This window comes from Diabrotica virgifera, chromosome 1 (genome assembly GCF_917563875.1).
Source record: "Diabrotica virgifera virgifera chromosome 1, PGI_DIABVI_V3a".
NCBI classification, from domain to species: Eukaryota; Metazoa; Arthropoda; class Insecta; order Coleoptera; family Chrysomelidae; genus Diabrotica; species Diabrotica virgifera.
In genome coordinates, this window is record NC_065443.1 from 203448996 (window position 1) to 203737353 (window position 288358).

The 288358-nt window shown below is 33.3% G+C and overlaps 3 protein-coding genes across 4 annotated transcripts; 1 reads left to right on the forward strand and 2 right to left on the reverse strand.

The window, feature by feature from the left end:
* Positions 1-1947: 1947 nt before the first annotated feature.
* On the reverse strand, positions 1948-98761 carry LOC114331924 (serine protease 53). Its single transcript, XM_028281616.2, has 8 exons — positions 98630-98761; positions 95775-96063; positions 79825-80021; positions 66553-66806; positions 28204-28273; positions 23370-23664; positions 2315-2511; positions 1948-2256 (listed from the first exon to the last, which is right to left on the reverse strand). Exons 1-8 carry the CDS (start codon positions 98679-98681, stop codon positions 2003-2005), a joined length of 1608 nt encoding a protein of 535 aa, XP_028137417.2. The 5' UTR covers positions 98682-98761; the 3' UTR covers positions 1948-2002.
* A 13842-nt stretch (positions 98762-112603) lies between these two features.
* On the reverse strand, positions 112604-128462 carry LOC114331923 (trypsin-1). The gene is made up of 4 exons (XM_028281615.2): positions 128290-128462; positions 125704-126001; positions 112961-113157; positions 112604-112902 (listed from the first exon to the last, which is right to left on the reverse strand). Exons 1-4 carry the CDS (start codon positions 128339-128341, stop codon positions 112649-112651), a joined length of 801 nt encoding a protein of 266 aa, XP_028137416.1. The 5' UTR covers positions 128342-128462; the 3' UTR covers positions 112604-112648.
* Positions 128463-211511: 83049 nt separating this feature from the next.
* On the forward strand, positions 211512-285280 carry LOC126881788 (putative carbonic anhydrase 3). 2 transcript variants are annotated; one of them, XM_050646354.1, is made up of 7 exons: positions 211512-211599; positions 216414-216452; positions 250655-250804; positions 259818-259944; positions 262115-262220; positions 263959-264189; positions 285118-285280. In XM_050646354.1, exons 1-7 carry the CDS (start codon positions 211551-211553, stop codon positions 285226-285228), a joined length of 813 nt encoding a protein of 270 aa, XP_050502311.1. In that variant the 5' UTR covers positions 211512-211550; the 3' UTR covers positions 285229-285280. The 2 variants fall into 2 exon arrangements, with proteins under 2 accessions (XP_050502311.1, XP_050502314.1); XM_050646357.1 differs by lacking the exons at positions 211512-211599; positions 216414-216452 and adding an exon at positions 231578-231868.
* Positions 285281-288358: the final 3078 nt, after the last annotated feature.

The window sequence follows — 288358 nt, forward strand, 5'->3', positions numbered from 1 at the left end:
GTAACTAACCAACAAAATTTATTAGAACTAAAACAACAAGTAGGTACAATGTAACTGTCAACTGTCAAATATAAGTCAAATTATTAATGTAAACATTGTTAAATCAAAATAACAATTTACTGTTTTTTACCATTCTGCAAAATAGAGGGTGTTTTATAAATAAACGTTAAAATGTATAGATACTTCGTAATAGAAAATAGATATTATACAGGGCGTCAATAAGTTATATTTCATGAATGAAATACTATGACGTCACTTTTACTTTTCCTCCCTAGGGAGGAAAAATATTTTCCTCCCTAGGGAGGAAAAGTACAACTTTGCTCCCTACAATCAGGTCCGGAAAAGTATACTTTCGGTAGAGGTAGGTGGAAAAATATTTTTCCTAACTCTTGCAGAAAGTCTCTTTTCCGCACTCGACTGCTTGCCGAAATCTCGCTTCGCGTCGTTCGGCAAACTGCAGTCGCGTGCGGAAAAGAATGACTTTCTGCACTTGTTAGGAAAATAACTATTACACAAGCACTAGAAAATATATTAAAAAAACTTGAATGGCACAACAAAGGAATCAACATCAATGGACAACTGCTGAATAACCTGTGATATGCGGATGATGACATAGCGGTGATATCAGATAATATGAAAGATCTTAATGAAATGATGGCATAATTTAGTATAGGTCGAATAATTAAACTGAGTAAAGAAAGTCAAACAGCAGAAATAAAAAGGAGAATAAGAGTCGCATGGGTGACATTCGGAACAATGAACTATACCTATTCTGAAAGATGCCCAATACCTCCGCATAAAATATATGATCAATGTGTCCTACCAGTACTTACATATGGAGCACAGACATGGACCTTCACAAAAAAATATGGAAAATATGGCCAAGACTCAAAGGGAAATGGAGAGGCAAATGCTGGTTAACAAGCTAAGTGACAAAAATAAAAATACATGGATCAGAAATAAAACCAAAGTGAAAAACGTAAACAAACATGCAGCTACTGTCAAATGGAAATTTGCAGGACACAACAGACAAAGAGATGGAAGATGGGATGAAGCGATAACCCACTGGAGACCTTGAGGCCATGAAATAGGAAAGGGCAGACCTCAGATGAGATGACCTCAGTCGGATGACCTAAAAAGATACGCAGGGACCAGATGGACAGGATTAGCACTGAACCCAGAAGATAGATATAATAACTGATTGGAATTTAGTTTCCTTCAGACCATTTAGATGTATTATTTGTTTGCATCCACGTTATTAGCATGTCCTAAATGCCACGAACAATTTTTAAATCCCCAAACATATTTTTTCAGTTCATTTATTAGGTACTGTGTTAACGAACTCACGGCCATTTTCCGATTGGACTATCGAAGGTGCTCCAAAAGCGCAAAAAATTTCTACCAAATGTGTAGCTACTTCATCTGCCTTCTATGAAGTTAAAGATCCTAATTGCAAGAAATTTGTAAAGTGATCCTGGTATACAAGGGTAAAACGAAATCGTCCATCAGCTTCGGATTGCCTGTCGGTCAAATCAACTTGACACCGACTATTCATTTTAGAAAATATCATAGGTTTTACAACAAGGAATTTTGAGATCTTAGTTTTAGCAAAGTTAGTTTAAGCTTATAAAGCAAGACCATATTAAAAATACTAAGTTACTTTTTTACTGATACTTTCTTTCTTTACTAAGATATTATATATCACAATTTAAGTGAAGAAAATCGGAACTGAGAGGAATCATATGCTCTTTTTTTATTTAAATAACATATATTTCACTATGAACATCTAATGTATGGTTTACAGAGGCTTCCTTGCTACTTTCCCAATTCACTTTCTAATATTTTTATCAGATGTGTCTTAGATAATGTAACTAGTTTTATACATTTTTGTAGTGCTCAACCAGGACACTACCACGGTAAAAATAATAAATAAAAAATAATAACCCATTTAAGATTTAAAAAATAATAAATTTAATATATATTTTAAAAAAATTATTCAATTCTATTGTGAAATGTTTTCATTGATCCAGTCAACAAAGTTGGCTACATTGGTGAATACATTAGGGGCTCCCATGCCCTGACAAGGAGAGATAAACCAACTGGTGATACCAATGACAAAATTATCTTGGGTAAGAGGGCTACCGGTATCTCCATCGCAGTTATTAGCTCCATTTGCCAATACACCTGCGCAAATGTTGCTCTTTTCGTCCAAAGAACTCTTTTCTTGCAATACATCTTCAAGAGCTTGATTGCAATCTAAAATCAAGTAAAAGTTAGATTAGATTAATCCAATTTTTGCAAATATTTTACTTACCGTCGTAGCTTATAAGGGGCAAGTCCGATATGTAGGTCAAATTGTTGAAATCAGGTCTTGCGCTGTTGCCGTATCCAACAACATCAGCTAATCCAGTAACTGCAGCTCCTTGCTCGGGCAAATTAGCAGCTTTAACGGCATCGGTAAATTTCAATGGTTGCTTTAGTTTAACTAAAGCGATATCGTTGGGCCCAACTCTAAAAAAAATTAAAATTACCCAATAAAAACAAAAGGACTATCAGAAAATAATGATAAAACAATAAATATAAGTTCGTAATATAAAAAAAAAGTAAAATAAAAATTACATTTTTATTCAGTTGCAATGCGAAGGCAAAACAATGTTATTTTTCACTTAGAATACGGAGCGCAGTCCAGCACCCTGAATCGACGATTTTCGACTCTTGTTGGAGTCTCATCGGAGAGAACGTATTCCTGCTACTCCATACTCTAAGTGATCAACACCGAGAGTTCATCCCCCACACCGCAACTGACGTGAATGGACTGGGTGACTAGCGTCATCTGGCAATTGAAAGATGAAGTAGTTTTCAATCCTAATATCAATATTAATAATATTTAAAAATATTAAAATATTACTAAAAGATTTTTAAATTAAAAAAATACGCAGGGACCAGAACTCTCGGTGTTGATCACTTAGAGTATGGTGTAGCAGGCCTACGTTCTCTCCGATGAGACTACAACAAGAGTCGAAAATCGTCGATTCACACAAACTGAACCGACTACGCACAAGTACTGTAGTCGGTTCAGTTCGGCTATTCCTATTCCGTTCCGCGGAACCTTAAGTTCGTTTTACGGCTACTGCTGGCGTAAAATTGTCGCCCGTGGAGCCTTAGCCTTAGCCGAGCCGATTCGGTGCGTGGCCTGCTTTAGTCTTTTATATTTGTTGTCAGTAATTTAAGACATTTTGAAACACAAATATTAAAAGTAATTCAAGTACAGTGGAACCCCGATAAGTCGGCCCCCGATAACCCGGAAGTCCGGCTAACCCGGACCGATTTTCATCAGACAAACATTTCAACAATAAAAATGTATGTAATATAATATTTGAGAGATAATGCGTATTTGTGTTATTTGAACTATACGATAGTAAAAATGACTCATGGCACACGGCGGCAGAGCGATTGTCCCTGATTATCGGAAACATCAGGCACCTGTAGTATTCCTTTATTTATTTCAAACTGTCTTAGCATTGTCTAAAAAAGACTAAAAGACTATTTAAAAAATTCTTTTTTTAACAATGGCCTTAGTTTTCACTGTTCTTAAATAACATAACATCGTTCCGATTGTGACTGTATTGTGTGTAGTACAGTCTTGTATTGTTCTCTTCCGTTTGCTTAGGTTTCTGTTTGCATGTTTTTAGTAATTTAGATGTGTAGGTACTGTGCATATATACATTTCATGTTATTTCAATTATAACGGAGTTTATCTGTAAGTATACCGTATTTTATTAATTTTTACCATATTCTCCGACTAACCCGGATTTTCGATATCCCGGATCGGCCTCGGTCCCGATTAATCCGAGTTATCGAGGTTCCACTGTACATTTATTGAGAGCCACAAATAATCCTTCAAAGAGAACCCCTGTTATATAAGATTTTTAGAATGTCGCGAATCGAGGCATGACATTTTAGTTAAATCTGACAGTTGTCAGAATATTTATATTTATGTTTATATAAATATCAATACCTATATAAATACACTGGGTTGCAAACTTAACCGGACACCGGACAAATGGATCATTTTTGTTGTCTCGAATTTCCTAAACATTTTGTCCGATTTAAGTGATTTTTTAATATGCCATATCCTTATTCCTTAACAATATCGGTGTAATAATATTGTTGCTGAACAGGTAAATTTTCATTGTATACCGGGTGTACCAATGAAACTGTGTTTTTCTCAAACTTCGCATCACCCTGTGGAATATTCTAGCATTTATAAAATACTCAACTTAAAACCTAACTATAGCCTCATGTTTTCTCAACATTTTGTTTTTGTGTTTCATTCGCTTATGTTGGACCATAAAAAAGTTAGGTACTTTAACAATTAGCCATGTGTTTCATCAATACGTTTTGTTTAATAAGTATGGCAAACTTCAAGATTTAATGTTACATGAAAAAATATTGACAGTTTGCTTTATAAACCTATGTCCGCAAATGCTTCGTTTTTGAAATAAAGGGTGTTGAAATTTTTCTTACAGACTGACGATTTATTTATTGCTTTAAAACCGGTTGAGATACTTACTTACTTTTACTTAATCCAGAACTCGTCTACCTTTCGGTGTGAGTTGTTACGGAGTTAGGTTCTCCGTCATTTTCTTCCACATTTCCTTCCATTTCCTTCTATCCATGGCCAATGCTTTTGTTTTCTCCCATTTTGTTCCTCTTTTGTCGGCCGCTTCCCTCACTTCTTCTGTCCACGTCTTTCTTGGTCGTCCTCTCTTCTTTCTTCCCATATCTCTCACTTCATATATCTGTCTTACTATTTTTTCTTCTCCTCTTCTCAGTACATGTCCGAGCCATCTAAGTTGTCCTTGTTCGATTGTTGTTGTAACTGGGTGTATTTTCAGATTTTGTCTAAAGGTTTGATTTCTAATTTTATCTTTCCTTCTTTTTCCCTCTATTGTTCTCAAAAATCTCATTTCTGTGCTTATTAGTCTATTCTTTTGCCTTTTTGTTAAGGCCCAAGATTCACAGGCATAGGTTAGAGTGGGTTTCACAATCTTTTTTACTATTTCGGTTTTTATATTCTTAGGTGTTTCTTTCTTTTTTAAAAAGTTACTCTTAATACTATTGTACAGCTTACCAGTCTTTCCAATTCTTTCATTTATCTCATCTTCTAATTTTCCATTCCGGCTTATAATTACCCCCAAATACTTATATCTGTCTACCTGTTCAAGTTGCTTGCCATCTACTTCTATTTTGTGTTTTCCGTTTTGTCTTCCAATTATCATTGTTTTTGATTTTTCTTTGTTTATTTTCATGTTTCTGATTTTTAGCTCTTCATACAATATGTTTATATTTTCTTGTAATTGTTTTTCTGACTCCCCAATGATCACCAGGTCGTCTGCGTAGCATAGTTCTGTCATTTGTATCATTCTCAACTTCCTATATCCTACATTATATTTTCTCCATTTGTGTTTGCAGTTTTTTATTACGTCATCTAGTACTAGGTTAAAGAATAGTGGACTCAGGACACAACCCTGTTTTAATCCAATGTTGCTGTCGAATACTTTTGATTTTTCATTTCTTGTCCTTACATAGCTTTTCGTTTTTTCATATAAATTCTGGATGCATCCTATTAGACCTTGTTCAATTTTTCTCTTCTTTAGTATTTTCCAAATATCTTCTCTTTTAATTCTGTCGAAAGCTTTTTCCATATCTATGAAACATGCATGTATTTCTTTTTCTGTTTTAAGAGCTTTTTCTATTATTTGTCTGATTATGAAAACCTGATCGATCGTCCCTCTTTCTTTTCTGAAACCACTCTGGCTCTCCTCAAAGGTGTTCTCTAGTTTTTCTCTTAGCCTGTTTTCTAGTATACTAGCATAAAGTTTTCCTACTGTGCTTCCTAGTGTTATTCCTCTATAGTTTGAGCATTCTTTGCTATCTCCTTTTTTATACAATGGTGTTATAATGCCTATCTGCCAGCCTAGTGGTACTTTCTTTTCTTTCTTAGCTTGGTTCATGATGTTTAATAATTCTTGTTGTCTTTCTTCATTCATATATTTGACCATTTCTGCAGTTATATCGTCATGTCCTGGTGCTTTTCCCAGCTTGATTTTGTTGATTGCATTTGTTAATTCTTTTTGTGTTATATTTTCTATCTGTTCCTGTTACTCTTGTGGGGTGTGTTGATTTTTGTTTTGTTCTAACTTATTTACTTCTACTTGTTCCACTTCCAAGAGTTCTTCAAAGTATTCTCTCCACCTCTCCATAATCTCATTCTCTTCTGTGAGTATGGTCCCATTCTTATCCTTCACGTTTTTCAATGTATTTGGTTTTGGTTTTCTCATGCTCTTAAGTGTGTTATAGAACAATTTCTGGTTTTCACCGAATGCTTCTGTTAATTTATTTCCAAATTCTACCCACGTTCTGTCTTTGTTATTTTTAACCATCTGTTTAACTTCTGTTCTTTTCTCTTTGTACTTGTCATAGCTTTCTTGCTTTCTGTCTGTTAAGTATTTTTTCCGCAGTTGTTTCTTTTCTTGTACTATTTTTTCTAAGTCTTTTGTCCACCATGCCGTGCGTTTTTTTGGGGTTATTACTTATTTTTGTTACTTCACAGCTCTCTTTTGCAGCTACTAATAGACTATGTTTATAATCTTTCCATCTTTCTTCTATATTTTGGTACTTATTTTCTCTTTTCCTATGTTCCTCTAGACATTTCTGGTATCTCTTTTTAACTTCTATTTCTTTCAGTTTGTAGCTTCTGATTTTTTCTTTTATTATTTTTCTCTTTTTGTCATTTTGTATGTCTTTTATTATTCTAAAGCTCGTTTTGACTAGATAGTGGTCACTTCCAATCTCTACGCTTTTTTTTACCTTAATATTTTTTACTGCTTTCCATATCTCGGAGTTAATTAGGAAATAATCAATTATTGATCTCTCGCCTCTACCCCTCTCTTTCCTTGTGTATTTGTGGACGTCTTTGTGTGTAAACTTTGAATTCCCTATTATCAGATCATCTTCGATGCATAAATTTATAGTCCTTGTTCCATTATCGTTTCTCGTTTCTTCTCCCTCTTTTCCTAGCCATTTTTCTATACCCTCATTTTGTTTTCCCACTCTTCCACTCATGTCGCCCATTATTATTAAATTGTTATTCTCTGTCTTGTCTATTATTTCTTGAAGTTTTTTAAAATACTCATTTTTTTTCATTCTTGTTTGTATTATCAGTTGGTGCATATGTTATGATGTAACTATACTTTTCTTGTTTAATCTTTAGTTGAACTGTTAAAATTCTCTCGTTTGTAAATTGGACATCGATGATCTTCATGCAGGATGGAGTTACAATTACTGCTACTCCTGCTTTCGCTGTGCTACTTTGGTCCACTCCTGACCACCATATATTGTATCCGTCTTTTATTTCTTTCATTCCTGTTCCTTTTTTCTTTGTTTCTGTGACTCCTAATATGTCAATTTTCAGCTTTTTCATTTCTTCGACTATTTCCTCTTCTTTACCATTTATTCCTCTTGTGTTCCAAATACCTATTTCTATCGTTTCGTTATTTATTAGTTCACGCCCTTGCTGTTTTCCTTTAATATTTTTTATTTTATTATCGTTGTTTGTTTTCTTTGTCCTTATTCCTGCCTTTTTCGTCTCCACTATTTCCGTCGTATTTTCGTATATCATTTTTTTGAATTTTTTATATTTCTGACTTCGAGTTCTCCTTTTTCTTTATTCCATATCCATTCTTCATTTTCTATTATAATTTTTGATATTTAATCTGTACTTGTTTACCTTTATTCTTCTCTGTTTGTGCTCTTTTTCTTATGTGGTAGTCTATTTCCCTTTCTTTTGCGGTGAGATCATTGTTAATATAGACTAGATTTCTCTTTTTCTTTAATTTATGTTTATTTTCTATTACTTTCGTTTTTCCTTCTGTATCTAACAATTCCACTAGGCATTTGTTTTCGCTGATTTTATTAACTTCTTTTATTTCTGGTTCCACTTCTAGTTCATTTCTTATGAAATTCTTAATTTCAGTTTTCATGTCTTTTTGATTTGTGCTTTGTAGACTTATCCCTGTGATTACGACGTTATTTTTCCTTTTATCTTTCTCTAATTGTTCGACGTGTTCATTCAGTTTCAATATTTCTTTCTTTAAGCTTGAGTTTTCTCTTTTCGGTTCCATAATTACTTGCAGGTACTCATCCTGCCCCTGTCTTATTTCTTTTATATATTCTTTTATGTCCTTTCTCATATCTTCCAGTATTTTCCTTACTTCCTCCATTTTTGAAACTTATTTTATTCAGCAGTCTCCGCGTTAAAAGCTTATTCCCAGGTCCACCCTGCAGAGGCCTAAACTTTTCTCAGAGACTTTTACTGAACTGTGAAGTTATATTAAAAATCTTACCTTAGTCCTTTCTTGTTAATTTTGTTACTTACGTTGTTCACTATAATTATTACCATTTATTCACTATCCTTAATATTATTATTTATTCACTATACTATAATAATACTATTTATATTACACTATTCCCTAAATAAGTTTTTTAACTAGTTCAATTTATTTAAGTTTGTAAACAATCGATTTATCGTTTTTGTTTCCGATATCAAAATACACTAATTACATTTATTTGACCTCGACAAACGTGATATTTTCCGGTATACGAAATTTATATATCGCCGCTGTCTTGGCCACACGTCTTAACACCTCGGCTTCCCGACTCGAACTGCCCGGTTGAGATATGCAAATGAAATTTGATTGGTTTTAAGACGTAGTTATTGTACATTTTTTTACATACAAGTAAGAATTTAATATCCACCATTGGCGTACATACGAGTAATATGACCCGTAAAAACATGGCTAATTGTTAAAGTTATGGTGGCTCCTGCCTTCTGTGCCACCCTGGATACTTAGGGGTGGTTACCCCGAAGATGAGGGTTGATGTAGTAAATATAGTTCGTTGTTAAGTCATTTATTTACACGTTAACTATATCACAGAAAGTAACTGGTGGTATGTTATTTACTTGAATTCGATGTTACCCCCGTCGAATCTCAACTGCTAATTCCTTTTATCTGTTCTCGTAAAAATATAATTAAAGTCGGTTATTGTTTATTTACTCTTTTGGTAAGCCGAGGTGACCGTGATTTAAAGTGCTGACTGTTAATAAACACCCACTGAATATTATTGCAACTCGACCTTGTATCAAATACTAGCATGCAAAACTAGGTTACTCGTATTTATTAAACAAACATTACCACGGGCATTTAATTATTAAAAGGTTTATTTGTAATATGATGTTTATTGAGATGCTGTGTATCCCAATTCATCTTCCCCTTCCCCCGAAATTTTTCTGACTACGGAAAAGGAAGAAAATTTTTCTAATAGTACCACTAATTACTTGCTGCGTTTTACGAAGTACAATATATACATTTTTCCTATAAATACTAATTAGATACAAAAAATAAAAGTGAAAATGTTCGTTATCTAGACTGTTCCCGTTTCACTTGTCACTCACGGTGTTCTCGGATTGTAAGCATATAGTCTATTCTTATGTATTTCCTTGATTTTATTGTTTTCCGATCTGATCTTACAATTAACATTATTTACCTCTGTTATTGTGAAAGGGCCTACATAAAGACTATCAAACTTACCATTCTCTTCCCTTTTTACCAGGACTAGGTCTCCTATTTTAAATTGTTGTGGTGTTGCTTTGAGCTTATTCTTTTCTTGTCGCTCTTTTTTGTGCTTTAGTAAGAAGGTTCTAGCTCTCTCGTGTGCGCTTTGTAGTTTGTAACGTAACTCATTGTAGTAAGCATCTATATTGTAACATGGTTGAACCTCCTGTGTAAGGTCTTCTGGTAGGTTATCCTTCCTGCCATATAATAGTTCAAACGGTGTGTAACCATGGTACGCGTTAGGGGTTGTATTGTAGCAGTATGTGAACATCCTGCAACACACATCCCAATTTTCTCTGTCTTCATCTATGAATGCTCTTACGTACTCGTTTAATGTTCTGTGTAGTTTTTCGCAACTTCCAATGGACTGTGGATGGTATGCCGTTGAGAAGTTGTGCTCTATTTTTAATAGCTTTGTTAATTCCTGCATTACTTCATTTTTATATTCTGTGCCTTGGTCTGTTCTTATTTGCTTCATGAGTCCGTATGTTGGTATGAAATGATCAAAAATTCCTCGGGCCATTGTATCTGCTTCTTTATTGCACACGGGTATGCTGACCGCGTATTTAGTAAGTTCACATAACATTGTTATACAGTATCTATTACCTTCGTTACTTTTAGTGAATGGACCTATCGTATCTATATATACTATGTCCCATGGTTTGGAAGAAGTGTCCGATATCACGAATTCTTCGACATGTGTTTTTCCGGTTTATTAATTTGACATTTATGACATTGTTTAACGTATTTTCTTACGTCTTTTTCCAAATTTTTCCATCTAAATCTTGCTTTTAGCTTCTTTATGAGTCTGTTATTTCCTACGTGTCCTCCAAACATCGGATGATTGTGATATTCTTCTATTAGCCTGTGTTTCTCTTTGTCTTCTTCTATTGTTTCTGGTACTTCACATATGTATATTTCAACATTCTTTAATATTTTGTTTCCTTGTTTAATAAATTCCTCAATTGTGCACACTTTAAAAATAATATCGTTTACGTATATTTTTACTTTACGTACTGCATTCTCTACCGCCAGCTTATCAAGCTGTGCCAACATTTGGTTTAAATCGAAATGATTGAATCCTGTGGCTATGCTCTTGCTGCACTTTATTTTGTTTTTGGCCCTAATGCTCAGCCTTGGTGAGATTAGTTCTGCTCCAAAAGACAAAATTGGTAGTCTATGCGCCTCTAAATTATTTAGTACCGTTCTTACTGTCTGTTTGTGGGCTTCTGGCTGTAGTGCGAGTTCGCTTTCTGCCTTCGTTTGCCTTGCTTCCTTCTTATTTTCTCTTGCTTGAGCTCGTGTTATAGCTAATATATGGGTATTGTCTATGTATAGGTTCTTTAGTTGATGTAATGTTATTCTTGAAAGACTATCTGCATAGTTATTTTTCCCTGTTATGTATTCTATTTCGAAATCGTATTCCTCTAAATCTAATCTGATTCTTGTAAGTTTCGAAGTTGGTTCTTTCCTTGTTGGTTGTGCCTAATAATCTTCACATAAAGATACTAACTCATCGCGTATGTATTCTGGAATGTCTAATTTCAATGATTCCCGTAATTCCTTTTTCCTATCCTTGCTGTCGTTGATCAGTCTATATATGTTGAATAATTTAATGTCTAATGTTTTGATTTCGTTTGTCTCTACTTTTACTGTTTCGTAGGTTGTGTTCAAAATTTTGATGTACGGATTATTACTTGAAATAATTGCTCTCGCTATGAATATTCCTGGTTGTATTTCTTGTTGTTCCACTATCCTGTCGTTCTTCAGCGTTTGAAAAATTTTTACGATTCTGTAAATTTCACATCTGGGCGGTATTATTATCGTGTCATTATCTATATTATCCAAAATGTTTGTACTAATGTAACAATCGTTGTCCTCTTTAATGTGCATTTTAAGGTTAGCATAGTCTAGTATGCATTGAAAATTTGAAATGAAGTCTCTCCCAATGATTCCGTCGGTTGGAATAGGAAAGCTAGGTTCCACTAATTGAAAGATATGCTCAAATCGAGATCCTTTTACTTCTAGTGTTGTTTCAACTTCTCCCATTGTTTGTAATTCTCCTTTAGTTACTCCTTTTATTTTCGCTTTTGTGTTTGGTTTCACATGTTCCTTCATAAAATCTTGTGAACATTTCAGTATTGAAATATCAGCTCCTGTGTCTATGATAAAGGTATTTGTGTTTTCTAGGATTCCTGTTTTCATTCGTACAAAATTCGTTAGGTTTAAGTCGAAGTTGTAAATATTATATTCCACTTCTGACTGTGTACTTTCCTTGTTTCGTTCATTCAAAACCCCAACTGCTGGTTTTCTGTTTCCTCTTGGCTGTCTTCTAACTCAAGTAGCCTTACGTTTCTGTTTCGTCCTCCTCTCTGGTTTCCTCTGTACGTTTGGTTGTTGAATTGTCTATATCCTCTGTTGGAATAATTCCGTTGGTTTCCTGTTTCTTCTCCTTCGTTCCGTTGTCCGAAGTTATTTCTTCTTCCTCTGTCGTATTTGTTGTGGTATCCTCTTCGGTATTGCTGTTGTCCTCTCCTATTTTCATAATTCGTCCTATAATTGAACACTCTTCCCTGTGTGTTCTCCTCTGTCGTATCAATCGATAAAAATTTAGATACTACTTCCTGCGGTGTTGTGAAATTACCTGCCTCCAGTATTAACTTTGCTCTATCCGTATTAACGTTTCGCTTCATTGTTGCTACAACTGTTTCCGTTGTGTATTTTTTCGCTAGCTCCAATGGCATTCCTTCCGCTATGTATGCTACTTTCAACTGTTCCGCTAATTCCTCTACTTCGGATGCGTACACTGCTGCATCTTTGTTTCCTTGCCTTTTCTTTGCTAACTTGTCTATTATCGTTTTCGGATTGTCACCTCTTAATTCTTTCTTCAGTGCCGCTGCTATAAGTGGGATCGTATCCGCTGTAGTTATCAGATTTCTAGCCTTATTAGTCAATCTTGTTTTTATTAATGTTATTGCTGTTTCTTCATGTCCTTCTGCTATTTTTCCAAGTAACTCTAATGCGTCTAAAAATGGTTGTAATTTCCCTGCGCTTCCATCAAACTCGTTGGGCAATACCTTGCTTGCAATATTCAAAAATTCGTTGATTGTCAGAGCCATGTTTAATATTTTTATCTCTTGTTTTATGTCGCTTTTTCCCTCTTTTATTTCCTCGTCAATTTTTTCCTCTATCTCCTCGTCACTTTTTTCCTCTTCTACTTCTTCGTCGCTTTGTTCTTCCTCTATTTCCTTGTCGATTAGTTGGTGTATTGAACTTGGAACTACTGTCCTTAAGTTTACAGCTTGAAATGAGCGTATAACTTTGTCTCTTATTTTTCCGAAATATTTGTTGCACGCTTCTCTTTGTTTGTCCGATAGCGCTTCCCAATTTTTCTTCGTTAAATGTGTGAATTTGTTATACAATTTAATTAGCTGTGTCGTTACTTCTTCTTGTATATCCTTAGATTTAGGTACTTTCTTCTTCAAGACCCTTCTACTTTGTCTTGTTACTTCTTGCGTAATCTCCTCAACTATTTTGATGAAATCTTCCCAAGTAACTTTGTTGCTACTCATTTATTCATAATTTTCTTATTCCTGTACCCGTAACGAACGCATAAATTTGACAGTCTTACGCGGTATAGTAAATATATATGAAAAATATTATGTCAAAAATAGTAAAAATATAGTAAATTGCCATAAAAAATCATTATATCAATCAATATAAATCACCATTAAAAAGGGGTCTACTGCTTAGACAATAAAAGTGTAATAAAAATCAGTAGTCCAATAATAAATGGATAAGAATCAGCAAAGATAAAATATGTTGGTAAATATATAAAAAAATCATATAAAAATCAGTATCAAATAAAATGTATCATTACGTCCTATAATAACTAATATCAGGGTTAAAAAAAATTCTGTATATTTTGATAAATATTGGTATCATAAGGAAATTAAAATAGAATAATTAAGTAAAAATAGGTAAAACTTAAAAGGTAATGTGCGTCTTAAATGATAATTACGTTAATATTACTTTATACTTTATATTTTATATTATACGAATCAGGAAATACCATAAAAATAGCTAATATGGGCTTACCACTTTAAACGTCTGTGTTCGTATCACCAAAAAGTCCTCTCTGCACGTTCCATAGCATTGTCCGATGTCCCACGATGTTCCATCTCCATACCAAGTTCCATTTTCCATACCATTCCATTTTCCATACCTCAGCTCCGTCTCGGGCCTGACGTCTCCATTATTTCCATGTAGGTACCACACTGTTGTCTAGGGTGGTCGAGGTGCCGGAACATTGACGTTTTTCTCCATTTCTATACTCGTCCTAGACTGCTAGTTCTGAGTTCTCGCCTGGTCTTGGATCGCCATATGGTGGCTCCTGCCTTCTGTGCCACCCTGGATACTTAGGGGTGGTTACCCCGAAGATGAGGGTTGATGTAGTAAATATAGTTCGTTGTTAAGTCATTTATTTACACGTTAACTATATCACAGAAAGTAACTGGTGGTATGTTATTTACTTGAATTCGATGTTACCCCGTCGAATCTCAACTGCTAATTCCTTTTATCTGTTCTCGTAAAAATATAATTAAAGTCGGTTATTGTTTATTTACTGTTTTGGTAAGCCGAGGTGACCGTGATTTAAAGTGCTGACTGTTAATAAACACCCACTGAATATTATTGCAACTCGACCTTGTATCAAATACTAGCATGCAAAACTAGGTTACTCGTATTTATTAAACAAACATTACCACGGGCATTTAATTATTAAAAGGTTTATTTGTAATATGATGTTTATTGAGATGCTGTGTATCCCAATTCAAAGTACCTAACTTTTTTATGGTCCAACATAAGCGAATGAATAAAAAAACAGAATGTTGAGAAAACATGAGGCTATAGTTGGGTTTTAATTTAAGTATTTTATAAATGCTAGACTAGACTATTCCACAGGGTGATGCGAAGTTTGAGAAAAAAACATAGTTTCATTGGTACATCCTGTATAATATTATATATAATATATAATATATAATATATAATATATAATATATAATATATAATATATAATATATAATATATAATATATAATATATAATATATAATATATAATATATAATATATAATATATGATATATAATATATTATATATTATATATTATATATTATACCGGGTGTCCATTTATATTTTCCCCCATTTTAACTGCCTATAACTTCTAAACGGTTCAAGATAGAAATATGCGGTTTTCGCTGAAATGTTTTATTTTAGTAAAAGTTTTGTCTAAATTGATTGAATTGTTTATATCACTTTCAAATACGAAAAAAAATTTCGGATTTTTTAAAAAAACGTTGTTGACTTTTTTTAATGGAACACCCAGTATATTTTTTTGTAAATTGAAAGAAAGGTCATTCGCCTATCCAGTGATATAAGGTTTTTCAAAATCAGTTGTCAAATCACTGAGTAATTAATTTTTAAAATGAGAGGTGCAACGTGGATATCACATACCTAAATAACATAATAAGCAAATTGATATTATGTTATGTGATTTCCACATTGCATCTCTCATTTTAAAAATGAATTGCTCAGCCATTTGATAACCGATTTTAAAAAAATTTATATCGCTGGATAGGTAAATGACCGTTTTTTTCAAGTTATAAAATTATACTGGGTGTTTTAATAAAAAAAGTCAACAACGTTTTTTTTAATTCCGCCATTTTGTATTTAAAAGCGATATAAAAAAAAGGTCATTTACCTAAAAATTTGAAAAAACGTTCATTTACCTATTCAGCAATATAAATTTTTTTTAAATCGGTTGTCAAATGACTGAGCAATTCATTTTTAAAATGAGAGATGCAATGCGGAAATCACATATTGATATTATGTTATGTGATATCCATGTTGCACCTCTCATTTTAAAAATTAATTACTCAGTGATTTGACAACCGATTTTGAAAAGCTTTATGTCGCTGGATAGGTGAATGACCTTTCTTTCAATTTACAAAAAAATATACTGGGTGTTCCATTAAAAAAAAGTCAACAACGTTTTTTTCAAAAATCCGCCATTTTGTTTTACGTATTTGAAAGCGATATAAAAAATTCAATCAATTCAGACAAAACTTTTACTAAAATAAAACATTTCAGCGAAAACCGCATATTTCTCTCTTGAGCCGTTTAGAAGTTATAGGCAGTTAAAATGGGAGAAAATATAAGTGGACACCCGGTATATTATATATTATATATTATATATTATATATTATATATTATATATTATATATTATATATTATATATTATATATTATATATTATATATTATATATTATATATTATATATTATATATTATATATAATAATATTATATTATAATGAAAATTTACCAACCAATTATACATCTATAAGTATAAGTAACTTTAATATGGAAATACCACAGTTTTTTTGCTCATACGAATCAGTTAGTTCACTCTAGTTTTTATGCGGTTCCTGCGCTTGCGGAAACTCCTAGCAGACTGCGCAGTAGACTAGGAGGAAAATGTTGCTGTTGCAAGATTTAAAATATTCCGATAAAGAATATTCCAAAATTATAATAAAATAATTATGATTATCGATTTTTTTCAAAAAGCTGAAAATTAAATTCATAAATGGTAAAATCCTTTACGTACACACTTGTATAAAATTTGAAAAATAATATTTTCTAATTATTGATTGAATGTATTCAAACAATTAATCACAAGTAACTATCTAAATTGGTGACATTTGGCAACAGTGAGTAGATCTGAATCAGGGTTTATTTATGTAGTGTAGTATGTTTATTCCAAACATAACCTTATAAACAAACAGTTGTTTATTTAGAGTTATTTATTATTGTTTTCTCATATTTTGCAATTGTTAAGTTGGTTTACTTCGAATTTAATATGCATTACTGTGGTATTTCTCCAGTTTTCTAAGAAGGTTTGGTGATTTTGAATTGGGATTATGATGAATTTAACCCAAAGGCAATGTGTGTTTATTTATGTGGCAAAATTCCAGGCACCATAAAAATTTGAGTTTCTTCCTGTTGCCCATGGATGGAAATCGGTAAGAACGTAAATTCTATTTAATATCATTGACATCATTTTTGACGTGCTGTCGTTTTAGGTTTGCAGAATGAAAAGAAATTGTTCAATGTGATAAACTTTCTATGAACAGTCCTCAATATTGTTACATTAACTTTTAAATATGCACTTTACATCTTGAGGAGCAGGCCCTTGCAGAAATACTGAAAAGCGGGTTGCAAAACAACGCAAAATAAAATAAACGAAATATGTCTTGATATTAAACATTCAAGTTGAAGGTGTGTTCTTTCTTAAACTGGAATGATAATTTTGTAATTCTGTAGGCACATCTATTGAGAAGTTACAACCAGTGGCAAAGTGCCTTAAGGGAATCTATGACACATATAACTGAAGGTATGAGTATATGTTTCAAATTAATTGTTGGATGATTCTGAGAAAGTGTAAATTTTTTTCATGAATTTGGTACATAACTGTCTTTATCTAAACTCTAAAAACCATTGACATCTATTTTGAAAAACCATGTTCCTAGAAACCATTGATAACAAATATAGACGGTTACCTCTGCATTCGTTGTATCATCTTACTACCCTATCCATAGTGAGTCTAATTTTTAAATCTATAATAATTGTTTACGTGCTGGTTTCATAAAGATGCTTCAAAAATCTATATGGGTCTTACTAGAGCACAGCCATGCCTTTAGTAGCTTTTCCAATTATATTTTCAATATGCTTATTCTAGTTAAGATTGCGGGATAAAAAGACCACTAAATATTTGAGTTCATTTTTAGGTATCAGCATTGGCTCTACAGCCCATGGTGGGTCTTGGCCTGTTCCAGAATCAGCTTCCACTCTTTCCTATCCTTTGCTTGGCTTTCCAATTTCTCACTCGAGCATGAATTTTTGGTATATATGGGATTATATTGTGATAACGACCAGATCTATGAAAGAATAGTATGTTGTTAAAGAAGATTGTGGTGACACTATTCATTAATATCTGATAATATTGGTTAATGTGAATGGAGTCCAAAATGGGGTTTAGGCTGTTATATAAAAAACTAGGTCACTAGCATATGGAAGTAGGGCGACATTATCTGGTATTAAATTATGTGAATGAAGAGAATTAAACCTAAAAACTCTATTTATTCTGCTAATCAATATGATTTTAATATATTTTAATATAAAACTTCTGTTATTCTTTCTAGGGACATCTCCTCTGAGGGAATTACAATTGTATTTGCCAGTATGTCAAATGAATTTTCAACATCAGTCATACTTTCATGAATTTATTGATGAAAATAAAACTAGGTACATGATTTATTATTTACTTCCAAGGGATTCTAAGATACTATGTGTAAAAAGTCCAATATGCAGTGATGAGCATGCTAATAACTGGCAAAATATGGGATATAATGCCAAAGATGGGAAACATGGGATGCATTCTGAAGTAAAAAGAGATGAAACTGAGAGAAATTATCGATATAAACATATAAATTAACATTACATTACATAGTTTCCCACCTTTAGGCGTATCAGATGAGTATGATAACTGTCACTGTGACAGGAGAATTTTATAAAATACTCCTGTCACAGAGATCTAAAGGTGGGAAACTATGTAATGTTATCGTCGGCTAAGAGTGTTAACCTGCTAACTCAATTTTTCACTGTGAGTGATATTGGGGTAGTTTCTAGTTCTGTGTACCTTCATACCATGTCCCACAAGCCCGCTGGTTCCACTGTAGTTTAGAGATAGCTATTTCTAAACTGTATTGGTGTCGGCGGGTTTGTGGGGTGGTGTATGAAAATACACAGACCCAGAAACTAGCCCAATATCACTCAAAGTGAAAAATGGAGTTAGCAGGTTAAAACTCTTATCCAAGGTTATGTTAATTTATTCGTTTATAACGATAAGTTCCACTTCTACCAGTTTCATCTCTTTTTATCTCACAAGTTAATATGATTTCCATCTTTTGCGTTATTTTGCCGGTTATTAGTGTGAGTGCTCATTACTGTATATTTACGATTCTGTGATTTCTCAATATGATGCTGAGTAGGTATAGATGAGCATCTACAACCCTTTCAAAACAGAAATTTATAAGTTCATTTCAGGTACCTATTAAATTTTATTTTAAGGATGAATTTGAAATGCCTGTAGGGAATATATCTGTAAAAAATAAAATTGGTATTGTAAAATTGAAATTCTCAAAATATAATTTATAATTCGAATGTATTATTATTTTTTTCCTTTATAGAAAAGTCCTCTTATTAGTTTTCTCATTAGCTCTTTTGACAAGACATCAGTACTTCGTTTTTTAGATTTCTCACAAGGATTCAGATCCGGAAGATCCTGCGTAGACGCCAGTACTTACTTAATTACTTATTCCTCTTCACTCCATGCGGAGCATAGGGCGTCAACTGTCTGCCTCCATTCTGTCTTATCCTTTGCACTGATCTTTATTTCTGTCCAGGTTTTCCCAATAGGGCTTTTCATTCACAGTCATTTGTTTCGAGCTTCTGTCATATGTCGTATAATCCGTGTATATTCATAAATATAACAAAATAGATTAGGCCAGTTCGAAAAATAGCGTAACGCGGAACAGTTCGGGTCGGTGGTCTATCTTTCTCTCTCTAGCATATGATGGCTGCCGCCTCTGTGTAACTGTCATTCCATTACTCCCACCTCTTGGTAGATACGCTCACACTCACACGACAGACAAAGATAGCTAGACCACCGTACTTGATATCAGCGTTACACCCCGATGCATTGAGTGGCATATGACTAGCCTGATCTATTGTTGACATATCTCTGTGTATATTAGTATTATACACAGATTATACGACATATGACAGCAGCTCGAAGCAAATGACAATCAATGAAAAGCCCTACAGCATTAATTTCTTTTTCAACACTTCTTTTCCACATTTCTACGGGTCTACCTGGTTTTCTCTTTCCATGTGGTGTATATTCTAGGGCTTGCCTCGCTATGTCTGTGTCAGGTCTCCTTAGTGTGTGCTCCATCCAACTCCATTTCCTTTTGCATATTATCTTAGATATACATAGGTTTCTGGTTAGTTCTTGTCCATAGCTCTTGGTTTGATATACGGTTTGGCCAGTAAATGTTAAGAATCTTCCTTAGGCATTAATTTATGAATACCTGCATCTGTCCAATACATTTTCTTGACACTTTCCAAGTTTCTGCTCCATATAGTAATACAGTCTTCACGTTGCTGTTGAATAGTCTTTCGGTTTTAATTGTCATCTGATGTGAAGACCACATTTTCCTTGGCATATTGAATGCGTTTGTAGCGTAGACGCCAGTATTGTACTATTTATTTCTGTACTAAGACAAATCACAGAAAAGGCCATCGAGTACAATAAACCAGCATATCTATGTTTTACCTGACAAAGGCTTTCGATCGCATCCAAGTCGAAGACGTCTTACACTTACTGTATAGAAGAGACATGCCAATCAATATTATACGAACCATCGAAAACATTATTTCCATAATCGAATACAGGAAAGATAAATGGAAAACTAACACAGTTTATACCAGTACAAAGCCGAGTCAGACAAGGGAACCCGTTAAGCCCACTGCTCTTTAATGTTTCTAATAATGGACGAAATAATAGAAGCAGTATGTAAAGATCATGGTTACAGAATGGGGAACAAAAAACTCAAAATATTAGGTTATGCAAACGACGCCGCATTAATCGCCAAGACAGAAGACAATCTCCAAAGATTAACACACATCTTCAATACAACAGCCAAGAAATACAATATCAATATGATAATATCAGCAGAAAAAATACATGTATGACATCTAAAAACCCACTACGAGGTAAAATCGAAATTGATGGGAAAATATTAAAGCAGGAAGCAAGGTTTAGATATCTGGGAATAGATATACCCAGTTACGGAGATGTTGAAGAGGAAGTACGACAACAAAGCTTAAAAGCAAGTAAAGCGGTGGGATCTCTTAATGACACAATCTGGAAGAACGAACACCTAAGACAACACACAAAAGCAAGAATCTATAAAGCAGCAATTAGACCTATATTGACATACACGGCAGAGGCAAGACCTGACACATCTAAAACGAGACGACTACTAGAAACAACCGAGATGAAAATACTTAGACGAATATCAGGGAAAAGTCTGTTGGATAGAGATGCGAAAACATAAGAAGATCATGCAATGTAGAAGACATAAATGGATGGGTGACAAAACGGAAACTGGAGTGGAACGAACACATTAGTAGAATGGCAGAGGATAGGATAGTATGAATAGCACGAGATAAGTCACCAAATGGATGAAGAAGTATTTGCAGACTAAGAAAAATATGGTGCGATAATTTAAACAATTTAGGAGGCTAATATTGAAGAAGAAACAATCTCTAAAGCCTACCTACAAGAAGGAAGAAGAAGAAGATTATAAGCTTTCATTCGACACTTCATTGTCATTCAATCTGTGAATCTGTATTAATAATGGGAGAGTTATATTTGCGGACAGATAGTCATGAAACCAAAAATATATATTTATTCTCCTCTTGCTACGGCGCGCGGCGCGTCGAATAATATATCGCTTGTACTATCCCGGAGAATTTAAAACCGTATTTCCGATTGCATTTTTAAAACTGGAAGTCCTTTGCCAAATATCTCACCTTTAGTACCATCCTTGGATTATAAGCTTTCATCCGACACCTCATTTGTCATTCTATCTGGTTTAATGACTGAGGAGTTGTGTTTACGGACACACGAACGTATATAATTCAACGCTTTCACATTTTTTCAAAACTGAGTGAAAACAATATTTCTTTAGAAATCCATAAATATATTCGCTAATAATGAAACTAATTTGCAGTGGTTATAGCCAACCTTCATTAGTGGAGTAGGCATTAGAAGAAGAAGACCAATGAAGATAAAGTAGAGCCCATTGTTAGACCAAAATTTTGTTTATATAGAAAAAATTATTTAGTTGAAAATAGTAGGTACATAATCTCAATGAATCCATTAAAGCTGATACATTTAGTATTCAGAACAACAGTAATAATTATTTATGAAACTATCGATAAATTGTCAAGAGCTTCGTAAACGTTAATTGTAGAAAAGTATTCCTTATTTCGAAAAATCTATTTCAAATTTGTCCTATTTATTTTCGAGCAGTGTATCAAAAATAATGTTGAGCAGTATAACACACGCTGTTATGCGCTTGCGTCCGGCTGCAAGGTCTCGATGCGCAGTGGGAAAAATGGAACATTTTTTCATAACGTACTTCACGGCAAGTGACTATACTGATTGTTGTATAAACTTATATACTGTTGTATAAACCTATATACTGTGGAAATACCCTTCTATTGTATTCAACGAATACATAAATTTCGAAGTTGTATGTATAATAATTACAGATGTACGTTTTTTCTATCACTTCGAGCTTAATGCTTTAGAGTTTAGAGAGAATTCGACAAACTATGACTCACTGAAAAAATGGTTTGGGATCCACAATGCATTATAATGTGTATATTATTGCATGTATGTATACAGACATACATAATACATTATATCATAAAATTTAAGATAGCCTTATATGTACTATAAAAAATTTTCAAATTCAAATTACATTTGTAACAAATATTTTGTTGTTTTTGAGTTAAGGATTATAATTGTGTAGATGTCTATAGATGTCTAAGATATCTAAGATCGCTATAGATGTCTATGGAAATAAATAAAAAAAGAATTTATAAAACAATACCAGAAACTATTATTGTATTGTATTGTACGGCGGCGCCAAGCCTGAGAAATAATTCAAAGAAACAAATAAAAAATTAAGGCAATGGAAGTCAACTACGTAAATAAACACAATTCAAACCAAACAATAAACTGGTATGTAGAACTCTGCAGAGAATTCCTGAAAATACTTGGCCAAAATGTATAAAAATGGACTCTGGCCATGGAGTCCATTTAAGCAGAAAACGCGGTACACCAATACGGTCCTGCTGGAGAGAAGGTGTCGAAGATGCAATGACCGCCAGTGCTAGTAGACCACTTTGTGCATGCTTTTTATCATCTAGCCGCGCTATTATACCTTTCACCCTACTATGGTATGTTATAATTATTATTAACCACCCTTAATATAATTAACATGAAATATGTTTTATGCTTAATTTTGAACAACCTTATCATAACAAAATAAGATGTTATTAACCCTATCCATAGACACTGACATAAGTGAAATGAACATGATCGTGAAATGAACGTGTTCTTATAATATTTTTTTGTGTATAAAACATTGACCAGAATCAATCGTAAGGCATTCGAATTTGTTAATAGACGTGGTATGGCGAAATATTGTTGGAATAGGTACTCTTTATAGTTGATATTTATATAGTTTTATTTAATAAGGACCAAATAAGCAGGTTAAATACCAACATTCTGCTTTCATTACTACACTACTACTTATCCATATACCGACAAGATTCGTTCCTAAATGCTAATCTGCAAATGTAAACAATTTTGATTGGAATAAGCAAATGAAATACCGTAAACTATACCTACCAGTCGTACGTTGGAGTTATGACGCTAGCGTGCTTAGTCATTCAGGCAACTATGTATGCAAGTATTTAGACAAAAAATTGTACTTACATTTGTGAGTTATAGTCTGGATGAACCACCCATCTTTCAACATCAACAGTCTGTTTATTAGGATCGGCTAAACGCGGTTTAACAGCACCGGCCACTACCTTAACAGCACCTTCACATTCGGCAGATGTAAGAACCCAATTTTCAGTTAAGATGACACCTCCACAAACATGTGTATTAATGCGCTCATAACTGGATTGAAGTGAAACTACCCAAGGGAATTGTCCATCTGTAGCCTCTGTAGCACCATCCAAACCTAAGCCATTGCGAGTATTTCTAAATTTTATTTGATGAAATCCTGAAATGGATATTGTATAATTAAGACATGTAGGTAATCCTTATCGGAAAACCGTATCTTAATGAATAGCAGGTATAATAAATTAATGCAATAGATTTTTGCAATGCAAAGACAATTTATTAATTTCTACCTCTGCTGAAAGCTTAACCACATCATTAAAATACAAATGACTTTGTAATAAGCTTAAGACTAATTGGTTAAGCCTTATGGTTAATGGAATAATGGTTTGCCTTAAATAGGCAGAATGTTTATATTTCCTTCACAGTTGTGACTAGCTATATGGAGATGGTGGTCCAACTCTGAATCAAATATAAACAAAACCTGCCCTGATCTTTTTTATCTTTTTCATTTTTACTCAGTTTTGAGTATTTAGAAACTGTCTTTCGGTCCTTTTCCTAGACGAAGAAAAGGTAAATGCGTGGCCTAAGTGTCCTCTATTTGCTTTCTCCTATTTTCGTCGTCTCGGTGATTATATATATTGTAAAATCCGGAGATGCGGGATGCAGCCAGAAAGCAGTTTATTAACGAAAAGTCTTAGATTTAAAATATTGTTTATTATATTTTTATTTCAATTATTCTAATTGTTTAAAGGGCAGTAAACTTTGTTTCCGGGGCTTTTCGTTGTTTTCCTCGTAATACGAGAGATGTCGCTAAATTGCGTCTCAAAAGCTGGGCTCATTGCATTGTGATGGTTTGCCTTAAATAGGCAGAATGTTTATATTTCCTTCAGAGTTGTGACTGCATAAACTTCACTGATGATGCATAAGGATGCTGAAATAGCTATATGGAGATGGTGGTCCAAATCTGAATCAAATATAAACAAAACCTGTCTTGATCTCTTTTATCTTAAGATTAATTTTTTCTAAAATATCTTGATAGGTACTATACATATAAATAATATCGACCCATGCAACGAAGACTATAGTAACTCAAAAAACGTTACATTTGACTTACTATTATGGTATTATTATTCCTTTTAAGCTTTATTTGGTAGACAAGTATGGTAAATCAAGTATGAATTTTCAGGCAACCAGTAAAGTTGGCATATGTATAGTAAGTTTACTGACCCACACTCCTGCAGGCGAAAACGATAGTAAATTGAGTTACTGTAGTCTTCGCTGCAAGAAACAGCGGAAAGTATTGAAATTTTGAGTCAAACTGTTTGACTTACTATAGTTTTCTCTAGTAAGTCTCAATTCTAGTTATTACGTTAAATAGTACTAGTAAGTAAGTAGTAATACTCTGCTTCAATAAATCTGATACTAGGAAGTCTAGTCTAGAATAGGTATTTTTTCGTTAACTAAGTATTTCGACGAAAACTAGTACCTAAGTCTAAAAAATTTATCAAACAAACCTATTTTTTGTTATGTTTGATCTGTGAAATCCCTTAAAATGCTTTATATAATATAACAGAGATTTAAATTTGTACGACATATTTCTTCCAAAGATAACGTCATTTACTGTTACTAAGTCTAGAGTAAGTATTATTTTTTCCTTAAGGGCATGGGCGCAAATATTTTAAGGTTATCCCTAATTTTTCTGTCTTTACACGGCATATTACGTGTAGTAAAATTCTCACTGGTATGGATATGTAAACATTACTTGACAAATGTCATCATTAACTTTAAAGAGATGGCTTTTGAATGTTGTTGGATAACTGTTACTTGTATAATTGCATCATAAATTCAGTTAATTAATATGATTATTTCATTCATAGGAGATTCTGACCAATAGAAAGCTACAGAAATCTGAAGTAAATCGATAATTTTTGATAATCTCCCGTCGTTAAGTATATTACGTCAGATGCCCTTCGTTGCTACGAAAAAATACATTCAGTGACATTAATGACAATTAATGTTTTAAAAATTATAAAAGTGATGACTTTAAATCGTCAAATATTTATAAAAACTGTGTGTTTAACGGTACTTACATAAATAAATTACAATAAAATTTTGGTTTTGAACAGTTCTATTCATGAAATAATCGCAACAAATTGCACTCGACCTCTGAAATTAATATAGAATTTTTGCTCTCGTGACACTTTGACATAATTTCACTCGCCTTCGGCTCGTGAAATTAAAACTGTCAAAGTGTCACTCGGGAAAAATTCAATAATTTCAGAGCTCTTGTGCAATTAATACTGATAATTTTTTCACTAACTATGTATTCAGTGATTGTAATAATTTATATACTGTACAACAAAAACTAATACTCAATCGAGAAAAGAGGAAAAGTGATTTTTTAATAATATTTTGTTACTATGGAATGCTTACAATTTTGAACATCTTTAACAACAAAATACTTGGATCACAGAATATATCCTGCTGTATTCTCTGCTTGGATCTTCCATAAATAATAAACAATACATAACTTTTTATTAAGTTCACGTCTTATATCAATTATTTATCAAATACACTATCAATATTATCTAATCAACAACTCAAAATATTCCCGATACAATTTCAAATATTTAAAATTTTCATTGGCTTGTCACCATATTCTATTCGACTCAGTGCGTTGTATGACAAATATAGCAAATGTTCGTTTGGAAAATATCACCACGGACATTGTCCATTTTTTTCGGATCCTGAAAAAACTAATAAATATTTTATAGTTATTTTCCTAACAAGTGCAGAAAGTCATTCTTTTCCGCACGCGACTGCAGTTTGCCGAACGACGCGAAGTGGGATTTCGGCAAGCAGTCGAGTGCGGAAAAGAGACTTTCTGCAAGAGTTAGGAACAATATTTTTTCTAAGAGTCTTTAAAAAATTACCAAATTTTATACAATTAATTTAATTAATATGAAAATACATACACAAATTAATTCTTTGACAAGGTTGTCAAAACCAAACTTTCAATATAATTAGTTAGCATGACGACGATCTTGGTTTCCATGACGATGATTCAAAACGACTGTTATTGTCTACCGATTTGACTTTCGAATATTATGTCAAAATAATTTTATTTCATCGAATTGTCGCGTTAATTTCATTAAAACAGAAACACAATAAGATATATTTAAAATAAATTAGTAAATAAAATCTAAATATTAGTTTATTGCATGTATTATAATTACTTTAAGGCCATATTAACATATCTAAATGAACACGCGTGCGGAAAAGTAAAAACCACGTGCGGAAAAGTAACACGCGTGCGGAAAAGTGAAACTTTCTAAACTAAAATGCGTGCGCGAAAGTAGACATTTTTGCACGCTCGTAGAAAAAAAAATTAAACGCAGAATGAAAGCCTAAATTATTATCGAAGGCCGAAAGGCCCTTAGAATAAATAAAAAGTTTCTTTTGAATGAAATATTTGAAATTAAAAATCACACTACATTTTCTCTTGGCTTTTCACCCCTGTAACTTATTAAACTAACCGTACAGAAGTTTTCAGGGACTTTCGGCCCTCGGTAATAACGTAATCTTTCATTCCACGTTTAAATTTTTCAAAAATACTTATTAGTTTTCTCAGGATTCGAAAAAAATGAATCACATAGCCTACGTACCCATCCCCTTAATTGCTACGACGAAAGCTATAGTAAGTCTACAAAATTTAGCAAACAAATGTGTTTTTTGTTATGTGTGATCTGTGAAATTCTTTAAAACCCTTTACATAATATAATATACCAGAAATTTCAGGGTAAGGCTTATTTCTTCCAAAGATATCGTCGTTTCTTAGAGCGACCTCTTTGCGAAAAATTTTCAAACACGATTATCTCGTTGCATGGGTCGATATGTGAAATGATTAATATAATTTCAAAGTCGTGTGGACTGTATATTTTTATAAGTTGGGTGATATGTGTGAGACTGGTAAACTGTCATGAATGGGTGTTATCTTTATAAATTTTCAAATCAGATGGTATATTTTTTCTGACAGGTATTTTTAATTAAAACTTTAGTTCACCTCATTTGATGAACTATCGGAATTCGATATAATCGATATTGGAAGAATATTAGAAGAAATATGGTTCATCCCATTAAAGCACCTCAAAAATATTTAAAACACCATTTTAAACTCATCAACTTTAAAATATGTGTTTGAATTTTCAACATACATAAATTAGGTAGATAAAATTAAACTACTAAAAGACTTTTTATTTAGTATGGTTCGCAAATATATTTTAATTAGTAATCCACATAATGTATTTGGGAACGATTTCCGAAAGGGAGATTAACTTTTTGCGGCTAATATTGTAGATATTTCCCATTAAAATTAGTAGATAATATAAAAATGAAACAACGGTACCTATAGTTTCAGAACTATATTAGAAGAATGTAGTGTCAGAACAACTTTTCCAAATAACTTTTTTCGATATCTCTAACTCGAAGCAAAATATAGAAAAATCGCCCAGTTGGTGAATTCGCAGGAGGCCGCGTTTAAAGTTTAAATTCCAGTTGACTATCTTAAAAAATATGAACCATCTGTATAAATGTATGACTGTACAAAATTTTAAATCTGTATTAATTTTGATAGCCGAAATATGGGGGTGTCTTAATCTTAACTCCGACACACTGTATATATTTAATAAATAAAACTTACCATAGGTTGTTGCTAATAGCGCAAATAAAACAAAAACCTTAAGTCCCACCATATTTCTAATTATAAAACTCTAAATATCTACTAATTCTTTTTTTATATACAGTTCAAACTGAGTGAAATTTACTATGTTAATTAAGGTAATGATAACAACAAGAATTATCAGATCATGTAAAGTACAATAAAAAGAATGTGTGTGTACTTTGTCCGCACGTAAGGAGTTATACTTCTATGATAATATAATCTAACATCAAATTATGATTTCAACGAAATCAATATACCTATCTACTTTAAACACCTTTTTTGTATTGTATTTAAATATTAAACTTATTTTAGAAAAAAACAAAAAGAATACCAAAAATTAAAAAAAAAGGATATGACTTTGTCCGGATTTGAACAGGGGGACCTCTCGATCCCTAGGCAAATGCACTACCGATCAGCTACCACCGTTTTTGTATTCAGTCGATCATTTCTCGGACATAATTACAATCACGGTGACAGATACATTAATTGAAAATAAACATTTTCAATAATGCTTATTAGGAGGAAGACAAATCCACAGACATAGAAATTATAATAAATATATTTACTAAAAACACTAATAATATATTTTTTTCAAGCACACCTTATTTCCGCTACATAACTTAAAAGATGTAGCGACTAATAACATACTGTCGGTGTGCGCATGCGCCAGGGAATGTAAAAATTCGCCCTCGTGCCTAAAGAAGTATAACTCGATTCATCATCATCATCAGCCTCTCTCAATCCACTGCTGGACATAGGCCTCCCCTGTTTGTCTCCAAAGTGTTCTATCTTGTGCTTTTTGTATCCAGTTTTTTGTTGTCTTTTGTAAGTCGTCTTGCCATCGTATTGGTGGTCTTCCTCTGCTACGTTTATCGGCTCTTGGTCTCCATTCAACTAGTTTACGAGTCCATCTTCCGTCCTTCATTCTGGCAACGTGTCTAGCCCATTTTCATTTTAAGTTACAGCTTCTTTCAATGACGTCTATGACTTTGGTCTTAGCTCGTAGATCTTGGTTTCTAATCCTGTCTCGCAGAGTGGCCCCTATCATTGATCGCTCCATTCTTCTCTGCGCTACTCTTAGTTTTTGTGCGTTTTTCTTTGTGAGCGATAATGTTTCTGCACCATAGGTCATCACCGGTAGCACGCATTGGTCGAAAACTTTTTTCTTCATGTTAGTTGGAATGTCACTCTTAAAAATGTCCCTAAGAGCTCCGTATGCTGCCCATCCTTGTATTATTCTTCTGGATACTTCTGTTGTTTGATTGTCCCTACCTGTCTTAATTTCGGGACCCAGATATACATATTTGTCTACCAGTTCTATTTGTTCATTTTGTATTTCAAGGTGTTTACTTGGTACTAAGTTCGTCATATATTTTGTTTTTGTTATATTCATTTTTAAGCCTATTTTATGACATGCCGTACCAAGTTCTTCCATTTTCTTTATTTGTCCCAAATCGTCTGCAATCAGGACTATATCGTCTGCGTAGCTTAGGTGGTGTAGCATCTCTCCGTCCACATTTATTCCTTTATCACCCCATTCGAGGGTTTTGATCGCTTTTTCTAGAGCCGATATGAAAAGTTTAGGTGACAACGTATCCCCTTGACGGATACCTCTTTGGATTTTTATTTGTTTGCTGTTAGCGTGTAGCTGTATCGAGCTTGTCGCATTTTTATATATATTACATATTAGCCTCGAATATCGGCTATCAATGCGGCTCTCGTTTAGTGCTTCTATAACACTGTCGAGTTCTACTGAGTCGAATGCTTTGTGGAAATCTACGAATGCTAAAACTAAGGGCTTGTTATATTCTACGGATTTTTCGATGAGTTGTTTTATTGTTTGGAGGTGATCGTTGGTTCCAAAGTTTGCTCTGAATCCAGCTTGTTCTCTACTTTGATACAGGTCTAATTTCTTGTCTAATCTTGTGGTGATTACTCTCGTGAAAAATTTATAAAGATGGTTTAACAGACTGATTAGTCGATAATTTTCCAGATCAGTTTTTTCTCCTTTTTTGTGCAGAAGAATTGTTTTGGCTCTATTTCATTCAGATGGTATGGATTTCTTTGTCAAACATAGATTAAAGAGATCTTTTATTTTTCTCATTAGAGGTTCACCGCCATAGCTCGATTGATATTGATAAATTGCTTGATTTATCGCTGTGTCTAAACGACGCTTTTTAAAAAACAAATTGCGTTGATTTATAAGTTATTTATGAGTTTTCATATCTCGCTAATTAAAAATGTTAAGCTCGTTACAACAGTGGGCGGAAATTGAATATGTTAAAAAGCGCGGATAAGCGTGGATCTTGAAAAAGCGTGGATAAAAAATGAAATTTATTTAGGTACGAACGAACCGGTATTAAATTGGACAATATTTCTCCCTCTCCTAGGCGCTACAGAACAAGTCGGACTCTGGCCTCCTCTTGATTCCGTAACTGTGGTATTTTTCAAGGGATAAATGGTTGGCTAATCGCCCAATCCTATTTTCGCAGGACCATTTCTCAATTCCTGGTCGGCCTTGACACAACTTTCCACTGTGATTGTTTACCCAATCCGATAATGTTGCTCAGGTTTGCCGATTAGCTCAATGTGATTAAGCCACTCGTCTTGGGGGTGAGGATAAGAATTAAGTAGAAGTGGCTAGGGGTATTATTAGGAAGCAACACCTTGTATTTCGCATCATTTCTTCTTTGAACCCCGGAAAATATGAAGCCATACAAATTATACAATAATTACAAATGATACAGTGCGACAATACTCCCCTGAAGTTTTCTTTGAGCATTTCAGAGTGTCGAGGAGTATTGTGGAAGATCACCGTAAACTTGGAACTTCCCCTTGGTACTTTTCAATTTACTTCTTAATATTTTCTTTAGATGTGTCTTTATTTACGTCTAGTAGTGTTGAATTACGATATCACTGGGGTAGAAAATAAAAAAAAATACGAGAAATTAAATATATATATTTTCGTCATTAAAAACAATTGTCCCTTTCACTTTTATTGTAAAATGTGTTCATTGATCCAGTTAAGAAAGTTGGCTACATTGGTGAATACATCAGGGGCTCCCCTGATATGGTAAGGAGTAATGATCCAAGTGGTAATACCAATGACAACATCATTTTGGGTAAGAGGGCTACCGGTATCTCCATCGCAATTATTAGCCCCATTTGCTAGTACAGTACACATGCGCAAAGGTTGCTCTTTTCATTCAAAATACTATAATCTTCTTCCAATATCTCGTCAGGAGCTTGTTTGCAGTGTTACGGTTTTTTTAACCTTCACAATTCATTTATTTATGTTAAACTAAAAAATATTTAAATACTTGAAACCCCCCTGGTTACGCCTATGGTAGTTCCTTTAAAACAGTTGCTTCGTTCGCAACAGGTTCTGTTCTGTTGAGTTGTTTTAGGAATGTCTGAGAATATAGAACTGTGTGTGTCTTTTTCTGGCTCACGGTCTTTGTGTAGGTTCTTGTCGCGTAACTGAGTCAACCATGGTGTACTTCGATGTTCGTTTGGGGATCGAATGACATGGAGGTAAGACGGAGGACATCCGGTCTGGCCATCTTCGTTTTGGTCTTGACGACAGTGCTCGGGATTGCAGAATTAAGCTGTGTTTGCCAATCCTTTTTCCATCGGTGAGAAAATACGGTCCAAGTTTATGAAAACTTATCGTCTGAAAGAGTTTTTGCCAGTGACGGATTTGGGACCGTATATTTTGTAGTGCCGATGGAAATTTTAGTTCGTTCCGAGCATAACCTCAACGACCCTTATTCTCTTGTGGCCACCTAACACCAACAGGTAAATATCTTTAAAGCTATATTAGGCTTATTGCCTCTAATATTTCTACTGTCTCGTACAGTCCCTACTGACAGTGTAATTTCTCTTCTTGGTAGGCCAATTCCTTGGGGACATTTACCACGACACCTAGCAACTAGTCACCACGAAACCTGGCAAGTAGTCACCACGACACCTAGCAACTAGTACCTGGTAACCAGCACCAGTAATCAGCTATAGTAACCGACATCTAGTACCAGAGTTAGCAAGGACGGAGAAAGTCAGTACCCTTAAATATATTTCTTTTTTATAGATACCATTTTTATATTCCATAGTGTGTCTGTACCTACAATTTTTGTACAGATCTAGGTCCTTCCTCTATATTCATTGTACACCTGGATATAGGTATAACCGAGTAATCACCGGGTGTATATGTTACAGTTCAAGTTGATTATCCAGTTGGAGTTGACTCCAACTAGTTGGAGTCAACTCTAACGGCTGGTTTCAGTAAAAGTTGATTATAAATATAAAATGAAGATTTATATTCAACATTTACTAGTAAAAGTAGACTCCAACTAGGAAAAGTATACTCTTCCCAATGCCATTTAGTAAAAGTTGATTCTGATTCACACAAACAGCCGATTCTAGAAATTAAATGTTACTGAATATGTTCAAATTAGTCTTTGCTGTATCGTCGCCCCCGTTAGGTAAATTACTCCGATTCGAATTTTTTGCACAAACTTACTCAAAAAGAGGTCCTTATAACAAATCTACTGGGTGCCGGGCAGTACCTTGATCGATAAATTGTTTAAACATTTTTTTTAGACAAATTCACAAAAATAATTTTTTCACTTCGAACAATTTTTTTTTAGATCATTTGGGTTATTCTGAGCAAAAAAATGTATTTTGTGATTTTTGTCTAAAATTGATTGTTGTCGAGTTATACGCGATTTAAAATTTGAAGAATGCGAAAATAGCCATTTTCAAGGCTTAATAACTCGGTTAAAATCCATTATTATGAAAGTCAAAAGTGACCAAATCAAAGTTTATAACCCCCTCTACAAGATCCAGCAGAAATTTTTTTCACTATTTTATTACTAAGCTTTATCTTTAATTATTAACAATGAGCGCTAAGTGCGTATTAGGCGGCCGTCAATGGTGAATGCTAAAGAGATGCACCATTCCGGCCGTCCAATGGTGAATCTCACTCGCACTCACATTGACGGCCGCCTCAATACACGCTTAGCGCTCATTGTTGATAATTAAAAATAATATCTTATTAATGAAATAATGACAACAATTTCTTCAGGATCTTATAGAGGTAGCTTTAATCTTTGATTTTTTTAGTTTCTGACTTTGATAATACAGTGTGTCCACGGATGGGGTGCCCAAGAGGAAAAACTTTTTTATTTTCAATTTTAGCGAAAAATGTCATTCTTGATAAAATGTTTTACTTGTTCTAAAACCCCATAAAATGAAATAAAATTCAAGTTTTTCAAATCTTGCTTAATTTTATAGCCAATTTTATGTAAATCCCTATAAATTTTTGAACTAAGTTCGAAACCCTGAACTAAGTTCGAAATTGTAAGAATAATAACTTAGGAGAACAACCCTTTCGCTTCTCTGGATTATGAAGCCATACTTTGTCGTTCTCCTTGAATCATCAAATTATTTATTAATAAATTAATAATTATTAATCCAATAATTTTAATAATGAAATTTAACACAAGATAAATTCTTTATTGAACGCTTAACAATGTCGAAAAAAAAATGACAATTCGCAAATTATTTATCGGAGTTGACAGTTACTAAGCTACATTGTGGCTTGGCAACACTAGATTATTGTTAAGATTTCGAACTTAGTGCAAAAATTTATAGGGATTTACATAAAATTGGCTACAAAATTAAGCAGGATTTGAAAAACTTGAATTTTATTTCGTTTTATGGGGTTTTAGAACAAGCAAAACTTTTTATCACGAATGACATTTTTCGCTAAAATTGAAAATAAAAAAGTTTTTCCCCTTGGGCACCCCAATCGTGGACACACTGTATATAATATCGTATGGCATTTTTGCCTTTCGGACAGTTCCGGTGCCAATTACATCTTTAACCCTGTTTCAAGTAACTAGTGTCGATGTACACTAGCCCAGGGGGACCGACGGCTTAACGTGCTCTCCGAGGCACGGTGAGACGGCTCGTGTCATTATTGGAAATGAAAATGGTTTATCTTTGGCAGGGCTCGAACCCACGTGCACTTTCGTATGAGGCCAGCGATTATGCCGTTACTCCACGGCCACTCGCTCGACTTTCACAATAATTATCTTTAACCGAGTTATTAAACTTTAAAAATGGTTATTTTGGCGTTTTTCAAAATTTAAGTCGCTAATAACTCGACAACAGTCAATTTTAGAGAAAAAAGGCCCAAAAGATCTAAAAAAAATTTATACGAAGTGAAAAAATTATTTTTGCGAATTTGTTAAAAATCATTGTTTATCGCCAAACGTCACTAAAATTATCCATTATTGTACTCATTTGCCCTCATTTTCGGCAGTAAAGTAACACTTTATTGTATTGAAAGAAGAATGTTACTTTACCTGCCGCGATTATTAATCAAATTAACCGAGATTGAATGTAAGTGGTCAATGGCAGCAATCGATTATTTATTTGAGTGAAATTAAAATTTATTTACTTTAATTATTAAAAATATTGTACAAAATTTATCTTAGAGGAAAGTCGCCAATTATGGAATACCATTTTGTTTTGGGGATATAAAATAATACCTTTATAGAAATGAAAACAATTTAATATTATGACACATCAGTCATACATTTTTATGTAGTAATTAAAAGCCTTCTATTAAATATCTTAATTAACAAAAAAAAATCAAACAAAAAAACAAAATCCCAAATGAGTAACCAAATATGGAATAGGTACCCATATATGGAATATAGGCATAAACCAACATATCAATAGCAAAAATATACATTAACATCTGAGATCAAACAAATTTAAATAAGAAAATTGTGAAAAATGAAAGAAGTAGCTTAATTCACTTGCAGACATCACTTATTCATGTATGAAACTCTGGACCAGCACAATCATAATGAGCCCACTTACACTTAATCCACTATTCCATAATTAGGCACCAACGACTGTCCATGTTTGGATTTGTACATTAATTCAAACTAGTATCAACATTTTTTCAAGTCGTAATGTTTTAATTACAGAAGGTCATAAAATATCAAAATAAAGGTACTATTGATATACGAAATAGCATAACAAGTCTGTATTCATGCATAATAACCAATAATACTCGTTGAATATATTTACCTTTGAAATTTTCTGCGAGACGATAAAACAAAACGCGCCTGCCAGACACGTATCGTTCGCGCATCTAACCCAGAGGTCTGAATACGATAATAAAGAGAGCGACTGAAATAGAGGATGGTCTTGTAGTGCGCTTCCAACTTATATTTTCGGAGAAATCAAGGAATTCCATATTAGGGCACTATTCCATATTTGGTTACTTTCCTCTATTATTAATAGAATTTATGTCAAAAAGTAAAATTCTGTACTGTTTTGCAATTATATTCATACAAAATAAATCAAAACTTTACAGATTTAGTAATTAGGTAGGTATACAATATGCAAACGTCATCTGTCATTACTGTCATACGAATTTTAACGACCCCCCTACAAAATACTGAAGAAATTTTTGTTATTATTTTATTACTAAGCGGTTATTTTTAATTATTAACAATGAGCGCTAGGAGCGTATTGACGCAGCTATTAATGTGAGTGCGAGTTAAATGCACCATTGCACCATTTTGACATTTAAAAATTCAAACTTCTGTCAAACCACAAAACTGTCAAAACTTTTTTTGTAATTTATTGCTCACATGTCATCACCATGACAAGGCGAAATTTCTTCTTCTTGTGGTGCTTTCTCCTTTAGTGGAGGTTAGCGACTACACTGGCAAATCTGTCTCTGTCCAATGCGGCTCTAAACAAAGATGTTGAATCAAGGCCGGTCCAGTCTCTGATATTTCTAAGCCATGAAATCTGGCGCCTACCGGGACCCCGTTTTCCTTCAATCTTACCTTGGATGATCAGTTGCGTGAGGCGGTACTTTTTTTTCTCATTATGTGTTCCAGGTAGCTAACTTTTCTGACTTTAATGATTTTTAGCAGTTCCCTATCTGTACATATTCTCCTCAGAACATATTCGTTGGTGGTGTGGGTTGTCCAAGGTATTTTCAAGTCTCTTCTATAAAGCCAGAGTTAAAAGGCGTCCAACTTGTTCATCAGTGTTTTGTTGTGTCCAGATCTCCGTTCCATACAAAAGTATTGACCACACATAGCAATGCAAAACGACATCCAAGCCTGATATTAATGCTACTGTTACAAAATAAGCTTTTCATTTTCTATTCTCGCTCTTGACTTCTTGTTTATAATCAAGTTGATTGTTGAACCAGCAACCAAGATATTTGTACTGGCTTACGTATTCAAGCTGTTGGTGTTTCACATATTTATTGGAAGGGGTAAATTTTTGTTCCTTGATATTCTTATAACTTTGGTTTTCGCAGTATTGATCTTCATCTCCATTTTTTCACAACTCTCAGTAACCCTATCCAACAGTATCTGCAGACTATGGTCCGAATCAGTCATTAATACTGTGTCATCTGCATACCGGATGTTATTTACTCTCTGCCCATTTATCCTGATTCCCTCTGAAGAGTGCGATAAAGAGTTCGCAAATATTACCTCAGAGTAGACGTTAAAAGTATGGGTGATAGGACACAAGCCTGTCTAACACCTCGTTGTATTTCAATTGGCCTTGACGTATTACCATTGGTCTTTATGATTGCTGTCTGTTTCCAATAAATAGCCTCTATAATTTTAGAATCTCTTTTGTCGACTCCGATGTCGTTCAATCCTTCTAACAAGGTCTTGTGCTTCATCCTATCGAACGCTTTCTCAAAATCTATGAAACAGATAAAAAGGTCTGCTTGCTGATCTTTGTATCTTTGTGCCAGAGTTTGAAGAGAGAATATTGCTTCTCGTGTCCCCATACCTTTCCTGAAGCCAAATTGTTCTTGACCGGTGACCTCATCACATTTTTTATAATATATTCTGTTCTGTATGATACGCAAGAAAAGCTTCAGAATGTTATTTAATAGACTTATAAGACGGAAGTTCTGGCATAATTTGGCGTTCTTCTTTTTAGGCAGTGGTATGAAAACTGATTCAAGCCATATTTTAGGGATAGTCTCTGTATTGTAAACATTATTAAATAGTCCAAGAATAAGATCTAAGTTTTCCTCGTTGATTAACTTCAATAGCTCAGCTGGTATTTCATCTTTTCCTACAGATTTGTTGTTTTTTAGTTGACGTCCATTAAATCCAATATTTCCTCTGTCATCCATCTTTGCTTCCGTGGTCGCTGTTTTGTGAGCATTTCAGTTGCCGTTGCAAGGGCGTGTCTGATTTCCTCCCGAAGGCGAAAGTTAAGGATGTTTAATTATATGAAAGTGTGCTAAAAACAGTGCGAAAAAGTAAAACCGATTTAAATTACATTGTTACTTCAGACACACTTTAAACCCTTCATGTACTGCTATCTATATTATATTTACAATTTTCACACAATAAAACCTTTACATTTTACATAATATGAGATAGAGTAGATAAAAATTATTTTTGTGAATTTGGTTAACAAAAATTGGTTAAACAATTTTTCGACCGCGGTACCGCGTGACACCCTGTGTATTTGTTATAAGGATTGTTATACGGATATATTTCTTTGAGTAAGTTTGTGCAAAAAATCGAATCAGAATAATTTACCTAACGGGGGCGACGTTACAGACTATACTAATAAGTAGTTGAAACGGTCAAAACAAAGAAACGCACACTCATCAAAAATGCACTTGAGATTCTCGTATAATCAACATTTACTGAATCGATCCAGGAAGAGTCAACTCCAACTAGTAAAAGTTGATTTAAATTTTTAAAATCAACTTTTACTGCTCGTTTCAGTTTGAGTTGACTCCAACTAGTTGGAGTCAACTCTAACTGAGAATCAACTTGAATTGTGACATATGTTTTAAATTGTACTTAGTTAATTCCACGGGTAGACTTACAGAGGTAGGTATTTGAGGGGTTTTCGTTAATCTAAGGTATTTGACACTTGATGGTATAAATTATTCACATTATTTTTGGTATAATAATATTAACGGTACGATACATATCTGAGTCTTGCTGAACGGAGGTACATTTTTATTATTCAGGTACATTTTTACTATTTTTATTATTCGACATGTGCAAGTACTTGGAAAGGGAAACACGAAACGACCGTGCGCGAGTCGCGTAAAAATATTGCAACTATCTTAAATAATTCATATTGTCAATTGAAATTGTCAAATTGACGTATATTTCATACCTTCTGTCATTGACGCAGAAAAATTATATATTGCTCCACAATATTGATATGATATGCAATTATTATATAAAAGTAAATTTAATTAATTGTATTTTGCTTGCAGTACTGCATTTTAATAACCGATTTTATTTACTACATACAATTGTTTACGTTTGCTAAACATAACCTGCATCTTATTTTTTCTTCTTATTATTTTTTTGGACTATGGTCTTGACAATTATCCAGCAACCAGGACTAATATAATTGGCCAATATAATTAAAAGTGCGAATAAAAGTACAGAGCGCAGAAATAGAGGTCGCTTTGCCGAACTTGCACGGTCCCAATATTTATATTGACCATGTTCCTAGGTATTAAGTTGTGATAAGTTAGGGTTTTTTTAGTCTTACAGTGTTTTATATTTAATAGTCTGAGTAGTTCAATAGTCACTACATTTTTCTAATATTTTACTTCATTTTCTGTTTTTCAGTTTATGTTCAATAAATATTTGTAGTTATAGGTTGTTTTAATGCTCAGAAATAACCGGGTCGCCTTCTACTAACCCATAATAAATCCCTGAGATGAGATAGAGAGATTAACTGAGAATTTTGCATTATATATTGTGGAATATGTACCTATATTCATATTCATTTTATTTATTCAGTAACATCTCTCGATCTTTATTTTCTGTACCAGCAGTCTAAAATTAAGTGAAAGTTAAATTTGATTAGGCTGATTTTTAAAGTTATTCTCCTTACCATTGTAGCTTATAAGAGGCAAGTCTGAGATGTAGCCTAAACTGTTCAGTCAGGCAATAAGCTGTCGCCATATTCAACAAGATCAGCTGATCCATTAGTTTCTGCTCCTTGCTCGGGTAATTTGGCGACTTTAACGGCATCGTTAAATTTCAAAGTTTGCTTTAGTGCGACATTGTTGGCGCCACCTCTAAAAAAATTAAAATTAGCTATAGTTGATTTTTTAACCAAGAGGAGTAAACTAAAAAGACAGATTCACACCCAAGAAATTTACTGGAAAAGTTACCAAATTCATCTTCTTTTTCCTTGATCATATCACATTTCGATGATAATCCTTACATATTATCCCATATAGCACACAACGTCGGATGTACGTCCATATAACGTACATTTAAAGTCCAAACGTCCATGGACCAAAACTGGACGTACTATGAACGTACTGTAACGATGAGTGATACTCATCGTCACTCTATAATATGCATTTCAAAATATTTATTAGGAAAAGCAACTCCCAATAAGTATGCAACCAAATATACTTCAGCGTGTAGTAGGTATTGCTTAGATTTTTAATAAGTATTTGGACAAAGTTGGTGACTTTTTGGGGAATTCGTAATCTAGAAGTTGGTCCGTGTGTCGATACGGCTTCCGGCTGACGTGTTTGTCATTGCATCGGGGAGAGCAGGCCGTCACTTAATTTTCAACTCTTGTACAGAAGACATCTAATCTCCGGTGGCCATTGCAAGAATTTACCTTTTAGTTGAAAAAGTTATAAGATTAATTTGCGTTGGAGGAACTTTTATTTTGTTTTGGGTTTTGTGAAGAGTTTGAGGAGAAGAGTTTTTTGTTTCCAATACTTTTTTGAAGAGCAATGGGTATATATTAGATAAATGTCTCGTAGCTATGGTTTTTCCTTGGAAAAAAAATAGCCCTTTATTCATTGTCAATATCTTACATATATTATCTTTATATGAATTATTACTCTTCAATCATCATATTTGCAATACTTCAATACCATCGCACTTATGTTTCTACGGAAAAAAAGTCTTTCATTATATTTCCGGTTCAAAATAAGTTTGGAATCAATGATCATTTTCATTTTCTCCTTTATATAACTCCATATAGTAATCTTTGATTACAAGATCCACATTTACTTGTCCAAATACTTTCTTATATTCGTTTAAAAAGATTTTTCCATTCAAGAATAATCAAGGTCAATGAACTTCAAGCATGTACATCAAACTTCATTTTTTACTTAGATTTCTTCTCTGTCAAGTTCTGATAAAGTGATACACCTTTTTTGTCGAGGCCCTGTTTCTTGTATACTCAAGGACAATCAGCTGATCAAGGTTTTTTTTATTATTTTAGCCACTGGAGAAAAAGGAAATTAAGTCACCGTTTTGTTTTTGTTGGATATGGAATAAGCAATCAGTTTGGGGTTTCTTTTGGTTTGGATTGGGATTATTTCTGTTTTTTTTTTGGAATCAACATTGATTTTTACCGGTACTAGTGAGTACCTCCTTATCGGACCATCCGTATTGTGGTTGAGTATCTCCCCAGGATTGGAAAACCGGAGGATACCTACCTGGCTCTCCCATCATCAACCTCTCAAAGAGTTTGGATAAGCCACCGTCCCTACTTTTGTAGAAGCGACAGGTTTTTATTATAAAATATACATTTTCAATTCTTTTAAATAACTTCTTGCAATATTAATTTTTTTTTTCAATAAACTAGAAATAACCTTAATAATCATATAAACTCATTTTTTCTAAAATCACCATTTTGTAATATTCAATCATTTTTTTTCCAACAAGTTTTATCTGTTTTTTTTTTTGGAATCAACATTGATTTTTACCGGTACTAGTGAGTACCTCCTCATCGGACCATCCGTATTGTGGTTGAGTATCTCCCCAGGATTGGAAAACCGGAGGATACCTACCTGGCTCTCCCATCATCAACCTCTCAAGGAGTTTGGAGAAGCCACCGTCCCTACTTTTGTAGAAGCGACAGGTTTTTATTATAAAATATACATTTTCAATTCTTTTAAATAACTTCTTGCAATATTAATATTTTTTTTTTCAATAAATTAGAAATAACCTTAATAATCATATAAACTAATTTTTTCTAAAATCACCATTTTGTAATATTCAATCATTTTTTTTTCCAACAAGTTTTATCGTTCACTGTTCGTACCATCCATTTAAAATAGTCCGGGAATTATAAACTATATGTTAAGGTGTTGTATACAATATCTACGGTTTTAATTCCTATTTAATAACCTTTATTTCAGTTAACAGGTATTGTACTCAGGGTTATCACTTAGGTCAGATACGAGATTGTCAACCAATACTGTAACCAATATCCGTATTACATTTTTGTTTAGGTAAATAACTTGTGATTCCCAATAACTGTCTTGATATAACTAATTAAGTTCTTTGTTTTAATTTTTTTTACTGTAATCTCATTGTCGACAGGAGCGTACTTTTCTAGTACAACAGGTACTGGTTAGCTAGTGTATAAATTGTATATAGGGGTATAGGTATGCATATTTAATTAAATTGGGTTGTACATAAATATATGTTTTATTATGCTACCATTTTTTAGTATCTATTAAAAATATTAGTTAGGTGTAGCAATATAGGTCACACGGCGAAGAATTCATTCAATCCTTCCCTGGCGCTCAACACTACTTCTGAATATCTTCTTGGTCTATAGTTCTTTTCCTTTTCATTTCGTTCCGTATTTTAATTTAGTTTCTTAACACTCCAGTACTTCATTAGGTACCGTCTTATTTTGGGCGTGCAAATCCTCTCCTGAGTCCACTTGATACAGTCTCTTAATTATCCAGCTAGCCTAGTTTCAGGAAACTTCCATAACTAAGTAACTACCCCCTTTGAAGCTATATCTATTCTGCCACATCACATCCTCTTTTCGTTACAATTGGCGCTCGCCAACGTGGAGCCCAGTTTTCAGTAAGACAGTACCTTTATTTTGTTGCTTATTGTAAATTTTTCTAGTAAGTATCTTTCTGGTCCATTGTTGTATATTTTGTAATTATATAGAGATATTTTTGGGTTCTTTTTGTACGTTACTTGAAAAAATAAACTAGTGCACTTATATTGCTGTATTGGTACTATTTTAACTTAATGTAAATTAAAATTGTAAATCTTGAGTAGGATAATAGTTGAACAGGTATATTGGTTTGACATTATTTCGTTCTGATCGGTTTGGTGATGCCTGGGTATTTGTTTTGAAAAATTTTGATTGATTTGTTTTGGTATCTAGGTACTTTACTTGATTTTGATCTAGTTATTCTACTACAGTCTAAGTCCTAAGATCTACTACAGTTTTGCTAATTTATTGCCCTCTATACCTATATATAACTTATAAAGATTTTATTTTTTCTATATACATTTGCACTTAAACATTTACTTAAATTATTTTAAATATCTACCCCAAATATATATCTCGGTTATATTTGGTTTGTCGGTTTATTAGTTCGTTGGTTTAGCAGCTCGTTTAGTAGATTGTCGGTTAATTGGTCGTTAGTTTGTTGGGTTGGGTTCGGTTTGTTGTTGTTGGGTTGGGTTCGGTTTGTCGTTGTTGGGTTGGGTTTATTGTTACTAATTCTTTCCCTATCACCATGTGTACCTTTCAGCCAGAACATTTGTTAGGTAAGGAGTTAGATTATGAGCTGAGGATAAGGGAAATAGAGGTTGAAGAAGCCGCTAAATGTGATAGAAAACGCAGTCTATTGCGTGGTGCTCTTAAACAGGAGCAAGGAAATAGGAGTTTCCGTCAAATTTCAGCTGCAGCTATTCCTTTCTTGGAACAACAACAGGGAATAAATGAGACAATCGAGGATCTTACTCAAAAGATATCCACTTTTAGAGGGACTGTCCATGATAGCATGTATTCTAGGTACATTTCACGTCTAGCTCATATCTCTGGTCGTGTCCATTTATTATGTTGCTCAGATGAGGAGCGACAACTTTACAAACGCTCTATGTCCATTAAGATTCTCAGTCTAGAAGGTGAACTCGATTCTCGAGTAAATCCTATAGCCACGTCCACCCCTGTTTCTTCGGTTCAAGCCGCTAATTCCTTGTTACATCCCAAACCTGTTCAGGTACATAAATGGGGAGTATCGTTTTCTGGCGAAGGTCATTATGACCAAGTTATTTCATTTTTAGATAGGGTAGAATGTCTTCGTGTTTCAAGAGGTGTGAGTGAGGAGGATCTTTTTTCAGCTTCTGCAGAATTATTTAGAGGCCATGCTTTTACGTGGTTTATGAACAACCGTGGTAGCTTTACCACTTGGACTGATTTGGCTCAGAAATTAAAATCAGATTTTCTGCCTTATTCTTTCCAAACTGATCTCTTAGACCAGATCAAGAATCACAAGCAGAAACCTGGAGAATCAGTGACCATGTTTATCAACACTATGTTGGGCATGTGTAGTCGATTAGACACTCTTTTGACAGATAGTTCTAAAATAAAAATAATCTTAAAATGTTTGTTACCCTTTTACCATGCCCAATTGGCACTTGTTGATATAGCCACTATCGAAGACCTGACAGATAAGTGTAAACGGTTAGAGGAAACTCTATCCTGGTCTTTTCATCCTCCAACAACATCTAATTCTGGTGCTGTATTTACCTCTCACTCCTCCAGGAATCGTTCTTGGCAATCTAGACCCCATACACCGAATGTGTCTGTGACTACTTATTCCTTTTCTTGCTGGAATTGTCAGGGGGTTGGTCACGCATTTCGTTCACGGTTGTGGTAAAGATAACACACTAAAACGTAACTGTTTTAAGTGTTCGGGAAACGAGCATGCAGAGGCTCGTACCCTGAGCGTTCCTCAAACAGCAGCCCCATCAGGGAATATGACCGCAGCTGTAGACGAAGCTTCAGGTCCAATACCTGCCAGCAGCTCGAACACACCCTCTCAGGAAGGAAGAAACACTTCCAACCGGAGACCAGCACGCAAACCGAAGTCAGGGAAAAAGTAGTTGGTAGCAACACTTTAGTTGACTCGTACGGTTCGCTTGATCGTAGATTATCCCCTCCAGTCTTAAACTGGAATTTTAGTAATAAGCATAATCAAGACGAGGAAACAGTTCCAAATTCTATACCAGGTTGTACGTTTGTAAATAATAATAATATGTCTATGTTAATACCAGATAATTTTGAAAATAAATCAGATATTTTGGATTTTGATATAAATTCGTTATTAGTTAGGAAACATAATGATAACCGACCTTATCTTGAAATTGAAATTTTAGGACAATCTTGTTTAGCTCTATTAGATAGTGGCTCTAACATTTCTTTAATAGGTTCGTATTCGCTGAAATTGTTAGAAAATACTGATATTAATGTTATGCCTATTTCTTCTCTGCAAGTCTCTACTGCGGATGGTGCTATCCAGTCAATTACAGGTAAATTTTACACAGAAATCGTAGTTGCCAATATTCGGAAAATGATTACATTTTATGTTATCCCTTCTGTTAAAATTCTATAATTCTTGGCATGGATTTCTTAAATGCATTTAATAGTACATTAAACTGTTCAGATTTTTCGTTGTTTATATCTTCCTTTAATGTCGCAACTGTAAGTGCCATTCGTGAGTTCTCTAGTTTGTCTAGCTTAGAACAAAACCAGTTAGAGAATATTATCTCTAAATTTTCTTCTATCTTTTCCAAAGATAAATTAGGCCGTACACATTTAATATCTCATACTATCGAAGTGAACACTTCAACTCCGTTTAGACAATATCAATATCCCATACCTCAGGCATGGCAAGCAGATTTAGGTAAAGAAATTGATTCGATGCTCTCTCTAAACATTATCGAACATTCAAATTCTTCATATTGTTCGCCGTTATGGTTGACGAAAAAGAAGGATGGATCATTCCGAGTCTGTTTTGATGGTCGTAAACTTAATAGTAGGTATCACTACTAATAGAGATGCTTATCCCAACCCTCGGATAGATATAATTTTGAGCAAACTTCAGAATGCCAAATATATCTCTTCTATCGATTTATCCAAAGCCTTCTTACAAATTCCGTTGAGTGAAGAGAGTAAAAAGTATACTGCTTTCGCTGTCAGTGGTAAAGGTTTATTTCAGTTCGTCACGATGCCTTTCGGTCTAGTTTCAGCTCCTCAAACAATGTGTCATTTAATGGACTTGGTTATTGGTCCACAACTCGAGCCATTCGTATTCTATTATTTAGATGACATCATAGTTGTTACTCCTGATTTTTCTTCACATATTGAAATATTGGAGAAGTTATTTTCACGCCTTAAAGAGGCTAATCTCACTGTTAATTTAGAGAAATGTAATTTTTGTCGTCCTAATTTGAAATTTCTAGGATATGTTGTTGATAATCAAGGTTTGAGAACAGACCCTGATAAAGTAACCGCTATTAAGGACTTCCCCATTCCTAAAACTACTACACAATTACGTAGGATCTTGGGCATGTGTGGTTACTATCGTCGATTTGTGCCTTCTTATTCTACTTTATTATCACCCCTTACTGACCTCCTTAAGAATAGGAAAAAGGGCCAGACTATCACCTGGACTCCTGAAGCTGATGAAGCATTTCATCGCATTAAAGAAGCTCTTACCAGTGCTCCTGTCATGACTTCACCTGATTTCAGTGAACACTTCTACCTCATGACGGATTGTTCAAATACCGCTTCAGGTGGCGTACTCTTTCAGATGAAAGATGGTTCTGAACACTCCATAGCTTATACTAGTAAGAAGCTTAATAAGGCTCAGAAAAATTATTCCACTACAGAGCGTGAACTCCTTGCTATTATTCACGGCTTGGAGGCTTTCCGTTACTATTTAGAAGGTCGTAAGTGTACCCTTATTACTGATCATAGTTCTTTACTCTGGATGCATTCTATGCGTAACCCATCCCAACGTTTGTCTCGATGGATTTGTAAGTGGTCAGCCTTTGATTACAATATCGTCCACCGTAAGGCAAATGGTGTTGTAGTAGCAGATGCTTTGTCTCGAACGTTTGATGTCAATCTCCTTGACTTATCCACTTTAGTTCCGGATACATGGTATCAAAAATGTTGGAAAGGGTTACTCAAGCACCTGATCAGTACCCTGATTTTAAAGTAGAAAATAATATCCTTTATAAGCATGTCGTTAGTTCAGTGGAAGCTTTGTCTAATATGTCTGATTGGAAAATTGTCGTCTCAACAGCAAACAGGGATGAAATTCTTCGTACCTTTCATGATAATGTGACATCTGGTCATTTTGGTTCTTATAAAACATTTAGTAGGATAGCAGAATTATATTATTGGCCTGGCATGCGCAACTATATCAAGAAATATATATCTAGATGTAGAGTTTGTGCTACTTGCAAGCCAAGTACTATGCCACAAGCTGGATTAATGGGTACTTTTAGGAACATTGACTTCCCATGGCAGATGATATCCATGGATCTAATTGGACCATATCCTCGTAGTTACAATGGCTATACCTATTGTTTGGTGGTTGTGGACTACTTTACTAAATTTCCTCTAGTTTTTCCTCTTCGGAATGCTACTGTCCCCGCCATTGTGAAATATTTGGAGGAACAAGTCTTTTTGTTGTTTGGTGTCCCCCAAATTGTGTCTTGTGACAATGGTCCTCAATTTGTGTCTAAGGCCTTTAAGGATCTTCTAACCAAGTACAAAGTTCAGAAAATCTTTTATAATGCTGCATATCATCCGCAAGCTAATCATAGTGAGCGAGTGAACCGCAGTATTGTAACAGCGCTTAGATCGTACACCTATCCAGATCACAGAGCTTGGGACCAGTATATTCACTCAATAGCTCAAGCCATAAGAACTTCGGTCCATGATGTTACTCAATGTTCTCCAGCTTATCTGAATTTTGGTAGAAATATTGCTTTGTCTGGTGATTATGTTGGTTTAATTTCGGACAATTCCATAAATCTCCCTCAGATCTCTGAGAAACTCCATCGTTTAGATGATCTTCAGACTTTACCTCCAATATTTGCCGACATCAGGAAGAAGTTAAAATCTTCTTACCTTAAGTCACAGAGTCAATATAATTTGAGGAAAAGAGATTTGCGATTCTTTGTTGGTAATCGGGTATTGAAACGGAATTTCGTTAAGTCTAGTAAAGGTGATGCTATTTCTGCCAAATTTTGTCAGAAATATGTCCCATGTGTTGTCAGTAAAGTAATCTCTCCTTTAATATATGAACTAAAAGATAGTTCGTCCAACAGAAAACTTGGTCGATTTCATATAAAGGACTTACTACCAGATAATACTGTCAACAACTTAGCATCTTCGTCGTCAGAAGAAGAAGATTAACTTAACAGTATTGATTAAGTTAATTCCTGTTTCTAAATTTCGGAAATACTCGATTGTTAAACTCGAAATACTCGAGGTTAATGATTGGATTTTGATTTTAGTCACCAGATAGGGACTCTATGTTTTATCTATTATAGTAATTTTTCTAGCTTTCCATATTCTATGTATCTGAGATTTCATTAGTTTATTATTGAGATTTAGCTTAATTTGGCTTATTATTGAACTGGTATGGAACTGTTAACACCTTGTATGTGATTATGCTTATATATGTCATCACTTGTAGATTAGTGTATCTACCAAATATGTTTAGTTTTGTGTTTATCTGGTTTTGTGTTTAATTTTTAGTTTCTACTGGAGAGTTACTAAAATGCTTAGTATGATTCCTTGATACATTAGCTTCTTATGGTCTAAAGAAGTTATCGCGATATTTGATTGGTAAATACAATTTGAGTATACAGTGTGAGTCCAAAGTTATACCCCATTTGTCAAATATGCAATTAAGTTGATTGAGATAAAATTTATGATATAGACTATGAAACCATTTCGTTATTCATCGTATTGAATATTTATGTTGAATATTTATTAGGAAAATGGTTTGCTAGCTTGGCTATGCAATTACGTGGGTTCGAGACCTGTTGCTTATCGACTGTGCACCTGATAGGAAGCAGATTTCATTACTCACAGTTTTGCCTACTTCCAAGCCATACCTTAATTAGTTCAGATGCTGAATCTTTATGATAGAATGTTTAATCATCATTTTAATCATTCACTAGACATTCTTATTCAATTTTCAGTTATGATCATTCTGAAGAGATTTTGTCATGGGTAAACTTGTCTGTTTATTGAAGGTATATATATTCTTCTTAGTTTTACTATTTTATGGCCCTGATAATAATGGCAACTTCTTGGATATCAGTCCTATGGAAATATTGTAGCTTTTGTATTCACCAAGGGATCATTTTGTTCGAGCATCATCTTTCCTAGGAATTAAATTTTTTTTTTTGGTTCATATGTACCTTAGAGTCAGGATCAATATCCTGTTCTCTGTGAGTAACTAGGGAACATTCTCATAATCTGCAGTTTCTTTAGAAATTGATCTACCTGTTCTCTAGTATTTCCTTTGTTGGATTTATTTATAAGAGTTATTAATATGTGACTTCTTGATTTATTTCACGAGAGATGATTCCGAAATATTGGTTAGCTTCTTCTGGCCATTCTTATCAATCTGTTGTAGCTATAACTATAGTTAGAGAATCCCAGAGTAAGCTAACTTCTGTTACGTCAACTATTCGATTAGGTACCCTTAGATAGATCCTCCATTGCATCTGATACAATCCTGATGATCAGTTGAATTAGGTTCATGGTACCCAACATGTAATCATTATTAGCGCATTTAGTGTGAGGTTCTAGCGTTGCTTAATAAAATCTGCCTAATTGTTCCACCTTGGATATGCTTCCATATAAATCTGTTGTCCACTGTCGGATCAATTTAGGAGAAAAGGCTTGCTACAATAATTTCTTTTCTTGTCAATAACTCTTATATTTATTTTGATATATGCTATGTTCTATGTTGGCTTATTGCGAAATGGATACGAAATCTACCAATTGTTCACTTTTGATATGCTCTATTTAAATCTGTTGTCCATCGATGGAACAATTTTGTATTACTCGTCCCATTCGACATTTTTTTTAGATTAGGATTTATCTGAATTATGTAATTTAGGAAAGGGTTATAATAAACATTAAGTATGTATGTTGGTATCATATGAGATATATTGGGCATTAAGACAACCCCATTTACATGACTCATAATTTGCGGTTAGGGATAATCGATCGAGTCAGCTGTAAGTGGGAGTAAGTTAGTCGTCGTATAGGTTATATTGAGTTTGTATTCGAATATTGTTGTTATGGTGTTCTTGTTGACTATAATTTGGGGTTTTATTTAAATCTACTAAATCAACTTGAACACAATTTGGTCTTTAGGGTATATGTCACAGAGGACTGGTACTATGAGTTTGGACGGTGTCCAACGATAGGTTAGTTTATAGTAATGTAGTATTCGTAGGTTCTTATTATATTTTAGATATTTGTTTTGTTCACGCCTGTGTTGGATCCCACAGCGTGTGATTTTTCTCTGTGGATACTTGAGTTGAGTATCTGTATGGGTATATATATGTATAATAAAAAAAAATTGTTCATAAGATCAATTTTTTTTTTCTTACAAGTAATGGGGGAATGTAACGATGAGTGATACTCATCGTCACTCTATAATATGCATTTCAAAATATTTATTAGGAAAAGCAACTCCCAATAAGTATGCAACCAAATATACTTCAGCGTGTAGTAGGTATTGCTTAGATTTTTAATAAGTATTTGGACAAAGTTGGTGACTTTTTGGGGAATTCGTAATCTAGAAGTTGGTCCGTGTGTCGATACGGCTTCCGGCTGACGTGTTTGTCATTGCATCGGGGAGAGCAGGCCGTCACTTAATTTTCAACTCTTGTACAGAAGACATCTAATCTGCGGTGGCCATTGCAAGAATTTACCTTTTAGTTGAAAAAGTTATAAGATTAATTTACGTTGGAGGAAGTTTTATTTTGTTTTGGGTTTTGTGAAGAGTTTGAGGAGAAGAGTTTTTTGTTTCCAATACTTTTTTGAAGAGCAATGGGTATGTATTAGATAAATGTCTCGTAGCTATGGTTTTTCCTTGGAAAAAAAATAGCCCTTTATTCATTGTCAATATCTTACATATATTATCTTTATATGAATTATTACTCTTCAATCATCATATTTGCAATACTTCAATACCATCGCACTTATGTTTCTACAGAAAAAAAAGTCTTTCATTATATTTCCGGTTCAAAATAAGTTTGGAATCAATGATCATTTTCATTTTCTCCTTTATATAACTCCATATAGTAATCTTTGATTACAAGATCCACATTTACTTGTCCAAATACTTTCTTATATTCGTTTAAAAAGCTTTTTCCATTCAAGAATAATCAAGGTCAATGAACTTCAAGCATGTACATCAAACTTCATTTTTTACTTAGATTTCTTCTCTGTCAAGTTCTGATAAGGTGATACACCTTTTTTGTCGAGGCCCTGTTTCTTGTATACTCAAGGACAATCAGCTGATCAAGGTTTTTTTATTATTTTAGCCACTGGAGAAAAAGGAAAGTAAGTCACCGTTTTGTTTTTGTTGGACATGGAATAAGCAATCAGTTTGGGGATTCTTTTGGTTTGGATTGGGATTATTTCTGTTTTTTTTTTGGAATCAACATTGATTTTTACCGGTACTAGAGAGTACCTCCTCATCGGACCATCCGTATTGTGGTTGAGTATCTCCCCAGGATTGGAAAACCGGAGGATACCTACCTGGCTCTCCCATCATCAACCTCTCAAGGAGTTTGGAGAAGCCACCGTCCCTACTTTTGTAGAAGCGACAGGTTTTTATTATAAAATATACATTTCCAATTCTTTTAAATAACTTCTTGCAATATTAATATTTTTTTTTCAATAAATTAGAAATAACCTTAATAATCATATAAACTCATTTTTTCTAAAATCACCATTTTGTAATATTCAATCATTTTTTTTTCCAACAAGTTTTATCGTTCACTGTTCGTACCTTTCATTTAAAATAGTCCGGGAATTATAAACTATATGTTAAGGTGTTGTATACAATATCTACGGTTTTAATTCCTATTTAATAACCTTTATTTCAGTTAACAGGTATTGTACTCAGGGTTATCACTTAGGTCAGATACGAGATTGTCAACCAATACTGTAACCAATATCCGTATTACATTTTTGTTTAGGTAAGTAACTTGTGATTCCCAATAACTGTCTTGATCTAACTAATTAAGTTCTTTGTTTTAATTTTTTTTTACTGTAATCTCATTGTCGACAGGAGCGTACTTTTCTAGTACAACAGGTACTGGTTAGCTAGTGTATAAATTGTATATAGGGGTATAGGTATGCATATTTAATTAAATTGGGTTGTGCATAAATATATGTTTTATTATCCTACCATTTTTTAGTATCTATTAAAAATATTAGTTAGGTGTAGCAATATAGGTCACACGGCGAAGAATTCATTCAATCCTTCCCTGGCGCTCAACACTACTTCTGAATATCTTCTTGGTCTATAGTTCTTTTCCTTTTCATTTCGTTCCGTATTTTAATTTAGTTTCTTAACACTCCAGTACTTCATTAGGTACCGTCTTATTTTGGGCGTGCAAATACGGCCTGATCCTCTCCTGAGTCCACTTGATACAGTCTCTTAATTATCCAGCTAGCCTAGTTTCAGGAAACTTCCATAACTAAGTAACTACCCCCTTTGAAGCTATATCTATTCTGCCACATCACATCCTCTTTTTGTTACAGTACATTACGGGACGTCCATTGGACGTTTGATTTCAACGTACATTGGACATCCATTTGTGGTCCATGGATATTTTACACAAAACGCGACTATTATATTAAGTCCCAATACAAACTAAATAAGAATCTTCTTGACAACGTTGTCGCTCTTCGCGTTATCGGTCGTGAAAGGTAGTATTAGCACCGAATATTAGGCAGCTACTTTTAGGGGATCATCGCTGTTAATTGTTGTGGAATACTGAAGGAGGGTTTATTTATGATAATTCACAGAATGGCAAACCTGCTTGTAATATACAATAACGGTACCGACTCTAAAAATTGTTTGGAACAGAAACAGAACAGAGATTAAACCTCTTTTAATGTGCATGCTTCCTAAGGCGTCATTATCTGAATCTCGTCTTTATGAAAATACATCCTGTGATATATTTGTGTCTTTATCGTGCAAGTGCAGTCGTGCATTAATAAAGTTCCTAGTTCCTATAATAAAGTATATATTATAATGAAGTTATAGTAAAGAGAAATAATAAAGGTCTTTTGTGTAATATTTTTAAGTATAAGTTTAATATTATAAGGAACTATTTCCTATAAAGGCTTTTTGCTATGTATTCACAAAATTATGGATACTAGATTGCTTTCTGAAAAGTGCCCTACAAATGTCCATAAGACGTACATTGAATGTACATAAGGTGTACACTGAAAGCTCCAATACAACGTACAATGTACGTTTGTAGCGGACGTTCTATGGACGTCCAATTTTGTGAACTCTGGACATTCGTTGGACGTCCATCGGATGTCCATTGTACCTTACCGGGACGTCCATTGGACGTTCCAATGTACACATGTACTTGTGCTATCTGGGATATTATACTAACACATCGCTGAAGAGTTCTAAAAACAACTGTTTTTATATAAAAGTAGACTAAAAATCTAAAAATTAAAGGAATAATGCAGAAAACACAAAAAATCGCCGATATACTTAATTAACCTGTAAAATGACAGAAGTGCCAAAAATTTCATAAATGTCATTAGTGTTAAAATTTAATAACAGTGGAGTAAACGTGATTGCGGTTGCACCAATTAGAAACAAGCATTAAGGGGCGGTAAATTTGAATCACTCCTCTTGGTTGAAAAACAAACAATAATAAAAGCAAAAGAACTGTTAAAGAAATTGATAAATAAATAAAAATATAATTTCGTTATACATGTCCCTGTAAGTTGAAACTATATGGAATATAGTTCTCATGGAAAACTATGCATGGAAAACTGTTTTATTATTACTTTTACGAATAATAGTTATTCTTCTCAAAAAGTTCTGCATGGTCTAAAACCTAAGATTGACTAAAACCTAAGATAGATAAAACCGCTATAAGATTCAACCATCAAATATCAAAATTTAAGAATGTTATACGAGCGTATGTCAAAAAATATGAATTTCGCTCAAGAGTAAAGTAGCTTCATTTTTGACAATATTGAAAATTGTTATTATGAAAAGTTGTTTAGAATTAAGAACTGTATTCTAATATGGAATTACATCCTTCTAATTGAAAAAGAAAACGTTTCTTAAATTGTGGATAACCAACAATATTTTCAGTTATTTCAATTATGATAACTCTTTTATTATTAATTTTACGAAAAAATGTTATTCTTTATAAAATGTTCTGCATGGCCTAAAATCAAAAATACAAACATTTTATATTAAATTTTATCAATTTTATACGAGGTATGTAAAAAATATGAATTTTGCGAAAAAAATATGAAAGAGTAAAGCAACTTTTTTTAAGAATATCCAAAATTGTGATTATGAAAAGTTCTTTAGAATTAAAAACCATGTTCCAAAATGTAATTACATCCTTCTAATTGAAATATTCTGGACTATAAAGGTACTTTACTTTTGATCGAAATTCATCTTGTTTAATATACCTCGTATAAAGTTGATAAAATTTGATAGTGTTTTATTTTAGGTTTTAGACCATGCAGAATGTTTTATGAAGAATAACTTGTTTTCGTAAAATTTCGTAAATGGTTATCCATAATAATTTAAGAAAAATTTTCAAATTTTTTGTTTTCAATTAGAAGGATGTAATTGCTTATTGGAATACAGTAGAACCCCGCAAATCCGAACCCCGCAAATCCGAACTTTCGGCAAATCCGAACCAATGGAAAGTGAACATTTTTTTAAAAATTCAAAATAAAAATTTAAAAACATGTTTATTATATGTACAGAGAACCAGAAAATTTAACAATGTAAAATTAATAGGAATTTGGACATGTGAAATTTATTAAAAATAAATACACGTAGTACATACTTATAAAAAACTTAAACACAATCAATAAAGGAATGTGCATAATACACATTTCCCATGGTATATATACTAAGAACGAAAAAATTGAAAAAGATAAGAAACATGAGAAACATAGTGTAATCAATATCCAGATTACAAATTAAATGAATCATTTATTACATAACCGAATTCCCATGTCCCGTGACTAAACAAAACTGCTGGCGTTAGCGATTTAATATTTCAGTGATCTAAACTTTTTTTAGTGATCTAAATATTTTTCAGCTTTAGAATATTGGAGGCATAAACGTGCGGATAAAGTTTCATAAAGGGATCGGTGGCAGTTCAAATCTTTTAAAAATCATCTTCGTTGGCTTCTTAGGCTAACTTTCGGATAATCCGAACTTTTCGGAATCCGAACAGGCTGTCCCCCCAATTAGTTCGGATTTGCGGGGTTCTACTGTATATTCTTTAATTCCAAACAAATTTTCATATTAACAGTTTTCAGAATTGTGAAGCTACTTTACACTTAAAAATAAAATTTTATATCTAATGATTAAATCTTGGGTTTTAGACCTACAGAAGACCTTTTTATGAAGAATAACTTTTTTTAATCAAATAATAATTATTTCATAAAATCATTTTCAGGTATCTTCTTTTATTTTGGATTTTAAGTAACAATAAAAGCTTTTATTGTGTAACTTTTTCGTTTAAGAATTGATCATAGCTGACTTCCTGCAAATGGAATACGTAGGGAGCGGATTTTATGCTAAACGCATATTATGCTTGCGTATTTCGCATATTTGAGAATTTTATCAAATTTTGCATATTTTTATAGAAACATGCATATTATGTGTATATTTAAACATTTTTGTCCAAACAAAAAAAATCTAAAAAATTTTAATTCTTCACAAAATAGTCCCCCGCACATGCTGTCATATCTTTTCGAGAACTACCTGAAGTCGGCTCATTCACTGATAGGATGATAAAATGATGCTAAGGGAAATCCGGATTTTATTTAATTTTATTACATTTAGGCCCAGTCTTTTGACCTCCGGATAACTAGTTATCGGGAAGTTTATCTGACAGATTACATGTAAATCTGTCACTTAACTTCCCGATAACTAATTATCAGGAGGTGAAAAGGAAAAGACCAGGCCTTAGTAAGTCTAATTCTTTTAACTACCCTGTTGTTAAGAGAATATTTGCACCTCTAACAATCGTTTAGAAAAGCAAACTTCTGAAATATGCAGACTAATAAGAACATTCTTATATTATATACTTTTTTTAATAACATCTAATGTTTCTTGCAATCTGTCTCATCACAAACAATAGGCAATATGCATAATTATTGTAAAATAACATAGAGGCAAGCCGCCCAGTGGCGAGCACCCTGTAAGACATATAAAATTATAATTTTAAAATACAACATAACAGTTACTTGGAACATAATAGATAAAATTTGGTATAGTAGACAGCACTGGCAAGAAATATAATTATTAGAAATTTAAAATCAAGAATAAAAATACGAACAAAGTTCTAAAAAATCACTGAGGGCCGGTTGTTCGAACGCTAATCAAAACTGATCATTATCAAATATTTAATTACAATTATATTTGATTAAGCGTACTTCTGACAGATGTCGCATTTTGAGGTTATGTTGACTGATTTATTTTATTATTTTGGTTTTAATTTAAAATAAAACATAATTAAACTCTTTCTGATGTTAATTTCTTGTTTTTACTTACAAATCAATAATAATAATAAGCAATTTTTAATAATCTAAGAGCTGCGGCTATATTTTAATTACTGTTTTACCTACAATCAATAACTGATTAGTGTTTTACATGTATTTTTCATGTCGCGATTTGATTTCCATCAAGAAAATTGATTACAATAAATGACTGATTATAATCAACTTCTTGATTAGCGTTCGAACAACCGGCCCTGAAACTAACACTTGATTATCTCACCGCACTATGACACTGCACTCTGTTTCTCCAGATGTACTAGAGGTCCAAAGGGTCAGGTCTTTTTAGTCTTCTGTCATGTGCAATGTTGAGCAGGTCCGTGGCGAGCGGATTTGGATGGCAAGATAGTCTGGTCTTATATGTAGAGTTTACATCAGATATTGCTTCGCTAACAGTTGGTAGCTGTAAATCGTGTTGTAATCTGTGGTTCGTAACATACCAAGGAGCATTGCAGATCTGGCGCAATACTTGATAGGAATCGTTGAAGTTTTTGTATGTTGGTGTTACTTGCTGTTCCCCATATTTGTGCTGCATATAGCCCTACCGGTTTTAAAATACATTTATAAATCGGAAGTTTGTTCTCCAGGCTGAGATTTGATTTTCGACTCATATACCAATACATTTTCCTGTGGATAAAGCTGAGTTGAAGACGTTTTTTCAAAATGTGGGTGCCCCAATTAAGTTTACTATTCAAATGAATTCCGAGGTATTTTACGACTGTATTGACTGGTAGTGGAGTGTTATTTATAAAAAAACAGGTGGCGCGACACCTTTTTTTAAAGTACCTAAATGTTATCTGTGTTGATTTTAAACTGTTGACTTCTAACAGTTTAAGCCAGCTCTCTAGTTTAAGCAGATCATTTTGCAATACCTCGGATGCTTCCGTTGCTATAGAATTTGAAGCCATGATAACTGTGTCATCCGCATATGTAGCAATTGTTGTATTATTGATGGTTTGGAGATCTGAAGTATATATTAAGTAGAGTGTTGGTCCTAATATGCTTCCTTATGGAACTCCGGAACATATTGGAACCAGGTTGGTAATTTCCCCACCTCTTTTGACTTGAAAAAATCAATCTGTCAGATAGGATCTTAATAGAGAACTTATGGGATAAGGAAATATGGATTTAATTTTAGAGATAAGACCCACATGCCAAACGTTGTCGAATGCCTGTGAGATATCTAGAAATGCAGCTATACAGTAATTTTTGTGTTCGAGCGATTTTCTGATAGTTTTTACCACTCTATGAATTTGCTCGATGGTACCATGCTGTTTTTTAAAACCAAACTGATAATTAGATAAAACATTGCTGCTATCCAGTGGCGGCTCGTCAGAGGAGGCAAGGGAGGCTCAGCCCCCCCATAAATTTTTTACACACTCTACACTGTTTTGTTTATCATGAATCGCGAAAACAATAAGCACTCTCACTATTATACAACGTGTAAATTCCATATTATCACTAATTATCCATACGTACGGAGCATTAGCATTAGAACGCATAATCGCGTCTCAGTTTTATTAAATATTATTGTAGGCAGGACCCTGGGTTATCCCGAGATGCATGGACGGAGCCGAGAAGCCCAGCAGTCTCCGTTGCTAATGCTCCGTGCAGCGCAGCAGGCGTTTAAGGAGACCCGGTCTCCTAACAGTGGCATCTACAGCGCCATCACACGCTGCCCGGAGATATACCAAGGGAGGCAGAGTAGCTTCTCGGCTCCGTTGCGTGGTTGCGTGCGTCTCGGGATAACGAATTTTAGGGTCCTGACTAAAAATAATAAAAAATCTAAAAGTGCGAATTTTGTTATGAAATTTGGTATGTGGGGTTATAATAATATTTGGAACAACTTGCTCAAATAACTTTTTCCGATATCTCTAACTCAAAGCAAAATATCGGTAATTTATCATGTTTTTGAATTCGCAGTAGGCCGCGTTTAGAATTAAAAAAAATCAGTAGGGTATCTTAAAAAATTTTAAGCTTCATTATGACAATGTATGGACTGCAAAACTTCAAATCTGTATTTATTTTGATATGCATAGGTATCTATTTACAAATAGATGGAATTGTTAACAAATATCCGACACAAACTTTGGTATTAAACTTTTACAATTAGACTAACTATTTTTAAAATGATATGATATCATGAAATTATGAATTAGGATGATATTATGAAATGTAAATAAAAAATGGTCAAAAAATGGAGCCTTAAATTACATTTTTTGGCGCATTTTTTTGCTAGTGCAAATTTGTCTAGATATTTTTCAGTTAGGTATAGCCTCCCCTATTGTAAAAATCACGAGCCGTAAGATAGGGTCTAGCCTTCTCAGGAAAAGTCGTTCAAATACTTTGAATATAATAGGTAACAAACTTATAATTGGACGATATGTAGATACTTCCGCGTGATCCTTTTTAGGTTTTGGGATTAGAACAATTTGAGCTACTTTTCATTGGAGTGGAATGTAACCTGTTTTTAATATTGAATTAAATATACAGGTAATTAAACTTACACCTTCGTTGGGTAGATTTTTTACCAAACTAGATATTATATCATATCCAGGTGACTTCTTATTTTCCAGATTATCAATTATTTTTTAACTTTCTTAAAAATTTTAATAGGTGGAGCCATTTGATATAGTGCGTTTACGACTTCTTGAATTACTTCTTCTTCTTCAGCTGAACTTCTCTCTGATGCGGTTGGAATACCTCGCATAAATGATTTGCGAAAGTGTATGCTTTATCTTTGCCAGTTTTAGCCCATGTGCTATTTGTTTTCCTGATTGGCATATTCATTTGTTCGTTGTCTTTAAGTTTTTTTGTTAGTTTCCACAGAGAATAATTTGTATCATCTGCAGGTTGAGGTCTGCGAAGTTCTTTAAATAATTGTTGATTCCATTGTCTTTATGCTGGATCAAGTTTCTTTTGAGTAATCTGCAAGCTCTATTAAAATTTGTTTTATCTTCTGGGTGCCTAGTGAGCTGCCACCTCTATCTTAGTTTTCTTTTTTCCAGTATAGTGTATGTGTATTTATGTGAGCAGGATACGACTCGGAGTTGTATGTGTAGGTAATTTCCGGGGTGGACGACCAAGCAGCTTACTGAATAATTGTAGTTAAGTGAGCAACTGCATTTTCTATGTCACTGTCACTTTTAAGAGGCAAGTTTAGGTTAATGGATGTTTTTATTTCGTCTCTATACCTATTCCAGTTTGTTCTTTTATTACAAAGTGTTAAAGGTTTAGGACAATTACGAATTTTTCTTAGTAGGTCTATGAAGAAAGGGGAATGATCCGATGATAGGTCAGAAGAAGGAGAAATTTGGATATAGGTGTGTGTTATTACTTTTTCCTTTTAATATAGCGAAGTCAATAGATCGGGAATTTTTCAATAGAAGTCAATAGAACTCGTATCTGTTAGATGTATGAATAGTTTTACTCAGCCAATAATCATTGAGTGTAGCTTGTTTGGTATTTTTCAAATCAGAACTGTCGTGTTTGCGTTGTCGTTTATTATGGTGGACTGCTACCCATTCACCATAACTTTTTGCCACAAGTGCATCTGGAAGATGTTCTTGTGGTTTATCTATTTGAAAATTTGTTAAATGCAATTGTAGATCGTTGTTGCGTGTTTTGACTATTTTCTGCTGTTCATCTAGTGAATTGGAACTGTCTTTTTAAGTTCTTACAGGTGGAGGAGTTCGTGCTAAGCTGTTTCTTCTAATTGCTGGATTTATGTCCTCACTGCATGAATAACTATTAGATTGTTCCTGGTTATCATGTTGGTAACTCATAGTTTTCTACTAGTTATAGCTAGGAATTTTTAAAACATTCCGACATATTTTGAGAGTATACTGGCCTGTTTTCTTTTATTTAGGTATATTTATGTTGATAAACTTAGTAATTAGATTTGTAGAAATTACTTACTGGATAATTATTTTAACGTTAAACACAAAAACTTTTTTTGGCTATTCTTTTTCGGTTTCTTGATAACGATGGATTTATACTAATTACAATAATATGATAGGATAATAATTAGACAAATTGCTTCTTAATTACATGTGTACAGCTCGAAGGTTCGAACAAGACTAGTATTATATACTGAAAGACAAAAAGATACCACAAAACCTTCGAACCAAAGTGTTGGATTCTTGTATCCTTCCCGTTCTCACGTACGAAGCTCAAACCTGGACATTAACAAAAATGAACATAAACAACATTAGAAAAACTCAAAGAGCCATGGAATGACAGATGCTTGGTATCTGACTTATAGATCAGCAATCGGCCGAAACCGGCGTTATTGAAATGCCTCCCACTTTTTCAGGTAAATATTTTCATACATGAAATGCCTCCCAGGTACAATCAAAATGCCTCCGTTTTGTTAATCATTTATACTGATATTGTGTCTATTTAATCTCTGTATAATGACACAATGTTGCCAAATCGTAATTTAAATGGGTACTAAATATGTAGGTAAACTAAATAGGTATATTTTGTTTGTTTATATTCTCTTTTGTATATTGTACTAATAGGCTAAATGCTTTATAAATACACACTTGAAAGTTTATTAGTTCTTACATCACTCAGTTTGTCTATTTCAAGCTTGTCAGTTCGTCGATATATTTTTCTCCTGCTGACAAAAAAAAAAGAAAAAATAATTAATAGTATTCAGACCATCAAAAATAAAAGTACATGTATGATAAGATCATTTGCAGCTTTAATCGGTCAGTTGGTAGCAGTTTGTCCTTCAGTTAAATATGGAACATTATACTTAAAAAATTTAGAAAAAGAAAAGTGGCTTGCTCTTTCTAAAACTAATAGTTTTAACACAAAAATGACCATACCTAAATACTTGTAAAACGATTTCAATTGGTGGTTAGGTACATAACATACCAATTAGTGAACAAAATATAAAAGAATCTAATTATGTACTTGAAATATTTTGTGATGCATCTATTTTAGCATGGGGAGCATGCGGTAATGATAATAAAACTCAGGGTTTTTGGAGTTAGGAACAGCGAGAACTACATATAAATGTTCTTGAGTTATTGGCAGCATATAATGACTTGAAATACTTTTCCAAGGAATATAGGAATTGTAATATTTTGCTAAGAATAGATAACACAACAGCTGTATCTTGTATTAACAAGATGGGGAGTGTGCAATACTCTAATTTTAACAACATTTGCAGAGAAATTTGGCAATACTGTGAAAATAGAAATTTAAAATACTTGCATCTTATATCAGTACAAAAGAAAATAATATTGCTGATTCAGAGTCAAGATCTTTGAATATAGGAACAGAGTATTCTTTAAGTGATAATTGTGTTAATATAATTTTTAAGCAGCTTCATATTCCAGAAATCGATTTGTTTGCCGCATATCTTAACAAAAAATGTGCAAGGTATGTATCTTGGAAACCTGACCCCGAATCGGAGAAAGTTGATGCCTTCACTATAGATTGGCATGGATTAAAATTTTATGCTTTTCCACTCCACCTTTTGCTATTATTCCAAGAGTTTTAGAAAAAATCATATGTGACAAAGCAGTAGGAATTGTGGTAGTAGCAGAATGGCCAAATCAGATTTGGTAACCAACCTTTAATAAACTGATATCAGGCAAAAAGATAATTTTAGGACCTGATAAAAATTTAATTTTGAACCCTTTTAGGTTTTCATATCCGGGACACCAACATCTTACCCTGACTATCGCATGTTTGTCAGGCAAGATTTTTTAAGAAAAGGTATTCCTGAGCATTCCATCGCAATTGTGATTGCATCTATTACAACAAAAACACTAAATTTACATGATACAGTTTTCAAGAGATGGTGGAGGTATAGTATAGAAAAAATATGGACCCTTTTGCTTATGAATTATCAAATATTATTAATTTTATTAAATATATCGTAGATCAGGATTATACATATAGGTCTATAAACGTTCATAGAGCTGCATTGGCATTGATAATAGATATACCAGAAAGTCATAAAAACATGTTTAAAAATTTTTACAAAAGTATATATAATCTCAAACCTTCATTGCCCAAATATCAATTTACTTGGGACCCTCAACCAGTATTATTTTATTTAGAAACATTATTTCCTCCCACAGGTCTTTCCTTGAAAGAACTTACTTGCAAACTTGTAATGTTGATTGCTCTGACTACAGCTCACAGGTTACAATCCCTATCTCTAATAAAAATTCAAAATATTTTCATGGATCAAGATAAAATTGCGATTTTGATACCAGATAGGATAAAGACTTCTTCGAAAAATAAAAATCAACCTATTTTAAGATTTCTCTATTTTAAAGAAAAACCACAGTTGTGTGTAGCATCGACTTTATGTCACTATTTAGAGATTTCTAAAAATATTCATCTTCATTCAGAGGACAAGTTGTTTATAACAATAAAAAAACCATATAAAGCAGCATCTACGCAGACTTTGAGTAGATGGCTAAAAGATGTTTTAAAATGATGTAACATAGACACCAATATTTTTAAAGGGTATAGTGTTAGACAAGCATCTACGTCAGCAGGAGCTAGGGCTAGATTAAATAAGTATAGAAACTATTAGAGAGACGGCGGGATGGACAGAAAATTCTCAAGTATTTAATATTTTTTATAATAAACCTCTAGCAAAAGATTACGGACTCTTTGCAAAAACTATATTGTCTGTTTAGTCCATATATGCTTCTGCGTTTGTTTATTGTTTGTTATACATTTGTAATTATATGTTTATATTATTATTATTACATAAGAACAGTAATTTTCTTATTATTTAAAAACATTACTCTTAATTGTTCTAATATATTCTCTCTTTTTTTTTGTAAAGTTCTTAATAAAAAAAAATGTAAAGTATCGATTTTTGGATTGCAATGTAGTTTTGTTTAATTATCGCACAATATTGCTTAATCTTTCAACAGCCTACAATTAGTACAAATGTTCGAAATGTAATGTGAAGGACAATTAATTGATTGGTTGACTTACCTGTTAAGGAAGGACAATCATAATTGTCCTATCTTACATTTCGAACATTTGTACGCTCCCTCCCTTTGATTCTTTCGAACCCACCCGTTTTTGTGCGATCAAAATAAAAAAAAAACAGTGATGTGCCCACGTCACGTGTCAAGAAGCCTAATATCTTCTTTTTTCTTATTCTTCTTCTTTAAACTGTGATCAGCGGCCAGAAAATGCCACTACAATTAGTACAAATGTTCGAAATGTAAGATAGGACAATTATGATTGTCCTTCCTTAACAGGTAAGTCAACCAATCAATTAATTATATAAGGGTTATAAAACTAATTATATATGTATAAGTTAGTTGAAATTTATAAATACTGCCGTGTCAATAATGTTTAATACATAAAGTACACTTGGTGGTGCACTGAACTGGAACACCTTAGAAAGACAGCAAGAACTTCTTTTAATAAAGCAAAACGCACCAAACTCAGAGGATTGGGATATTTATCAATCAAACCTCAGAGAGTTTAAGAAAGTCTGTAGACAAAAACAAAGAGCTGCTTGGAGAGCCTACTGTGAGGAAATCGAAGATTTTCCGCAAGCTTCCAGGCTACAAAAAGCGCTCTCAAAAGATCCACATCGGCCTATCAGCATACTAACAAAGGAAGATGGAAGCAAAACTTCCAACCTTTGCGGAAGTGCTGAGGTCCTGATGAAAACACACTTCCCCGGTTCTAGCATTTCAAAAGCACCAAACTGGACGGAAGAAATAATCATACCCACACCAAATGACTGGCATCTTGCCAGAACATTAATTAGTGAGGAAAAGATAAGATGGGCCATATCGTGCTTCGCCCCTTTTAAGTCACCAAGGCCTGACGGCATATATCCAGCCCTACTACGGTGGGGACTGGATATTCTTTTGCCGCACCTTGTGGGAATGTTCAGAGCCTCCTTGGCTCTGAGATATATTCCTAGAGAGTGGAGAGAGGTACGTGTGGTCTTCATACCAAAACCAGGTAGGATGGATTACACCCTACCGAAGGCTTTCCGACCAATTAGCCTGACATCTTTTCTCTTGAAAATGATGGAAAGGCTATGCGAGAGGTACATAAGAGATGAAGTTCTGGTTCATAATCCACTTCATCCAAATCAACATGCATATACTTCGGGAAGATCTACCGATTCTGCACTTCATCAAGTAGTGGGAAGAATCGAAAGATCGCTGGATAATAAAGAATCCACCCTAGGTATATTCATAGACATTGAGGGAGCGTTTGATAAAACAACTTTCCCAACCATCACCCAACAGCTCAATGTCAGGAATGTCCCCCTGGCCGTGAGCGAATGGATATTCAGTATGCTGTCAAATAGAGCAATAAGCATAAATGTAGAAGACGTTTTGGTTAGAGGGATGGTTACGAGGGGATGTCCACAAGGGGGGGTGCTATCACCACTCCTCTGGAACATAGTGTTGGATACCCTGGTTTACCAACTCAGCAAGAACGGTTTCTACACAATAGCCTAGGCAGACGATATAACCGTCTTGCAAAGTGGTAAGTTTGAGAACACACTATGCGAGAGATTACAAGTTGCTCTCAGACTAATAGAAACATGGTGTAAGGAACACTCACTGTCTATAAATCCAAAAAAGACAGAGATGGTCCTCAGAGAATTCTAAACTGCAGTCTGAATTTCTCTGAAGAGGTGAAATACCTTGGTATTACCCTTGACAGGAAGTTAACATGGAACTCTCACTTGGATAGTAGAGCTAAAAGAGCATATATTGCCTATGAACAGTGTCGGCGAACGGTCGGACGCACTTGGGGCCTTTCGCCCAGGGTGGTCGCCTGGATCTACACTACTGTCATTAGGCCAATGCTAACTTACGGAGCCATTGCTTGGGTACCAAAAGTGCTACAGGCAACAGCGATCAACAAACTAAACCATATTCAACGGATGGCTTGCCTAAATATAACAGGTGCCATGAAAACAACACCAACTGCTGCAATGGAGTTGCTCATTACCCCTTTAGACATATATGTCAGAGAGGTGGCGCTGATGACGATGATGAGGTTACGCTCAGCGGGTGCAAACCTTGATGTAGGAATGGGACAATTGAGATGTCGTTTCTGGCGGGGTGAGCTGGAGGCACTGCCCCAGCTGCATGCGGGCCATGGAGGCGACTCAATTAAACCTACGTTTGTCTTCGACAAACCCTACAAAATCGAAACAAGACAACATAGGGAGTCAAACGTGGCAAATTCATATTGCATCTACACCGTTGGCTCCAAAACGAAATAAGGCTCAGGATGTGGAATATACTCCAGATCATTGAACCTTAGTATAAAATGGGGCATGGGCAAAAATGCCAGCGTAGTTCAGACTGAACTGGCTGGTATCTCCATAGACGAAAAAGAGATAATCGGGAAAGGTATAGCCGGCCAAACTGTAATAATCTGCACAGACAGCAGACAAGCGCTACTAACCCTGAACAGACCACGCGTCATATCAGGGCTAGTAATGGAGTGCCATGAATCACTAGCCCAAGCTTCGGATGGTAACAACATCATCCTGAGGTGGGTTAAAGGACACAACAGAAATAAAGGCAACCGCATTGCTGACCAGCTGGCAAGAAGGGCAGCAGGCCTAAGACTCTTAGGACCTTGTGATCTTTTTGGCTTGTCGACTACAACAATCGCGGAAACTGTCAAATGTCACTCCCACACGCAAACCGTAACAAGATGGGAAGAAGGGCCAGGATGTAGACTTGCCAAGGTAACACTAAGGAACCTTGGGAAGTCAGCATCAGAAAAGTACTTTAGAATGACCAGGAAAAACATACGCTTGATCGTTGGTTTTTTAACTGGCCATTGTCAACTAAGAAAACACCTCCACACACTGGGGCTAGTAGACACATCTCTTTGCAGGAGGTGTGAACGAGATGACCAAACTGTCGAGCATGTCCTATGTGAATGTCCGGAGTTATCGTCAATACGAGAGTATGCGTTCGGCAAGCCTTGGCCTACACCTGCCGATATAGGGGAGATGTCACCAGGTGATTTGTCCACCTTCCTGGAAATGGCAGGATGGATAATGAACTAAGGACGACAACCCCCTGGGAGGATGTACAATGGGTCAATTGTGGCCTAAGTGCTGTGGGACTTGACTCACACTCCCTACTCTACAGATACAGATAAGTACATAAAGTAAATAATAAATTACCAATTTTGCCAAAAATTTACAAAGGGACGAAGATGTGGCAACGTCTCACCTTAACATAAAGATTAGAAGCATGTAATGTATTTAGAGCTTGGGAGGCAATTCGTATGTGACCATTTTAGCGACAGGTAAGAAACCCTTTTTCGGGAGGCATTTCATATGCGGCCAACGAAACAACCCGAAACAAAACAAAAGTAAGGGTTGCCGTGGAACAAGCAGCTAAATTCAAATCGAAATGGGCTGGACACAACGAACGTCTCGAAAATAGTAGATAGAGCAAAGAAGTTGGAAACTGGCGACAGTACGAAGCCGTCTTCAAAGTCCGAATAGCTATGATGATTGCCGACCTCCGTCGCCTAGATGGCAATTGAAGAGGAACCATATATGGTGATGAAATGCAAAAAATAGAATATATAAAAAAATACCAATATATTAAAAATATCAAAAATTACAGTTTATTGATGTTTGTCAATAGTCTGATTGATCCAGTCAACGAAGTTAGCAACGTTGGTGAAAATATCTGGAGTTCCTTCAATATCACAAGGTTCGATGTACCAGGTAACGATACCAATAAGAACACCGTTTTGGGTGAGAGAACCTCCAACATCACCGTCACAGTTATTTGCTCCTTTGTCGAGATCTCCGGCGCAGATATTGCTCTTTTTGTCCAAGGTATTCTCTTCTAAGATCGAATCAACCACTCGGTTACATTCTGTAAATCGAAAAAAAAATTAGATAGATACATTTAAGGTTATAGCAATGATAAAGAGTTTAAAGTGCCATTTAAGCCGTTTACTTATTAGTTGTTGCTGGCAGAATATTAAAAAACTGATAAAAGTGAATATAGCCTCTATTGTCTACGCTTATTAGCGAAGATCTTTGTTAGCAGATTATACTACGCGGATACAGACTGTCTATATATTCTCGATTCTTGATGCGCGTTGCGTGATGGGCCTAGTTCATCGTAGTTCGCAGTAATTCACAAATAGAGCATACGAGGGGTCTAGATGCAAAACCGGACGCATATTTACAGATGCTAGCGTGTGTAGACACCAGGGTGTTGAAATCGGTTAGGGTTTGGAAAAATAGTACATTTACAAATACTAACAGATCTGGACACCAGAGTGTTGAAACCAGCTAGCTTTTTTAGTGGTTATACATGCATGCATAGATGCTAACGGCTATTGACATTGATTTTATTTAGTACAGTGCAAATGTCTGGAATAAATTCATTATTTCGGAAGCCACTGACTTTAAGGAAAAATCCTGAAACAGGTCCATTTTTACGACTTTTTGACATATATATTATACTAGTGACGTCATCCATCTGGGGTGATGAAGCAATCGATGATTTTTTTAAATGAGAATAGGGGTCGTGTGCTAGCTCATTTGAAAGTTTATTTCATTTTCTATTCAGTAATATAAACATTGACATAATTATTTATACAGGGTGTCCTACAAAAATAATTTTGAGTTAAATAAATTTACACAAAAAGAAGAATAATACCTATAATATGTAATTTATTTAATTCAAAATACATTCTATTGCTGTCAGAAAACAATATTGCTGTCAAGAGACAGATGGGTGCCAGCTTGAACATTAAAATTAAGCGAAAAGCAATGTTTATTTATCAAAAAACTGTTTTTCTGTTTTCTGATAGCAATAGAGTGTATTTTGAATTAAATAAATTACATACATTCTTCTTTTGTGTCAATTAGTTTAATTAAAAAAAAAAAATTTCTTGGACACCCAGTATAAATAATTATGTTAATATTTATATTACTGAATAGAGAACTGAATAACCTTATTCCGTCCCTATTAGGTCCCTATTAGGTCCCTATTAGTCCCTATAGGGGGCGACCCCTATTCTCATCTAAAAAAATCATCGATTACGATCACTCCCAGATGGATGACGTCACTAGTTTGATATATATGTCAAAAAGTCATAATTTAAAATTAAAAATCGACCTATTTCAGGATTTTTCCTTAAAGTCACTGGCTTCCGAAATAATGAATTTATTCCAGGTATTTGCACCATACTGTATAAAATCAATGCCGTTAGCATCTATTCATGTATAGCCACTAAAAAAGCTAGCTGGTTTCAACAGTCTGGTGTCCAAATCTGTTAGTATTTGTAAATGTACTGTTTTTCCAAACCCTAACTGATTTCAACACCCTGGTGTCAACACACACTAGCATCTATAAATGTACTGTTTTTCCAAACCCTAACTGATTTCAACACAGTGGTGTCTACACACGCTAGTATCTGTAAATGTACTGTTTTTCCAAACCCTAACTGATTTCAACACAGTGGTGTCTACACACGCTAGCATCTATAAATGTACTGTTTTTCCAAACCCTAACTGATTTCAACACAGTGGTGTCTACACACGCTAGCATCTGTAAATGTACTGTTTTTCCAAACCCTAACTGATTTCAACACAGTGGTGTCTACACACGCTAGCATCTGTAAATGTACTGTTTTTTCAAACCCTAACTGATTTCAACACAGTGGTGTCTACACACGCTAGCATTTGTAAATGTACTGTTTTTCCAAACCCTAACTGATTTCAACACCCTGGTGTCTACACACGCTAGCATCTGTCAATATGCAAACCGGACATTTCCACTTTTTGGTCAAAATTAGTTGAATACACCTCTGTAATCTGTGATTAAAGATCCACATATTAACAATTTGATAAAGAGCAAAATTGAACAGTTCTTAGCAGTAATTCAGTGTGATAGAATTGGTTCATATGCAAAAGTGGACTATTCCTCCAATTTGAGATAGGGAAAAGTAAAGTTGTAAATTGTTTTTTATTTTACTCAGAATGACATAAAGTTGAAATGTCCGGTTTTGAATTTAGACCCCTCATACAGACTATGCGTTTGTTCACGATTTGTATGCGCGATGCCTGATTTATCGACATGTTCCGTCGCAGTTTTAAATAAAGTCAAGGAAATTTGTGAAAAAATTATTTTAAATTGTATAATTTGTATATATATATATATATATATATATATATATATATATATATACATATATATATATATATATATATATATATATATATATATATATATATATATATATATATATATATATATATATATACATCCCGCTATCATATTGACACCTTTTCACGTTGCAGTCATTTGGCATCACCAAGAAATGCTATCATTTTCTAGATATAAACCGTGAATGTTCGCTTAATACACTGCTTTAGGCTTGGCACCGTTGTCGGATTTTGAGTAATCCGATTTATTTATATATTTTATTCCTTACACTATACAGACAATTTGACTCCCGTAGGTCAAAAACATTGCTTAAACATCATTTTGGTAACAACAGGATGTTGCCAATATATATTTTTACGGAAAAGTCAGTACCTAGTTAAATAACGATCGTTTCACGTTACAAGTATTCCACTCGCACTCAGGTAAAAAACCATTGTAGGCTCTTGGGTCTGAACGGGTACCTGAACGAGTTTAATAATTCACTTGGCATTTTATTTCATTTAGTTGAAATATATCAGATTTTGTTTGTAACGAATTTCATAATAGCTATTTAAATTATTTTTTTGTTAACAAAAACAAATTTTAAAGTTTGGCATTTGAAAAATTAATTTTATATTGCCATTTTCATGACATAGTGAATGGTTGATTACATTTATAATAATTGAATGGGTCATTGCGAAACAATATACAGTGCGTCCATAAAGTAACGCATAAATTCATTATTTCATAAACCGGAGACTTTAAGGAAAAATACCGAAACAGGTCGATTTTTATTTTTAAATTACAATTTTTTGGCATACATATCATACTAGTGACGTCATCCATCTGGGCGTGATGACGTAATCTTTGATTTTTTTAAATAAGATTAGGAATCATGTAATATCTCATTTGAAAGGGTATGTAATTCTCTATTCAATAATATAAACGTTAATATAATTATTTATACAGGGTTTACGAAATAATGAATTTATGCTTTACTTTATGGACGCACTATATGTTACAATGTGTTAATTTTTCAGGAAACGTAAAAGTATTTCCATTAGCAGTTAAAGATTCTGATAGTAATACTATATTTTATATAAGTATTATGGGTTATAAATGCATCTATCTGAAAGACCAAAAAAGTCTAAATGTTGCGTATTTTTTTGATATTATGTTTTAAAGTTTGTGAACGTATGTTGTTTTCGAGATGAAACCATAATTGGTAAAGTTTTTTCTTTATTTTCAACAAGAAACAGGCATAATACGTAGAAATTTATACTAAATTTAAAATCCAGATGCAGTTGAAATAAACACACCAAGACACGTTAAATGCTACTAGGAGCACTCCCGAATCATAATTATTTACAATGTATATACATTGTAAATTCCAAGTCATGATTTCCAAAGTTTACACATTGTAAATTATGATTCGGGGGTGCTCCTAGTATCATTTAACGTGTCTTGGTTTGTTTATTTCTACTGCATCTTTACTGTTTCTGTTAACTAATCTAAACGTAGAAATATTTTTTGAGATTCTTTAATTCTTTTATTGCTGGGGTTTGTCACACCCCACCTGTCTGTTAGTGGCAAAAAAGTTCACCTGTCGGATGCCGGGTTAAAACATGACAACTTAGACGTCGAATGAAAGCTTATAACCCAAAGATGGTACTAAAGGTGAGAAATTTGGCCTCCGACTTCAGGATAAAGAGTTGCAACCCGAAGTATTGTTCTAAATTCGCAGAAATAGTACAAACTATGTATTATTCGACGCGCCTTAGAAAGACGAGAACAAATATATACTTCCGGTTTTATGCCTGTCTCCGTCCGTCTGTCAGATATAATGACAGAGGTCGAATGAAAGATTATAACCCATAGATGGTACTAGCGATTAGAAATTTAACGCGCATTAGAAAAATGAGAAAAAAGAAATACTTTTTTTTTAGTTTTTATACCACTTCCGGTTAAAATGGTGTACCCGGAAGTGACACACATAGTCACAGAAAAATATACTTGATCAAGTTACGTGTATTAGAAGTCGAAACCGAATTTTTAATTCTGGTTTTGATGTCATATGCGGTTAAAAAATTGTCTGGAAGTTGGGCAAACCTTACTCAAAATTACTCAAATCTTATAGACCTGGTATAGTACCAAAAAAAAGTTGATTAATAGCAAGCTGAAAATTTGTTAATAGCTTAACGGTGTCTAGTGGGACAAACTTTGATGTACGGGAACACTGGAACAGGGGAAGTTTTAATTGTGGAACAGGTTAAAAATTTGAAACGTAAGAATACGAAAATATTCCATGTATTTTGTCAGACAGAACTTCCAATTTATTTGTTACCCTTTCATTAAACTCTCGTGCAAAAATCATTTATGCATGTGGATAATTAAAAATTGCGAGGAAAAGCGCCAGAAAATGTAAGGAAAATAAATGTCTGTAATAATAAATCAATTTAAAAATATTTCGTCTTAAATTTAGAAATTTCTTCTTTGTATAAAAACAAGAGAAATACTGTATATTTTTTATAATAAATGATTTAAAATCGAGTAGTGAAGACAAAACAAAAACTTAATGTGTCAAAATATTGATTAGTTACTGCAGAACTACAAATGTTATGTGGAGCTAGTAGTACGGGATCCGAATATAGGTCGACCTGTACCCATCTGCTTGCAGGATGAAACATTTTTATTAAATTTCATACATAGACAAATATTTCTAGCATGGGTTGCCTATCAAAATCGTGTCATAGATATCCTTAAGGGGGCCGAAGGGGTTGAAACCAATATTCCAAACACCATTTTTTTAAGTATGGTAGATTTATTTTATTTCTAAATTAAATAGGCATATTCAGCATAATTCGTAGATTACTCAAGAAGAAATCCAAAGAGTAGGTACTACTGAAAAATAAGCCAACGGCGGCAAATTTGTAAAAGACACCTCAAAATATAATGAATTTTGCGGTGGATATCAAAACTCATCGTTAGATCATGGTAAACCAAAAATTCAAAAAATTTTATTAGGTTATGAGTTTCTCGAGGTAACGCTGTCGAGTTTTTTAGTTTTATCTAATTTTGACTTTTTGATATCAATCAGAAGTCTAAACAAAGAATTGTTTTGAAAAAAAGGGTGAAAATTCAACATATTTATTATTGTTAAACAAAAAATAAGCATAAAACAAAAATATCTTGACAGCGTTAGCTTAAGGAATGTCTGAAGAAAATATATAAACAAAATTCTAAATTAGTTGAGGTGGTCAAGTAACTTTTGTGTTACAATGTCGGATTGTATCATTTAACGATCGGTCGGCTTTTCGAGCTGGTCATGTATTTTGTTAAACCAGTTTAATAGTTCACTTCGAGTAGCGAAAAATAAACATTACTTTGTAAAAACATTCAACATTGGTTCATATTCGGCTGTTTTCATATTACACACATCGGCAAAATTATTAGCCGAACACCTTAAAAATGGGACATGTTTGATGTCTCAAATTTCCTAAACCTGTTGTTAAATTTGTGTGATCCTTTCAGTATGTTATAGCCTTATTATTTAAGAATATCGTTGTAATAATATTGTTGCTAGACAGGTAAATATCATTTTATACCGGGTGTACCTATCAATCATACTGTGTTTTTTTCTTAAAGTTCGGAACAACCTGTGGAATATTCTAGCATATATAAAATATTAAAATTAAAACTCGATTATAGACTTAGGCTTTCTTAACATTTTCCTTTTTGATACATTTGCTTAAGTTGGAAAATAAAAAAGTTATGTGCTTTAACAGCTAGCCATGTTTTTCATCAATAAATCCTCATAGTAGGGAGGAAAGTATGCTAAATTTGCAGTTACTCGAGCGTTATGGGGACCTATTGGATTATGAAGAGATTGGTTCTTGATACAGGGGAGTTCGTTAAGGTGTGTCCGAAGAAAATCTAGTCTAGAAGTCTATCGAATGATACCAAAAACGAACCCCCACGGAAAGGGGTGAGGGGTAAATTAAAAATTTTAAATACGAACCCTGCGATATTTCGCGAAATGAACATCAGATCGAAAAACTGCAAAATACACGTATTCAATATTTTTGAAAAATCTATCGAATGGCACCAAACACGAGCCCCCGCGGAGGTGGGGTGGGGGATTTAATTTAAAATCTTAAATAGGAGCCCCCAATTTTTATTGCAGATTTGAATTCTTTACGTAAAAATAAGCAACTTTTATTCGACACATTTTTTCGAATTATGGATAGATATCGCTATAATCGGAAAAAAGCGATTGTTTCAAATGCAAAATTAAATTGAAACCCCCACTTTATAAAAAACTTAACTAAACCTTTCTCTGGTTTTATAACATACTCTTCACAATGCAATAGGTCCCCATAACGCTCGAGTAACTGCAAATTTAGCATACCCCCTTCTTACTACTATGAGGATTTATTGATGAAAATCATGGATAGTTCTTAACGCACATAACTTTTTTAGTATCCCACATAAGTAAATGAATCAAAAAGGAAAATGTTAAGAACACCTAAATCTACAATTGAGCGTTAATTTTAATATTTTCCATATGCTAGAATATTCCACAGGGTGACCCAAACTTTAAGAAAAAAACACAGTATGATTGGTACACCCTGTATAAAATGATATTTACCTGTCTAGAAATAATATTATTACAACGATATTCTTAAATAATAAGGCTATAACATACTAAAAGAATCATTTAAACCGGATCACTGGTTTAGGAAATTCGAGACATCAAACATGTCCCATTTTTAAGGTGTTCGGCTAATTTTGCCGGTGTGTGTATTTATTGACCTAAATTTTTGTAAAATGCACTAGTCTTTTTTTAAAGATATCATTGGACAATTTACTCACTGTTTTTTTTTTGGATTTTACAAAATCGCTTGGATTGGCATGAAATTTGGCATAAGCATAGCTAACATGTCAAAGAAAAAAGTGATATTGTGCCAGTGTGTGCTTTTTTCTGGGGATGAGTACCACCCCCTTCTCGAGTGTGAAAAAATATAGGTCCAAATAAGTCCGTAAGTGGATAAACTAATTAAATTCCTTGTAACTTTTGTTTTCAGGTGGTTTTTCGCAAATAAATCAATAAGTATATATTTGATCGAAAAACTATTCTTAGCAAATATAAAGCTTATAAAACAGTAAAAAAAATTATGTATGTATGAAGTCTGGACACACAATAAAAACAGAGTTGGAGCTGATCAAAAGTTGGTTCTTATTCGTCAAATTCCAAATCGACTAGTTCAACGTAAAATATCCAAAAAATAACGCACTTTTCGGGGAAAACCCGCCACAAATTTTTTAAAGTTTTTAAAAAAAGTTTTATTTTTGTTATTTAAAAAGTATCTGTTCTATCACCATCAGCATCAAAAGTAGACCGGGCAGTATCGTCGCCCCCGCTAGCGAAATTATTCCGATTCGATTTTTTTGCACAAACTTAAGCAAAAAGAGGTCCTTATAACATATCCACAGGGTGCCGGGCGGTGCCTTGGTCGAAAAATTGGTTAAACAATTTTTTTTTAAACAAATTCACAAAAATAATTTTTTCATTTCGAGCAATTTTTTTTAGATAACTTGTGTCATTCTGGGCAAAAAAAGGTCTCTTGCCATTTTTGTCTAAAATTGATTGTTGTCGAGTTATATGCGATTAAAAATTTGAAAAATGCGAAAATGGCCATTTTCAAGTCTTAATAACTCGATTAAAAGTTATTATTATGAAATTAAAAAAGTGAGCAGATCAAGTTTCAAACCCCTGCTTCAAGTTCCTGAAGAGATTTTTGTCATTATTTTATTACAAAGCTGTTATTTTTAATTATTAATAATTAGCGCTATAGTCCCGGATTTATCGTCGCCCCCGTTAGTGAAATTATTCCGATTCGATTTTTTTGTAAAAACTTACTCAAAAAGAGGTCCTTATAACATATTCACAAGGTGCCGTGGTCGAAAAATTGTTTAAACAATTTTTTAAACAAATCCACAAAAATAATTTTTTCACTTTGAACAAATTTTTTTTAGATAACTTTGGACACTCTGAACAATAAAGGTCTCTTGTCAATTTTCTCTAAAATTGATTGTTGTCGAGTTATACGCGATTTAATACCTTGAAAAATGCGAAAATGGCCATATAACTCGACAACAATCAATTTTAGAGAAAAATCACAAGATACCTTTCTTGCTCAGAATAACCCAACTTATCGAAAAAAATCGTTCGTAATGAAAAAATTATTTTTGTGAAATTGTTTAAAAAAGTGTTTAAGGTGATACAGTAGCGATCAACAGGTAGCCAAAACGCGTTCCAAGATTGCGGCTGTAATTTTGAATATTTTTTCCGAGATATTTGGTACACGTATCCGTAATATAATGAAGAATGGCGGTACAGAGCCCAATTTGAAAAATATATTAGTATGTGAAAATTATTCTGTAATTAAATACAATATTAAAAAAACGAGCCTGTACCGCCATTAAGAAGAACAAAAAATACACTTTCTTCAAATAAACTTTTTTATCCGATGCCTAGATTTTGTGTCATTTTGGAACTACTAAAATTTTTTATTTCATTAGTCCAAAACAAAATTTAAATTTTTTAATTCGACAAAATATTTCCCCGCACAGGCTGTCGTCTCTATTAATTCGAGAACCAAGAGAGACAGCTCATTCACTGCCTTTCATTTTTTCTTAGAAAATACCCGATCTTTACACAAAGTACTTATAGGATAGTACGCCGTTATGAAATGATTGTAGGATGTTAAAATGACGAAGGATGGTTTATCCGGAAATCCGAATTTTATTTACTTTTGTTATATTTAGTAGGTACCTATAATTCTGGTGATTCTTTTAAATCCTCTCTATTGTTAACCCTTTGTTTACATGGGCGGTTTACACTGACTAATACTAAATCACAGAAACTCGATTTATTCACAGCCTATTGGAAACACTACCAGAGCTTAGTTTTTACCCCATTTACCAGGCTGCAGCACTAACAAGACTCTAGAGACAGGGGTCTCATATTAGGAACAGGTCTTATAATAGGATCCTTGACCCTACGATTTCATTTCATAGTTTACTTTCTCGATGTCTGCAGCTGTTAATTTAAATTTTTTGAGTAGTGAAAAAAACCCACGCTGTGGTAAGACTTGATTTATTTTTCATATCTTTTGAACATGCTAATAGAGAGAATTTACACGTTTAGCAATACATTTACGATTTTCTAACGGAAATTAACAAGTTATTTTAAATACACACCAATTATTGATGTTGAAAGGAGTTTCTCAAGTTATAAAAATATTTTATCTGATCAAAGAATATGTTTCCTCGTAAAGAATTTGGAAAAACACATTGTAGTGAATTATAATCGAAGATATTTATATTTATAGTGATATTGTTGTTTTATTTTAAATAGGTAACTATTGGTAGCAGTTTTTGTAAAAACTGTGAATAAATTGCATATATAAAAAAAGATTTTATTTGAAAGATAATAAATAAGATTGCTAAATAAGACAGAAAATTTGTGGTTTCCCGAAATGCGCATTTTTTGAATTTTTGTGCATATCTTGCGCATATTTCGTAATTTTTTACCGCATATATATGCGCATATTTCATCAAAATTGATCGCATATAAATCCGCTCCCTAATCATTGTATTCTATTGGCTGGTTCCAATGATTTGAGCCGCCGTACGACACGTTTGGACCAATGGGAGTGAATATACGTAACTAATACCTAACAAGAGGTTTACTCAAACTTCTTTTCTGTACTTATACCTACCACTCGGTATAAGTACAAAAAAGAAGTTTGTGTAAACCTTTGCACAACTGTGTAAATACTAAAGAAAAATCTAAAATATTAAAAAAAATAGTGGAATCCGTTAATGTGTTCTCGAAAAAATTAGCTATCAAAAAGAGCATAATTTTCTATATCCCTAACTTTTGACGAGCACTTTAGCTTAAATGGGGAAAAGCGGTAAGCTTAGACCAAACACCAGTAGGAGGCATTCAATTAATTGAGGAAAAAAATTAAATGGATAACAATATTCATTTCAGTTACAGAAAAGGCATTGCCCCGCTAGAATGGTTGAAATCACAATTAACAATTAATAGTCCTACAAAAAAGACAGGCGCTTGAAAGTGATAAGACCATTGAACAATAAGCCTGCGAGCTACCTTTTAAACACATTCTTAAAAATAATCCATAACATAATTAAAAAAAGGTTTGTTAAGAAATTCTTTTATAGACTTCAGAAATTCAACAACTCTCCTGATTATGTTTAAAAAACGTACGGAATGCACTAAATGAAAAAAAAAAGAAAAAGATCTATCATACCGTTATACTATAATATATTCTTACGTTGAATATTTGATGCTTCCCTGTAGAGTATAAAACGGACAGTTGTGTTTTTCCCGTGAGCTGCCTTGTTTAGTCTTCTTTGTCGTTCTATTCGTTAAATCCTATCCTCTCAAGTCACAGCGTCAGAAAGCAGCGGGTATATGCAGTGAACGGGAGGCCTATGTCGAGCAGTGAACGTTGGGGCCCTTTCGCGTTTATCATATGTAGAGAAGTCGCTTGTCAAAAACTGGACGTATGTAATCGTATTCTATTTGTTAAATACTCTCACATAATATGTCATACCATGTGCGTTAATCCATTTTATTTCTACAATTTTAAAGTGTTATTACATGCCGTCATTTTCATTTGTCTACACCCTCTTATTCTGCCAGTTAAATCCCATCGATTCAGACGCTGTACGTCACGATTGGACCAATAGAACCGTAGATACAAGACTAAGTCCCTTTTGACATGCTGCTGTAATTGATTTTCATACGTCATTGTATTATATTAGTCAACTCCAGTTATTTTAGGTGCTGTACGCCACGATTGGACCAATAGGAGCGAAGATACGTAAATAAGGCCCTTTTGACATATTGCTGTATTTGATTTTTCTGTATCATTGTATTCTGTTCATTAAACATTGATTAAACATTAAACATTGATGTTCATTAAACATTAAACATGTATTTGATTTTTCTGTGTCATTGTATTCTATTTGTCAAGTCCTATTATTTGAGATGCCGTACGTCACGATTGGTCTAATAGGACCGAAGATACGCGACTAAGGCCCTTTTGACATGCTGTTGTATTTGATTTTTCTCTCATTGTATTCTGTTTGTCAAATCCTATCATTTGAGGTGCTATACATCACGATTGGACCAACAGGACCGAAGATACATAACTAAGGCCCTTTTGACATACTGCTTGTTTGATTTTTCTGTGTCATTGTCTTTTATGATGCCTAAGGCATATCTCTGATATGCCCTATTTTTAAATAAAACATGATGCCAGAATGATTTCTTTATGAAAATAATATATACATTCTCAAATTGTCTATTTTTCGTTGCGAATAATATTGTATTCAACAGTGATGCCAAATTTCTGATGCCAAAATGATTGATAATGAAAGTGGGATATACGCTTTCATGTATATAACGGCAGCGACAAAACGGTAAAACACTGAACTAAATGTATATAATATTTTCACTGTACGATCATTTTGGCCTCAAACATTTTATGGAATAAACTTATATAACTTAGTAAGAGGTAAACAAAGAAAGCTGATATATTAAAGTAACATCAAGGAATCAAATCTCTAACTACCGAGCTGATCAGACTTCTGGTAGCAAGTACAGGAATAAAGTTATTAAGGTAGTGTAAAGTGGCATCGATATACAGATGCCACTTTGCAAGACGATGCCAAATCGATGGTAAATGCATAATGTATCGATGCCAAATTGATAGTAGGATGTATATATATATATATATATATATATATATATATATAAATAAATAAGCAAAATCATTGGCTAATATATATAATATATACATATTTCTACTCTGGAATATTGAGAGTGATGATGATGTCGCAATATCTAGTGCTATTTTTATAATCATGGCGCAAAAGAATTACCGTAGCCTATATAATACACCCTCGAACAAATTAGTGCGCACAGCGAATGGACGACTTAAGTATGAACACAGTCCGAACTTTGGCGAATCATCGGTTCTTGTTGATACGCAGCATTTGATGTTCGTTAATTTAGTACTCACAAGAGCGAATTACTATGCACACACGAATAATGTTGTTTACGAATCGATTTTGAAAGAACAAGACACACTAATCGTGAACTCGATGAATCACGCATAGCGCATCACGAATCACGAATACATGCATAGTCTGTAGCCACCTTTAGAGTTGTATTGACCAAGATGATTATAGTGGTGAGACCACGTAAGTTCCGTAGTCGTTGTTAGGTCTATGCACCTCCATGGCACCTACTCAGTTGGAAACCAAAATCCTATGCTAAAACGTTATAGGACAGTACCTTTCTAGGAGAGTATATATTCGTTGATTATACGGTTGTTTGTAGGGTTTCTATTGTTTGTTTTTCGTGGTAATGTATTTGTATTCTAATGCTCGTCCTCTATTGATCTGACATATACACTCGCTGTTTAAAATTACCTGAAAACATTATATCCATTCCGAAATTTAAATTATAAAAGTAATTACAAACAATACCTTTAAATTTTCTATTAAGAAGTTTTTTTTTTCTATGAAGTTTCAATAATAAATTTTTTAGTATTCTCTCATTTGATAGTGTGTTCTTCCCTTTATTTTCAGAAATATTTTTTAAATAATGTTATGACAAGTAGATAAAACTTACCTTCAATATCAATTAGGGGTAAGTCAGCTACGAAGCTTAGTTTATTGAAGTCTGGTAAGAAGCTCCATCCCCAGCCAGTAAGGTTAGCAGTGCCATTAAATACAGCGTCTTGTTCAGGCAAGCTGACATTACCGACGAACTGGTTAAATACCAAAGGTGTCTTCAGTTTGACAAGAGCGATGTCGTTTGGACTAGGCCTAAAAAGGCAGAACACTATTACAAATTTTTAAAATACGTTCTCAAAAAGTTATATATGTAGGTTTAAACATTCGAGGCTTCAATTGTTCAATTCAGGTTCAATTAAAACTCACACTTTTTCTAGAACAAATTCATTGGCAAATATCTCAACAAATACATAATATAAGGAACATAACATAATATAAAAATATGAACCTAATGTATCCCTTGGTCCAAAATTTAATCAAGACTGTGATAGAATAAAAAAGAATAGAATGTATGGGCATAGCCGAAAAACTGATTTAGTAGGTAATAATAACTTTAAATAGCACACGAAATCATGTAGTATGGAGATATTTATCATCGGATGAAGCAATGTTTCCCAAACGGTGGGTCGCGACCCAGTACCGGGCCATGGAAGCAAAATGCCGGGTCGCTTCGCCTGGTCGCTTCAGATCTTCAAGTGAACATGAACATCTTTTACACTGCGAAGTTCGTTGGCTATCAAAAGAGAATTTTTTAAAAAGACTTATTGAATTAATGGAAGAAATTTCACTATTCTTAGAACAACATCCACCAACGGCTATGGATGCAATATTTCAATTTAAAGACAGTTTTCATTATGTCAATTGGTTAATCAAGTTAGCCCATCTTTGTGGTATTTTTTATTAACTGTATTTAAAGTACAAGAGAAGGTGCCCATGCACCACGCACTAAGCACCAAGCACCACGCACCAAGCAACACGCACCAAGCATTATGCACCACGCACCACGCACCAAGCACCACGTACCACGCCCCAAGCACCAAGCACCACACGTCACGCACCAAGCACCACGCACCAAGCACCACAAACCACGCTCCAAGCACCACGCCCTAAGCACCAAGCACAACGAACCAAGCACCACGCAACAAGCCCCAAACACCACGCACCAAACACCACGTACCAAGCACCACGCACCACGAACCAAGCACCACGCACCAAGCAACACGCACCAAGCACCACGCACCACGCACCAAGCACCACGCACCACGAACCAAGCACCACGCATTACGCACTAAGCACCAAGCACCAAGCACCAAGCACCAAGCACCACGCATCAAGCACCACGCACTAAGCACCACCACCAAGCACCACGCACCAAGCACCACGCACCAAGCACCACGCACCAAGCACCACGAACCAAGCAGCACGCACCAAGCACCACGCACCACCCACCAAGAACCACACACCAAGCACAACGCACCAAGCATTACGAACCAAGCACCACGCACCAAGCACCACGCACCAAGCACCACGAACCAAGCACCGCGCACCAAGCACCGCGCACCAAGCACCGCGCACCACGCACCACGCACCAAGCACCACGCACCAAGCACCACGCACCCGAACCAAGCACCACGCACCAAGCTCCAAGCACCACGCACCACGCACCAAGCACCACGCACCAAGCACTACGCACCACCCACCAAGCAACACGCACCACCCACCAAGCAACACGCACTACCCACCAAGCAACACGCACCACGCACCCCATACAGCACAGGTCATCTTTAAGATATCTTATTTACAACCAAATATGGTCTTAATGTCTTGAGACTTTTAAAAGATATCTTTAAAAAATAGGTTATAATTAAAAGTTAGGTTAGGTTAATAAAACATTTAAGACACGAGCTGGTAGCTAAAAGACAAACTCCAAACAAAAGCTTTTTCACATCAGTGACTTCAGTGGTACTTCCCATATCTTGTGATGAAGATATGGTTTTATTTAAGGGATATTTAGAAAACTTTACAGATTTTAATAATGCAGTTAGGTTTAGATTTAGATTGTTATATTATTAAAGTAAAAAATTAACTTTGTTATCAAGAGTAAATGCATGTCTCGTAATTCAACAGCTTACCTTAACAATATGCTCTTAAAAATATATTTTTTAGGTACCATATCGGAGCTTGTTAAAGTAGGAGGATCAAAAGCCTATGATTTTATATCAAGAGTTGGAAAATTAATTATTAGCAATGAGCAAGCTTTAAGTACAGTTGACTGGGACAAAAAAGCAAACAAAAGTTTTGTGATACCAGAATTGCAAATCTGATAATTGGTAAAGCTTATTCTACATGTACATGTAAAATTTTAATAGTAATAAACGTATTTTTAGAACCTAATTATTGTTATTAAAAGTTCATTTAAAATATTTCATAAAAAATTAAAAAGAAAGCTATCCTAAACACCTTAATAATAGACAAAAAAAGACATCTTTAAGATGTAAGGTACATCTTTAAGACGTCGTAAAGATATCTTTCCGGAAATACCAGACATCTTTAAGACGTCTAAAACATCTTTAGTGAGTTATCTTTTAGATTTCTTTAAGATGTCTTTGTGTTATCTGGGACCAAGCACCACGCACCACGCACCAAGTACCACACACCAAGCACCACGCCCCAAGCACCACGCACAACGCACCAAGCACCACGCACCAAGCACAAAGCAACACGCATCACGCACTACGCACCAAGCACCACGCACCAAGCACCAAGCCAAGCAACACGCAGCACGCACCATGCACCAAGCACCACGCACCAAGTACCACGCACATCGCACCACGCACCTCGCACATTGCATCACGCACCTCGCACATCGCACATCGCACATCGCCCCTCGCACCTTGCACCTCGCATATTGCACCTCGCACCACGCACTTCGCACCACGCACCTCGCACCTCGCACCTCGGACCTCGCACCTCTCATTCACACACACACCAGTGTATGTAGTGAGTATGTAGTATGTAAATAGTGGGTCACGAAGGATAAACACAAAAATAACCGGGTCACGGAAAAATAAGTTTGGGAAATGCTGGGATGAAGTGAACAGAGGTCTTAGCGCTTGTCCATATGCAGACGGTTACGCCGCGATTTTAAGTTTAAACGCTGGCTGGTAAACTAGCGGTTGGGCATTGAAATGCTGTTGGGCGTGAAAAAGGGGACAAGTAGTTAAAAAACGTCAATTTTTAGTTACAGCGCTCTGCCTTTCTTAATTTTGGTGGCTTGTTTAATTCCGTACACACTAGTTAACCGCAAAACGGATACTTAGGCTAACAAGATAAACTGGAGATAGTTTCGTTGGTTACGATATGAAAAATCTAAAAATTTTGAGTACAAGTTGTCCTTTGACAAGAAAAAGCAGATGGTAGAAAAGAACCAGCACTTGATGGACTTACTGCCGCATACATCAGAATCATTGTGGGCCTTTTACTTACAAAAATTTACCCACAGATAAAGACTTAGCTGATTTGCTGCCGGATTCGTCAATTTCTGACGACAAATAAAAGTTTAAAGTATCTTTTAGCTAGATTAGTAAGTAATGTATAACGTTTCTTAATATTTAAAAATACGTTGCATTTAAGTGATCTTGTATCTAAAATTTTCCATTACCCTCTGTAATCATTCTTATGTTCAACTACAAAGGGGTTAAGTCATTTGCGTTTTTGTGAAAAAGGAGGTAAGTCAATCAAAATATCGCTTTAAACATATTTTGCTCTCAAATATTCAGCAAAAAAAATTTAATCTATGCAGGAAAAGTACATGTAAAAACAAATTTCAAGTAGATTATCATTCTAAACATCTCTAAAAAATAATCATTTTTTTGTACAATTTTCAATATTGTTTTTCTCGTTTTGACCTTTTATGACTTTTTCCCATTTGTCCCGTTTTTCACGCCCAACAGCGATGTGTACGATGTTGAGCAGTTACATTTTTGTTGCTATGTTAACTTGAACCGCGGCGGTTGGGTTTTTCAGGTAAACCACGACGTCGACGTTGGCAAACCGCCCTTATGTGGACAAGCCTTTAGACAAGGAGATCCGTTATCCTCGGTGCTTTTTAACTTAGTATTGAAAACAATAATCAGAAATAGCCGAGTGAAAACGACCGCATCTTGAGCAACAATGAGCATCAATGTCTGGCCTTCGCTGATGATGGTACTGCTCTAGCGAAAAGAAGAAAAGAATAATTAAATACATACTATGAAAAGATAAGAAAAGCAAAATATTGTGATACAGAAATAAACCAGAAAAAGTCAAATACATGATACTCGGAAATATAGAGCAAAAAGAATAGTGGACAGTTTACTTTCATATCCAATGAAGCAAGGAAATATAATTTCGAGAGAGTGGTTCATTTGACGTATTTGGGTGTTATTATAGATGAGAAAGTTCAGGAAGAATGGGAACTGAATTCCAGATTAGCAACAGGAAATAAAAAGGAAACAAATACTACAAAAAACGCTTATGCGTCCATCAAGCTTGGAAGAAGAGAGCAACGGAAGGGGAATTCTTTACTCTATATAAAGAGTTGATGGACGATGTAAACAAGTTTTTTAATATTTCAGAATGTCTTGGAATTCGTTCATAATATTGTTGCTGACTAAAATAGAAGAATCTATATCTAACTAAAAATACACATTGAATAAAAGTTATCACACCAGTAGAACGGCTTTCAGGTGTATGCGGTGTTTTGGTAAACGAGTTAAGTAAACTAATGTAAAGTAAATGGAAACTTTTTAATGTCTTAAGGCTAAAAAGACAAACACAGACGGGTGAGAAAAATTTGTAAACAAAAGAAACCAGCTTTCTGCATATAATAAAGAAAATATATTTATCTAATAAAAATAATGTAGATACCTAATGGTGGTCGAATAGACATCAAGATTGAAACGTGAAATCCAAAGCACAATCCAAAACTAAGAAGAAGAGAAAATTGAATGGGAGCTTAAAACGTATATAAGATAAAATTGGGGAAAAACGTAGAATATAATGAAAGATATAAAAGAAATAGAAAAATATGAAAAATTTTTTTAAGAAACGCGTTTCTTTAGTTATGATTATGAGCGACTAAAATTAAAAATATAATAAAATCAACTAAAAAGCAAAAAAATAAAAAAATCAAACTCAAAGAATTATTCGAAAAAACTGTTAGAGATTAAATAATACAACAATCTCACATATTCGTTAAAAAATTGAAAAAATCTAACATATTCGTTAAAGAAAACCGTGGGGCGAAAACCGTTTATTCGGTAAAGACGCGCCTTACGCTTTTCTTTAACGAATGTGTTAGATTTTTTCAATTTTTTAACGAATATGTGAGATTTTTGTATATTTAATCTGTCTGTAAACAGTTTTTTTCGCATAATCCTTCGAATTTGATTTTTTTTTATTTTTTGCTGTTTAGTTGATTTTATTATATCTTTAATTTTAATATATGCAAGCGAGAAATGTGTAAACACTGCAAAAATAGACAGTACAATAAATGCAGCGGAGATGAAGCAGCTGAGAAAATTAACAGGGAAAACGAAATTGGACAGAATAAGAAATGAAGATATTACACAAAGACTGAAACAGGAATCGATAGTAATTAAGATCCAAAAAGGGAAATTAAAATGGTATGGACACATTAACAGAATCGACCAGGGAAGACTACCAAAGCAGGTGATGGAATCAAAAAGATATGGTAAAAGAAGGAAAGGGAGGCCAAGGAAGAGATGGATCGATCAGATTATAGAAATTGGACAGGAAAAAGGAAAAACACATCAACAAATGAAAGAGTTAGTAAAGGACCGCAAGAAATGGAAGATATGGATAGAAGATGAATAAAACCTCCGACGCCCTTAAGGGACATAAGGAGTTTCGAGAAAGAAAAAGAAGAATTTTAGTCGCTCGTAACTAAAGAAAAGTATTTCTTAAATTTTTTTTATATTTTTTTTTACTTTTTAGTCTTACAATTTTCAAACATTAAAATATATCGTCATGTTTATTAAAATATATGTATAAAACATATGATGTACAAACATGAAAAGTAGTCGGAATCGGCAAAAAATGTGAAACTTTATTGTTTATTTATGAAGCTTAACGTAAAAAATAATTCCCGTAAAAAGTGAAATTATGTATAGTTCATATAATTAGCTCTATCTATCTATCTAATCAGCCCTAAACATCCATCCTTGGATATAGGCCTCCTCTTCCTTCTTCCATGCCTCTCTATCTTGGGCAATTTGCATCCATTTTGACCCAGTGTGTTTCTTCAGGTCATCTGACCATCGCATCTGTGGCCTTCCCCTTTTTCGTTTGTGGTTCCATGGTCTCCAATGTATTATCACCTTAGTCCATCTTTCATCCTTCTGCCGTAGGGTGTGTCCAGCGAACTTCCATTTAAGCTTTGCTACTTGGGTAGAGACGTCTTTCACTTTTGTTTTGTTACGGATCCATTCGTTTCTATTCCTGTCTGATAATTTAATGTTCAGCATTTGTCTTTCCATGGCTCTTTCTGTCTTTGCTATTTTTTCCATATTCTCTTTTGTAAAGGTCCATGTCTGAGAGCCATATATTAAAACAGGGAGTATACATTGATTGAAGACTTTTGTTTTTAGGTATTGCGGGTATTTTCTGTTCTTTAGAATATAAGACAGTTTTCCGAATGATGCCCAGGCCAACCTTATTCTTCTCTTTATTTCTTCGGTCTGATTTTCTTTATTTAATCTAGTGATTTGTCCTAGATATATATATATATATATATATATATATATATATATATATATATATATATATATTAGAGCGGAGTAATTTATATGACAAAAAAAAAGTCATCGGGTCACAATCAGTTTCTGATTCTACAATGAATTCTGTGAAAAAAAAACATTACACCATAGGTATCTGATGAATTTCGAGGCGCCACATTTTTCATTTTAGTTTTGAGGTACATCAGAACTCGTCATTTTACGACTTCTGATGTACATTGAGGTTGATTGTGGACACAATTTCAACTTTTTTTATTACGGAAAAGTTTATTTTAGTAGCTTTTTAGACGAGGAATCCATTTTTGATATCTATTTTTACCAAAATTACTCACCAGGGGGCGCTACAATGCAATTTTGTGAACGTCAGGAGTTGTCATTTTATGACTACTGACGTTCATTGCGGTTAATTGTGGACAAGTTTTAAACTTTGTTTACAGAAAAGTGAATTTTTGTATTTCTTGAGACGAGAAATTTAAATTTAATATGTTTTTCTACCAAAAACACTCACTAGGGGGCGCTACAATACAATTATATGAATATTAGAAATTGTTATTTTATGACTTCTGATCTACATTGCAGTTGATTGTGGACATATTTTAAACTTGTTTTTACGGAAAAGTGTATTTTAGTAGCTTTTAAGACGAGGAATCCATTTTTGATATCTATTTGTACCAAAAACACCCACCAGGGGGCGCTACATTGCAATTTTATGATTATCAGAAGTTGTCATTTTATGACTTCTGATGTACATATCGTTTGATTGTGGACTTTTAAACATTTTTTACGCAAAAGTGTATTTTAGTAGTTTTTGAGACGAGCAATCCATTTTTGATATGTATTTCTACCAAAAACACTCACCAGGGGGCGCTACAATGCAATTTTATGAACATCAGAAGTTGTCATTTTATGACTACTGATGTAGATTGCGGGGGATTGTGTACAAATTTTAAACATTTTTTTACGAAAAAGTGCATTTTAGTTTTTTTGAGACGAGTAATCCATTTTTGATATGTATTTCTACCAAAAACACTCACCACGGGGCGCTACAATGCAATTTTATGAACATCAGAAGTTGTCATTTTCTGACTACTGATGTAGATTGCGGGTGATTGTGTACAAATTTTAAACATTTTTTTACGAAAAAGTGTATTTTAGTAGATTTTGAGACGAGGAATTAATTTTTTTATCTATTTGTACCAATCATACTCACCAGGGGGAGCTACAGTGCAATTTGCGTCATTTTGTGAGTAAAAAAATGTTAATATTATTATTTTTTTTTTAGTTTTATTTAGTAGATATTAATTCTGTGTTATTAAAAATATTTAACATTAACTTGATAATTATAAAATTTTAAAAAATTAATAATTCTGTTAATGAAATTAATTAAAATATAATAATTAACTAAAACTTAAGCGATTACTTTTATATTAGGTAGGGGAGCCCAAGCGGGGATTTCTGCAGTTTCTCGAGCACGTCAGAATATCACATGGGGAGAAACATTGTACCCTGTAAATGTACCCCTACCATATATGGACTCTAACTACAGGGGATTTCGTTAAGGAGGGTCCGAAAGAATTTGTTATTAGAAAATCTCGAAATCAGCAGATCTTCAGCGCTTTAATGCGCTTTTTGCTTCTTTTGTTTCTAATTTGATAGGGACATTTTGAACTACACAAGTACACAGATAAGAAATGTAACTGCTTAACAGGTTTTCATTTTTGTGTAGGTACTTGTGTAGGTAAAAACAAGAATAATTATTCCTCAAAAATTTTGAAAACAAAATTTTTTATTGAAATACAGGGAATGCTGTTGTAAGGTTCCCTACACATTTTATTTACCTGCTTTCCAAACATGTTTCAACTGATAAAGACTAACCGCCAGGGCCTGCCTACACGTGATAACTCAAACACTTGTATATTATTATAGCACGATTCATGAATAAGATGTCGGTATACTACAAAGTTGTAAATATGCATTGCAAGTTTTATTGCAATAATCCCAATACAATAGGGTCGATACTGGTGCTTATAGAAACGTTATCATTCAGCCTGTACTTTTATATAGGTAGGTGATTCTTAAAAATTTAAATTAAATTCTAAATATAGACAATAGTGGTAAGGATAACTAGACACTAATTTCTTTTTAAGAAATTCTCGTCGTTGATAAAATATATCAGCCCTAACGTTATCCAAGGTTTTTTTATTTAACCGTTTTATCTCCCTAGAGGTTTGTATGAAATTATTTAACTTATTTATAAATGTACCGTATTATGCAATTTAAGAATCTATTTTGTTCATATAAATTCTATTCCAATGTTCATTTTTTAAATGCTGTGTTAGTTTTCCGGTATTAATGTTTTTAATTATGACTGTAATTTTGGATGTAGAAAGTTTTTGAGTTTCATTATTTATAAAAATGGCTGGCGTAAAGTGACGAATCATGCGAGTATGAAGAACGATAGGATTAATATTAATTTACTGTTTTAATAGCCTATTGTTGTTTTTTTAAGTTTCTAACATCAAAAGTAAGTAAATTTCGATCAAAATAATGTTAGTATCATTTTTTTTGGTTGGTAAAGAAAGTCGTCAAAATCACCTTCTAATTAGCATCCGAAATGATATTAATCGTTACCGCTTCACAAATTACTTTACTTTATTGTTTATAAGATATGTAAGATTCGTTGGTTCAAAGTGCTTATTTTTGAAAAGGCTGTAGTCAAAATGGCTTCAACGAGTCACTAATCACAAGTGTACGCAAAATTTGAACAGACATATCTTATAACCAATTTTTGTCGTCAGGAAAACAAAAAGTCCAAAATATTCACAATAGCAAAACCTATATTTTTTTATACTAGGTAGTTGAGATTTTTGAAGTTGAGTTATTTTGAAAAAACAATTTTTTTTAAAGTATTAATTTTTTGTTAATTTAAAGCCAAATTGTTTTTAAAATTGAGCACTTTGAAGCGGTAAAACTTACAGATCATATAAGCCAGGGGTCACTTGACATGTTAGCTTTCTGTAAGTATGCCAAATTGCATCTCAATCCGAGCAGTTCTTTAAAATTGACAGCAAAAACCGTGAGTAAATGGACTATAAATTAGTTTGAGTTTTTATAAAATATTTTATTTATATTGAATGTTTTGGGCGGGGGCCCGCATCCCAACTGGAACCAGGGCCCGCTGATCTATCAGTACGCCACTGCATCAGATTAAGATAAGATAAGTAGTACATGCAGTATATTTAAAAAATCTTGCGATTTGAGCGGATCCGTAAGGAAATGGATGAGTCACAAAGTTTCACAACTTTCATCGTCGGAAATGAACGTCAGATCGAAAAACTGAAAACTACGTGTTCAATATTTTTTAAAAATCTATCAAATGACATCAAACACGACCACCCACGGTGGTGAGGTGGGGGGTTACTTTAAAACATTAAAATAGGATTCTCCATTTTTTTTATTGCAGATTTGGATTTCTTAGGTAAACATAAGTAACTTTTATTCGAGACATTTTTTCGAATTATTGATAGATTGCACTGTAATCGGAAAAAATGATTTCTGGAATTTAAAATAAAAAAATGGAAAGTCTCCAGTAAAATGGAAAACTTGACTTAAGTTTTTTTGGTTTTCGGACTTAATTTTCACAATCCAATAGGTCACCATAACGCTCGAGTAACTGCAAATTTAGCACACCTGCCTCCCCTACTAATACGAACGTATTACATCTGGTAGAGTCATATAACTCCAAGACAAAAAGGTATAAAAATCTTACAATTAAGATAGGCCTGGATCCCGCGTACAAAAAAAGTTGATTAATAGCAAGCTGAAAATTTGTTAATAGCTTAAGGGTGTCTAGTCGGACAAACTTTGATATATGGGAACACTGGAAGAGGGGAAGTTTTAATTGGGGAACAGGTTAAAAATTTGGAACGTCAGACTACGAAAACGTCCCATATATTTTTTCAGGCAGAACTTCCAATTGCTTTGTTACCCTTTCATTAAACACACACACATTTGCGAAAATCAGACTGCTATTTATCACCAACTGGACATTTTAACAAGTCATAAGTCCGACACGTAGAACATGTCAAATGACAGGAATTATGCTTGGCAAAATATTGCCAAGATGATCAGCAAAATCGAAATATACAATATTTTGGGAATGGAGGAAAATGTAAGAAACGGCATTCTAACGTTTTCTAAACCAAAATTTGACCAGAACCTCGTTTTGAATCATATTAATTTGTTATAATGCCTTATAATGACATTTTTGAGTCCCTCGTATTAATACCTTATTTTTCCATTGATACTTTATGATAAAATATACAAATTGAGAAAAAAAGAAGAAGACTGTTCGGGCTTAAATGTTTCAGCTCGAGCTTATTTTTACGTTCCTCAGAAGCTATACATCAAGTTTTAGAAAAATCGAAGATCCAAAATTTTTTTGATCCAAAATTGAGTGGTTTGGTTACTCAAAAACATCTAATTTATTATATTTCAAATAAATTTAATTAAGCAAAATATTGTTTAGTAAAGTTTATAATAAACTAATTAATATTACCTATTTTTTGTAACATAAAATCAGGGCCTATTAAATAAAAACGTTGAAAGAATAATATTAACACTGTTTTATCCAAAAAAGTAGTCGTAAAATGACAAAAATGGCAATGTAGCGCCCCCTGGTGAGTACTTTTGGGACCAATAGATATCAAAAATAAATTCCTTGTCTCAAAAGCTACTAAAATACACTTTTCCGTAAAAAAATGTTTAAATATGTTCCCAGTGAACCGCAATGTATATCAGAAGTCATAAAATGACAAATTCTGATGTTCATAAAATTGCATTGTAGTGCCCCCTGGTGAGTGTTTTAGGTAAAAATAGATATCAAAAATGGATTCCTCGTCTCAAAAGCTATAAAAATACACTTTTCCGTAATAAAAAAAGTTGAAATTTTGTCCACAATCAACCTCAATGTACATCAGAAGTCGTAAAATGACGAGTTCTGATGTACCTCAAAACTAAAATGAAAAATGTGGCGCCTCGAAATTCATCAGATACCTATGGTGTAATGTTTTTTTTTCACAGAATTCATTGTAGAATCAGAAACTGATTGTGACCCGATGACAAAAAAAATTACTCCGCTCTAATATATATATATATATATATATATATATATATATATATATATATATATATTCTTTTACTTGTTCTATTCTTGTTTGTGCCACTGTAATTACTAGTTCTTCTTGTTGATTGGTCATGGTTTTTGTTTTACTGTAATTCATCTTCAGTCCTATCTTTGTCGATTCTCTATCTAGTTCTTCCATCATTCTTTGTAATTCTTCACTTCTTTCTGCTATTAATACAATATCATCAGCATATCGTAAGTGATTCAGATATTGCCCGTTTATGTTTATACCCGAACCATCCCAGTGCAGTTGTTTGAACACATCTTCTAGCGCTTGGTTGAATAGCTTGGGCGAGATGGTATCTCCTTGTCTTACTCCTCGGTTTATTTTAATAGGCTCCGTTTGTTTCATTAGCTTAATAGTTGTTGTTGCCTTATCATATATATTTTTAATTAAGTCGGTATATCTGTAGTCTATTCTGCTGTTTTGTAGGGAGTTCTTTACTGCCCAGTGTTCCACACTATCAAATGCTTTTTCGAAGTCAATAAATGCCATGTATAGCGGGATATGATATTCGTTAGCTTTTTCGATTAATATCTTCATCGTTAAAAGGTGGTCACTTGTACTGAAGCTTTTTCTAAATCCGGCTTGTTCTCTTGCCTGGTATCCATCTAATTTAGTTGTTAATCTGTTTGTTAATATCTTGGTTAATAGTTTGTACATCACATTTAGTAAAGTTATGGGTCTGTAATTCTTTAGATCCTTTTTATCTCCTTTCTTAAATAGTAACAATGTTACTGCTTCGTTCCAAGTGTTGGGTATTTGTTTTGTCATTAATATTTTATTCATAAGTGTGTACAAAACTTCTCTAGTTGTTTTCCCACCATTTTTTAGCATTTCTACAGTTATCCCGTCTTTTTCTGGCGATTTATTATTCTTCATCTCCTTAAGTGCTCTTTTTATCTCATTCTTACTGATTTCTGGTTGTAAGTCGGAATTGACATTCTTTATTTTTATTTGTAATTGCTTAAGGATTTCTTGTGTTGGTTTCTGTTTTGTATTGTAAAGGTTTTTATAATATTCTTGTGTTATTTGTATAATTTCTTCTATATTATTGGTCTCTATGCCTTCTTTGTTCTTTCTACTATTAATCTGTATGCTTCCAAGCTGTGGTTTTAAGCACTTCATATTTTTATTTTGTTCAATGATTTTTTCTATTTTTTCTTCCTGTATTCTCCTTTGACTTTCCTTGATGTTCCTTCTGATAGCATTGTTTACCTCTTTGTAATCTACTGTGTTTCTCTTATCTTGTTCTATTAATGTTTTTCTTTTGCTCATGAGGTTTTTTGTTTCCTGGGATATATAGTTTTCCTTTTTTATTCTTGTTTGTGCTACCTCTTTTCCCGCCTTTGCTAATGTATCGGTTAATAGCTGATTTATTTCATCGATATTTTTGTTTTCCAAATCTCTAGTGGCCGGTATACTCTACCTTATTTTTTGTTTATATTCCTCTTTTGCTTTCTTAAGTTTTCCCATATCTAGTTTCGATCTATTTTCCATTTTCTTCTTTGTTTCGAATTGGCTATTAATGCTGAGTTTGGCTCTGACAAGTCTATGATCACTACCGGTTGAGAAACGATTCAGCACTGTAACATCTTTGATGATGGCTTTTTCTGTAGTAAGGATGTAATCTATTTCGTTTTTAGTATTGCCGTTGGGACTTATCCATGTCCATTTTCTTTGCGGTTTTTTGTTAAAAAACGAGTTCATAGCAAAAAGTTGTCTTTCCTCCAAGTAGTTCATTAATGTATGTCCTCTATTATTTCTTTCGCCGTATCCATATTGTCCTATTCTGTGTTCATCTTCGTCTATTCTTACCCCTAATTTGGAATTGAAGTCTCCAATTATTAGCGTCAATTTAGTTTTCTTTTCTTCCACAGCGAGTGTTATTTCTTCGTAGAAGTTTTCAATATCTTCATCTTTATATGTGCTTGTTGGTGCGTATACCTGTATAATTTTCAACGACGTTCTTTTTAATTAAAGCATAATGTAGGCTACTCTGTCTGATATACCCTTGGTGGATTGTATGTATCTAACGATTCTCTTGTTTATTATAAAACCAACTCCGTTGTTGGTGTTATCTTCATTACCTTTGTAGTACAGCATGTTTCCCGAGTTTTAATATAATTAGCTACAATCTGTAAAAGTTTCAATTTTCGTCATTGTAAAAAACAAGAGAATTTAGCCTTTTCCATTAATTTTTTTTATTTAAAGAATTAATAAACATACAAAAAAAATGAATGTGTGTGTACTTTGTACGCACGTAAGAAGTTATACTTCTATTATATAATTTCAACGAAATAAATATACTACTTAACAGTTACAATACAAAAAATTAACAATAATTACCAAAAATTAACCAAAACTTAACAATGCTAAAAATAAAAAAGAAAAGAATATGAATCGTCCGAGATTTGAACCCGCGATATCGCGGTCTCTCGATCTCTGGTCCAATGCTCTACCAACCAGGCTATCAAGGCGCATTTTATCGACGTTTCGGATATACATAATTACACATCACGGTGACAAGTGAAATATAAAAATAGATATTTTATTATTTTACGCCCAAGGAAGACAAATCCAAAGACACAAAAATTATAATGAATAATACATTTACTAAAAAACACTAATATATTATTTTAATGGCTTATTTGCGCTGATACATAATTTGAAAGATTAGCAACTAAACGCCATACTGTCTGTGTGCGCATGCGCGCAGTAATATGAAATTTTACTCTCAATCGCGCCTAAAGAAGTATAAATTCAAAAAAATTTATTGACTATTCGTGTATTGTTCCCGCGAATGCATGTGTCTGCAAATTTTCATTCATTTGCATTGAAGAAAAGGCAGTCAAATTAACGTCTAAAGATTTGACACAAACGATTGAACTAAAGAAAAGCGTTTAATAAAGCTGTAATAATAATATATAGGAGATTATGAAAAACGAGGGTAAATGTGCGAAAACAATTTTAAACAAACGAAACATTGGTAACGTTCTACATATTAACGGCTTCGATTTTTAACGTTTTAATAAATTAAAACTTTTGGACATCTTGGATATTAAAGCACCCTAATATGTCTGTGTAGATTTTGGCGTTCGATCCGACCATCACTTGTGACATCGTTGCCGTATCCTCAATTTTTTCATATTATCACGTTACAATTTTTGTGATATTATACACGAGCGTGACACCCTCAAAAAAGCGCTTAGTTTTCGAGATACTGATCACAGAGGGATGAATGGCCAATTTTATTCATACTTCATATTTTCGAGGGTGCTGAAAACGAAAATGAAGTTTATTTTGAATTTTATGTGGGGGAACATTGTCAAAATCGCAATTTTAACCTAAAAATAAAAAAAAGAAATCACGTTTTTTTGCGTTTACCTTACTACAACTCACTTCCATTTTAATATTTTTTTCTGAAATTTTTACACTATATAGCTGTAACATTTCTGAAGACAAAAGTATTTGCCTCAAGTTTTTATTCTTATCATGATAAAGGTTATGAATTTTTCAAAGAAAAAGGTGCGGATTTGTGCATTGCAAAGTTTAATCGCAAAAGTTGTGTGACGAAGTTTAAAATTTAGCTTCTCAATCACGTTTATTTTAAAGTAAAGAGTACAAAGAAGTTTTCTGGTAAGTATTAAATCAAAATGTTTTATAGAAAAAAAAAATAGTGCAACTTTTAATGTCAACATTAGAAATCCCCAATATAACGCTTATTTTTTGAGGGACAGACAATCTAGGTCTAATTTCTCACATTTAGTACTATCCTTGGATTATAAGCTTTCATTTGACACCTCATTTTTCATTTTACCTAGTATAATGACGGAGAAGTAAAGGTTATTATTCTATTATTCTTGTAGGTACATTTAACATTGATTGAAATTATGAAAGAAATATATAGAAAACAGCATGGCAACACTGTGACCCACAAACATAAAAATTCAGCCACATTCAGCTGTGCGTTACATAGGGTGCTTTAATATCCCAGATGTCCAAACTTTTTGACCGCTTACCCATTACTGTCGTATTCGGGATGTACATAAGCATGTTCGACTTCAGCCACCTGTCTGCTTGTTTCATTGCCATGCAAGTCTGTAACACCAGCTACAACCCTGGATACTTCTTTGGCGCATTCACCTGATGTTAGAACCCAATTTTCATTAAGGATAACACCTTCACATTCGTTTTCGTAGATACCGAAGATTCCCAACTCTAGAGATGCTACGAAGGGAAATTGTCCACTTTTGGCTTGGCTACCACCATTGATTTTCAAACCAGTACTTTTGCGGCTCACGTGGCGAGCTGTAAAAAATAAGTAAAAAACATTTTAGTTTTTGTAAAAGTAAATAACAGTAAACATTTTCTGAAAGTTTTTTCCTTATTCAACTAGTCTAAAATTATTTTCTCTAACAGCATTACACACTTATATAATTATACCATACTAATTAGAAATATACAGAGATGCAGAGATCTCGGCCATCCGGTTTATATGTATTTTATTGACATTGAGAAGACCTCTCATCGAGTAAAACATACTGAAATTATAGCCATTCTTCAGCAGGTGGCTATTGATGATAACGACCTACGCATTATTAAAAATCTTTACTGGCATAAAAGTGTAGGGATGGCGGGTGTTGATAAAACACCCGTTTTCGGTTATACCGGTTTATTTTACCTACGGTTTAACCTATCGGTTATAACCGGTTAAAAAACCTGTTGTTCCAAAAACCGGTCTTCGGTTTCTTTAGTCACAGCCAAGACCCAATAGGTTACATTTACATTGCGCTTCAGTTTTCGATACTCCATTCGAATGGATATCAGTCCATATCAGCAATCAGTCATCAGTGTTGTGAAATCGGTTTCAGTCAGCTTAAAATTTCTCATTTTCGCGCGGTGGGCGAAAAATTTTCACATTTTTTCTCTGAATTCAGTATGTTTTCCACTTACCCGGTTTTTCACCGGTTATTACTTTAAAAAGAAAAAACCGGTTATAACCGTGACAAAAAAACAAACAAAAAAACCGATTATTGCAGAAGAAAAAACCGGTTTTAGCTTGTAACCGGTAGGTTTTTCCCATCCCTAGCGTGGCTTATGAAGAACCATCTATCATCCTTTCCAATAAACCTCCTGTAGTGCCACCACTTAAAAAATGTTATTTGTTGTCGCTCTGCTCCTCGGGTACAATACCCAAAATTCACTGTGAGTTTTTCCAGAACTTATTCCACAGCTGCCGCTGCTGAAGAAAGTGACAATTCAGAATTATTTTGATTTTATTATATTTTTTCATAACTAGGAAACAATAATGATTTTATAAGAAAATAAATACTTAATAATTTTATTTGATTTCCATACAAATACTCTATACAAAATGCACTAACTGATAAAAAATTATGTGTCGACCGTTTCATAGTGCACCAACTCAAAAAAAAATCTGAATTCTTTAAAAAAAATTCATCAAAAGTTATCATCTAAAAGAACCATAAAATAAACATCTAATTCCAAAATTTTGTTCTAAGTATTTGAAAAACAAATGGACCATTTACAACATATTAAAAATATTTGCTCCCAGAAAAAATAAATTAAAGTTGATTTGTGAAGAACTATGTTTGTTAAGTTGGTGCACTCTGATACTGATGTATCGATATGTAATAGAGCAGATGGTACTTGTTTTTTTTTCTGAAATTATCTCCCGATAGTAAATATCTATAGGATATTATGTTTTATTTTATTATTGATGTTTTTACGAAATACAAACCAAGTATTTAAAACTCAATTAGTTTTGCACAATTTTTGCAAAATTTTTGATCAGTCTAAAAGGTTTTTAATCTGGAACGTCAGCTGCATTCTAATTATTTATAAACATGTTGTATTTTATTTTCGTTCGAAAATAGGATACATGTCCAAATCTCCATCACAATATAGCGACCTCTATTATCTTCGTTCTCTTGCTGTACTACAGCAGCTGTAGTGAAGGGGAAAAGCGCAGCCACCAAATTATCGGTGTTGACCTAGCCTAAGTGCAAACACCAGGATTGGCCGGGGCACTCCTGAAGAGCTTCAAATGCGAAGAGGAGTACGGCAGGGCTGCATTTTGTCCCCACTAATATTTAACATCTATTCTGAGTTCGTTTTCAATATTATTTCAAATGAATGGCATCAATATTAATAATTTGAGATACGTCGATGGCACGGTGTTAATTGCAAGCAATTACCAAGAATTTCAACATCTGATTAATAGGATTACCATAAAGTGTGATGATGATGAATATGGACTAAAGCTAAACACCGCAAAGGCAAAGGTGATGGCTGTCAGTAAAACGCCAATGCAACCGGTAACATGCAAGTGGTAACAGCTTATAACTGGAGAGAACTAAAAGTATCACTTGACAGTATCTCTACCTTGGTTGTAATCTAAATAAGAACTGGGACATGAGCAAAAGAAATTAGAATACGTATAGAGAAGGCCAGAGCTGCAGTCTTTAAGAGATGAAGAAACTATTATGTGAAAACAATATTACTTTGAGTCTGAAAATTAGATCAGTGAGATGTTAGGTATGTGTTATCTACTATTTTGTATGGTGTTGGAGGTTGAACTTTAAACAGATTCACTTCTCAAGAAACTGGAAGCCTTCTCCTTGGATGGATATGGTTCATAATAAAGTTGTTTTACATCGGAGGGGAAGACTTACGGAAGTCGTCAGAACAGTTCAAAATCGCAAACTTGAATATTTTGGTCATGTTATGCGACACCTAGAGATAAATAATATATTCCATTTAATAGTACAAGGCAAACTACGTACTACAGACACATACTGGTGTTTTTGTCTATGGTCTAAAGTAAAATTAAAAAAATTATAAAATATCTTACCGCAAGTGACTGTCACAAGGGCGAAGAGAACGAAATATTTTAGTCCAGACATCTTGAGTGCTGAATCAATAAAGAAATAAATTCTTAATTTATTATATACATAGACATTATGGATACGTACACGGATATCAGATACTCAAAGGTTAAGTTTTATTCTTTTTTCAAGTGGTTGATTACCTTATCATCAAAATATTTTTAAAAACCCAAAACAGAATTCTCCAAAATTTAAAAGCACCCTTGTCTGATATCAAAGTCAAGTAAGGTCAACATTTTCTTTAAAAAATTACATATTATTAACTTTTAACTACACGCGCTGGCGTATTTTGTACGCCAGATATAAAAATTCTACTGCAAATATATTTAAAAATTTTATTTTTGACCTTTTTTATCTCTCCAACCTATCACTGGAATGTGCTTTACAATTGGTTTTAGTTTCGTTATAATCGGCGTTCTGGAAAGATCGTAATTTACAGTTTATTATTTATTGTTTCCGGTGGTGGACAATAAATATACGTCACCATTATAGTAATATAAGTAGTAATATAAGTACATCTTTCAATTGTTTTTTAGTTAGTATGGCACAAATATATTTTTCTTTATAAACAATACTATTTCTCATGTAAAAAATCACATTTCAAAAAAATTTTTATTATTGATTTTATTTATCATGGAATCAGATTCCAATTATAAATCCCAATTGGCTTACTGCGAGAAGGAACTCCAAGTATTCGCTGATGCCGAATAAGGTTTATAACAAACAACTAAGTGTATTTTTTCAAAAAAAAAGCAAACCCGCTGTTTTTAAGTGTATTTTTTTGTGGCGTATAAAGTACGCCACACGTGTACTTATGTTATAACTTGATACGAGGGTAGTTAAAGGTTAAATCGATGCACAGTGTGTCGATTAGAACAAGCTAGATGGACAAAATTATTTTTCATCATAATATTTACATTTTTGTGTCGAGCAGTTAAATTATTTAATAATAAAATAAACCATTTTTATTAGTTACAAACTAAATCAAAGAGGTCTAGAGGTCTAGATAATAAATTAAAAATTAAAAACAAAAGTTTTTCTATAATTAATACAATATAAATACAAATATATCGATGGTTAAGAGCGCAGATACAGTATGTCCAAATACCTTAATAATTGTTGAGGAGAACGTTTTGAAGTTTTCGCATTACTTTTTGTTTGATACTTGTGATATACCGATATATCATAATATTTGGGTAATAAGTTCGGGTATCATTATTAGCTTAATGTAGATATTTTTTAAAATATTATGTATTATTGGGTTAAAAAATATTTTTTTTGAAAATGTGTATGGACGTACAACTTAAGGGTTCTTACTGTTTGGACATACAACATGTGTAACCTAGATTAATAAAATAATGAGTTTGTTAAAGTTCTTTTTATTTTATGCTTTATTTGTTAAAACAAACAGTGGGTACAAAATAGTAAAACACAAAAGCAATATATTTTATTCAGAATCATCTTCATCTTCAGGGGTCCGCTAGCGGACAAGATCTGTTGGTTTTCTTGATGTCGGAAGACTTTCAAAATACGTTTTATAAACTGTTGGTATATCTTATTATTTAGTAAATACAATAAGTCTTTCTTTTTTGCCTCAGATATGAAAAATCTTTTTTGCTATTTGGCTTTTAGCTGGACATCTGTCCATGCAACTTGTGTAATTTGTTTAGTATGTCTTTTGTTTTGTATGACATTAAACTCTTAAAAATGTTCATTAGTCAATGAATATTTATATTGAATAACAAATGGCCTTGTTTTTTCGAATCTGAACCACTTAACCTGGAGCCATTTTATTGCATCACCTAACGTATTTGTTTTCTTATTTTGCATTATAAGGGAAGCAAGATTCTGCAGGTCATAAAAATCTGAATAGTTCAGTCTATGTACTTGGTAGGGTTTTGGTTTGTGTCTTGCCATGCTAATCAAAAGTGCCCTTTCTTCGATTGTGAATATCTTTTTGTGCTTACGAGCATGCTTATAATATTGTTAGTTCTTCTTCTAATCTATATAATTCTTCTCCAAATTCCTTATCTTGACTCATCAGGTCGGTTCGTTAAAAATATATCTCTTGCTTATAGCAATGTTTGTCTTAAAGCTTTTATATCAACATATGTCATCACTAATCATTAAAAAAATATCATTTATATATCATTTATCACACAAAAAATTATTAATTCAGGTTCATATACAAAATTTAACACAAAATCGATGAAAATGTATTTAAAAGATCAATAATAAAAACAATTGGCTAATATAAATTCAATAATAGTATACACATTCGACAAGGGCAGGATCGCCATGTCATAAATACGTGTGATGTTGATGCTATCTGGTCCCAGTGAATTAAAACTCAGTTTATTCGATAACATTATATTTAACTCGAACTATCGGTGATTCAACCATGTTATTTACAATAAAGACGCGACCTATCATAACCGTAAATACTTGCTAACTACTACAATAATCATAATCTTTGTCGCCCGAGTTAATGTTTATATACACCTTTAAATAATAACAAACATGACAATCCAATGTTACTCGCGGTTATTGAATACAAGAACATACTAATGAGAAAGAACGCGCTAATAAGTACAGAATACAGCTATATATTGCTTTTGTGGATTTTGAAAAGGCCTTTGACAGTATTGAATCCTGGACCATACAATCCTCGCTAATAAATGGAAGGGTCTACTATCGATACACAGTAATATTGAAAAAACATCTACGAAAAAGCAACAATCTCAATAAAACATCCATACCCAAACACTTCTTCTTCCCTCTTGTAGGTCAGATTTAAAGCCTGTTTCTTCTTCAATATTAGCCTCCTATTGTTTAAGTTATCGCACCATCTTTTTCTTGGTCTGCCAATACTTCTTCGTCCATTTGGTGACTTATCTCGTGCTATTTGTACTTTCCTATCCTCTCCCATTCTACTAATGTGTTCGTTCCACTCCTGTTTCCGTTTTGTCACTCATCCATTTATGTCTTCTACATTGCATGATCTTCTTATGTTTTTGCTTCTCTTCCTATCCAACAAAATTTTCCCTGATATTAATCGGAATATTTTCATCTCTGTTGTTTCTAGTAGTAGTCTCGTTGTAGATGTGTCAGGTCTTGTCTCCGCCGTATAACTCAATATAGGTCTAATTGCTGCTTTATAGATTCTTGCTTTTGTGTCTTGTCTTAAGTGTTTGTTCTTCCAGATTGTGTCTTTAAGAGATCCCGCCGTTTTACTTGCTTTTAAGCTTTGTTGTCGTACTTCCTCTTCAACATCTCCGTAACTGGTTATATCTATTCCCAGATATCTAAACCTTGCTTCCTGCTTTATTATTTTTCCATCAATTTCGATTTTACATCGTAGTGGGTATTTAGATGCTTTCATACATTTGGTTTTTTCTGCTCATATTATCATATTGTATTTCTTGGCTGTTGTATTGAAGATGTGTGTTAATCTTTGGAGATCGTCTTCTGTCTCGGCGATTAATGCGGCGTCGTCTGCGTAACATAATATTTGGATTTTTTTGTTCCCCATTCTGTAACCATGACCTTTAGGTACTGCTTCTATTATTTCGTCCATTATTATATTAAAGAGCAGTGGGCTTAATGAGTCCCCTTGTCTGGCTCAGCTTTGTACTGGTATAAACTGCGTTAGTTTTCCATTTATCTTTGCCTGTATTCGATTATGAAAGTAGATGTTTTCGATGGTTTGTGTAATATTGATTGATATGTTTCATGTTTCTTCTATACAGTAAATGTAAGATTTGTTCGACTTGGATGCGGTCGAAAGCCTTTGTCAGGTCTAGAAAACATAGATATGCTGGTTTATTGTACTCAATGGCCTTTTCTGTGATTTGTCTCAGTACAAATAAACACGTCATCTACGCAGGATCTTCCGGATCTGAATCCTTGTTGCTCATCTGATAAAGTTGTTAGTTTATAGATTTTGTTGGTTAGGACTTTTGTGGTTAGCTGAAGTGCGGTGTTCAGTAGATTTATACCTCTATAATTGTTGGGGTCTTCTTTGTCTCCTTTCTTGAACATTGGTATCATTATGCTGTTTCTCCTTGCATCTGGTATGTTGCAGTGCAATATTAGTTTTTGTATAAGTTTTGTCATCTCTAGGGTTATACTTTCTCCTCCGTATTTTAGAAGTTCGTTGGTTGTTCCGTGTAGTCCTTGTGACTTTCTATTTTTGAGTGAATTTATGGCTATCTCTACTTCCTGAAAACTGATTTCTATTTCGTGTCTTAATTCAGGTAGGTTATTGTTTTGATTATTACTTTCCTCTCCTTTAAACAGTTCCGTCAAGTACCTTTCCCACTCGTTTGCTAGTATGTTATTGTATTCCTTCAATTCTGCCATTTCTTTCCGTTGGTTTCTTATGAATCTCCATTCTCCATATTTGTTTTTGTGTTCCGTAGAAGTCGCTTTCCATCCTTTTTGTAAACTATTCCCAGTGTTCATTTTTGTTCTTCTTACCAATTGCTGTGTTTTATTTCGTATTCTTCTAAAGGTGTCTCTGGATTCTGGAGTGTTTGATATTTTATACTTCATGTAGGCCTCTCGCTTCTCTTTACATTTCTCTTTTATTTATTTTCTGAACCATGCGGTATTGTTGTTGTTTCTTTTGTTCAGTATGACTTTGCGTTTTCTTAGAGCTTCTGTTGTTGCCTCTTCAATGTTGTTTTTAATTTTCTCCCAGCTCGCGTTTCTATCTTCGATGTCGTCCATTCGTTTCTGCTGTATCGTCTGTGCTAGCCTCCTTTGGTAAACTTCTCTTGTAGAATCGTTCCACAGTGAATCTACATTGAATTTTTCCTGGGTGATTTCCTGTAGAAGATGTTTTGGTGTTATTTTTAATCTTATTTTTGCTAGGACTAGTTTGTGTTCACTCCCTGCGTCTTCTGAGTTTAAAGTTCAAATATCTAGACTAGAATCTGCTTTGGCTGCATTTTTCTATTAGTGACTATAAAGTCAATCATAGATTTGTGCCCCCTGGAGTTTTCAAACTTATATTTATACTGAAGCTTATGGTCGAAAAATGTATTAAATGTAAAGACTGAAATAGTTTTGTACACACTTATGACAACAGGTAAAAGGGGAAGAAGTGTACTTTTGAAGTGTGTAAAATTAATAATTCTTAGCTGAGCGCTTTCGGCTTATAAAGCCATCTTCGGAGATATGCTACAATAAAAGATCTCTAATGAATAATTGATCTTAGAATTCAAAGTTTAACTTACGTCAAAAAGGTCAAAATACCACTATGAAGAGAGATGTGTTCCATTTATGATATGAAATACTTCTGTTTCTTATGTAGTTTTTTATTGATTGGAAAAAACCTTGTCTGTCTGTTTAAAAAATTGTTCAATATGCTGTTGGTTATTTTTGTATCCAGAAAAGTTAAACATCCAGAACGAGAACAAAGGACTTTCACACGAAAATTACATTATATATATAAAACGAATATTTGATCATGGTAAGGTCAAAAAAACCTTACCATTTGAATACTGCGGTGTCAGATAGCAGAATGGTAGCCTCGCATGGAGAATTTTTAATGACAGTCGATGTAGACAGGGTGTGCTCGTTAAAGTGTCTTCACATTTTCTCATATAAAGTGACAATTGACATATGACATTTTTTAGCAATTGGATTGAACAACTTTTCAACAAAGTCTGTAGTTACATAAATCTGGTTTTTAAAAAATAATGAAATACATATTGAAAAGAGACTTAAGGTCTAGGATAAACCAATTGACAAGGTTTGTGGAGGATAACTTGTCGATTGGTTTATCCTAGAGCTTAAGTCTCTTTTCAATATGTATTTCATTATTTTTTAAAAACCAGATTTATGTAACTACAGACACTACAGACTTTGTTGAAAAGTTGTCAATCCAATTGCTAAAAAATGTCATATGTCAATTGTCACTTTATATGAGAAAATGTGAAGACACCTTAACGAGCACACCCTGTCTACATCGACTGCATGCCCCGCTAACTCTAATAAAAAACATGTAATCGTATTTATTTTCCTTCCGTTTAGTCAGAAGCGCTGATGTCGGCATTGTGATTGGTGGGACATGACTTTTGACAAATCCTGCGCTATCTGTGAATCTGTAATCTGTGTTCGTGTTCGTTCGTTCGTTGTCGTTCACTTATTTTATATGGTCGGTTATGTGATGTGTTTGGTGTTTGTGTTTAGTTTGTGTCACCATAAAAAGCTGATATTCAGTCGTGTTTTTTGATATTTTTGTTATATCATAATCGAGTACCTTTTTAAAGGTAAGTTTTTCTGATTGTAGGTACTGTTTATCCAACAGTTTTAAAATACACATTTTATTTCGCGTTTTGTTGTTGGCTCTAATGGCCGATCAACTGTTGTGTACAGCCGATAAATTCAACAAGTAAACATATATTTAATCGAAAATAAATACTCATATTTCTATGTAAAATGTCACATTATTGTATAAATAAATAATTAAGAAACAAAAGTTGTTTGTGTTTTACCTTTATTGTCCACTTGAATAAAATAATATTAAATATTGGAAGTACCGTATGGAGGCTATGGTGTACCTAGCGTGGAGGCTAGATAACGCTACCCTTCCTATCCAATCAACAGCAAGAACGTTTAAAATTTCACACGTATCATGTCGAAGCTACAGACCACTTATGTGGAGGCCAGATTTGTAGTATCCTTCCAATTTTCCAGGTGCTGAAATACGTGACATATTTTTTGAAGGGTAAGATCGCATTCTACCAAATCACACAACACTTTTTTCTATGATCGACTGTCATTAAAAATCCTCCATGCGAGGCGACCATTCTGCTATCTGACACCGCAGTATTCAAATGGTAAGGTTTTTTTGACCTTACCATGATCAAATATTCGTTTTATATATAATGTAATTTTCGTGTGAAAGTCCTTTGTGCTCGTTCTTGATGTTTAACTTTTCTGGATACAAAAATAACCAACAGCATATTGAACAATTTTTTAAACAGACAGACAAGGTTTTTTCCAACCAATAAAAAACTACATAAGAAACAGAAGTATTTCATATCATAAATGGAACCCATCTCTCTTCATAGTGGTATTTTGACCTTTTTGACGTAAGTTAAACTTTGAATTCTAAGATCAATTATTCATTAGAGATCTTTTATTGTAGCATAGCTCCGAAGATGGCTTTATAAGCCGAAAGCGCTCAGCTAAGAATTATTAATTTTACACACTTCAAAAGTACACTTCTCCCCCTTTTACCTGAAAAATGTATTATTAATTCTCAGTTCGTTAAAAGCACAGAGATTAGCCAAAAGTTCTCTATTTGCGTTGACATGGTTTTCATTGAATCTTTGTTTTACTTGTAGAACTATTTTATTTCTGATTCGTGCATTAAAATCACCCATAAGAATTAAGTGTTCTTTATGAGCTATGTCATCCAGGATGGTTTGCAACTGTTCGTAGAATGCCTCTCGTTCCTCCTTAGGTTTGCAGTCCTCGAGGCTATAGATAGATATAACATTTCATTTTTGGTAGTCCATTGTGATGTTCATATTATATTCTTTCGAAGATGTAACGGCAGTTACTTATGTCTTTAAATTTTTTATGGACAGGTATACTGTATAAATTTTTTATGGACCTTGAATAAAAGTTGTATTTAGTTTACACACAAATTTTATTCTAGGTCGGTCTTGAGACTCGGAGAGGTCTTGAGACTCAACTATAAATACGGGCATAAGACTCGCATGGGTGACATTCGGAAAAATAAGCTATATCCTGAAAGATGCCCAATACCTCCACACAAAATATATGATCAATGTGTCCTACCAGTAATTACCACAGACATGGACCTTTACAAAGAAAAATATAGAAAAGATGGCCAAGACTCAAAGGGAAATGGAAAGGCAGATGCTGGGTATCAAGCTAAGTGATAAAAAGAAAAATACATGGATCAGAAATAAAACCAAAGTGAAAAACGTAAAGAAACATGCAGCTATTCTTAAATGGAAATTTGCAGGATACAACGGACAAAGAGACGGAAGATAGAATGAAGCGATAACATAGAATGAGTCTCATCAGAGAGAACGTATTCCTGCTACTCCATACTTTAAGTGATCAACACCGAGAGTTCATCCCCCACACCGCAACTGAACTGAATGGACTAGATGACTAGCGTCATCTGGCAATTGAAAGATGAAGTAGTTTTTAATCCTAATACCAATATTATTAATATTTGAAAAATATTAAAATATTACTAAAATATTTCTAAATTGAAAACTTGTTGGTCCATTTTCTTGGTAACACCTCCATAGCTTCTAAAATTTGCAAGCCAGATGGATGCTGAAGCGAAGAAGACAAGAGGGAATTCAAAAAACTTACTAACGAAAATGGTACTCGTCTGAGAGATTTTTGCCAATTCCGATCGCTAAAAATAATAAATGGGTTCTTCTCACACAAAAACATTCACAAATTCACATGGACGCAACCTACAAAAAAACTACGGTCAATAATTGACTACATAATCCAAAGAGAAAGCTCTAGACCCAAGACTACAGACGTGAGGGTATACCGGGTACCAGAATGTGGATACGATCACCACCTGTTGGTAGCCAGCATAAGAATAACTTACCGGTCAACAAATACAAAAAGGCTAAAAAAAGACGAAGGAACTAACATTTCAGAAAAGTGTTATAAGTTGGAAAGCTTAAAACACGAATCGACCAAATTTTTGTATAAGTTGGGACTGGCCTCAAAATTAAGATTTATAGAAAGTAACACCGATAACACCGAAAAGTTGTACCAGCAAATAAAAGAAAGCATACACGCAGCAGCAAAGGAAGCGTTAGGATATTTGGAAAAAGATGATAAACAAAATCCAGAATGGTGGTCAGAGAAACTAAAAGGTTTAGTAGATAACAAGAAGACAGCGTACCAAAAATGGCTACAGACACAGGACTTACAAGATCAAAGAGTATACGCACAACTAAACAGAGAAGTGAAAAGAGAAGTAATAAGGAGTAAAAATGACACATGGGAAAGAAAGTGCGAAGAGGTGGAAAGATACATAGGCGGATCCAAAGTAGCTGAAGCATGGAAAACTATAAAAAATATCAGAAAAGAAAATAAAGGGCAGAGTAATTTAAATTTAATAAGTACCAAAGAATGGGAAGATTACTATAAGATACTACTGAGGGAAACTAGACCCGGATTTGAGGTAAATCAAATGGACATGCAAACGAATGTAAATGAACAAGTTAGAAGAATAACTAGAGAAGAAATAAAAGAAGCCTTATTAGAATCAAAAAATGGGAAAGCATCAGGACCTGGAAATATCCCCATCAAACTGATAAAATATGAATTGGAAAAGACTGCAAGACTTGTACACACTTCTAAATAGGTCAAAACGGCAAACAGGTGTATGTTTTCAAAAAAACTTTTGATAGTGTGTAAAAAATATTTTATTATCAGCTAAGTACTTTCGCCACATAACGTGTCATCATCAGAGCTTCCTAAAAGGACATATTTAAGATAAGATTTTTTAATATAAAAAAATAAGTGAAAAACTTACGCCCTCTTATAAAACCTTCATAGAAGAGCAATTGCTAAACAACACAATAAAAAACATGGATACTGGGCAAAAGCCACAGATATAAGGTATAATAACCCTTTAAAGTGAATAAAATCACATCTAAATTCTTTTATTAATTAGTGAGACAACATGGCTGAGTCAAACCATTTTGAGCCCACGTGAACAGCAGATCAGTTGAGGAAGACTGTCATTTATTAAAATGATAAAGAAGGAACTACAATCTTATGCGACCTCTATGTTCATAAATATTAATTAAAAATTGAAAATGACTAAAAAGCCATGTATAGGTTAAATGAAATTAAAGTTAAGATACTAAATTTTAAAGTTAAATTTTCAAAAAAATTTTCTATTATTACTATTGAAGTGAAATGTTAACGTGTATATTAAAAGTTATCAAAATTCTTCCAAAAAACAAAAATGTTATAGTTTGACCAAGTGTAGAAGAAGTTAGATGAAATCATACTTAGGAGAAATATCATTTGATAAGCTCAGAGTTCGAAAGCTGTTATTAAAATTAAAAATCTTATTGGTTAATTCAGACAAATAACAAATATTTACTTGTTTACAAATATGTAAACAATGAACGAAAATTCAAGAATACCTAAAAGTAATGTTCAAAAAACTTTCATAAATTGTTGGGTATACTGTATACTAAACCAAAATTACTAAAGAAATTTCTTAAAAATAGGATCAAATTTACAATATAATTGAATCTGGGTGTTAACACAGTAGAGAAAAGGAAAAAAACCCTCAAAACTGTGTTAACACCAAGATTCAATTAAATTGTAAATTTGATCCTATTTTTAAGAAATTTCTTTAGTAATTTTGGTTTAGTATACAGTATACCCAACAATTTATGAAAGTTTTTTGGACATTACTTTTAGGTATTCTTGAGTTTTCGTTCATTGTTTACATATTTGTAAACAAGTAAATATTTGTTATTTGTCTGAATTAATCAATAAGATTTTTAATTTTAATAACAGCTTTCGAACTCTGAGCTTATCAAATGATATTTCTCCTAGGTATGATTTCATCTAACTTCTTCTACACTTGGTCAAACTATAACAGTTTTGTTTTGTGGAAGAATTTTGATAACTTTTAATATACACGTTAACATTTCACTTTAATAGTAATAATAGAAAATTTTTTTGAAAATTTAACTTTAAAATTTAGTATCTTAACTTTAATTTCATTTAACCTATACATGGCTTTTTAGTCATTTTCAATTTTTAATTAATATTTATGAACATAGAGGTCGCATAAGATTGTAGTTCCTTCTTTATCATTTTCATAAATGACAGTCTTCCTCAGCTGATCTGCTGTTCACGTGGGCTCAAAATGGTTTGACTCAGCCATGTTGTCTCACTAATTAATAAAAGAATTTAGATGTGATTTTATTCACTTTAAAGGGTTATTATACCCTATATCTGTGGCTTTTGCCCAGTATCAATGTTTTTTATTGTGTTGTTTAGCAATTGCTCTTCTATGAAGGTTTTATAAGAGGACGTAAGTTTTTCACTTATTTTTTTATATTAAAAAATCTTATCTTAAATATGTCCTTTTAGGAAGCTCTGATGATGACACGTTATGTGTCGAAAGTACTTAGCTGATAATAAAATATTTTTTACACACTATCAAAAGTTTTTTTGAAAACATACACCTGTTTGCCGTTTTGACCTGATAAAATATGGACCAGACATACTGCACGAAATAATGACGGAACTCTTCAACAAATGCATGTTGCAGGGAGAAAAAATACCAGAAGACTGGAATTGTGCATATATACATTAGCTCGATTTACAAAAAAGGAGACAAAACGTTGTGCAAAAACTACAGAGGTATAAGTATAACCAGTGCAATGGGGAGGTTGTATGGCCGAGTATTAAAGAAAAGGGTGGAATTAGAAATTCAGGACATGGAAGAACAGAGTGGTTTTCGCGCCCGTAGATCGTGCGTAGATAACATATTCGTGATGCAACAAATAATAGAGAAAAGAAGAGCAAGGAATCTGTCTACTCACCTAACATTTATTGATCTAGAAAAAGCCTACGACACGGTACCTTTAAAGAAATTCTTTGACATTTTGACCACGATAGGCATAAGCGAAGCATATGTGCGAGCAATTCAAAATATGTATCATAATCCGAAAAGCTGTATTAAGCAGGGAAAATCTATGTGGAAACCATTCCCTGTTACAAAAAGTTTAAGGCAAGGGTGTTGCTTATCGCCAACACTATTTAAAATATACATCCAGAAAGCTCTGGAGCAATGGAGGAAAACAGTTGCTGGGATGGGAATAATAATTGAAGAAAACTGCTTAACAACTTTGTTTTTTGCTGATGACCAAGTAATTCTTGCCAACGATGAAAACGATATGGATTATATGCTAAGAAAGTTACAGATCGAATATGAAAAATGGGGCCTATGTATGAACATGGAGAAAACGGAATATTTGAGAATAGGAGAGGAAACCGAAGATCCGGAATTAGAGTTAAGAAATATAAGGAAATGTAAGGAATATAGATATTTAGGAAGCATAATATCAGAAGAAGGAACTTCAAAAAGAGACATACAGCATAGGATACAGCAAGGAAGGAAAGCAACTCGTATTTTAAATGGTCTACTATGGTCTAACAAGGTAAAGCTGAACACAAAGTTAACAATCTACAGAACAATTGTAGAATCTATTATAACTTATGGAGCAGAGTGTTGGCAACTCAAAGGAAAGGAAAGAAAAAATATAGAAGTAGCGGAAATGCATTACTTACGTAGAGCATGCAGAGTATCTAGATTAGAACATGTACCAAATGAGGAAATAAGACGACAGACAAATAGTTTATATTCCACGGTTCCATATAGAAACAAAGAAATTGCTATGGTATGGTCATGTTATGAGGATGTCAGAGGAAAGATGGCCAAAAAGAGCATTAAATTACACACCCATAAATAGAAGAAGAAGAGGAAGGCCTACAGAAACATGGAAGAAAGGCATAGAACAGTCTATGGGAGATAGAGCTATTGACGAAAACGAATGGGTGGATAGAAAACGATGGCGGGCGAAATGTGGGATGCGGAGGAGACCGTAGGAACCCCACTACTTATATACATATATAAAAATAAAATAAAAATTCCATTTTTATTCCGTTGCAATGCGAAGTCAAATCAATCTTATTTTTCACTCAAAATACGGAGCGCCGTCCAGCCCTCTGAATCGACGATTTTCGACTCTTGTTTGAGTCTCATCGGAGAGAACTTAAATAAATATTACTAAAAGATTTTTAAATTGAAAACTTATTGGTCCATTTTCTTGGTAACACCTCCATGGCTTCTAAAATTTGCAAGCCAGATGGATGCTGAAGCGAAGAAGACAAGAGGGAATTCAAAAAACTTACAATTTACGACCCCATCTGTTCAGTTGGTAAATTCCAACAGAAAATGGACCTAAGTTACTCAAAGAAGTAACGACAAATTTAAAAATAAAATAAAAATTCCATTTTTATTCAGTTGCAATGCGAAGGCAAAATAAACTTATTTTTCACTCAAAATACGGAGCGTAGTCCAGCCCTCTGAATCGACGATTTTCGACTCTTGTTGGAGTCTCATCGGAGAGAACGTAGGCCTGCTTCTCCATATTTTAAGTGATCAACACCGAGAGTTCACCCCCACACCGCAACTGACGTGAATGGACTAGGTGACTAGCGTCATCTGGCAATTGAAAGATGAAGTAGTTTTCAATACTAATAGCAATATTATTAATATTTGAAAAATATTAAAATATTACTAAAAGATTTTTAAACTGAAAACTTATTGTCTTACTGAAAACCTATTGTTCATCTTTTAAAGATCTTGATTGCGAGAAATTTGTAAAGTAATCCTGGTATACAAGGGTGAAACGAAATTGTCCATAAGTTTCGGATTGCATGTCGATCAAATCAACTTGACACCGACTATTCATTTTAGAAAATATCATAGGTTTTTCAACAAGTGCTTTTTTGATCTGAGCTTTAGAAAAGTTAGTTCAACCTTCTAAAGCAAGGCCATATTAAAAATACTAACATATTTTTCTACTGATGCTTCCTTTCATTACTAAGATATATTATAATATTACTATATTACAATGTAAGTGAATAGAATCGGAACTAAGAGGAATCGAAGAGTACATATGCTCTTTTTCTTATTTTATTAACGTCTATTTCACTATGAAAGTCCAATGTATGTTTGACAGAGGCTTCCTTGCTACTTCCCCAATTCACTTTCCAATATTTTCATCAGATGTGTCTTAGATAATTTAACTAGTTTTATACCTTTTTTATAGTGCTCAACCAGGATACCACCACGGTAAAAAATAATAAATAAAAAATAATAAATTTAATATATATTTTGGTCATTAAAAAATTATTCCATTCTATTGTGAAATGTTTTCATTGATCCAGTCAACAAAGTTGGCCACATTGGTGAATACATCAGGGGCTCCCCTGCTATGACAAGGAGTGATTATCCAAGTAGTGATACCAATGACAAAATTATCTTGGGTAAGAGGGCTACCGGTATCTCCATTGCAGTTATTAGCTCCATTTGCCAATACACCTGCGCAAATGTTGCTCTTTTCGTCCAAAGGACTCTTTTCTTGTATTAAATCTTCAAGAGCTTGATTGCAATCTAAAATCAAGTAAAAGTTAGATTAGATTAATCCAATTTTTGCAGATACTTTACTTACCGTCGTAGCTTATAAGGGGCAAGTCTGATATGTAGCTCAAAGTGTTGAAATCAGGCAAGAAGCTGTTGCCGTATCCAACAACATCAGCTAATCCAGTAACTGCAGCTCCTTGCTCGGGCAAATTAGCGGCTTTAATGGCATCGTTAAATTTCAATGGTTGCTTTAGTTTAACTAAAGCGATATCGTTTGGCCCAACTCTAAAAAACATTAAAATTACCCAATAATAACAAAAGAACTATCAGAAAATAATGATAAAACAATAAAAATATAAGACTTATAATGACTTTATATTTTTCCGTAGTGAACCACTTAACATTGTGTTCCAAAATATTTGGCAAAGTCTGATCCAGAAACAGGCTGAGAAGCGTTTTCTTCATACATTTGATACATTACAGTTAAATTTAGACCTAAGAGAAGGTATTTTCTACTGGCATGTCGTCGCGAATAGTGGGATTCGTTTGTAGGGTAACTATTTATGTGATAAAGGATTAATTTGTTCTTACTTCTTAAATTTTGGAATGCGGTGTACTAGAACCCCTTTCATCATTATTTCTTACACGGTATATTCCTACAACTGACTTTCGTATAACTGTGCGTAGGAATTTGTCGCTCTCATAAAATGTTTTCTTAAAACATCCCTTACAAATTTCAACTAAAATTCCACGAAGTTTTTATTTAGTATTTAATTAATTTTCGCTTAAATACCTGTATTATTTACACAAAGGCACAAAACAAACACCTAAAAACACTTTATAATAATGTCACCGTAAGAAGCGCCAGTGAGTTCTGCGCCGTTTGGTAGCGAATTCCAGAACTAACTCGACAAGATGCCTTATTCTAAAACTAAAACCCTACTAGTCTAGTCCCAACATACGGGTCCCGTGGACACTTTTAGTTCGCCGCGATTTGATAGTGGTATTATAGGTATTTTGGGTCGCTGAATCCAATGGCAGTGGTCTGGAAGTCCAAATGTGGTGTGTTTAATTGTTATTAACACATTATTACAAAATTAGGTGTTTTTCAGAAATTATTAGTAGCCCTGTAAATAAATTGATAGTGTTAAGGTCTTCTCTAGTGTATTTTTGGTCGCTGAATCGAATGAGACTAGTCGCGATTACTCAAAGTGTGTTCTTATTTTGTTAATAACAAAGTAATGTTTATTCGACGAAAAGCTCGAAATGCGTTATCTACAGCAAGTTTGTAGTCTTTTTCATAGTATTTTTATACGCTAAATCGATTGTCACTAGTAGTGATAGCTTAAACCACGTTCCGTCTTTATTATTAATAAATTATTGTAAAAATAACGGTTTATAGTACGTTTACTCACGGTTTTTGCTCTGAATTTTAAAAAACCACTTGAAATGACATGAAATTTGGCATGCACGTAGCTAACATGTCAAACAAACCAAGTGATATTGTGCCGATGTGTGCTTTTACCCTGGGGGTGAGTTTCACCCGGTTTCGTGGGTGAAAGAAGCAACCTTTAAAATAGGTCTGGAATTGGTTAAACTGATTAGTTCTAAGCAACGTTTGTTCTATACTGTTTTTTCATCAAGTCAATACTTTTCGAGTTATTTGCGAATGAATATGTTCATTTTTCAACAAAACAACCAGTCGCATTCGATTCAGCGACTCCAAATACACCAGAGAAGACCTTAACACTATCAATTTATATACAGGGCTTCTAATAATTCCTGAAAAACACCTAATTTTGCCATAATTTGTCAATAACAATTAAACGCACCACATTCTGGCTTCCAGACCACTTTCATTGCATTCAGCGACCCAAAAAACCTATAATACCACGATCAAATCTCGGCCAACTAGAAGTGTCCACGGGACCCCTATGTTGCGACTAGACTATGCGTAGCTTTCGATTTAACAGGCGTAATTTAAGTAAAGCCCCTTTTCTTTATCGGTGTAGACAAAATATTGACTCATGCCTAAATTTTGGATGACTCTAATAAAGAAATAGATTAAATTTTTCAGAAATGTGCCCTTTTACCAAACAGAAAATTAAAATAATTTTAGTTAAACTGTTTCGATGATTTTAAGAAAAAATGTGACTCATACCCTTTTCTTTGGAATCACAGTGGTCGATAATATCCTAAACGGATAGCCACTAAAAAAAAAAGGAGATATTCAGTAGTTGCTTTTTTTATACGTTTATATAGAATCGTACGATAAGTACATACAGATGATCCCAAACCTTTTTTCAGTGCGCCATTAATTTTGACGTTATAAATATAAGATTTTTAGAATGTCGCGAATCGAGGATTGACATTTTAGTTAAATCTGACAGTTGTCAGAATATTTATATTTATGTTTATATAAATATCAATATGTATGTATATAAATACACTGGGATGCAAACTTAATCGGACACCTTAACATGGGTCATTTTTGATGTCTCAAATTTTCTAAACCTGTTGTCCGATTTAAGTGATTTTTTTATGTTATACGCTCTGAGCTTCGCTGGTGTCGCTCCTTAGTCGCTCTAGACTACTAATTCAACTTTCGCCGGTAATTTTTAAATTTATTATTTAATTGTTATCGCTGAATATTTACAACGCAAAAAAGTAATTAAATTGTAATCGATTTTTTTAAGATTTTGCTAATCATTTTGACGTTCTATTGATAAAATATGAATTTCTTACTTCGGATACTTTCACAATTATCGTGTAGATGGCGCTAGATTAATTTATAATTACATATTACGGAACATTAAAAAACTTAAATTCAGTATTTAAAACGTAAGTATATTTAAGGTAAAAATATATACCACAGCTTTGACCAACTAATATTTTTTACAATTAATGTTTTTAATTTTAATTTTATATTAATCACTTTGACATTTATGTCAAATTTCCGGTAAACGTTTACAGACTTGCCACTACTGGCGCTCGCGAATTTGTAAATATCCCCTCTACGTACGAGCTCACAGCGTATAGCCTTATCCTTTAACAATATCGCTGTAATAATATTGTTGCTAAACAGGTAAATTTTTATTGGGTACCAGGTGTACCAATGAAACTGTGTTTTTTCTCAAACTTCGCATCACCCTGTGGAATATTCTAGCATTTATAAAATACTCAACTTACAACCTAACTATAGTCTCATGTTTTCTTAACATTTTGTTTTTTGATTCCTTCGCTTATGTTGGACCATAGAAAAGTTAGGTACCTACTTTAACAATTAGCCATGTCTTTCATCAATACAGGATCTTTTTTAAATAAGTATGGCAAACTTCAAGGGGTAATTCTACATAAAAAAATAATGACAGTTTGCTTTATAAATCTATGTCCGCAAATGCTTCGTTTCTGGATAGAGGGTGTTGAAATTTTTCTTACAAACTGACGATTTATTTATTGCTTTCAAACCGGTTGAGATATGCAAATGAAAGTACTCCGCACAAACCTTATGGAAATTAGGTCCCAGTGGATTTAGTTCATACTTTGGGAAAATACCCTTTGAAGCATTGTGATAAAAAGTTCTCAAGGGCACAACTCGATCGTATGGAGGATTTTCAAGATATAGAGGTACAAACTCGGAAAATTATAAGATTTACTGGGTATTCCAATTCCCTGAGTTACTGGTTATCTGGCAACATGTAGAAGTTTGGATCAAAGAAAAGTACTAGTAGTCTAAGATTTTTTCCTTACTATCCAATGGCGACCTTTACTTTGATCTTGACCTTCAACGGACGTCATCTTTTAGAGTTTCAAGGGTTTTCGGCATTAAATTGATATAAACAGATTACTCACGGGTTTTTGAAATCGCTAAACATAAATATGTCATCAGAATTGACCTCCGGAGCACGTGGTGGCCAGGGCCACTGCAAGAGACGTCATCTTCTAGAGTTTTGATGGTTTTTGGCATTTAATTGATGCGTATGAATTACTGGAGGGTTTTTTGAGGTTGCTAAATACGAATATGCTACCAGAACTGACTCCCGGAGCACCTGATTTCCAAAGTCAATGAAAAGGGCTTCTGGAGTTTCGAGGGTCTTCGGTACTACATTAATCCAATGGGATTAGCTATATGTTTTTGGGGTTGATGAACACGAATAAGTGATCAGCACAGACACAGGAGACCTTTTGCCTAAGACAGGTTATCTTCTGGGGTTTCGGAGAAATCAAATGGAGAAATTAAATGGATTACTCTTAGGGTTTTGGGGTTGCTGAACATCCATACACTATAAGATCCGACCCACACATCACATTGTGCCTACGGCACATCATCTTCTGGAGTTTCGAAAGTTTTCGGCATTAAATTGATAAAAAGGGATTACTCATGTCTTTTTGGGTTCGCTTAACGCTAATACGCCATCAGATCCGACTCACACAGTACCTGGTGCCTAAGGTTATTGAACTTCTTGAGTTTCGAGAGTTTTCGGCATTAAATTGATACGAATGGATTACTCATGGTTTTTTTGATTTGCTGAACACGAATACGCTATCAGAATAGACACCGGAGCACCTATCGCCTAAGGCAAGTCATCTTCTGGAGTTTCGAGAGTTTTTGGTACTAAATTGATACAAACGAATTGGTGCACACCGAGTACTCGGAGGTTTTCTGGGTTGTTGTTCGAAGAAAGCGTACAAATTGATGAATAGTTCATTTTGCTATTTGTAGATTTTTATTAAAATAACTATGTTGTGCTATTCAATTGTTTTTATTATTTATAAACATAAACTCAATTTATATCTGACAATGTTTTTCCTTCATTTATTTTAAGATTGATTTACTATTTTCTATTTTGATAGTGTTATTCATCGTGCTCACTAGATCCTCCAGAGTCTTTTATCTAAGTCATATTCGTGTTCAGTAACCCCTAAAACACAAGAGTAATCCACTTGCATCAATTTAGTACCGAAAACTCTCTAAACCCCAGAAGATGACGTGCCTTAGGCACCAAGTACCCCGGTGTCTGTTCTGATGGCGTATTTGTGTTCAGCAGCCCCAAAAAACCGTGAGTAATACCCATCTGCATCAATTTATTGCCGAAACTGCAGAAGAAGACCTGCCTTAGGCACCAGGTGCTCCGTGGGTCGAATCTGATGGCGTATTCACGTTCAGCAGTCCCAAAAAACTGTAAGTAATCAGTTTACATTAATTTAGTACCAGAAGCTCTCGAGTCTCCAAAGCATGACGTGCCTTAGGCACCAGTTTTCGTGTTCAGCAACTCCAAAAACCTATGAGTAATCCGTTTGCATTTATGTAGTAACGAAGACGCTCGAAACTCCAGGAGCCCCTTTCATTGACCGTGGAAACCAGGTGTTCCGGGAGTCGGTTCTGGTGGCATATTCGTGTTTAGCGATCTTAAAAAATCCTTCACTGATTCATTTGCATCAATTAAATGCCGGAAACTATCAAAACTCTAGAAGATGACGTCCCTTACAGTGACCCTGGCCACCACGTCCTCTGGAGGTCAATTCTGATGGAATATTCGTGTTTAGCGATCCCAAAAACCCGTAAATAACTTGTTTATATCAGTTTAACCTTTAACTACCCGCGCATCAAGTTATAACATAACTACACGCGTGGCGTACTTTGTACGCCACAAGAAAATACACTTAAAAACAGCGGATTTGTTTAATTTTTTTTGAAAAAATACACTTAGTTGTTTGTTATAAACCTTATTCGGCATCAGTGAATACTTGGAGTTCCTTTTCAGTAAGCCAATTGGGATTTATAACTGGAATCATGGAATAACTGGATTCCATGATAAATAAAATTACTAATAAAAAAATTTTTAAATGTGATTTTTTACAGGAGAAAAAGTATTGTTTACAAAGAAAAATATATTTTTTGCCATAATGACTAAAAAACAATTAAAATATGTACTTATATTACGACTTATAGTAATATAATCCTGGGGTATATTGTCCACCACCGGAAACAACAAATAATAAAATGTAAATTACGATCTTTCCAGAACGCCGATTATAACGAAACTAAAACCAAATTGTAAAGCACATTCCAGTGATAGATTAGAAAAATAAGCAAGGTCAAAAATTAAATTTTTAAATATATTTCCAGTAGAATTCTTATATCTGGCGTACAAAGTACGCCAGCGCGTGTAGTTAAAGGTTAATGCTGAAAACATCGAAACTCTTAAAGATGACGTCCGTTGAAGGTCAAGGTAAAAGTAAAGGTCGCCACTGGATAGCCTGGAAAAAATGCTAGACTACTAGTACTTTTATTTAATCCAAACTTCTACATGTTGCTAGATAACCAGTAACTCAGAGAATTGGAATACCCGGTAAATCTTATAATTTTCCGAGTTTGTGCCTCTATATCTTGAAAATCCTCCATACGATCGAGATGTGCCCATGAGAACTTTTTATCAGGATGCTTCAAAGAGTGTTTTCCCAAAGTATGAACCAAATCCACTGGGACCTAATTTCCATATGGTTTGTACGGGGTATTTTGGTTGGTTTTAAGACGTAGTATTGAGTTTTGTACATTTTTTTACATACAAGTAAGAATTTAATATTCACCATTGGCGTACATACGGGTAATATGTCCCATAAAAACATGGCTAATTGTTAAAGTACCTTTAACTTTTTTATGGTCCAACATAAGCGAATGAATAAAAAAATATAATGTTGAGAAAACATGCTATAGTTGGGTTCTAATTTGATTATTTTATAAATGCTAGACTAGACTAGTCCACAGGGTGATGCGAAGTTTGAGAAAAAACATAGTTTCATTGGTACATCCGGTATACAATGAAAATTTACCTGTTTGGCAACAATATTGTTACAGCGATATTGTTAATATAAATTAAATAACGGCGATATTGTTAATTATAAAGAGTAAGACATATTAAAAAATCACTTAAATTGGACAACAGGTATAGGAAATTCGAGACATCAAAAATTACCCATTTTTAAGGTATCCGGTTAATTTTGCACCCCAGTGTATTTGCCAGAATATTACTATTTAAAATATTTTAAGGAAAAAAATAAATAAATATAGAATACAATTTTTATTATGCAATGCCCGAATATACCAATCACATAAAATATTTATATTTACGTCGTTGACAAATTTCTAACCTAGAATTACAATTTGTCATTTTATCCGTTAAAATTGTGAAACCTACTATCACGATAGATTACTTTTATTTCAAATTATCTTTATTCGCATCATGAATTGGTTACCTATTTAGAGTATTGTAACTGTCAACCAATTATACATCTATAAGTATAAGTAGCTTTAATATGGAAATACCCTTCTATTGTATTCAACGAATACATAAATTTCGAAGTTGTATGTATAGTAATTACGGATGTACGTTTTTTTCTATCACTTCGAGCTTAATGCTTTAGAGAGAATGGTTTGAGAGAGAATGGTTTGGGATCCACAATGCATTATAATGTGTACATTATTGTATGTATATGTATATAGTACATTACATACATACATATAGTACATTATATCATAAAATTTAAGATAGCGTTATACTATAAAAAAAATTCAAATTCAAATTACATTTGTAACGAATATTCTGATGTTTTTTGAACAAATTATGAAGCATAACGTAAACAATTAACGTAAAAAGTGAAATTATGTATAGTTCATATCATTAGCTGCAATCTGTAAAAGTTTCAAGTTTCTTCATTGTAAAAAACAAGAGAATTTAAGCATTTTCTATTAAAATCGTTTTTTTTTTATTTAAACAATTAATAAACATAAAAAAAATTTATTGACTATTCGTGTATTGTTCCCGCGAATGCATATGTGTGCAAATTTTCATTCATTTGCATTGAACGTAAGGCAGTCAAATTAACGTCTAAAGATTTGACGCAAACTATTGAACTAAAGAAAAGCATTTAATAAAAAATTAAGGCAATGGAAGTCAACTATTAAGGACAATGTTGCCGGGTTTAGACGTAAATAAACACAATTCAAACCAAACAATAAACTGGTATGGATACCCCTGCAGAGAATTCCTGAAAATACATGGCCAAAATGTATAAAAACGATCAGAAAACGAGGTACACAAATACGGTCCTGCTGGAGAGAAGGTGTCGAAGATAATATGACCGCCAGTGCTAGTTGACCAATTTATGCATGCTTTTTATCTAATCATCATCATGTAGCCGCGCTATTATACCTTTCACCCTATTATGGTATGTTATTATTATTAACCACACTTAATATAATTAACATGGAATATGTTTCATGCTTAATTTTGAACAACCTTATCATAATAAAATAAGATGTTATTAACTCCATCCATAGCCACTGACATAAGTGAAGTGAAATAAACTTGATCGTAAAATGAACGTGTTCTTATAATATTTTTTGTGTATAAAACATTGACCAGAATCAAGCGTAAGGCATTCGAAATTGTTAATAGACGTGGTATGTTTATAGTTGATATTTATCAAATGATGAAAGTGTTGCCAATGCGAGTCCATTATACTGTTAGATATAGAAATTGAGTCAATACTCGCAATCTTAAAGTTTGTATTTTTTAATAGTTGTTACACAATCATGGGGCAACCGGTTTCGCGGCTTACCATTCTTGCCTCATCATCAGGCCCAGTACATAAGGTCTTCGCAATTACAGACTACAAGCTAAAAATCACAAATAAATAAAAATGTACGTATATATAAAAACAACTATGTCTTGATTTAAATTAAAATACATACAACAAAGCAAAACAACTGCAGAGTACTGAACTTAGCAGTCTATACTATGAGTGTATACTGAGACATTTTGCCATTGGGAGTAACCAATCTGATGAGAATTGCTTGGTATATAATATAATATATGCTGCTACCATTAATCCTTAAGTGGTTGGGTTGATGGAGTCTTGACAAGGTGGTATGTATATGATCAAAATACACATAAAGTTATTAGTAATAGGCATGTATTTACATATACAATATCATATTACTATTAACTTTATGTGTATTTTGATCATATTATACCATCTTCTTAAGACTCCATCAACCCTTAACCACTTAAGGATTGATGGAATAGTCGGGATTGATGGTATATAGATGGTATAGTTAAGGGTAGATGGTATAAGACATATGGTGTCGGACACAACTGGCTAGTGATTTTAGTTGGTATTTTTTTGTTTTTGGTCAATTTTGCCAAAATAGGCAAAATTACTAACTATTTAGTAATTATTTTTTTTTGCCAATTTTATCAAATTGGCAGAATTACTTACTAAAATCACTAGCCAGTTGTGTCTGAGTTTAGCGAACCGACTATAGTATATTATATACCAAGCAATTCTCATCAAATTGGTCACTACCAATGTCAAAATGTCTCAGTATACACTCTATAGACTACTAAGTTCAATACTCTGCAGTTGTTTTGCTTTATTGTATGTATTTTAATTTAAATCAAGACATAGTTGTTTATATATATTTTAGTGGAGTATCAGTATGTATTAGTCTGTTATTTGGAGAAAAAGAAAACAACTCTCTTTCTTTAATTACTCAATATTTCGCTGACTATTTATCAACTTCATCGGGAGATAACTACCTACTATATAAATAGAATTTAGTTTAAATAAGAAAAGAATAGGAATTAATGACTTACAGATTTAGAGTTAAAAGTTTATAAAAATATTCATTTAGCTATGTTCAAAACAGTACTAACAATACCAGTCACAAATATCTACATCATTAGTTGATTAAAAATATAAAAAGTAAAACATAAAACAATTAAAAACGTTTAACACACAATAAACTTACACATTTAAAATATAGATGATGATTAAAATGTTGTTTAAAAATAAAAATTAATTTAAAATATTAAGAATATTACAAAAGATGTTGCTCAATTGTCCCATGTCTGCTTTATAATTTATTGCATATTGTTCTTTGTTAATCTGACATATTTTCAAAAACAGTCTCTTTTTATAATTGTTTTCTTGTTGAAGAATCCTAACATTTTGATAGTCAAATTGGTGCCCAGTTTTTAAATGGTGGTCAACTGCCGCACATGTGTTTTTCTTTTTGGTACAGTCACTTCTATGCGGTGTAATTCGCTGTTTAAGCCAACGCGAAGTTTGGCCAACATAGCAACTCTGACAATCTAAACAGGGCAATTTGTAGATGACGTTAGTTTTATTCAGAGTTGGAATCTTGTCTTTGACTTTAGAAAACAGTTGTTTGTTTTCTAATAAATTATATTGAACAATTTTGATATTGTTAAATTGTTTAAATAATCTAGTGACAGAAGGTGTTAAATGCTTTATTAACAGCAGTTTTTTATATTGAATTGCTTGTACTGCTCCGATATCAGTTAGACCGTCAAAAATGTCTGAGTTAAAGATCAATTTTTTAAGGATGTGATTTGGGTATCCAATGTTTTCAAATATGTCTAACAGCAAGTTTAAGTTTCTGTTTATAAATTTATCGTCACTAATATGTCTTACCCTATTTTTCATTGCAATTACTGTATTAAATTTTGATGAGTAGGATGATTTAAGAAATAGTTTAAATATCTTCCAGAGTGTGTTGGCTTTTGATACCAATCTATCATTATTTTGTTTTGTTCAGTTTTTATTAATTTGGTGTCCAGAAATGATACGGAACTGTCATTTTCGATCTCTAAAGTAAATTGGATATGTGTATTAAAGGTATTGAAAATGTTCAGGGTATTTTGAATTTGTAAAGAAGGAACTGAACAAATAAGGTCGTCTACAAATTTTTTAATGGAGGGCAAAGAGATAGGTAATTGTGTAATTATGACATCCAGTAAATGGTCCAAAATAATTGTTGTTATTATGGGGCTGAGTGGACTACCCATAGGTGCTCCAAATATTTGTAGATAGAATTTATCATTAAAACTGAAATAGGTGTTATCAAAAACATACTTCAGAAGAAATAAAAAGCTATTCTTGGAAATTGTTGTATAATTCTGAATTTGATTCCGTTTTGACTGTATTATATTGTAGCGTGCTTACGGTTAAAATAATACTCTCGATTCGTTTATACGAATTTATTTATACTAGTTACAGATCGAATTTATATTATACACTAACTCTATTTACAAAAATTGTGCCTTATATATCCTAGCCGTTATTTCTGGAACGTTCCAGAAAAACGGAACCGCCCATCACTAGTAATCATTGGCCTTGACCGTCGATCAGTCGCGAAGAATCGTCCATCCACTCGTTCGCTGAATAATTATTCCATATGTTTCCTCACGTGATGCGCTGTCGAGACGGAACCTGTTATCTGCCGTCGGTAATTCGTTACACTGGTCCCTTCTTAAGATCTGAGCGTCCCGATCAGCAACTTTAGATGAAGGTCCAGGACGGCGGAATCTACAGGATTCTCTAGCTCTGCATACAACCCTCAAGAAGAAGTAACAGTCTACTGTCCTTGAAGGGTACGACATCTTCGGGTTAATGCAACACACAGTAATTCGTACGCCGGTTTCTCTGAAGATCACTTTAAGCATGCTTCTCACAATCTTCCAATCCAGATCTTCTACTGCATGGCCTATTTTTGGTAAAGCCAAATTTTTGATGTCAAAATAACACACGAATTTCTTCAAATTAGTTAGAGCACGCCATATATTCTCGTAGCTTGGTGTGTCTGTATAACACTTCTTGGTCACCATATAAAGCAAAGATCGAGAACTATCTTCTAATCGCAACACTCTTCTCACTTTAGGCTGCTGATTTCTTAACTCGTCCAGGCGGCCGAACTTTCTATTGAATATGCACGATATTCCTTTAGTCATCTCGAGATCTTGGGCAACACAGTGGGCTAGAGAGACGTCTTCTGGAACACTAAACAGATCCTGCTGAACTTCTGTGGTCACGCCGAATCTAGCACTCTTTCTCTCTGCGTAATTTGACATAAATTCCCTAAAACTTGGTTGTGCGGCATCTTTCATCTCCTGTCGGAAGACTTGGGCTTCTTCCGTTTCATTTGAGCCAGCATATGGTGCAAGACGATTTATGTGAATAACTTTTGGTTTACCGTTTGGCAACTTCTTAATTCTGTATATTACGTCATTTATTTTCTTCTTAACTTCATACTAGTAGCGGATGATAACATATTTTTTGAGGTGGTGACAGCAGCCGATAGTTCTACCTCTTCATCCTCCGTAGTAACGGTCATCGGCATCGGTAAAAAATGTTTGCTTGTTGAAGCGGCAGCTGGTTTTTGACAGGATAATATTGTATTTTGATATAGACCATTCATTACTGCATAACAGGTATTTAGGAACCGCATTAACTTTAATTCTGGATTTATTATAACTCATTAGCGTTATTATTTTTTTAGTTCAATTAATTGATTAAGATTTGGTCATATTTTAAACGTTCGTAGAAAAAATATTGTTCCTAACTCTTTCGGAAAGTCTCTTTTCCGCACTCGACTGCTTGCCGAACTCCGCTTCGCGTCGTTCAGCAAACTGCAATCGCGTGCGGAAAAGTATGACTTTCCGCACTAGTTAGGAAAATAGTTATATCAGAATTGAAATAAAGTTTTATTTAATAAGAACCAAATAAGCAGATTAAATACCAACATTCTACTTTCATTACTACACTACGACACTACTACTTATCCATAGACCGACAAGATTCGTTCCTAAATTCTAATCTGCAAATGTACCTAAACAATTTTGATTGGAATAAGCAAATGAAGTACCGTAAACTACCCACCAGTCATACGTTGGAGTTATGCCGCTAGCGTGCTTAGTCATTCAGGCAACTATATGCAATTAATTGGGCAAAAAAAATTGTACTTACACTTGTGAGTTATAGTCTGGATGAACCACCCATCTTTCAATATCAACAGTCTGTTTATTAGGATCGGCTCCTTGCAGTTTAACAGCACCGGCCACTACTTTGTTAGCAGCACCTTCACATTCGGCAGATGTAAGAACCCAATTTTCATTTAAGATGACACCTCCACAAACATGTGTATTAACAAACAAAAAATTTGATTGAAGTGAAACTACCCAAGGGAATTGTCCATCTGTAGCCTCTGTACCACCATCCAAATCTAAGCCATTGCGGGTATTTCTAGATTTTATTTGATTAAATCCTGAAATAGATATTGTACAGGGTGTTCCATTAATAATTGTCCATATAGTAACTGGAGAAACCTTAGCACAAAATACGAAGATTTAACCTAAAACACTTAAATAAAATATGGTTCCTTACTAAGTTACAGGGTGATTTATTTAAAAATTTAAAAATTATTTTTGCTCAGCAATTTAAAACTGGTCGACGTATCCTTTTCATACTTGGTAGGAAGTATAGGTACTGTACAAGTTACTAAATTGTGTTAAACACACGTTTCTGTCTATTACCAGAGGCGTACGACGGGGAAAAGTGAATGGTTGACCCTTTCCAAATTCTACGCCACTGGCGGAATTGCTATTTTAGTTCAATTTTTCGATTCTCCAATACTTTCTATGAAAACAATATACTCTTCATTCTTAACGATAAAGTCATTAGTTTCGAGATCTTTGAAGTTAAAAATGAAACGACACGGTTATTTTGATTAATGTATTGTGTCGCTTCATTTTTAATTTCAGATATCTCGAAAACTAATCATTTTATAGTTACGAATGAAGAGTATATTATTTACATAAAGAGTATTGAAAAATCAAAAAATTACACTAAAATAACAATTTCATCAGTGGCTTAGAATTTGGGAAGGGTCAACCAGACACTATCCCCTGTCGTACGCCTCTGGTAGTAGCTAGAAACGTTTATTTATCTTACTTTAGTAGGGTGTACAGTATGTACCTACACTTTCTGCCATGTATGATAAGGATACGCCAAATAGTTTTAAAGTACAATAAAATATTTTATTAAATTTAATCATATGAATCATACCGTATTAATCAAAATAACTGTGCCGTTTCATATTTAACTTCAAATATCTCGAAAACTAATGACTTTATCGTTACAAATGAGGTGTATATTATTTACGTAGAGAGTATTGGAGAATCTAAAAATGGCACTAAAATGGTAATTCCTCCAGTGGCGTAGAATTTGAGAAGGGTCAACCATTTACTATCCCCTGCCGTACGCCTCTGGTAGTAGCTAGAAACGTTTATCATAATTTAGTAGGGTGTATAGTAGTCGCACTTTCTGCCAAGTATGAAAAGGACACGTCGAATAGTTTTAAAATGCTGGGCAAAAATAGTTTTTAAATTTTTAGGTAAAACACCCTGTAACTCGGTAAGGAACCACATTTTATTAAGTGTTTTAGGTTAAATCTTCGTATTTTGTGCTAAGGTTTTTCCAGTTACTATATGGATAATTATTAATGAAACACCCTGTATAATTAAGACATAATATATAGTCCTTATCGGAAAACCGTATCTTAATGAATAGCAGGTATAATAATTAAAAGTGTAACAGATTACAATTTATTAATTTCTACCTGGGCCGATAACTTGACCACACCATTCAAATAGATACACATGACTTTGTAATAAGCTTAAGACTAAGGTTTTCTAAAATATCTTGATATGTACTATACATATATACAAATATACATAATATGTGAAATGATTAATATAATTTCAGAGTCGTGTGGACTGTATATTTTTATAGGTTGGGTGATATGTGTAAGACTGGTAAACTGTCATGAATGTGTGTTATCTTTACAAATTTTCAAATCAGATGGTATGATTTTTCTGACAGATATTTTCAAATAAAACTTTAGTTCACCTCCTTTGATGAACTATCGGAATTCGATATAATCGATAATCGATATCGGAAGCATATTAGAAGAAATATGGTTCATCCCAATAAAGCACCTCAAAAATATTCAAAACACCATTTTAAACTCATCAACTTTAAAATATACCTATGTGTTTGAATTTTCAACATACATAAATTAGGTAGATAAAATTAAACTATTAAAAGATTTTTTGGTATTATGGTTCCCCCATATATGTTAATTAGTGATTCATATAATGTATTTGGTAATGATTTCCGAAAGGGAGATTAACTTATTTGCAATTAATATTGTAGATATTTCCCATTAAAATTAGTAGATAATATAAAAATGAAAAAAGGATATAGTTTCAGAACTATATTAGAAGAATGTATATTCAAAAAAACTTTTCCAAATAACTTTTTCCGATATCTCTAACGCGAAGCAAAATATCGAAAAATCACCCTGTTAGTGAATTCGCAGGAGGCCGTGTCTAAAGTTTAAATTCCAGTTGAGTATCTTAAAAAATGTGAACCATCTGTATAAATGTATGACTGCACAAAATTTTAAATCTGTATTTATTTTGATAGCCGAAATATGGGGGTGTCTTAGTCTTAAATGCGACACACTGTATATTTTTAATAAATAAAACTTACCATAGGTTGTTGCCAATAGCCCAAATAAAACAAAAACTTTAAGTCCCACCATATTTCTAATGATAAAACTCTAAATATCTACTAATTTTTTTTTATATATATACAGTTCAAACTGAGTAAAATTTACTATGTTAAGTAAGGTAACGATAACAAGAATTATCAGATCATGTAAAGTACAATAAAAAAATTATATAGGACAATGAAGTGAATCAAATATCTAAGATATACAAATGATGAAATTCAATTCAAACGAAATTTTGGTGACATTGTTTTAGTTTTGTCATCATAATTTAGATATTTGTTGCATTTGTAGTGTTTACCAAATATATCATATCAAATTAAAAACCACCTTAGTGTGTGGGGTTGCAGAAGGAATGACGTAGCTGGTAATAATTTACTCGCGGCAATAGAAAATACCAATTTAGTAATTCTTAATACCGGAGAGGAAACTTTGATTTCTACTCCACAGCAAGTTCATAAATCAGCAGTAGATATAACACTTTGCTCTAATGGAATTGTTGCACTTTGTAATTGGAAAGTTGAACAAGTCTCTTTAGGGTCTGATCATTTACCTATTATAATTGATATACTTAATAACATAAGTGTAGATAAAAATGTAACAAATACTCAAAAATATAATTTTAATAAAGCAGATTGGATGTTGTTTTCTCATATAGTAGAAAAAAAAACACAATAAAAAATGATAAAATTTCTTATGATCAATTTATTGAATATACAGCGTGTCTACTTGAGTTGGAAACATATGGGAAACTTTTTTATTATTAATTTTACGAAAAAAAGTTATTCTTTATAAAAAGTTCTGCATGCCCCAAAACCTAAGATTCAATCATCAGATATCAAATTTTCTGAATATTATACGAGGTATGTCAAAAAATATGACCTTCGTTCAAGAGTAAAGTACCTTTATTTCTCTCAATATCGAAAATGCTTATTCTGAAAAGTTGTTTGGAAATAAAAACTAAGCTCAAATATGCAATTACTTGCTTCTAATTGGAAAAAAATATTTTCCAAATTTTTCTCAAATTTATTGATACTAACTTCGTTTTGATTCATTACACATACGATAACTCTTTTATTATTACTTTTACGAAAAAAAGGTATAAAAATTTAAAAATTTTATTATGAATTTCTAGAAGCGAAAATCGATCAATCAAAGAATTAACGGCAATGTCTAAAATATAGATGAACAAATTTATTTTAAATTTAGCTTGATCTGTTAAGAGCTCGTCCACAGATTTTTTGTAGTCAAATAAACGCTTTTTTCTCTTGGCTCGAATTTCATTTTCAGCTGGAAAATGGGAACTTATATGAAAATTTTCTGCAATTTCATTAACTTTTCCTTTGGTCATTAGCCATATTGTCTGTAACTTTTCATTTTTTCTATAGTTTCTGACAACATTTTTACACAATCCGACCATTTTTTTATTTTATTGATTATGCCGCCCTCTTGTGATGCCGCCAGATGCGATTGCCTCGCCGCATCATAGCACGGCACGGCCCTGCGAAACACCATCTTCACAAACTCGACTATATAGTAACTAAAAGTTTAAAAAAATGCATTGGAGCAATGATGAGTACACCAAATTCTAATTTAATGATTGAATGCTGCGAACCACCTCTGGAGTTAAAAAAAATACTTAACCGAAAAATTTCTATGGAAAATTGTTTCTAGAAACAGTAATTTAATAAAAAAAATTCATCAACTTTTTATATTAGATCTTACCAGTACATACTGGAAAAGTAAAAAATCTTTATTAATAGTAGAAGCTTACAAACAATATTTGAGTATTAAAGAATTAGTACATACTGCAGATATATTACCATATTTTGAACTAAATTCAAAAAATATTATTAACAATAAACCAATTTTCTTTAGGGATTATTCTCAATTTCCTCAGCTCATTCGAAACCAATTATTTGTATCAGATGTTAATGATCAATTACTTAACAGTTATCAGTTATATATACTGATTCCTCAAAAAAAGATTATAGAGTAGCGTGTGCAGTTTGGGATCCAAGTATCGAATATAGAGTAACAAAAAGATTAAATGAACATTTCTCAATATACTCCGCAGAATTATAAATAAACTCCACAATAAAACCAATTTAAATTACATTGAACTAAATATTGCCAAAAAAATTATGGAATTAACGAACAGTGGAAAACGCATAAAACTAGCATGGATTAAAGCGCACTGCGGTGTAAAACATAATTAGCCCAATAAATGACCGTTTTGGAGTGTAATTTCCAGGGGCAACTCCGAATTGCATGAAAATTTGGATTTAGGTTCTACTTACCCTCCACTTCAAAGTTGAATTTGTGCCGTTGGTTGCTTTTACTTGGGGGTGACATTTACCCCTTCTCGGGGGATGAAAGACGCGTGTTTAAAATAAGGCCGGAAATTGATAAATTGACTTATTTTAAGCACCTTTTGTTCTATAAAGTTTTTTACGTAAGTCGATACTTTTCTGAGTTATTCGCGATTTAAAATGTTGATTTTTCCACAAAAAAAAACTACGTTTTCACACCGTTTTTCCAAAATAACTCAAAAAGTAAATATTTTATCGAAAAAAATATTTTTAGCAAAAGTGTAGCCTATAAAAAAACGAAAAAAATGGTGTACCAGTAAAGTCTACAAATTGAGTAGAAGCAAAGTTGTAACTCATGAACAATACGTTCTTATTCGTCTAATTCCAAATCGAATAATTCAACGCGAGATCACCGAAGAAAGAAGCGTTTTTCGGGAAAACCTTATTAACATTTTTAAAGTATCGAAAAAAAGCTTATTATCTGTTTTTTACAAAAGTTTACAGCATCAAAAATAAACGAGTTACACTGGAAAAAAAAGTTGGCCCCTTTTTTTTGGTAAAAAACTCGTGAAAACCTCCCTCTATTTAGCACCCTAAATGAAATTAATCGTTTGGCTTTACCATATATTTTAACTGTATGTGTATTATTTATATGATCTGTAAGTTTGAGTGGTTTGAAGTGCTTATTTTTAAAAACATTTGGTTTTATAGTAAAAAAAAAATTTCTAAAAATTTTTGAAAAATTTCATTTTTTCAAAATAACTTAAAAAGTATTAGTGATAAGAAAAATCTTAAAGAGTAAAAAATTTAGGTTTTGCTATTGTAAATATGCTAGTTTCATTTTGTTTCTCCGTAAGACAAAAATTGGTTAAGATATGGCTGTTCAAAATTTGCATACACTCGTGATTAGTGACCCATTCAAGCTTTCTCAATTTTAACCCTTTCAAAAATAAACACCTTAAACCGGTGAGACTGACAGATCATATAAAAAATAGATAGATAAGTAAATTGTTTGTAAAGCGGTAGCGATTAATTTCATTTGGGGAGCTAAACACGGCGAGATTTTCATGATATTTTACAAAAAAAAAAGAGGGCCAACTTTATTTTGAGCGTAACTCGCTTATTTATAATGCTAAAACTTTTGTTAACAATTAAAACAAAGCTTTGTATAAACACTTTAAAAAAGTTTAAATGGGCTTTTCCCGAAAAGTGCCTTAATTTTTCGGTGATTTCTCCTTGAATTATTCGATTTGGAATTAGACGAATAAGAACGTATTTTTCATGAGCTACAACTCTGTTTTTATTTGATTGATAGACTTTACTGATACACCATTTTTTTGGGTTTTTTATAAGCTACACTTTTGCTAAGGATATTTTTTTCGATAAAATATTTACTTTTTGAGTTATTTGCGAAAAGCCGTCTGAAAACGTAGTTTTTTTGTCGACAAAATCAACATTTTCAATGGCAAATAACTCGAAAAGTATTGACTTACGTAAAAAACTCTATAGAACAAAAGTTGCTTAAAATCAGTCAATTTATCCATTTCCGGTCTTATCTTGAACGTATGTTTTTTCACCCCCGAGAAGGGGTGACTGTCACCCCCCAAGTAAAAGCAACCAACGGCACAATTTCAACTTTGAAGTGGAGGTAAGTAGAACCTAAATCCAAATTTTCATGCAATTCGGAGTTGCCCCTGAAAATTACACGACCGAATTTCCCGTTCATTTCTGGGCTAAATGAAATAGTCGACAACTTAGCAAAAGAGGTCCTAAATATAAATTACATTAGCAATTATAAATGTACCCCTTCAGATTTAAAAATATTTTCAAAAAACCAAGTGAAGCAGGAATGGGAAACTTGGTATAGTGAAAGTCACAAGGGAAAATTTTATAAAAACTTACAAAGTTCTATTCATTCTTCTACATGGTTCAAAGAGGGCATTTTCGAAAAAGCATTCGTCAAAACGATTTGCAGATTAAGATTTAATCACACTTTGGTTCCATCACATCTTTTTAAAATTAAATTAGGGCAAGATCCCTTATGTGATTGCGGAGAAATAGGAACAACGGAACATATGATCTTAAATTGTAACACCATACAGGATAAGGTACAACATTTAAATTATGAATTGAATAAATTCAAATGTATTAAAAATCCATACAATCTTTCCCAATTACTTATATCTAAAGATATAAAAGTATATAAAACGCTGTATAAACACATTTGTAATATAGGTTTAAAATTGTAAAATAGATGTATTCTTTTTCGAAAGTCAGTTTGTCAAGTGTCGGCTTTTGAGATTCTTTGATGCCAATACCGACCATTGGCGTGGAAATTAAGAAAAAGGATCAGTTCATCAAACGCATATTTCAAGAAAAATCATATAATTTTTATTAATTTTTGCATAATTATATCGAGGAAAATCTCTCAATTTTTGGGCAGAAATTGTTTAAACAATTTTTTAAACAAATTCAAAATATCACCTTTTGTGCTCCAAAAAATATTTGTTTAGGTTTTTGGGTGACTCTAAATAAGAAAGGTACTTTGTCATTTTTCTCAAAAGTTAATAGTTTTCGAGTTATGGGCGATTTAATATCTGAAAAATGCGAAAATAAGCATTTTGGAGGCTTAACACTCATATTAAAATTATTATCTTTAATGTTGTCAAGAGCTTAAATTAAAGTTTAAATATTCATTTTGAGGATTCTGAGCAGTAATCGGGTCTAACTTCGATTTAGACCGTTGTTTTTAATTGTTAATTACGAGCGTCCATCCGATTTTTATGCCGTAAACCATATTTCAGAAATCTCTTATGAACTTCTCAGAAAAATGAAAAGAAATATTTTGTGTTTAGAATGGTCTACAAAATCTAAAAAAATGTTTTTCAGAGCAAAATAAGAGATTTTTGAAATAGTATACGGCATAAAATCGGATTGACGCGCATAATTAACATTTAAAGAACAACGTTTTAAATTGAAGTTAGACCCGATTACTATTGAGAATCTTGAAAATGAATGTTTAAACTTCAATTTAAGCTCTTGACAACTTCAAAAATAATAATTTAAATATGAGGTTTTAAGCCTCTATAATGCGTATATTCGCATTTTTCAGATCGCCTATAACTAGATTCGCCTATAACTCGAAAACTATCAACTTTTGAGAAAAATGACAAGGTACCTGTCTTGTTTAGAATGACCAAAAAATTTAAAAAAATATATTTTGGAGCAAAAAAGGTGATGTTTAAATTTGTTTAAAAAATTGTTTAAACAAATTCTGCACAAAAAATTAGCTCGGCGCCCTTCAGATTTGTTTAAGGGGATATTTTTGAACAAAAATCTGTAAAGAAATCGAATTATAATTTTTTTCAGATTGGAACGTCCTCACAATATGGACTATCTACCTATTTTCTTTGTAATAAACTAATAAGTTATAAACTGTCTTATAAACATTGATCAACGTCCTTTGCAGCAGTGTTAACCATACCCAATTTTTTATTTCGTCGCTTTCGTTTTAAGGAATGATAAATATGTAACAGTTCCTAATTTAACAATTTTATAGATCGTCTTATACCCGATTTTTGTTAATTCCTGAATTCTCGAAACAATTGCATTATCAGTCAATCCAGTATATTCTTTTTTGAAACGAGTTCACATTGAACGTGCAAATCGTTGTTTTTTAATTCGATTAATTATTTATATAGTAGCAAAATATAACCTAACCTTCCAGTTACAACTCCGCCACTGTTGGATGGACAAATTTTGTTTGTAGAGACACATGTGTTTCGCTGTGTTGCCATCATGAAATACTATGCCAATTTAACGTTAGGCAGAGTAGGGAAGAACTAACTAATAGTGTTCTTTTGTTGTTGAATTGAAACGAAATATATAAGTAGTGGATGTGACCATCACAGTTTGGTTTTTTATTACTTAAAATTTGATACTTTCAATGTTTAAGTAATAATTTAATTTAAACTTGTTTTAACATTAAAGTAAATTCTTAAGATCTCGTTAAAATCATCAACATGACAACGTCAATTTAAAAGGAGCTTCTTAATTTTCTCCAGACTACAGTGTTGCCGATACTCCAAAATTTCTTTAAAGTATAATATATACAAAGTTGCTTCAATTTATTAGTGAAGGCCCATTGAAATTTTAAGTACCTAGTTAACTAATTTATATATTTTTTAAGAATATTTTCATATTATCTTTCTAATAGTGTCATTGACTAACAATTGAATACTAAAGTAGAGAAAACATTTTCAGAATATATAAACTTGGGAATTTTAGGAAATATAACTGACAACCTTGATTCGAAAGATGGTCTCTTTGATATCAATATGACTGCTGATTATGTTGGAAAATGATTAGTGGATAAACTTTATTTGGGAAGAAAGAATTAAAAAAAAGAATAAAAAAAAAGAATAAAAAAATAGAATTAAGAAAAATAGAAAATAGAATAAAAAAAAATAGAATTATAAAAGAAATAAGAATTTATTTTCTAATATTTTCTTTAGATGTGGCTTTATTTACGTCTTGTAATGTTGAACTACGATATCACTATGGTAGAAAATAAAAAAAATACGAGAAATTAAATATATATTTTCGTCGTTAAAAAACAATTGTTCCTTTCACTTTTATTGTCAAATATGTTCATTGATCCAGTTAACAAAGTTGGCTACGTTGGTGAATACATCAGGTGCTCCCTTGCTCTGACAGGGAGTAATGGTCCAAGTGGTAATACCAATAACAACATCATTTTGGGTAAGAGGGCTACCGGTGTCTCCATCGCAGTTATTAGCTCCATTTGCTAATACACCTGCGCAAAGGTTGCTCTTTTCGTCCAAAATACTATCCTCTTCATCCAATATCTCGTCAAGAGCTTGTTTGCAGTCTAAAATCAAGTTAAAGTTAAATTTTATTGAGCTAATTTTTGAAACTACTCTCCTTACCATTGTAGCTTATAAGAGGCAAGTCTGAGATATAGCCTAAAGTGTTGAAATCAGGCAAGAAGCTGTCGCCATATCCAACAAGATCAGCTGATCCATTAGCTTCTGCTCCTTGCTCGGGCAATTTGGCGGCTATAACAGCATCGTTCAATTTCAAAGGTTGCTTTAGTTTGACTAAAGCCACATCGTTGGCCCACCTCTAAAAAAAATAAAATTAACTAATAAAAACAAAAGAACTTTTAAAAATGAATAAATATAATTTCGTTATATATATAGAGAAATATATCTGAGCTTTATAGACATGGAAAAAGCATTCGACTCAGTCAAAAGAAAAGACATATGGGAAAGCCTAAAGAAGAAACAAGTAAGTGAAGAACTGATAGAAGCAACAAAAAGTACTACTACTACTATCGGTTTACAGCGTTTTCCGACGCCTTCCGACTCCTAACCGCCATTCTTCTCTGTTTAGCCATAGACCTGGAGGGATTTCTCTTTCCTCTAGTTCTTTTTCAATTCCCACCCTCCAGCTTCTTCTCGGCCTTCCTCTTTCTCTTCTCCCTTGTGGTGTCCATGTCAAAATCTGTTTAGGGATCCTGTCATCTGGAATTCTCTGTACATGGCCGTACCATACCATGGTATACGATACCATACCATACCTCTGGTATGGTACGGCAACAAAAAGTATATACATGAAAATAAAAAATACAGTAAGAATGTTAAATATACAGTCAGAACCATTTGAAACAACTCAAGGAGTTAGACAGAGGGGTATGGTGGTTCCTGTTTATCTGAACCATCTCAGATAATTGAGGGGTGGTTACCCCCTACCATAAGGGTTGATGAAGTAACAATACTCACTGTAAATTCATTTATTGGTACGTTGAAGTAACTACGGTAAAGAGCTGGTGGTATAATATCTAGTAGCTATGATGTTTACCCGTTGGGATCTCAAATACCATGACTAATCTTTTCGCAATGAAATTAGAACTAAGAATGTGGATTCCCCTGTTTACTGTTTTGGTATAAATAAAAGTGAGAGTGTTTTTATTAAAAATGCTGTGTCGACTTGATTATAAATAAAGGATACTATTTGTTATTGCAAACTGACCTTGTATCGAAAGCCGATACAGGTGTGGTAATATGGGTCAATCATGTTTACTATAAACAAACGTATTTAACATTTAACTATTACAAGAATTTGTCTTGTACTTAATAAGATGATTACTAAGAGATGCAGTGTATACCAATACATCTTCCCATTCCGTCCAAAAATTTTCTGACTACGGAAAAGGAAGAAAATTTTCTGATAATACCACCACCTGCTTACTGCGTTGTAATCAATACAAGTTAAGTTTTTATTTCCTATAACTAGTAATTAAATACAAAAAATGTTTGTTATCAACATTGTTCCCTTTCCACTTGTCACTCACTGTATTCTCGGATTGTAAGCATATAATCTATTCTTATGTATTTCCTTGATTTTATTGTTTTCCATTCTGATCTTACAATTAACGTTATTTACCTCTGTTATTGTGAAGGGGCCTACATAAAGACTATTACACTTACGTTTCTCTTCCCTTTTTACGAGGACTAGGTCTCCTATTTTAAAGTGTTGTGATGTTTTGGGCTTATTTTCTTCTTGCCGCTCTTCTTTGTCTTCATTGCTTCTAGTGAATTGACCTATCGTGTCTATGTACGCTGTGTCCTTTGGTTTCGAAGAAGTGTCCGATATCACGACTTCTTTGACATGTGTTCTTTTCGGTTTGTTAATTTGACATTCATGGCATTGTTTAACGTATTTTCTTACGTCTTTTTCCATCTAAATCTTGCTTTTAGCTTCTTTATGAGTCTGTTATTTCCTACGTGTCCTCCAAACATCGGATGATTATGATATTCTTCTATTAACTTGTGTTTTTCTTTGTCATCTTCTATTGTTTCTGGTACTTCACATATGTATATTTCTACATTCTTCAATATTTTGTTTCCTTGTTTAATAAATTCATCTATTTTGCACAATTTAAAAATAATATCGTTTACGTATATCTTTACTTTACGTACTGTCTTCTCTACCGCCAGCTTATCAAGCTGTGCCAACATTTGGATTAAATCGAAATGATTGAATCCTGTGGCTATGCTCTTGCTGCATTTTATTTTGTTTTTGACCCTAATGCTCAGTCTTGGTGAGATTAGTTCTGCTCCAAAAGACAAAATTGGTAGTCTATGCGCCTCTAAATTATTTAGTACCTTTCTTACTGTCTGTCTGGGGGCGTCTGGCTGTAGTGCGAGTTCACTTTCTGCCTTCGTTTGCCTTGCTTCTTTCTTCTTTTCTCTTGCTTGAGCTCGTGTTATAGCTAATATATGGGTATTGTCTATGTTCTTTAGTTGATGTAATGTTATTCTTGAAAGGCTGTCTGCGTAGTTATTTTTTCCTGTTATATACTCTATTTCGAAATCGTATTCCTCTAAACCTAATCTGATCCTTGTAAGTTTCGAAGTTGGTTCTTTCATTGCAAATAAATGTGTTAGGGATTTATGATCCGTTTTGACTAAAAATGTTGGTGCTCCATATAAATAACATTTGAAATGATTAATTCCCCAATGAATCGCTAGTAATTCCTTAACGATTATAGGTTTATTACATTCTCCTTTATTGAAACTTCTAGATGCGTATGCTATTGGTAGGTCTCTTCCGTTATAATCTTGACTTAAAATTGCTGAACAATTCTCGTTGGATGCGTCTGTTGTTAGGATGAATTGTTTATTGAAATCTGGATATTTTAGGATCGGTGGCTTCATCAGAGATGATTTAAGCTTATTGAATGCTTTTTCACATTCTTCTGACCAAAAAATTCTACTCCTTTTCTTGATAATCTGTTGAGTGGTCTGCATATTTCAGCAAAATTTTGAATGAAACGTCTATAATAGTTACAAAATGCTACGAATCTTTTTGTTTCCTCCGCTGTCTTAGGTGTCGGGTATTGTTCAATAGTTGCATATTTCGCTTTGTCTGGTGATGCTCCTTCCTGAGAAAGATCATGACCTAAATATGTTACTTCTCTTCTAAAAAATTGACATTTTCCTGGGATAAGTATCAGATTGAATTTTCGACATGTCTCGAATGTCTTTTTCAGGTTGTCTAGGTGATGTTTTTCAGATATTCCTATTACTACTATATCGTCCATGTAAAGAAATGCTTTGTCTAGTGTTAATCCTGAAAATGCTATTGACATCATCCTTGAAAAGCTATTTGGGCTTACATTTAATCCAAAAGGTAATCTGGTAAATTGAAATGCTCCATTTTCCGTGCTAAACGATGTGTATTTTCTCGATGATTTTTCTAATGGTATCTGGTGAAAACCTGACATTAAGTCTATAACTGAAAACTATTTTGCTCTTCCTAGTTGATCTAATATCGACTCTATTCTTGGTAAAGGAAATTTGTCTGTGACTATTTTCTTGTTCAGTTGTCCAAAATCTATGCATAATCTCCATGCTTTATTTCCATCTATCGCTTTTTTCGGTACCAGCACTACTGGGCTGTTGTAATCTGATGTGGACGGTTCTATTATTCCTTGGTCTCTTAGTTTTTGTACTTGTCGGTTTAATTCCTCGGTTTGTGCATGAGGTGTCCTATAGTTTTTAATATATACCGGAGTTTGGTCTTTAACTCTCAGTTTCTGCTCGTAGAAGTTGTTACATGTTAGCATGTCATGCCTTAGGGCGAATATATCTGAATAATCTTCGCATAAAGATACTAACTTATCGCGTATGTATTCTGGAATGTCTAACTTCAATGATTCCCGTAATTCCTTTTTCCTGTCCTTGCTGTCGTTGATTAGTCTATATATGTTGAATAATTTAATGTCTAATGTTTTGATTGCGTTTGTCTCTAGTTTTACTGTTTCGTAGGTTGTGTTCAGAAATTTAATATAGTATTTTTACTACAAAAGCGATATTACGTAGGTCAAAATTTTTGACGTAAGAGAACTGTCAAAACATTAGAATGTGACTTTTCATTATTGCCATGTTTATAATAAACATTATTCATTATTGCCATGTTTATAATAAACATGGCAATAATGAAAAGTCACATTCTAATGTTTTGACAGTTCTCTTACGTCAAAAATTTTGACCTACGTAATATCACAGTCAACAGACTTACGTAGGTCAAAATTTTTGACGTAAGAGAACTGTCAAAACATTAGAATGTGACTTTTCATTATTGCCATGTTTATAATAAACAGTTCTCTTACGTCAAAAATTTTGACCTACGTAATATCGCTTTTGGCTGGAGGGTAGCCTCTCAGAAAAGTTTAAAGTACGAAGGGGTTTGAAGAAAATAAAACTATTTTGTTAGCCCAAACGGTGTTTGCATGATGTATTGTCGGAAAAAGGATTCCGTTACATCGTCTTTCATAGCTTTATTGTTATAAAGCTTGATTTTGCTATTCGCCGGGCTGCCAAGAGATTATTTTATTTTCTCATTTCACACATAGAGGTCGCGCTAAGCATACTCTGGTGGGTTTCTTCTATAAATCCACCAAGTAATAATTGCATTTTACTTGAATTCGAACACTCACCTAGTGTCCCCTGATGACGAGTTGACATGACTCGAAACTAGTCGGGCTCCGGTGAGGTTCGAATCCAGCTAAAATGCAATTATCCATTTCATTTTACTGTATTCTCCAGTAAGAGACGAACTGGTTAGCCCAAACGGTGTTTGCATGATGTATTGTCGGAAAAAGGATTCCGTTACATCGCCTTTCATAGCTTTATTGTTATAAAGCTTGATTTTGCTATTCTCCGGGCTGCCAAGAGAATATTTTATTTTCTCATTTCACACATAGAGGTCGCGCTAAGCATACTCTGGTGGGTTTCTTCTATAAATCCACCAAGTAATAATTGCATTTTACTTGAATTCGAACACTCACCCAGTGTCCCCTGATGACGAGTTGACATGACTCGAAACTAGTCGAGCTCCGGTGAGGTTCGAATCCAGCTAAAATGCAATTATCCATTTCATTTTACTGTATTCTCCAGTAAGAGACGAATTGGTTAGCCCAAACGGTGTTTGCATGATGTATTGTCGGAAAAAGGATTCCGTTACATCGCCTTTCATAGCTTTATCGTTATAAAGCTTAATTTTGCTATTCGCCGGGCTGCCAAGAGAATATTTTATTTTCTCATTTTACACATAGAGGTCGCGCTAAGCATACTCTGGTGGGTTTCTTCTATAAATCCACCAAGTAATAATTGCATTTTACACTCACCTAGTGTCCCCTGATGACGAGTTGACATGACTCGAAACTAGTCGGGCTCCGGTGAGGTTCGAATCCAGCTAAAATGCAATTATCCATTTCATTTTACTGTATTCTCCAGTAAGAGACGAATTGGTTAGCCCAAACGGTGTTTGCATGATGTATTGTCGGAAAAAGGATTCCGTTACATCGCCTTTCATAGCTTTATTGATATAAAGCTTGATTTTGCTATTCGCCGGGCTGCCAAGAGAATATTTTATTTTCTCATTTCACACATAGAGGTCGCGCTAAGCATACTCTGGTGGGTTTCTTCTATAAATCCACCAAGTAATAATTGCATTTTACTTGAATTCGAACACTCACCTAGTGTCCCCTGATGACGAGTTGACATGACTCGAAACTAGTCGGGCTCCGGTGAGGTTCGAATACAGCTAAAATGCAATTATCCATTTCATTTTACTGTATTCTCCAGTAAGAGACGAATTGGTTAGCCCAAACGGTGTTTGCATGATGTATTGTCGGAAAAAGGATTCCGTTACATCGCCTTTCACAGCTTTATTGTTATAAAGCTTGATTTTGCTATTCGCCGGGCTACCAGGAGAATATTTTATTTTCTCATTTCACACATAGAGGTCGCGCTAAGCATACTCTGGTGGGTTTCTTCTATAAATCCACCAAGTAATAACTGCATTTTACTTGAATTCGAACACTCACCTAGTGTCCCCTGATGACGAGTTGACATGACTCGAAACTAGTCGGGCTCCGGTGAGGTTCGAATCCGGCTAAAATGCAATTATCCATTTCATTTTACTATATTCTCCAGTAAGAGACGAATTGGTTAGCCCAAACGGTGTTTGCATGATGTATTGTCGGAAAAAGGATTCCGTTACATCGACTTTCATAGCTTTATTGTTATAAAGCTTGATTTTGCTATTCGCCGGGCTGCCAAGAGAATATTTTATTTTCTCATTTCACACATAGAGGTCGCGCTAAGCATACTCTAGTGGGTTTCTTCTATAAATCCACCAAGTAATAATTGCATTTTACTTGAATTCGAACACTCACCTAGTAGCAAAAATGCAATTATCCATTTCGTCTTTATATATATATATATATATATATATATATATATATATATATATATATATATATTGATGCACGTTAAGTTGTGACTTCCGGTATACAGAAGAGGCTGTCCGACTTCCACCTTTTCTACTAGGAATTATTTTTTAAAAATTGTGTATTTGGTAAAAGGGGGGCTTATAAAATGGGTCTACCTATTGAGGGGAAAGGATTTACCAAAATAAATTTTGTATATATATACGTATATACCGAAGCGTACAGCATACGTTATGGCTTCCATATATAGGGTAGTTCAAGGTGCGTTGTTACTTCCAGCGGTGTTGTCATATTTTGGAAGTCACAACGACTCGTCTGCTGATTTACCTCTTACTTTAAGCGTAATGTGTGATCTTTTGAAACTTTTACTGTGAATACAGTTGTGAATGCAGTTCTATGTTTTAAAGTTGTCTATTTAAATTAAAAGATTGATATTCTTTTGATTAAACAGGTTTACAAAAAAAATACATTTCGGAATATTTGACGAAACCATATGACTAGGGGGTTTTTGGGGTCGCTGGTCACGAATCCGGGGTCCGCTGACCTCTATCACGTCAGGTAATGGTAATCTCAAGGTCAAATCAAGATAAACCGACCGTCGCTCTGAACAAGTATATTAGGGGGTTTTTGTGGTCGCTGATGACGAATTTGTGTCCGCTGACCTCTATCACGTCTAGCTCAAGGTCATTTCGAGGTCAAATCAAGATAAATGGACACGATCGCTCTGAAAAAGTATATTAGGGGGTTTTTGGGGTCGCTGATAACAAAACTGGGGTCCGTTGAGCTCAACCGCGACAGGTAAAGGTCATTTCAAGGTCAAATCAGTTTTGTGGACTTGTCCTGATTTGGCCTTGAAATGACCATTACCTTACGTGGTAGAGCTCAACGGACCGCAGTTTTCATGATCAGTGACTCCAAAACCCCTATATTTTCAGAGCGATTGTGTCGATTTATGTTGATTTGACCTTGAACTAGACGTGACAGAGGTCAGCGGACTAATGATTCGTCATCAGCGACACCAAAAACGCCCTAATATACTTTCTCAGAGCGACTGTCGATTTATCTTGATTTGACCTTGAAATGACCTTTACCTGGCGTGAAAGAGGTGAGCGGACCCCGGATTCGTGATCAGCCACCCCAAAAACCTCCTTGTAACATGGTTTCGTCAAATAGTCCGAAATTTAGTTTTTTTTTGTAAACCTGTATTATTTATGATATGATTGATATTTATTTTACAAATACTAATATTTTATTATTGCTGCAAAATGAATTTTTTGGAATTAATTAAAAAAGTGTTATTAGTAAGTAATTTATTTATGAAAATTATATCAAAAATTTTAATAAATAAATTTGAACTTATAGGAAATTTTAATATTTATTATTTTTCTTGATTAAATTTTGAATTTTAGATTTTATTACAGGCACCGTCCTTTTAATTTTTGATGTACCAATAATAATGTGTAATAAGAAAATTAAATGGCTAAATACACCAGGTGGGGTTGAGCTGCTAAAAAGCTATCTAGGTCCATCTTTTTAGAGCAGATTAGTCCCAGTCTGCTACTCGATACTATTGACTGTGCTTCTCCAGTTCTTTCTATCCTCTGTCTTTTTCTGCTAGTCTCTAATTCCTGCCCTATATAAATTTTCCTTTACTTCCTGTAACCATTTATTCTAGTTCCTCCGCGTCTCCTTCTAATTCCGGGTTTCCATTGTAAAATTGAGTTTATAGTTGTTACGCTACCTGCTCTCCATATATGCCCCAACCATCTAACACTGTGCTGAAATCTGAAAATCTGGAATAATATCTACCCGGGTCGAAACATTTTTTTTAATATATGAAAATAGTTATTTATGAAACAGTTCGTGAAGTATGCTTTTTACGAATGCACGTGATGTTTAGAGCACAAGCGACAACGGAGCGAGTGCTATACATCGCTTAAGTTCGCAAAAAGTACTTCACGCACAGTTTCATACAATATTTTATCTACGATAAACAAATAAAAAAACTGTAACTCTTCATCACTGGAATTCATTCCTATTCTACAATTTTTAGAACTTATTTAAACATTCTAATTTCTTTCAAACCACAAAACTGTCAAATTTTTTTTTGTAATTTATTGCTCATTATGTCATCACCATGACAACGCGAAAATTAAGGATATTTGATTATATGAAAGTGTGTCAAAAACAGTGCGAAAAAGTAAATCCCGTTTAAAATACATTGTTACTTCACGCACACGTTATCCATTAAATAGATCGATGCAGATCGGCCTTATATCGGATCCTCTACTATTAGTCCGTTCGCTGACGGTAAAATATTGCAAAACCCATAAATTTAAAAAAAACCGCTTAGATCAGGGGTGGGCAATTACTTTTAAGCGCGGGCCAAAATGAAAGTTTCAAAATGTCTCTCGAGCCGGAGGACTATACCGGATATGTACGCTGTGCTCACGCGAATTTTTTTGGTGTAGTTTATTCCCTGCTCAAGAAATAAATACTATAAGTATTATTTTAAAGCATTTGGACAAAGAAATTTGACTGTTAATAATTAGAAAATGGTAATAATAAATTGTCCTACTTGGGAATACATGCGAAAAACTTGTGCCCAGTAAAATATGTCACGTAATTGAAAAAAAAATGGTCATTATATTAAATCATAAGAAGATCCAGAAAAAGAACCAGATAAAAAATGAAGATATTGAGCAAGTGGACAAAATGAAATACTTACTTAGGAGTCTGGATTACGGAAGATTTAAATTCGAAATCATAAATTCGATCAAGAATAGAGCAATTGAGGGTAGACTTTTTGAAGATGAGGACATTTCTGAGTCACCAAAGACTCAATCTGCAAATCTGATATTAGTTGATAAAATGTTGTACATATATCCACTCTATTCTTTTTTTATGGTGCCGAAGCTTGGATTGTTAATGCTGACTTAATGAGAAAGCCGGAAGCTTTTGAGATGTGGCTTTTTGGGAGAATTTAGAAAATACCGTGGACCGATCATATACGAACAAAATGATGTTGCACGAAATGGAAAGAGACAGAGAACTTTTGACCTCCATTAAAAGGAGACAGACAGCATATTTACGGCACATGCTCAGAAATTATATGTACGAGTTGTTCGAAGGAAAAAGGGGTCCTGATAGACGACAAATATTCTGACTGAAAACATTTGAGACTGGACCGGGTTAAACACACAGACGCTTTTAAGAAAAGCAGAAAATAGAGACGAATTTGCAATGGTGTTTTAGCCAACCTTTATTAGTGGAGTCGGCGTTAGAAGAATAATAATAAATTAATGGTAATTAAATAAATCAGTTATTGAAAGATTTTATTTTCTTATTTATTTATATTTTAACGATACAAATTAATTTATATTGATACATATTTTGTAAATATACCTAATGTTAAATAAAATTATAAAAAAAAGACAAACATTAAACGTTAAAATTAATAGAATACTCATTATAAGTATAACTTCTATAATAGTTAATGCGAAACGTGAAATCGCGAATGTTCATGTGATATTATTTCTTCAAAATTGGGATCCAAATCACCTGTAGCAATCCTTAATACCGAGTGTAGATTTTCGTCAGTAATTTGTGATCGATATTTATTTTTCGTAGAAACCATCAACGAAAAAGTTCTTTCACAAATATATGTCGAACCAAATAAAACTAGGTATTTTTGAACATAGTTTAAAAAATGTTTAAAATGTTCTGTATTCAAAGCACCGTAGAAAGCACTCAATTCGTTTGATTGAACATTTTCTTTTAATAAATTATTTGCCTGTAAGTCAATTAATTCTAGCTGAATTTCAACAGGAGCTTTTTGCACATCGAAATTGAAAGGTTGACTAATTAATGACAAAGGTTTGTCAATAGCTTTGAAATCTTGAAATCTTCTTTGGAATTCAGTATGCAGGTCTTGTGTTACTGAACTATATTTAAGAAAATCAGAATTTTTCAATAATTCTCGTCGTGTTTGTAATGATGGGAAGTGGTTTAATATTTTTTTATTAAAGTTCTCAGCAAATAAGTTTAGTTTTATCATAAATGCTTTGACATTTGAGTGCATATTGAAAGCGAACTGGTTTTTCCCTTGTAAATTTACATTAAGTTCATTTAAATATTTTACAATATCTACAGAAAACGACAAATCGTTTAGCCATGCCTCATTTTGCAATTCAGGAAAATCATGTAGTTTTTCTTTTATCGACAAGAAGGATACTATTTCATCAAGCAAATATTGAAATCTGTCCAAAACTTTACCGATGCTAAGCCATCTCACCTCAGTGTAGTAAGGAATTTCGTAAAAGTCACTTTCAATTTCTTTCAAAAATTCAACAAACTGTCGATGATTTAAGGCACGTTCCCGGATAAAATTTACAACTTTTGTCACAACAGTAACGACGTGATTCAATTTTAAAACTTTTCTACATAACACTTCTTGATGAATAATGCAGTGTAAAAATAATATGTCTTGTTCTGGCTGCAACTGTTTTACTTTGTCGCTGATTCGTTTTAGTAAGCCCACATTTTTCCCTGTTAAACTAGGACAGCCATCCGTAGTGATGCTTACTATTTTGTTCCACGGTAAATTTACTTTAACTAAACACTCTTCAACAGCGTTAAAGAAGTCTTCACCGGTAGTTGTATCTTTCATTGGATGCACACTAAGAAGTTCCTCGCGAATTTCACATTTTTTGTTAATGCCCCGAATAAATATTAATAATTGACTTGTGTCAGTAATATCGCAGGACTCATCCAACGCCAGAGAACAATATGTAAAATCAGCAATTATTGTTTTTAGCTGGTCGAGTAAATTTCCTGAAATATTTTCGATCCGTCGTACTATTGTTCTCCTTGACAGGCTTAAATTTTCAAAAATATGTTTTTTTTCAGGACAACATATCTCCGACACTTCTACCATGCACTGTTTAACAAATTCTGCTTCAGAAAAAGGTTTACATAACTTAGCAATTTTGTGTGCAATAACATAACTTGCTTGTGTGGTAGATTTCTCGATGTTACTTTGTTTGCTAAAAATATTTTGTTGTTTATTTAAGTTTTTTGCTAAGTTGTCTGCAGCATTTTTAAGTTCTTCTAAAGAAAACGATGCATATTTTGGATGTTTTGATGTAAAATGCCTCTTTAAATTATATTCCTTGAAAACAGCAATGGTTTAATGGCAAACTAAACAAATTGCTTTCTTACCAATGTTCGTAAAAAGGTATTTTTCTGTCCATGCTTCATTAAAATTTCTGCATTCCAAATCAAATTTTCTTTTTTTAGATTGTATCATTTTGCAAATGCTTACAAATAAATATTTTAATACAATAAAATAAAAACAATGTTTTCAAATTTTACTTACAAAATGTCCTCCACTTTTTAAATTTATTATATATTTGCAAAATAACACACACTGTATCAAAAGAAATATGAAGAGTAATAGGAAATACGACCAGTGCTAAATCAAAATAAACTTATACGCGTCTTTCGAAGTAGTTGTAAAACTTCGGCAAAAATCGGTAACAATGAATTTTATACTGAAGTAGGTATTCCAAACAACCATACTTAATTCAGATTTAATAAATAAAGTAATAAAGAATCATATTATTGGGACCAAAGTGCTGAGGTATTTAGATCATAAACTGTCAGTGATATGGTTGAAATAGATACCCAAACACCGAGTGCTTGTCTTGAGACCTTGAGAGTTAAATACGATTATTAATACCGAATAAACAATTATGAATCTCCGGGGATTTCCCTATATTTTAAAAGAAATTTAAAGTAAATAGTTACAATTAAACAGTTTTTAAAAATATAGTTAGCTAAGGCTGTTCGTAATTATAATACTCTCTATTATTTATATATTTAATAATTTATGTGAACACTATGCAAACTATTATTGTTGATTTCAACAAAATCACATAAAAGGGATTAAAAAGATTAGGTACTTGCGGGGTTTTTCAACGGGCCGGACAAAGTAAGCGAAAGGGCCGGACCCGGCCCACGGGCCGGCTTTTGCCCACCCCTGTGCTATAGCCTTATTCTTTAACTATATCGCTGTAATAACATTGTTTCTAGACAGGTAAATTATCATTGTATACTGGGCGTACCAATCAAACTGGTTTTTTTTTTCAATTTTCACTGTGGAATATTCTAGCCTTTATACAATATTGAAATTAAAACCCAACTATAGCCCCAGGTTTTCTTAACGTTCTGTTTGTTATTCATTCGCTTATGTTGGATAATAAAAAAGTTAGGGACTTTAACAACTAAACATGTTCTTTATCAATACATGGTGTTTCTAAATAAGTGCGACAAACTTTAAGGGGTAATTCTGCATGAAAAAATAATGATCGTTTACTTGATAAAGCTATGTCCGCAAATGCTTGCAAATATAAAATTCTTTTGCCAAACGATCATTATTTTTTCATGCAGAAATTACCCCTTAAAGTTTGTCGCACTTATATTTAGAAACACCTGTATCGATAAAGAACATGGCTAGTTGTTAAAGTCCTTAACTTTTTATTATCCAACGTAAGCGAATGAATAAAAAAACAGAATGTTAATAAAACCTGGAGCTATAGTTAGGCTTTGATTTAAATATTTTATAAAGGCTAGAATATTCCACAGGGTGTTGTGAAAATTGAGAAAAAAAACCCAGTTTGATTGGTACACCCGGTATACAATGAAAATTTACCTGTCTATCAACAATATTATCATAGCTATTTTGTTAAAGAATAAGGCTATAACATATTAAAAAAAATTACTTAAATCGGACAACAGGTTTGGGAGATACGAGACATCAAAAATTACCCATTTTTTTGGGGTGCCCGTTTTTCGTGCCGGTGAGTGTAGATTAAATTAGAAGTTCATTGTAAAAAAGGAAGTAAACAAAAACACGAGAAAAATGAATTTATATAAGTAAATAGGTAAGTAAATATTATAGATTAAAATAAGTACAGAAAATATATATAATTATAGAGATATATAATCACTTATTGTACCTTCATTTAAGGCTAACTTTAAAAGTAAAGCAGATCTGCTATTATTCATGTTTAAAAACAAAAGGCACACAAAACACTAAGTACGATTAGGACCGCGAATCTACAACAGATAAATGTCTGGAAACCGTTACACAGGGTTGCCAAAAAACGGAAGTCACACCGAGCGGTGTGGTATACGGAAGACGCTACGCGTTGTGTACATAGCCTGTATAGTAGCACGGGAGCGACACTAGCGCTAGTGATATACCGTCGAACTAAAATCTGATCTTATGAGTATGTTAGATACGATATGACTTCCAGCGAAATTTTTAATATAAGCCTTCTGATACCATCTAGTAGCCAAATTCGTAAAAATATAGGCAAAACGTTGTGACTTCCGAAATCGGAAGTCATAACGGTATATATGAAGTAACAACGTATTACGAGAATCTACTTTGGAAGTCACATGGATACATGTATCAATATATATATATATATATATATATTGTTATATTTCTATTTGATATAAAAATTAAAATTTGATAATTATAAACAAAATTCACTTTAATATAAAATATTTTTAATTTTCTCAACCTCGGGCATATAAATTTAGAACAACCTGTATACAACAAATTGTTATATTTAATTTTAAGAAGTGATTAGAATAAGCGTACGAAACTCGGAACAATGTGCTTAGATAAACAAAGTGAATGACGCGTACCATTATCGTTCTTCTCGGAAGGTCGATCATTAGCCTATGCTAAATAAAACTCAGTGAAATAGATGATAGTTCATTATCGTTTTTCGCGGAAGGTTTCGATCATTAGCCTATGCTAAATAAGACTCATTTGAAAGAGAGAATAGGTCATTAAAATTTGTAAATAGTTAGAAAGTATTTTAGAATGGGAATTAAATATTTTCTTTTGAAATCCATTAAGCATATTTAGAAAGATTAAAAATTGGTTTTGAGGAATATTACGAATGAGAGTTGGTGGTGGAAGATTGATTTGTGAATCTGGAAGGGATATTTAGAAAGTAGGGGAATGGATGACAAAGTGAGATCAGAATGTTTTGAGCTGTCGAGAAGTGAAGTCGAGTAGTAGACGGTAGTGTACGGAGAGTGAGAAAGCCGATGTAGTTCCGTGAGTGTGGAGTATCTATCGTGGAACGAGAAGTAGGCCAGGTCGAGAGTAAAAGAACCTCCTTGAGCCAAGAGTGTCCCGGTAGCTGATAGCAGTTTCGAGAAAGGTAGAACACAGCATCACGACAGACGCAGGAACGAGAGCTATACGAGCTAGTTTTTCAAAGGAGAACATTACTGGAAGCCAGGACGAGGTTTGATCGCAGCCAAGGATAGCAGGAAACGGGTCTTGTGTGAGAACATTTTCAGTTCACCAGGAAAAGGTCAGTCTCATTTGTTTGGACATGAATGTATGGGTTTTTCGTATTAAATTCCACATAAAAAATTGAATAACATAATCAATAATATCAGAAAAGCTTCATCAAACTTAAATAGAGTTGTTCCTAATAACTCCTAATAGTTAAATGTTAATAAAAACTTTCAATTGAAAACCAAAAGGAAATAAGATTCCCATTTGTAAATGTTATGTTTAAGAATAATAAGAAATAGCAAATATTAAGCATTGATTGCCTTTTAAATAAAATAAAAAATATTTTTATTATAATTGTAACCCATATGTGTATTTTTTTTACTCTTTTCTTTTCTATCCCGATTAGGAACCATTAAGAAATATTTAGAAGCCACGAAAGTAAGTAATTAATTTATAATTCGCACTGAGATTGAAAACATATTGATATGTGATCTGGTTAATTAATTAGATTAGTATTAATACATTGATTAAATTAAGTGACATATAAGAATATTATCTCATATCAATAATCAAGATCACATCAACTGTCGTCCAACGTGGAAAGCATTGTAAAGTATTTCTAGTGGCAAATTTGAAGGATAGAAAGAGTAAAGCCGGTATTTGAAAATTTATATGCCTGTGGTAAAAAGTGAGATACTTACATTTGATAACATATAATTTTAGATCTCTTTAGGTACAAATTTTACATAACTGATTTAATATTTTATTTTTACGATATTTTCATTTGATATATTTATTGACAATTTATAATATTTGGGTAAAAAAAAAGTCGTATTGGTAACATACTAGTAAAATTTCATATTTGGCGGGGATAATACTTCTTGAAAACAAATGTCTGTGACAAGAAGCCAAAGCAAGGATAACAAAAAACAAAAAGAACATTCAGACCAAGAAGATATTTTAGACACGACAATCATGGCATCAGAACAGCAAGAATTATCAGGAATAGATAAATTATTACAAATGATGCAACTCCAGTCACAAAGAATGGAACAGAAAATGGATGAAACACAACAAAAACTGGATGACAATCAAAGAGAAACAAAACAAACAATGGAGAAAAATCAGGAAGAAACATCAAAGAAAATGGATAAAGTGGATCAAAAAATGGAGGAAACACAACGAAAAATGGATGAAACACAACAAAAATTGGATCAAAAAATGGATGAAACAAAAAGAATAATGCAAGAAAATCAGAAGGAAACAAAACAAGCCATAGAAGAGAACAACAAGAAAATGGAGGAACGCATAGAAAAGTATGAAATGAAAATTCAAGATAAAATAAAGGAGTTAACGAATGGCCAGAAAAAGGAACTAGAAAATTTGGAAAATAAGTTGGAAAATGCTATTCAAGTAGACAGAGAAGAAGTGGAAAAAAGAATCACAGAAATAGAAAAACAAGTCACCGAAAACCGGACGCAACAAAATGTCGGAGAAAGAAGAGAAATGGTTATACATAGCACAGATGACGTGAAGATAAGGTTTGGCGGGGATGTAAGAAGATTACACCCAGTGCCGTTCATAAATAGCCTGAAAAAGAAAATACAGCACATCGGAAATTTCGAAACAGCAAAAGAAACTATCAGAAACCATCTCAAAAATGAAGCAAGCCTATGGTTCGATTGCAAAAAAGAAGAATTTGACAGTTGGCAACAATTTGAACAAAAATTTTTGAATTATTTCTGGGGAAAAGTCCAACAATTGGAAATTAACAAGGAATTGCAAAATGGGAAATACAATGATAGGATGGGTATATCAGAAAGGACATATGCATTACAAATTTACTATAACGCAAAACATTTACAGTATAATTACTCATCGGAACAATTAGTCGAACTGATTGCAAGACATTTCGAAGAAACGCTGGAAGACCATATCACATTGCAAAACTACAAAGACATAGATAGTTTATGCCAATTCCTACAAATAAGAGAATTACGTGTAAGAGAAACAAAATCAAGAAGGCCCCGAGAAACACAGGATTACAGAGATAGAAATCAAAATAGGAGGGACTATACAAGACGAGATTTTAATCCCAGAAGGGAAAACGAAAATAGAGACAACGGAAGAGGAAATTATGAACAAAGAAATAGGCAATGGAATGAGGACAGAAATCGAGAATACCAGAATAGAAACACCACACGCTCAAATCAAGAAAACAGAAATAATGGTAGACAAAATGAACAGGGATATCAAGAAAACCGAAACAGATCCGACAGACCAAGAGAAAATAGAAGAGAAGTAAATAATACCCAGACAGATGGATATGACGGAGAGAGACATTATGACGAAAATATAAACAACGATGAGCAACCGGCGTTTTTTCACCACGGCGCTCACTAAAAACCAAAAATCAAACAGGAATCTTTTGTAACCCCAAGGAGTTTATTAAATTGGCAAGAAACAACGAAAAGAAAAATGGAGTTAATTTAAAATTTGTGGATGGATTTATCAACGAGACACCAATTAAAATTATGATAGACACTGGATCTGAAATAACATTGGTCAACAGAAAACTAATAGAAGAAGTTAACTTAACAAATTTAATTTACAAAATACCTAGGGTAAATTTAGTGGGCGCAAACAAACGGACATTGGCAACTATAAATGAAGGCATACGAGTAATGGTACGACTGGGTAAGAAGATGTATGCACTACAATGTGTAATAATGCCAAACATGTCACATGACATGATAGTAGGGAAATCAGAAAGGACATATGCATTACAAATTTACTATAACGCAAAACATTTACAGTATAATTACTCATCGGAACAATTAGTCGAACTGATTGCAAGACATTTCGAAGAAACGCTGGAAGACCATATCACATTGCAAAACTACAAAGACATAGATAGTTTATGCCAATTCCTACAAATAAGAGAATTACGTGTAAGAGAAACAAAATCAAGAAGGCCCCGAGAAACACAGGATTACAGAGATAGAAATCAAAATAGGAGGGACTATACAAGACGAGATTTTAATCCCAGAAGGGAAAACGAAAATAGAGACAACGGAAGAGGAAATTATGAACAAAGAAATAGGCAATGGAATGAGGACAGAAATTGAGAATACCAGAATAGAAACACCACACGCTCAAATCAAGAAAACAGAAATAATGGTAGACAAAATGAACAGGGATATCAAGAAAACCGAAACAGATCCGACAGACCAAGAGAAAATAGAAGAGAAGTAAATAATACCCAGACAGATGGATATGACGGAGAGAGACATTATGACGAAAATATAAACAACGATGAGCAACCGGCGTTTTTTCACGACGGCGCTCACTAAAAACCAAAAATCAAACAGGAATCTTTTGTAACCCCAAGGAGTTTATTAAATTGGCAAGAAACAACGAAAAGAAAAATGGAGTTAATTTAAAATTTGTGGATGGATTTATCAACGAGACACCAATTAAAATTATGATAGACACTGGATCTGAAATAACATTGGTCAACAGAAAACTAATAGAAGAAGTTAACTTAACAAATTTAATTTACAAAATACCTAGGGTAAATTTAGTGGGCGCAAACAAACGGACATTGGCAACTATAAATGAAGGCATACGAGTAATGGTACGACTGGGTAAGAAGATGTATGCACTACAATGTGTAATAATGCCAAACATGTCACATGACATGATAGTAGGAGTTGACGAATTGGCAGAAAAACATGTAGTGATAGATTTTAAAAATAATACGATGAATCTAACAGAAGAAAAAGAAGAAGAACAGGACAAGGAACAGGAGAAACAAAATACGGACGAATCAGGTAAAGAACAAACAGTGGAAATGAATTTGGCAACGAAGCAAGGACAAAGAAGAAAAGGGAGAAAAAGTCAGAAAAAGACAAAAGAAAATGAAACCTGTGGCTCCTCAAAAGAAGAGTTGAGCCCAGAAGAAGAAAATTTGAGAGTATCAGAAACAAAGGAAACCTGGGATTCCTCAAAAGAAGAGACGAGCTCAGGAGAAGAAGAAATAAAGCAAAAAAATGAAAGCGAAAAAGATATGATCGAAACAGTGGCATTTGAAGGGGAGGCATATGAAAACGAGGATGCAGAATACACGATAAAAGTATGTGAAAAATCTGAGGAAAAAGACAGAAGATTAATATGGGAAAAAGGGAAAGACAACATAATAGCCGACACTCTAACACAGGATGAGGACACTGAAAATAAGGAAACAATTACTCTACAGGTGGGACTAATTAGAGTAATACAAGAAGAAGGGGTATAAGACGTAGATTAAAGTAAGGAAATATACAGGGAGTTGGTTTTGCCTCGAGAAAATTTATTTAAAAATGCAGATAAATTTTATCGAATACAAGGCGGGGATTTGTTATATTTCTATTTGATATAAAAATTAAAATTTGATAATTATAAACAAAATTCACTTTAATATAAAATATTTTTAATCTTCTCAACCTCGGGCATATAAATTTAGAACAACCTGTATACAACAAATTGTTATATTTAATTTTAAGAAGTGATTAGAATAAGCGTACGAAACTCGGAACAATGTGCTTAGATAAACAAAGTGAATGACGCGTACCATTATCGTTCTTCTCGGAAGGTCGATCATTAGCCTATGCTAAATAAAACTCAGTGAAATAGATGATAGTTCATTATCGTTTTTCGCGGAAGGTTTCGATCATTAGCCTATGCTAAATAAGACTCATTTGAAAGAGAGAATAGGTCATTAAAATTTGTAAATAGTTAGAAAGTATTTTAGAATGGGAATTAAATATTTTCTTTTGAAATCCATTAAGCATATTTAGAAAGATTAAAAATTGGTTTTGAGGAATATTACGAATGAGAGTTGGTGGTGGAAGATTGATTTGTGAATCTGGAAGGGATATTTAGAAAGTAGGGGAATGGATGACAAAGTGAGATCAGAATGTTTTGAGCTGTCGAGAAGTGAAGTCGAGTAGTAGACGGTAGTGTACGGAGAGTGAGAAAGCCGATGTAGTTCCGTGAGTGTGGAGTATCTATCGTGGAACGAGAAGTAGGCCAGGTCGAGAGTAAAAGAACCTCCTTGAGCCAAGAGTGTCCCGGTAGCTGATAGCAGTTTCGAGAAAGGTAGAACACAGCATCACGACAGACGCAGGAACGAGAGCTATACGAGCTAGTTTTTCAAAGGAGAACATTACTGGAAGCCAGGACGAGGTTTGATCGCAGCCAAGGATAGCAGGAAACGGGTCTTGTGTGAGAACATTTTCAGTTCACCAGGAAAAGGTCAGTCTCATTTGTTTGGACATGAATGTATGGGTTTTTCGTATTAAATTCCACATAAAAAATTGAATAACATAATCAATAATATCAGAAAAGCTTCATCAAACTTAAATAGAGTTGTTCCTAATAACTCCTAATAGTTAAATGTTAATAAAAACTTTCAATTGAAAACCAAAAGGAAATAAGATTCCCATTTGTAAATGTTATGTTTAAGAATAATAATAAATAGCAAATATTAAGCATTGATTGCCTTTTAAATAAAATAAAAAATATTTTGATTATAATTGTAACCCATATGTGTATTTTTTTTACTCTTTTCTTTTCTATCCCGATTAGGAACCATTAAGAAATATTTAGAAGCCACGAAAGTAAGTAATTAATTTATAATTCGCCCTGAGATTGAAAACATATTGATATGTGATCTGGTTAATTAATTAGATTAGTATTAATACATTGATTAAATTAAGTGACATATAAGAATATTATCTCATATCAATAATCAAGATCACATCAATATATAATATCGCTTTTGTAGTAAAAATACTATATATGGATTATTACTTGAAATAATTGCTCTCGCTATGAATATTCCTATTTGTATTTCCTGTTGTTCCACCATCCTGTCGTTCTTCAGCGTTTGAAAAATTTTTACGACTCTGTAAATTTCACATCTAGGCGGTATTATTATCGTGTCATTTTCTATATTGTCCAAAATATTCGTACTAATGTAACAATCATTGTCCTCTTTAATGTGCATTTTAAGGTTAGCGTAGTCTAGTATGCATTGAAAGTTTGAAATAAAGTCTCTCCCAATGATTCCGTCGGTTGGAATAGGAAAGCTAGGTTCAACTAATTGAAAGATATGCTTAAATAGAGCTCCTTTTACTTCTAGTGTTGTTTCAACTTCTCCCATTGTTTGTAATTCTCCTTTAGTTACTCCTTTTATTTTCGCCTTTGTGTTTGGTTTCACATGTTCCTTCATAAAATCTTGTGAACATTTCAGTATTGAAATATCAGCTTCTGTGTCTATGATAAATGTATTTGTATGTTCTAGGATTCCTGTTTTCATTCGTACAAAATTCGTTAGGTTTAAGTCGAAGTTGTGAACCCAACTGTGGGTTCTCCGGTTCTTCTTGGCTGTCCTCTAACTCCAGTAGCCTTACGTTTCTGTTACGTCCTCCTCTCTGGTTCCCTCTGTACGTTTGGTTTTTAAATTGTCTATATCCTCTGTTCGAATAGTTCCGTTGGTTGTCCGTTGCTTCTCCTTCGTTCCGTTGTCCGAAGTTATTTCGTCTTCCTCTATCGTATTTGTTATTGTATCCTCTTTTGTATTGCTGTTGTCCTCTCCTATTTTCATAATTCGTCCTATAATTGAACACTCTTCCCTGTGTGTTCTCCTCTGTCGTATCAATCGATAAAAATTTGGATACTACTTCCTGCGGTGTTGTGAAATTGCCTGCCTCCAGTATTAACTTAGCTTTATCTGTATTAACATTTCGTTTCATTGTTGCTACCACTGTTTCCGTTGTGTATTTTTTCGCTTATTCCAATGGCATTCCTTCCGCTATGTATGCTACCTTTAACTGTTCCGCTAGTTCCTCTACTTCAGATGCGTACGCTGCTGCATATTTGTTTCCTTGTCTTTTCTTTGCTAATTTGTCTATTATTGTTTTCGGATTGTCCTCTTAATTCTTTCTTCAGTGCCGCGGCTATAAGTGGGATCGTATCCTCTGTGGTTATCAGGTTTCTAGCCTTATTGGTCAATCTTGTCTTTATTAATGTTATCGCTGTTTCTTCATGTCCTGCTATTTTTCCAAGTAGCTCTAATGCGTCTAAAAATGGTTGTAGTTTACCTGCGCTTCCATCAAACTCGTTAAGCAATACCTTGCTTGCAATTTTCAAAAATTCGTTAATTGTCAGAACCATGTTTAATATTTTTATATCTTGTTTTACTTCTCTTTGTTTGTCCAATAGCGCTTCCCAATTTTTCTTCGTTAAGTGTGTGAATTTGTTATACAATTTAATTAACTGTGTCGTTACTTCTTCTTGTATATCCTTAGATTTAGGTACTTTCTTCTTCAAGACCCTTCTACTTTGTCTTATTACTTCTTCTATTTCCTCGTTAATTTTTTCCTCTATTTTTTCGTCACTTTTTTCCTCTTCTACTTCTCCGTCGCTTTGTTCTTCCTCTATTTCCTTGTCGATTGTCTGATGTATTGAACTTGGAACTACTGTTCTTAAGTTTACAGCTTGAAATGAGCGTATAACTTTGTACTCCTGTACTCGTAACGAACGCATAAATTTGACAGTCTTACGAGGTATAGTAAATATATACATATATATATATATATATATATATATATATATATATATATATATATATATATATATATATATATACATAACACAGACATTTAAAGTGGTAAGTCCATATTATCTGTTCTTATAGTATTTCCACGATATAGTCGTAATTCACAGTATAATAATAATTTAATCGTAATTTAAGATACACATAATCTAAGTTTTACCTATTTTTTATCTACCTATTCTATTTTAATTACCTTATTGGTATTATAGGGAATTTTTTTCTCAAGTATTATGGTTATTTATAGGACGTAATGATACATTTTTATATGATTTTTATATATTTACTAGCATATATTTTTATCTTTACCGACTTTTTATCCAATTATTATTTTACCTACTGATTTTTATGACATTTTGATTTGTCTAGTGATTTTTATGGTGATTTATATTGATTGATATAATGATTTTTATTGCAATTTACTATATTTTTACTATTTTTGACATAATATTATATATATATATATATATATATATATATATATATATATATATATATATATATATATATATATATATATATATATATATATATATATATATATATATATATATATATATATATGGCTCACAAATGATAGGAAGCCCGCTACAACCTGCCGATGAATGGAAGCCCGCGGTTTACGGGGTAAGGGGATTGTAGCACTGTCTTATTCCTACAGTCTTACGGAGCCCACTCGTATAAACGCGTTCACAGTGTATATGGATTACGCATTATACGAAGCCCGACGATGTTGCCATGTTTTAATTTACGTTTAAATAATACGACTGTTCTACGAGATCCTTATATGTGTATATAAGTCGTCATATTGCCTGTTATAAGAAGCCCAATTCTATTCAGCAATCTATACGAAGCATTTTAGAAGAGTCAAGATAGAACGAAAAGATGCATTGTTTCGGAGCAATTCAAACAAGATTATCTTTTTCTAAAACTTTTTTTGTTAGTTTATATACATGTTAAAGTAAAAAGTTCTACTCACAGATTTTGCCGCTAATTGTTTATTATTTGTTTAAACAATAATTGTTTTGTACAGTGTGTCCAATTAACACGTTGTCGGACACTGCGTCAAATGTATAAGCAAGTGTTGTGACACTATATGTATTTTGCAAAGTAGAATAGGGAAAAATTCAACGTATATAGACGTTGTGTCACATTACATCAATGGAAATTAGACGACTATAGACGTTCTGTTCGTCAACGTGAAAAGTTGTGCATGGTCTAAATTAAAAATAGAACCATCAGTTCATTTTTTTAAGCCGTATACGAGATATTATGTCAAAAAATATGAATTTTACTCAAGAGTAAAGTAGCTTTATTATTCAAAATATTAAAAATTGTTGTAATGAAAAGTTGTTTGGAATTAAGAACTATATTCTAATATGCCACTTCATCTTTCTAATTAAAAAAAAGTTGAATTTTTTTTAATTATGGATATACAACATTATTTTCAGTTATTTCAATTATGATAACTATTTTATTAAAGACCAGTAAGGATCTGTGAAAAAACGTCTATTTTTGGATGTGAAAGGTGGCATTCGAATTTTTGCAGATAAAGTAAGGTGATAACTTCGTTAATAATAATTTACTTATGCTCCTTCTCAAATATGGCCGGAACATTAATAAAAAAATAAAATATTTAAAAATTCGAAAAACGTCGATTTTTTTCTGTTTCTTTGCTTATAACTTTAAAACGATTCGTTTTGGAACAAAGTCGTAGAGAAATAAAATAAAGATAATTGAATTTTGTATGATATCCGACTGGTCAAAAATGTCTTAACTTATTACCTTTTCTGCAATATAGCAATAAATACAAAATAAGGGGGCAAAATATGCCTGTTGTTATTCAATGTTTTTAACCACTTCGGTGGTACTTAGTACCTTAGTAATTCGCTTTGGAAATTCTTTGTAACATACTTAAACTGTTTACCAAATTTCATTAAAATCGACCTAATAGATTTTGCATAATAAATTTGCAATTTAAATGTTTTTAAAAAAGTTCAAATTTTTTAAAATCTTTCTGAACAAAAAGTAGACCATTTAGAAGTTGTATAATTTTTTTACATATAAAGAGGTGCTTTACCTATCTAATACACTTTACAGAATTAAAATCGGATTATTTAAGGGGCCTCAGCAATGTTTTAAACTTATAAATAATTTTTTGGCTTATAAACAAATAGCTTTGTTTAATAATAAAAAATTAATTTTTAGCAATGCAAATAATTAAAACCGGTATAATTTGATTTATACTTTCAAATTCTGTCAGCAGAATTGCTATTTTATTTTTTAATCAAAAGTTATTCGCGTTCAAAAATTGCACTTTTTCGATTTTTTGAAAGTTCCATTGCGTTTATCCCGAAAACTATGCATCCTACGAAAAAACTTGTAGGAACATTTTTTGCTTAGACTTACCCAAGAAATATAAAAAAGTGTTTTATTTTGCGAAAAATCGATGTTATGTAATTCCTCAAGTTGTTTGTTTATAACAATTTTATTGACATCCGGATCAACTTTTACCCAAAAAAATCGTGTTCCACGGGTCAAAAAATACATAAAAATCTTGGGTAAGTCCATCTAAATAAAGGAGCCCGCAGCACCCCCTCCTGGCCACAGGACTAATTTGTTTATAAGCCAAAAAATTGTTTATAACTTTAAAACATTGCTGAGGCTTCTTAAACAATCCGATTTTAATTCTGTAAAGTGCATTAGATAGGTGGAGTGCTTCTTTATATGTAAAAAATTGACAAATCTTTGTATACACTAGTTTTTGTTGTGCAAGATTTTAAAAAATTTTAATTTTTTAAAAAAGTTTAGATTGCAAAATTATTATTCAAAATCTAGTAAGTCAATTTTAATGAAATTTGGTGTACGGTTTTAGCACATTACAAAAATTTTCTAAGCGAATTAGGAAGGTTCCAAGTGTAACCTAAGTGATGGAAAATAATTGAATAATAACAGGCTTGTTTTGCCCCCTTATTTTATATTTATTGCTATTTTGCAGCAAGGGTGATTAATTAAGAGATTTTTAACCAATCGCATCTGATAGAAAATTTAATTACCTTTGTTTTATTCCTATACGACTTTGTTCCAAAATGAATCGTTTTAAAGTTATAAGCAAAAAAATTAGAAAAAAAACGAAATTTTTTGAAATTTTTAAATATTTTATTTTTTTTATTAATGTTCCGGGCATATTTGAGACGGAGAATTAATCAATTATTAATAACGAAGTTATCACCTAACTTTATCCGCAAAAATCTGAATGCCACCTCTCACATCCATCTAAAAACAGATCCTTACTGGTCTATTATTAATTATACGAAAAAAAGTTATCCTTTGTAAAAAGTTCTGCATGGCCAAAGACCTTAAATACAACCATCTTATATCAATTTTGATTAATTTTATACGAGGTATGTCAAAAAAGATAAATTTCGATCAAGAATAAAGTACCTTTATAGTTCAGAATATTTCAATGAGAAGGATGGAATATTGGAAGATGGTTTTTAGTGTTGTTCTGAAGCTATTTTCCTGTGGCATTTTTATAATTATTTTGATTGGGACATAAGCCACAATTAAATTGAAAAAATAATTTTATTAACGTTTCGACGCCCAAATCGGATGTCCTTGTCAAAATACAAAATATTACCGAGTAAATATTAGTAATATTTTATATTTTGACAACGACATCCGATTTGGGCGTCCAAACGCGAATACAATTATTTTTTCAATTTAATTGTGGCTTATTTCCCAACCAAAGATAGATTCCCAACCTAGCGACCCGGCATTTGTCGCTAGGTAGATTGTTACGCGAGTGGTCGCGCGTGAGATTTTCTCTCACATATCCAAATTTTACCTTTTTTTACAAAATAAAGTTTTTAAAACAGTTTTTAAACTTTTTTTATTAACTAATAATAAGAAAAAAAAAATGTAACATAATATAGATAATAATATAATAAAATAAAAAGAAATAATCGGAATTAAACCAATATTAATCAATCTCCGTATCTTGATAATTTACGGCACAGCACACAAATATAACAAGAATGCTCTGGAAAAATTGATTGATGACAATTACAATTTTTTTTACATTATTTTAGGTTTTAAGTGCCAAAATAAAATTAATTTTTATGTACAGTTCGTAACGCGGGTGGTCGCTTGATGAGAGAATGTCTCACTTGAAGCGCGCTGACTCAACAATTGGGTGACATTAGGTCAACTGAGTCACTATCTAAGCGGACGATTCTATTAGATTGTCGAGGGAGGATAGTTAGGAGACTAGAAGGAACTACAGATCTTATAATTTCCCAGAAAAAAAATTCTGTGCAATTTTCTGAAACCGTGAGAGAAAATCTCATATAGCGACCACTGGCGGGTTAATTATGGTTTTTAGTTCTAAACAACTTTACATAAGCACAATTTTCAATATTGTGAAAAATAAGGGTATATTATTTAATTACTCTTGGGAAAATTCATATTTTTTTTATATACCTCGTATAAAATTAACATAATTTGATATTAGACGGTTGTATTTTAGGTTTTAGATCCTGTATAACATTTTATAAAGAATAACTGTTTTTCGTAAAATGAATAATAAAAGAGTTTTCCACCTACCTCTACCGAAAGTATACTTTTCCGGACCTGATTGTAGGGAGCAAAGTTGTACTTTTCCTCCCTAGGGAAGAAAAGTAAAAGTGACATCATGGTATTTCATTCATAAAAATATAACTTATTGACGCCCTGTACAATATCTATTTTCTATTACGTAAGTTTGTATACATTTTAACGTTTATTTATAAAACACTCTGTATTTCACAGAATGGTAAAAAACTGTAAATTTTTATTTTGATTTAACAATATTTACATTTTTATTTTGACTTATATTTGACAGTTGACAGTTATATTGTACGTACTTATTAGTTTTAGTTCTAATAAATTTTGTTGGTTAGTTACATAAATAAATTAAGTAAAAATGAAAAAATGACTTGTTATTTGAGGAAGGTGGAAAAACCATATGTATAACATGGGAGTAAAGTGCCTTTTCCTCCCTTGAATGATTACTGCCCTCCGCTACGTGTCGGGCAGTAAACTTCATTCTCGGGAGGAAAATAAGCTCTTTCCTCCCTTGTTATACAAATATCTATATGTATCATAATTGAAATAAACAACTAAAAATAATGTTGATTAGAAAAATTTTCAAATTTTTTTTTCCATTAGAAGGATGAAATTGCATATCAGAATATAGTTCTTAATTCCAAACAATCATGTTAAATTATATAATTTAAAATAATTTTAAAAATATCGTTGAATTTTGTTTCTATTTTGTTTTTGATTATGCTGAATCCGAATATGGCATTACAATTTGAAAATGCTTATAAAGAAGCTCTTCTACACTATGTCTGCGTAGCAAGGAACCATATTTGAAACATTTTTATTACAAATTTTACGAAAAAAAGTTTATTCTTCATAAATTGCTCTGCATAGTCTAAAATCTAAAACCCAATCATCAGATATCAAGTTTTATCAATTTTATACGAGGTATGTCAAAAATACGAATTTTATTAAAGAGTAAAGTACCTTTATATTCCAGAATATCAAAATATGGGTATTATAAAAAGTTGTTGGGAATTAAAAACTATGTTTTATTATAATTACATCATTATAATTGAAAAAAAAATTCAATGTTTTCTCAAATTACGGATACCCATCATCATTATTTTATTTCAATTATTTCAACTATTTTATTATTAATTTTACGAAAAAAAGTTATTCTTCATAAAATACTCTATTCTGGTCTAAAGTCCAAAAAACAACCATCAGATATCAAACTTTTTCAATTTTATACGAGGTATGTAAAAAATATGACTTTTGCTTAACAGTTCAGTATGGTTTGTTCAACAGTAAATGGTTGAGTTCAATTAGTGCGGTCGTAAATATTATTAAATTTATCTGACCTGGTCCATTGTTAAGACCCACCCGGAGCGATAAGCAACCGAGGTAGACAGAGTTGGTCTTTTGACAATTAACACTGACTAGACGGTAATCCCATAATAAAGCAAAGAAATTGTACCAGAAAACATATTTAAATTTTACCTGAAACCGGACCTTTTATACTATTATCGGTTATTCCAGGATGTTTATAGTGGTAACTAATTGAACTCGACCATTTACTGTTAAACATACCATACCTTTATAGTTCACAATATCTCATTTAGAAGAATGTAATTAAACAGTGAAACATATTTTGTAATTCCAAACAACTTTTTTTTATAACAATTTTCGATATTGTGAAATCTAAAGGTACTTTACTCTTGAGTGAAATTCATATTTTTTTACATACCTCGTATGTCAAAATGTAAAATCGTATGTAAAACCTCGTATGTAAAATTAATAAAATTTGATATTTGATGGTTGCATCTGAGATCATATACGATGCAGAGTATTTTATAAAGAATAACTTTTTTCGTAAAACTGGTAATAAAAAAGTTATTAATAGGTTCGAAGTTACGCAGACATAATGTTTAAGAGCTAAAAATATTTTTTTGTTGAAAATTTATTATTGTTCAAGCTTATTATTAAATTTATTTTAGGTAAGTTTTAGAGAAAACATTTTTGATCACTTTTTATAAACAATTTTTTAGTTGGTAATTTTCGGTTTTTGTATTAGGTACATTTTTGTTATCTTTCTTAATTTTTGTCAAAAAGGAATACAGTCGAACCCGCTTATTAGAATACCTGTTATAGGAATATCTCGGTTTAAGGAATAGAAATTTGAGGTCCCGAAACGTTTTTACTAGCCTTAAATGATCGGTTATTGGAATATCCCGGTTATAGGAATACTTTTGCTTGGCACGAAGGCTATTCCAATAAGCGGGTTCGACTGTAGTTTCATTCATAGTTTCATAGTTTCATTTCTAAAATAAAATTATTGAGTAAATTTTAAAAATACATCAAATGCTTTAAAAAATCACCTATAAAATTGTAAAAAATCTTTTCAAACTTGAGTAATACCGTTTTAAAGTGCTGGTAATTCTGTAAACTACGTTTTTACTTAAAACTTACGTAAAAGTTTTCAAAAATTGCATTTTTGCGTCATATGATTTGAATTAAATTTTTGGCATTTTTTTGAATGAAACATTGTTTAGTAAGATGTTTGAAAGGTAAGTTGTGCAAATTTGAGAGCTTTATAAGAAAAAATTTATTAGTTACATATTTTTAAATAATGTTTAAACAAAATTCAGCCCACACCGTACTTATGCCCATACATTTTATTTCTTTTTATTATAACCATAAGATAGCTTAATTGTTCTTCTTTCCAATTAAGCTATCCTTTCTTGTTCCTTCTCTTAATTTCCTTCTTTCTTGTCCAATTTGTAAAATTTTATTTGATCCATTAATTAGAGAAATACACTGAAATAACTCAGCCGTGCACTTCGCTAGTTTACAGTGCGCCAATGTTTGTGAGAAGGGTGACTTTAGCGTTATAAATAAAAAATTATGGAAGCTACAGATTTAATTTTATAAAAATTTTAATCTTATATTAAGGTTTTTTTCAATAGTCTGAATTTTTCAAGTCAAGTCAGTTTTTTTCTAAAATTTATATTTTCGGGGTTATTTAAAGAAACATCTAATTTCGCAGTTCATTTGTTTAATAAAAAATTAAGTGCCCACTTCTAGAGTAGAACTTTTTAATATGTTGTTTATTAAACATTTCTTAGGGCCATCGGTACATAATTCGCAAATATTTTAAGGCTATCCCCACTCTTTCTGTTTTTACACGGCAAATTACGTGTAGTAAAATTGTCACTGGTATGGATATGTAAACTTTACTTGACAATTTCATCATTAACTGTAAAGATGGCTTTTGAATGTTCTTGGATAACTATTACTAATATAATTAATTGCTTTAATTGTTAATTCAGTTAATTAATATGATTATTTCATATTTCCGACCAATAGAAAGCTACAGAAATACAAATTAAATTGATCATTTTTGATAATATCCCATCGTCAAGTATATTACGTCAGATGCCCTTCGTTGCTGTGAAAAAATACATTCAGTGACATTAATGACAATTACTGTTTTAAAACTTATAAAAGTGATGACTTTCAATCGTCAAATATTTATAACAACTGTGTGTTTAATTGTACTAATTTGTACTTACATAAATAAATTACAATAAAATTTTGGTTTTAAACAGTTTTATTCATGAAATAATCGCAGCAAATTGCAGCTCGATCTCTGAAATTATTATCGAATTGTTTCCCTCGTGCCACTTGACGTAATTTCACTCCCCTTCGGGTCGTGAAATTAATACTGTCAAAGTGTCACTCGGGAAAAATTCGATAATTTCAGAGCTCTTGTTCAATTACTACTGATAATTTTTTCACTACCTATGTATTCAGTAATAATTTATCTACTGTACAACAAAAGCTAATAATCAATCGAGAAAAGAGGAAAAGTGATAAAGTGATTTTTTAATAATATATTGTTACTATGAAACGCTTACAATTTTGAACATCTGTAACAACACAATACTTGGATCACTGAATATATCCTGGTGTATTCTCTGCTTTGGATCTTCCATAAATAATAAACAATAAATAACTTTTTATTAAGTTCACGTCTTAAATCAATTATTTGTTAAACACATTATCAATATTATTTAATCAACAACTGAAAATATTCCCAATGCCAGGTCAAATATTTAAAATTGTCACTGTCTGACTGACAAAGATTTGGAAAATATTACCACGGACATTGTGTTCATTTTTTTTTTCAAATCCTGAAAAAAAAAACAATAAATATTTTTGAAAAATTTAAACGCAAAATGAATGACTAAATTATTACCGAGGGCCGAAAGTCTCTTACAATAAATAAAAAGTTTATTTTGAATGAGATATTTTGAAATTAAAAGTCACACTAAATTTTCTTTTAGTTTTTTAGCCCTGTAACTTATTAAAATAAATATTAGAGAAGTTCTCAGGGACTTTCGGCCCTCGCTAATAACGTAATCTCTTATTCTGAGTTTAAAATTTTCAAAAATAATTATTAGTTTTCTCAGAATTCAAAAACAAAATGAATTCCATTTGAGTAGCATTTCAGCAGAAACTACGTGCCCATTCCCTTAATGAAATTAAAAAACATCTATATTGTTTGATTTTTTCCGAAGGGAAAATTTATATGCATTATTGTATTAAATATTTTGTATTTGTATTAAATGAGGAGCTCAGAGCAACAGTGGCACAGTCCACAAATTGAGCATTTTTAGATTAATACATCAATAAAAGCAGAAAAATTGGATATATGGTTCAACAGTGGTCTACACAATCTAGCTCTATATTTGGCAATATGGCACTACATAATGTATTGTTGCCTTGACAAATACTAAAAATACGAATGAAACAGTGGCCTAACCCTCAATTGTGTGGCTCAGACCCATCAAACAAGTGTTCATCGTATCAGAATCAGAATAATACGCATAATTCATAAGAATGACTATTTTTAATTTTATAAAGTAATATTTAATAATAATAACTTTAACCCCGTCCTTGACTGAGTGGTAAGAGCGCCTACCTTTGGATCGAAAAATCCGAATGGTTGTGAGTTCGAATCTCACCAGGGTCAGAAATGTTTCATTTATTATAAATTAATAAATGAAAATAGTTTCTGTCCTTGTGGGATCGGTACTCACCGGAGGAACCGCAGACGTTCGGATACAGTTAGCGTCTCTTTGCAAAGACAATGACGTCAACTTTGCAAAGTAACAAGACACTTACTCAACACACACACACACTACACATTACACTAGGTACCTAACTGTTAAAAATTACCGTACCTACCATGCCAATGGCCATTAGTTGTCGAGGCATTAACCTTTTTTAAATAAAAAAAAACAATAATTTAATTTGTCATATTAATTTCCTATTTGGTAGCAAATTTTGTGGCTTATTACAAACTAAAATAGTAAATTAGTAATACAAAGTAATAATTTGTATTAATTGTATCAATTAAAATAAATAATTCTTTTGCGATTCAATTTTTAAATCTTTTTTCTGTCGGTATCTTACTGTGTACAGGTAATGCTAAGAATTACCATAATCTGTTCTCGGGAGTCTTAGTTCACAAGATTAATGACGATGAACGACCCAAAAATACAAAAAATGTGCATTGCCAGGTAATAATAAAAATGTTTACAAGCTAATAGTACTTTGAGGAATACGCAAAAACGTTGCCAAACTTCAGGGCTTCTTATAATCGGTAGCTCAATGTGGGCTTCCTAACGCTGCTGAACTTCTACAGAGTATATACTTTTTTTCGCAGCGCAAACTGGTGGTAGATACCATGAACTACGAGTGTATGTTTTGATAATAATTCCAGGCATAAGCAGCCCGGGCTTCGTATTGTTAATCATGATTTCAGAGCTAGCTATGGTACATTTCTAAAATTTGTCCGAATATATATGAAGCCCAAGCGTATTCACATGTTCTGAGCTTGGTTAAAATATCGAGAGATGGTGTAAAGTACGTTTTTTGGGGAAATAACATTAAAGAATTACGAAGCCCGAATCCGGGCTTCGTAAGGAGGTGTCGGGCTTCGTATGACCGGTGCGATATAGCGTTTTTGGCTTCCTAAAGTCGGAATCCATATATATATATATATATATATATATATATATATATATATATATATATATATATATATATATATATATATATATATGTATATATATATATATATATATATATATATATATATATATATATACATATACATAGGGGAGACTGGGTAACAGTGAGACACTTTTTTTTCATTTAACCATAACTCCACTACTGTGACATGTATAAACAAAATTTCTTCAGGATTGTACTCTCACATGTGTTCATTACACAAGAGAAAGTCAAATTTGAAAATAGCTCGGTTTGTTTAGTTTGTATTCGACACATAAGGTCAAGTTGTCATTTGTCTCAGTGTTACCCATGCATGGGTAACAGTGAGACAGTATAATATTTATAGGAAAGAAAACATAAAAAAACATTTAAAATACAAAATATATATTTATATGAAAAATAAAACAAATAAAAAAACAAATTCAAGTTACAAAGTACTTATTTATTAAAAAAATAGGGATCGGAAATAACGTACATTTATTAAATTGAAATTTGTCTCTAATGAAAAAAAAATTGCCGTTTAGTGTGACGTTAACAAACTGGCCTTGGCAATATCATCTTAATGTCTTTTACTACAAATTTGAAAAAAAAATACAAAATGTAATTTTTTATAACATCTGCGTAACAGTGAGACATGTCTCAATGTACCCCGTCTCACTGTTACCCATTTGCCATAAAATTTAAAAAATATTATTTTTGTTATTATAAAACTTAGTTTGCATTGCTAAACTGTGGCATCATGTTTACTAATCTACACACAATGTCATAGTAGTACTAGAAAAATCTTAATAATTAACATGCTTTTATAAAAAATTCTCAAAATCCCTGTATTATTTTACTTAGTGCTCACCAAACACACTTTATCACGATAAATCCTAAACTGAAACTGCTAGGCCGCCGAACATATTAGTAATCAGTAACCAGTAAATACAGCAAGCATGCATAAGTAATAATATCTCCACGTGGCGAAAAGGGAGGAAGATATTTCAAGTGTCTCACTGTTACCCATGTCTCACTGTTACCCAGTCTTCCCTACATATTTATAATATATACGTACAATATTTATTTCGCCGAAGCGATAACGGTCGCGAGGACGGTCCCGAGGACGGTCGCAATGACGGTCGCGAATTCAATGCTTTTACCCCATCCAAAAATCATAATGACGGTCGCGAATTCAATGCTTTTACCCCATCCAAAAAGTGCACAACGTCCCTAAAGAAATTTTCACTTCAAAAATCCCTTTTTATACCATCTAAACAGCCTATGCTAGAGTAAAGAGACTTTCAGCGATTACCCATGCACTGGAGTTATTTACAAATTTGTATAATATGGTCCCATTTTTTTCCCGGAACCACCCAGAAAAAGGAGAATTAATAAAGAAAGTGATTTTCTTGGAATTCTTCACACACCATGCCCTTTATTAAAATGCTTCATATATCATTTTGTGTACGTTTTTATTACCCATGCATGGACACCGATTTCTTGGTGCAAGACCTGTAGCCAAAAAAATAAAATTAAATGGGGGGTTGAAAATTTTTTTTTGCTTTTCGACCCATATGGACATATGCTCCATCAATAGAGTTTTTCATAAATATAAATGATTATTGCAACACCCCTGCGAAAACTACCCCTATCCCTTGGCGAACATGTTTTTACGATTTTCTCATCACCTATGCATTTTTTTACACAAAGCTTATACAGAATTAAAGACCACTATTTTCTTTGCAAATAAGGTCCTATGCATTTTTTTTCGTATAAGCAACCGTTACGGCACAGTGGCGCCGTAAGCCTCAGAAATGATTTGGCCGATTCCAGTTTTTGTTTTTTTTTCTCGTCGCCTATTCATTTTATTGATAACGTACTTATGGAAAATAAAAGAACACACTGTCTGTTACACATTATTACCTATGCATATTTTACTTTCTTTCCACCCTCAAGCTTTTTGATTATTTTCTTTATTAATTCTCCTTATTTTTGGGGTGGTTCCAGGAAAAATATGGGGGTGCATTATACAAATTTGTAAATAATACTTGCACATAGGCAATCGCTGAAAGTTTTTTTACTCTAGCATAGGCGGTTCAGATGGTATAAAAAGGGGTTTATTAAAATGTAACACCCTGTAATTAAAAAATGGGGAATGGCCCTTAAATAAAACCTAAAACAAAAATCAGCCACTTATTTGTGATAAATTGTTGTAGGGCTTCTTGTTGATTTCCATTACAGTTAGGGAGAAATAATTTTTCTTAAAAACATCTTTTTTAAAAACTTGTCAACTTTGGGGCGCCACCCCCACTAAAGGGTGGATGATAGACATATGTGTCGGGAAATAAATAGTAGGAAATATAGCCCTCTTAATATTTCTATTAAAGAAATTTTTTGCAAAACGTACAGGAAGGGCTATGTTTCGCAAAAACCACAAATTACGCCCTTTAAAGGGATGAAAAAGGGGTTCTGGGACGAAATTTTTTAAGAAAAAGTTAGTCTCATAATAAGCATCCCTCGATATACCTACCAGAAAAAAAATAAAACCGGACTTGTGTCCATTTTGCGAGGTTCAACCTCTGTTTCCTACACTATTAACGTATTCGCAAAAAACCGTCCGAAAAGGTTGACAATTTTCAATAAAAATGGCAAATTTTTAACCACGAATAACTCAAAAAGTATTTAGTTTTCAAAAAAATTATAGAACAGTTTTGCTAAGAATTAGGTTCCCTAGCCACTTCCGTGGTTATTTAGACCCAAAAATTTTCCACCCCCGAGAAGGGGTGGCAACCACCCCCAAGAAAAAAGCGCACATCGACTTTGAATTAGGAGATAAGTAGAGGCCATTCCCAAAATTTTATTAAAATCTATGCAGTAGGATAGAATTCGGAGGTAATATCCTCTTTTTGTATTCTTTGACTTTCGTACTAGGATTGCAATGCTTCACGAATGAATGAATACATTTTATAAAATAGAAGAAGTGAATAAAAGAGAGTGGTAACCTAATTTACCTAAAAAGTTGGGACATCTTGAATATTAAAGCACCCTAATATGTCTGTGTAGATTTTGGCGTTCGATCCGACAATCACTTGTGACATCGTTGCCGTATCCTCTATTTTTTCATATTATCACGTTACAATTTTTGTGATATTATACACGAGCGTGACACCCTCAAAAAAGCGCTTAGTTTTCGAGAGACTGACCACAGAGGGATGAATGGCTAATTTTATTAATACTTTATATTTTCGAGGGTGCTGAAAACGAAAATGTAGTTTATTTTGAATTTTATGTAGGGAAACATTGTAAAAATCGCAATTTTAACCTAAAAATAAAAAAAAATCACGTTTTTTTGCGTTTACCTCGCTACAACTCTGTTCCATTCTAATATTTTTTTCTGAAATTTTTACACTATATAGCTGTAACATTTCTGAAGACAAAGGTATCTGCCTCAAGTTTTTATTCTTATAATGATAAAGGTTATGAATTTTTCAAAGAAAAAGGTGCAGATTTGTGCATTGCAAAGTTTAATCGCAAAAGTTGTGTGACGAAGTTTAAAATTTAGCTTCTCAATCACATTTATTTTAAAGTAAAGAGTACAAAGAAATTTTCTGGTAAGTTTTAGATAAAAATGTTTTACAGATAACAAAAAAATAGTGAAACTTTTAATGTCAACAATAGAAATCCACAATATAACGCTTATTTTTTGAGGGACAGACAATCTAGGTCTAATTTCTCACATTAATACTATCCTTGGATTATAAGCTTTCATTTGACACCTCATTTGTCATTTTACCTAGTATAATGACGGAGAAGTAAACGTTATTATTCTATTATTCTTGTAGGTACATTTAACATTGATTGAAATTATGAAAGAAATATATAGAAAACAGCATGGCAACACTGTGACCCACAAACATAAAAATTCAGCAACATTCAGATGTGCGTTACATAGGGTGCTTTAATATCGAAGATGTCCAAAAGTTGTAGGCACATGAAAAGAAGATAAAGAAATTAGTTACTCGAACCTATCCGTAATCTTAATTTAATTGAATAATAGTACATTGTTTACCGGGTAGGAAAAGCTTAACATTCCTGGACGACTGTGAAGATTGCTAAGTCGAGGCGCAAGCCGAGACTTAGCAACACAGAGTCCAGGAATGTGGCTTTTCCTACGAGGTAAACATACTATTTTTCCGCAAATCGTTTAAAATTCGACAGATATTGATTGATTTAAAAAAAACGCGATAATTTTATTCCCAAATAAATGGTGCTTTGAAATTCCTAATAAAATTACTTGGGTTACTATGGAAACGTATTGAGGTTGAATTATCATTTATATAGAACACTAACAACTGTACGGAAATATCATTTCCTTACAGTAAGGAAATGACATTTCCTTACAGTAAAGAAGTCCTGACTTTTTCTTCAAGAAATTTTGACAGGAATGTCAAAATTTCCTGGCGATTTGCGGAAAAACAAATATTAACATTCTAAATAAGTATAAACAAAACATTTTTGAAATTATCTACATTATGTAAATACTAATTTTCCTAGCAGTATAAAAACTATTTTTTCCATAGGAACGAAAAGTTCAAAGAAGCAATTAGGTAGTTAATGTAAGCAGAAAATAATATCAGAAAAGATAATAACCCTGTCTGCGATATTAGTTATGTGCACTTTAAATGTTGTTTATGATTATTGTGTAGCAATTTGTAACAGAAAGGGCATAATAAATATATTATTGGACTAATAAACATAAAGGAATGACCCATTAACGTAAAAATAAACAATTATTATGTAACGAATATTTTAGAATTCTAAATACCCATAATATCAATATAGTTCAGAAAAATAAGGAAAAAAATATCCTATTGGTGACACAACCTCCTCCAGGCCGAAACCAAATTTTTTGAGTAGTATGGACATCTATATTAATAACCTATATGTTTCCTGCAGCCGATTTTGATGATATACGTAGTTATAAACAAATGAAGATCAAAAAACGCTAAATTTTCGCTTTTTTCGTCTATAACCAAAAAGTTAAGTATTTTAAACAAATTCAAGAGTGAGAAACTCGTATAAGAACTTCAATATGGCGTTCGCTGAATATGTCTATGCTTATTGGTTGCTTAGAAAATTGCGAAATAAATCATACATTTTGAGTTTTTATAAATATTCATAACTTATGTAAAAATTAACTTATAACGTTCTTATTACACGGAATGCTGAGACTTCTGGTGCTTAAATCATACCCTAATTTCAAAGCAATTGGTCAAATAGTTTAAAAGGTATTTAATTTGTTTATCCCAAATTAATTATTTAGAAAAGTCAGAAAATGATGAAGTTACACTAATACTTTGAATAGTTTATGAGAGAGGAAGATTTATGCTATTAATTTAAATAAAAAAAATGACAAAAAATAATTCTAAATACTGCAAAACTATTTTGCAAAAATATGTGAATTAAAAAAGGGCTAACTTCGTCCCTAATTGTCCTAGGACAATTGTTTTTCTTTCTAAATGTGTATAAAAATTCAGTCTTTCCAAATATGAAAAAATAATTTTTCTACGGGTAACGGTTAAAAAGTTATTCTAATTGTTTATAAGTAAGCAAAAAATCGACGTGGTTTTGCAAAATAATTTTACACTGTTTAAAATTGCTTTTTGTCATTTTTTTTAATTAAGTCAATAGTATAAATGTTCTTCTTCCATAAACTGTCAGAAGTCTTACTGTAACCTCATAATTTTCTGTCTTACAGTGTTGCAAAAAAGTGAATTTGGGATAAACAAATTAAATAACTTTTAAACTTTTTGAATAATTGCTTTGAAATTTAAAATATAATTTAAGCACCAGAAGTCTCAGCAATTCGTGTAATAAGAAGGTTCTAAGTTAGTTTTTACATAAGTTCTGAATATTTATAAACACTCAAAATGTATGATTTATTTTGCAATTTTCTAAGCAACCAATAAGGATAGACATAATCAGCGAACGCCATATTGAAATTTTTTAAACGATTTATGAGTTTCTTACTCTGAAATTTGTATAAAATGCTTAACTTTTTGGTTATAGACGAAAAAAACGAAAATTTACCGTTTTTGATCTTCATTTGTTTATAACTATGTATATTATCAAAATCGGCTGCAGGAAACATAAAGGTTATTAATATAGATGTCCATACTACTCAAAAAATTTGGTTTCGGCCTGGAGGGGGATGTGTCACGAGAAAAATCTTATTTCTCTGGACTAATAAAAAACTCGAACTGGAGTGCATGTAGTTACATGTATAATAGGATGAGGCAGATAAAGGGCCTATTAAAAATATCTCGAGAACTAAAGGCAACTGAATCATGAAAATTGGAATAAAGGGGTTTTGAAGACTGGTCTTCTTCTTCTTATAATAGGGCTCTTGGCCTGCTCCTTACCGATTTTGAGCTTGTATTCGTAGCTGTGATGTTGACTGCCAGCTATCTCGCCACCTTTTAAAGGGCCTTCCTATTGGTCTCTTGCCTATTGGCTTCGAATCCCTGGCTATACGGGCTATTCTCTCGCTGTCCATTCTCGTCACATGCTGATTCCACTCTCGTCGTCTCTGTCTTCCCCACCCTACTGGTCTATGTAATAAAAATATTTTCATCTATTTCTTACTTCCGGTTATACCGGAAGTTGCTTATTACTTCGTTTTTTTACGTGGGTCACCCAGTATATTTGTACATTTTTAGATACTCCTCGATTTCTTTTTTCTTAAAATATAAGGTTTTGTAATATTATACAGGGTAGTTTAAAAGATAATTACGTTGTGTTATTAATTTCCTAGCAATATTCACAGCCTGTAGAATTATAGTAGTTTGACGTAGTCAACTCTATTTATGTCCAAATGATTTTTAATATAGTCTACTATTGTTAAGCATATTGGTATAGTTAAATTTTTCATTTTATTATACAGGGTTGGTCGCAACTCGGAATGAGTATTTTCATACAGTTCTCTTAAATGGAACACCCTGTATTTTAGTACTGTAATGAAATGATATTTTATGGGACCTTTTTACTTCTTAAGCATTCCCTATACCTAACTGCTTTAATTTGTGCTTAATTGTTAATCGCACCAACAATCTTAACTACGTAGGTATTTTGATAGCTCAATCATTATTGGCAATTTTAAGTATTAGTCTAGATTAACTAACCTAATAAAATTTCACGCATTTTGTGTTGCAATTAATATTTGGCTTGAATCACCAATAACTCACAAATTAAAGCTGTTAGGTATAGGGAATGCTTAAGAAATTAAAAAGTACCATAAAATAACATTTCATTACAATACTAAAATACAGGGTGTTCCATTTAAGAAAACTCAGAAAATACTCATTCCGAGTTGCGACCAACCCTCTATACTAAACGAAAAACTTAACTATACCAATATTGTTAACAATAGTAGACTATATTAAAAATCATTTGAACATAAATAGAGCTGACTATGTCAAACTACTATAATTCTACAGGGTGTGAATATTGCTAGAAAATTAATAAGAAAACGTAATTATCTTTTAAACTACCCTGTATCGAAGATACAGAAGTTGTAAGAAGAAATCGAGGAGAATCGAAAAATGTGAAAATATATAGGGCGACCCATTAAAAAAAATGGAGTTATAAGCAACTTCCGGTATAACCGGAAGTAGAAAATAGATGAAAATATTTTCATTAAATAGATCAGTCTTCAAACCCCTTCATTCCAATTTTAATGATTCGTTGTCTTTAGTTCTCGAGATATTTCTAATAGGCCCTTTATCTTCCTCACCCTGTGTATCTAATATTAGTACCTGCCATTTTTAACGTTTAGCGTTTGGTTCGGATCAGTCTTTTGATCTTTTTTGTAGTATTAAATAACCGTAGAACTTTAAACAGTTATTTAATACGACTACTAATTATATCGCACCCTCAGTGTAAGACTGCAGTAACTCAAAATTTTATGAAAATGAAGTGATCATGGAATTCGATTGTAAACATGCATATCTATCCCCTGTAAGACTTTAGTAACTTTCAAATGCTTAATAATGGGCTAAATATTACAACAACAACAGTTTAACTATTTTGCATTTTTGAACATAAGTTCCGTGCAAAACTGTTGTAACTCTAATGTAACAGAGTTACAACAGTTTTGCACGGAACATTGCAACAGATTCGATAACAAGCAATGAAAAAAGTAAGATATTTGTTATTTTAATATCTATATCTGTGGTGTTTAATTTTAATATACAACGCGTCTACGTAATCCATTAACGGCTGAGACAATAAACAAAGATTTTCGAGGCCAATCTATTCATGTAAATTTTATGTCCTTTTTGTGATATTATAGTCCACTGAAATATTCTCAACTGCTCAAAATTGGCAAAGAAGACGAAAACCTTTTGCAAATATGTTTTCGACCCTCAGGAATCCGAATCTGAAATTAGTTTTGCGAGAAAATGCCGGGAAATCCGGAAAAATCGTAAAATAGAGCTTTTCTGCAGTTTTCTTGAATACTACAATACCTAGCGGAAAAATAATCAAACCATCGTGTTTATTAGACGATTTTACATAAAAATAGATGTGCTTTTTTGCGAGAAAATGCCGGGAAATCCGGAAAACTCGTAAAAGAGAGATTTTTCGCAATTTTCTCGACAACTACAGTAGCTAGCGGAAAATAATTAAACCATCGTGTTTAGTGGACGATTTTACATAAAAATAGATGTGCTTTTTTGCGAGAAAATGCCGGGAAATCCGGAAAAATCGTAAAATAAAGATTTTCCGCAATTTTCTCGAAAACTACAGTGGCTAGCGGAAAAATAATCAAACCATGGTGTTTATTGGACGATTTTACATAAAAATAGATATGCTTTTTTGCGAGAAAATGCAAGGAAATCCGGAAAATTGTAAAATAGGAGATTTTACGCAATTTTCTCGAAAACTACAGTAGCTAGCGGAAAAATAATTAAACCATCGTATTTATTGGACGATTTTACATAAGAATAGATGTTTACTAAAAAATAAAAGTAATCCCAACGATAAGGAATTAAATTCTTGTGTAAAGTGATAAAAACTTGTGTGATATCGAATATAAACGAAGCAGGTTTTACAGTAGGTGGAAACAAAACAATACAATATTATTGTGAATAGTGTATTTCTACAGGAAAATAAAGCATATTAATAAACAGAATCAGCTGAAAGTAAAAAACTTTATTATAATATAATTAATGTTATTATAAACAGATAACCAGGGCTGGATTTTGATTTTTACCTAGCAATAAAAGTGCTGGAAAATTAGTAACGGCCAGAGCGGCGCGGGTGGGAATTTCAACTGTGAGTAGAGTTCTCCACGAAACTTCACCCGTGACGCATTGACTAATAACTCTAGCACGAAAAATAACTAGGAATTAAGAACAATGAGTTCAGATAGCGAATTAGCTGATGAAATGAAAAGGAGAAGGGAAGAGGAGGAACATGATGAAAATGATGAGAGAATTAGCAATGGATATAAAAGATATAAAAAAAGAACAATATAGATCTGGAGACGAAATCACACAACTAAAGAATGAAATTAAAGAACTGAAAGATCAACAAAGCGGCTACAAAGATGAAATAAAAAAGCTGCGAGAAACAAACGAAAAAGCTATAAAACAAATAGGTCAATTAGAAAAAGAAATTAGTAAAGCAAATGAAAAAATAGAGAAATTGAAAATGAAAGAAAGAGGAAAAATGTAATAATCATCATCATCAATGGTGCTACAGCCCTATGAAAGAGCCTCGACCTTCCCAAGTCTATTATGCCAGTCAGTCCTATCCATTGCCAACCGTTGCCAGTTTGCTGCGCCTATTTTTCTCCCATCTTCATCTACGCCATCTTTCCATCTAAGTTTTGGCCTACCCCTATTTCTACTTACCACCGGTTGTGACATAAGGATTCTTCTAGGAGGGTTGTTATGCTGTGATCTTGCTAGATGTCCTGCCCATCTTAGTCTTCCTATTCTTATAAGAGATACTACGTCTTAAAAAATGTAATAATACAATGAATTAAAATTGATACAAATGATCAGAAAGTTTTACGAGGGGCTATGGAGAATTTTATAAAAAAAAAGAGCTACAAGTTTCAGTAGATGTAAATGGAACCAGGAAAACAGGAGAAAATACTGTCATAGTGGAACTTAACAGCGTGAAAAACAAAATAGGAGTAATGAAATATGTCAAAAGAAGAAAGAATTATCCAGAAAGAAATTAGAAGCAAGGCTATGGTAGAGAGGCATAATGGAAAAAATGGAAAAATAGGATACCAGAGCTAATCATTAATGGTGAAATATGGACATGGAATAGCAGTCAACAACAACTCATAAGAGAGAAAAATATACAACCAAAAAACTAGCAATACAACTAAAGCAGACTGAAATAACAGAGACGACATGGCAAAGTAAAGGTACACCAAATAGACAAAGTGTACAGATTATTAATGAAAAGAAGCCCGTAAACGAACATATATTAGTAGGAACATGGAATGTAAGAGGAACATACGAAGAAGGAAAACTGAAACACCTAGTAGATGAATGCAAAAAATATAAATTCGAAATAGTAGCGCTACAAGAAACGAAACAACTAGGCCAAAACCCAATGGAAATAAATGACTATTTATTGTTCAATAGCGGAGGGGAAAATATAATGTTAGGCACAGGATTTGTAGTAAACAAAAAGCTGAAAGATCTAATCGTTGACTTTAAACCAATTTCAGAGAGAATATGCATACTAAGAATAAGAGGAAAATACCAAAAAATAACGTTTTTAAACATACATGCACCGATGTGGGGTGTAAGAATGTGTTATATAGGTAGCACCTTTTATTGGAACGACCACATGAAACGTCATCGACGGGAGATTGTTTTTGATAACTGGTCCTCATAAGGCACTCAACTCTCACCACTTATGGCTCCACGTGCCACATCCCGGGCAACTGCATTGGTCTGCAGGCTAAACTAAGTGAGGGTAGCCAGACATGGTGATAGGTTGGACAGTGGCAGCTGGTTGTTACAAAACTGACCACGTGGCGAGAATCATAGCCACAGAAACGGCACATATACAGCGTTGCAGAATTCAAAGGGAAACCACTGCACTATTTTCCCAAGAGAATTTTTTCCCATAACGATGACAATTTCAGTAAGTGAAGATGGAATGTGTAGCGACCCGACTCAAGCCATCTCGGTTCCGGGTCGGATGGTGTGAAATTTGCTACCGGCTGCCAAGGTGTGAGGGAGCAGGCACCTGGCAGAAATTGTGAGACTGAATCCAAATTTTCATTTAATTTAAGAAAATGTCAGCGAATTGGTACATGGAACGTCCAAGGACTGATCCAAAATCCAGGAAAGTTACACATAATTGAAAAAGAAATGGCAGACCACAATCTTTCGGTACTGGGACTCTCTGAAAGTCACTGGAAAGGTAAAGGGCCCAGATAACAAAAGCACAAATGGAGTCGCAATAATTGTACCCTCTAAACTTAACGACTGCGTAATTGGATATAATACTATTGATGGCAGGATAATATCCCTTAAAATGAGAATATCCACCAATACCCTACACCTTGTCCAGGTATACGCTCCTACAACAGCTGCACAAGAGGAAGACATCAACACGTTCTATGGTCGTCTTGAAGAAACTGTTCGCGCTATTCCGAAACGTGAACTCATCATAATTTTAGGAGATTTTAACGCCAAAGTGGGGTCATCTAATGAAAATATTGAAGGAGTGCTGGGCAAAAATGGACTGGGACAGAGACATGAGAATGGCGACCATCTAGTGGAGTTCTGTGTAGAACAGCATTTTGTAGATCAACATCATAGATCTAGAATATAGAAACAACAAGGAATCAAATAGACTATATCCTAATAAGATCAAGATGGAAGTCGTCGGCCATCAACTGTAAAACATATCCTGGCGCAGACTGTGGAAGCGATCATCAACTCCTGGTATTGAACGTTCGACTTCGTTTTTAAAGTTCCCAAAAGAAGACCCCAGAGAAAAGTAATGTCTCTAGACCCATCAAAAATCAATGACTTCCAACACAACCTAGAAGAATCTCTCTCTTTAGACCAAGTAGATAGTGACCCTGAAAGCACTTGGATTTATTTCAAAGATAAGGTAATCGAGGCTGCAAAAGGCTGTGAGACAGCGCTTTCCACTAGCCGTAAGCCATGGATATCCGATAATACGTGGACTGTTATTCATCGCAGAAAATAACACAAAGGTAGACACGGAACAAACGATGAATACAGAGAGTTATCGAAAGAAATCAAAAAACAGTGCCGCAAAGACAAAGCTGATTACATCTCTCAAATATGCAGAGAGATAGAGGAACATGGCTGTCGAAATGAACCGAGGGATTTATTCCAGAAGATCAAACTCCTTACCAGAGAATTTAAACCTCAAACGTGGTCTGTAATAGATAAGGAAGGTAATCTAAAGACCGATACTGACGAAATATTGGAAAAATGGCGAAACTACTGTGACGAGCTATAAAAAAATAACGAGGTATCAGCAGAAAATCAGTGGCCCTCTAACTACCCTAGAGAACCTACTGTCTTACTCGCTGAAGTCAAAGATACAAGTAAATCACTAAAGAGAGATAAATCCCCAGGCATTGATTCAATACCATGTGACATACTACAGTTACTAGGTAACAAAGGACTACATATCATCCATTCTATCTGTGTCGCTGTTTGGAATTCAGGAAAATGGCCATCTGATTGGTGCACCTCAATTTATATCCCGCTACACAAAAAGGGAACTACTACCAGATCTGAAAACTACATTACACTGTCACTAATAGCACATGCTAGTAAAATCTTGTTGCATATCATCAAAAACAGATTAAAAACCTAACTACATTACCAAATACCTCAGGAACAAGCGGGATTTGTAAAGGGTACTGGTACAAGGGAACAAATCCTGAACCTGAGACAACTTATTGAAAAGTCTAGAGAATTTCAAGTACCTATGATTATATGCTTCGTTGACTATCAAAAGGCATTTGATTGTGTAAGCTGGATAAATCTATGGTCAATTTTAATAGAAATGGGCGCACCAATGCACCTGGTGACACTTATTAAAAATCTGTACCAGTCTAATATAGCGAAATTACGACTAGATCAGAAGTTCTCAAACCAATTCAAGACCGAGAGAGGTGTCAGACAAGGATGCGTGTTGTCACCTGACTTATTTAACATTTATGGTGAACATGTCATGAGGATGGTTTTAGAAGGATGGGCCTTTAGAAGGATAGGAAAATCTCCAACTTGAGATTTGCTGATGACACTACACTTATAGCAGCAAATGAGCAAGAAATGTTTGATCTTCTGCGAAGAGTTGAGCACGAAAGCAATAAAGTTGGTCTGAAAATCAATAAAGCTAAGACAAAAATAATGGTGGTCGATAGATTCGACACTATTCAACTGACTAACATGTTACAGGAATACCAGATAGTAAACACCTTTGTCTATCTCGGGTCTAGTATAACTAACGATGGCAACTGTGAAGCAGAAGTTCGGAAACGTATTGGTAAGGCAAAAAATGCGATGAGTCGCCTAACTAAAGTTTGGAAAGACAGATCTATCTCTCAAAATATCAAGAGGAGACTGGTGAATGCCCTTGTATTCTCAATATTTCTATACGGAGCAGAGACTTGAACTCTTCGCGCATGCGAGCGCCAAAAAATTGATGCTTTTGAGATGTGGTGCTGGAGAAGAATGATGCGCACACCATAGACAGCTCATAGAACAAACGTTTCTATTCTAAACCAACTAAATATTAACAAAAGGCTGTCCACAATATGTCTGCAACGAATTCTGCAATTCTTTGGTCACGTGGTTCGCAGAGGTGACGACAGTTTGGAGAGATTAATAGTCTCTGGAAACGTTCCGGGGAGAGATGCACCGACTGAAGAGAAAAACATAGAGATAAAGGAAGACTTCTACAGTCAAATAGATACAGTATTCGAAAATATTCCCAAATACGATATAAAAATAGTACTAGGTGATGCTAATGCTAAAATAGGAAAAGAAGAAATATATACACCCACCATAGAAAAATAAAGTCTGCATGAAACAACGAATGAAAATGGTCACCTCTTAATAGATTTTGCAAAAGAAAGAAACATGATCGTTATGAGCACGTACTTTCATCATAAAAGAATATACCAAGGAACATGGAGATCACCACATGGGAAAACCATAAACCAAATAGATCATGTTCTCGTCGAAAAAGACATGGAAAAATGTATAAAGAACATAAGAACATATAGAGGATCAGATGCAGACACAGATCACTTTATAGTCGGAATACAACTGAAACAGGTTATACCAGTTCTTAGAAACCAACAGAAAAAAGGTACAAAGTAACTAAACCTATTAGACTACTGTCAGAAGAAAAACAAAGTAAATATGAAAGACTAGTCACTAGAGAACTGGAAAATACTGCAGAAAATGGAAACATCGAACAAAAATGGACGCAAATAAAAGTATGTATGACCAAAGTAGCGGAAGTCAGTAATAGAAATATAAAAGATGGATTCAAAGAATGGTTTGATAAGGAATGTAAAATAGAACTGGATGAAAGAAATTCCATATTTATTACTAATCCTCATTGTTTTATGCAGACTTTATTTTCCGATGGTGGGTGTGTATATTTCTTCTTTTCCTATTTTGGAATTAGCATCACCTAGTACTATTTTTATATCGTATTTAGGAATATTTTCGAATAAGTACTGTATCTATTTGACTGTAGAAGTCTTCCTTTATCTCTATGCTTTTCTCTTCATTCGGTGTATGTATGTTTATAAATGTTATTTTTTGGTATTTTCCTCTTATTCTTAGTATGCATATTCTCTCTGAAATTGGTTTAAAGTCAACGATTAGATCTTTCAGCTTTTTGTTTACTACAAATCCTGTGCCTAACATTCTATTTTCCCCTCCGCTATTGAAAAATAAATAGTCATTTATTTCCATTGAGTTTTGGCCTAGTTGTTTGGTTTCTTGTAGTGCTACTATTTCGAATTTATATTTTTTGCATTCATCTACTAGGTGTTTCAGTTTTCCTTCTTCGTATGTTCCTCTTACATTCCATGTTCCTACTAACATATGTTCGTTTACGGGCTTCTTTTCATTAATAATAATCTGTACACTTTGTCTATTCCGTGTACCTTTACTTTGCCATGTCGTCTCTGTTATTTCAGTCTGCTTTAGTTGTATTGCTAGTTTTTTGGTTGTATATTTTTCTCTTTTATGATTTGTTGTTGACTGCTATTCCATGTCCATATTTCACCATTAATGATTAGCTTCTGGTATCCTATTTTTACATTTTTTCCATTATGCCTCTTTACCATAGCCTTGCTTCTAATTTCTTCCTGGATAATTCTTTCTTCTTTTGACATATTTCTTTACTTCTATTTTGTTTTTCACGCTGTTAAGTTCCACTATGACAGTATTTTCTCCTATTTTCCTTGCTCCATTTACATTTACTGAAACTTGTAGCTCTTTTTCTATAAAATTCTCCATAGCCCCTCGTAAAACTTTCTGATCATTTGTATCAATTTTTATTCCTTGTATTATTACATTTTTTAAGACGTAGTTATCTCTTATAAGAATAGGAAGACTAAGATGGGCAGGACATCTAGCAAGATCACAGCATAACAACCCTCCTAGAAGAATCCTTATGTCACAACCGGTGGGAAGTAGAAATAGGGGTAGGCCAAAACTTAGATGGAAAGATGGCGTAGATGAGGATGGGAGAAAAATAGGCGCAGCAAACTGGCAACGGTTGGCAATGGATAGGACTGACTGGCGTAATAGACTTAAGAAGGTCGAGGCTCTTTCATAGGGCTGTAGCACCATTGATGATGATGATTATTACATTTTTCCTCTTTCTTTCATTTTCAATTTCTCTATTTTTTCATTTGCTTTACTAATTTCTTTTTCTAATTGACCTATTTGTTTTATAGCTTTTTCGTTTGTTTCTCGCAGCTTTTTTATTTCATCTTTTTAGCCGCTTTGTTGATCTTTCAGTTCTTTAATTTCATTCTTTAGTTGTATGATTTCGTCTCCAGGTCTATATTGTTCTTTTTTTATGTCTTTTATATCCATTGCTAATTCTCTCATCATTTTCATCATTTGTTCCATTTCGCTTATGTTTTCTTCACCTGTTTTTTTGTGATGATATAGCTGTTCTTTTTGATTTTTTGCTGGGATGTTCCTCCTCTTCCATTCTCCTTTTCATTTCATCAACTAATTCGCTATCTGAACTCATTGTTCTTAATTCCTAGTTATTTTTCGTGCTAGAGTTATTAGTCAATGCGTCACGGGTGAAGTTTCGTGGAGAACTCTACTCACAGCTCAAATTCCCACCCGCGCCCGCGCTGGCCGTTACTAATTTTCCAGCACTTTTATTCCTAGGTAAAAATCAAAATCCGGCCCTGATTATCTGTTTATAATAACATTAATTATATTATAATAAAGTTTTCTACTTTCAGCTGATTCTGTTTATTAATATGCTTTATTTTCCTGTAGAAATACACCATTCACAATAATATTATATTGTTTTGTTTCCACCTACTGTAAAACCTGCTTTGTTTATATTCGATATCACAAGTTTTTATCACTTTACACAAGAATATAATTCCTTATCGTTGGGATCACTTTTATTTTTTAGTAAACATCTATTCTTATGTAAAATCGTCCAATAAACACGATGGTTTAATTATTTTTCCGCCAGCTACTGTAGTTTTCGAGAAAATTGCGTAAAATCTCCTATTTTACAATTTTCCGGATTTCCTTGCATTTTCTCGCAAAAAAGCACATCCATTCTTATGTAAAATCGTCCAATAAACACCGTGGTTTGATTATTTTTCCGCTAGCCACTGTAGTTTTCGAGAAAATTGCGGAAAATCTCTATTGTACTATTTTTCCGGATTTCCCGGCATTTTCTCGCAAAAAAGCACATCTATTTGTATGTAAAATCATCCAATAAACACGATGGTTTAATTATTTTTCCGCTAGCTACTGTAGTTGTCGAGAAAATTGCGAAAAATCTCTATTTTACGATTTTTCCGGATTTTCCGGCATTTTCTTGCAAAAAAGCACATCTATTTTTATGTAAAATCGTCCAATAAACACGATGGTTTGATTAGTTTTCCGGTAGCTATTGTAGTTTTCAAAAAAACTGCAGAAAAGCTCTATTTTACGATTTTTCCGGATTTCCCGGCATTTTCTCGCAAAACTAATTTCAGATTCGGATTCCTGAGGGTCGAAAACATATTTGCAAAAGGTTTTCGTCTTCTTTGCCAATTTTGAGCAGTTGAGAATATTTCAGTGGACTAATTATATTTATTTTCCATAAGATGTGTGCGATGTCGTTTGACCATTTATTTGTTAGATTGGATTAAAACCACATAAATTAAGATTAATTATTTACGACCAAAAAGTATTTTTTCTCATGAAAGGAAAAACAGTTATCTTAAAACTTGTGTATTGACAATACTGAGATGTCAAAAATATCTATTCTCAGAAAACTTGCCAAAGAACAGCCAAAAATTCAAATGGCCAAAAAGAAAGATTTGGTATACTTATGCCATTCGGGTATGATACCAGAAGCCCACCATAGTTTTTATAAAAATATTTTGGCACAAGATGATGTACGAGAAGAGGACAACAACTACGGTAAAACCTGTCAACAACGGCCACTAAAAATGAAAGAACTATTGTGAAATATAAGGTATAATACTCTTGATCGAAATTCATATTTTTGATAATACTCATATAAGATTGATACAATTTTATATTTGGTTGTATTTTAGTTTTTAGACTATGCAAACCATTTTATGAAGAATAAAGGACCATGCAACACTCCTTATGGAAAAGTGGTCCGGTCAAATTTAATGAAAGTTTGGTCAATGATACGTCTTGATGTGTAGATTAAAAAAGACCATGGCACCTGGGTCTGAATAACTACTATTCTCGAGTTACAGCCTTCTGAAGTTATTGGATTCGAGTGCTCGGTTTACGTTAAGTGCACTAATTTACGGTCAAGTGAACGAAACCATTTATTATTAGAAGAAGAGAAACTCATGTTCTTCATACATACTTGCGTGTTGTATATGAATTCGTGGTCAAAAATAGTTGGATCGTATTTTAGTCTTCAAAAAACCTCCGAAAAGTCTTCAGAAAACTAAAGAAGTGCGGTATAAAATGTGCTGCTAGATCGATATAAGCATTATCATGTTTTCATGAATGCTTCTCAGTTATGGAATACCAGCAAAACTGCAGTTCCGCCTTATCTTTACAAAACTACTAAACACTGGCGGATCTAGGGGTTATGGGGGTAATTCCACTCGTAACATGTTCCAGAATAATTAAAGAAAAAATTGTTTAAACATAAAAAAATACATTAGTTGACATGAAACTTGTCCCGCATATCAGATATAAGACAGGTAGAGAACATGGACTTGATTTCAATACAAAAAAACAAAGTACCTGGTAGTTTGTAAATGCTAAATATTAATTACAATTGTCTATGGAAAAATCGGGTTTAAATCATCTTCGACTATTCGTACGTTAACATTTTGCTGATTTCGGTTAGATGCATCATACGTCATGTTAACTAACGACCTGTCAGGATACTTAACATTGGGTTGATGTCTTGCAAAGCCTAAAAACCATAACACACTGGTGATATGAGCACAAGTACCTACAGTTCTCGCACCAGATTGACAGGTACAGTAGTACCCATTAATCGGTTCTTCTGCAGGCTCATCTTCATCATTATCTTCATCAACCGTATAGGAAATGAATACTTGGTGTTTTGCTGCTAGCCGAAACCTAGAAAATATTCGAATTATTATGAATCCCGGTTCATCGATATTCTCATCAATTTGAAACTCTTCGTCATTTTCTCTTATTATTTTATCTTGTATGTAAGATGGTGCCAGTTTAATTTGATATATTCCAATCGTAAGGTCTTTTAGGTAGTCTGTCGAAAACAGGAAAGTTAGCAAAATCATGATTATGAAGCCTTCTCCATTGACCATTTCTTCTAATCAGATTATCAGTCTCAACTCTAGCTTGTACAACATTGGGAATTAGTAACCTCTGTAATAACTGTTCAGCTGCTTCAGCTGTAGCACTTTGCATGTGGATCGGTGGGTGAAACTTATTTAATAGTGCATCAGCAATACGGTAAAAATCATTTAGTTTTTTTGCATGGTGCATCTTTATAGGATTGGCAAAGAATTTAAAGACAGAGCGTAAATTACCATTTCTTCCTTCTAAAATCCATCGATTTTTCGTAATAATGCGTGAGTTATTAGCATCTTCAGTTGAAAGTTGCTTTTGTCCACGTGACAAAAGGGCAGGGCCTCGATTTTTGACTCTTCGCTTCGTTATCGAACGTATTCGCTTCGTATCTGTTTAGCATACGAAACGAATACGTTCGATAACGAAGCGAAGGGTCAAAAATCGAGGCCCTGGCATCTTATGTTCGATACCTAGTAATTGTAAAAATGGTATACAATCTCGATATCCTCTGTCTACCAGTAGTATGTCTCCATTTTGGAACCAATCTCTTAAATAATTTCCATTTCTGTTAAATTCACGTTGAAGAATGTTGGCATCATTATTGTACGAATCAGAAAAGTATGGTCCAAAAATCGATAAAATATAGCCACCAGGTGCTACAACTAATGTTGGTTTTAAAACATGTCTACTTTTGTGCATTGAATAAGATTGTCGAAGTACTTGAAAACAGTTGCTTTTATGTAAGTAGGCATATTATGTTCAAATAATGCATCAGAGCACTCACATTTCGAATGCTCTTAGTTTTTTCCTAAGCATCTATATCAATTTCTAGGAGTCCTGCGTCCGTGTCCGTACTATACTACAAGATAGGGAAAATGTAGCATTTAGTCGTAATTTTAGAGCAAGAGAGAAATTCTTGCTATAAGGGGATCGTTTTATTGTTAAATGTTGTTAGGTGGCAACGATTAATTTCATTTGCTAAATAGGGGGAGATTTTTTTACCAAAAAAAGAGGGCCAACTTTATTTTTAGCGTAACTCGCTTAGTTTTAATGCTAGAAACTTTTATATAAACTAAAAATAAAGATTTTTTGAAACATTTTAAAAAAGTTTTAATAAGTTTTCCCTGAAAAGGGCTTCATTTTTGGCTATTTCACGTTGAAATATTCGATTTGGAATTTGACAAATAACAATGTAACTATAAACTTCATGAATACGCGATTGTTTTGTATTTTAGCTACATTTTTGCTAAAAAATATTTATTTCGACAAAATACTGTTTGATTTATTTGCGAAAAACCGTCTGAAAACGTGGTTTTTTCTGAAAAAGAAAAATTTTCACCCGCAAATAACTCAAAAAGTATTGACTTTTAAAAAGTTCTATAGAACAAAAGTTGCTTTACTTAGAATTAGTCAGCTTATCATTTCCGGACTTATTTTAAACGTTACTGAGTTCTATAGTGGCACATTTTCAGAAAATGGTGTTTTGTGATAACCACTACTTAAAAATCACGAAATTTCACTTTATAATTAAACGAAACCGGCATAAAAGTAGCTTGCATAGAATCCCCTAGATAGAGTTGTACCACGTGCATATTTCCCTCCATTTCGCTCGAGCGGCAGCACTATACCGTCACATATTTAATATGCCGTTGACTTTAGGTGTGTTTATGTTGCTTCTACTTGGAATACCGGCACATTTTCATAAAACTAATGTTATGCCACTTTTTAAGTTTTATAACCTTCAATAAAAATATCTTATTTTTTAGTCTATACTGGCACAATAAAAGTTGTGCCAGTATGGAATGAATTTTTTTGGCAAAAACACACTCTTTGTGTCACCAAAATATAAGGTTGTGTCGGTATAGAATTTACTTTAATTCAAATACTTTACTTTATGCCATGAAAGAACAAAGTTGTGTCAGTATAGGTTTACTTTTTTTTATATTTCCCTTAGAATGTAAGAAGAAGAAAAATGTAATAAGTGGAAGTGGATACAAAACAGAATTAAAGGCCTCCAAAACTCTGGACAATCTTATCAAATGTGCAACAGGAAGATAGACGTTCCAGCCAGATCAGTTCAAGATCCATGTGACATCACAAAATGCAGGCAAGCATGCACCGGAAATCCACAGAAGAAGAGAGGCAAGCGTTTTTAAGTTATACTGCGATTTGGGAGACATTTCCAAGCAGCTAAACATTATAATTGCATTGATGGAACTGGTTAATGTAGCAAAGAGTGGTGGAAGAAGGGTGTGCAAAGTTTTTTTCATTTCGACTTTATGTATTAGGTCTTTAGGGAGAAGTCTTTGTTAAGTGATGTTTCAATACATGTCTATTAAGCTAGAAAGACCATTTCATAAGGGAGCCATGAAACACACCCCATATTTTTTTGCTATTTTATTGCTAATTTATTACGCAAATTAAAAATTTATTGCTTCATCCCCTTCAGAGAAACAGGTGGCCATTCCAGCTTAATATTAAGCTAGAAAGGCCAACATTCATATATCCGGAACGAAAGTAGATAGAGAGTTGCTTCCGGTGGCCTATTTTATTGCTAATTAATTGCTAATTTATTACGCAAAACAAAAATTTATTGCTTCATCCCCTTCATAGAAACAGGTGGCCATTCCAGCTTAATATTAAGCTAGAAAGGCCAACATTCATATATCCGGAACGAAAGTAGATAGAGAGTTGCTTCCAGTGGCCTATTTTATTGCTAATTAATTGCTGAAAGATTGAATTTACAAGAATTTACAAACTCACCCCCTTCAACCCCTACCGATATTATCATTCCCCGGAATCCACAAAAAGTGAAAATAACCAGTTGAAAAAGCTAAAACCCAGTACGTATTTTTTGCTTATTCATTGCTACAGGTCTAAGCCAAAAATGAATTTTCTGCTTCCTCCCCTAACGAGCCAAAATTGCTACTGCGGTTTAATACTTAAGGCAACAATACTCAACACTCCTATTTCAGGAAAGAAAGCAGATAGAGGGTCGTTTCTGGCGGCATATTTAATTTTTAATAATTGCTGAAAGATGGGGTATACCAGAATTTACAAACTCACCCCCTTCAACCCCTACCGTTATCATCGTTCCACGGATTTCACAAAGAGTGAAAATAATCAGTTTAAAAACTTAAAACCAAGTGGGAATTTTTTTCTAATTAACAGCTGCAGGTCTACGCCAAAAACCAATTGTTTGCTTCATCCCCTAACGAGAAACAATGGCTACTGCGGTTTGATCCTTATGCTACAATACCCAACACTCCTATTTCAGGAACGAAGACAGATAGAGGGTCGTTTTCAGCGGCATATTTTATTGCTAATTAATTTCTGAAAGATATGGTATACAACAATTTGCAAACACACCCCCTCCAACCCCAACCGTTGTTCTCATTCCCCGGATTTCACAGAAAGTCAAAATTACTAGTTTAAAAACCTATGACCAAGTGGGTATTTTTTTCCTAAGCAACTGCTGCAGCAGGTCTACACCAAAAACGATTTTATTGCTTCATCCCCTAACGAGTAACAATGGCTAATGCGGTTGAATACTACAAAACTCAATTCTCCTGTTTCAGTAACGAAAACAGATAGAGCGTCGCTTCTGGCGGCCTATTTTATTATTAATTAATTGCTTATTTATTACGCAAATTACAAATTTATAGCTTCAACCCCTTCAGAGAAACAGGTGACTATTCTAGCTTAATATTAAGCTAGAAGAGCCAACATTCATATTTCTGGAAAGAAAGTAGATAGAGAGTAGCTTTCGGCGGTATATTTTATTGCTAATTAATTGCTGAAAGATTGGGTATACCAGAATTTACAAACTCATCCCCTCCAACCCCTACCATTATCATCGCTCAACGGATTTCACAGAAAGTGAAAATTACCTGTTTAAAAATCTAAGACCAAGTGGGTATTTTTTTCCTAAGCAACTGCTGCACGTCTACGCCAAAAACGATTGTATTGCTTCATCCCCTAACGAGCAACAATGGCTACTACGGTTGAATACTTAAACTACAACACTCAATTCTCCTGTTTCAGTAACGAAAGCAGATAGAGCGTCGCTTCCGGCGGCCTATTTTATTGCTAATTAATTGCTTGTTTATTACGCAAATTACAAATTTATAGCTTCAACCCCTTCGGAGAAACAGGTGGCTATTCTAGCTTAATATGAAGCTAGAAGAGCCAACGTTCATATTTCTGGAACAAAGGTAGATAGAGGGTAGCTTCCAGCGGCATATTTTTTTGCTAATTAATTGCTGAAAGATTGGGTATGCAAGAATTTACAAACTCACCCCTTCAACCCCCACCGTTATCATCATTCCTCGGAATCCACAAAAAGTGAAAATAACCAGTTTAAAGACCTGAAACCAAGTGGGTATTTTTTGCTTATTAATTGTTAGAGGTCTACGCGAAAAAGGAATTGTTTGCTTCATCCCCGTTACGACCAACAATGGCTACTGCGGTTTAATACTTAAGCTACAATACCCAACACTAATATTTCAGGAACGAAAGAAGATAAAGAGTCGCTTGCGGTGCTATATTTTATTGCCAATTAATTACTGAAAGGTGGGGTAGAGAAGCATTTACAGACACTCCCTCTCCAACCCCTACTGTTATTTTTATCCCCTTAATTTCACAAAATGTGGAAATACCCAGTTTAGAGATTTAAATCAAGTGTGCATTTTTTTTGCTAATTAATTGCTGCAGGTCTACGCCAAAAATGGATTTTTTGCTTCATCCCCTTACGAGCAAGGATGGCTACTGCAGTTTTATAATAAACCCACAGTACCCAACACTCATATTTCATTTATAATTTTCTTAAATGCTCATTAAGAATATCTGTACAGTTCAATATTGATTTGTAGAGTTATTTATACTTTAGAGTCTATGTTAAATTGTCGATATCCATTATCACATATCTGTAGCACGTGACCCAATGCTCAGATTTTGTATATCGTTTTTTAATAACTAAATGGTAATATTATCAGATTATGTAAAATCTGTACATTTAAAATAAAGTATGCAACGTCCTTAAAAAACGAATATACTAAGACAGTTGACCATAATTTTTGCATTTATGCGTGCTAATAATAAGCTGCGAAAGAATTTAAGCATAGGTACCAAAAAATTAAAGCAAGTGTTGTTTATTTAATTTTAATTTATTTTATCTTTAATGTACATTAATAATCTGAGCGCTATTTTTTTTTTGTTTCTTTAACGAAAAATGATTTTTCTAGTAAATCATCGAAGCCCATCCAAGATGTGTTTCCTCTTCGATAGGTATAGGTTATGTAGTGAACACCTCGATTTTCATTAAAATCAGACAAACTGGTTCCTCCTACACCAGTGTATCCGATAGCACCCATTAATACTAGCTGGTGATCGTCGTCGTGAAGTATCTTTAAATTTTTATGGAGTGTCTTTAATGGTATGGTTTTAATATCTTCATGTTCATTACAGACTTGAAAAACCAAAACATCCCCTGCAATGAATGTAAATTAATTAACTTTTGTTTTTTATAAAATACCTGTAGAGAATTTGGAATGAAATTCAGCACAAAAAAGACAAAAAGGGTGGTCATTAGCAAGCACCTAAACAGAAGTGTGAAGGTCAATGTCGACAAAACATTGACCTTCACACTGTGACAAAACAAAGATCGGGAAGGAGTGAAGGAGTAACAAGAATAACGTGCCTTGGAAGAAACCTTGATGAAACTTTGTACCACTCACTGGAAGTAAGAACACATCTGGAAAAGGAACGTACAGTGTTTTACGAAATGCAAAAAGTTCTATGCAACCTCCAGCTGGATATCTCATTGAGAACTAGAATACATAAGTGCTATGTTTTCTACATCTTCCTCTATGGGGTTGAAGCCTGGACAATGACAGAAGTAACACAAAGAAAATCCAAGCATTCGAACTTCGGTGCTACTGTAAAATGCCCAGAATATCCTACATGAGCCATACGACAAATGCGGAAGTCTTTCGGAGGGTGAACAAGGAAACAGAGCTTATGCTTATAAGAAAAAAACGGAAAATACAATTTTTTTTTATCGTAAGAAATCAAAAGTATGAACTGCTCCAACTTAACGAAAATAATCGAAAGCAAAATCAATAGCAAAAGGGTACCAGGAAGAAGACGCAACTCTTGGCTTAAAAACCTACGACAATGGACGAATATGACCTCCACAGAACTATTCAGGATGGCTGCAAATAAGATTAAATGGGAAAATGTAATGGTCAACGTCCTTAAGGATAAGGCACCGTAAGGAGAAGATAAAATATATGAGTAATTCCACATAAATTCTCTATATTTCTGTCACAGATTGTGGATTTTTTGAAATTTAGGGGCATGCTTCTGAAACCACTTTTTGTTCGTTCTTTAGGACCTGAAATTCAAGCTGTTTTGGGAATTGAAATCGAAACTTATGTCATATTATGTCCGAATTATCTTTCCTATCCTTGTTTGCATTCATTAAATGCTATTTTGTAAATTGTTTGGTACAATATATCAACACTGTCGATGTAAACTTGCACGTTAAAGCAGATGGCCTTAACACAATTTGTCTAAAGTCCAAAGTAACGTTCCTATTACCTATTTTTGAAAAAGAGACAAGTGTATTTTAGCATGTTTTTAAAGCGAAGGAACATTCCTACTAGCTATTTTTGAACAAGCGTATTTTAGAATTTTTTGCTTTTTTCTCTACTCCGACTATAATTTCAACACAAAAAAGATACAAGAAACATTTACATATGGCATAAACAGAATTTACCTAAAACCGTAAGGAACTATCCTACAAGCTATTTTTTAATGAGAGATTAGAGTATTTTAGCATGTTTTTTTTTTCATTTTTATGCATTTATTTGTACTCGGGCCATAATTACAACGATAAAAAAGTAACAGGTCGGTAACATTTTCGATGTAAAATTTTACACTGAAAAACGTGATACTAACAGAATTTAGCTAAAGCCTGAAGGAACTTTCCTATAACCAATTTTGGAAGGAGAGATTAGAGACAAGTGTAGTTTAGCATCATTTTTCATTTTTATGTATTTATTTGCACTCTGTCCATAATATCAACCCTAAAAAAAGGATCAGGTAACATTTTGGATTTAATATTGCAGGATAAAGAAGATGACGCTAATAGAATAATTAATACAATGCTCGTAGGAACATTCATAAAAGCTATTTTTAAAGTAGATGTTAGTGGATTTTTTCTACAATCCATCTTCATGTGCCGTTCTCGTGATCAATTGATTTAAAAATAATACTTTTATAATTAAAAGTAATTTAAGAGAATACCCTTACTGTTCTTAATATTGTATTCAGCTAAAAATCTCAAACTAAATCACCAGCAAAATGGCTCATCAAAACGGATTGTAGAAAAAGTAATTAAGCTTAAAAAACATCTTAAAGTCCACTAATCTCTCCTTCCAAAATTGGTTATAGGAAAGTCCCTTCAGGCTTTAGCTAAATTCTGTTAGTATCATGTTTTTCAGTGTAAAATTTTACATCGAAAATATTACCGAACTGTTACTTTTTATCGTTGTAATTATGATCAGAGTACCTACAAATAAATGCATAAAAATGAAAAAAAAACATGCTAAAATACTCTAATCTCTCATTAAAAAATAGCTTATAGGATAGTTCCTTACGGTTTTAGGTAAATTCTCTTTATGCCATATGGAAATGTTTCTTGTATCTTTTTTTGTGTTGAAATTATAGTCGGAGTACAGAAAAACGCAAAAAATTCTAAAATACACTTGTTCAAAAATAGCCAATAGGAATGTTCCTTTGCTTTAAAAACATGCTAAAATACACTTGTCTCTTTTTCAAAAATAGGTAATACGAACGTTATTTTGGACTTTAGACAAATTATGTTAAGGCCATCTTCTTTAGCGTGCAAGTTTACATCGAGAGTGTTGATATATTGTACCAAACAATTTACAAAATAGCATTCCTAAAGAACGAAAAAAAAAGTGGTCTCAGAAGCATGCCCCTAAATTTCAAAAAATACAAAACTGTGACAGAAATATAGAGAATTTATGTGGAATTACCCATATATTTTATCTTCTTCTTACGGTGCCTTATCCTTAAGGACGTTGACCATTACATTTAAGCATTTAATCTTATTTGCAGCCATCCTGTATAGTTCTATGGAGGTCATATTTGTCCATTGTCCGTTTTTTTATTATAATCATAAGCTCTGTTTCCTTGTTCATCCTCCGAAAGACTTCTGCATTTGTCTATGGCTCATGTAGGACATTCTGAGCATTTTACGGTAGCACCAGAGTTCGAATGCTTGGATTTTTTTTGTGTTACTTCTGTCATTATCCAGGCTTCAACCCCATAGAGGAAGATGGAGAAAACATACAACTTATGTATTCTAGTTGTCAATGAGATATCCAGCTGGAGGTTGCATAGAAGTTTTTGCATTTTGTAAAACACTGTACGTTCCTTTTCCAGATGTGTTCTTACTTCCAGTGAGTGGTACAAAGTTTCATCAAGGTTACTTCCAAGGTACGTTATTCTTGTTACTCCTTCACTCCTTCCAGATCTGTTTCGTCGACATTGACCTTCACACTTCTGTTTAAGTGCTTGCTAATGACCACCCTTTTTGTCTTTTTTGTACTCAATTTCATTCCAAATTCTCTAGAGGTATTTTATAAAAAACAAAAGTTAATTAATTTACATTCATTGCAGGGGATGTTGTGGTTTTTCAAGTCTATAATGAACATGAAGAAATTAAAACCATATCATTAAAGACACTCCATAAAAATTTAAACATACCCCACGACGACGATCATCAGCTAGTAATAATGGGTGCTATCGGATACACTGGTGTAGGAGGAACCAGTTTGTCTGATTTAATGAAAATCGAGGTGGTCACTACATAACCTATACCTATCGAAGAGGAAACACATCTTGGATGGGCTTCGATGATTTACTAGAAAAATCATTTTTCGTTAAAGAAACAAAAAAAATAGCGCCCAGATTACTAATGTACATTAAAGATAAAATAAATTAAAATTAAATAAACAACACTTGCTTTAATTTTTTGAAACCTATGCTTAAATTCTTTCGCAGCTTATTATTAGCACGCATAAGTGCAAACATTATGGTCAACTCTCTTAGTAAATTCGTTTTTTAAGGACGTTGCATACTTACCCTCTATCTACTTTTGTTCCGGAAATCTGAATGTTGGCTATTCTAGTTTAATATTAAGCTGGAATAGCCACCTGTTTCTCTGAAGGGGTTGAAGAAATACATTTTTATTTTTCGTAATAAATTAGCAATTAATTAGCAACAAAAAAGGCCACCGGAAGCAACTCTCTATCTACTTTCGTTCCGGATATATGCATGTTGGCTATTCTAGCTTAATATTAAGCTGAAATAGTCACCTGTTTCTCTGAAGGGGTTGAAGCAATAAATTTTTATTTTGCATAATATAGCAATAAAATAGGCCGCCAGAAGCGACCAGCTATCTGCTTCCGCCCCTGAAGTAGGAGGGTTGAGTGTTGTAGCTTAAGTATTCAACCGCAGTAGCCATTGTTGCCCTTCAGGGGATGAAGCAAAAAAAGCGTTTTTGGGGTAGACCTGCAGCAGTTACTTAGGAAAAAAATACCCACTTGGTCTAAGGGTTTTAACTGGTAATTTTCAGTTTCTGTGAAATCTGGGGAATGATCACGATTGGGGTTGGGGGGTGAGTTTGTCAATTGTTATATACAACATATTTCAGCAATTAACTAGCAATAAAATATGCCGCTGGAAGCGACCCTCTATCTGCTTTCGTTTCTGAAATAGGAGTGTTGGGTATTGTAACTTAAGTATTAAACCACAGTAGTCATTGTTGCTCGTTAGGGGATGAAGCAAAAAATTCGTTTTTGGCGTAGACATGCGTAGAAGTTAATTAATTAGAAAAAATACCCACTTGGTTTTAAGTCTTTAAACTGGTTATTTTCAATCTTTGTGAAATCCGGGGAACGATGATAATGGTAGGGGTTGGAGGGGGTGAGTTTACAAATTCTGGTATACTCCGCCTTTCAGCAATTAATTAAAAATAAAATATGCCGCCAGAAGCGACCCTCTATCTGCTTTCTTTCCTGAAATAGGACTGTTGGGTATTGTAACCTCAAGTATTAAACCGTTGTAGCCATTGTGGCTCGTTAGGGGATGAAGAAAACATTCATTTTTGGCTTAAAAAAAGCAATTAATAAGCAAAAAATACCCGCTTCTCTCTATCTACTTTTGTTCCGGAAATGTGAATGTTGGCTCTTCTAGCTTAATATTAAGCTGGAATAGCCACCTGTTTCTCTGAAGGGGTTGAAGCTATAAATTTGTAATTTGCGTAATAAATAAGCAATTAGTTAGCAATAAAATAGGCCGCCGGAAGCAACTCTTTATCTACTTTCGTTCCGGATATATGAATGTTGGCCTTTCTAGCTTAATATTAAGCTGGAATGGCCACCAGTTTCTCTGAAGGGGATGAAGCAATAAATTTTTGTTTTACGTAATAAATTAGCAATTAATTAGCAATAAAATAGACCACCGGAAGCAACTCTCTATCTACTTTCGTTCCGGATATATGAATGTTGGCCTTTCTAGCTTAATATTAAGCTGGAATGGCCACCTGTTTCTATGAAGGGGATGAAGCAATAGATTTTTGTTTTGCTTAATAAATTAGCAATTAATTAGCAATAAAATAGGCCGCCGGAAGCAACTCTCTATCTACTTTCGTTCCGGATATATGAATGTTGGCCTTTCTAGCTTAATATTAAGCTGGAATGGCCACCTGTTTCTCTGAAGGGGATGAAGCAATAAATTTTTAATTTGCGTAATAAATTAGCAATAAAATAGCAAAAAAATATGGGGTGGGTCTCATGGCTCCCTTATGAAATGGTCTTTCTAGCTTAATAGACATTTTCAATACTGGAAGTCGAAAAGGATGATCATAGTATTTTCCTGTATAAAACTTCATTTAACGAATTTTATTTTAAAATGGTCAACTTAATTAGAGAAATACGAACCATAAATTCTAACAAAATATTCTCTTTGAAAGGCATTGAAATGAATAGGTTCTATCAAAATAAAATTCCAATTTCCAGAAAAAAGTATTAAGATCTAATGTATATAATGCAATTAAATAAAGTCACAATGAATTTTACATCAACTTACATTCCACGTTTTTATTCTTGTTTCTATAAACAAGGTCTTTCTATAACTGATAATCATTTTAAAATTCTTTTTTAGTTATTAGTAAGAAAAATAGTGTTGTGTTCATATAGTATATCTTTATTGCGAATAAAAACATGATTAAAAAATTAAATAATAAAAACATTTATTTTATGAACTTTTTATGCCACTACTTACGACCAACCATCTTTGCCAAAACACTATAAAACTTGAATTCAATACTGGCATCAAAGTTCTCGAAATTCACACAATGGAAAAAAATGTAATATCTAACCATTAATTGGCAAGAATATGGTTTCTTCTGTCGACCTCTTATCCATAAATTGTAATTTTGAATGGTATTTTATGTCATGAAACTTCATGGTCAATTATCTCAGAACTTCATTTTTGCGGTTGTGCCACTATAGAACTCAGTGAGCGGTATGTTTTTTCACCAAGTCCAACTTTGAAGTGGGGGATCAGTTAGTAGAACCTAAATCCAAATTTTCAAGCAAATCGTAGTGACGCTGAAAATTACATTCCAAGCTTTACAAATAAGTAAAGAACCATTAAAATGTAAAAGGGAGATAGATACAACATTGAACAATCATTAATGGAAATAAAGTACCTCATATATTTTAGTTCTTAATAGATTTATTTGGTCGCATTATTTTTTTAAATATTTTCCTTTTTTCGTCATTGTAGCTGCTTGAATGTTTTAATTTATCTTTATGGGAATTTTACTGTTCACGGTTTTTCGACATGCGACAGTTTGGTCAAATCTTTACTTGGGGTAAGTGGGAACATTTACTGTTTTTACTAATTACATATTATTTGAATATAAAAAATATTAATCTCACTTATCAAGAAGTCTGTCAAGATTTCTTAGGATGTGACCACTGGTTACTTTATTGAATGTTCTTAAAATTTCCATTTTAGCTCTGCATATTAGTGATTCCATGATATATGTTAAAATGTTAGAATTTCTGTAGATTTCTGAAAATATTTGCTTTTTTTTTGGTTTTAACGATATTATTTGCTGAGCGTTACGAAACCAAAACAACAGCTCTAAAATAATGGAAGAGGTTAATATTGTCTGTAACCTTAAACCATTGGGAAAAATGACACTTAGTAGCACTAAGTAAAAAGCCAAGATGCGGGGTTATTTGTCAGACACATTTTAGAAAACGGATAATAATTGAAGCAAGATGGAGAAACAGATTTTAAATATTTGGTATTTAGTTCACGATGGAGATGAAAACTAATTCAATTTCTCCTTTTTATCCAATAATCTCCAATACTCTGTTTTCCGAAAACCCATTCTTAACAACTGCTACCTTTGTGCCAACTCCTATCATCCACCTTCACAAATTAAGTCAATCTAGCAAGGAGAACGACCAATTATATTCAGTAGTGCTAAAGAGCTCCTGACCCACTCACCAAGCAGAAACATTTAAGAAATCCTTAGGGAAAAGTACACGGGATCCGTGATCAGCACTATTTAATGACGAAGGAATATATTCTCAAGTGTTTCGAAGCAACCCTATCCTGAATATAAGAAAGGGAGCGTTCAAGTATTACGTAACGCAGTTTGGGGGGGAGCGGGGGTCTTGTAAAACTTTACGGTGCGTTACATGGGGGGAGGGGGTTCGAACAGCGCGTTACGTAACATTCTTTTTTAAAAAATTAGTAAATCCTTTATAAAAGGTATATATTTTAAGGTAAATATATAGCTTTTATAAAGGATTTACTATTTTTTGTATTACATGGTATACAGCCAACTACAGGAAATTGTTTTCCTTGTGGATTCTTTTTTAACTTAAATGAAAAAGAAAAAAAACTACGGAATTTCATTTATGTTTTACATAGACCCCTGAATTGTATTATGTTGCACTCTCACGCTCCGCTCATGTTCCGACAACAGGACAATACATAATAGTACCTATTCAATATTCAAGTGAAAAATTCTTAAAATTTGTAACACAGATGAAGCACAGTAACATGTGTTTCCAATAATTAGATGGACCTGTCTCCACAACAAAAGATTAAAAGATACAGATGTTATTTAAGAGGTTGCAGAAGGGAACTACATGTTCATAAATCATGTTTGTTTTCTGAAATCGTTTTCTGCAGTAGGTATATTCATGAATGTTTTAAATACGCAAATTTTCAAATTATTTAAAAATGTCTTTAAATAAAAAGCATTATAAAATTGATAGATATTTAAAAAAAATAGTACCCTTATTTAAAGTGTGATTCCAAAATTTCAAAAATTTCACGTGAATTTCAAAATTTCACCTTGCATTATTCATAATAGACCCTACATAATACACATTTTTGAGATGAGGTTGTTAAGCAGCTTTTAAAACAAAAATATACAGGGTGTTTAATTAAAATTAAAGATAATGGACTATGCTAGACTTGAGTGAATCACCCTGTATATTCAAATTTATGTTTAAATAGTCCATAGTTGAATTTAAAAGTTGACGTATCCTAGCGTTTTTATAATTTTCTAAAATAATGACACATGACAAAAACAATTTTATTCCATAAGTGGTTTCCATACATTATAATTTTAAATGATCACCCTGTATTATTCATAAAGACCATAAATTCAGATTGTTAAGCAGCTTTTAAACATATAAAAATATACAGGGTGTTAAAAAATAAAGCTTCTGGACTACGGTAGTCTTGCATGAATCACCCTGTACATTTAAATTTATGTTTAAAAAGCACACATTTTTATATATGAAAATCTACGGGTCTCAGCGTTTTTTAAAATTGATTAAAACAAGGACAGAAATAATGTTATTCCATAAGTGCCTTCTTATATATGTATACAGAGTGTTTCAGAAAAAGGTAACACGATCTCTAAGATAGGTGAAAAACTGAAAAATAATTGGGGTTTGCTTAGTATAAAATTTTTGTAACGGCATGCGTTTTCACGATACAGGGCGTTGAAAAACAAAAAGTTTTACACATTTTTTTCACTATTTTTCCGAAACTACTGGCAACATCGTATATTATTTGTTATACAAAAATTTTTACTAAGCAAAATAAAATATTGAAATAATAAATATGTTATTTTATTTTTAGTTTTTATTAAAAAAGATCAAATAGAAGAATGCATGAAAAGAACAATAAAGGATGAAGCCAAAAATGTATGTAAGGATGGGGCCAAGCAGGGAAAATGTAAATGTAAATGTAAAATTAGTAATAAAAGATTATTATTCTAAGTTTTGGGCATATTTCATGTCATGGGACATGAAATTACGATTGGCAGGGATAACCAGACACATGAACTAAAAAGAAGAATCGTTCTTGGGTGGGCAGCATTTGGAAAACTGAGAGAAACTTTTAAGAGTGAGTTGCCCATATGCCTAAAGAGAAAGGTATTTGATCAGTGCGTCCTTCCAGTCTTGACGTACGGATCAGAAACACTTACCTTACCTAAAGCCTCGGCTACCAAACTAAGAGTAACGCAGAGAAGAATGGAGCTGTCAATGTTAGGAATAACTCTCCGAGACAAAATCAGAAACGAAGAAATCAGGAGAAGAACAAAGGTGACTGACGTCATCAAAAGGATAGCTAACTTGAAGTGGAGATGGGCAGGATACATAGTGATAATGACACATGGGCGATGGACAGAAAGGTTGTTGGAATGGAAGCCAAGAGAAGACAAAAGAAGCGCCGGTTGACTGCCTACAAGATGGACAGACGACGTAAGAAAGCTAAATAAAAACTGGATGAGAGCGGCGCAGGATAGACGTGGTTGGAAACGAGGGGAGGAGGCCTATGTTCAGCAGTGGACTTTTGAGGCTGGATGATGATTGTAAGTTTTTATTATTACCTCAAATGCGATTAAAATAATAACAAAGTTTTTTTACCGGGCTTCCGGTACTTTTCGCAACCTAGTTTTCCACTTAGATTCAAATGGTGACTTGGGTGTTACGTAACGTTTAGGTAGGGGGAGGGGGGTACATAAAAACGTTACGGTGCGTTACATGGGGGGAGAAGGGGTCAAAAATCTTCAAAAATTGCGTTACGTAATACTTGAACGCTCCCAAATTCTAAAAGTCAAAGTTTTTCAACCTAATAAAAATATTTAAAAATATTTTTAAAAGATATTTAATTGAAAAACTTATTGGACTATTTTCCTGGTAACACCTCCATGGCTTCTAAAAATTGCAAGCCAGATGGATGCGGCAATGAAGACAAGAGGGAATTCTAAAATTTGCAATTCACAACCCCGTCTGCACAGCTTGGTACCAATTGGAGCATCCATCTGGCTTGCAATTTTTAGAAGCCATCGAGGTGTTACCAGGAAAATGGTCCAATAAGTTTTTCAATTAAATATCTCTACAAAATATTTTTAAATATTTTTATTAGGTTGAAAAACTTTGACTTTTTTTAGCAGATGTCGCTAGGCACCTACTACCAGAACGTCAGTTGCAATGCGAGGACTAGCTCGTGGGCCGTCTTCACTTGGGGCAGAGAACAGCAAACCTATGCCTCTCTGATGATGCCTCTAATAAGAGGCGAAAATTGTCGATTTAGAGTGCTGGTTTGGGCTCTCTGAACTAAGTGAAGATTAAGACAGTTTTGCCTTCGCATTTCAACTGAATAAAAATGGTATACATTTTTATAAGAAATTCTGGTACTTACGAAAGTTTTCCATTTATACGCTTGTGAATTAATCCAACGAAGAACGACAGTCGAATCTGACCATGCATAGATTCCACTGAGATAGTAAGAGTTTGCAGTAAATAAGACATTAATAAAAATTAAGAATCACGGCTGCATTGAACTCAAGACGAGGAATAGTTTGAACTGTAGTAGGAGTCACCTTTGTTCGAGCTAAAAGAAAATAGGTTTTGATGACTCCTGTATCATAACAAACACGGTATATAACAGCATAAGATCCACGTAAAGAAGCGTCGCAGAACCCATGAAGCTCACAGAAAACAATTCCATTTAACGCAATGTAGCGAGGTATAGCAAACTTTGAGAGCAAAGGCAATTGAATTTTAAATTTCTCCCACTTTGAAGTAATTTCCAAAGGTGGAGTTGCGTCCCCATGTAAATTAAGTAACCAAGGACGCTAAATAATAGTTTTCACTATGAAAGTGACAGGATTAAGAATCCCATAAGGATCGAATATGCGAGCTATATGGCTTAAGAGATTTCTTTTTGTACAGGAAGCTTGGAGAGGTAGAATTGTGTAAAATAAAGTCTCAGTCGTGGTATCTCTAGCCTCAATACTTTCAACGACAATTGATCTAAGTCAAATGAAAGAGACTGCTGCAGAATACTATCCAAAAGGATATCAGCCAGAAAGAATAATTGAGGAGCATTACTTGCCCATTTGTGTAATTCAAATTCACCACGATTTCATAAAGATATTAATTCTTTTATAGCGACAACACTATAAAAGAATTAATATCTTTATGTAATTATTGCGTTATATTTAAATCTTGTAAAGAATCTCTTCCTGGTACCACATCATCTACGTAAGCATCATTCAATGGTATAGACGAGGCTACAGATAAGTCTGGTTCATCAAGTGCTAGCTGCTGTAGAGTACGAATTGCAAGATATGGTGAGCTACACACACCGAAGGTAACCCGAGTGAGTTCGTATTCAGCAATAGATTCCTGTTCCGAAAAACGCCAAAGTATTCGTTGAAACTTTTGTTGATCGGAAGCAATAAGAATCTGAGTAAACATGGATTTAATATCCGCAGTGAATACATATTTATGAAACCTGAATTAAGGTAACAACTTTACAAGATCATTTTGTAACTTTGGACTTACCTGGAAATAAAACTTCGTTTAATGACTGAAAGGCATGTGCGGAAGCATCAAATACAACGCGCAGCGGCGTAGTACTGGACTTCTTGTAAATGCAATGATACGGTAGATAATAAGCATTATTTATTGCCACACTTGGCTGAATAGGATTTAGGTACTTATTGTCTATGAATCCTCTAATAAAGTTTGAATATTGAATCTTAAGCGATTTATTTTTGGCAAATTAAGTGCGTATATGATACTTATACGTAGTGTTGCCCAAATGCAAGACCAAGACGAGACTTAGACAGTCTTGGTCTTGGTCTTGCGCCAGTACACCTAGTTTTGGTCTTGGTCTTGGTATTGCGCTCCCGGTCTTGGTCTTGGTCTTGTTCTTGCAGCAAGAGTCTTGTAGTCTCGAAGTTGCTTATTAGCCTATTGCATATCTTTGAACAATATAACAGAGAGGTACATTTTAAGGTGGAATATCATAGCCATAGTAAAGACCAGCCAAATTAATAAATATCTACACCAGCGGTTCTCAATATGTGGTGCATGTACTACTGGTGGTACATATATATCATTATTTGCGGTGGTATACAAAACGCAAAAAGATTGAGAATTAATAATCTAGACAATTGACACCGGGTGGGGTTTGAATCCACGATCTAAGTGATCCGTGCCTATGTTCTAACTAACTAAAGTTTATTAGAAACTTATGTATTTTATTATCCAATATAAGCGAATGAATAAAAAAAAACATAATGTTAAGAAAATATGAGGCTATCGTTTTCCCGCCTATGAAAAAAAAGTTGATTAATAGCAAGCTGAAAATTTGTTATTAGCTTAAGGGTGTCTAGTCGGACAAACTTTGATATATGGGAACACTGGAACAGGAGAAGTTTTAAGTGGAACAGGTTAAAAATTTGGAACGGTCAGACCACGAAAACGGCACATGTATTTTGTCCGACAGAACAGACCTAAATTCTCTGAACAGAGATTAAACTCTCATGCAAAAATCAGACTGCTATTTATCACCAAATGGGCGTTTTAATGAGTGGAACACGTAGGATATGTCAAATGACAGGAATTATGACCGGTGATAAATAGCAGTCTGATTTTTGCATGAGAGTTTAATCTTTGTTCGGAGAGTTTAGTCTGTTCTGTCGGACAAAATAAATGTGCCGTTTTCGTGGTCTGACCGTTCCAAATTTTTAACCTGTTCCACAATTAAAACTGCCCCTGTTACAGTGTTCCCATATATCAAAGTTTATCCGACTAGACACCCTTAAGCTATTAACAAATTTTCAGCTTGCTATTAATCAACTTTTTTTCACACGCGGGATCCAGACCTATAATGCTAGAATATTCCACAGAGTGATGCAACCTCTGAGAAAAAAACACAGTTTGATTGGTACCTACACCCGGTGTAAATGACAATAATTGATTTGTCTGGCAACAATATTATTACAGCGATATTTATAAAAATAAGACAACATATTAAGAAAATCACTTAAATCGGACAACAGGTTTAGGAAATTCGAAATATTAACATACATACATACATACATAATCGGTTGCCTCTTTTACCATTAGGTGTCGAGAAAATTTTTTGGAGAAGTGTATATCGTTATTAAATAATATTTCGGTATTTTGTTAGGGTATCCGGCATTATCTGTTCTTTTGTTTCGGTATCATACTTTTAAATATTATACGCGCTGTTTCAGCAAATTTTGTTTAACCGAGTGACCTCATAGCACATGCAGTAAAAACAATACATAATAGTCTTACTATTCTATATACCGTTAGGATTTGTGTGTTTAAATTCCTAGAAAACAAATAATGAAAAAAATTAATTACTTATTAGGTATATTTTTTATCGGCTAATTTTAAAAAGTTTGGATACGATATTCGATATTACTATCGGCGTCGCAAAGTAAGAATGTTATTTTATATTAAAAGACGACTCTTCTCATAACCCGAACAATTAATTTCAGAGAAGTCGTCTGCTGGGAAGGAATGTACAAAATATTTTATTTTTACATTGTAATAATGACCTCAGATTACGTGTCAAATAATGTGTGAAGTGTTCTTTAAATGGATATTTTGATTCGCTATGTATGTTTATGGTATTGTTCGTAATGCTCATAAGTCCAATTTTCAAAATTTTTGTTACAAATTTTTTTATTTCTCATAGAGTATCTAAGAATATAGTCGAACTAATATACTCCCTAAAACGACCCTCAGTTTTAACTGCAAGACGCAAGAGTCTCGCAGGTTTAGTCTCGTTCTTGCTCAAGCCTTGCATGATAAGTCTTGGTCTTGGTCTTGCTAAAATTAGGCGGTCTTGGTCTTGGTCTTGCAAAAACGCAAGAACAAGACCAAGACCAAGACTGCAAGACCGATTTTGGGCAACACTACTTGTACGGAACCATTTTATGCTGTCTTTTCTTCCCCTAGTACTAGGCTGAGCTGCTGTTTTCTGGCACTTCGGTTTGGTTTAAAAACTATATAACACTAGGTTGTTTCACACTGAAAGTCTAAAAGCAGCTTTACATCAAGGCTATGCAAGTCTCATGCTATGCAAGTCCGTCTTGCATGGCATATCTCTTGCCTACCCTGACCTTTTTACATCGGTGCTATTTCTGTGCAATTTTAGATACCACTTTCATTGTTGCCAATAGAAGAAATATATCAAAATATTAACTTTAGATATTTCACTTAAAAACTTCAGTCCATAATTAAATATATTCAAATATAAACCGCAAATTATTACATCCAATAAATACCATTTAAACTTACACAACAAGGTTAAGTTTTTTTCTAAACTATAAATTTTGTCATATTGGCAACATGAATTTTGACAGGACTTGCATCAAAATAGCATGAAAAATAGAACATGTTTTAATTTTTCGTCTAGCACAGGAATTGCATGGAAATAGCGCGTGGGCATGCGCAGTAGCGTGATCTGTCTTGCATGGCTCTTGCCTAGCATGAAAATAGCATAATGTAAAACTGTCTTTATACATATATGAATAATTCGTGTATCTGCAGGCTTGCCAGAGCTGTCTTAAGTGGGTTCGAGCTTGGGGGTAGTGCCTACAGGACCATATTGGTACTTAATTAAAGCATACAAACACATGGTTAAACAAAATAAAAATGAATAATAATAAAACTTATGATATTAGTTATTGCTAATTAAATATAAAGAAGAAATATGTGGAGGGACGGAACAAAGAGAATGGGATTATAAAAACCCTTCTAAGTATTGACAAAGCACTCGTAAATTGAACATTACTTTTCAGTGGTAAGAGCGCCTACCATTGGACCTAAAGGTCGGGAGTTCGAATATTACCTGGGTGGAGAATTTTTCATTTATTAAAAATTAATCAATGAAAATAGTTTCTATCTTTGTGGGATCGATACTCACCGGAAGGACCGCAGACGTTCTAATACAATTAGCGTATCTTTGTAAAGACAATGACGTTGACTTTGATAAGTAACAAGACATTTACTCAACACACACACACTGCACATGACACTAGGTACCCGATCTTATAAATCCACTGAACCATGCCAATGGCCGTAAGTTGTCGAGGCATTAAACTAATAGGGGAGTGCATATAGATTTTCACTTCGGAAAAATTCAAACAAGATAGAACTTTTTGTAATTTCATTAAGAAATGTTTAATAAACAACATATCAAAAAGTTCTACTCGAGAAGTGGGTGCTTCATTTTTTATTAAACAAATGAACTACGAAATTAGATGATTTTTAAATAACTCAGAAAATATAAATTTTAGAAAGAAACTGACTTGACCATTGCAAAATTCAGAATATTTTACAAAAAAAACCTTATATAAAGAATTTTCTAAAATTAAATCTGTATCTTCCATTTTTTTAATTATAACGCTAAAGTCACCCTTCTCACAAACATTGGCGCACTGTAAACTAACGTACGGCTAAGTGCATGGTTGAGTTATTTTAATGTAATTCTTTAATTAATGGATCAAATGAAATTTTACAAACTGAACATGAAAGAAGAATAATTAAGCTATCTTACGGTTATAATAGAAAGAAATAAAATGTATGGGCATAACTACGGTGTGCCCATAAATTGGATTCAAAAATGCGTAACTAATTCAGTTTTTCTTACAAAACTGTTTCATTGTTTCAAATGTTTCATTCAAAAAAAATCTCAAAAATTTAATTCAAATGATATGACGTCTCAAAAAATGTAATTTTTTAAATCTTCGTAGTTTTATAGAATTACTACCATTTTAAGACGGTATTACTCAAGTTTGAACCGATCTATTACAGTTTTATAAGTGCTTTCTTAAGGTGAAACAGTAGCGATCAACAGGTAGCGAAAACGCGTTCCAAGATTGCGGCTGTAATTTTGAATATTTTTTCGAGATATTTGGCACACGTATTCGTAATATAATAAAGAATGGCGGTATAGAGCCCATTTTGAAAAATATATTAATATGTGGAAATTAATCTGTAATTAAATACAATATTAAAAAATTGAGCATGTACCGCCATTAAGAAGAACAAAAAAATAGACTTTCTTCAAATAAAATTTTTTATCTGATGCCTAGATTTTGTGTCATTTTGGAACTACTAATGTAATAAAAAATTTTAGTAGTTCCAAAATGACACAAAATCTAGGCATCGGATAAAAAAGTTTATTTGAAGAAAGTGTATTTTTTTGATCTTCTTAATGGCGGTACAGGCTCGTTTTTTTGAATATTGTACTCAGTTACAGAGTAATTTCCACATATTAAAATATTTTTCAAATTGGGCTCTGTACCGCCATTCTTTATTATATTACGAATACGTGTGCCAAATATCTCGAAAAAATATTCAAAATTACAGCCGCAATCTTGGAACGCGTTTTTGCTACCTGTTGATCGCTACTGTTTCCTCTTAAAGCTTAGGATGTAATCTCTAAAATGTACTAAATTATTTTACTTTAGAAATGAAATAAACTATTTCTTTTTAAGAAAATTAAGGAAGATAACAAAAATGTAATACAAGAACCGAAAATTACCAGCTAAAAAAATGTTTGTACAAAGTGATCAAAACTTTTTTCTGCAAAACTTACCTAAAATACATTTAATAATAAGCTTCAACAATAATAAATGTTCAGCAAAAAATTTTTTTTTAGCTCTTATACAGTATGTCTGCGTAACTGGGAACCTATTGATAACTTTTTTATTATCAGTTTTACTAAAAAAGTTATTCTTTATAAAATACTCTGCATCGTATATAATCTAAGATGCAATCATCAAATATCAAATTTAATTAATGTTATACGAGGTATGTCAAAAAATATGAATTTCACTCAAGAGTAACGTACCATTACATTTCACAATATCGAAAATTGTTATTAAGAAAAGTTGTTTGGAATTAAAAAATTTGTTTTAGTGTTCAATTACACCCTTCTAATTAAAATATTGTGAATAATAAAGGCACTTAACTCTTAAGAAAAATTCATATTTTTTACATACCTCGTATAAAATTAAAGAAGTTTGATGTCTGATGGTTGTATCTTAGATTTTAGACCAGGGAAAGCATTTTATGAAAAATAACTTTTTTTCGTAAAAAGTGATAATAAAGTAGTTATCATAATTGTAATAAAATGATTACTTATTTTTTATAGGAAATAAGCCACAATTTTACTAAAAAATGAATTTATTAACGTTTCGAAGCCCAAATCGGGTTTCGTTGTCAAAATACAAAATACAATAGTATTTTGTATTTTGACAACGAAACCCGATTTGGGCTTCGAAACGTTAATAAATTCATTTTTTAGTAAAATTGTGGCTTATTTCCCATAAGTATAAAAATGTCACAAGGAAATAGCTCCAGAACAACATTAATAAAATGATGATGAGTATCCGTAATTTGAGAAAAAATTTAATTTTTTTTTTGATTAGAATGATGTAATTGTATATTCAGACATAGTTTCTAATTTCAAACAACTTTTTATAATAGCATTTTTTGATATGCTGGAATATAAAGGTACTTTACTCTTTAACGAAATTCATATTTTTGACATAACTCGTATAAAATTGATAAAATTTGATATATGATGGTTGAGTTTTAGATTTTTGACTACTGAGAGCATTTCACTAAGAATAACTTTTTTTCGTAAAATTGATAATAAAGATTTTTTCCATGTGGTTCCTAGCTACGCAGGAATTCCCATATTCGGATTCAGCATAATCAAAAACAAAACAGAAACATATTTGATCAAAGTAAAATGATGCATTTAACGATATTTTTAAAATTATTTATACAAAACAATTGTTATTGTTTAAACAATTAATAAACAATTAGCGGCCAAATCCGCGAGTAGAACTTTTTACTTTAACATGTATATAAACTAACAAAAAAGTTTTAGAAAAATATAAGCTTGTTTGAATTTTTCCGAAACAATGCATGTTTTCGTTCTAATTGCACTCCCCTATAGATAAAAAAAATATTTTCATTGTTCATTTTATTAATTATACCTAAATAATTAGAAAAATGCTTAGTTCCGTGTTTGCTTTTTATATTTATAAAAAAAAATATTTAAAAAATCTCATTTTAAGGAGCAAATATTGTCAAAAGTCTATTTCTCCAAAGGTTATAATATATGGATTTCACTATTTTTCTCTTTGTTATTTTCTATCTCTTGTCTCATGATGAATTTAGTATTTATAAATGATCTGGCTTTTCTTCGTTTTATTAAATTACAGTTTCAAATTAGGTCAGTATTTTCAACTAACTTATTTTTAATTTCATATGGATTAAAATGTACTTTAGTAGGTAAACTCGTCAGTCTCCCCTAAGGTCTGTACTATCTTAAATACAATAATGTTAAATAATTGCATACCCGATAAATAAGTGGCTTTAAACGTCCACAACGGACTTAACAAATTAATCCACGATGAATAGTTTAATAGTAAATATTTTTGTTTTTGTAAATGTGTTCATCGGTAAGTAAAGATCCATTTCTTTTAAAGTAATTGGACTTTACACAACCTTGAAGTTTTTGTATACTTTTTCAAATTTATAAAGGGTCTAAATTTTTACTTTTTTGTCAATATTATTATTTAGTAGAGGATCCGACATAAGGCCGATCTGCAGCGATCTGTTAAACGGATAAAAATTATTTTATTAAAAATAATCCCATAAATCGATAGACACTTCTAAGCAAAATTTGTTATTAGTCCGTTCTTTAACGGTAAAATATTGCAAAACCTCTAAATTTTAAAGAACCGCTTGGATTGACATGAAATTTGGCATACACATAGCTAACAAGTCAAAGAAAAAAAGTGATATTGTGGCGATATGTGCTTTTGCCCTGGGGTGGTTTTCACCCCCTCTTGGGGTTGAAAACATATTCGTCCAAAGAAAGTCAGGAAATGGATAAACTGGCTAATTTTAAGTAACTTTTGTTCTTTAGAGTTTTTTCACTAAGTCAATACTTTTCGAGTTATTTGGCAGTGAATATGTTCATTTTTTCAACAAAATAACCACGCTTTAAGACGGTTTTTCGCAAATAACTCAAATAGTAAGTATTTTGTCGAAAAAACATTCTAATCAAAAATATAGCCTGTAAAAAATTTTAAAAAATGGTGTATATATTATGTCTCTACACCTAGTAGAAGCAGAGTTATAGCTAATGAAAAATAGGTTCATATTCGTCAAACTCCAAATGGAATACTTTAACGCGAAATAACCAAAAATGAAGCACATTTCGGGGAAAACTCATTACAACTTATTTAAAGTGTTTAAAAAAAGCTTCATTTTTGTTTTATAAAAAAATTTCTAGCATCAAAATTAAACAGGTTACTCTCAAAATAAAGTTAGTCCCTTTTGGTTTTGGTAAAAAAATCGAGAAAATCACCCCCTAATTAGTATTTTAAATGAACTTATTCGTCACGACTTCACAAGTTTCTTGACTATTGTTTATATGATCTGTAAGTTTCATCGGTTTAAAGTCCTTATTATTGAAAGGGCTGTAGTTAAAAGGGGTTGAACGAGTCACTGATCACGAATGTATGCAAATTTAGAAACACTAAATCTTAATCAATTTTTGTCTAACAGAAAAACAAAAAAATACATGATATTCAAAAAAGCAAATCTGACTTTTTTTGTTTTTCGAGATTTTTGGTATCTCTAACAATTTTTAAGTTATTTTGAAAAAAAGCATATTTTTAAAAATTTTATTTTGAAACCAAATTTTTTCAAAAATAAGCACTTTGAATCGATGAAACTTACAGATCATATAAACACAACATAAGTAAAATAATTTGTGAAGCGGTAACGATTAATTTCATTTAAGTTGCTAATTAGGGGGTGGTCTTCCCGATTTTTTTTTGCAAAAACTAAAGGGACCAACTTTATTTTGAGCGTAACTTGCTTAAATTTAATGCTAGAAACTTTTTGCAAAAACAGAAATAAAGCTTATTTTAAACACTTTAAAAAAGTTATAATGTATTTTCCCCAAAAAGTGCTTAATTTTTTAGATATTTCACGTCGAAATATTCTATTTGAAATTTGGTGAATATGAATATATTTTTCATTGGCTATAACTCTGGTTCTACGAGATCCAGAGACCTAACGCGTACACCATTTTTTTAAATTTTTTATAGGCTATATAAACTGCGCGTCATAGAAAACGGGCACCCTAAAAAATGGATAATTTTTGAGGTTGTGTATCTCCTGTTGTCCGATTTAAGTGATTTTTTAAATATATTATAGCCTTATTCTTTGTCAATATCTCTGTAATAACATTTTTGCCAAAGAGGTAAATTTTCATTGTATACCGGGTGTACGAATCAAACTGTGTTTTTTTCTCAAAGTTCGCAACACCCTGTGGAATATCCTAGCATTTATAAAATATTGATATTAAAACCCAACTATAGCCTCAGGTTTTCTCAACATTCTGTTTTTTTTATTCATTCGCTTATGTTAGATAATACAAAAGTTAGGTACTTTAACAATTAGCCATGTTCTTTTTCAGTACAGGGTCTTTCTAAACAAGGGCGACAAATTTTAAGGGGCAATTCTGCATTAAAAAATGATGACAGTTTGATTTATAATCGTATGTCCGCAAATGCTTCGTTTGCGAGATACGGGATGTTGAATTTTTTCTTACAAACTGACGATTTATTTATTGCTTTAAAACCGGTTGAGATATACAAATGAAATTTGGTGAGTTTTAAGACGTAGTTATTGCACATTTTTTGACATACAATTAAGAATTTTATATTCGCCATTGGCGTGCATACGGGTAATATGATCGGTCATATTACCCGTATGCACGCCAATAGTGAATATAAAATTCTTGATTGCAAGTCAAAAAGTTCGCAATAACTATCTCTTAGAACCTATCAAATTTAATTTGCATATCTCAACCGGTTTTAGGGCAATAAAATAAATCGTCAGTTTACAAAAAAATTCAACGTCCCGTATCTCGTAAACGAAGCATTTGCGGACATAAGTTTATAAAGCAAACGGTCATTATTTTTTCATGCAGAATTGCCCCTTAAAGTTTGTCGCACTTATTTACAAACAACCTATACTGATGAAGAACATGACTAGTTGTTAAAGTACATAACTTTTGTATTATCCAACATAAGAGAATGAATCAAAAAACAGAATGTTCAGAAAACCTGAGGCTATAGTCGGGATTTAAATTAAGTATTTTATAAAGGCTAGAATATTCCACAGGGTGTTGCGAACTTTGAGAAAAAAACACAGTTTGATTCGTACACCCGGTATACAATGAAAATTTACCTGTTTGGCAAAAATGTTATTACAGGGAAATTGACAAAGAATAAGGCTATAACATGTTTAAAAAATCACTTAAATCGAACAACAGGTTAAGGAGATACGCGATATCAAAAATGACCCATTTTTTAGGGTGCCCGTTTTCTATGACGCGCAGTGTACTTACTTTTGAGTTATTTGCGAAAAACCGTCTAAAAATGTGGTTATTTTGTTGAAAAATGAACATATTCACTCGCAAATAACTTGAAAAGTGTTGACTTGGCGAAAAAGCTCTATAGCACAAAAGTTACTTAAAATTAGTCAGTATACCCATTTCCAGACTTATTTTGGACATATATTTTTTAACTCCCAAAAGGGGGTGAAAGTCACCCACAGGGCAAAAGCACACATCGGCACAATTCACTTTTTTTCTTTGACAAGTAAGCTATACGAATGCCAAATTTCATGTCAATTCAAGCGGTTCTTTAAAATTTAGAGCAAAAACCGTGAAAGAATGAACTATATATAAAGTTATAAAAATAAATTAATAGTTCTCATAATAAATTAATAGTAATCATCATTATCATCAATGGTGCTACAGCCCTATGAAAGAGCCTCGACCTTCTTAAGTATATTACGCCAGTCAGTGCTATCCATTGCCAACCGTTGCCAGTTTGCGGCGCCTATTTTTCTCCCATCTTCATCTACACCATCCTTCCATCTAAATTTTGGCCTACCCCTATTTCTACTTCCCACAGGTTGTGACATAAGGATTCATCTAGGAGGGTTGTTCTATTGAGATCTTGCTTGATGTCATGCCCATGTTAGTCTCCCTATTCTTATAAGGGATACAAATTAATAGTAATAGAGACTCATTAATATTCAATTCAGTAGGATACTATCGTTTAACCTTTCAGAGATAACGTGGCATGATCGTACATAAAGTGTAACGTGCGGACTCACAGTCCGCACATCCAGAAAAGCTCCAAAAAACAAATATTTTCGGAAAAACGGTCTGAGAACTTGTCAACTGTTTAAATATAAAGACAAAAAAAAAACATTTGCAAACAAATTTATTATAACTTGCACTTAAACTCATGCTTCAAAATAAAAGTGAACGGATATATCCTTTTCACATTTTGAGTCCTATAAATCACAAAAACCTAAATTAAAAAAATACAAAACAATTATTTCTAAGAAACTAAACAAGGACTAAATAAAAAACAAATGTTTGAGCTGCGCAAAGTAGATACATGAATGAACGGAAATAAGTCAATCTTTTCTGCTGTCTTCGGAGATTCTAAGATTCTCTCCTCAATGTCTTCTTTTATGTCGGTATCGTGGTCCTTTACTTCTTCATAATACCCTTCCAAACTAGCATCATCATCGTCAAGTTCAGCTTCTGGCTCAGAATCAGAGAGAAATTCCGCATGCAGCTTTTCAAGATATGCTAGTTGCTTTTCGAAACTCATCTTAAAAAATCTGTAACAAAAATAAGTTTATATCAATCAAATATACAGAAAACGTAATCAGTAGATCACTCCCAATTATAAATTACATAAATATTTTTATATTTACCCTAAAAACAAAATATTTTAAAATTGAATCTTACCTGAAGATTTGTGACAACTTGTATAACGTGCGGACTCACGTTCCGCAAGTCAATATAGCAGCAGAACTAAATGCAGTAAGACAATTCTCACAACAGTACTGAATAGAGTATTCCCTCACTTGAAGCTAGCGAGCACGCCACGACCGAGATCATAATTAATCATCAGAAATCGACAAATATTTAGACAAGCGGAATCATAGTCCGCACGTTAACTCTGAAAGGTTAAGGTTTGAAATTAGATAAACAACGGATCATTTCATGAAACAGATAGATCCCTTTTTTATGGAATTTCCCACCTGAACAGCACCCTGTTCAGCTGAATATTAATGGTCTTAAAAAGTTGGTAGTAATATAATAAAGGGATATCATTATTCATAGCCAGAAATAAATAACCATGTCTTTAAAATAACATTTTTTCAGGCATAGTGCTCGCTGCTGAATGGGACTACATAAATTTTGGTAAGTATTTAAAAAATATTGTGTTTGGAATAAAAACAAAAAATTCAAAACATATAAAACATTTTATCCTAAGAATACTTTTCTAATTTTCTGAAAATACAGGGTGTTTCATTGGGAAACGGAAATACTTTAATGGTATATAGCGGTCACCGAGGCGGTTCTAGGTATACTAATTTTTGGCCCTACCGACTTTTATAACCAAGTTACAGGGTGTTATATCGATTTTGCCAATTTCTTTCCTAAGCCATAAATTTAGAACCACCTTGTGTATTTTTTTGATATTTGGTACACATGAATGTGTCTCATCCAAAACCCAAACGACTGACATACTAATCACAAGAAAAATCCAGGTCCGGATTAACAAAAATTATAAAGTAATTATAACCTTAAAACAACACCCTGTATATTGAAATTCTGAAAATCTGTTTGCATATTTGAAAAGAGCACAAAAAACTAAGTCTAATCGTTTTCTTCAATTTTTTGGCCAGACAATTTTATGACTTTAATTTTGAAATTATATTGAATTTTTTAAGAACTCTGACATTAAAAAGCCGGTATTATTAACTTTTAATTATAAATTATTAAAGCTATTGAATAAATACTCATTTTAAAATTAATCAATACTTATTTACCACATTGGAACGACCCAATTATTAATCACAAGAAAAATCCAGGTCCGGATTAACAAAAAAACATAAAGTAATTGTGATCTTGAAACAACACCCTGTATACTGAAATTTTCAAAATTTGTTTACACATTTGAAGAGACCACAAAAATCTGAGTTTATCGGTTTGCTTTAATTTTTTGTGAAGGAAATTTAATGACTTTAATTTTGAAATTAAATATATTGATAGCTTTAAGAACACTGAAATTAAAAAGCAGATTGTTAAAGCACTTTTAACAATAAATTATTAAAGTTATTAAATAAATACCCATTTTCAAAATAATCAACACTTATTTACGACATTCGAAAGACGCACTTACAAATCACAACAAAAATCCAGGTCTGGATTAACAAAACAATATAAAGTAAATGTAACCTTGAAACAACACCCTGTAATTGAAATTTTCAAAATCCGTTTACACATAGATATGAAAAGAGCACAAAAAACTAAGTTTAATCGTTCGCTTCAATTTTTTGGCCAGCCGGTTTGATGAATTTAATTTTGAAATTATGTCGAAATTTTTAAGAACTCTGGGAACTCATAATAAAAATTTTGATATGATTTCAAAAGTAATGTCATTAAATTGTCTGCACAAAAAATTAAAGCGGGACATTAAACTTAGTTTTTCGTGTTCTCTCTAGGTGTCCAAACGTATTTTAAAAATTTTAATATACAGCCTGCTTTTTTTTCAAGGTCACAATTAGTTTGTATTTTGTTGTTAATACGGACCTAGATTTTTCTTGTGATTAGTAAGTGAGTCCTTCTACCGCAGTAAATAATAGCTGATTATTTTACAATTAGTATTTATTCATTAACTTGAATGATTTATTATTAAAAGTGTTCTAAAAACCTGCTTATTAATTTCAGGGTTTTTAAAAATTTGAATATATTTAATTTCAAAATTAAAGTTAATAAATTTTTGCACAAAAATCAAAGTGAACCGATAAACTTGTATTTTTGTGGTCTTTTGAAATGTGCAAACAAATTTTGAAAATGACAATATAGTGCAGCCGATATGTGAAACAATTGTGCATTTAATGATAGAAGTATATAATTTGGACCACATATACTGCACATATAAAGGTTCAAATTTAGATATGCGGCCATCTCAGATTTTGCCTTTTACAAAAATGGCGGGGATTCAAAATGGCGACCATACATTGTGACTAATAGCACGATAACTTTTGCACGAAACGTCAGATTTCAACCAAATTTGGTATATAGGTTCTTTTTTGATGAATAATATCAAGGTCTTGAATCAGAAGAATCAGTTTAGCAGAATTTGTGTTTTTACTGTTTTTTTATGTAATATGTTGTTTTTTTTTTCAATTCTTTCACCCTGTATATATAAATTTTTCAAAAAGATAATAACGCCATTAAAAAGAGTGTAAATATATTTTTTAAAAAATATTTTGAAATTTTCAGTTGTGTTAATTACCATTTAATAAATGCATAACGTATGTTCACATGTACCTATGGCCGGCAGATTCATTTTGAATGCCCGCCCTTTTTGTAAAAGACTAAATCTGAGATAGCCTCATATCTAAATGTGAATCTTTGTATATGTAGTATGAGTGGTCCAAATTATATGCTTCTACCATTAAATGCACAATAATTCTTATATTATTATTTGCACGAATCTGCTGCACATAGTTACCTACATGTGAAGATACGTTATGCATGTATTAAATGGTAATTAACATAACTAAAGAAATCAAAATATTTCCTTAAAAATATTTTACGCTCTTTTCAACGCCGGTATCACCTTTTTGAAAAATTAATATATACAGGGTGAAAGAATTGAAAAAGAAACAACATATTTTTACATAAAAAAAACAGAAAAAATACAAATTCTGGTAAACCGATTTTTCCGGTTCAATACCTCGATCTTATACACAAAAAAAAGAACCTATATACCAAATTTGGTTGATGAAGTCTCGTTTAAAACTTATCGTGCTATTAGTCACATATGTATAGTCGCCATTTTTAATCCCCGCCATTTTTGTAAAAGGCAAAACTCTGAGATGGCCTCCTATCTACTTTTGAACCTTTATATGTGTAGTATATGTGGTCCAAATTATATGCTTTTATCATTAAATGCACAACTCTTGTAATATTTGCACGAATCTGCCGCACGTGGTGTTGTTTCAAGGTCACAATTACTTTATGTTTTTTTTTAATCCGGATCTGGATTTTTCTTGTGATTAATAATTGGGTCTTTGCGATGTGCTAAATAAGTATTGATTCATTTTAAAATGAGTATTTATTTAATAACTGTAATAATTTATAAATTAAAAGTTAATAATACCTGCTTTTTAATGTTGAGTTCTTAAAAAATTCAATATAATTTCAAAATTGAACTCAAAAAATTGCCTGGCCGAAAAATCGAAGCGAACCATTAGACTTAGTTTTTTGTGCTCTTTTCAAATATGCAAACAGATTTTAAAAATTTCAATATACAGGTGTTTTTTTAAGGTCACAATTACTTTATAATTTTTTGATAGTCCGGACCTGGATTTTTCTTGTGATTAGTATGTCGGTCGTTTGGGTTTTGAATGTGTACCAAATATTAAAGAAATATACAGGGTGGTTCTAAAGTTATGGCTTAGGAAAGAAATGAGCAAAATCGATAAAACACCCTGTAACTCGGATATAAAAGTCGGTAGGCCAAAAAATTTAGTATACCTAGATTGGCATCGGTGACATCTATTCACCATTAAAGTATTTCCGTTTCCCAATGAAACAACCTGGATAAGCTACCGTAAGTATCATATTAGTTACCGAATTTGTTACATTTTTGTACATTTTGTTACATTTGTTCATTGTCTAATGTTACGCAGCCAGGACAGTTGTTTTCTTTCAACCCAGCGTTTTTCTTCGATTTTGCCCTGAATGATCAACCGGAGTAAGCGATATTTAGGTCCTCTCATTATATGGCGAAAGTATTGAACCTTTCTCATTTTTAAGGTGTTGATCAATTCTCGCTCTGTGTGCACAGTCTCCCTCACACGTTCGTTGGATATGGGTGCTAGCTGTCCACGGGATTCTGAGCAGGCAACGGTAACACCACAACTCGAACGCTTCTAATTTTTTAAGATTCTTAATTTTTGGTGTCCAAGTTTTACATCCATAGAATAAAACGGACCAGACCTAGCACTTCAATACTCTTAGATATGTGGTAAATGACAGACGACAGACTTCTACTGCACAATACAGAACGCCAGCTAATAAAGCTTTTTCGTACAAGTTCTATTCTGATCAAAATTTCCTCATCTCTTTCACCCCTGCAGTCAATCCAGCTACCCAAATATCTAAAGTGTTCCATCATTTTCAGAATTTTATCTAATTTTAGTACTGAGTCTTCGATATTAATTTTTTCGACCACCATCCATTTTGTTTTCTTTGCATTGACTGTTAAGCCCTCTGCAGTACATTCGTTGTTTCAACAGGGTTTGAAGGTCTTCTAGACTCTCTGCCATTATGATTTCAAGATTATTTAACGCTTCCTCAAAAATTGGTTCGGTGTAATCATTGAACAATGTCGGTGACATAACACATCCCTGTCTGATACCAGGCTTAATAAAAACTTTAGCTGAAACTTCTTGGTCCAATTTAATACAAGCGGTCTGAGTGTAGTATCAAGATTTTTGAGCAATCTAATGTCGTACGTGTCCAGACCAACTAAGTTCAAGCATTGAAATAGTAATGTATTTGGTACCCTATCAAAGGTCTTTTCGAAATTTTTGGTGAATATATGTTGTTTAAAATGAAATAAAAATGTATACCATTTTTATTCAGTTGCAATGCGAAGGCAAAACTGTCTTATTTTTCATTTAGAACAGAGAGAGCAAACCAGCACTCTAAGGGCCAATTTCTCATATCGAGTTCAACTCCAGTTTAACCTGAACTTTTAGTGAACGTCAGTTTAAAGTCAAAATCGTCTTTCTCAATTCACGTTCAACCGATGGCAATTAAAACTTGAACGATGCTTGAACTCTGGAATTCGGCCGTTCAAAGATTTCAGAACCCAGTTCAGATGATTTCATAATGTTGTTCTGAAGCTATTTCCTTGTGGCATTATGATTAATTATTTATATGGGAAATAAGCCACAATTAAAATGAAAAAAATAATTTTATTAACGTTTCGACGCCCAAATCGGGTGCCGTTGTCAAAATACAAAATATTACTAGAATAAACAAAAGTGTTGTTGCTAAGCAAAAAAATTCTTCTAATAATTTATTTAATCTGACTCATTTATATTGGCAATTCATACATATATTATACATTTTAAAGTAGAAGACTTTAAAATGATATTGCCAATATTTATGAGTTGCGTTCCTGGGACGACTTACTGAAAGATAGTTCATTCGATTACATGAAATCAACCCTAACTCAAGAATATCCGTCACAAAAAAATTATAGCATGTGATCTGTCTTTAAAAAGACAACCAAATGCAACGACAGTAAAATTCTCGCGTTAGAGACTTCATAGTAAATCACAAGGGAAAACCAGGAAAAAACCTTGTGATACTATCCCGACATCGTAAGTATTTGGTCTTACATTTAATTTACTCTCAAAAAATAATAACATTATTTTTTTCATTTTAATTGTGGCTTATTTCCCATATAAATAATTAATCAGATGATTTCATGGATTACGCACGCGTTGTATTAACACGAAACGATGTCATAATATAAATATAACCTATTTTATTATATTAAGCCTAATGATAAACGATAACATTATTTTTGTTTTTATTACAATTATTTATAATTATTTAACTTTAAAAATAAAATAAAAATTTAACTTTATTCAAAAACCGCATAAAAAAGGTCGTACAAAATGGCGATAGTTTTTTACCTTTTGCCATCTATTGGCATTTCTAGAAAGCTGTAGAACGTGCACTCACAATGAGAAACGCATTCCAAACAAAACCGAAGTTCACCGATGAACCTAGTTCAACTGAAAAATAGATTAACGCAGGTATGAGAAATCGACCCTAAATCGACGATTTTCGACTCTATTTGGAGTCATCATCTATCTGCCCCAAGTGACGAAACTTCGAGAGCTTATCCCCGCATTGCAACTGACTTTTATGGAGTAGGTGTCTAACGACACCTGGCAACGGAAAGTCAAAGTTTTAAAGTTTTCAACCTAATAGAAATATTGAAAATATTGAAAAATATTCCCAAAAGATATTTTTATATGAAAACTTATTGGACCATTTTCCTGGTAACACCTCCATGGCTTCTAAAAATTGCAAGCCACATGGATGCTGAAGCGAAGAAGACAAGAGGGAATTCAAAAACTTACAATTCACGACCCCGTCTGTTCAGCTGGTAAATTCCAACGGAAAATGGACTTAGTTGCTCAAATGAGTAGAACTAATAGAAAATGAAATAAAAATGTATACCATTTTTATTCAGTTGCAATGCGAAGGCAAAACTATCTTATTTTTCACTTAGAACAGAGAGCGCAAACCATCACTCTAAATCGACGATTTTCGACTCTATTTGGAGTCATCATCAGAGAGGCGAAGGTTGGCTGCTCTCTGCCCCAAGTGACGAAACTCCGAGAGCTTATCCCCGCATTGCAACTGACGTTTATGGAGTAGGTGCCTAACGACATCTGGCAACTGAAAGTCAAAGTTTTAAATTATCAACCTAATAGAAATAAAAATTTTGACAAATATTAAAAATATTCTCAAAAGATATTTAATTGAAAACTTATTGGACCATTTTCCTGGTAATACCTCCATGGCTTCTAAAAATTGCAAGCCAGATGGATGCTGAAGTGAAGAAGACAAGAGGGAATCCAAAAACTTACAATGAACGACCCCATATGTTGTTTAAATTAATCGATAGAAACCAATATAAGTATAAACAAAGCCAATGTAGTATAGGCCTATTAAACAGTGCTAAATGTAGCTTATGTAGCCTATTAAAGAGTACTAAAGGCAAGACTACCGTATGTTTGGAAACCAAAAAAATAAAAAACAAAAGAGAGTACAGCAACAACAACAACAACTTGATTACTGAGTTCAGTATCAGTATTCCTGATGCTGCTGAGCTCAGTATTCCGAAGCTGTAAGAGTATTTTTGCGGGGCACGCAGAGAAATGTACCTACTAAGCTGTTTGCCATTAGCGCGATTTTTTTTTTCGGTAGGCTACAACACATTGTTTACCCATTTTCGGGCATCATAATCCTGGAGAATTTAGGGTTACCGCAAAATGCTTTTCATTCGATGAAGTAGGTAAGTACTGGCTCCTTTTTAGCAAGACTCTTAGCAGCGTCGTTAATAGCAATTGCTTAAGCCAATAACAAACCTACTTTTTTTGCTTTGTTAGTTACTTGAGAAACTATTTGCAGAGGACATTCACATATTTTTGCTAACAAAAATGCTAAAAAAAATATTTGCTAATTAAAGGTACTTTCTCCACTCATATGGCCAGCTCTGGACCGAAATATTTTGAAGCTAATCATCTTATGGTAAATTCATAACCCCTTTAATTACCTTAACTGCCGTGAATTCCTGATGACCTGACATTATATACTTTTTCTCAGAGGCTTCTTTCAGTGCGTCACAGTTTTTCCATTTCTTTCTAACGCATTAAGTTGGAAGTAACAGAAAAAAGGTACGTCCGTGATTATACTCATTTATAACATTTCTTCTAGTTGTTGATAGATGGCGCTATAATAAAAAAGTATTTTACGTAATATCTATACGACTATAATCTGTACAATTTATACGACTATACAAATCAAAGAACATACCTTTTATATTTTTATAAATGCAATAAACACGAATGATTTGTTTTTATACCAAATTGCAAATAAAAGGGCTGTACTGCAATACTTTGCCATATATATACTATCATTTTCAAATTTGGGTGATTATGATTCTGTCAGCTGTCAGACTTAACTAAAATATCATGCAATGATTTTCCACATTTTAAAAATCATATCTGACGTCAAAATGAATGACACACTGAAAGACTGGGAAGAACTTTAGATTTCAGTCGTATAGATATGTAAAAGGTACAATGTAATTCATTTTTTTAATACACATTTTTAATGTACACATAAATGTGTATAATCACGGACGTACCTTTTTATATACCGCTTGTGACGCACTGAAAATAGACTCTGAGAAGCTCCATACCAGTGTAACACTGTTGTTTCGTATGTCTTGTTTCGTAAGATTTGTTCTTGGTAATTCAACACTAGCATATCTCAGAGCCTAAGAGCGCCCATTACAGCCGCTTGACCAAGCTCTGCATTACTGCATTCAAACCATTCCCTAAGTTCCTAAGTCAGCATATTCTTAGTCTTCCCACGTTTCGCTTTCCTCGGATTTTGCCTTGCATAATAAGTTGTAATAATGAGTATTTTTGCCCTCACATCACATGCCGTAAGTACTCAAGTTTTCGTCTTTTGATAGTCAATATTATTTCAGCTTCATTTCCTATCCTTCTAGTTACTTCCACGTTTGACATTTTTTGAATCCATGATATTCGTAGGATTCCTTTGTAACACCAAAATTCAAAGGCGGCAAACTTATTCAGATGGACTTGTTTTAATGTCCACGCTTCCAAGCCATAAAGAAGAGTAGATAACACGTAACCCGAAGCATTCTTAGGCATAGTTCTAACCTTATATCCCAACAACAAAGAAACTTTTTAAGTTTAGTGAATGATGCACGTGCGATTTCAATATGTGTCTTAATTTCTTTGGTTTGGTCTACATTTTTGATCATTGATTAAAAACACCCATTTGATGTTATCCATGTTACTAAGTATTTGTAGTTATTCACACTTTTATTTACAGTATCTTCAATAGTCAATTATTGGCTTATTGGATGTTTGCGTTTGCTGATTTAGTGATGATGATGCATTTAGGTTTCTTTAAATTAATCTTCAGTCCGTACTCATGAGAGCGTTCATTAAGGCGTTGCATTATATTATTATACGTTCTTAATGCAGTCAGTGAGTGTATTTGTCTCCGAATTCCATCCTACTTCATCAATTTCCTACTGTAAGTAGTGAATAGTTCAAGAAACAAAGTCTACCCTATATCCCATGGCGATTTTATCATGAGGGTGGTTCCAACCCCTTCCCGGGGGTGGAAAATTTTTTGATCAAAATAACCACGGAACTTTCTAGAGTACCTAACTAATTCTAAGCAAAAACTGTTCTATGCTTTTTTCTGAAAACTCAATATTCTTTGAGTTATTCGTGGTTGAAAATTTGCCATTTTCATTGAAAAATGACATCTTTTCGGACGGTTTTTTGCAAATACCTTAAAATTTATGCATCTAACTAAAAAAACTGTAAAAAACATTTTTGTAACTTATGAAAAATTAAAACATTCATTTATTCACAGATCTTCTACTTATAATAAAAAAGAGATATGGTAGATGAAAAAAGGTTTTTGTGCATGCTTAAATCGATGTATTCAACTTAAAATAACCCCTGTTTTGCAAAAATTAAAAAACAAATAGCGCTGATTTATGAGCTATTTATGAGCTTTCATATTCCGCAAATTAAAAATTTTGAGCTCGTTACACTGAGCAGGAATTTACTATTTTAGTTGCTCAGAACCCCCCCCCCCCGCCACTACTTAAAAATAGGGATACTTAATCGATTTTTGCGGCAGAATTACGAGCTATTTATGAGCTCTTAAAATGATATAGTTTCTGTTTTTGAGCTCATCCCCTTCACCCCATTTAATTGATTTTACTTAAGAAAACATGCTAAAAAAATTTAAATATATCCTATCGCTGACATAATTCCTATAGCTTATATATTCTAAGAATAAACTACTTAATTATGCGAATTTCGATTATTGAGCTACAACCCCTTCGCAAGAAAACCACCCCGTATTCCCGGCTTAAGAAAGAGATGTACTTAAAATAAATTAAATTAATTATTTGGCGACTACATATCGTTTAATAATTCATGAGCTCCCAAAATACGCGCCATTAGGTCATTAAATTACAATTTCTTTTGTATAGTGCAGTCACTGAAGGTAAAAATCAGCTATTACTTTCAATGATTGAACCTGCATCGATTTTCACAAAAATTGTTGAGTGGTTAGAGGATACCCCAAGAAACAAAGGTGACATGTTGCCACCTTACGCCTTTACTTTGAGGTTGAATACCACCCCTTCTCGGGGGTGAAAATTATTTTATTAAAAATAACTCCACAAATCGATTGAAGTACAAATTGTAAGCAAAATCTGTTATATAAAGTTATTAAAATAAATTAATAGGTACTTTTTGAATTATTAAAGATCAAAGATTTTAATTTTTCTTGAAAAAATGCATGCTTTAAAGCGGCCTTTCGCAAATCACTTAAAAAGTGCAAGTTTTTATAAAAAAGTTATCATTACCAAAATTAAAGCTTTGAAAAACCTTTTATTATTAATTCAAAGTGAGTTATACTCGTAGTTATAATAGTTAATTAATTGTATTTTTTTTGGCGAGAACTCAAATCTAATTATTCAAACCTAATTAACATGAAACGATGCATTTTATAAAATATACTTATACCGGGTGTCCACTTATATTAATATACCGGGTGTCCACTTATATTTTCCCCCATTTTAACTGCCTAGAACTTCTAAACGCTTCAAGATAGAAATATGCGGTTTTCGCTGAAATGTTTTATTTTAGTAAAAGTTTTGTCTGAATTGATTAAATTTTTTATATCGCTTTCAAATACGAAAAAAAATGGCGGATTTTTTAAAGAAACGTTGTTGACTTTTTTTTAATGGAACACCCAGTATATTTTTTTGCAAATTGAAAGAAGGGTCATTCGCCTATCGAGCAATATAAAGTTTTTTAAAATCGGTTGTCAAATCACTGAGTACCTAATTAATTTTTAAAATGAGAGGTGCAACGTGGATATCACATACCTAAATAACATTATAAGCAAATTGATATTATGTTATCTGATTTTTATAGGTCTTCTAGGTTGTCCGCAAATACTATGGTGTCATCTACATGCATACCTGATGTTGTTTAGCCGGTATCCGTTTTCGCAGTATACAGAGAGGGGCTAAATTATGGAATAAATTCATTTTCTCTAAAATGGACGACTTTGGAGAAAAATCCCGAAACAGGTTAATTTTTATTTTTAAATTACAATTTTTTGGCACATATTTCATACTAGTAACGTCATCCATCTGAGCGTGATGACGTAGTCGATGATTTTTTTAAATAGGAGTAGAAGTCGTGTGGTAGCTCATTTGAAAGGGCGTTCAATTCTCTATTCAGTAATATAAACATTAATATCGTTATTTATACAAGGTGGCCAAAAAATACAACTTAATTACATTAATTGAGGCAAAAAGAAGAATGTATGTAATTTCTTTAACTCGAAATACATTCTATTGCTGCCAGAAAATAGAAAAAAAATGTTTATTTGGTAAATAAACATATTGCTTTTCGCTTAAATTAATTGTTCAAACTGCCAAGAGGTAGGCGGGAGGCTGTTTGTGATTTAATTTAAACGAAAATAAATGTTTATTTGTGAAATAAACATTTTTTTCTATTTTTTGATAGCAGTACAATGTATTTTGAGTTAAATAAATTACATAGGTACATTCTTCTTTTTGAGTCAATTAATTTAATTCAAAAATTATTTTTTTGGTCACCCTGTACTAATAACGATATTAATATTTCTATTGCTGAATAGATAATTGAACAACCTTTCAAATGAGCTACCACACGATACCTATTCCCATGTAAAAAAATCATCGATTACGTCATCACGTTTAGATCGATGACGTCACTAGTATGAAATATATGCTAACAAATTGAAATTTAAAAATAAAAATTTACTTGTTTCGGGATTTTTCTCCAAAATCGTCCATTTTACAGAAAATGAATTTATTCCATAATTTAGCCCCTTTCTATATAATCTCCCATATTATGTTCGTCTATTCGTTGTATAGAGAAGGAAGATCAGTATGACCTTGATATCTGGGCCCGGATTACGTACACTCGATACGCATCGTATCCGCCATGTTTTACCGTAGCGCCTTATGGAAAAACATGGCGGATACGATTCGTATCGAGTGTTCGTAATCCGGGCCCTGTTGTTGGTGATGTGCTCCAATAATATACTCTGATGAATTACGACACTCGCCTACGGCTCGTGTCGCAAACTTCATCTTCGTGAGTAATAGCCATTACATGCGAGTAGAATACTATACTTTCTCTACGACCTTTTTTATTTTAATTAGTAAAAAATTTAATTATAAACTACTCGAGATTTAAATTATAATAATTTACAAAAATTCCTAAATGCTATTTACCCCTAGTACGTGGCTGAATAATTGGTTGCCTACTATTACTAAATTCTTATTTATTGTAACAATACAACTAGAAATAGTCAGTATAAGTTCTATTCGTTTCTAAAAATTATAAGCTTACTTAAATTTGTACCTACTGTCAGTGAATCTAATAAATAGGAAGTGGCTGTTGTCGGTGGACGTATTTGATAGGTATATATAGTTATAATGTATATTTACATTTAACTATATTATATAATATAATAATATATAACTATACATAATATGTTATAACATATTTAACACAATAACTTGAAAAACAAACACAATATTAGTTATAAATTCCAATTAACATAAACAAAATGCACTAATGTCACTGTCACTAAATTAAATGATAAACGTCAAAATTTTTAGTAAACAAGATATAAACGTAAAAAATATACTGACATTGTTACAGTTAAAATTCCTTTAAAATTTTTTCGAAGTTAATTATTGGTATAAATTACAATAATTATTGTATTAAATAAACAAGTTTAAGTAATTTTATTTGCAGTTTATATACAATTAATATTAAAAGTGGCATGCGCCACTTGAATCTAACTTCAGCCCGTGAGTAATGAATTAGTACTCACGGATACAGTAATGGGTGCTATCATCTATGAAAAAATAGCGAATAATGAGCATGTTATTAAACGGTCGTAGAAAAACTCTATTATATATTACTTTAACTTTTTTCCATTGGTCTTGTAGTTTTGACGGAAATCGTAAAAACCCACCCAGATCGCTCGTAAATTATTTTCTTTTCATTTTTGTTATATTAATGTAGGAAACAGAGGTTTTGAACCTCGCAAAATGGAAACAAGTCCGGTTTTATTTTTTTTTTGGTATATCAAGGGGTGCTTATTATGAGACTAACTTTTCCTTAAAAAATTTCGCCCCGGAACCCCCTCTTTTCATCTTTTAAAGGGGGTAATTTGTGGTTCTTGCGAAACGTAGCCCTTCCTGTACGTTTTGCAAAAAATTTACTTAATAGTAAAATGAAGAGGAGTATATTTCCTACTATTTATTTCTCGACAGCATATGTCTATCACCCACCGTTTAGCGGGGGTGGTGCCCCAAAGTTGACAGATTTTTAAAAAAGAATTTTAAAAAAAAAATTATTATTCCCTAACTGTAATGAAAATTAAGAAGAAACCCTGCGACAATTAATCACAAATAAGTGGCTGATTTTTTGGTATAGGTTTCATTTAAGGGCAATTGTCCATTTTTTAATTACAGGGTGTCACATTTTAAAAAACTCTTTTTATACCATCTGAACCGCCTATGCTAGAGTAAGACAACTTTGAGCGATTATCGATGTACTAGTGCTATTTACAAATTTTTGTATAATGCACCCCTATATTTTAATTTTCCCCGGAACCACTTCAAAAAAAGGAGAATTAATAAAGAAAATAATCAAGAATTGATTTTGGCACCACTGTGGCTTTAGGGTACAAAGAAAATAAAATATGCATAGGTCATAATGTGTAGCAGACAGTGTGCTCTTTTATTTTCCATAAGTACGTTATCCATAAAATGAATACGTGACGAAAAAAAAAACAAAAACTGGAGCCCGCCAAAGCATTTCTGAGATTTACTGCGCCACTGTGCCCAAACGGTTTCTTATACGAAAAAAATGTATAGGACTTTATTTGTAGAGAACATAGTGGTCTTTAATTCTGTATAAGTTTTGTTTTAAAAAAATGCATAAGTAATGAGAAAATCGTCAAAACATGCTCTCCAATTGATAGGGGTAGTTTCTGCAGTTTATTTTCAAGGATAGGGGTAGTTTCCGCAGGGATGTTGCAATAATCATATATATTTATGAAAAACCCTGAGCATATGTCCATATTGGTCAAAAAGCAAAAAAAATGTTTTCAACTTCCCCTTTATTTATTTTTTTTTTGCCTACAGGGGTTGCATTAAGAAATCGCTTTTGTGTCCATACATGAGTAATAAGAACGTGCACAAAATGATATATGAAGCATTTTAATAAAGGGCATGGTGTATGAAGGATTCCAAGAAAATCACTTTCTTTATTAATTCTCCTTTTTTTGGATGGTTCCGGAAAAAAATGGGGGTGCATTATAGAAATTTGTAACTAACACCAGTACGTGGATAATAGCTGAAAGTTTTTTTACTCTAGCATAGGCGATTCAGATGGTATAAAAAGGGGTTTTTTAAAATGTGACACCCTGTAATTAAAAAATGGGCAATTGCCCTTAAATGAAACCTATACCAAAAAATCAGCCACTTATTTGTGATTAATTGCCGCAGGGTTTCTTCTTAATTTTCATTACAGTTAGGGAAAAATATTTTTTTAAAAACTCTTTTTTAATAATTTGTCAATTTTGGGCACCACCCCCGCTAAACGGTGGGTGATAGACATATGCTGTCGGGAAATAAATAGTAGGAAATATAGTCCTCTTCATTTTACTATTAAGTAAATTTTTTGCAAAACGTACAGGAAGGGCTACGTTTCGCAAAAACCACAAATTACCCCATTTAAAGAGATGAAAAGAGGAGTTTCGGGGCGAAATTTTTTAAGAAAAAGTTAGTCTCATAATAAGCAGCCCTTAATATACCAAAAAAAAAAATAAAACCGGACTTGTGTCCATTTTGCGAGGTCCAACCTCTGTTTCCGACACTATATTCTCTTCCTTTTACAATGGGTTCCATCCTGTTTCGTTTTTTTTTTCGGTCTCAAGAATTATCGGCCGTGGCCTATACACTAAACCATGTTATATTTTTTATGTTTCTTCATTTTTACACAGGTACAATCTCTCATTAAATTACATGTTGTTTATTGAATATATTTGTTGGTGCGTAAATTGATGAATAAAATAATACAAAATAATTATTATGTTAATTAAATAAACAATCTCTTGGTGCAGTATTGCGGAAAACTTAAGTTTTTTTATTTTTTTTATCACTTATTTTTTACAGTCCGTATTAAAATGCATATGATACCATCTATATTTTTATTATTTATGAAGATATTATCTGTACCATTAAGCTTCCTATATTTAAATAAAAACTTAATATTTCCGTACACTTGCCTTGCATTTTCCTCTTAAATATTATTAGGTAAATATCCATGAACCAACCATGCATTGGTAATATAAAGACATATAAATATGATAATAAATAAAAATGTTTAAGACGTTGAAAGAACACATTGTAATAAAAAGTGAAGTAATAAATATTTTTGACAATTTTGTCAATATAAGTTTTTAACGAAATAGACATTTAGAAAAACAGATTTTAAATATAATATAGATATTTATATTCTTTAATTAATGTGATATTAGATTAAAGGTGTATTTTGAAATGGTGTTACTGAAGTTATTTAAACTTATCTACAAATTAAAATTATGTTCTGTGTACATTGGATGTATCTACGATGATTTGGGTAAGTAATGTTGTACCTACTTATTTCTTAATATTTGTTTGCCGGACTTGTTCTAATTTAAAATTTATTTCTGGGATCGGTACTCACCGGAGGGACCGCAGACGTTCGGAAACAATTAGCGTCTCTTTGCAAAGACAATGACGTCGACTTTGCAAAGTAACAAGACACTTACTCAACACACACACTACACATTACTCCCCTGACTTAGTGATAAGTTATACAATTACGTGGCTAAAGGTTCTAGTTCTAAACCAAAGCCAGAATCAGAGAAAAAAAAATATTTCGTCGACGATGAGATTGTCTTCCTCTTTTTTGGCATCATAACCCTGAATGGGTCTTTACCTATCTGGCTATATAGTATTCAGATGTTTCTTGTATCTTTCTCCTCCATTCTTATACGCCCTGAGCCAGTGCCGGATTTACCACTAGGCCGACTAGGCCGCGGCCTAGGGCCGCAAGCAAAAGGGGGCCGCAGCGTTTTGTAAAAAAAAAAAATTTGGTAAAAAAATTTTACTAATTGAATTGAAATCATAAAACAATTTTTCAAATAAGAAAATGGCTATTCTACTAAATACGTGGTACGGTATTTTACAACGTTTTGACAAGAGTAGCACAACATTAACTGCTACAGACTTGAATGTGACTTACAACATACAAATCTCTAAAGGCGTATGCATTGAGTCTGAGAGACAACTTTGATTCCTATGAAAAAAGAGGAAAAGAGTTGTCTAAAAATGAAACCTATATTCTTGAAAAAAAAAGACGCCCGAAAAGAAAAGCTCTCCCTGGCTAAGACAAAGAAGATAAATCCACTGAACCCCACTTTAATGGCAAAGAAAACTTAAAGATTCAATGTTGTAATTGACACGCTTTATTCAGAATTGAATGAAAGGTCCGAAGTTTATTTCAGTCTTAATGAAGAATTTGGATTTAAAACAACTTATCATCAATTTCCAATGAAGAAATCGGGGTAAACGTTTCTATTTTGACTAAGGCTACGGCTCCACGGGCGAAAAATTTACGCTAGCAGTAGCCGTAAAATGAACTTAGGTTCCGCGGAACGGAATAGGAATAGCCGAACTGAACCGACTACGCACAAGTCCTGTAGTCGGTTCAGTTATATCTGACCAGATATCTGATTAGTCGGACAAGACTATATAGAGTTGCAATCAGACCAGTAGTTACGTACGCAGCTGGGACAATGTGCCTCACGGAAACAGGTAAAGAAAAATTGAGAATATTCAAAAAGAAAATCCTCAGACGGATTATGGGCCCGATAAGAATGGACAACGGAGAAATGAGAAGAAGAATGAACCATGAACTAAGAGACATAATGAAGGAAGAAGATATAGTTAGATTTATTAATCAGATGAAGAGACTGAGATGGCTTGGACACATAAAGAGAAGGAAGAACGACCTACTGATTAAGAAGATCACCAGATGGAAACCAGAAACTTAGGGACCAAGGGGAAAACCCAGAGAGAGATGGGAGGACCAGGTCATGAGAGATATCAAAATTCTGGAAGTGAGAAACTGGAGGGAACTATGCACATATCGAAATGAATGGAAGAAAATTGTAACGAAAGCCAAGTCAGACAACAAACTTTGACAACACACAAGTGGAATGCGGAGTGATTCACCGCAATAAACGACTCAGTGAGCTCTTAGTAAGAGCGGCAAGCATTCCATCCGGAACGAAAAGCCCTGATGATGAATCGGCTGACGAACATCTCTCATCATGCTTACATTTGGTACTCGGTAATTACGTACCATCATATGAAAAAAATTGTGGAGGATATGCAGTGCCATGCATCAACATTCAAATAAAATTAAACTGAAAAACATGACTTTAATTATATCTATCTTTAATTATAACTTTTTATCAAACTGAAACGTGCAATAAAGCTTTTTATTTTCAAAATTGTTTTTTTTTTATTGGCAGTCGATCTCTGGACGCTTGCAGTTTATGTGGTAGATCCCACGCAGTATAAGTCTGAGCACCACTGGTGTGTACAGTTCAAAGGTTTTGTTGAAGGTATATTTGATGAAGAAAGAGAACCTCATGACAACAAGATTACCAAGCCTCCGAGGAATACCTACACTTTTGGAGTATCTGAAAATCATTCATGAAAAACAGTTAACAACATTATTTCCGAATATAGACACGGCTTTGCGCATTCTACTATGCATGATTACATCTAATGCATCTGGAGAAAGATCATTCAGCGTGTTGAAAAGAATCAAAAACTACTTGAGTAACTCGACTTCTAACGAAGATTCTAGATTGTCTAGTTCGGCCAATTTTGTTTCAAAATCTGAGCTTTATGAAGCCTTAGCCAAGCCGCACACCAAAGAAACATGAAACGAAAAACATGAAACATGAAACGAAAAACATAAAACATGAAACGAAAAACATGAAACATGAAACGAAAAACATGTTTCATGAAACTAAAATACTGCTAAACAAATCTCAAAGTCCGCCTACCAATGAAACGAGTGTGATTCATGCTCATGACACATTTTTATTTTCGGAGAGTTTCATAAATGGCCGGACGTATATTTGTTTAGCAGTGGTTTATTTCCATGAAACGTAATTTACGTTTCATGTTTCTTTGATGTGCGGTCGGGCTTAGACTTTAAAAATTTGATTAAAGATTTTGCAGCCAAAAAAGCTAGAAAAGTGAGTTTTTAGGGTTTAGATATGATATTTATTATAAGAGAGTAATAAATAATGAATTGAACGATCTAGAAGTTTATTTGTTGTATTCTTATGCCTGGTTGCACCAACAGATCTTAAGCTTAAGGCACAGTATAAAGAGGGACAGTAGAACCACTCTCCGAAAAATTGGAAGTAAAATCTTTAGTCGCGCATGGCGACCGCGCAATGTTCCTAGTCGCTTTTGCCCCACTCTCGCATTGCTAGTTGCATAGAAACGTACGGGTTTTAACAGGGAAAACCCGCATACACGACTGGTGAATTACCAATTGCGTACTGCCGGTATTACTTTTTGAGATCAAAATGCCGACATGGAAGAGGTTTTACTGTCCCTCTTTATACTGTGCTTAAGGCGTGCATTAACGAAACATATGCGTTGCATATGTTGAGTCTTAGATCAATTATTTTCAGCTTGCCACAATGGATTGTCATGTGGATTGCATTGATAAGAATTGAAAATTATGGTGCAACGTATGTGACACTTAAATCGGCTCTATCTATAAGCTGAGCTGGGTTAAGCTGGAGCTTAAGATTTTTTGGTGCAACCAGGCATTAATATTTTTATTTTTCAGTACCGTAGCCTATTACTAATACAGTTCATATTATTTTGCTTGTTCTTTTACTTATAATGTCGTTTCAACTCGGCTTTTTTTTAGTTTTTTGTTGTCATCTGTACTTTTCCCTCCGAATGAAACAAATGATATTTAATTTTAACAATTAACTACAATACTAATTATTTATAATATAATCATTTTATATATATAATATAGCTCAACAGGCCTTAAAGGCTCATGGCTTGGAATTTCTCCACGGTTTTTCTCCATTTTCTCCTGTCCATGGCCGCAGTTCTCCAATTTGATATCCCGATTGTTTGCAGGTCTTCCTTACATGCTTCTAGCCACTTTTTCCTGGGTCGTCCTCTTCTCCTCTTTCCTTCCCCTCTCAGCAGCGAGTCCTTTGCCCACCTTCCGTCAGCCATTCTCGCAAGATGACCTAACCAACTTAGTCTCTTTGTTCTGACCATCTGGCTTATTTCTGGTTTCCGGTACAGCTCTCTGATCTCTGCATTTGTTCGTCTCCTCCAAATGTCTTCATCGTTTTTTACTCCCCCGAATATCTTCCTTAGGACACTCCGCTCCCAGATGTTCAGCATATTTTCTTGGTTTTTGTTCATGACCCATATTTCGCTCCCGTAAAGAACTGTGGGCTGGATCACTGTTCGATAAAGTCTTAATTTTGTCACTCTGGAGATGTTTTTGGCTCTTAGTAGTTTGTGTAGGGCTCCGACTGTCTTTCTTCCTCTCGAGATTCTTTTTTCGATTTCCTGGCTTTCTTTCCCTTTACTTGTTAGCGTTACTCCTAGATACTTAAACTCCGTCACCTTTTTGAAGCAATACTCTTTATTCTCATTGTTTGTGGTAGTATTCAGTTGTGTGTCTTCATTTGAGGTCTGTCCCATTTCCATATACTTTGTTTTTTGCTCATTAATTCTCAGTCCATACTGCTTAGCCTTTACTTCAAAGAGTTTGAAAATCCTCAGCAGTTCCCTTTCCGTTCTTGCCATTAGCACTATATCGTCCGCAAAGGCCAGAACCTGGTTTCTGTTGTCAAAGATCATACCTTTCGTTCGTATTCCACTCTCTCTCAATATTGCCTCCAACAAGAAATTGAAAAGTACCGTGGACAGCGGATCTCCCTGCTTTAATCCCCTTTTAACTTCAAATTTTCCTGATAGGCTTCTTTCTATCCTTACTCTGTTGTCGGTCTTTACTAAGGTCATTTTTACGAGTCTGATCATCTTTTCCGGAATTCCAAGTACTCTTAGGGCCTGGTACAAACGCCTTCTTATCACAGAATCGTAAGCTTGTTTGAAATCTATAAAGAGGAGGTTTAACTTTAACTGTTGCTCGTATGTACTGCTTTGAATCAGTTTCAATACGAATATTTGATCAATGGTGGTTCTGCCCTTTTTGAATCCTCCCTGGTATTCACCCACCTGCTCGTTTAAGTGCCTTTCCAGTCTGCTTCTTACGACTCTGGCGAGTACCTTATATGTTACGTCTAGGAGAGTGATACCCCTATAGTTTTCACACACTGCTCTATCTCTCTTCTTATGAATGGGACATACTATGGCCTCTCTCCATACTTCCGGCATTTCCTCTCGCTCCCAGATTTTCGTCAACAGGCTACATATTCGCGTTATAAGTGCTTCTCCCCCATGCTTGATTAATTCTGCAGTAATACCATTGCTGCCTGCACTTTTGTTGTTTTTCATACTATGTATGATTTCTCTTATTTCTTCCACGGTTGGAGTCTCTACTGTTTCCGCCGGGCCTCTGACTTTCTCTACCATTTCCTCTTGCTCCTCATCACTCCCATCAGGTTCTTCATTAAGTAGCTCTCTAAAATGCTCCTCCCATCTACTTAGCTTCCCCTGCTTATCTCCTATTAGGTGCCCTTCCTTGCTCTTGTAGTAGTTCTGTTTTCTTACACATTGGTCAGTGCTCCTTTTCGCCTCCTGGTAGAAGTTTCTTACATTTTTATTAATATAATGCTCTTCAATCTCTTGAAGCTTTTTATCCATATGCTCCCTTTTCTTACTCCTACACACTTTCTTCGCGTTTCTTCTCGCCGCTTCATATTCATTCCTGTTTTCTTCACTTGGTTTATCCATATATTTTAGTCTTGCCTCATTCCGTGTGTTAAGACTTTTCTTGCAATCGGTTTCAAACCATTCTTTGTCGCTCCCCTTTTTAACTTGACCCAACCGCTTTTGAGCTGCTTCCTTCATTGCGTCTTCTATTATTCCCCACTCCATTTCAATGTCACCTTGCTCTTCGCTCTGAAGTAGTTTTGCTGTCACGTCTGTCTGGAAGTTTTCGGCGGTTTCTTTTTTCTTTAGTTTGGCAACGTCATATTTTTTACTTATTATTCTCTGTTCTCTGACCTTTGGGATAGTTTCTCTTAATTTCGTAATCATTAGTATGTGATCGGAATCTGCGTCTGCTCCTCGGTAAGTTCTAATATCTAATAATCATTTTAGCAATATTAATAATTTTACAAATAACTGCTGTTTGCTAACATTTTGAATTATATATTTTCTATCTTCTTCTTAAGGTGCCTTCTCCATTACTGAAGGTTGGCTATAACTACAGCAAATTGTTCTCTATCTTGAGCGGTTCTTAGTATCGAATGTGTGTCCATGTCTGTCCAGTCTCTCACGTTCTTCAGCCAGGAGCATTTTCTTCTTCCTGAACCTCTTCTTCCTTCCACGTTCCCTTCCATTACGAGTCGTAAAAAGTTGTATCTTTCTTCTATGTAAGTTATTTCCTAGATAACTCGTTTTTCTGTTTTTTACAATATTTAGGAATTCTCTCTCAGTCTCCATTCTTCTCAGCACCTCGTGTTGGTCACATGATCTGTCACAAGAGATCTTCAGCATCCTTCGAAAAACCAACATCTCAAAGGCTTCTATAAATATAGAATTCTTTCTATAAATTTTCTTTTTCGAAATTTCTATAAATATATAAATTGTTAGAGCTGTTTTGGGGTTTTAGCCAAATTTTTAAACCAAGATTATTCAATTAGTAAATACATTTCAACCTATTTATGTCTGTATTCAAATATAACATTAGAGGCATTTCTATTCATTTATGTTATACTTTGTATTACGTTAAAAAGTAAAATTAAAATAAATAATTTAGTTATTATTATTATTATTAAGTCTTTATGCTTTAATTACATAATCGTGAAGCTATCAGGGGCCGCTCGGGGTAATTTTGCCTAGGGCCGCAAATACCCTAAATCCGGCACTGCCCTGAGCTTCGCAGCGTATCGCTACCTACCTAGCGGATTACTAGTACAACTTTCGTTGGAAATTTCGCTGGAAAGAGAAAAGTGTTGCCTATCCTCTGTAAGTTTCGCTGGTATAGCTGGAATCGCCATCTAGCGGATGACTTACTATTTCGGATGGAAATTTAAAGAGGAAAGGAGAAAAGCAAATAATAATTATTGTTTCAAACTTATTTAATTCTAATCGTGTAATATTTACAACTGGATTATATCAGTAAGTACAGAATTTATTATTTATTATGATTATTTTTAAGATTTTGCTTATCGTTTTGAAGTTTAAGTTAACAGATAATATTAGAAAAAATTTATTCTGCAAAAAAAGTATAATAATTTGATATAATTATAGTATAATACTTCTTAAATATTAAATTATGAATTTGTTGCACTTAAATAATTAATTAAGAGCGTAAACGTAAAATTTCGGGCCAACTATTTTTAAATGCATTACTTTTTTTTCGAATCCTGAGAGAACCAATAAGTATATTTAAAAAATTTAAACGCAGAATGGAAGACTACATTATTATCGAGGGTCAAAAGTCCCTGAAAATTTCTGTTTATTTTAATCAGTTACAGGGGTGCAAAAAAGAAAAAATTTAGTGTAATTTTTAATTTTAAATATCTCGATCAAAAGAAACTTTTTCTTTATTCTAAGGAACTGTCGGTCTTTTAAATGAGACATTTAGTAAAAATTATATGCAACTCTTAATGCAGAACGTCAAATTTCCAGTAAAAGTTCACTGACTTGTCACTACTGGCGCTCGCGAATTTTTAATTATCTCCGCTACCTACGAGCCCAGAGCGGATATTCGTTGTTTTAAGTTCGCCTTTACGTCATCCAACCATCTCGTTCTGGACTTTCCTTTTTTTTGTCTTTCATTGTACTATTTTTTTTTTATTTGCATCTTCTTGTCCCTGGACATGTACCAGACATGATAGTCATTGACTCAAATGAATACCGCATAGCAGGGGTTAAAGAACACAGTTCCCAGACATAGATTTTTCATTTTAAATTTCTACATTAAGATGTTCCTAAGCTTATAAATAGAAGTCGAAAATATTTACACCTACTTAAGTAAATACCAAGTATACCAATACTTGGACTTATTGTCTCATAATAGATAATATAATAATATACTTTCAGTAGATTTCTGTACTTCGGAACTTTGCTGTTAATCCTGTTTATTTACCCCAATTATTTACAAATTAGATAAATAATAAATAATGTTAATGTACCTACTTAATAATATGGAAACGTACTTAATAAAAATATGGAAACACGGTAATTTTTCTGAAACTAATGAATATATTTTATATTTATATTTTACATTAGACAGCAACAATGTTTTACCTAACTATCAGTTTGGATTTAGGAAACAACATGGTACCATCGAGCAAATTCATAGGGTAGTAAAAACTATCAGAAATTCGCTCGAACACAAAAATTACTGTACAGCTGCATTTCTAGATGTCTCACAGGCATTCGACAAAGTTTGGCATGTAGGTCTTATCTCCAAAATTAAATTCATATTTCCTTATCCCGTAAGTTCACTATTAAGATCCTATCTGACCAGCATATCAGCGTTTACTATTGCCTTCCATGTTTGTCGGTCCTATGCCACTAATTCCCATTGTCGCACTCCCATTTTCTCTAGATCGTCTTTGACTGCATCTTTCCACCTCTTTCTAGGCCGCCCTACAGAGCTTATTCCATCTGGCCTTTCCCAGAACACATTGTTTATAAGGCGATTGTCATTACTGCGTATCACATGCCCTGCCAATTTGAGTCTACTAGCCTTTATACATATATCTGACTAGATTTTCTTTTCCGAATAGAGACTCTAGCTCGTTATTGTATCTGCGCCTCCATTCGTTTGTCACACTGTCTCTGCAAGGGCCATATATCATTCAAAGGATTTTACGTTCCCACACCAGCAATTTATTTACTTCTCTTTTTGTTAGCGTCCATGTTTCGCTTCCATACGCGACTGCTGGTCGTGTTATGGTCTTTTATATCTGGATTTTTGCACCTCGTGAGAGAAGTTTTGACTTCATTAGATGTTTCATTGCAAAGAAAGATCTGTTTCCTGTCATTATTCGCGTTTCAACTTCTCGCTCTAATTTGTTGTCATTTGTGATTGTTGCTCCTAGATATTTAAATTCTTTAACAACTTCGAAGTTATGATCGTTTATAGTAATATTTTGCCTATTTTGCCGTAGTTCTTGTTTTGAGACGACCATGTATATTGTTTTGTCTTCATTTATTTTTAGACCGATGTTTAATGCAGCTTCTTCAAAGCTCGAGAAAATATCGTTAATTTCTAATGTTGATTGTGCTACTGCGTCTACGTCATCGACAAAGGCGAGTATGATTTTTGCTTCTCGAGCAGTTATGTCTGGTTTGATTTTTGGATAAATTTTTCGCATGACATATTCTAAGGCCAGGTTAAACAACAATGGGGACAACGGATCTCCCTGTCTCAGTCCAGAAGTGGCTCCACAGTAGAAGAATTATTTCGCGCAGAAGCCAATAGAGAAAGGTTTCAGGAAATTGTAAACATGATGACGGCCAACGTATTTACACAGACACGGCACCTAAAAAAAAGAAGATATTATAAAATACGACAAAATAATTTACGAAATTTACTATGGACAAAAATTCAAACTGTCAAAGCTTAACTTAAAGGATGATTTAAATAGAAGATGTTCCTTAGCATTGGCAGCTTTTGGTCGAATACAAGCAGTATAAACTAACCAAGTACTTTAAATGCAAAAATTGATCACTACGCATTGCCGGTTCTGCAATAAGGAACTGACACATGGGCTTTTACAACAGCACAGTCCCCAAACTTCAGGTGACTCAGAGAGCTATGGAACGGAGAATGCTCAACATTAAGCTCAGCGATTCGCAAATCCAATGAAGAAATAAGAAGACGATCAAAAGTAACAGATTGATGTGATGAAAACTGGGCAGACTACATAAGAAGAATGGAAGACAACCGTTGGACGAAGATAATTCTTAAATGGCGCCCACAATAAGGCAAGTAAGGGAAGTAAAGGCAGATCTCAAACTAGATGGATTGATGACGTCAAGCGAATAGCTGGCTGCGAATCGATGCAAAAAACAGTGAACAGAAATTAATGGACACATCTAAAGGAGGCTTACATTCGACGATGGATGGGATAGCTGTTAATGATGATGTTGATGATGATGATATTATAAAATGCAGGTCTGTTTCCTAAAAAAGGAAAAAAATACAATGAGGGTGCGTGAATTACACTAATACTACAAGCTACTAACTGTTAAATTTGATTAACTCACTGAAGTGGAATATTATGTTCGTTTAAAGGTATGTATAAATTTGCGCGCCGCGCACTTCGAGCCGTGCCTTCTTGGCGCCGACAGAAGTTGGATCGTGTACGCACCGTTTGTGTGCCACTTGAAAACACGTACTAACGCGTACTAATCTAACGAACCCGCCACGAACGCGTACCGCACACACGGCGTGGAGTGTTCGGCGCGTATATAGGGTGAGGCAGATAACTGGCCTATTAGAAATATCACGAGAACTAAAGGCAACAGAATCATGAAAATTGGAATAAAGGGGTTTTGAAGGATGATCTATTAAATGAAAATATTTTCATCTCTTTGCAACTTCCGGTTATACCGGAAGTTGCTTATAACTTCGTTTTTTTAAATAGGACACCCTGTATATTTTTACATTTTTGGATTCTCTTCGATGTCTTCTTTCTTAAAATATAAGGTTTTGTAATATTATACAGGGTATTTTAAAAGATAATTACGTTTTTTTATTAATTTCGTAGCAACATTCACACTCTGTAGAATTGTAGTAGTTTGACATCTAATATTGACTAAAGCATATTAGGACCAACACTCTACTTAATATACACATCGGATCTTCCAACCACCATTAATACAACAATTGCTACATATCGTCCCTTAGCTAACAACACGGCATAAGTAATTTTTACTAACTTTAGAGGAGACGAAAAAAACTACTTTTTGAAACACCGCCTAAGTTTAAAAAAATACCGTTAGTAAACACCGCTTAAGTTATTTTATTATCATTTCTTTCTATATTAATACGCGTAAATGAATAAACATTACTTTATTATATAGCTTACCTCTTAATCTTCTATAAAGACTTCTTGGATACTAGACTTTTCAGCAGTAAAACTCACGTACAAACATATAATCACAGAGCGACTTGTGCGGTGTTGACCATGATACAGGTTGACGACTTGCGCGGTGTTACTACTTTTTGAATTACGGCATCTGATTGACTGAAATCTAAACCATGTGACAAATGGTTAGATGCGCAATGAGCAGACCTATCCAACGGTATGCATATGTCAAAACCGTTAATTTTCGACTTGAGCGGTGTTGTAAGCTAAGGGACGATATGCGGATGACACAGTTATAATGGCTTCAAATCCTATAGCAACAGAAGCATCCGAGGTATTGCAAAATCATCTGAATAAACTAGAGAGCTGGCTGAAACTGTGGCAAGTACAAGTCAACAGTTTAAAATCCACACAAATCACATTTACTTTAAAAAAAGGTGTCGCGCCTCCAGTTTCTATAAATAACACTCCACTACCAGTCAATACCGCCGTAAAATACCTGGGAATTCATTTAGATAGTAAACTTAATTGGAGCACCCACATCTGGAAGAAACGTCTTCAACTCAGCTTAATCTACAGGAAAATGTATTGTTACATGAGTAGAAAATCAAATCTTAGCCTGGAGAACAAACTTATGATTTATAAATGTATTTTAAAACCGGTATGGCTATATACAGCACAAATATGGGGAACAGCAAGTAATACCAACATTCAAAAACTTCAACGGTTCCAATCAAAAGTGTTGCGCCAGATCTGCAATGCCCCTTGGTATGTTACGGTTACGAACCAGGGCCTCGATTTTTGACCCTTCGCTTCGTTATCGATCATTCGCTATATGTACACTAAACAGATACGAAGCGAATACGTTCGATAACGAAGCGAAGGGTCAAAAATCGAGGACCAGAGATTACACCACGACCTACAGCTACCAACTGTTAGCGAAGCAATATCTGCTGTAAATTCTAGATACAAGACCAGACTATCCTGCCATCCAAATCCGCTCGCCACGGACCTGCTCATCATTTCTCATGAAAGAAGATTAAAAAGACCCCTTTGGATCTCTAGTAGATCTGAACATCAGAGAAACAACAGAGTGCAGTGTCATAGTGCAGTGAAATAATCTTGTTTTAGCTTCAGTGATTTTTTAAAATTCTTTCGTATTTTTTATTCATGTTTCTTGGACTTTTAATAATCATATTTGTTGTCTGAACTGTCCAATATACAAAATTTTATCTATGTATTATGTTCCAAGTAATTGTTAGGTCTTACTTTAAAATTATAATCTTATATGTCTTACTGGGTGCTCGCCACTGGGCGGCTTCCATCTATGTTATTTTTCAATAACTAAGTAAGGTATGTGCAGGTAATAACGCCAGGTTGGTAATATTGCCAACTCGTGATTTCTCAGAAAGTACGTTTGCTAAATAATAAATGGCAACATGGATATGTTCCTCATAGTATTCTAAATCACGTGATCGTGTTTGCGATGACCTTAGGTTTGTCAGCTGTGTTTATGACAGTTGAATATCAGTATTCGGTGTAGAACGAGTACCATTTATAATTTTACATCTTTTGTGTTTATTAGATTGGAGCGGCGTTATTGATGAGTAATATTATTTGATTTCAGTAATTTGTACTTTGTTTCCTAAGGAATAAAATGATGCATTCAGATTTTTTAGATAGTTTTGCTTATCTTCGAAAACCAAATTACAAATAATTTATGTGCATGTCGGTAATATCGCCAAGTCCAATGGATGGTAATAACGCCCTGGCGTTACCATCCCTTCTTGGAGTTTTGGTTGCCTTGGCAGCTTTCTCCAGATACATCGAAGGTTGGAAAAATTAAAAAGCGCTCTGCCGTAGAGTCATCGACAAGCAACAGTGATTCTGATGATATAGAGTTAAGTGAGATGGAAACATCAGATGAAGAAAAACATGACACTTCATTTTCAGATATGCTAACCACTCCAGATTATGGTACAAAAATGTTATTGTTCTTAAATACTTACTTATTGTTATTATTCAGCAAATATATCATTTTGAAGTATAATGTTCAATTGTTAGACCGTATTGTATTCGAAATAAAAGGTTGGCGATATTGCCAACAGGGGTTGGAAATATCGCCAAAGATGACTTTTTTTTTAAATTGTCCAGTAAATGTGTAAAAATACCCAAATTATTTTTTTAGTAGATTCTACGTAATTTCAAGTAGTTCATTGAACAGCTCAAGTTGTGACATATTTTTTAATATGACCCACTATCCAACAAAAAAATTCTAAACCTTAGCTTGGCGATATTACCTTCAGATACGTTATATGTATTGCTTATTGTTTGTAATGAGACAGATTGCAATAAACATTGGATGTTAAAAAAATATTTATGAAATTCTAGGATCATTAATGAGATGATATTCTGCATTTTTTAGAGAATATTTAAAATTTATGTGACGTCAGCGTTTAGCGTATCGCCGCCATCTTATTTTTTTAATTGGCAACCTATGTAGATTGAGTGATATATCATAGAAAAGCTTATTTTTTCCTCTTTTCAGCAATAACAAAAAAATATCCTATTATGGCATAATACACGTATGTAATTATCAAATAATTTATATTCATTTTGAAAAGTAACAATTAACATGAACACAAAAAATTATTTTTTTTTTACAAAAAGCGCTCAAAGTGTTGACCTCTGTTTCTTGGCAATACTACATCATCATACATCCTTTAAATAATTTAAATTAGTTGATCTGTTTACATAGATCCGGTCTTTAAGAAAGTCCCATAAATAAATCAAGTGGAGTTAAGTCGGGAGATCTTGTCTACCAATTAATTGTACCTCTTCAACCAATCCATCTCTGGGAGGAAACGATATTGCCTAACAATTTTATGATACTGGGAGGGCGCACCATGCTGTTAAAATCACACTGTCATATTTAGAAATAAATTAATTCTTTCAGCAATAATTTGATGCTGGATAAGATCCAGGTATTTTATACTGGTAAGTGCGCCATCAATAAAAGAAACGACCTATCAAATGGTTTTTTACTAGAGCCCACACATTAACTATTTGTGGATATTGTATGTGAGTCTCATCGATCCAGTGTGGATTGGAATCGGCAATTGTGTCTGTTACCAGTATAGACCTGGATCCCGAGTACCAAAAAAAGTTGATTAATAGTAAGCTGAAAATTTGGTAATAGCTTAACGGTGTCTAGTCGGACAAACTTTGATGTACGGGAACACTGGAATAAGGGAAGTTTTAATTGTGGAACAGTTTAAAAATTTGGAACGTCAGATTACGAAAACGTCCCATGTATTTTGTCGGGCAGAACATCGAATTGATTTGTTACCCTTTCATTAAACTCTCATGAAAAAATCTGACTGCTATTACTTTCCAACATGATTCCTGTCATTTGACATGTTCTTCGTGTTCCACTCATTAAAATGCCCAGTTGGTGATAAACACCAGTCCGATTTTTGCATGAGAGTATAATGAAATGCTAGATAGATAGATAGATAGATAGACATTTATTGTTTTTAAAAACTACAGTTTTATAACAATGAGTTTAGTAAGTGCAGAATATAACTAACAACTAGTCTAGAACATAAATAACTATTAACAAATTTAAACAAAAGTTAAGCGCTATCACTAACTGAAATGGAGAACTTGGTTTTTTTAATAAACACCAATGAAGGAGAAACTGAAGTACAGAATATAACTAACAACTAGTCTAGAACATAAGTAACTATTAACAAATTTAAACAAAAGTTAATCGCTATTACTAACTGAAATGGAGACTTGTTTTCTTAAATAAACACCAATGAAGGAGAAAGTGAAGCTTATTCATTTAAAACAAAAGATCTAAGTTTTATGATATTCCAAATATATATTGAAATTGCTTTCAGAGATATTATAGTTACATTATTAAGACAACCAATAAGGTCGGTGCAATTATTAAGGGGGGCCATATTAACCGGTTTCATTGAACTGTAAATGGGACATTCAAACAGTAAATGTTCAAGAGTTTCCAACTTGTTTGTGTTACAAATAGTACAGATTTCAGATGGTCGTATATGATATGTTATACCATTATAGGTAAATTTTAACACATGGCGATTAGATGTTCGAAGTTGCGCCATGGCACGAATGTATTTTATGGGAATTTGAAATTCCAGATATTTCTGTACTGAGGTATCTACGGATAAATGTTTGTAAATAGTTGAGAATGTTGACATGGAGACTGCTTGAATGTCTTCTTGATGAAGCATATCCATATACTTTTTTAACATGCTTTTCTTGTTTTTTAATAGCCAATCAGAGATGTTTTCATCCCAACAAAATTCATAATCTAATATTTGAAAATATTGCTTAAACTGTGAAATCCAGTTGTATCTGTTCGTATTTATTGAATTATTTGCTGAAGAAATTTGAAGCTGACGCAGAAAACAAATAAGAGGAAGTCTTAAATCATGCATTTGCGATAGCTTGATAAGCCAATTTAAAGTTAGCTTGAAAATAGTAAAAGAAATTTTTACTCTTCCTGTCTCCAACCTAACAGCATAATCAGGTGTATTGATACTGAGATGTAAAAGTTTTTTAAAGAAAGTTATTTGTATTCTTTCTAACTGGTCAGCATATCTCATTCCCCAAACGGGCACACAGTTCATAACAAGGCTTTGAACTAGCGAATCGAAAAGTTGCACACGAGATGTCCAAGAATTCATTTTGGTTTTAGCCATTAAACCTATCACGTTACCAATTGCGTGTTTTGCTCTTTCCACTGTTGTATCGGCCATTGCTTTAAAAAGTGATGTTGTGGTTAGGGTGACTCCAAGATATACAAATTTGTTAACAACTTCTATTTTTTCATTCTTATATAGGAACTTAACGCCTTTATTGCCAATTTGACCGCTTCGGGCAAATGGAAGAATTTTGGTTTTGCCAACATTTACAGTTAGCTGGTTTTTGTCACTGTATTTTTCTAGATAACTTAAATTTTTACCGAGTTCAACTTCCGAGTCACAAAGAATGACCAAATCATCAGCATACAATAGCATTATTATTTGATTTTGGCTATCAATGGAGATACCTTGTGATCCTTGACTAATAAAAAACTGTTCTATATCCGCAATAAATAAACTAAATAATAGTGGACTCAAAGGTTCACCCTGTAAGACTCCTGTTGAAATATCAAATGGTCTTGTGTAGCCGTTTGGAGTTTTGATGTACATCCTAGCATTATCATAAATGTTTTTCAAAATGGCTATTATTTTAGAACTCACCCCAAGGCCAAATAGCTTTTGCCACAGCAAATGATGGATAATGGAGTCAAAAGCCCGCTTATAATCTACAAAGGCAGCGTACACTTTGCGTTTTTTCAGTCGTAGTTGCAGTTGTACAGCAGAAGTGAGGGTGAATACATTATCAATGCAACCCCTTGATCCCCTGAAACCCGACTGACATTCGGGAAGAACATTATTTACTTCAACCCAATCTCTGAGTCTGTTTAACAAAATATTAGTAAATATTTTTTCAACACAATTAAGTAAGGCAATACCTCTATAGTTTGCTGGATCATCTCTGTTGCCCTTTTTAAATATCATAGTAAAAATGACTTCACTCCAGTTATGCGGCGTAATGGTTGTTTCCAGTATTCTATTAAACATGCCCGTTAAATACAGTATCCAATTATTTGGAAGATTTTTAAAGAATTCATAAGAAATATGGTCAGTTCCAGGTGCTTTACAATTGGGACAGTTATTTAGGACTCTATATATTTCGTCACTGGTTATAATAGCGTCAAAAATGGGATGTCTTGCATCAAAAAAACGGGCATTATGATATAGTTTTGGGGGATATATATTCGAATAAAATTGCTCCCATACGTCTACATCGATAAAAGAAGTATTGTGATTTTTCCGAAATTTCCTAATCACTGACCAGAATGTTTTGGAGTCCCTGCTGTTTGCAAGTTGAGAATACAGGTTATGAAAATATATATGTTTTTTCTTTTTAATTATTTGTCTATAGGCTTTTTTTGATGTCAAAATATGTGTATAATGAAATGCTAACAAATCAATTGGAAGTTCTTTTCGACAAAATACATAGAACGTTTTCGTAGTCTGACATTCCAAATTTTTAATCTGTTCCACAATTAAAATTTTCCCTGTCCCAGTGTTCCCATACATCAAAGTTTGTCGAACTAGACAAAGTTAAGCTATTAACAAATTTTCAGCTTGCTATTAATCAACTTTTTTTTGGTACGCGGGATCCAGGTAGTACCATTCAAGCAGAATATCGCTTCATCATTAAATACAAGAAAATCTATAAAATAGATTTGTCTACCAATTTTCTGTAAAACGGTTTCACAAAACTCCAATCTCCGATCAAAATCATCTTCTATTAATTCTTGGTGGTTTTGAATTGTATAAGGGTATAATCGATCTAGGTTGTCAATAAAAAAATCAAGATCAAATTTTAAGTGTTCTCTAGAAAATGCAGAATATCATCTTATTCATGATCTTAGAATTTCATAAATATACATTCATTGGTTTCACACAAATCACCGTGTTTCCATATTTTCCGCTATCCTGTATATTGTATTCAAACTAAAAAATGTACATATATGTAAACATTTTGAAACTATACAGAGTATAAGAGGAGTGCAGGTCATAAATTAAATCACATATTCTGGGACTAAAAATAGATAGATTTAACTTAACTTACCTAAAAAAGTTACAGCCCTTTGATGTTACAAAATGGAAATCGATTTTTTCCATATATCGAAAACTCTTAGAGATTTTTTATTGAAAATGGACAAGTGGCATTCTAATGGCAAATCTTAAAAAATATATATATACAGTGGAACCCCAATAAGTCGGCCCCCGATAACCCGGAAATCCGGCTAACCCGGACCGATTTTCATCAGACAAAACAAAAATTTTTTCACTTCGATTGAGTTTTTTACGAAGAAATAAACAATAGGTAGGTACTTTATACAACTGTACGTAATTTAGATGTACTGTGCAAATGTATTTCATATTTTTGCATTTATAATGGAGTTTATCTCTAAGTATACCGTATTTTATTAATTTTTACCATATTCTTCGGCTAACCCGGATTTTCGATAACCCGGATCGGCCGTGGTCCCGATTAATCCGACTTATCGAGGTTCCACTGTAGTTAAATTTGTACACCCCATAAATATTTTATATGGGTTTTGTTCCCTTAAACCCCCCAAACTTTTGCGTACGTTCCAATTAAATTATTATTGTGGTACTATTAGTTAAACACAATATTTCTAAAACTTTTTTGCCTCTTAGTATTTTTTCGATAATCTAGTTTTTATCGAGATGCGGCTTCTTTTTTAATATGCTTACATAAAAATTTCATGGGAGTTTTGTTCCTTTAAACCCCCAAATATTTGTATACATTTCAATTAAACTATTATTGTGGTACCATTAATTAAACACAGTGTTTTTAAAACTTTTTTGCCTCTTACTATTTTTTCGATAAGGCATATTTTATCGAGATGTGGCTTCTCTTTTAAATTGGTTCAAAACATACCTAAAAATGTAAACTTTCATGTTATTACCAGGTCTCTATAGTCAAATATGGTGGATTTGACAAAAATATTTAAAATATCTCGATAAAAACTGGCTTTACGAAAAAGTACTAAGAGGCAAAAATTTTTAAAAACATTGTGTTTAACTAATGGTATCACAATATTAATTTAATTGTAACGTACGCAAAAGTTTGGGGGGGTTTTAGGGAACAAAACCCCCATAAAATTTTTATGGGGTGCACAAATTTCACTATAATTTTTTTTAAAGATTTTCCTGCCATAAGAATACCACATGTACATTTTCAATAGAAAATCTCGAATAGTTTTCGATATATTGGAAAAAATCGATTTCCATTTTGTAACTAAGAGCTGTAACTTTTTTTATGTGCACATTTGTACTAAGGTAAGTTAGGTTCAATCGAACTATTTTTGGTCACAGAATATGTGGTACAATTTATGACCTGTATTTTTGTTACACCCTGTATAATAATATTGTAAAATTATTTTTAAGATGCATGGCCAGAAACTTGCAAAACAGGACAACGTCAGTCACCCATAGATTTAAATCAAAAAAAGGCGGAGGCACAAACGCCAGATCTGTTTAAATTCTATTCATATAATAAACGGTTCAGAGCAAACATACAGAACAGTGGACATGGAGGTAAGTAAATATTAAGGTAAGTATCAATACGTGTGTGCTCCGTGCTCGGTGTAGCAGCTCCACATACTGGATACGTTGGTGCTCGCCACTCGGCGCTCACCCTCTTCGTTTCAACCGGTGCACACAAGGACGGATCACACATTTACGGCGACAAAACCATTTTATAACTTTAAAGTCTTTATTAGGCACTAAAAGTCTTTATTAGGCCCAAATTCTATAAAAAAAAAGTAGTAAGTGACCTAGGATTTTACATATTGATTGTAAATAATTGATTTGTAGGTATCTAATAAGCATTTTTTTGTTAGGTTTGAACATAAGAACAAAACCTACCTTTTAATTATGTATAAGTAGTTAAAGATCACAATACACAATTTATAGGTACCTATACTTCTACTTAAAACTCCTAGTAAGTACATACCTACCTTACCGAGGAATATTGACAAATATGTAAGCGTATAAAAAAATCTAGTTAGATCTTAAATAAGTGTTTTATTTATTAATAATGACATATAAAAAGTAATTTCACAAAATCAATTACAATAATTAATCGATAATTTCAGTGCCTTCGTCGTCATGCTCTTCGGTTTCTGCGATGTCGTCACTTGCCAGAAACACAGGCATTCGCAGCATGCTTCTTACTACTTCATTATAATATGTCGAAGCTTCCTTTTTTGGTCTTTTTCTAGTATTTGTGATAACAGGATCGGAGGATATCAACACCCAGTTGAATATGTCGGCATTTGTGTTAAGCCGAGATGTCTTTCTGGAGTGAAACTGACGAAGATTCTTGTAGCTTTTTTGGCTAGCTTCTAGTACATCCTCCGACATTTGATCAACTGGTAGAGGCAGAGATTTTATGATGTCCGCTCCATGAAAAAGTATTTTATGAACACTTGCGCTCATTTTATACCATCCATAAGACGACACCGCCAACTTAGCTGTTTCTAAGCAATATACTCTAAATTTTTCTTCATCTATATAATGACAACTTGAAAGAGTTAACAATATATTGGCAAACCGTTCGATTAACTCTTTAGAAAGGCCGGTAATTTCAGCAACAATATCTGGGTTTTTAAAAAATTTTCTGGCTGTGTTGCCGTCATTGCTGTTTCCGCCACCCTGCTTTGGCTGGTCAACAACAAGTCCCATTTTGGTACAAAATTCTGTACTCATATTATCTTTCCTGCGTTTAACTATTGCTTTGGCTTCGTTTCCTCTCGCTTGCCATTGTTGTGTTTCAAGTTTGTAGACGATATGTAGAAGATATTCATAGGTTCTTAAATAAGAATGTAATATTGATAACCCGAATTTATATGAATCTTGATCACAAACCCTTTTATTTAAGTCTTCGATGTTGTTCATGTTTACAGGAGTGGCCTTACAAACATTGCACGCCTGTGTACTCTTTGTCTCAGTAAGAACATTGACCGTCTTTCCGTCGACCATTGTGCATGTGAAAATATGTTTAATACTAATCATCCGTTCACCAAGAGGTACAATGGATGATGTTAATTGCAGGATTTTTTTTCTCTATTTCATCATATTCTGTTTTTGTGTTTAGATCATTTTCTCTTTTTAACTTAAAGGACAAGGGGCGACAAAATCTTGTAGACGATGTCATGTTATTTTTCCAATAAATTTTCTTATGATTGTCTTCTGACAATTCTAACGGAACCATAGTGCATAAAATAATATTTGAGTCCGAATACATGGCATTGTTGATAAAATTTTGTTTATAGATGCTGTGGCCTCCGCTGCCATCTAGACCCCATTTATAATACATATATAAAGTTTCAGTGCTGCCTATATTGTCCAGAATTACTTGTGTCTGAACCTGGGTTAGTCTCTGGATTGTATGGTTCACCAAATCTTGAACTGGAACTACCGCTTCACTCTCACCAATTCGAATGTTTGGCGGATAACACCTCTTTTTCGCTTCCATTATAGTGTGATATGAGGGATAGATGTCAGCACCCCTTTTCTTGGCACCTAGCCGCATTTGGATATATTGTTCCTTAGTAAGTCCAAGGTCTACCATTAACCCCAATGCTTCGTCAGGGGTGTAAGGCATTATACTTGGCGATGATGACTTATATGCCTTTTTCATTTTTCTTAACCTTTTGGGAGTTGAAGTGGCAGCCATTTCTATTACTTGAGCAGCTGTCCTCTTTCCAGACTTCAGAAGACTTGTTTTTGCAGCGGAACACAGTTTTTCTGGTGTATTTTTGGAAATAAGAGATTTTATTTTTCTTACCTTACTTCGTCTTGATGAAGCTTCAAATAACTTTTCTGGTCTGCCAACACGATGAGATGAAGTTCCAGGTTGTGGTGTTGGCGTATATTGACGACACGCAATGATGGTCTCCGGAATATTCAGTGTTCCATTGAGCCATAAAGCTTCTTTTTGATAAAGCGCTCAAACATGCTTTTAGAAGCACGCCATTTTGTGAAAAGTTGACTTACAAACACTTTCACAATGTTTTTTAATTGCTTTTCCACAACAATTGACATATCGTTGCAATTATATTGTTCCTTGATATACTGCACTAATCGTTCATTACATTTAGAATGCGAAAAATTCAAAAACTGTTCATTTCTAAGTACAGTAAATAGTTCATTTTTCTTCACTTTACTCGAATTACAGCGAACACCTACAAAGAAACAGCTATAATTAACAAAGGGGAAACAACGGGAAGCAAACTATAACTAGTTTACAATGACAATAGACTGAACAAGCCCATAAGTTATAAAAATCTGCTTAACTATAATTAACAAAGGGGAAACAACGGGAAGCAAACTATAACTAGTTTACAATGACAATAGACTGAACAAGCCCATAAGTTATAAAAATCTGCTTAACTATGCGTAACTTTTTTTAAAACCCTCTTAAATTACGCACTTGTAAGATTTTTATTAATGAAAAATTAGTGTCTTTCTGTACCATTAAAAATACCTAATAAAATAAATAATCATAGCAGTGAGTTAGTAGAAAATGAGGGTCTTACCTGTGTCTTCACTATCCATGTTAAAGAAAATAAAAATATGTAGCACGGAAATCTTAGCGAGAGTAGTTACTGCGACGAAATTTCGAGAGCAACTGGCCTTTGAAAGCGCGTGAGAAATATGGTCAGTTGTCCGGGCTGTACATTCTTTTGTGTTGCTACCTGCAAATCCTTTTGTTAACTAATTGAAAGGTGGGTTATTTGGCTTGAGGAATGTGCATTATTTATTATATTTCAAGTTGCTCGAAAAATTTAGTTTTGTCGCCGTAAATATGTATTTTGTCCTTGTGTGCGGTGTGCGGTTTATATGTAGGCGAGCGCATGCCGTATCCATTTAAGCAGCTACACCGAGCACGGGCACCCACGTATAGATAGGTACCTTTAAAGAACTATTGCAGCAAATATTTGTACCTTTCTTAAATAGATCATAGTGTTTAGATTAATTTTAGAGTGAAACTGTGTAAAACATTGATTTTTTAAAACATTATTATTCAGAAGTAATTTCCAGTACTAAAATCTTGATTTTAGGTTTTAGATCAGTAATATCATGCTACCGCGCTATATTTAGGTATAATGAGGCAAGTTCAGGAGGCATGTGCCTCCTGATGAGAGAATAATAAGCTTCGAAACCGGTAGAGGTTCTTGCTGCACTCTCTGATTGGACTAGAATAATGATGCGGCTGTAGTTTCGTGTTGCAACGAAATTGAAAATGGTTATTCATTTTTGATTTACATGTTTACTCTGATTGGAGTACGAAGGGAACCATTCTCGTTGGAACTTTACCGCGCTGAGCAGATGGGACGTGAATTATAAATTGTAAAATTCTCTCATCTTTCTTAGTCTCAGCATCCGTTATGGCTTGCAAATTGTAGAAGCCTCAGAGGTGTTACCAGAGAAGGTTCCCATTGTTTTCGATCTATTAGGATGTAGTTTTGACAACACCTTTTGATGTTGTTTTATGTGCTATTAGATTGAAAACTTAGTGTTTAAATTATAATACACAAAACCGGTATATTTATGTTTCGTCCATCTTTGACAAGGTCAAATTTAAGGACGTTATCCATTTATTGTACGCAAGAGTATTAGGCCAGGGTAATAAGAAAAAAATATACCCTATTCGTGACACTTCAACAGCCAGGATACTGATGCGTTTTTTTCGACAGGTAATACCTATAAAAACAAATTGTAACTATTTCCTGCGTAGGATCTGGCGGCCATTTTTATTTATAAACAATTTAGTGTCAAAAAAGGGCCTTTTTCCTTTTTTTTCAAATTAATGGAAAACAGTAAGACTTATGGTTTTCGTAGTACAGACATCTTCAAGAGAATGGAACAAACTTTAAAATGGCGTATTACAAAATTTAATACACTCTTTTATTGTTAATATAATTGCGCAAAAAGGTCAAAATTTCAAAAAAAAAATTATTTCGCAATTACTATTGTAAAAGTAACTGTAGAGCTTTGTCAAATAAGGGTTCTTTCGTGCTTAATACGTGACAAAAACTTCAAAGCGATTCATTCAATTGTTTAAATTTCATTCAAATTGTTTTTCCCAGAGAGCTTTTTTTGCAATAACATAAGTCAAAAAAATATTGATAGAATCATTCTACATGTGTCAAATAAAATAGCATGAACTAAACTTTCAAATTATTTTAAAAAAGTGAATAAAAAGTGCATTTATTAATAATAAATAATTATGCAAAAGTATCGTCAATTTTTCCTTATAAACTTTTTTGAATAACTTTTTTCAAAAAACTCTATTTTTTTACCGTCTTTTAGGTGCACAACTACCAAGTAATGTTATGTATATGATAATTGATGAAACAATGTAATAAATACACATAATTTATTATATAAAAAAGTAAAAAGTTTATAAGGAAAAATTGAACATACATTTGCATAATTATTTATTATTAATATTTTATTCACTTTTTTTAAACCAATCTGAAAGTTTAGCTCATGCTCTTTCATTTGACACCTGTAGAATGGTTCTAACATTATTTTCTTCTGACTTATGTTATTGCAAAAAAGCTCTCTGGGATAAACAATTTGAATAAAACTTAAAAAATCAAATGAATCGCTTTGAAATTTTTGTCACCTATTAAACACCAAAGAACCCTCATCTGACAAAAATTTCGAAGCTGTACACTTATTTTTACAATAGTTATTGCGAAATTAATTTTTTTGAAATTTCGCCATTTTTTGCAATAATATTAACAATAAATGAGTGTTGTTCTGAAGCTATTTCCTTGTGGCATTTTTATGATTAATTATTTATATGGGAAATAAGCCACAATTAAAATGAAAAAAATAATTTTATTAACGTTTCGACGCCCAAATCGGGTGCCGTTGTCAAAATACAAAATATTACAGTAATATTTTGTATTTTGACAACGGCACCCGATTTGGGCGTCGAAACGTTAATAAAATTATTTTTTTCATTTTAATTGTGGCTTATTTCCCATATAAATAATTAATAATAAATGAGTGTATTAAACTTTGTAATACGCCATTTTAATGATTTTTCCATTCTCTCGAAGATGTTTGTACTAAGTTCTTTGTACATAAGTCTTACTGTTTTTCATTAATTTGAAAAAATGGAAAAAGACCGTTTTTTGACACTAAATTGTTTATAAATAAAAATAGCTGCCAGATCCTACGCAGGAAATAGTTACAATTTGTTCTTATAGGTATTACCTGTCGAAAAAACGCTTCAGTACCCTGGCTGTTGAAGTGTCATGGAAAAAACCTTATTACCCTGGACTAATCTAGGTACGCAAGTACCTCTAGGAACAATTAAAACGATCGAAAATATCTACCAGAATAACACAATAAAAGTAAAAGTAAAATAACTAACTGACCCAATTGAAGCTGGCAAAGGGATAAGACAGGAAGATTCCCTGAGTCTTCTGTTGTTTGACCTGATCATGAATGAAATATTAAAAAAAGTAAGGACTAAAAAACGATACGAAATGGAAAAAACAACTTAAAATAATCTGCTATGTAGACGGTGCAATGCTAATCTCTTAAAGTCAAGATGATTTACAACGTATGCTGCACCAATTTAATAGAACCGCCAAAAAATGTTAATTTCCCCAAAAAAGGTAAAATGCATAATTATATACATATAACAGCAAATCTACTAAGATTTAAATTAGAGCTGGAGGGTCAGATAATAGAACAAGTGGTGGATTCTAAATATCTAGGCATTACACTATCTATCTACGGAAAGCTCGAACAGAAGTGGAAGATCAAGTGAATAGTGCAAATATAGCCACAGTGTGCGGGGCGCCTGAATGAAACAATATGAAGAAATAAAAATATGGAAAAAGAAATGAAAGGGGGAATTTACAAAACAGTCATTAGACCAATAATTACATACGCGGCAGAAACACCACCTGGCACAGAGAGGGAGAAATAATGCTAGAAATAGCAAAGGTAAAAACCCTTCGAAAAATCTATGGCAAGACTATATAACAAAGCAAGTATACGACAGATATGCAGGATGGAGAACATTAATAACTCGGTAAGAAACAGAAGAGTAGAATGGAAAGAGCACATAAGCCGAATGACAACAAATATAGAGTAATAAGGACGGCGAGCGATGTTCCCCGATAGAAAGACCATCAGTGGGAAGACCACAAAAACGATGGAACGACAACTTACTGGAGGCACATTGAAAAAACAGATAGTGTCATGTCTACACAAAATAAAGAAGAACAGGAAGAAAATGTTGATATATTAGTAGACTTATTTAATACAATATACAAAGTAGACTTTAAATAGGATATAACGCAGAAGCAAGACCTTCTCCTTCCTTTTTGTTCTATTCTCAAGACTACAAATGCTAAAATCTGAAGTTAAAACTCGAATAAGTCATGTAGTAAAATTGTTTTTAAAAAGAATATAAATCGCGTAAATAAAAAAAAATTGAAAAAGAAATAGATGATAATAATTTCAATAATTTTTGAATCAAAGATGGACTAGGAATCGGGAAGGCATTATTTGCATTAAACTTGATAACCTAGAGAAAAATGGATATTAATTTAATGCCATACATTACATAATATATGCTTAGCCTATTGCTGATCTCCAAAATACACCATCAAACCAGAAAACAGTATAGGTGTGGATCCCGCGTCTGAAAAAAAAGTTGATTAATAGCAAGCTGAAAATTTGTTAATAGCTTAAGGGTGTCTAGTCAGACAAACTTTGATATATGGGAACACTGGAACAGGGGCAGTTTTAATTGTGGAACAGGTTAAATATTTGGAACGGTCAGACCACGAAAACGGCACATTTGTTTTGTCAGACAGAACAGACTTAAACTCTCCCAACAGAGATTAAACTCTCATGCAAAAATCAGAATGCTATTTATCACCTGTCACAATTCCTGTCATTTGACATATTCTACATGTTCCACTCATTAAAACGCCCATTTGGTGATAAATAGCAGTCTGATTTTTGCATGAGAGTTTAATCTCTGTTCGGAGAGTTTAAGGTTGTTCTGTCGGACAAAATACATGTGCCGTTTTCGTGGTCTGACCGTTCCAAATTTTTAACCTGTTCCACAATTAAAACTTCCCCTGTTCCAGTGTTCCCATATATCAAAGTTTGTCTGACTAGACACCCTTAAGCTATTAACAAATTTTCAGCATTCTATTAATCAACTTTTTTTCATACGCGGGATCCAGACCTAGTATTAAAAAGGTTATAATTCCAGAATAAACAAATTATGTTCCATATAAAAAAGATCAAGGCAGGTTTTGTTTATATTTGATTCAGAGTTGGACCACCATCTCCACATAGCTATTTCAGCATCCTTATGCCTCATCGGTGAAGCTCAGAAGTCTCAACTCTGAAGTCTCAAATTATGTTCCATAATAAAAAAACTAAAAAGTAAGGAAGGGAGCGGAAGAGCTTCAGATGGATTTACTGTTAAAACATGGTGATAATTTTGGATGTATACTGTAAATTTACAGGATAGTGGATTAAAGAAAAAAGGGCTTCTTCTACTTTGTTGGTGATCGTTGATTATTACGGAGGAATTGAGATTAAGTATTTCGTTATTTGTGCAATACAGAAACACATAAAAAAGACTGAGGGGACCTATATCCAGCAGTGGATAGATCCGGGTTGAATATTATGATGATGATGATTTCATTATTGGAATTATTTAATCAATATATCAAACTACAAAAGCTAAATACCTAATATATCAAACCAGAAAATACCTCAAAAGCTTCCAGCTTTCTCAAAAAGTCAACGTTGGTAATTCCAGATTCGACGCCATAAAGAACAATAGAGCGGATATACCATTTTACCATCCGATATCTGATTTGAAGCTTACGTCTGTGCTTACTCAGAAACATCTGAGACAAGACAAAAAAGCAAGAATCTATAAAGCATTAATTAGACCTATATTGAGTTATACGGCGGAGACAAGACCTGACACATCTAAAACGAGACGACTACTAGAAACAACAGAGATGAAAATACTCCGACGAATACCAGGGAAAAGTCTGTTGGATGGGGAGAGAAGCGAAAACATAAGAAGATCCTGCAATATAGAAAACATAAATGGATGGGTGACAAAACGGAAACAGGAGTGAAACGAATACATTAGTAGAATAGCAGAGGATAGGATAGTACGAATAGCACGAGATAAGTCACCAAATGGACGAAGAAGTATTGGCAGACCAAGAAAAAGATGGTGCGATAACCTAAACAATTTAGGAGGCTAATATTGAAGAAGAAACAGGCCTACATACAAGAAGGAAGAAGAAGAAGAGGTCTGTGCTTACTCAGAAATTTCCTCATTTTGCAGAAGGCTGCTCTTGATTTCTGTATTCTTGATCGAATGTCTAATTCCGGATTTAGATCTTCAGTAATTATTTAATTCACTATTTTGTAATTAATTCACTAAAAATAAATTAAGATTGTTACTTTTTACTACTACTTGGGATCGTTTCTTTATTATGTATTTTATATACCAACAATTATGTTTTAGTTGTGATAACCTTCACCCCAGAGAATAAAGAAGCCGTGAGTTTAGCTGGAAGTGTATTACCTGAAACGTACATTTTTGATAATTTACACTTTCACTGGCCTTCTGAACATACCATTAATGGAAAATAGTAAGATTTTTATAAAGTATGAAAAATTATGTTAAAATTTTATTTCTTAAGGAATTTAAATATTTAATACCACATTTCCACGCTTAGGCACCATCTGTCTACCTCCAAATTCCGGTGCTCCATTAACTTCCAAAGACATCCACTCCAATACAGTCTTAGCTTTCCTCTTTACGCTTTTCTGGTAAACTCTACTATAACTTCTAATGGGCCATCTAGTTTTTTCCATCCACAGAAGATATCCAAACTACTTGAGACGATTCTTATCTATTCTGTCCGTTAATTGTTGTGACGTTTAATTTTTTATATCTCCTTCCAAGATAGTCTGTCTTTAGTACAAACATTTAATTTTCTTTTTGCATTATGTTAGATTACATTAAAATGAGTCCACAAATCCTATTCCAATCCTAATTTTTGCTTTTTCTATAAAATATCGGTCTCATCATGCTGGATTAAGACTTTGTAACAAACTAACTCCTTACGCTACGTCCCTGGAGGTGACTTTAATATTAAGATCGTCAAACCCTCAAGCATATGGCTTTTCAAAGGCCCTGTACTTTGTGAAGTGACCCACATATATCGTGTGTGTGGTCTTCTTACCGTTGCCTATATATTTTGCAGATGTGAATATAATAACGCTAAGTATGTATTATGTATTAGCTTTTGCTTTCAGTTAGCGTGCAACTTTTATAGGGTAAAGACGAATACACAGCTCGATGGATTATCGTGATTTTCATTGTAAACAACACTAAACTCTGAGATTAATTATTATTATTAGTATATATATAATCATATCCCTTCTACCATACAATGGTGTAGGGTTGCAACATTAATCTGCCAAATTAACATATCTAGTTTTACATAGGTACTTACAAATATACAAATTACACTTTTACATCTAATTCTACATTTCTAAAATTAATTTCATTAATTCTATAAAAGTATCAATTATCTATATACAAATTTTTTCCACTCTTTTCTGTCTGTGCTATCGCTTTGGCATCTATCCAGTTTGATCTTTTCTTTTGCAGAATGGCTCCTATTGCTTTATCCCATGTTTGTCTGGGTCTTCCTCTTTTTGGGATAAACAATTAGAATAACTCTTAAACTAATTAATGGATCGGTGTCAAATTTTGAGGGTTTATTAAGTACCCCAATACCCAACTTTGGGTGTGAAACACTAAAGTTCTAATGTAGTTTTAGTAAAAGTTATTAACAAATAACGATTTTCACTTATTTTTCAGTTTACGTAGCAACAAATTATCTTCTTAACTTTAAAAAATCGGCATTTTGAAGTTTTTTTAATGTTCTAAAAAATTAAATTTTGTAATTTTATGTCAATTATTTAGCTTTTGAATGGGGTGCAAAAAATCGAAAAAATCGCGATTTTTGCACTAAATTGTTAATAATTAAAAAGCGGACACGAACTCTAGGCAGGAAACAGGTAGGTTTTCATTCTATAGGTATACAATAACTAAAAAAGTAGTCAGCTATCTGGATCTTTGAGTGTCCCGAACATGGTCTATTTCTAGCTTATTACCCTGGAGTAAATGCTTTTGAGCGTTGGGGATCTTCCTCGGCTTCGCTTGTCTGCCCGTGATCTCCACTCCAGCAATTTTTTGTCTATCTGTCGTCTTTAATTCTTGCAACATGTCCCACCCATCTACATTTTTATCTTGTACATAATACGTTCGATGATAACTTCCCCTCCGGATCGCCCACGAACTTCCTCGTTTCGTGCTCTATGTTCTAAGCTTATTCCAAGCATTGATCTCTCCATTTTACGTTGCGTCCTTCCCAATTTTTCAGATATTTTTGTGAGAGTTAAGGTTTCTATTCCGTATGTGAGGAGTGGTAGAACGCACTGGTTAAAAGCTTTCCTTTTTAAATGGATTGGTATATCTGTTTTAAACACGTCTCTTATTTTTCCAAATGCAGCCCAACCTAAAGTTATTATTCTGAGTAACTCGCATGTTTGGTTGTGCAATATGATCTCTGTAATTGAAAAATACAAGATATTATTTTTTTCATTTTTGTGGTTAACGCTCTTTTTGTAATATATACATATTATAGTTATAAATATGCTTACATCCCGAAGTGGTTTATTTTGAACATAATATTTATATTTTTGATCATCTTTTGCCGCTAAGTAATATTCAATTAATAATTTTAGTTATCCACTTGAAGCACATTTTGTACATTACGCCAGATCTGCTGGCAGTGTAGCTGAAGGGTTGAAGAGACCTAATGGAATTGCTGTCTTGGGTGTTTTATTGGAAGTAAGTTAAAAGTGCCTTATATACTCTAAGATCAAGATCCCACTATACATAGAATTAGTACTTTCATAAGTAAATCACACTTTTATATAAATTTAACAATAGGAGAATACATTAATAACAGGTTGCCAAAAAGTGGCCGCCAATAGGTTGTAACGTGATCGTTACGTTTGTTGCTCCAGGTAACAAAAATTTAGACGAAGACAGAAGGTTCGCTTTTTAAGACATTTATTTTAGAATCAAAACATTACAAATGATAAGATAATTAGCCTTATTTACTACTCGTTAATTTCGTTAATAAAATATATTTATAACCTACGTATCGAACATTAGGTTCGGGTTGATGTGACGATATCTGGTACATGAATGAATACTATCGCGTGGATTAGGAATTAAATTTATTAATATGAAACGGACATATAAGGAGAGGAAAACTCGCTCAGCTCACCAGCGGAAAAGACATGTAGGGAAATACGATCAACGCTCGTAAAAGGATAGGTAAGAGGAAAACGGTCGGATTCGTTCAACACACCAAAACGACGGCGGAAAATAGTCGGGATAACTCACCTCTTATACCTCGTTGTTGTTTATTATTCTGCGATCAACGCTCCAAGAATAATAATCAACTAGGTTTTTCGTTCCGACTTTTATATCGTATGAGACGGTACAAAAACACGTTTTACCTAATTCATTGGCGTACTCTAGACGATAAAATTATATTATCGTCACAAGGTTTAATTAAATTAACAGTAATTCATTTTTGAAACAAAAATCGTTCATGGCATAGATACATGTTTTTTTATATCAAATTAAAGGTAAGTTTTTCTAATACGATGATATATGGTTGCCTGCGAAAAATGGAGGCAAATTAGGGTTGCCAGCTGTTAAAAATGAAAGGCATCATGGATAAAACTAAAGAAAGCTAGCGCGCAACACCACTGATTTGACAAGGTTAACAGTGTTTGATGGAGAATGAAAATTGTTCAAGCAGTCTTCTCGTCAAACCAGTGGCTTTGGGAGCGTTCAAGTATTACGTAACGCGATTTTTGAAGATTTTTAACCCCCCCCCCCTACGTAACGCACTCTTATGGGAGTTTAACTATTGCGTAATGCAATTTTTGAAGATAATTTTAATAAATAGGTGTTTAGGATCGAAGAGTTCTGCAGTTATACAGGGTGACTAATAAAGAATGGACCAAGTTATAACTGTATGTTTGGAATTATTCTTCTTCTTTCTTTACTATAGGCGAATGGCCTGTTTAAACTTGATCCACTTTTTCTAGCTCCAACTATACGTCTTTGTCTTGTTGTCGATTTATCTCGAGCGATTCTCATTATCATCAGCAAAAAGTTATGGGGCAAAAAAGAAAATTGCTTTCATTCGTGTTTTTTTCTTGCTTTTCTTTTGAATATATTTTTGTAAAAAAAATATTTTTGACTTTAAAATGTGATATTTCGATAATGTGATATTTCGATAGTAAATTTAACTAGGAACAATTTTCCTGTAGACGTGTTTGTACCAAAGGTGTATAGTACTCTCTCTAATTCACCCTGTGCCTAGGGCCTAATTCACCCCTTTCTCAAAAACGCACCTATTTAAATGGTAGCACTCCGCGGTTTTTTCAAATATAGATGTCTATTGACCATAATATGAGACAATAAAATCTCGTTAACGTTGTAGTTACTTTTAGCTCTTACTTTTAACATAATCAATAGCCTATTAATATATTCTATTTTTTAGTTATCTTTCGATACAAACCCAGCATTTGAATCAATTATAAGAGCGTTGCCGAATATAACGGAAAGTATAAAAAAGCCAGTTGAACTGGATAAACCAATCTCATTGGCCGCTTTCGTTCCAGCAAATAAGAAATCGTATTTTTACTATGAAGGATCGTTGACTACGCCGGATTGTAATGAGGCCGCACTTTGGACAGTTTTTACGCAACGTGCAAAAATTGGATACAAACAGGTACCTACCTAATTATTTTCTTTAAGTACTATTTCTTCTAAGAATATATTTATTATGTTTTTATAACAGTCTTAATCATCATGAGGGTGGATTCATCATATTGCAATCAGAATTATTAACTAATCCTCTTTCCTATGTTATTGACATGTTTCCTTAGTTCGTTATCCAACTTTAACTCCTTTCAATGATCTACCTCAATCATAACGAAATTAGTCCCAGACTTTCCCAGAGTCCAACGAAAGTTTGTAAACCAAACCAAACTATCTATTTAAGGCTATGGGTACATAATTCGCAAATATTTTACGGCTATCCCTACCTTTCTGTCTTTACATGGCAAATTACGTGTAGTAAAATTCACAATGGTATGGATATGTATATATTACTAGAATGTCATTCTACTTGACAATGTCATAACTAGCTTAAAGAGATGGCTTTTGAATGTTCTTGGATAACTGTTATTTTTTGTATAATTGCAAATTATTAATTCAGATAATAAATGTGATTATTTCATTCATAGGAGATTCTGACCAATAGAAAGCTACAGAAATCTGAATTAAATCGATAATTTTTGATAATCTCCCGTCGTTAAGTATATTACGTCAGATGCCCTTCGTTGCTACGAAAAAATACATTCAGTGACATTAATGACAATTAATGTTTTAAAAATTATAAAAGTGATGACTTTCAATCGTCAAATATTTATAAAAACTGTGTGTTTAATGGTACTTACATAAATAAATTACAATAAAATTTTGGTTTTGAACAGTTTTATTCATGAAATAATCGCAACAAATTGCACTCGACCTCTGAAATTAATATAGAATTTTTGCTCTCGTGACACTTTGACATAATTTCACTCGCCTTCGGCTCGTGAAATTAAAACTGTCAAAGTGTCACTCGGAAAAATTCAATAATTTCAGAGCTCTTGTGCAATTACTACTGATAATTTTTTCACTAGCTATGTATTCAGTGATTGTAATAATTTATATGTACCTACAACAAAAACTAATACTCAATCGAGAAAAGAAGAAAAGTGTTAAAGTGATTTTTTAATAAACGGAATAACTTTTAACTTTTAACGGAAACTTTTTTAATAAATGGAACGCTTACAATTTTGAACATCTTTAACTACAAAATACTTGGATCACAGAATATTTCTTGATGTATTCTCTGCTTCTATCTTCCATAAATAATACACAATAAATAATTTTTTATAAAGTTCACCTTTTAAATCAATTATTTATCAAATACACTATATTATATCAATATTATTTAATCAACAATTCAAAATATTCCCGATTCATGTCAAATAATTATTTATAATTGTCACTGATTGTCAGTGTCTGACTGACAATATTCTATTCGACTGAGTGCGTTGTATGACAAAGATAGATTTAGAAAATTACCACGGACATTGTGTTCCTTTTTTTCGAATCCTGAAAAAACCAATAAATATTTTGGAAAAATCTAAACGCAGAATGAAAGACTAAATTATTACCGAGGGCCGAAAGTCCCTTAGAATAAATAAAAAGTTTATTTTGAATGAGATATTTGAAATTAAAAATACCACTAAATTTTCTCTTAGTTTTTCACCCATGTAACTTATTAAAATAAACATTATAGAAGTTCTCAGGGACTTTCGGCCCTCGCTAATAACGCAGTCTTTCATTCTGCGTTTAAATTTTTTAAAAATACGTATTAGTTTTCTCAGGATTCGAAAAAAATTAATCCCCATTTGAATAGCATTGCAGCCGAAAAAACGTACCGATCCTCTTAAACAGAATTATAAAAAAATATTCGTATTTTGGACTCTATAGCGTCTCATTTTGGACGCTGTAGCGAATGTCACTGCTTATTATAGAGTCCCTTTCGTCAACTTTGTTCGTTGTCTGCTAGCCTTATAAATTGTAAAAGGTAGAGATTAAGGATGTATCTAGAAAGTAGTTCCACGAGAGAGGTTTTCAGGCTTCGGATCTGAGACTTATCATTTCGTTACTAGATTTTACTACAGCGTCCAAAATGCGAATTATTTTTACAATATTGCTTAATAGACAGTTTGGCTTTATTTCGATCATGTAGCCTCTGGACCACCATGTAGCCCAGATAGTCTGGGAAGATTGAAACGTACGTAAAGAGATGATTGATCATCTCTGAACCAAAATGAAACATAACCTGTCTTTTATTCAATCATAACCTTGGTATCTTTTAATTGCATATTATTTTTCCCTTTGTTAATCCTTGCGTATTGTTAATGTGTATGTAGGTACTTGTACTATGCTTCTGGTATATGTTTTTAACTATGGTCTTTTCTGTTCCAATCATTATTATGCCAGAATGTTTATTCGATTATTTCACGGCCTAACTGAACCTAACATAATATGAACAACATAATTTTGATACTTTAAAGGGGACAAACATAGTGGAAGCAGTTTCCGCTTACGGGCAAACCGCGCGAATCTGAGCGGTTGTCGCGCGCGTGAAGGGTAACACAGTGAAGACGGGTAAAAGCGAGAAAAATGGTTCAAATTTGTCAGTTGCGTCTATAACTTATAACAAAATTTCGTCTTCTGATGACGATACGATTGCTTTTGATACTGTTTTGACTAAACTGAAAAGAAAAAAGTTGGAATACATTTTCTTAATCGCGAAAGAATAATTTATGGAGAATATCATCATCTATTTCAAAACTTAAAATAAGATAATGAAAGAAAGTGAAATATCGTTCTCCTTCGTGTCCCAAATATGGGATCTTTCAAAAACGGCAGCAATTAATACCTCTTTATTCATTGTACACACATTAAAACATTAAAACCACGCGGAAAAAACTAAATTCTCATTCGAGTAAATGCAGTCAGTAGGGCTTACAATACCGGAATTCCGGGATCCCGAATACCGGGATCCCGGACGATTTTTGTCCGGTATTCGATAACGGTATTTATAATAAAAATACCGGTATTTCGGTATTAGCTTAATTTATAAAAAGTGAATTAATGCACAATAAACTTTCTTCTAAGGTATTTTTTGCTATTACAAGAAATTATTTTTGAAGATAAACAAACAATATCATTGTAAAAAATACATAGTGTATAAATTAGACTCACTTATTTTCTGAATTATTAACAATAATTGAAAATATGTAAAAATAAAACTATGTTTATTTTCAATAAAACCACATTTAGTTATTTTAAGTTATTTATACTTTTAGGTGGCATGACTGTGCAATTTTAGTTTCAATGATATTTGTAAATTATTTGATAGTTGTCAAAAACTCACAGCGTAAGAAATAGCATTGTTCTTGATTCTCTTTTTAGGTTTGTATTTTTAAGTTATTTTATATTAATGTTTATAATCTTTATTGTACATATTGTAAATAAACTCTTTTTAGATGAATTCATACTGCTATCTCTTACAAGAATAAGAGTAGGAAACAACTCTTATAAATCAAGAACTTCCGCTGACCAAGCGAAAATAGCGATAAAAATAGATTTTCAAGCCGTTATTTGTACAAATTAAGGATGAATATTGCATCAATGAGAATTTGTGTTGCTATAGAACAGCGGTTCTCAATCTTTTTGTGTCATGTACCACCAAATACTTTTTATTATTTTTGGTACCACCTAACTGAAATACATATCTAATTAGGTGATCTAATTAACTATAATAGTGGTGCTGATTTTGGCTGTTTTTGCGTTTTGTGTACCACCTCAAAAAATGAAATGTACCACCAGTGGTACATGTACCACAGATTGAGAACCGCTGCTATAGAAGCAAGCAGTAGTGATAGTAAGAATAATGTATATATAAATTTAAGTGGTTGCAGCCAACAGAGTCCCGTTTCTATTATGAAATGCCTGCTGAGAATTATCATTCTGAACTATTTCGTCTGAAAAAAGTAAAAAATGTTTTAGCATCTATGAAATCAAGAGGATGCTTTAGAACATGTACCATTACCTTAGATGATAATTTGAAAGTGATTTATTTTGATTCAGATGGTGATGTGGTTTATCAAAATGAGTACCTACAACAGACCTTATTACCAGTGTATGAGAAGAAAGAAGCGATTGAACAATCTCCACCATTAGTCGAGTTGCTCCAGAAACTTGGTGAAACTAGTATACATAAAGTTGAAAAGAAAAATTACAAAAAAATAAAAGATGATTTCGTACTTCGAAATTTTGATGGTAAAAATGTTCCAATGAATTCATGGCTCAAGACCTTCGAATCAGAATGTTCGCGATGTGAGGTAGATACTGATAAAGACAAGATTTTGATTCTACGTCTGTTTCTTGATGGAATAGCAAAGGAATGGTTTGAATCAAAAATAATAACATTAGGCTTAGATAACAGTTTTGAGGTATGGAAAGTTAATTTTTTTGATAGTTTTTGTGAAACAGGTTGGGATAATCATAGAAAAGCTTATTCTTTTAAGTATATAGGTGGTAGTCTTGTTGATTATGCATTTAGCAAAGAAAATTTATTGCTAAATATCAAAAATGATTTTCCTATTGATATATTAATTGATTTAATTGTGACAAATTTGCCAATTCATATACAAAATAATATTAATAGAGCTGAGGTTACAACAATGGAAAAATTGATAGGTGAGTTACGAAAATTGGAGAGTTCAGTTATAAGCAAGAAGAATAAATCAGAGACAAACCCAAATTTTGTACAAATACCTACCAAATTAAATACAATAATACCAAAAGAAAAAAATAGTTGTCAATATTGTGATAAAAAAGGATTCCCTGGGAGGTTTCATCCAGAGGCAATGTGTCGTTTAAAGCAAAAAGATAGAAGGACAATACAAGAAAACAAATCAAATGATATTCAATATGTTAATAATATTGCTATACAGGAGACATTAAATGAAACGGTAACTGACCAAAAAAACTGAATTTGCTGCCATTGATCAAATTAAAAGTATTCCTAAATAATAGAGAATTATGTGGAATCTATGACCCAGGTTCGAATGTTACTCTTCTGAATTCGAAGGTAGCAGGTAAGTTGGGACTAGTTATTCATGAAGATAGGAATATGTTTAAAACGATAAATGGCAGAACAAATTTTACAGGAAAACTAATTGCAAAAATGAAAATTAATAAAATTGAGAAAAATGTTAATCTTTTTGTAATTAATGATGAATATTTCGAGTATGATATTATACTTGGATTGGGTTCTATTTTGAATTTTCAAATGAAACAAGATTTTGATTTAGAAATTTATCAAAGATTAGATCTAGATATTGAAGAGACGATTGAAAAGTTTAATCACAATGTTAATTTGACAGAATATTCAATAAACTTTAATGAAGGAATTCCCACAGAGCTTTTTGAAGCAAAATTAGAACATTTAAAGCCAGAGCAGAAAAGTAAAATAGAAATATTACTAAATAAATATGACAATATTTTTGTAAAACATAAATTTGATATTGGGCAAGTTCAAAATAATGAAGCTCAAATTAAACTTTTAGAACATAAATTTGTCGCAAAGAAGCCATACAGATGCTCACTAGAGGACCAAAAAGAGATAGAATTTCAAATTGAACAATTCTTAAAAGCAAATTTAATAGAAGAATCATCTTCGCCCTTTGCAGCACCCGTTACATTGGCTCTTAAAAAAGATGAAGGATCTAAAACAAGATTATGCATTGATTTTCGTGAATTAAACAAATTAATTGTTCCCGAACCACAACCTTTTCCATTAATTGACGAGATTTTGACCAAAACAAGGAATGCTAAATTCTTTACTACTTTAGATATAAATTCTGCTTTTTGGTGTATTCCAGTTCGGAATAAAGATAAATATAAGACAGCTTTTGTTACACAAGATGGTCATTGGCAATGGAAATGCTTACCTTTTGGGCTTAAAACATCACCAGCAATATTTCAAAGAATTTTAAGTAATATTATCAGAAAACATAATTTAAACCCATTTTGTATAAATTATATAGATGATATTTTAATATTTTGAGTATCATTTGAAGAACACTTAGAGCACATTGAAAGACTCATGAAAGCCATTCTTGAAGAGGGATTTAGGCTTAAACTTCTAAAATGTAATTTTGCAAGAGAAGAGGTAAAATATTTGGGACACATTGTGAGAAACAATTCAGTTCGTCCTTTACATGATAATTTAATATCGATCAGAAATTTTCCAGCACCAGATACCAGAAAAAAAATACGACAGTTTTTGGGAAAAGTAAATTTTTACCACAAATATATAAAAGATTCAGCTAGGTTATTAGAGCCATTACATAATTTACTTAGAAAAGATATTAAATTTCACTGGTCTTTAAGCTGCCAAACAGCCTTTGATAAGGTAAAGAGTATCCTCTGCTCTGAACCTATTCTAGCTATTTTTGACCCAAATGCTCCTACAGTTATATATTCCGATGCTAGTATTTTAGGAGTTGGTGCAGTTCTCAAACAAAAACAAGAAGATGGAGAAATGAAACCTGTGGCTTACTTTTCAAAAAAATTGAACAAATATCAGAAAAACAAAAAAGCAATTTTTTTAGAATGCCTGGCAATTAAAGAAGCATTAAAATTTTGGCAATACTGGCTAATGGGAAGAAAATTTGTCGTTATTACTGATCATAAGCCCCTTGAGGGAAGAGAACTTCGTACAAGACCAGTTGAAACCTTTCTAGAAACCCAGATTTGGAAAATATAGAAAATGCAGAAACATTTATAAAAACAGTGAACCTAGTGACATTAACTGAGATAAAACAAGACCAGAATAATAATCGACAAGCTATAGATAAAATGATAGGAACAATTTCCAACCAAGATGTATTCTATAAATTAAGGAAGAACCAGAAAAAAATAATATTATCCAAAGATTTTGGAGTGGAGTTAATAACAAAAATTCACAAATTTTTTGGTCATATTTGTGCTGGTAAAGTAATTAACAAAATTAGGAATTTTTACTACATTAAGAATTTGGATTTACTGGCAAAAGATATCTGCCAGAAATGCGAGATCTGCTGTAAAAATAAAACAAGAGTAGGTCCAAAATATGGTCTCTTGTCACAATTAGGTCCGGCAAAAGAACCTTTCGAGATAATGTCCCTAGATACAATAGGAGGATTTGCTGGCAATCATTCAACAAAAAAATACCTCCACTTACTTGTAGATCATTTTACCAGATATGCATTTGCAGTTACTTCCAAAAATCAGACGACAGGTGATTTTATTAAACTAATCTCTAAAATTCAAGATAAACACCCCATAAAAACATTATTAACAGATCAGTATCCGGGAATTAATTCCAAAATATTTAGAAATAATATGAAACAGTTAAATATTCAACTGGTTTTTACAGCAGTGGACTGCCCATTTTCGAATGGTTTAAATGAAAGACTTAATCAAACATTAGTTAATAGGATAAGATGTAAACTAAATGAAACTAGAAGTAGAGCATGGACAAAAATAGCTGAAGAATGTATAGATGAATATAATAGAACAGATCATTCCGTAACCGGATACAGCCCAGAATATTTGCTTTTTGGAAAAGCGGATCCGATTGTTCCCGAGGAACTTTGTGAAACTAGAAATGTATCAAAAGATAAGCAAATAGCTTATAAAAATTCAGTACGACATCATGAATATAATAAAAAGCTGTATGACAAAAATAGAAAATTCCATGATTTTAAAGAAGGAGATTGGGCATATGTAGAAAATAAATCCAAACTAAATAGAAAAAAACTTGATGAAGTAAGACTAGGCCCATTTCAAATAAAAAAAAAACAAATTTCAAATACTTTATATGAAATAGATATTGGATACAAAAGGAACGATATGAATTATTTTCACATCTCAAAATTGTTGCCTTGTGACCAACCATAGACTTTCATGGTTTGTCATACCTGTTGGTGGGGGGATGTAAAAATAAAACTATGTTTATTTTCAATAAAACCACATTTAGTTATTTTAAGTTATTTATAGTTTTAGCTGGCATGACTGTGTAATTTTAGTTTCAATGATATTTGTAAATTATTTGATAGTTGTCAAAAACTCACAGCGTAAGAAATAGCATTGTTCTTGATTCTCTTTTTAGGTTTGTATTTTTAAGTTATTTTATATTAATGTTTATAATCTTTATTGTACATATTGTAAATAAACTCTTTTTAGATGAATTCATACTACTATCTCTTACAAGAATAAGAGTAGGAAACAACTCTTATAAATATATAGCGGTCTAAATACAGAGTAATCCGTATAAAATATTTGTCACAGTAAGTTAATCTTTGTATTAATATATTTTAAACTTAAATTAATTTACAAATAGCAAATTTCATAAGTAAAAGTACTATCCCGTTATATGCAAAATTTATCCTAGAATCAAATATATAGTTTTTCTATTTGCACATTTTTTGTATATCTATCTATTCAGCATCTACTCATTTCAAAACAAAATTTAATAGGTTTCATATAATATATAATATATATTATTTAATAACAAGTCGATATAACAACTGGGGATAGTATATCCCGTTATCGATAATATAACGTGTATATTTTTTATTCATAATACCGGTTTTAATACCGGCATCCCGGTATTTGAAATTTGAAATGCCAAATACCGATATTGAGATTTTAGCTCGGTATTGTAAGCCCTGGCGGGTTAAAGCCGTTGGCCCGCGCGAACCTGCTTTGACTATGTTCGTGTCAGTGATGTGGGACTGGTTCGTGTACATTATTAAAGACGTGCATTCATTTTGAAAACGTTTAAAAGCGGTTCCGCGCGGATTGACCGTAAGCGGAAACCGCTTCCACTGTGTCAGTGTACTTAGGAAATATAGACAATTTAAAGGCAGTAGGTAAATTTAAAGTTCATTTTTAAGTAATTTTATAGCAAAGTGTTAAATTACTTTAACCTTAATAGCATTCTGGCAATAACTGCTTTATCAGCTGATCGGCTCTTATCTGTTGATTGATCAATTAGTTGTTATTTTTGCTCTATGGTGTGAGAAAACACGGCAATAATTTAGAAAACAGCTTTCGCCCACCGAAAGGTCCGTAAGTAATAGTAAAACATTATCCTTCGATAATTTTAGGGTGTCAGCGATCTCTTGCAACTTCACTTTATGTTTTTGTATTTTCAGCATTTTTTCGGGAATCGTTGCCTCATGTAGCCTTCCAGAGCAATCAGAATAATTGGTGTCGGTAGGACCGCGTTTGAATTCAGCAAACCATCGTGAAATGGTTGTAATCGATGGAACAGAGTCAATCGATGGAACAGAGTCCCGATCACACTTTTTGAGTCATTGCTTAGTTTGAACGATATTTTTCCCATAAAAAATAACAATGATTGATCAACACAGGAAATTGCTTTGAATCCATTGTTAATAAAAAACACTAAAGTACCGTCACTTGAAGTAACCGTAACTCGCTATAGTTATTTTCCTAACAAGTGCAGAAAGTCATTCTTTTCCGCACGCGACTGCAGTTTGCCGAACGACGCGAAGCGGGAGTTCGGCAAGCAGTCGAGTGCGGAAAAGAGACTTTCTGCAAGAGTTAGGAACAATATTTTTTCTAAGAGTCTTTAAAAAATTACCAAATCTTAATCAATTAATTTAATTAATATGAAAATACATACACAAATTAATTCTTTGACAAGGTTGTCAAAACCAAACTTTCAATATAATTAGTTAGCATGACGACGATCTTGGTTTCCATGACGATGATCCAAAACGACTGTTATTGTATACCGATTTGACTTTCGAATATTATGTCAAAATAATTTTATTTCATCGAATTGTCGTGTTAATTTCATTAAATCAGGAACACAATAAGATATATTTGAAATAAATTAGTAAATAATATCTAAATATTAGTTTATTGCATGTATTATAATTACTTTAAGGCCATATTAACATATCTAAATTAACACGCGTGCGGAAAAGTAAAAACCGCGTGCGGAAAGGTAACACGCGTGCGGAAAAGTGAAACTTTCTAAACTAAAATGCGTGCGCGAAAGTAGACATTTTTGCACGCTCGTAGAAAAAATAATAATCCAAATGACAGAAAATTTTGATAATATGCATTTAAAAGTTGACAATACTGAAACGTCATGTGGATAATTTCTTAGAGTCGCCATCTCATGGTTAATCTTAAGACTTATTAAATGAGTTTATGAAACACCGGGGTCCGGACAAATAATCCCCGGACAAATAATCCCGGACAAAAAATCCCCACAAATTATCCCCGGACAAAAAATCCCCGGACAAAAAATCCTCACAAAAAATCCCTACAAATAATCCCCACAAATAATCCCCGGACAAATAATCCCCGGACAAAAAATCCCCACAAAAAATCCCGGACAGATAATCCCCATAAATTTTTTTGGACAAAATATCCCCACAAAAAATCCCGGACAAAAAATCCCCAAGAAATATTTTTGCCGAATAAAGTTGTCAAATGAATGCATATAATCCAAGGATGGTACTAAACTAAAGATGAGAAATTTAGACTGTCTGTCCGTCGGTACGTCCGACCGCGAATATAACTACTCCGTCATTATGCCAGGTAGAATGACAAATGGGGTGTCGAATGAACGGTTATAATCCAAAGATGGTACTAAAGATGAGCAATTTGGTCAGTCGGTCTGCCTGACCGCGAATATAACTCCTCCGTCACTGTACCAGGTAGAATGACAAATTAGGTGTCTAATGAAAGCTTATAACCAAGGATGGTACTAAAGATGAGAAATTTAGACTGTCTGTCCGTCTGTCCGTCAGACCGCGAATGTAACTACTCCGTCATTATGCCAGGTAGAATGACAAATGAGGTGTCGAATGAAGGGTTATAATCCAACGATGGTACTAAAGATGAGCAATTTGGTCCGTCGGTCTGCCTGACCGCGAATGTAACTCTTCCGTCACTGTACCAGGTAGAATGACAAATAAGGTGTCGAATGAAAGCTTATAACCAAGGATGGTACTAAAGTTGAGAAATTTGACCAAGGCTGTCTGTCCGCCTGTCCGTCAGACCGCGAATGTAACTACTCCGTCATTATGCCAAGTAGAATGACAAATGAGGTGTCGAATGAAGGGTTATAATCCAACGATGGTACTAAAGATGAGCAATTTGGTCCGTCGGTCTGCCTGACCGCGAATGTAACTCTTCCGTCACTGTACCAGGTAGAATGACAAATAAGGTGTCGAATGAAAGCTTATAACCAAGGATGGTACTAAAGTTGAGAAATTTGACCAAGGCTGTCTGTCCGCCTGTCCGTCAGACCGCGAATGTAACTACTCCGTCATTATGCCAAGTAGAATGACAAATGAGGTGTCGAATGAAGGGTTATAATCCAACGATGGTACTAAAGATGAGCAATTTGGTCCGTCGGTCTCCCTGACCGCGAATGTAACTCTTCCGTCATTGTACCAGGTAGAATGACAAATAAGGTGTCGAATGAAAGCTTATAACCAAGGATGGTACTAAAGTTGAGAAATTTGACCAAGGCTGTCTGTCCGTCTGTCTGTCAGACCGCGAATGTAACTACTCTGTCATTATGCCAGGTAGAATGACAAATGAGGTGTCGAATGAAGGGTTATAATCCAACGATGGAAATAAAGATGAGAAATTTGGTACTTCGGTCTGCCTGACCGCGAATATAACTCCTCCGCAACTGTACCTGGTAGAATGACAAATAAGGTGTCGAATGAAAGCTTATACTCAAGGATGTACTAAAGTTAAGAAATTTGACCAAGGCTGTCTGTCCGTCTGTCCGTCAGACCGCGAATGTAACTACTCCGTCAATATGCCAGGTAGTATGACAAATGAGGTGTCGAATGAACGGTTATAATCCAACAATGGTACTAAAGATGAGCAATTTAGTCAGTCGGTCTGCCTGACCGCGAATATAACTTTTACGTCACTGTACCACGTAGAATGACAAATAAGGTGTCGAATGAAAGCTTATAACCAAGGATGGTACTAAAGATGAGAAATTTGACCAAGGCAGTCTGTCCATCTGTCCGTCCGACCGCGAATGTAACTACTCCGTCATTATACCAGTTATAATGACAAATGAGGTGTCGAATGAACGGTTATAATCCAACGATGGTACTAAAGATGAGCAATTTGGCCCGTCGGTCTGCCTGACCGCGAATATAACTCCTCCGTCACTGTACTAGGTAGAATGATAAATAAGGTGTCGAATGAAAGCTTATAACCAAGGATGGTACTAAAGTTGAGAAATTTGACCAAGGCTGTCTGTCAATCTGTCCGTCCGACCGCGAATGTAATTACTCCGTCATTACGCCAGGTAGAATGACAAATGAGGTGTCAAATAAACGGTTATAATCCAACGATGGTACTAAAGATGAGCAATTTGGTCCGTCGGTCTGCCTGACGGCGAATATAACTCGTCCGTCACTGTACCAGGTAGAATGACAAATAAGGTGTCGAATGAAAGCTTATAGCCAAGGATGGTACTGAAGATGATAAATTTGACCAAGGCTGTCTGTCCATCTGTCTGTCCGACCGCGAATTTAACTACTCCGTCATTATGCCGGGTAGAATGACAAATGGGATGTCGAATGAACGGTTATAATCCAACGATGGTACTAAAGATGAGCAATTTGGTATGTCGGTCTACCTGACCGCGAATATAACTCCTCCGTCACTATACCAGGTAGAATGACAAATGAGGTGTCGAATAAAAGCTTATAATCCAAGGATAGTACTAAATATGAGAAATTTGACCGAGGCTGTCTGTCCATCGGTCCGTCCGACAGCGAATGTAACTACTCCGTCATTATGCCAGGCAGAATGACAGAACGGTTATAATCCAACGATGGTATGTACTAAAGATTCACGCACGCATTTCGTTTCCGAAAGTTGCACTTTCCCGCACGGCGTGCGTGAAGGTAAATTTTTTCCGCACGGCGTGTGGGAAAGTAAAATACCTTGTAATATGGCATTATAATATATTATAATACATTCAATAAACTAATATTTAGATATTATTTACTAATTTTTTTAAATTTATCTTATTGTGTTCATGTTTTAATGAAATTACTGCGATAATTCGATGAAATAAAATTATTTTGACAAAATATTTAAAAGTCAGATCAGTCTTCTTCTTCTTCTTTAAGTACCGTGCCCAAATTTTTAGGCGTGGGTAGCTTCCATAACAATTTGCCGATATCGTTCTCGATCTTGTGCGGCATGTAACAATTGATCTGCTGATAAGCCAGTCCATTGACGAAGGTTTCGGAGCCATGAATATTTCTTTCGACCAATTCCTCTTTTTCCGTCGATCTTTCCATTGAGTATTAACTGCAGCATCCTGTATCTGCTACCTCTCATTATATGCCCCAGATATTCAAGTTTTTTTTATCATCTTCATTAAGTCATCTTCGCCTTGACCTACTCTATTTAAGACTTCTCTGTTTGAAATGCGTTGAACCCAAGATATTCTGAGCATTCTACGATACGACCACATCTCAAAGGCTTCTAATTTGTTCATCATGTTAACCTTCATGATCCAGGTTTCACATCCATATAGTATTACAGGATACACATAACATTTTAGGAACTTGATTCTTAGTTGTAAGTTCAGCTGAGAGTTGCTCAGAATAGATCTAAGTTTCATAAATGCTCCTCTTGCAATTTCTATACGAGTTTTAATTTCTTCATCCGGATTTAGTGTCTCGTTTATCCAACATCCTAGGTATTTAAAATGGTTAACTTTTGTTATTGATTTATCATTGACAATTAGTTGTATAGGGCCGACGTCTTGTTTACTAACCACAAGTAACTTTGTCTTTGTTGAATTTATGTTAAGTCCGTTATTGGAGACATATCAGATCAGGAGAGATATCAGATCAGTAGACAATTACAATGGTTTTGAATTGTCGTCATGGAAATGGAAACCAATATCGTCGTCGTGGTAACCCATTATATTGAAAGTTTGGTTTTGACTACCTTGTCAAAGAATTGATTTGTGTATGTTCACTTCTAAATAAAAATTGATATAACTCTATTTTTTGTGGCTTTTTTCCAAACGTACGGCCCTAGAAAAAATATTATTCCTAACTCGTGCGGAAAGTGTCTTCCCCGCACTCGACTGCTTGCCCGAACTCCGCTATCGTGGTCGTTCGAGTCAACGGCAGTCTCGTGCGTGAAAGTATCACTTTCCGCACTAGTTAGGAAAATAACTATTTTATGATGTCGATATTTTCCGAGTTGTGGGGGAAAATAGTGACAGTTAGAGTTAGAGCATAACTATTGAATTGTCTCGATAATGAGTTTTACGATAAAAATGTAGGTACCTATACAAAAATAGAACTTAGTAGATGGAATTAACTTTTACATAATTTTGATCTCTTTCATTTTTTTACGAATATTTAAAATTGTTTCAAATATGATTTCCTACAATTTCTTTTTGACAATTTTTGTCGTGCGGTTGATATTTTTTGAGTTAAGCGGGAATATATTAAAAAGAGGGGAAGCATAATTATTGAATTGAATCTTGTTTTCGAGCTGCCCCAAATTTTATAATTCTAACCTTTAGGGGAGGTCAATAATAGTGGTATAAATTTAAAATTGCGACTGAATTCCGCTGAAGCGTTAGCCGTCATCTTGATTTTAAAGGAGAACCGTTAATGCTAAATACCTCCACTATTTTCAACTTTTCTACTCTACTGCTCATTATTTATAATAATGAGCAGTAATATTTATAATAATGTAATAGGTAGCAAGACTGTTTAACGCGCTCTATCTGAATCTGCGTTCCATTAGTGTACAGATGGGCAACCGCTTTTTGGTACGAAAATATTGATTAGCAATTAAATTTAAGCATGAATTGTAATTTCGATTACCAAATATCGAATTCCGAATTCCAATTGTGAGTTCTTTCAAAAATCGTGCAGCATATGGGGAATGAGCTAAGGCTCTGGGAATCATGTTGTAATTATTCGCTTATATTAAATCTTTTGCTCACTCTGCTTTGTATAACCCTGTTCAAAACATTTCCTATTTGTGATGATAATTGCTGGTCCTGAAAACGATAATATTGGTTGTAATACAAAAAAAACCTGTTCATTTTTGTAAATTTAACGTAAAAAGTATTTAGTCATCATCATCATCATCAATGGCGTTATAACTCTTCGAGACTCGTTGCCACATTTTTTATTATTTAAATCAATACAGATGTCCACGATGTGATATTTGATACCGTTCACGTTATCAACATAAATAATAAAAAATTAATGTGTTCCTCGGTCGATTATAGAAATGTCACATCAGCAACTTCTTAATTATCGTGTTTTGACTGGAATAAGGATGTGAATTTTAATCGAATTTTTAACGTGCATACAAAGTGCACATAGTTTTTTTGGTTTATGCTTATTTTTTATTATAATAAATATGTTGATTTTCACCCAATCTTGAGCAAAAATTTGGTTTTGACTTCTGAGTAATACTAAAAAGTCAAAAATCGTTATAACTAAAAAATCTCGACAGAGTTATGCTCGATAAACTCATAAGCTAATAAAATATTTTTGATCTTTTTGATTCACATGATTCACTGAGCGTTGGCTTATTGTTTAATATTTTTCCTTATTTTTTTTTAATTCATCGAATTATAGTGAATAAATATGCTTATTTAATTTAAAAATAAAATAATACTTTTTTTTCTTCTTGATGTGCCTATCCGTGACGAATGTTGGCGATCATCATGGCAATCTTCACTTTATCTGTAGCAACGCGGAAAAGCTGCACAGATGTTGTGTTGAACCAGGTTCTGAGGTTCTTTCACCAGGATGTTCTTCTTCTTCCTGGACCTCACTTTCCAAATATTTTTCCTTGCAGGATGGCTTGTAGGAAGGCATATCTGGATTCATTTCGCATAATGTGTCCAAAGTATTCCAACTTTTAAGATTTGATGGTGGTTAATACTTCTCGGTTTTTCCCCAATCTTCTATAAGGACCTCCTCATTTGTGACCCGATCAGTCCATGGGATCTTAAGAATTCTATCATACGTTCAAAAAAATTTTAAAAAATATGCTTGAAATATTTATTTCAAACTCGATGCTCACCCCACCTTAAGGATAGCTATGACACGATTTTAATAGGCAAGCCATGCAAGTCGTTTTTGTCTATGTATGACATTTAATTAAAAAAAAAACGTTTTATCCGGAAAGCAGATGGATGCAGGTCGACATAAATATATTCGGATCTTAGACTATAACCTTGTTAGTAGGAAATCGTTTGTAGTTTCGTAGAGTTTTGCTATCAGCCGTTGATGATTTGCCGATGAACGCTACTCGTGTTATTTCTTTCCGTTTATGTTCACAAGAGCATGTGTTAACAAGTAATTGGACTTCGTAAGTCCTAGGTTTTCATCCAAAGTAATCGAAAGTAGAACTGGAAGTCGATATTTGAACTCTTCGAGTAACTTTGCGTCGATGCATATAGGATTTTACTAATTTTGGATCATCTTCATTTACATTCATATCATACTTTGAATCACTTTAAAACAGGTACTTGCGGTTGCAACTCTAAAACTGAAGTCCGATGTCAAATTACTCATTTCTAATACCATCCTTGTGTTATAAGCTTTCATTCAAAACCTCGTTATTTGTCATTATATCTGTATTAATACGGAGGAGTTGTATGTAGGAGGACAGACGCAAAGACACTCATGAAACCGGAAGTATATATTTGTCCTCTCCTTGCGAAAGCTCGTCGAATAATATATCACTTTTACTATTCCGGTGACTTTAAAACAGTACTTCCGGTCGCATTTCTAAAACCGGAAGTCCTTGGTCAAATTTCTCACCTTTAGTACCATCCTTGGATTATAAGTTTTCATTCGACACCTCATTTGTCATTCTACCTGGTACAGTGACGGAGAAGTTATATTTGCGGTCAGGCAGACCGACGGACCTAATTGCTCATCTTTAGTACCATCGTTTGATTATAATCGTTCATTCGAAACCTCATTTGTCATTTTCCCTGGCATAATGACGGAGTATTTACATTCGCGCTCGCACGGACAGATGAACAGACAGCCTTAGTCAAATGTTTCATCTTTAGTACCATCCTCGGTTATAAGCTTTCATTCGACACCTTATTTGCAATTCTACCTGGTACAGTGACGGAGGAGTTATAATCGCGGTCAGGCAGACCGACGGACCAAATTGCTCATCTTTAGTACCATCGTTGAATTATAACCATTCATTCGACACCTTATTTGTCATTCTACCTGGCATAATGACGGAGTAGTTACATTCGCGGTCGGACGGACACATGGACATCCAGCCTTGGTTAAATTTCTCATCTTTAGTACCATCTTTGTATTATAAGCTTTCATTCGACAACTCATTTGTCATTCTACCTAGTACAGTGACGGAGGAGTTATATTCGCGGTCAGGCAGACCGCCGGACCAAATTTCTCATCTTTAGTACCATCGTTGAATTATAACCGTTCATTCGATACCTCATTTGTCATTCTACCTGGCATAATGATGGAGTAGTTACATTCGCGGTCGGACGGACAGATGGACAGACAGCCTTGGTCAAATTTCTCATCTTTAGTACCATCCTTGGATTATAAGCTTTCATTCGACACCTCATTTATCATTCTACCTGGCATAATGACGGAGTAGTTACATTCGCGGTCGGACGGACAGATGGACAGCCAGCTTTGGTCAAATTTCTCATCTTTAGTACCATCCTTGGATTATAAGCTTTCATTCGACACCTCATTTGTCATTCTACCTAGTACAGTGACGGAGGAGTTATATTCGCGGTCAGGCAGACCGACGGACCAAATTTCTCATCTTTAGTACCATCGTTGAATTATAACCGTTCATTCGATACCTCATTTGTCATTCTACCTGGTACAGTGACAGAGGAGTTATATTCGCGGTCAGGCAGACCGACGGACCAAATTGCTCATCTTTGGTACCATCGTTGGAAAATAACCGTTCATTCGACACCTCATTTGTCATTCTACCTGCCTGGCATAATGACGGAGTAGTTACATTCGGGGTCGTACGGACAGATGGACAGACAGTCTTGGTCAAATTTATCATCTTTAATACCATCCTTGGTTATAAGCTTTCAATCGAAACCTTATTTGTCATTCTACCTGGTACAGTGACGGAGGAGTTATATTTGCGGTCAGACAGACCGACGGACCAAATTGCTCATCTTTAGTACCATCGTTGGATTATAACCGTTCATTCAACACCTCATTTGTCATTCTACCTGGCATAATGACGGAATAGTTACATTCGCGGTCGGACGGACAGATGGACAGACAGTCTTGGTCAAATTTATCATCTTTAGTACCATCCTTGGTTATAAGCTTTCATTCGACACCTTATTTGTCATTCTACCTGGTACAGTGACGGAGGAGTAATATTTGCGGTCAGACAGACCGACGGACCAAATTGTTCATCTTTAGTACCATCCTTGGATTATGAGCTTTCAGTCGACACCTCATTTGTTATTCTAGCTAGTACAGTGACGGAGGAGTTATATTCGCGGTCAGGCAGACCGACGGACCAAATTTCTCATCTTTAGTACCATCGTTGAATTATAACCGTTCATTCGATACCTCATTTGTCATTCTACCTGGTACAGTGACAGAGGAGTTATATTCGCGGTCAGGCAGACCGACGGACCAAATTGCTCATCTTTGGTACCATCGTTGGATAATAACCGTTCATTCGACACCTCATTTGTCATTCTACCAGCCTGGCATAATGACGGAGTAGTTACATTCGGGGTCGTACGGACAGATGGACAGACAGTCTTGGTCAAATTTATCATCTTTAATACCATCCTTGGTTATAAGCTTTCAATCGAAACCTTATTTGTCATTCTACCTGGTACAGTGACGGAGGAGTTATATTTGCGGTCAGACAGACCGACGGACCAAATTGCTCATCTTTAGTACCATCCTTGGTTATAAGCTTTCATTCGACACCTTATTTGTCATTCTACCTGGTACAGTGACGGAGGAGTAATATTTGCGGTCAGACAGACCGACGGACCAAATTGCTCATCTTTAGTAACATCCTTGGATTATGAGCTTTCAGTCGACACCTCATTTGTCATTCTAGCTAGTACAGTGACGGAGGAGTTATATTCGCGGTCAGGCAGACCGACGGACCAAATTTCTCATCTTTAGTACCATCGTTGAATTATAACCGTTCATTCGATACCTTATTTGTCATTCTACTTGGCATAATGACGGAGTAGTTACATTCGCGGTCGGACGGACAGATGGACAGACAGCCTTGGTCAAATTTCTCATCTTTAGTACCATCCTTGGATTATAAGCTTTCATTCGACACCTCATTTGTCATTCTACCTGGTACAGTGACGGAGGAGTTATATTTGCGGTCAGGCAGCCCGACGGACCAAATTGCTCATCTTTAGTACCATCGCTGGATAATAACCGTTCATTAGTAGACACCTCATTTGTCATTCTACCTGGCATAATGACGGAGTAGTTACATTCGGGGTCGTACAGACAGATGGACAGACAGCCTTGGTCAAATTTATCATCTTTAGTACCATCCTTGGTTATAAGCTTTCATTCGACACCTTATTTGTCATTCTACCTGGTACAGTGACGGAGAAGGTATATTCGCGGTCAGGCAGACCGACGGCCAAATTGCTCATCTTTAGTACCATCGTTGGATTATAACCGTTCATTCGACACCTCATTTGTCATTCTACCTGGCATAATGACGGAGTAGTTATATTCCCGGTCGGACGTACCGACGGACAGACAGTCTAAATTTCTCATCTTTAGTACCATCCTTGGATTATAAGCATTCATTTGACAACTTTTTTCGGCAAAATTATTTCTTGGGGATTTTTTGTCCGGGATTTTTTGTGGGGATATTTTGTCCAAAAAAAATTGTGGGGATTATCTGTCCGGGATTTTTTGCGGGGATTTTTTGTCCGGAGATTATTTGTCCGGGGATTATTTGTGGGGATTAATTGTGGGGATTTTTTGTGGGGATTTTTTGTCCGGGGATAATTTGTGGGGATTTTTTGTCCGGGATTATTTGTCCGGGGATTATTTGTCCTAGCTTCGAAACACCACACACTACTTTTAAGGTACTAGTACCTACACTTTAGAAGACCAAAAATAATCATTTTTTTAAGAATTTTTTCTTAGAACCTTTAGAGAGTACAAAAAATATATCTTTTTTCATTTACGCACGTACAGTGTACATTAATATTGTAGAGGGCGCAAAAAAGTCGAGACCTCGAAAAATGATGGCGGGCAGTTAATCTCAGGATTGGGATATCTGAAACAAAAAAATCGTACTGCATTTGAAAAAGGAAGGTTTCTTACGTGACAATTTACTACAATTTCGCCAAAAAATTAAAAATAAATATTTTTTAACCATGAAATACTGAAAAAAACAGGCGATTTTTCACAAAAATTTATCAAATTTCCGTAAAATCTTTTTTTTTCGGAATTTTTCATTAACGGTGGTAAATTGTTACGTAAAAAATCTTCCTTTTTCATATACTGTACGATTTTTTTGTTTCAGAGATCCCAATCCTGAGATTAACTGTCCGCCATCGGAACTACTTTTTTTCGAGGCCTCGACTTTGGCGTCCTCTACAATACTACTGTACGTGCACAAATGAAAAAAGATATATTTTTTGTATTCTCTAAGAGTTAGATATTAATATGTAAAAAGTTTTATGTTCATTTTTAATAAAGGTTCTGAGAAAAAAAATCTTGAACAAATGCTTATTTTTGGTCTTCAAAGTGTACTAGTACCTTAAACGTTTCGTATGTATTATTCTTTATTCCCTGCCTTTCAAACTTATCTACAATTGACCATTTTTATTAACCATACCTACAACCAATTCTTTCTATTTTTTATTAAATTTTAAATTTTTTAAATTTGCAAAATTTACTTTTTGTAGTATAACATACTGAGGCATATATACAACAACAAAAAGCAGTTGCTTATTATGAATAATAGACCTCTACAACAACTTAATGGAAGGAGTGTTAAGTATGCTACTTGTTGCTAATTGATAACTTGTTATTTGTAATTTGCTTATTAAATAAGTACAAACATTTTAATATGCAGTTTTATTTGTTTACCCTATAATCAGGCGCTGGCGCTGATACAGAGGGGGGTCTGAGTGGCTTAAGACCCCCTGTTGTATTTAGTCTATAAATATTATTTTTTAGTTTTACAATTGTCCCGACTTCAGGAAATGGACATCACTGTTATTATTATCATTTGGTGTACTTATTTTATATTACGTATAATGCTTGATTTGAATTATTATTTTATGTAACAATATATTTTCACATTTTAAACAATGAACAGTATGTCATAATATGCACTGGCAAAACATCCGACCCTATGTGACAACATTGTAACATTCTATACAGTTTGTTCACTATTGTAATTATGTTCGGGTGTAGCAAAACTAACTTTATTCAGAGACCCTCCAGTCTAAACATACAAAACCATCCAACATCTTACCGGGGACTGCCAGGCGTTTGCTGCAACTGAATACAAGGTTTGTCATGACTCAGTAGGAAAGATCCTTTATCAAGAAATAGGTTCAAAGTGGTACTTGTCCAAACCGACCATCTCCCATATTATCAACACATCCCTGAGAGAATGCTTGAAAATAAATTTACAGGCTTAACTTAGACTGCACTGTGCTCTCAGACCAAACAGTGGCATATAATAGACCAGATATCATATGTATTAGTTAATAAATTAACAAGACACAACACTAATTGATGTGGCGATACCTAACAACAATAATCTGCGTGTCAAATATAACGAAAAGATCGCCAAGTACAGAGGTTTGGAAGTACTCAGAAAAGACCTATTATTCTCTCTGCTACTGGAGTCATTCCGAAGAACCTTCTAGAAAACATAAAATAGGTGGGCTGAATGTCTGAATGAACATCTCTATAAGACCATGTGTACAAAAATTTTTGGAAGATAATCCAGCATACCGAGTAACCTAGGGCTCGATAACACGGAAAGAGCTGCACCAGAGCTCAATCTTTTTAATACCGTAGGGGTCTGTGATGAGTGAATTGACCACTTAGAGCAAGTGGTAGAGCCATATGACTAAATCTACAGTTTATTCGCATGATATATGCATTGTATGGAAACATTAGTTGGAAACAGCGATGTAGTCATCGGCAACATAAGAGATAGCTATTTCCATTCAGGTTTTGAACATTTTTAGATAACAGTTACTTGTATAATCGCGTAAATTATTCAATTATTTAATTAATAGGTTTATTTTTTCACTAACTATGTATTTAGTGACTACAGTAATTTATATAGGTACCTACTATACAAAATATTTTTTAATAATCGACAAAAGAGACAAAGTGATAACGTAATGTTAATAAATATACTGTTATTATGGAACGAGTAGATACGTTTTGAATACCTTTAACAACTGTAATTTTTGTTTACATACACTGCATGTCTTATTTGAATTTACTGTAGAATAATTATTATAATAATGCCTGTTCCGCGCTTAGCTACTCATTTGGTATTATAAATACCTACATATATTTCGAAGCCTGCCAAAAATTACCTACATAACGTAAAGCTTTTTGAAAAATAAAAAAAAATCTGAGCTCAATTTTGATTCAAAAAATTTGAAAAAATCTGTGTTTTTGGACATAACAATGTATGTTTATTTTATTCAAATTTTTTAAAGCAAAGGATATCGCTCAGAAATAATTTTTTTTTCGAAAAAAACATTCTTTATGAAAGGGGACACCTGGGGCCACATAGGGAGCTAAAAATTTGGTTAAGGGGTTTTGAATTATGTAGATACTTTGTAGTACCCAATTCAAAATACAAATCCAGTCGAGTGCAGATTTTACCATCTTATATTATTATCATTTTATTGTGAAAAAATAAAACAGTGGTTTTCAAATAAAACTATCCTCCTTAAATAACTTTTGAACCACTGGTTTTTAGAAAAAACGCGAAACCACGTCAAATAATACATGAAGGGAAAATATTATGCCATATTTAAACTTGTCGGGATTGGCACCCTCTCACGCCCCGTATCATCCGTTATTTTTTTAATTACTTCCACCTTTTTTTATTCGGTATTTGGATTCTCCTCTTTGTCCTGATTTCGAAAATGTATAACACTTGAGACTTTCAGTTGAGCAAGTGATTAGTTTATGAGAAAAATACATACAAAATCAAGAAAACTGGATTGAATAAAAATTATTATATTTTGCAATTTTATAACATTTAGAATGAACATTTCACTACCAAAAATTTTAACAATAATTATTCAAAATTTCAAAAGTCATTTTGAATAATTATTGTTAAAATTTTTGGTACTTATAGTTATAGTGAAATCTTAGCTCTAACTTAAAAAAGAATGTGTGTGTACTTTGTACACACGTAAGAAGTTATACTTCTATTATAATATAATTTCAACGAAATAAATGTACCTACTTAACAGTTACAATACAAAAAATTAACAATAATTACCAAAAATGAACCAAAACTTAACAATGCCAAATATTTAAAAAAAGTATGAATCGTCCGGGAATTGAACCCGCAATCTCGCGATTTTTTGATCTCTGGTCCAATGCTCTACCAACAAGGCCATCAAGCCGCATGCTACTTACCTTTCAGATATACATAATTATACATCACGGTGACAAGTGAAATATAAAAATAGATGTTTTATTATTTTACACCCAAGGAAGACAAATCCAAAGACACAAAATTATAATAAAAAACCTTTTAAACCACCTTTTTCAAATTGCGCAAGTTGTATTATTAATATTAATGTTAATAAATGAAATATAAATATTTTGACGTTTCACAATTTGACAATTCACTTTTAACTGCAGTGCCTTAAAAATTTTAAAGCACTAGTGCCTTAAAGTAGCATTTTTGACACGTTTGTAGAAAAATATATTTAAAAACACTAATATATTCTTTCCACACCTTTTCTGGACTGATACATACATAAATTAAAACATTTTGAAGTATAACTTCAAAAATATAATATGAAAACTATTTAAAAAGGCAGTATAACTATTAACTAACCTTTGTTAGTTTGTTGTTTCTCTTTCCACAAATTTTAAAACGCAACAACCATACATAACCAAACCGTCAACCGTCCAAACCACAGCTGC

What these genes read in the sequence shown, in the direction of transcription:
- LOC114331923 (XM_028281615.2), bottom strand. Translation starts at nt 128,341, where the DNA reads ATGGTGGGACTTAAAGTTTTTGTTTTATTTGGGCTATTGGCAACAACC. An exon ending in GCTATTGGCAACAACCTATG is followed by an intron (nt 126,002 to 128,289) that starts GTAAGTTTTATT and finishes TATCTATTTCAG; the next exon opens with GATTTAATCAAATAAAATCT. An exon ending in GCCCCTTATAAGCTACGACG is followed by an intron (nt 112,903 to 112,960) that starts GTAAGTAAAGTA and finishes ACTTGATTTTAG; the next exon opens with ATTGCAATCAAGCTCTTGAA.
- LOC126881788 (XM_050646354.1), top strand. Translation starts at nt 211,551, where the DNA reads ATGAATAGTTTAATAGTAAATATTTTTGTTTTTGTAAATGTGTTCATC. An exon ending in ACAGAACAGTGGACATGGAG is followed by an intron (nt 250,805 to 259,817) that starts GTAAGTAAATAT and finishes ATTATGTTTTAG; the next exon opens with TTGTGATAACCTTCACCCCA. An exon ending in CATACCATTAATGGAAAATA is followed by an intron (nt 259,945 to 262,114) that starts GTAAGATTTTTA and finishes TAATAATTTTAG; the next exon opens with TTATCCACTTGAAGCACATT.
- LOC114331924 (XM_028281616.2), bottom strand. Translation starts at nt 98,681, where the DNA reads ATGTCTGGACTAAAATATTTCGTTCTCTTCGCCCTTGTGACAGTCACT. An exon ending in AGACTATTGACAAACATCAA is followed by an intron (nt 28,274 to 66,552) that starts TAAACTGTAATT and finishes GTAGATATTTAG; the next exon opens with AGTTTTATAATTAGAAATAT. An exon ending in GCTATTAGCAACAACCTATG is followed by an intron (nt 23,665 to 28,203) that starts GTAAGTTTTATT and finishes TATCCATTTCAG; the next exon opens with GATTTCATCAAATAAAATTT.